A 244,224-nucleotide genomic window follows, 5' to 3' on the forward strand; every position below is an offset into this window, starting at 1 on the left:
GAAGATAGCTTTAAATTAACATTCACTTAAAATAATAATAATCTGATGTCTATTCAATTGGTGTCCTACCAGTTTTAGTTGAACCATTTTTAATTTGAACAGATATGAAAGTTTGAGATACTGTACATAATCCAAAAAAAAAAAGTAAGTTACAACCATCCCCGATTTTCCCTACTTGACTAAAATAGTTGATAATTCTACTAAGAGAAATAGTAGTGAGTGATGCATGTACTAATGAAATCATAAGCGTCACAATCCTATCACAAGTAGTCACTGGAGGCTGGAGACACCGGTCAAGTGGTACAGCGGTCACATGGTACATCTGGGAGCTTTCAAAAGCTCCCAGCTTACAAGCTGTAATTACAAGCTCTACGAGGACTTGAACACTTTTTACAAGCTAGAATTTTGTAACTAGCCTACAGGAATTACGAGGCCGCGTGAACGCACCTATAAATCACCAAGTGAGGTCATATTTACAAGTGGAAAACCAAGTTGTGTAATTTTAATGGGCGTGTCAATTTGAAACATGGTGGAAACACTGATCTATATAATCTAAGATCGATTTTCTTCATGATAAAACACGGCTAAGACCGCTTCACCCAATGGTTCTGTGTATCACTATACAACACCCTTAGCAAAGAGCTTAGAACCCAAGAGGCGACACTTTGATATTTTTTGGGTAACAGCCACTAGATGGCGCTCCGGTAGCGCGGCCGCCATTATGGGCTGAAAATACTAACTGGACCAGAATCCTTCACATCTTACGCACCCAAAATCGGCGAATTTCACAGCCAAATCAGCGCAATAGAACAGTTTTTTAAAATTAAGTCACCAGTAAATTGTATGGCTCCTACAGTAAATGTTGTATTGCCATATGTTTTATTACCAGTTGTGGAATCCAACTAATCCTCCATCTGAGGTAACGTAGTTAGCCTACTTTATTGAGCATTTCCATTTTATGCAACTTTACACATTTATTAATAGTAAATAAATAATTAATATATTTCAAATCATCATGTTTGCAGCGAACAATATATTTCAGACATAGTAATAATATCTAGGTCTGAATTGAAATCTGAAATGAAAAGGCAAAATCAAGCTGTTATATTCATATATTTATTGTCCAACATTCCCAATTTTCTGATGCATGTCCTTAATTTAATTTCATTGGTATTAATTCAGTGTTTATAAGTCTTTTAAAGAATTTTAACCCAAACTGACTGGGTTTCTAGAGAGCAAAGGTTTTGTGAAAAAAGTGGAAGACTTAAACACAAAGTGTGTAAAATAAACTGTAAAAAGGATTTGATTATCACTAGTGATAGTATTTTATTCTGTGTTGTCATCATTCAGGTTGGATTTCAGCTTTAATGTACATTTTGTTTTAACAAAGCAGCTGATATTGCCATAGAAACTAGTGGACTGCCGACTTGCTTTCACCCCAAAATGGCGGAAACGCAGGGCTGCTGCTGGGCGCCGTTATTTCAATGGAACGTTCTGTTGTCTGTCGCTTCTGGTTGGTGTATATTCTTTGCCCTTAGCAACCCCTCTTAGGAATGTAAACTGTTTGTTCATTTGATATTGTTCATTTAAGCTTACTGTATTATGTAGAAGAATTTTGTGAGAAAGAGATCGATTGAACAAGTTTATTACCTGCATTCAGATTTAGCATTTTCCTTCAGGTCAGTCCTATGTTCATAATAAAAAAATCTGTTTAAATGTCCGCTGCATTGTCCTATCTTGCAATGTTTTCCTGTGATTGACAGCGCTACTCAAAGCATTTGTCACTTGCGTCTTGTTCCATGTTTACAACAATTCAGTCTTTCAATGTAAAAGTCTTCGATACTGACTGACACACTCATAAAAACAGTCTTTGCCGCCATCTAATGGCGTAATAATGTAACTTCTGTTGCTGTTCACAGTCAGGGACTATTTTTTATCCAGCGGAAGGAAAGCTTTTAGTGATTTTACTTCATGAAAGTTGCATTGATACATATTTTTTGGCTTTAATATTTTGTATTGTGTAGTAACCAGTTTATAAAAGCAATAAGGTACTCGAGGCTAGTGCTGTATCGTGAACAAGTCACGGCTGAAGGGGTCGAAGGGACTCACGGGATTCACGATACTGTCAGGGTTCTGTCACTTCTGTCTAGTTTATTTTTTGGTTTTGTGACAGAGCTCTGACACTCCCGTTTTTGTCCTGTCTTTGTGTGAGCGTACGGTCTCGAGTGTTTTCGGGCCGTGCGCTCTCTTGTCCGCGTGCCATGTTTCATGTTGGGAGTGTGGCGTTCGGATCCCGGCACTCATGTCTAGTGTGGTTTCGGTTTCGCGTCGGGATTCGGACACTCGCGCTCCCTGTCCTGTCTTTATTGTGAGTGCACGGCTGAGTTTTCTTTCACTTGCCTGCATTCTTGTCTCATGTTTTGTGAAGCGCCTGGTCGGTTCTTATTGGCCAGGCGCTCTTGTATTGTCATGTTTTGTGTATGTTGTCTTGTTTTGTGTGAACACGTGGTTTATAGGTTCTCTCATAGTTGCGTGTTCATGTCTCGTTTTGTGTAAGCACATGGCTTGTGATTTGTCTTCATTGGCCATGTGCTTGTGTTTTTGTTATGTTTGGTGTGAGCACATGGCTTGTCATGTGTTTCTTTGTGCCATGTGCTCTCATGTATATAGAGGGTATGCACATGAAGTCACCGTCGACTGTTATGACTGCAGTCACGCCCACTGAGTGGCACAAAGACAAGGCGGCAGCGTTGGATTTTAGCATAAATGCCGCAAAAAACACACAAAACACTTCCAAAACGGGAAAGAGCTTTGTGATTGACTGTACAAATGGCTTTGACACAAAACCTGAGGTATATATTTAAAGACTGCCGAAAGCTACAGAAAAAAAGAAGCAAATGGATCACTGCAATTCACAGAAACAACTCGCTCCAGCAGAGAAACATGTATTTGCTGTTATCATTTTGTGTCAAATTGTTGGATTTTGAGGTAAAATTATACCGTATATATTGAATTGTTATATATTGTGTTTACATCTCATCAATTAAATATTTACCATCTTATATTCTGCATAATTGGGTGTTTTTAAATAAACACTGACAAAAACTATACAATTTTTAGGGCTGGACAATATGACGATACATATAACATTGATATAAGTGGTTACTCGGATTTAAACCTACCTATATTGTAGTTACATAAAATATTCACAGGCAGATTTACTTTATGTATTTTCCTGGCGTCGAAAACAGGCACATATAAATGTCAGGAAACACGACTCCTGGATATCCATGGATTAGGTTTATTTGACAAGTTGTAAGAAACTCTTTCGAGCCCAACCTTTCGTGTAATTTGTTTGTTTTACTCGCGTTTTCGCAGTTTCCCCTATTAAATCCAGTCATGCAGCAGGCTCTTTTGCCACACAGTCCAGCTGAGGGAGCGTGTTCCGGCGGGAAAGTGACATTGATGCATACCCTCTATTGTCTTGACCCCGCCCATCTTGTTACTTGATTATTGGTTTATTTGCCCCACCTGTCCACCCTTGTTACCTACCTTGTTTGCTCTCCTATTTATTCTCCTTGTGTTTGCAGTCCTGTGCTGGATCGTTGTCGTATATTCCCTTGTGTTTTCTCATGTCAAGTCAAGTCAAGTCAAGTCAAGCCAAGCCAAGCCAAGCCAAGTCAAGCCTAGTCTGTTTTCCCTCTTGGGGTAGTTTTTGTTGTATTTTTATTATTGAATAAAGCCCTTCCATCATGCATTATTGAGTCCTCGCTCCTTCCACCACCCATTACTTGACAGATACAGCACAGCCTCGAGTACCTTATTGCTTACATAATATAATATAATATAATATAATATAATATAATATAATATAATATAATATAATATAATATAATATAATATAATATAATATAATATAGAGAGCGGAAAGCAAGTCTGTAGTGAATGGTATGAAGTTAATCATTAGTTATACCATGTATAAGTGATAGACATTTTGTATTCAGATGTAATTATTTGGGTTTTTGTTCACAATAACATTCTGTAACACTTTATTTTAAGGTATTTTAACTGGTTGCTTATTAGCATTTGTATTACTAGAATATTGGCTATTTATTAGTACTTATTAAGCACATATTAATGCCTTATTCTGCAGGTTAAATGAGTGACATGTTGTAATAACGAATGCCTGACTCTAAGGTATGAGCTTCCCAAGTGCACTTGAAGGCATCACGATAGGGAAGACAAGACAGTCACGAGTCCAAACTTCATATGTGCAAAAATACTGGACATTTAATATTATATGGTTTCCCATTCCTGTACAGAAAAAAAAAGGGTAACACTTTATTTTAGGGTCTTTTTAACTAGTTGCTTATTGGCATCCATATTACTAGAATAGTGGCTGTTTATTAGTACTTATTAAGCACATTTAATTCTGCATGACCTTGTTCTCCATTTTTAATCCTACCCAATACCTAAACTTAACAACTACCTTACTAACTATTAAATTAGGAGTTTATTCAGGGAAAAGTCGTAGTTAATAGTGAATATGTGTTCCCTATACTAAAGTGTTACCAAGATTAGCTAGATAATAAGCTACGTAGCAATTAACATTTTTCAACGAAACACTGATTGAGTACAGTATAATGCACCTTATTATACTGATGTACCATATTAATGAATGTGTCCATTTCTCCCAAAGATATAAAACTTCTTTCTTTGCTGACAGATCTCATGGATTTGCTCTAAAATCTCAGATGTTTTAAACTAGTACATGTCTTTTGCAAGAGAGAGAGAGAGCCAGTTAGACACGTACAGAACAAGAGGAAGGCAGATGTTTAACGTCAGGTATCAAAGGTGTCTGTCAGTTTTTCCACCATTTGAAGTGAAATTACAAAAGGATTGAGTAATTAAGTGAACTCCCGGTTTGATATGCACATTTTTACATATCCGTTTCAGTCTTGACCTCTCTTATTCAGGCTCTCACCTATATTTTCTCTCCCGCTCTTCATCTCTACGGATGCGATCCATCTTCACATCTGAGAGCGATGAAGCCAAGCCGAGTTCAGATAGCCATTCACTTGGTTGATGGTGTGTGGGTGAATTGCTGGAAGAATGCAGGACAAAAAGATGAGAAATAACAAGACATAAAAAAAGAAAAATCATAAAAAAACTGCACATAACATATTGGCAATCACCAGCATCGCCTGGCTCAATCTGTCACTATATTTTTTATAGGCTTAAGGCAAAATGTGGGTGCAATATGTCATGCATGCACACAACACATGCAGACAGGCTTCACAAGATATTGCAGTATGTTCACTGTACAATTTACACCATAGCTGTATTGAAATGCAAATTAATTGATTATGCCAATAAAACACTTACTGTGCTTTACTGTATAGAATAAAAAAACTTTAACTTCCAATTCATAGACTGCATAGAAAACAATCCATTGAGCTTGTTTCACACAGCTTGCAAAATTAACATAAGCAGTCTGTATTAATTTACTTAATTATTAATAGCATACAGCATTCACACCTCACACTTTAGGCACGTGGTGCCTGAGGAGTTCCACCACTGAGCCTTTTTTACTGCAGAAAGCATTTAATTAATCAGAAAACACATTTACAATGCACTGTAAACCTATTTACCAGAACAGTCTTTTTCATTATGCTTTTATGAATTAGTATGAAATAATGGAATGAAGTATGCACCCATTTAAAAAAAAAGACATCTGTACAGTAAACATGAATAAATCACTAGATTTAAGCCATTTATAGCTACACTTTGGGGTTTTACTTGTAGATTCATTTAGATGTAAATGTGATCTACCTCTTCATGTCAATTTGATTTCAGAACATCCATTTTTATAATAATTCTCAAAAGCCCACTCCCTATAACCATTTAATATTTATGGATGTTATTAAAAGATATATTAGCTGTACTAACCCAGAAATCACTACTTTATAGATCTGCAGAGAAATGCTGTCATTGTGAAATTACAACACTTGCTGTTAAGCACTCTTCATTTAAGTGGTGTGAAACAGGCCTTAGAATTACAGCTTAAAAACAGAATATACACATATCTGGACACATATATTCAACAATATTTTTGATTTGACTGCACTGATACTATTGGATGAGAACTGAACTTAGCTGGACGATGACATAACTGAATCAACTTCAGCTGAACAATCTTATAAAATATCTTATAAAAGATACTGAAACTGATATTTGTTCTTCTTTCGCCTGTGCGCCGAAATGTGTTGGCAAAATAAAACAGCATTACTTTTCCAGCTCCATCTTTTGTTTGTTCTGACCCCTTGACTTCACAAGTGTTGCTGGTATTGTCCAAAAATAACTTTGTTTTTTCCTTCCATGCACCTTGATCGTGTGAAGTTGCACCAGAACAATTACACAACTTTTAGAGCTGCTGTACAGCCGAAATGAACTCTGCTTGCATCATTGAATCATTTTCCTGTTATCACTGTAAAGCTGCTTTGAAATAATCTGTATTATATATAGCGCTAGAAATAAAGTTTACTTGACTGAAGGCCACTCTCTTGGTGAACTGAAATTATGACTAAATAAATGTGCATCTTAATTAATCTGCCAGTATATTACTCACTTGTCAAGATCTCAGGTCATTTGTGTCTGTGTGACAGTTTGATCACAACTCAACATGGCTGCCAGTAAGCAACAGCAACCAATCTGGATGATTCATGCCCTGTAATGTGACTCGTTTCACATCTCATTCAATTTATACGGTCTTCAAGTGCTATTGGAAATTTCCTACTTCCCGCTTCTGAAATCGTGATCACGGGCTCATCGCATTCAAGTGCTTTGTTGTCAAAAGAAAAGGAATCATGGAGGACACCAGTTTTATTCTTGCCTATATATTTAGAAAATCTTATTAAAGTAAAAAAATGATATTTAGAGTCCCATTTTATATAAACATTCACCATGCTATCTAGATAGCTTGTTGACGAATCTGGAATTTTGCTCAAATACAGGCTATTTTCGCTTTGTATAAAACATACAATACACTCACAAATGTGAAAATGCATTACAAGACAAGGTGATGTAACTGTTGTGGAAAACCTAATAAAGAATACCAGTCACAGCAGCAATCGTTCTCCCCTCCACCATGTTTAAAGTTTATGGCACACCCAACTCAGGAACTTGGGTATCAAATTTATCCTCGAGCATCACAGTGGTAAATATGACTTGAGAGGGCGTTCAATATGGGTACAGAGCCTCATACATGACATGCAAGAAGAAAAAAATAGGAGGTTAAATAGTGCACACAATTTACTTTTAACCAGGAAATTCGTATTTACAATAATTCCGGTAGCACATGAAGGCAGCATCATTCTTTGGACACACAGAGGTTAAAATATAACAAATATTCCACAACCACTGATAAAAATGTCATCTGTTTGCTAATAGTCATCTGCATGTTGCATTTCTTAAGCTTAATTATTGTGGTTCTTATTATTATCAGTGCTAAAAAGCAAAACAAAAGAACAGCATTTATTTAAAATGGAAATCTTTTGTAGGCCCTAACATAAATGTCTTCTTTATTGTCACTTTTGATCAATTTAATGCATCCTTGCTGAAAATAAAAACAGAACTGGCGTCACGTTAGTTAAGGTTTTTCTGTAAGTTGAATAGGGAAGGCGTAGGACGTAGTGTGACCGTTTTGAACTGTGAGAGTTTTAGACTTTCTTCGTTGAACGGAAGGTGGTCTGGCGGAAGCTAGATATGTTACTTCATAACATGTTAAATATGGATTTTATTTTTTTATTTTTTTTAAACACAAACGCATTGCTTCGCTTCAGAAGGCCTTTATTATGAAAATTCAGGATGAGAGAATTCTTTCAAAAACATCAAGAAATTGTAATTACCCCAAACCATTAACCAGTAGTATATATATATATATATATATATATATATATATATATATATATATATATATATATTTAAGTATATATATATATTAAGCATCCCATAATTTAAACTTCACAATGAAGTGCAGCACATCAATTGTACCTGAGTAAGTCGATACACCCAGTGCTTTATTCATAAACATGAAATCCCAGAACAAGGAGTAGTGACAGATCTGGGGCGGGAGGTTATAGAACATATTAAAAAGTATGTGTTTAACTAATTAGTTGACATATGGTTGTCACTTAATAAACAGGTTTTATTAAAGTCCTGAATCAATGTAAGTTGTTTGCTCAGTGTTTTACTTGAGGTTTGTCTTTGATCCATCACTACCCAAGGGGTTTTGGCTGGTTAGTAGGGACCTCTACCCATGCTGGTAGATTTTATAACACCATTTGGATCCTAAAAAAGCATACTTCAGACATTCAAGCATATAGATGTGTATTCTGACTAAAATCTTTCAGTATGGTATATTAGTTATTTTACTAATGCTGATTTTTTTGGAGGGCTCTTTCATAAAAGCATAAATTGACATTTATTTTTCCCTGTCTGCTGCCGTTCACATCACAGCTCAGCATAGTCACTTAACATCTTGGGTTTGTTTGGGATTTGGATCATTTGTTGTAATTTTCCTGCGGGTTCAGATTAGATGTATGCGGCGCTGCACAGACCAATCAGCTTGTGACTTGAAAGCAGTGCATGCCAATTAGAAATTTTGACTCGAGACGTCACCAATGCCATGTCACCTTGACATGACATCAAAGTACCGCGATTCGAGAGCAGTCAGCTGGCTCATTCTACAGAGTTTCTTCAGCGTGCTGCACAATCTCTGATGATGACAGTTGTTTCTCGATTGACCAGACTCACTGATGGCAACGCTATTGTGATTTAAATAGTATAGATCAATTTGGTGTTTGCAAACAGCGATGACGTTTTTTTGTGGGTGGAGCCTACCTGGTTGCAGAAAATGACAGTTGAGCAGTAGCAGTCTATGGAAGCCATGGAATAAAAGAATAAAAAAGTTAAAGGTTCTCTAAGTGATGTCACGCGTTTTTAGGCCAAAACATTTTTTGTCACATACAGCAAACATCTCCTCACTATCCGCTAGCTGCCTGTCCCCTGAACACACTGTAAAAAAATGCGGTCTCTGTAGTCGCCACAAGCTCCGAAAACGGCAATAAAAACAAACTGGTCCAGCCTGGACCACGAATCATAATAAACACGCTCCAGCCAATAACCGACAAGAATGATTTTAAATGCGTGTTCATGACTGTTTCAGGAAGCACGGAGGGGAGGGGGAGGAGGAGGAAGAGGGAGGGTCTAGCTAGCCTCTGTTTTGTTTGACAACACTTCGAACGTCAACAGGAAGTTACTCCGCCCAGGATCGCTTAGAGAACCTTTAATTTCCAGTTTATATCTCAAAATTCTGACTTTTATTTCTCGCAAATCTGAGTTTATGTCTCATATTTCTTTCAAGGAAAAACAGAATTTTGAGATCTACTCATTATTCTATCTTTTTTCCTCAGAATTGCAAGTTTATCCCGCAATTCTGACATTTTTTCCACCAGGATTGTAAAATAAGCTCACACTTGCGAGTTACAAAATCCGAACTGGGAGTTACAGTATAAACATGCAAATGCAAGAAAAAAAGTCAGAATTGTGAAATAAAAATGTTATAGGCTATGTTTAAAAGTTATCTATGTTGAATGTTATAGGTTTAAATATTATTTCATGCTGTAACTGCTATGTATGTATTTCCTCTATGAACTGCATATGTCAATATTATGTAGACTTACTGTTCAAATCAAATTCATGCTTTAATAGTAGACTACTCCTTGCAAGTTTCATGATTCAGATGATTCTCACTTGTAGGTTGAGAATAATTTAATATTCATGCTTTCTTTACTGGCAAAATTCACTCAGACGACTGTTGGCTGCTAGACACGGAATAACAGAACTGGGTCAAATAACTCTTGCACAGGTGATTCTCCATTGGAAATGCTTTGCAGTCTAGAAATAGTCTTAATCTGTGTCTGGGAAGCCAGGGCTGCTCATCTGCAAATCACCTCAAATTAAATGGACTATTTCTGAATCAGCTCTGATATCATCATATTACAACAGACTAAATCCTGATCAGTCTGCGTCCAGCTCTAAAATAGCCCCTATCTCATATACAAGAAACAGCAAATCAACACAGATTCATTACACTTAAAATTGCCATTCATACAAAAAATTCCAAAGACTGTAAATTATAGTGTCCACATGTTCCAACTATAACCACACCTGGACGGGGTCAGAGTAAATCACCCCACTTTCCACATTGTTCAGTTATTTTATACATAGATATGAATCTCTTGGTCTCCGAGGGCGATAGAGGCAGGAGAGGCACAGATTAGTGCATAATTCTGTTAGAGGGTAGTGTAAATCCTGGCATTTTTATGTTGCTCATTCATTCTGTCGCACACTTGTCCAGTCAGTTGGGTCGGATTAAACAGAGTGATGTCACCACAGAATGTCATGTTTCTCTCTCTCTCTTTATCGAGCAGCAGTGGTGGGCGTTCAGCTAGAACGATTGCATAAGCTTCAATCTAATACTGTAATTTAATACTTATATTGGTGTGTTGATACCGCCTGCTTTTTGCCCCAGAAAAATAGCTATCCTAAAAATAAGATAAATGTGCTTATCTTACATTTAATTTCTTTATGTAGTTGGCAATTTTATGGTTAGAACAATAAAAAAGTAAAGTTTAAGATTTATTCTCTTGGATAAAAAACTTATTTTTTTACAAAGTTTATATATTGTTTTAGCTGTTTAATTTTTTTAAAATCTTGTTTTAAAAACGAGTCAATATTTTTACTAGATAACAAGACATAAAAATAGTAAATTAATAAAAATAAAAACCATTTTTGCATATTCAAGATATATAAAATTCCAATTTTATTTTTTATTAATCATTTTGATTTTAATATGTTTACTCAGTTTGCATATGAACTTGTCATTAGATCCATGCATACAAAGAGTGGAGAGAGACAGATAAAAAGAAAAATAGAGGGAGAGAATGTAAGGAGACATTTAAAAAGACAAAGACAATTAAAAAAAAAAAAAGTAGCAGGAGGAGAGGACAGAGACCCTGTGGGACTGTGGGAAAGCAGCAATCCAGGTGTATTGCTTTCTCAAATGGAGAGTAACAGTGGCAAACCAGGTGAGGTCATTTCAAAGCAGTAAACTTTGTAACAAACTCTTTCCGTAGAGTGTTTGTAAAGATTTGGTCACATTTGTGGCCAGGCATTGCAGAGATATGCTGATGTTCATGGCATAATTTTGACAACATTGTTATTCATTCTCCACTGAATGATCAACATCAGTGAAACACACTCAATTTATATTTATATACAGTAATAGTGCATTAGTGCCCGTCCACTTTTTTAGCGGCGTTGGTCCTAGAAGTATTTTTTCCCATTCATTTTTCCCATACGGATTTAGAAAAAAAGAAAGAAAAAAAAAATCATTATAAAAGCATTATAAACCATAAACCAACCAGCTATGAGGTGAATCACAACAACTCATATTTACTTGAAAGTACTCAAGTACTTGAAAATCAGACAAAAAGACAAGATTGTGTACTTTGATTGCTTCATTGACGGAAAGAACTACAATCCCATGAAGCACTTTTGGTATGACTTGCTTGCTGCGACTCTCTGATTGGTGGAATTGTCTGTACAGCATCATGGGAAATATAGTTTTTTTTACCAGGAATTCAGCTGTTAAACATGATTATTTAAAAAATTTGTTGAAATAATGTGAACAGATGGCTTCTACAAAAGCATATGCCATCGCTTAACCTCAGAGCTCAACAAGTCTTTGTTTTTTGAAGGTTTACATCATTACAAATCTATTTTCCAATGGAGAAAATGAATAAAGTTTATACTTCCAGAACCTGACTGTTGCACTCTATATCATTCATACCTTCATATTTGTTTTTTGTTTTTTTCTTTCAGACAAAGATATTGATATAAAATTATTACACAGTATGTCTTACATAGATTTTGATATAATCACTGTAAACATTAAAACAAGAAATTCATACATACAAGTACATCTGACCAACGATGAAAAAAGTGCTTTATAAAAGACAATGATAATAATTTCCTGTTTGTTTTAATTGTGTTGAGGCAAAAAAATCACAGTTTCAGGGCTGCTTCCTGACAACATATTTGGTTATCAGTTTGTTTTTGTTTTTTTAAATCAAGTTTGCTGAGTTAGTTGAGTTCTCTTCACCTCACACACATATACAGTTCACACAGAGTCCACCTTGACCTGATTGTTGTTGGTCATGAGTGGTGAGGGTTTGCTTTTGAGTCTTTCTTGGGCTTCATTTGAACTTTCCCCAAAGAAGATCCTCGCAGTACATACCGACACCACAATGCGCTTATACTCGCGGCGGAAGTTCTGGTTCAACACTCCATAGACGATTGCATTGAGGCAACTGTTAAAGTATGCCATGAAATAACTTGCCACAAAGAGCCATTCAGGTATTAAAGGAACCACGTGCTCTGGAGAAATGGCTACCGCCAGCCCGATGAAGTTTAATGGTGCCCAGCACACGGCAAAGAGCACGAAAACAACAAACATTGTGACGAAGTTTCGTACGTCATGAGGCGTGAGCTTGGGACGATTGTCAGGCTTGACCCGTCGCCGCACCTGTATGACCAGGACCCAAATTCGTAGGTAACAGTAGGTGACTATCATGATTGGAAGGATGAAATGGAAGAAGACGACAGCGATCGTGTACGCCGAGCTCGCCGACTGCTCGAACGTACAGGAATAAACCCGCGGGTCATACTGCAAGGAGCCCACAAACAAGTTGGGCACGATAGCGAGCACCGTCAAGGCCCAGATTAACAGTACATAGCAGACTGAGTTTTTGTCACTGTAGAGCTTGTCATACTTCAGGCTGTGGCATATATAGCAGTAGCGATTAATTGCAATTCCGGTGATGTTGAAAATGGAGCCGATTACACTGACGCCCATCAGGAAGCCGCTAATTTGGCAGTGCATGTATCCCAGGTTCCAGCCCTGGTGAAATATGGAGGTCAGGACCAGCGGATATGGGTATATGGCCACCACAAGGTCCGCCACCGCCAAACTCACCACAAAGATGTTACCTGAGGGACAGACAGAAAGAGAGAGATAAAGGTTAAGAGTCTATGACTGCATCCAAAAGCTTAGGCAGTTTCCTTGTTGCCCTTATTTTTGAAAAAATTAACAAGTTGAGTTAACTTAAAGGTGCCGTAGAACGTCTTTTTAAAAGATGTAATATAAGTCTAAGGTGTCCCCTGAATGTGTCTGTGAAGTTTCAGCTCAAAATACCCCATAGATTTTTTTAAATTAATTTTTTAACTGCCTATTTTGGGGCATCATTAAATATGAGGCGATTTAGGCTGCGGCCCCTTTAAATGCTCATGCTCCCCGCCCACGGAGTTCGTTCACACAGCTAATATAACCCTCAAAATGGATCTTTACAAAGTGTTCGTCATGCAGCATGTCTAATCGCGTAAGTATGGTATTTATTTGGATGTTTACATTTGATTCTGAATGAGTTTGATAGTACTCTGTGGCTAAAGCTAACATTACACACTGTTGGAGAGATTTATAAAGAATGAAGTTGTGTTTATGAATTATACAGACTGCAAGTGTTTAATAATGAAAATAGCAACAGCTCTCTTGTCTCCGTGAATACAGTAAGAAACGATGGTAACTTTAACCACATTTAACAGTACATTAGCAACATGCTAACGAAACATTTCGAAAGACAATTTACAAATATCACTAAAAATATCATGTTATCATGGATCATGTCAGTTATTATTGCTCCATCTGCCACTTTTCGCTGTTGTCCTTGCTTGCTTACCTAGTCTGATGATTCAGCTGTGCAGCTCTAGACGTTAATACTGGCTGCCCTTGTGTAATGCCTCGATCATGGGCTGGCATATGCAAATATTGGGGGCGTACACCCCGACTGTTATGTCACAGTCGGTGTTATGTTGAGATTCGCCTGTTCGTCGGAGGTCTTTTAAACAAATGAGATTTATATAAGGAGGAGGAAACAATGGTGTTTGAGACTCAATGTATGTCATTTCCATGTACTGAACTCTTGTTATTTAACTATGCCAACATAAATTCAATTTTTAATTCTAGGGCACCTTTAAAAGTTAACTTAAATCAACCAGCTACAAAGCATTTTTAAGATTTTCAACTTCAGTAGTTGTAGCTGTGCCAACTAATTTTTGAAAGTTATACTGGTTGTTCACCCAAACTAAGTTAAATCAACCTTTCTCTGTAAGTACATTAAAATATCAAGCGCTGGAAGTTAAATGAATAGTTCACCCAAAAATGAAAATGTTGTCATCATTTACTCACCCTCAAATTGTTCCATATCTGTATGAGTTTCTTTCTTCTGTTGAACACAAAATAAGATATTTTGAAGAATGTTGGTAACCAGACACGGTAACAGTCCATAGTAGGGAAATAAATACTATGGAAGTCAATGGCTACCATCAACTGTCTGGTTACCGACATTCTTCAAAATATCTTCAATATTCAACAGAATAAAGAAACTCATACAGTTTTGGAACAACTTGAGGGTGAGTAAATGATGACAGAATTTTCATTTTTAGTTGAACTATCCCTTTAAATCCCGTTATTCTAACAAATTCCCAAAAGAGCATGTCTTTCTTATCAGTGAATAGTTGAACACAGATTTTTTATCCTTTAATTCTAAAGCACAATTAATGTACTCATCCTCATAATTCCCCATATTTTGACCAAACACAGAAAAATGTAATTATTCAAGAGCATATTAGAGTAAAATAGAAGTTGGATTTAATAGCTGCATTTCCATTACCCTTCAAATTGCAAGTTGAAAATAAGCCCAATGGAAACACGTCAATTTCGCAATAACTTACATACGTACAGTACAGTCCAAAAGTTTGGAACCACTAAGATTTTTAATGTTTTTAAAAGAAGTTTCGTCTGCTCACCAAGGCTACATTTATTTAATTAAAAATACAGTAAAAACAGTAATATTGTGAAATATTATTACAATTTAAAATAACTGTTTTCTATTTGAATATATTTGACAAAGTAATTTATTCCTGTGATGCAAAGCTGAATTTTCAGCATCATTACTCCAGTCTTCAGTGTCACATGATCCTTCAGAAATCATTCTAATATGCTGATCTGCTGCTCAAGAAACATTTAATGTGTACAATTGTACAAAATATTTGTGTACAATATTTTTTTTCAGGATTATTTGATGAATAGAAAGTTCAAAAGAACAGTGTTTATCTGAAATCTAATCTTTTGTAACATTATAAATGTCTTTACTGCCACTTTTGATTGATTTAATGCATCGTTGCTGAATAAAAGTATTCATTTCTTTAATTTCTTTAAAAAAAAATAAAAATAAAAATTCTTACTGACCCCAAACTTTTGAACGGTAGTGTATAATGCTACAGAAGCTTTGTATTTCAGATAAATGCTGTTCTTTTGACCTTTCTATTCATCAAGGAATCCTGAAAAAAAAAGTACACAACTGTTTTCAACATTGAAAATAATCATAAATGTTTATTGAGCAGCAAATCAGCATATTAGAATGATTTCTGAAGGATCATGTGACACTGAAGACTGGAGTAACGATGCTGAAAATTCAGCTTTGCCATCACAGGAATAAATTACTTTGTCAAATATATTTAAATAGTACACAGTTATTTTAAATTGTAATAATATTTCACAATATTACTGTTTTTTACTGTATTTTTAATTAAATAAATGTAGCCTTGGTGAGCAGACGAAACTTCTTTTAAAAACATTAAAAATCTTAGTGGTTCCAAACTTTTGGACTGTACTGTATATCGCAAATAAGTTTTTACGCTCACATGAGATAGTTTTTCAGGTAATTCAAAAAAGAAATATTTTGCAAAACTACAAAGGAAACAATTTTTTTTTTTTCACATTTACAAACATTCACAAACAAATGCCACAATTTATCAAGACCTTGAAGCAGATAGGAGGAAGAAACACCCAGAGACACCTCATATGTGGCCACTCCCAAGTGTAAGGGGCTTTCCTTGCCATTAATACTTGGATAACATGCTTACATCTCCTTCGATTAAAAATAATGTCTAGTGCAGTGGCTGCAATATACTTAAACCTACTAACATCTGTTGCCATGATTTTTTTTAAATGACTTATCGCGACAGTAAAAAAATACATTTTAGTCCCATAACCTCAATTAATGGCAACAGTCATTTCGCAATTGTTTTATCGACATTTAGAAAATATTGCAAATGTTTTGTGCAAATCTGTAATGGAAACCGACTTTGCAGGCAGCATTTGTACATTAAGTTACTTCTCACACAGAAATGCGGGATATCATAGGCAGTGAATAATACATCTATGCTACCTTCAAAAATCGATCAGGACATGCTTTGTTGCCTGGCAGCATTTTTCAGCTTTCAGAAGCAGCCTACATGGTAACTTTTCATTTTTATCAAGTAAACGAAATGTGTACTAAGTCTTTCATTAGTTCAATAAACCTTTATTGCCCCATAAACATATGCATGAGCTGCACTCCAAACATTTGCCTCTATCAATCAACAGAATGTGTGCTCTATAAAGGAGCGTGCACATGTGTGTTTATAAATGTGAGAGTGAGCAGTTATTAATTAGTTTCCCCCATTGTGTGGATGGTTAGGCATGGCCTATAGCTGATGGCTACATTAGTAAAAGAACATGGGAGGTTATAATGAATGCACATCTCTAATTGCCGCCAGGCACAAGGAATTGACATTGTGTATAAAGCTGAAATAATTAACTAACATTGTAATCAAGAGGGAAACACTAAAGGCAGTTGCAGCTGAGTTGCACTCTGTATAGCTCTCTGAAGATTGTGTAAGAAAAACGCATGTGAATGGCAACACAGAGGCTTTTTGTCTTATAAATAAACTACAATCTGCATTTAGAAGGATTTACTGTTACTCCATCCTCGACAGTTAAAGAACTGGGTGTTATATTAGACAGCAACTTGTCCTTTGAAAATCAAATTTTATATGTTACAAAAACAGCCTTCTTCCACCTCAGAAACATTGCTAAGATATGGAATATGTTATCTATTTCTGATGCAGAAAAGTTAGTTCATGCTTTCATGACGTCTCGACTAGATTACTGTAATGCATTACTAGCTGGTTGTCCTGCTTCCTCAATAAATAAGCTACAATTAGTACAAAATGCAGCTGCTAGAGTTCTTAGCAGGTCAAGAAAATATGATCATATAACAGCAATTTTATCATCTCTACACTGGTTACCCATTAAGTTCTGTATCGATTATAAAGTATTGCTAAAGACCTATAAGGCTCTAAATGGTTTAGCTCCTGTGTACTTAACCGATCTTCTATCGCCCTACAATCCTTCACGCTCTTTAAGATCATAAAACTCTGGACTTCTGGTTGTACCTAGGATATCTAAGTCCACTAAAGGAGGGAGAGCGTTTTCACATTTGGCTCCGAAACTCTGGAATAGCCTTTCTGATAATGTTTGGGGCTCAGACTCGCTCTCCCAGTTTAAATCTAGATTAAAGACGCATCTCTTTAGCCAAGCATTCACATAATGCATCTCATCTTTGCTTAATGTTATGAACAGCAGCTACACTAATTATTCTCCATTTGCTTTTCTGTTTTACCTTGGGACACCCGTCCCGAGGTGACTAGAGTGGACATCAGCTTCAGTTTGGATCCAGCCTCTTAAGAAGACCTCAGATGACCAACACCTATGAAGAGACAGCGCCAACTCCTGCGAGGACCAGGATCAACATGCACATTGCCAAATTTCTATATATCTTAATTATTGTTAATATGTCATTCATTTTCCAGGAGCTCACTGCTTCTACCTTCAGTTAAACTGCTAACAGTGATTGTAAATTAATTGCCTAAATTATTACATTATTTGCTAACTGCATTCTTTAAATTGTAATGTTGACATGCATTCTCTGTAAAGCTGCTTTGAAATGATATGTATCGTGAAAAGCGCTATACAAATAAATGTGAATTGAATACCATATATCTAGACTTATTAAATTAAAGTAGCACTGAATTTAATTCACAAAAAGGAAAGAAAAGGCACAAAAAGAGAACTCTTTAATATCCTTTATTCCCCTAGACAACAATGAAACTATTTGGAAAGCAGATTTTTCTGCTGAGCTAAAGACACGGATAGTCTCACATAAGGGATCAGTTTAACAAGATGCCAAAGTCTGCAATGAACAATCTGGACAATCTAATATTCTTTTCTTTTTGTTTGACAACAGTTGTCTCCTTTGTGTCTATATCCTAAATCAGGGGTTATGAAACTGGGGTTGCCACAAGAGGGTGCAATGCAGTTCACAGAAGAACAGAAAAGTTTCTACTTAAAAACATCTGAGAATATCTATCATGTCTCTTAGACTTCTTAAACTCTCATTAGGGTAACGTCACTAGAGAGCATATCATCTTTAAGGTAGATTTGCAGTGAAAAGGTCTTATTTGCCTTTAAGACAAACTCTTGTAAATCAGGATGTTGATAAGTCATTGAGAAATGGGCACATGAACCCGTCCTTGTGTGTCAGCTGTCTCGCAGCCCCCTCGCAATGTCAGCACGTGTCAGTAGTGTTGTCAAAGTGTAGAACAGAAGCACTAATTTACGAGTAGTGGCAGTCCGTCTTGACGATTATCTCACAGTGGCCGAAAGCAAAGCTGTCACTCAAACATCCCCTTGAGCACACCGTTGACATGCCATCCACATAGGGGCACATACACACAAACTTTCTCACCATTTGCACAAATATCATCTGTGCTTTTCAGGCAAATAACCTTGGCTGTTCTTAAATACCAGAAGTCATTTCTCAGAGCATCCTCCTTGGACGCAGACCATGTCGGAGACACCATGTGACATATAGAGGCTCCGCCTCCATTTATTCTACTTACATTTTAATGTAAAGCTTAAAGGGATAGTTCACTCATCAAAGTTGTCATTTACTCTCCCTCGTGTCATTCTAAGCTTCAAGATCATAAAGGAAGATATTTTAACTTTTTTCTGTTATTAATACACTGAAGTTCAATGGGGTCCAGTGCTGTTTTGTACCCCAATGACTAATTATATGGACAAAAATCCACATAGAATTATTGGAAAAAACGCGCCTGTGGTAACGTTTCTATAAAATGTTGCTAGCAAATTGAATGTCCTGTGAGTGGTGTTTTAAAGTGTGTAAAATTTTTCCCAAAACAAATCTGAATCTGGCAACGTTTTATTAGTGGTTATCGAGGAAGTTCGTAAATTAAATGTCTGATGAGTTGTGCTAAAACTAAAGGATAATGCTCAATCACATTTGCAAACAACGTACCACATAAACCAATCCCTACCCTAACCTATAGTGTAAACCAGGGATGGGCAACTTCAGTCCTGGAGGGCCACTGCCCAGCAGAGATTAGCTCCAACCCTAATCAATCACACCTGAACCAGCTAATCAAGGTCTTCAGGATTAGTAGAAAGCTATAGGCAAGTGAGTTTTTATCGGGGATAAGCAGCTAAACTCTGCAGGACAGTGGCCCTTCAGGACAGATGTTGCCCATCCCTGGTGTAAACAAAAGCATGCATTAGATTAAAACACATTTGCTGAAACAACCATGTCATTTTAGCCTTTGAGCTCTGTTATTATGACTTGTGTTTCATGGGACTCGTACCTGAGCGCTCAGCATCACAAGTGAGTGCTGTACCAGGTAAGCTACCGAGCAAGTTTACTACCTCAGAAAAGCCATACAGCTGGTTATGTAATGCAAACATCCAAATGTATTAATTTAAAAATCATGCACTATGGTAAAAGGTCATAACATAGTATTGTGTTAGGAATCATAATTCATGCAAAAAAGAATAAAGGTTGGTGGTGTTTTAGTGCCACTAGTGGTCATTTAAGTTCGAAACTGCGTTGTTTGTAGGTACACTCTAAAAAAAAAATGGTGCTATAGTACTAAAAGTGGTTCTTTGGCTCATAATCATAAGGGAACCACTTTAAGTGCTGTATTGCACTAAATCTTCAGTGGTTCTTAAGCAGTTCTTCGAGATGACTGAGGTGCTACAGTATATAGCACCACTACTGTATGAACCTGTTAAGCCCCTGTATGGTTCTTCAGTGGTTCTTTGGGGTGGTTAAGGTGCTAAATAGCACTACTGTCCCATATAAAGAACCTGTTAAGCCCCTTTAAAGGTTCTTTACGATCCAAAGAACAACTGTTGGTGCTGTTTAGCACCATTTTTGTTGAAGAAATAAAATGCGATATGACACCTCTTATGGGTTCAACATAGCACCATTTGACAAAGGTGCTGTAGAGCACCTTTAAACATAGACTATTTTTAGCCTTTTTTTTTAGAGTCTATGTTTTGGCAATAATGTAGGTAGAGGGACTTTTTCTCAAAAGGCCTATGTTGACAAAAACTGTTGAAACACTTAAACAAATCTTCTTTTGTGTTCCACAGAAGAAAGAACATTCTACAGGTTTGGAACAACATGAGAGAGAGTAAATTATGAATTTTCATTTTGAGGTGAACTATCCCATTAGTGATCTCCTATCTGAATCTAAACATATAGTAGCCTACACTTACCCATGAAGACATTCAAATGTTCACAAAACAAGTTTGTTTTGAATCTCCCAGCAGTCACGGGTTGTCCAGACTCAATACCTTGTATGGAGCCATTATAGGTTAAGTCTTGATGCACACTGACAGCAGAGGTTACTTGGGTTGTCTCCATGACAACTTCAGTGGTGCACTCAGCTTATTTGTGACTAAGAGGGGTAGATGAAGGAGGCTATGCAGCCTTCATTCTTACAGACGGAAGGAGGAATGGAAGAAATCAAAGAACTGTCCTTGACAAAGTCAAACTGTCAAGTCCCAAGGGAATGTAATGCCATCAGCCTGGCTTTGCTTCCATTCTGCAAGTTTGGGTTATCAGAGCTTAAGGTGTCACTCAAACCACTTTATTTAGCTTACAAGGAGATAGGACTCTGGCTCATGGAAGACATTCCTCATTTTCCCCATTACTTGTTCCATTTGGGTCCCAAATTCTGAAATGTTTTCCCTTGTGGGATTTCAGGATGTGAGAATTACCCAGACTGACAAGTGACAGAAGCATATTAGCAGAAAGATATGATACTCAGTACTTTTAATGAGTCTGTGACTGCCCTTAAACAAACTGCCCCTGGCATTCCCTCTAACCCCTAAACACTTTGTAATCTTCCAGCATTGGTGAATCACATTAGCATGCGCATATCATCTTCTCTTTACTTCTTTACTACTGTCTTCCATCTAATGTATGTAAAGGTCATTCACATGTTAAAAGTCAAGTGTGCTTCAGGCATGGCCCAAGACGTCAGGTGCGGCCAATATCCTTGCAAAGGCATCATCTTAATTAGAGCAGAATGCCTAGGGTCAGCCCTCAAATAGGAGATAGGTCAACAGGTCACCATATCGACAAGGTCAAAACATGTGGCAGCTTCCTTCCAGCAGGTCATTATGCATAACCTTCAGGATAATGCATGTTAATGTATGTTAAATGTCTCACGGATATGACTACATTTCAATATGTCAAGGCAATGCCATTTTTTACGGATGCATTAACTGAGGATGACAGCACTGTAATTGCCTGCATACATTACATTTACATTGGACTACTTCACAATTAAGATTCTGAATACTGTTTACTGTAGAAATACATTATTATGAATGTCACTCTACTTTACATATAAACAATGTTCTTGATCGCTTCTTGAGCTGCTGAAATGGGAAAAAATTTTAAACTGATTGGGTGAACATTTTTTTAATGGATTCAGCGATATATGTACATTTTAGGGATACCAGCATGACTGAATCTAATTCAACAAACCAATGGTTCTTAAATGTCTGCATTCTTCCACTGATGCGGACACCATAATAAAATACTATACGTGACACACATTTTAGAACAGGGGTATCCAATCCTTCTCCTGGAAGTTCCTAGTAATTCTAAGCTTTGTCCGAAATTGCCTCCTATACCCTTAAATAGGGCACTATTTGAGGGGACAGCCATTTGTAGTGGTGTCCGAAACCATATTGGACATTATCAAGTGCACTCGTTCAATCCCACAATGCACCACAATAATGAGTGTACAACCGATGTACGCTCAACAGCTAGAGAACGGCTGGATTTTTTTTAATCAAAAATAATAAAAGCTGTAATATTGCAAAATTTTATTACAATTATAATGATCCTTCAGAAATCAGTCCAATAAGCTATGTTGCTCTAGAAACAATTCTTAGTACTATAAATATAGAAAATGGTTGTGCTGTTAAATATTTTTGTGGAAAACGTGATACTTTTTATTTCAGGATTCACTTCTGCTGTCTAAAATCTGAAATCACCTCGTACTGTAATGAACAGAAAAGGTGCAAAAAAAATAAAAACAACCATTAATGGAATCAGTAACTGGAATTATTAAAGTGGAATCAGAATCTAGTAGTTAGTTCGCGGACAAGCTACGCAATATCGCGTTCATAATCGAAGCCGATTCATCTGCAATTATGAACGCGATATTGCGTAGCTTGTCCGCGAACTACGGCTCTGTATATTAAGTGCCGCTCCATTTGAAAGCAGGTGATGGACATTTACCGCTAATCACAGAACCGGCTTTACTGATGAGACACGCATGACAATCTCATGCGATTAATCGTGCAGCCCTATCAGAATCATTATGAAATTCCTTATGATTCACTATTCAGTTAGATGTTAATTTTGCATGAATCACTATCTGTCTTTTGGATGGTCCTCATGCTACAAGCTTTAAGTAACTTTGCAGTTCTCTGCATGTCATGGCACCGAATGGCACCTTAAATGGGTCTGTGAATGAGAGAGATCTCTTAAAGGATTCATTAACGTTTTATTATTTTATAATGTTCTCTGAGGTCCAATTATCATGTTATCAAGATTTTTACATAAAAAAATCTATTTAGAAGTAATAAGTTCTTTTCTATCCTGTTTTTGACCCTCACTTTCAAACACTCCATTTTGTTGGGCATGTCACATGAAAGACTTGGAAGTAAATGGCCACTGCTATGATTGGGTATCAGTTTTGCATATTAAAATAATTTTCAACATCCCCACCACTAGGGCAGTGCAAAGAATGTTTTTCCACAACTTGGCACTTCAAAGCGTCTTGTAATTCTCAGAGGCATTGTTTTGTTGCTTGATTAATCCTGTTTATCTCACAGTTACTATTACATGACATGTGTGAATTGGTGGGCGGGGCTAAAGAGGCAATGATGTTGAAATTAGGGATTGATCTTCTTCTGCAGAGATGCTCTTTCGTTGCACTATGATGTAATGTGACAAAAAACAAAACGAGTTGTTTTCTGAGCTTGTTTGCAATAAAAGCTATTTTTGGACTAACAATTTCTTGAGTTCTTAAACTTATGTTAAAATATGTCAAAAGATCAAAGAAAATTTTATTTCTTAATTCATGACCCCTTTAACATAAGATTAATGCTACAGTAAAAAAATGAATGGCAGTGACTCTGTGAGTGGAAAACAGCAAGTGGGTGGCTTTGAAATCTAACATTCATAATGACTCCAGTACAGTCAATAAAATGAAAACCTTTAGGTATTCAGCTAATTATCAACCAATTACCCTCTCTTTTCAGCACCCAGTTGGCTATTGTCCCTTAATGTGTCTTTCTGAGACAAAAATAGGACAGGGAACCTGTGACAGAAATAGCCTCTAGTTTTTTTCCAAGCTGATTACGGTGTCAGCAGAAGCCCTTTCACCTATGCAGTCTACCATAGCAGGAAGCCAGCATGAAATTATTTGATTTGGGCTGATATTGATATCATGTTTATAAACGAGAAAGGCAGTCAGACAGTAATGATGAGCCTCAATTTCTCCCCAGTGCTCTGTATACATTGATGATGGGCAATTTGAGTATGTCTGAAAACAAAAGAAGCACTTTGAGGGCTCTATGGATATCAGTAACAGTGCTGCACCTTAGAAGTACATATACACAGGCTGAAGAGAGGAAAAGTAGAAGTATGAAGGGACACTGAATTGTATTTATGCATCTGAATGGAAATAGCTCTCTTTTACTGTCATGATTCCCCCAAGGGCACACAGACAAAGCAAGGTCAAATAGTTTTCAGTCATTGGGTTTAGTGCAGCAGTCAGAGGCAACAAGGTGTTACACTGAGGACTGTGAGCACAGTAATCTGTCTGATTAACTCCCTTCAGTAAACAGCATTGAAATTCAAAACCACCAACCCCTCCAACCATGATGCCATGCTGCTAGCGTGGAGTTAAACTGAGGGACAAGGGCACACAGAGACACATTAACACATTAGCGTCTACACACATGCGGCATGAAACTGAAGATGCCAGAAGCTTTGTGGCCATATTTAGAATCAGAATTACCTAAACACTGTTAAAGATTATATGACATTATGTGTGAAGGATGACTTTACAACATGCTGCATATGACACACGCAATTTATTAGCCCACAACAGTAGTGAGGTGAAGGTGAAGTGAATGGTGTCTTCTAAACGATGTCTTCATAGACGTCTTCGCTCCTTAGTTGAATTAAGATATTATAATGTATTATATATTATAATGTATATATATATATATATATATATATATATATATATATATATATATATATATATATATATATATATGCTCCTTTATTTTTCAAAGTGCTTCTCTCTCTCTCTCTATTATATATATATATATATATATATATATATATATATATATATATATATATAGATAGATATAGATAGATATAGATAGATAGATAGATAGATAGATAGATAGATAGATAGATAGATATTTGTAACAATGTAAGAGTCTTTACTGTAATTTGTTTTTATCAACTAAATGCATCCATGCTCAATAAAAGTATTAATTTATTTAAAAAATAATAATAATAATAATATTACGGACTCCAAACTTTTAAATGGTAGTGTACATATGTACAAATCTTACATTATCATTTGAAATAAAAAATAATTTTAATGGTTTTAAAAGCATTTTAAATATGCTATTCTACATTAAATAGGGTCCTGAGGTTGTATTACAGAAAATTTCTATTGTAATTCTTGATTTCTTGAAATGAAAAAGTTTTTAAGAGTAACATGTCGCATGCTCTGCTGTATGCTATGCCCAAGCTAATAGATGTGTTCGGATCAGGTCAAGATAAACCTTTTTAGAGCATATTGTACCTCTTTTTATACTGCTCCTTTCTGGGTTAAGTTAAAAAAAGTGCAGCTTATATAAGCTTCAGACAATGATTGTATGAGAATTATTTTGAAAAAAAAAAAAAAACAAAAAAAAAACAGTGCAAGTAATCTATGTTGTATGTCAAGAGTAACAACTTTTATGGCTTTAATGAGAAACTTGATGTATAAATTTATTTGTCAGCCGGATAATTATTATTATTATGCTGTTGTCAAACCCTAGGGAAAGTGTGGTCCGATACCAGTCACCTATTGGTATAACCATCTTTTTTGTGTATTCTATTTTTTTCTTTTGTGTTGTTTGTTGTATGTTTCTTTTCTAATGGACCTTCAGCCTAGAAATAAAGATGAAAAAAAAAAAAAAAAAACATGTAAGTGAAATTACCATGGTTACTAAACAGAGAGGATAGGTTTCTGAGTTGGAATGTTTCTGTAAACCAGCCCCTGTGGTAACATAACATGCTGCAAAACATTAAAAGCTTCAAATTCTAGCACTTCCATGACTAATTGTATAAATCACAGTAAAAGACATCCTCAGAGTGGCCCATTAAAGGTGCATTGGAGGACCAGCATAGGTGACATAGCTAACTGCCTAGAGCAGCGTAGGGCTCTTTCAGATACTTTTTCTCATCTTTCGCACATTCAAGGCAGTTTCACTAGATTGCAGCCACTACTCTCATTTTTTGAGTAGCTTATGATGCTTTTTTCAGATGCAGCTCCCTGTGCGTTACCTCCCTCCCTGCTGCCAGAGCCCCCTTCCACCTCTGTCCACAAGTGTCCTCATCTGCTAGAAGCCAAACATGGACACTGATTCATAGAAATGCAGCAATTCACTCAACTCACGATTCAATACTATTCTTGATACTGGTTTCACGATTCGATTTTCTCACGATTTTTTTTTTTAACAAAATGAGATTTAAATGAGAAATTGTCTTTTTATTATTTCTCAGACAAAATGCTGCATATTTCTTTATGAATTTGAAATATAACAAAACTAAATTGAAATTTTAAAACCGACCCTAAATCAAATAAATAAATAAATAAATAATACAAATAAAAGAAATCTCTTCATATGCCAGACGAACAAGATGTTTATTTGCTCTAGCCACTAAAAATCTGTAGCCATTTAAAATTAGAGGCAACCACTGCATTTTAATCACAATCCCAACAAAGATGCATGTGCAGTTTTTAATTTAAATTAGATTGTATACTTTTTAACATTTGAAGAAAAAAAAAACGTTCAGAATTTAGCTTTGTGAAATTATGCTAAATAAAACTTCATAACAGCAGACGGGCTGCATGAGAATGCAAATTCACTGTCTTGACAGCAGGTGGCGCTTATGGGACAGCGGCAATACAGTGCTTCCATGGTTACTGCTGTAAACAAACCAGCGCTGTGCACTAAAACAAAGAATATACACTAACAAGAAACGACAGTCAACAGAACGTTCCATTGAAACACCGGCGCCCAGCAGCAGCCCTGCGTTTCCGCCATTTTGTGGTGAAAGTGAGTCGGCAGTCCACTAGTTTCTATGGCAATATCAGCTGCTTTGTTAAAAAAAAAAAACGTACATTGTCGCTGAAATCCAACCTGAATGATGACAACACAGAATAAAATATTATCACTAGTGATCATCAAATACTTTTAACGGTTTATTTTACACACTTTGGGCCCTATAATACACCCGGCGCAATGCGATGCAAGGCGCAGCGCAAGTGTGTTTGCTAGTTTGCGTCCGGCGCCGTTCGCGTTTTCCCGTTCAGCGCCACGTCCTTAAATTAGTAAATGCATTTGCGCCAGTTAGTGCGCCCACGGGTGTGCTGGTCTAAAAAAGAGGTGTGTTCAGGCGCATTGCCGGCGCATTGCTATTTTAAGGAGCTGAAAATAGACTGCGCCATAGACTAACTCAAACCTGGTCTAAAGTCTAAAGTCAATGGCGCAATATTTTTTTGTTAGAGCGCGTTGGTAGAAACTGCACCTCTGGGCGCGTCCACAGTGCACGTTGACTTTGTTTATTACGCACAGGGATGCGCATCACACAAACATGCCAAATATTAAAAACAAAAGGATTACAGTGTAAAAGAATATTATTGTGTAGGCTACATAAATATAAAAATGTAACTTCGTTTAACTTCTAACCAAACGTTTAACTTCACGCACGAGCAGATCGGTTTCTTCGCTTGAAAAGCGTTCAGCTTTTACACCAACAAATTCCGCCATGTAAATAGCAATCCGCCATGGCGCGAGCGCATCTCGCTCTTAAAGGGAATGGGAGATGACACTCTGATTGGTTTATTGAACGTTACGCCCATTACTCATTAAGAGAATAGGGACAACCCATTTCAAAAATGCGCCCCGGCGCACGGACCGTTTTTCCGTCGTTAAAATAGCAAAAGTGGATTTGGACACGCCCTGAGTGCACCTGCGCCGTGCGGTTTACACTTTGCGTTTAGATCGTTAAAATAGGGCCCTTTGTGTTTAAGTCTTCCACTTTTTTCACAACACCTTTGCTCTCTAGAAACCCAGTCAGTTTGGGTTAAAATTCTTTAAAAGGCTTATAAACACTGAATTAATACCAACATATGAAATTAAATTAAGGACATGCATCAGAAAATTTGAGAATGTTGGACAATAAATGAATATAACAGATTGATTTTGCAGTGTTGTCTAATGTCTGTTAAAACAAAAGTGTCCAAAAGTGAGAATTAAGCGATAACGGACACAGCAACGCATCATGTATTTTATGATCGTTATGTTTGTAGCATGATCCATTAAAACGTACAATATAATTTAAATTCAGACCTAGATATTATTACTATTACTCCACTAGGTCTGAAATATATTGTTCGCTGCAAACATGATGATCTTAAATGTATTAATTAACTACTAATAAATGTGTAAAGTTGCATAAAATGGAAATACTCAATAACTACGTTACCTCAGATGGAGGATTAGTTGGATTCCACAACTGGTAAAATAAAACATATATAAGACAATACAACATTTACTGTAGGAGCCATACAATTTACTGGTGACTTAATTTAAAAAACTGTTCTATTGCGCTTCTGATTTGGCTGTGAAATTCGCAAATTTTGGGTGCGTAAGATGTGAAGGATTCTACGGTCCATTTAGTATGGTCCGGCTGCGCTACTGGAGCGCCATCCCGTGGCTGTTAGCAAAAAAGTATCAAATTGTCACCTCTTGGGTTCTAAGCTCTTTGACTAAAACCAAAGTCCCTTAAGACAAATCATTTCACTCAGCATCCATCTTTGAAACGCCCCTCGGGCATGCAAGTGCATTTGAATAGGGAAACATCAAATTCTCCAAAGCTGTACAGATATACATTAATATAAACCCCCACCTCAAAATGTATCATGATTCATTTAGCATCTCAAGTAACTTGAATTGTCACGTTTTAATCTACTTTTTAACCAGTTCCATATATCGTTACATCCCTACTGATTCATGTTTTTAGCACAGGTAATCAAGTCAGTGAAATGCAATCACTTTGTTAGGGTTAGAGTTTAAAAAATCTATTTAATTTATTTTCAGTATTTCAATATTTAAAGACCCCCTGTTGTGAAAATCAAGTTTTTAATGTTGTTTTATGTCTATGTAGTGTTTTTAATATGCTTTAAGACAAACCATGTGCAAATTCATATGTCAGCACCATTGCTGAGTATTTTATGTTTGATACTGCAGTAAACCAAAGACAGTCTAAAACCCGCGGTTTGAAATCGTGGGTGTTTGTGACGTCACAGAGTACCTTGTAACCAACCACAACAACGTGCCAGCAGGCTTTAGCATATCATTAACTATGACTGCTCTGAAGCAGGAAAGTCTCGAGAGAAGCCAGGTTATCCCGGTATATTCTGTTGATATGAATAATTGTGCAGATTTAGCAATATAGCGAGTCTATAAAGATGTTATGATTAACTATATGCCTTTCTCCACTGACGTTCTGAGTTGTTCAAAGCGTTTGTAAGGATACTGATTGTTAGAAGGCAGCTGTCTGACTCTGAGATGAAGAACGGGAATGATCTGTGTAACATTAGCAACACATTATTAGCTGTTTGATAACGTAGTCAAGCAAAAGGTTAATCATATTAATTCATATTAATTAATGACAGAACCGTCGCAAGGGCTGTGCCAAGTGTGCGAGTGCATAGGAGCTGGCGCCAAAGTAAAGTGACAGCTGACTTGAAGTAAAGCCAATAAAGTTAATGTTTTTGTCCTTCTAAGTATTTTAATACTATAAAACATAGCCAAAACAATATTGCGCTGAGCGTGTGACCGCAATTCATGTGCATATTCAGTCACTATGGCATCGCAAGTCAAGTTCTGCTATTCAGTACATTCTAAATTCTGATTTTGGCCGCCTCTGGAATGGATCAAACCATAGATATTAGCCTACCTGATAAGTAAATACGCTGGAAATCCGCGTTCATTCAAGGATGTGCATTTATTTCATGTACGGAGAAGGCACTGGCGCCTGCAGAATTTCATCTGAATGTTTTTTAAAACTCCAAAAAGCAATGAAATTGTCAAACATCCATTTAATGCATGTTCACAGAGGAAAACGGCTGCTTGTTCTTTCGATGCTGTCTGTTTTACTGAGAAATCGCTTCAGGTGATTCAGTGAGAGAGCAGTCCAAAGAAATGCAAGTGGATTCAAACCGTTTTGCAAAGGCGTTTTACCAATTCGTAATTTAAAACACAATTTAAGAGTCAGAAAATATGAGAAGTTCAGTTGCACAGCTGTTAAACTGAATATACAAAGCGAAGGCAAGCTTTTTTCTTAAATATCCACAACACAAACAACAAATTGCTTGTCACTATAGCAACAGTATACTCTCTCCGAGCCTGCGCGAGCGAGTGGATGCGGGGCTAATTTGCATATTCATTCATTACCCGTGTATATTAAATGAGGCAAGGGTGTAGAGTTAATAAATAAAAGTTTAATTAAATTAATATTTATTATTATTATTATTATTATAGAATTAAATTAATTTAAGTTAATAAAAAAAGTTTAAAACAAGCAGTTTTGGAATAATTACAGCAACATTTTCCAAATATCTATCATACTGTGTTCAGCAGCATGGGCTCTTTGATTTAAAAAGTATGGGAACCACTGCTACACTGTAAAACCCCATCAGTACTACTAACTTATAAAGATTGAGTACCCTGCAATTAAAGTCTGTTAAATCATTGATGACTTAAAACAATTACATTTTCTGAACGTTTAGTTTTTTTGTGTAGCTCAACATTTTTTAGTAAACCCTAATACTTAAATTATTATTTTCAAGTTTACTGAGCGATAAAAAGTCACGTCATCCATGTCACATCGTTGCCGATGTTACCAATGTAACTGACGTTATCAGAAGAGTCCATTCAACATTAAACTGAGTTGCAGCAGATTTCAAGTTCCCAGTATGCTTTGCATCACACTCTGTAAGGGAGAAAAAAAATTGAAATTGAATGCTATTTTGTGTGTTTTTTCACTAAATTAATACAGGGAAAGATGTGTTATTGTTTAATGTTCTGTTATTTTGGTATTTAAAGATATTTCTGTGATGCTGAAGTTTTGTAGGGTTACCATCGTGGTGAAGAGAAGTGCCTGAGAACATCAAGGCTATATTTACTGCATGTTGATTAACTGTTCATGCAAGTAAATAGTGATTGTCTCTTTGATGGTTACATTAGCGCATGCTGGTGCGCTGTTGCTAACTAACACTCAACCGTAAAGATTAGGTGTTAGTTTATTCAATATTTCAGTTAAATTGTAATTACCGAATTTGTGTAGTATAAAATAATATTTTTTAGGTTCTACTAAAATAATCTTTGAGTTGTTTACTTAAATGTTTTGAGTATTCTGAACTGTTTTACAACCACTGCATCAAAACAACTGAAAAATATGAAACACTACATCAAAAGATTTGAGTTACTTAAATTGTTTGAGGTATTCGGTGTCTACAATAATTTTGAGTACTCTGAACTTATCGGGCTTTACAGTGTATATAAAAAGACAGTTCAAGGATGCTATCAAGCATTTAAAATTTTAAAAAGACCAGAACAATTCATATCATCTCTGCTCAGTCATGTCCTTATCTTCTCTCTTTTTGTCTCCTGGCATTGCTTGCCTGCTTGAATTAAGGACAGCAAAGATTGCTGGGGTGAACATATTTCTTCATGACGCATGCTCAGACATCTCTCTCTCTTTTCGTTGCATAATTCTCCTTTTCCTGTCTCCATGCATATGATGAAACTCGTTTCTCATTCAAATGATACTGAAGTAGTCAATTAGCTGTTATACCTGGCTTGTTCACAACTCAAATGTGCTGTTCACAGCTCAAAAGTGTCCACCATTTGGACTATCCAATAAAACACTTATTCTTAATTTATGATCACAACCTCACGCCCACACGCTCTCATGGATCGTTTGCGGTCAGCGCGATACGACATCGTGTCACGGGTGTTATCCCGCAGATTGTGGACGGTGTGACGGTACCTGTCGTACAAGCTCAGCGTCTCCCTAGAGCAAACAGAGATGACAAAACACCACAGGTGGTGTCACACTCCGCGTCAGGCAAGTTCTGAGCAAAGTTGGCAAGACGCGAGCTGACAGATCCGTGCCACAGACTCTGAAACATACACATACACACATTCACACAAACACAGAAAGAGAGGTGGAGACAATGAAATACACATGGCACTACTGAGGCTTTAACCCTGTCAGATGTCAGGTTTGAGCCCAAGTCACCGAACACACACACACACACACACACACACACTCATATACTCCGGCAGTCCTCACACTGACAGTACTGTCAGTTCTACTTCTCGTCCACCCGAGTGTCAAGCATTAGGCTGTCCTATTCAAACAAGCATGTCCTCCAAGCGCAGTGACGTGTGGTGGTCTTCTGAAATGAGAAGACAAGGTTTGGTGTAAATTTGTGACATTTTAAGGGTTTTATGTGACACTGAAGATTGGAGTAATGACCACTGAAAATTCAACTTTGCCGTCACAGGAATAAATTGCATTTTTAAATATTTTACTTTTTTAAATTTTAATCAAGCATAGCAATAGTTCAGGCAGGTTACGTCAATCAAGCATGTATCAGCTGACTCTCTACCTATAGGAATACGACATCTATCACAGCATCCATATATAAGGTCCATCAATATTAGCAGCAGCTTTATCACGTTGCTCAGGAGCCAATTACCCTCCTCCATCCCCATTCCTCCTCTCAGCCAGCCAGGACTTGGCCTTCTGATTCCTCTTCGAATCAGACTAATTTCTTGAATTATGTTGTAATTATGCTTCATTAAATTATTAAACATTAATGATATCTTTAATACATTTATGTTGGCTCTGTTCTGTTTACCAAAGAGGGGTTATTGCTGCTCTCATCCATGCTAGGCTGCATGGATGTGCAAGGAGTTCTTGCCTACAACAGAACCATACCACCAGTCCAAACTGTATTCTAATTGTCAATCACCTTTGATGATAGTGGTCATGACAGAAATAACATTTTGATCAAATAAATGTAGCCTTGGTATAAGAGGCATAAAAAACATTTTGTAAAAAAAATAACACTTTACAATGAGGCCGCATTTGTTAATATTAGTTAATGCATTAGTTAACTTGAAATAACAATGAGCAATATATTTTTCATAGCACTTATTAATCTTTAACGTCAGTTAATAAAAATCTAATGTTAGTTCACAGTACATTAACAAATACAACTTTGGTTTTTAAAAATGTATTGGTAAGAAGTATTGTTACAACGAACTCAATGGATATATTCACCTCAGAGAAGAAGGTTTGTGGATTGTATTTTGAGTCACGTTTTTTTAAAATTCTTCTTTATGATGTTTTATTAACAAAATTCAGGAGGAGCAGGTGCAGATAATTAGACTAATTATCACAGGTGGAAAGCATTCAGCTAATCAACCAACGGAGGTATATATACTGCAGACTTACCTCCGTTCGATTGACAGTTTATCAGCATCCCTCCACCACCCCATCTCCTCACTTCTAAATCCTATCTCTCATAACCACATCCGGGGGGAGTACTCTGGGTTCGGGCCAAAATTCCGAGTTCAGCGCCCTCCCCCTGGACAGCAAGCCAAATACGCATTACTTTCTCTGTCTAATTATATGTATATGTGAACTTGTGAATGGCCTGGTTTGAAATCAGCTGTTTCTACATTTGTCCGCTTATGTCATACATGCCAGTTCGTAGGAAAACCAAAGCAGACCATACTGTTGCCTCCTCTTAACCTGATCCCTGTCCTTCATGAACTGACTGATTGTAGACTGCGTAGGTCCCTTACCTAAATCCAAATCCGGTCATCAATATATCTTAACCATCATGTGCACTGCGACTCGCTATCTACAAGCAATTCCTCTTTGCACGATAAGGGATAAAACAGTGGTGCAAGAGATAATTTGTTTCTGCTCTCTCTCTTTGGTTTACCTAGGGTTATTCAATCAGACCAGGGTTTCAATTTTACCTCAAAAAGTGTTTACACAGATGCTGAACGAATTGGGAGTTAAACATCAATTGGCGAGTGTGTATCACCTCGGTGCATTACAAAGATTTCATCAGACTCTTTAGTCTATGCTCAGAAAATTTTACACAGAAACTGGGTGGAAGATGTTCCATTGATTATGTCCACAATAAGAGAGAGTGTTCAGGAGACACTTCGATTCAGCCCTACAGAGTTTGTGTTTGGCCATACTGCGAGAGGCCTGCTTAGGTTACTGAGTGAACGGTTGCTTTCACAGACTTCATCACCTGTACATATACTTTAATGTCTTTATCAAGTCTGTCAGTTATCATTTACATTACATTTATGTAATGGCTGCACAGGATCAGGAGCAGCAATACAACTGTAAAGTAAAGAATGCTTTTAACATCTGACCCCTCCATATAACTCACGGACCACGGCTCCGGCCGGTCTAGGAGAAACTGTGACTTTGGCATCTTTGTTGCCCATCTGAAGCTAAACAGAAGACCCCATCACCAGGTCTGGGGACTTTAAAAGAGTCACCCCATGTGGGTTAATGGCCAGGTGGCCACAGGCACCAGCCAAACAGACTGCCACCAAAGACACACACAAACACGCAGGGAGATTGTATGTACATTTATCCTCAAAATATGACTGTGCCAAAGTGTACCCGTCATTGTATTTCAAGTTGCATGTATGTATCCCTAATATATAACTTTAGCTATTACTGTAGTTGTATTAGTTTTATTCTAAACGCTATAATTCAAGTATAAACTGTATCTCCCCTTTTATGTCTTTGCCATCTGACAAGTTTGGTCTCATTGTAAAGCTCTCTGAATGTCCTAATTGACAATGTATGTTACATTACTGTAAAATGCATTTTTCTATTTTTAATGGTACTTCGAAGAAAATGTACTTAGATCTGACACTTCATAAACCATGCAAATTAGGTCATAAATGGAGACAAAGAAAAAGTTTGCCCGCCAAAATTGCACCCTCACCATTGGCTGGCGTACCCAAGGAGGCGTTCTGGTTTGTTGTCCTTAAAGCACAATGACACGCGTCTCTTGGTCGCACAAGTTTTTCTTTTGTCAAGCCTTCTTCATCCTCCATCACCTAGGAGACGGACTCTCTCTCTCTCTTCTTTATTTTCCGGTTATCTTACTCTTAAGTTAAAACCTTGTTTGAAAATCCCGCCAAAGAGCACTTCCGCGGAAACGGACCAATCGCCAAACCACACGCACTGAAACTCTGACAGAAAGGCGAGTAACCACAGCATCTGAAGTTATGCAAGTAGCAGAACAATTTCTTTCCACGCGCTTTAGGCTCTGTGTAAACTGAGTTTCCTTGCTGGCACTCAAAGGTTTTAACTGATTGTAATTTGCCATTTCGTTGATCACCTCTGTTTTCTTGACTTTACTTTTGTTTTCTATATACGTGTATTATTTGTGTGTATTTAGCAGTATAGCCTCTGTATTCGTAGTTTCATATATTAAATACATTATATTCATGCTTGATTGTTTCTGCTGCTCATTCAGAAAACCAAGTAAAATATAATATTAAATATATATATTAATAATGTTATATTTAATATAATATTAAATATAAATGTAGCAAATTACAGGTATTTAATTAATTAGTTCAAATTATGGGTGAAATATATGTATATTTCACCCATAATTTGAACTAATTAATTAAATACCTGTAATTTGCTACATTTATATTTAATCATTCAGCATTTTATCTAAAGTGACTTTAAAGTGAGGAGAGCAATAGAAGCAATCAAGCCAACAATAGGGCAACAATACACAAGTGCTGTGACTAGTCCCTGTTAGTCTAGCACAGTACAGTTTTTTTTTTTTTCTTTTTTTTAATATATAGAATAGTAAGTGTTAGTATTAATGGGTCAAGTGTTTATGAAAAATATGCATCTTCAGCCATTTCTTGAAAATGGCTAAAGACTCAGCAGCTTGCGTTGAGTTAGGCATGTCATTGATGCAAGCAGCAATTGGCAACCAGTGAAATTTAATGAGGAGAGGTGTGACATGAGCTCTCTTCAACTCATTAAAGACCACTCTTGCCGCTGCAATCTGAATCAGTTGCAAGGTTTGATAGTGTATGCTGGAAGCCCTGCCAAGAAAGCATTACAACAGTCCAGTCTGGATAGAACAAGAGCTTGGACAAGGAGTTGTGTAGCATGCTCCGATAGGAAGGGCCTGACCCTACTAATGTTGTATAAAAAAAAAAAAAAGGTATGGAGGCGTGATTTTCAGCCTGGTGAGTCTGTACTGACCCTACTTCTGGCCCTACTTCTTGTGCCTGGAACAGCCTTACAAGCTAAATTTTCTTGTTGAGAGAATACGCAGTGATACTAATTACGTTGTTGGCACTCCTGATCGGCGACATACAGTAAGGGTAGAGTTTGTCATGTTGAAGGCATTCATCACTCGAAATGCAACTTCACATCCTCCTGTTATACCTGTGTCTGCAGCAGTTGAATGTCCTGAGGAGGACGGACTGTAGAGCATGGTTTTACAACCACAAAAGACTGCCTACTCTCCACCCACTGACCTAATGCATAATCATTATGGGAAGAGTGCTAGCCTGATGGGGTTTAAAATTTGTCTGCTGGAGACCCAAGTTTGGTTTGAGATCTAAAAATTCCCATACATGAACTAACCCATAGACCCTCCCCTCGAAGAAATCAGGAGAGAAGTGGTTGAAAGTGGACAAAAGAGACGGCTTAAAATACCAGGTGTAAAAGAGTATGCATTTCTACTTGTGATATGATCGACCAAAACACTTCTTAATACCAGGTGTACACAGGGCCTCAGACTACACCCTATTGTTGAAACCTAAAAGGAGAAAGTGTGAACTTCTATGATTACTTATTGTAAGCTGATTCATTTGTTTTGTCTTTTGATTATTTGAAGTTTACTAGTTTAATAACCTATTTGCCTATTTCTTTATTGAGGGGTTAGTAGGGAGGTAGGTGTCATTTTATTTTTGAATTGGACTTTTTCTCATGTTTATGTTAACTTGGAAATGTATTCTGCTGTACTTTTCCTTTTGTATAGTTATTTTGGTCAATTAGGAGTTAGAGTGATTATGTTTGTTTTGGCATTGCCCCCTTCTGAAATCTGAAACCCTCCTTTTCTTTTGTTTGTTTTTGTAAATAAACACCTTTCGTCTGTGAAGTTAAATGTGGTTGTTTGGGCTATTGTTGTAAAGCAATTTTGGGTATTTTCTCTGCTGTTGCACATTTCACCACCATCCATTTAGCTGTTGCGCTTCTACCCTAGCCTAATTTGGAATTCGTAACAGGAAGAAATAACATACCTGTACAGCCGCCACTATAAATGGTGTAATTGCATTCAACATTACTTTCTGGAATAGAAGCAGCCCACAGCTTCACTGAGTAACAATTACGAGAGCAGCAGGAAAATGTGTGCTATGATGAATAACAGACAAGCATATACAAAGTAATTGCTGACAGTAGAAGTAGAAGTCAGAAGCCTTGTACATATTTCTCATATTCATTGTTTGTTTGTGTGTGTGTGTGTGTGTGTGTGTGTGTGTGTGTGTGTGTGTGTGTGTGTGTGTGTGTGTGTGTGTGTGTGTGTGTGTGTGTGTGTGTGAACTGTTAGGCCGCGGGCTGAAGAGCTGAGCGTATTATGAGGGTCAGGAATAAAGCGCTTCTTCATTTCACCTCATCAGCTCTACAGAGAATACCGCACATGGGTCTATTCAGCACACACACACACACACACACACACACACACACACACACACACACACACACACACACACACACTACACACACACACACACACACATCTGATACTAATGAATCTAATGCACATGAGCCCATAGACATACACTTGCTTAGACAATTAGCATAAACTGACAATTTTATTGTTTTAAATAAAGGTGTATTACAAAAAAAAAATCTTAATCCGAAGATAAATGTATGCAATGTAATTGTATACATACTTTGTATATAGATGTTCACGTTCAGTGTCACAAATATGCTTGTATCTGACAATCTTTTATATTTCTTTACCAGATATTCAATTAGTCTCAGGTCCCACTTCATTATGTTATATAAATTCTCATATACTGTAGTATATATTATAAAAAAAATTATCTGTGTGTGTATAATATATATTATATGATATGTTTTGATATTATATATCCATTTTTTTTTATACAACATTTTTTTTTTTAAGCACATATAAATACATAGACAAATCATTTTATAATTTATAACACAAAGTGGTTAGAATCCACCAGGGTCATGGTTACTGGAATGCAACAAGGGTCACCATGAACAATATAGTGTCTGTTGCCCTTTTGTGCTCCTGAATTATAGTTATGATTTGGGTTGGAGAGGGTCCTATAAAAGCATTAAACACATTTATTAAGCATGAACAATAAGGAAGAAGCTTGTTTCCAGGGCATTCCATGTTATGAGTCTATGATTTCAGGACAATCAACCTTTAAGAGGTGCTCAGTGTCAGCAATTTCCACTCGGTGAGAGATTTTACGCAGCTCGCTTCAGGAAAAGTCACAGTAAATCATAACATGGGCAGTAAAACCCAGATGTGGATGGGGCTTAGAGGCTTTTCCAGCCTTTACATCACAAGTAAATGGCTTTTATTATGTTTAAAGTGTGTGTGAGCACATGTAATAAGATTTAAGGGATCACAGGACCTGTAAAAGACAGAAATACTTTCTCTTTCTCTTTTTCTTTCTCTCTTACACATACTATATTTTTGTGTATGTAAAGTATAACACAATAGTATGCATGTACTCTGAAACCAGAAAGAGAGCTGTCAGTCCCTTTATTCATAGTGGCAGTTACTTTAAAGGTGCCATCGAACGTTTTTTATAAGATGTAATATAAGTCTAAGGTGTACAGAAGAGGATTAGGGCCAAGCAATAATAAAAAAATAAAATAAAATAACAAGTTTTTTCTCGTAATTTAATGACTTTATTCTCAACATTTTATCTCGACTTTTTTCTCAAAGTTTAATGAGTTTTTTCTCATAATTAAACGAGTTTATTCTCAACATTTTATCTCGACTTTTTTCTCGAAATTTAACGAGTTTTTTCTCGAAATTTAACAACTTTAATCTCGAGATGGTTTTATTTTTTTATTATTGCTTGGCCCTAATCCTCTTCCGTAAAGGTGTCCCCTGAATGTGTCTGTGAATTTTCAGCTCAAATTACCCATTTTTTAAAATTATTTTTTGAGATATAATTAGAAATGCGCCGATTCATGCTGCGGCCCCTTTAAATCGCGCGCTCTCCACCTCTGGAGCTCGCGCTTGCCTTAAACAGAATAAACAAAGTTCACACAGCTAATATAACCCTCAAAATGGATCTTTACAAAGTGTTCGTCATGCAGCATGTCTAATCGCGTAAGTACAGTGTTTATTTGGATGTTTACATTTGATTCTGAATGAATTTGAGGCTGTGATCCGTGGCTAACGGCTAATGCTACACTGTTGGAGAGATTTATAAAGAATGAAGTTCTGTTTATGAATTATACAGATTGCAAGTGTTTAAAAATGAAAATAGCGACGGCTCTTGTCTCCGTGAATACAGTAAGAAACAATGGTAACTTTAACCACATTTAACAGTACATTAGCAACATGCTAACGAAACATTTAGAAAGACAATTTACAAATATTACTAAAAATATCATGATATCATGGATCATGTCAATTATTATTGCTCCATCTGCCATTTTTCGCTGTTGTCCTTGCTTGCTTACCTAGTCTGTTGATTCAGCTGTGCACAGATCCAGACGTTAATACTGGCTGCCCTTGTGTAATGCCTCGATCATGGGCTGGCATATGCAAATATTGGGGCATACACCCTGACTGTTACGTAACAGTTGGTGTTATGTTGAGATTCGCCTGTTCTTCAGAGGTCTTTTAAACAAATGAGATTTATATAAGAAGGAGGAAACAACGGAGTTTGAGACTCACTGTATGTCATTTCCATGTACTGAACTCTTGTTATTCAACTATGCCGAGGTAAATTCAATTTTCAATTCGATGGCATCGTTAACACCATACATTTGCCATTAGCTTCTATGAAATCACCATTAAAAGGCATATATCAGAAGAGACACGGTTCAGCTCTGGCATGATGCCCTATATAAGGCCTGGTCACCGTTTGTATGTGTCTGTGTGAGTGGTATGGGACCTGCAGATCACAGTTTCAGAAATGTTGCCTCCAGGCAAAGAAACTCAAGCTATTGCAGTCTTCACAACTGCTAGATCAGGCAGAGTGTTATAGGGAAAAAGGTTTGTAACTTTAGCTCTGTAATGTACTTATAACTTAAAGTAACAGTACTCTTAATTGTTGTTAAAATATATTAAAAAGTAAATATTTTCCAGACAATATTTTACACATTTTATACACTGAATTGGATTAGAGTATAAATGGGCATATTACAGGAAGGTCCCTCAGAAGGGGGATCACTGGAGGACCATGGTATCAACATTTATCTGAAAATCTTATCTTAATATCTTTAGACTTATACTGCAAGCTACTAAATAAATAAATAAATAAATAAATAAATTATTATATATATATATATATATATATATATATATATATATATATATATATATATATATATATATATATATATATATTCCAACACTGATCAGGTAAAGGTAGGGGAGAGCAGGGATAAAAGTACCATTTTTCACAAAAATTTAAAGATAATGTTACATTTTAAAAGATCATGTTTTAGACAGAGATATATTTTTGCTGTGGTCAATAACTCACAAGTGTGGTCTATCAATACCAGGTGGTATTTTGTACAAATGTAGAGCGGCTTCAGTATAATTTCACTTTGAACATAAATTGCACATTGTTACTTTCGACCCCGTCAGGTGGAAGGAAAGTAACACACAGGTGGGCCAAAAGTAACAGAACAATACAAGCTAGATTTTTTTGTGTTAGTCTTGTTTTTATTAAATATACCTGACTATGACCTTGTTAATATGTAACTGCAAACATGTTTTGTCCTTTATCTTTGCAAAAAAAATATTAAATTACATTTTCATTTTAAATTGAGAATTTCAGGTTCATTAAATGTTTTAAAAGTAACCTGACAGTACAAACTTGAAATGTTTAGACTATTTTTTTGGGCAATGTCAATTTATTTTATAAAACATTTTTGTAGTATGAACAACATGAAAATTAAATTAAAGTAGCATAATATAAATTGTCAACATAATGTAACAGTAGTCAAGTTTCCAATCCAGCTGTTTTTATGCATAAATTCAAAATATGCACAAAACATCTGAATGTAAACACTGCAAATTCATAGGTGGATGTAGAAAAGCTAAGGTATGGCTAAAAACTAAATGTGACTATGGTAAATGTAAACATATTGAGGGAATAAATGGTAACATACAGAAATCAGATGATGGAAGTGATCAGCAACAGATATGTCCAGAAAACATCATAAACATCTGGCTGAATCAGACCTCTGTCTGTATTTCTGTCCCTCGCTTTTGGCATATTCTGCTAGTATAATACAACATAAACATCTTTTAATAAATGCTGCAACACAGAGAAAGCCACCACATTAGCAGTGGGACAAAAGTTCAGGATGTGTTACAGTACTAGATAACCTGTAGACTGATCATTATTGTGATGTCATTATTTTATCATTATCATTATTGGCTGCTGGCCCTTTAATTGCTCGTGCTCTCCGCCCACGGAGCTCGCGCTTGCCTTTAACAGTGCATAAACAAAGTTTACACAGCTAATATAACCCTCAAAATGGATCTTTACAAAGTGTTCGTCATGCATACTGCATGCATGCGTCGGATTATGTGAGTATAGTATTTATTTGGCTGTTTACATTTGATTCTGAATGAATTTGAGGCTATGCTCCGTGGCTAACGGCTAATGCTACACTGTTGGAGAGATTTATAAAGAATGAAGTTGTGTTTATGAATTATACAGACTGCAAGTGTTTAATAATGAAAATAACGACAGTCTTGTCTCCGTAAATACAGTAAGAAACAATGGTAACTTTAACCACATTTAACAGTACATTAGCAACATGCTAACGAAACATTTAGAAAGACAGTTAACAAATATCACTAAAAATATCATGTAATCATGGATCATGTCAGTTATTATCGCTCCAGCTGCCATTTTTCGCTATTGTCCTTGCTTGCTTACCTAGTCTGATGATTCAGCTATGTATATCCAGACGTTACTGGCTGCCCTTGTCTAATGCCTTTCATAATGTTGGGAACATGGGCTGGCATATGCAAATATTGGGGGTGTACACCCCGACTGTTACGTAACAGTCGGTGTTATGTTGAGATTCGCCTGTTCTTCAGAGGTCTTTTAAACAAATGAGATTTATATAAGAAGGAGGAAACAATGGAGTTTGAGACTCACTGTATGTCATTTCCATGTACTGAACTCTTGTTATTCAACTATGCCGACGTAAATTCAATTTTTGAATCTAGGGCACCTTTAATGGGGTGATGTACTGAGACCTGGACCCCTGGACACCCCTGCCATATTTCAACAGAATCAGCACCAAAATATCAGAGATGTGAGGGTGGCCCGTAAAGTACATAGACAAACAAAACACACAATGACCTGGCAGTGAAATTTACACCTATGCAAGCACCAGTGAAACATTTATAAGGTTGTCTTTAATAAATACAGTATACCCCTTTTAAAATGGCTAATTAAAATAGACTTTTCATAGAAAAAAAATGCCAATTTTCCAATTTTTCCAGTCATCGTAAACAGGACTGACAAATTTCTTTGCTACTTTTCTACCACTACTGTAGTAGTGGACTGTATTGTAAAGGAAGCCAGGTTTAAGGTGCAGATACAATGAGATCTGTTGCAATGAACATGTTCTACTATGGTTCTATAACCTCCTCTACATTTCATGACTCAAGCAAACCCTTCAGGCTCATTTTGAAAAAGTCACCATTCAGGCAAATCTCAAGATTCAGTGACCCACTAGGAGTAGAACAGCAGCCATGCAGCAAAATGTCCTATAGCATGAAAATAGTTCCATTATGTGCACAATTTTATTCAGAGTAACCTTCACCTTTTCAGATGATATACAATGTATGCAGTGACTCAAAGGCCTTCTTGAACCTCCACACATGATTTCCGCTTAATACACAATGCCGTGTTTTGGACAATAGGTGAGATTTCAAGGCCCACTCAATGTTACTCTGTACAAAATACATTTGAGCTTAGACTCAAATGTATATTGACAGCGCTAACTAGGTGTTTTAAGTCACAAGTCCATGTTTGTTCTGAAATCCTTGTTTACACATGAAATTGAAATCATACCGAAACAAACCAAGCAAGACTTTTGTACTAAAGTTGGAAGGACCTTTGTGCTAAACGGTCTTCCTCTATATCATTATAAATAGCAAAAATGGTACAAAAAATTAAATTTTATGTACTGTCATATGGGAATCTCTACTCCTGGTACATTAGTTTGGGTTTTTTGAATGTTGAATTGTTAACCATGTTTTTAGAAATAACTTTCAAAACAATCCAAAGTCTCTCTCATATAGAAGTTTAAAGTATGAAATAAAGTCACACTGTGAGGTATAAATGTGCAATAACCAGAAACATAGTTGCAATTGCAAAATATATAGAAGCAATTTAAAGTTATATTTATTTTATTTTTTTATTGCTTTAAGAAGAATCAATGTTTCCAAAGCATAAGGATGTAAAACCATTACATTCTGATTATAGGTGAAAGACAAGTGTGCTAAAGAACATTTTCAAAATGATCTCGCATAAACTCTACACCTGCCATTTCATTTATTTCCCAATATCAGATTTCACAGAAATGTATATTTGCACTCTTCTTAATAGGATCATATCATTATTCATGCACAATGAAATGTTCCTTAATGTTTTGAGATAAAAGCTTGGGATTGTAAAACGTCCTCCTTAGTCCAAAAAAGACTATTTACTGAAACTGAGCTTCAAAAATGCAATAACTCATTCTGAACTTATTTGGCACAGATTGTTTTGTGAGATTTTCACAATGTAATGGAAGCTTTTCAAAGAGACTGTTACTGAAAAATGGGGGGATTAAAAACTCCTCAGCAAACTCACAGCAGGTTGTTCCCTCTCATATCAATGGCATTTGCTCAAATGGCACAGGACCTTGACATCCATAATTTGAAAACTGCCACCTTTCCTCACAGCCACTCAGATTTGGAAATGTTTTTGACCCATTCACTAGAGCCGTAAATGCTCTCAATCACTCTGAAGTTGAGGAAAAATTACAGTATACGTTATAACAACACTGTATGACTGATGACACCATCCAAACCATTCAACAGCTATATCCTAAGCCAAAAGACAGGGTAAAAGTCCCTATTTTATAAAAACAACTTCTGTACTATAATGAAATCTTGGCAATATATACTGTAAGTTGCTTGGGGAAAAAATGGTAATACTTTAGTTTAGGGTACAATTCTGGCACATATTAATGCCTTATTCCACATGACCTTATTCTACATTCCTAATCCCAATTCCTACCCAATATCTAAATGTAACAACTATAACTATTAATAAGCAGTAATTAGGAATTTATCGAGGCAAAAGTCGCAGTTAATAGTTAATTAATAGTGAGAATTGGACCCTAAAGTGTGACCGAAAAATGCTCATCAATGTAGAAAGATGCTTTTTAGTCAGGAGTATCTGCAGTTTTTTATAGCATCTACCAGAATCAATAGCATCTATCAGCATTCAAACTAGCTAAACCTTGACTCCACTAAAGCTACGGATTAACTTGTAATACACAGATGCATGAACCCAGGTGTCCCTCATGTCTTATATGAAAAATAAAGGGTCCATCGTATCATTATATGCAGAGAAAGGATGATTTCTCGCTTTCACTGTTTCACTCCTCCTCTTCATAAAACCAATTACCAAGCTTGTGCTTCAATTTGCAATTACTGGGCCACACAGATTTTTGACAAAGATTGGATTAATCCTATTTCTACCTGCTAGCTTGTCAAACGCACTCCATATAAGAAGCACTTTATAACAAACCACTTATATACTGTATCCTAAAAAGCCATTAGTATAGAGATCCAGAATTCAGGACAATTTCCTGTCATTAGAAAAACGTACCTGTGGGAACGTTTTCACGAGTCGTAAAATACGTACCAATACATACATATCACTGCAGTTTTGATGTGAAATGCCCACCGAGTGGTGCTAAAAGCGTGTTCATTTCTTTTGCCGGAACACCGCACTTTTATACCAATCACCGCAGTTCTGATTTGAAATTTGCACTCCATTGCATTTTAAAATAACGTACCACCAACACTAACCTACCCGATAGTGCTAACAAAAGCAAATGTGACATAAAAAGTATCCGTAATCGTGCTGTTTAAGCTCGTTTAGATCTTTCTTTGAGCTCTTTTACCATGACTCACCTTTCACAGGATTCATACCCAGGGGTTCCTCATCTTAAAGGGATAGTTCACCCAAAAATGAAAATTTGATGTTTATCTGCTTACCCCCAGGGCATCCAAGATGTAGATGACTTTGTTTCTTCAGTAGAACACAAATGATGATTTTTAATACATGTCAATGGCAACACAATCTATAAGAGTAAAAAAAAACATGCGCAGACAAATCCAAATTAAACCCTGCGGCTCGTGATGACACATTGATGTCCTAAGACACGAAAAGATCGGTTTGTGCGAGAAACCGAACAGTATTTATATCATTTTTTACCTCTAAAACGCCACTATGTCCAACTGCCCTGCGCATCCAGTTAGTGAGGTCTGAACGCGCTCTGACAACGGAAGTGATGTCTTGCACTCATTGAAGCAAAGCGCGAGAGATCACTTCCATCATCAGAATGCGTTTTCAGACCTCACCAACCGGATGCGCATGGCAGTTGGACATAGTAGTGTTTTAGAGGTAAAAAATTATATAAATACTGTTCGGTTTCTTGCACAAATTGATCGTTTCATGTCTTAGGACATCAATGTGTCATCACGAGCCGCAGGGTTTAATTTGGATTTGTCTGTGCATAGATTTTGTTACCATTAACATGCATTATACAGACTGCAAAGGTTGGAGTTAAAAATCATCATTTGTGTTCTACTGAAGAAACATCTTGGATGCCCTGGTGGTAAGCAGATAAACATCAAATTTTCATTTTTGGGTGAACTATCCCTTTAAGTACAATTCCGTATCATGTGAGCTACCGAGCAAGATTATTATGTCAGAAAAGCGAAATTGGAGCTGGTGCGATACAAAGTTCAAAATATGCTCATTTACAAGTCGTGCACTCTGGTAAAAAAGCGTTTTGAAGTCATAATATAATATTTTGCAAGGAGACGTGAAAACAAGTCTTCATTAATCCATAATCTGACCCCGTAATCTTAACTGTGTATCAAAACGATTATAAGTGCTTGCTGTTTTACTGCCTCTACCCTTCATTTCTGTTGGAAACTGCAGTGATATGTACGCAATGGTACGTATTTTGGCAACTTACATGAAAAGGTATATATGGTGTAATTGGAATTGGAAAAATAACATTGATTACACCTTGGTTAACTGCAAGTTGGTCAAACTAGTTCTTAAGGCACAGTCTCAATACAGTGACTAAGTTTATGGAACTTGAACTGGCATTCATATACTCACCTTATGTCTTCCTCTTACAAATCATCTTTTCTTTTCTTTTTTTCTGTAGTATGGCATATACTTTATCAAAAAGTCTTGCATAATATAATTTATTACTGCTATAGGTTTTATTTGGGAGGATGGAAAAACACCTCATCATCTACCAGGAAGAGAAATTACCAGATAGCCACTCTATTCCCCACACAGTAAGATGCATTGAACACTGAGACCGGAATCCCAGCGGGCTGGAAAAATTATAGTAACTTCCTTTAAGTTTCTGGAGTCATTACAGGGGGGCAGAAACCATTCAGCCACTGTACAAATCTTATTCCCAGGGCAAAATAATTTCAAAGATTCAATGCTCCTGCAGATGGGATATCTCATGGACAGGCAGAAATGTGGAATAAACTAATGCACCCAATAGAAGGTTGAAGACAAAAAAAGATGTAGAAAACAGAAGGAACAAACAAACTCACGCATGTGTGAAATTGTGCATACAATACATCCTTTTTTGTGACATTCTCAAATATTCTATGCCATCTCATATTTCTTTCTCATTTCCACTTCCCAATAAAGACAAGCTTTTTAGTGTATAATTAGGACTTTGTGATGATAATGATGTGCACTTAACTTGTAAATTCCTACATGACATGAATGTATCTCTATAGCTAATATTTCATTAGGTGTATATAACAAAATTCTAGGCCTACATTTCATTGGCCTTCCAATCAGCAGAGCATGGTGATCACAACGCCATCATACCCATAAATACTCCTGTTTTTCCCAAGAGTCTCCCATATTCAATACCCATCTCCCGCCCCCTCCCATTTTTGTTTTTTCTCCCGGGATACTCCCATAATTTGTATGGCCTAAAACTGAATAATCACATCAATATATCATTCCAAGGTTTTCCAGTTGCCAGATCCTGTACTCTTCTACTCACACAATTTAAAAACTTTTGAAACCTCAAGCTGGCAAACTACAACCCAGTTGCGTTGTTCATGTCTGCGCAGGTAGTAGACGTGGGAAGTTGAATAATGCTCACTGGTAGAAATGGGAGAAGACTCATGGTGCTCCGGCAACAAAAACAAAATATACATGTCCATTTAAAGGTGCCCTAGAACACTTTTTCACAAGATGTAATATAAGTTTAAAGTGTCCCCTGAATGTGTCTGTGAAGTTTCAGCTTAAAATACCCCATCGATTTTTTTTTTAATCAGTTTTTTAACTGCCTATTTTGGGGCATAATTATAAATGCACCGATTCAGCGTGCGTCCCCTTTAAATTCTCACGCTCCCCGCCCCCAAGCTCGCAACTCTATAATACATTGCATAAACAAAGTTCACACAGCTAATATAACCCTCAAAATGGATCTTTACAAAGTGTTCGTCATGCAGCCTTTCAGATCATGTAAGTATGGTATTTATTTGGATGTTTACATTTGACTCTGAATGAGTTTGATAGTATGATGTGGCTAACAGGGCTAAAGCTAACATTACACACTGTTGGAAAGATTTATAAAGAATGAAGTTGTTTATAAATTATACAGACTGCAAGTGTTTAATAATGAAAATAACAATGGCTCTTGTCTCCGTGAATACAGTAAGAAACAATGGTAAGTAACTTTAACCACATTTAACAGTACATTAGCAACATGCTAACGAAACATTTAGAAAGACAGTTTACAAATATCATTAAAAATATGATATAATGAATCATTTCAGTTATTATTGCTCCATCTGCCATTTTTCGCTATTGCCCTTGCTTGCTTACCTCCATAAAGTCTGTTGATTGAGTTGTGCTGCTCCAGACGTTAATACTGCCTTGTCTAATGCCTTGAACATGGGCTGGTATATGCAAAAGTTGGGGGCGTACATATTAATGATCACAGTCGGTGTTATGTTGAGATTCGCCTGTTCTTCAGAGGTCTTTTGCACAAAAATTTACATAAGAAGGAGGAAACAATGATGTTTGAGACTCACTGTCATTTTCATTTACAGAACTCTAATTGTTTAACTATGCCGAGGTAAATTTAATTTTCAATTCTATGGCGCCTATAACAACAGCTTGATGGATTAATTTCATATCCCAAAGCCATATTGACAATGCACACGCCTTTTGCAAAGTGTGTCACACTGATTTTATTATCTGACATGGTGGGAAAAAATACGTTACAGCACAGAAGGGCACACCAGCCATTTTGACCTTCAATGTAATTTTAATGTACATGAGATACTTGTTACATATTCCACAGTTACATGAACCACAGTTTTTAACTTCTGTGCAGTGTTTCTGTTTATGTAATAAAATACTCTGAGACAGTCAGTCAGTCTTCCCTGCTGAACCATGTTTGAGCTGATTCTAAAATGATATGTGATGTTCCTATGCATTTTAACAGTATGTTTACCCATATAGATCCACAATGGCAAACCCTGAATGCATTTTTATATTTTACTCTGTGTGTGTGTGTGTGTGTGTGTGTGTGTGTGTGTGTGTGTGTGTGTGTGTGTGTGTGTGTGTGTGTGTGTGTGTGTGTGTGTGTGTGTGTGTGTGTGTGTGTGTGTCAGTACACATCTGACTACGCTTGGGCTGTCCTGCTAATACAATATTGAGCAAAACACCCCCCAAAAAATAGACTTTTCTAGATGCATTTCAACCAAATATGATGTATAATACATTACACACATGCCTAAGTAAAAGCAAGCTGTATTAAGCATGCAGGTGATTTAAAGTGTCACCATGAGTCACGTTTATTCATATGCTTTACTCAGATGGAGATGAAAGAAAGCAGTTGCTTCTTTAAACACTTGTGACTCATGCACACCAGCGCACTTCACCTGATCTCCTGTTATTTTCAATCTCGGTGTGGTCCAAACCATGAATATGATGAAGTAAAACATCACTGTGGCTCATCCTATTGAACAATGAGTATGTGATCAAGGTGTTTATCAAGTGTTTATATGTCAGTAATGCCAAAATTACTGAATTGGAATAGATGGATTAGTGTGACTTTAAAAGGACTTAAACTGTGATAGACAGACAGACAGCTACATAATTAGACATAAGGACAGACAGATAGACTGACAGTGATAGAAAGACAGACAGGGAACAGTTTTTTCTGAGATGGTAATGGAAGCCTGCCAGTGATTTGCTATATTATAGAGCCCATCTATTCCTGCAGCTTTGTCCCCAAAGCACATTACAAGGCTCAAAGCACATGATTCCATTTAGGAAATATCACAGTTTCTGTCACTCTCTCTCACATTTTATCTCTCACTCTCATTCATTTATTTCCCTGGAGTCTCCTTATCCCTCTTGCAGGTACCTATATGGACAATCACTGACACAAACGCACATAAATATACAAACACATGCAATTATGCAGTTTTGTGTTGGAAAAGAGATAAAAACCATTTGCTTCTGTCAAATGCAATACCTTCAAATGGAGAAGAGAACTGGGCTTTAGATAAGATAAGCTTGTATTAACGTAATAACACGTTTTCAGATCATTTTATATTTTCTTTTTCTTGTTTTAAGCATAAACCTCAATACATTCTGTTTTATTAAAGCAAGAAAAACATGTGAAAAGTAAATTCTGTTTCTGGCTTGTAGATGTCCGTATTGAACAACACTCAATCTTACAATGAAGATGAAGGGAAATATCAGAAGTAGGCTCCCATTAGGATTTTTGCACCCAACACCGACTACTGATTACTTGTCATCATGATCGGCAGATACTAGGGGTGTAACGGTACCAGTCTTTCGATTCGGTACACGTGTACCGACGAATACAGAGTTGTATAACCCATTAACCAGTTTTAACCACCAATAATCACAATAAGCTCTGTGTTTTGTTACTTTCGATAAGAAACAAAGTCTCATCCCTCAAATTCTACGAAATTCAAACAATAAATGCTGTTTTGATGCTCTTTGATGTGGCGTGACAGATCACTGTACAGGTGATTTTAGTTCAAGGGACAGCGGAGCGCGAGTGAGTACGATCATCACTTCCTCTTTTAATTTTAGTTACAATATAAAAATATGTATGAACATCTGAGATGAAAGATTCAGTACAACTTACTAAAACATGAGGATTTCCGGTCTCCGCATCATGTTATGTTATGTGTGGGCTTGTTTGAATCTAAATATAAACTTTTTTTATATAACTTTTTATAATATTTTTTCGTCATTAAAATGCGTGACTACTGATCGAGTCATAGAATGACATAGTAATTATTAGCCAATACCAATCTGCGGCCATTCGATCGGAGCATCCCTAATCAGAAGACAGGTCAGTGATGAGAGGCTTGTAGATAAAGAGAACAGGAATTGTGTTCTTTCTGGGATTTCTCGGTATTGGGCAGTCTTTGTTAATGCTCCAGTAATGTGTCTCTGACCTATGACAGAAGCCATTAAAAAACCATAGTATCTCATGGTCATGTGTCTCTATTATAGCTACTAGTGGAGGAAAGGAGAGGAAAAAGAGCAGGAGAAGAACTATGCAGAGAATAACAATCTCCATAGCCTGTGAGATTCACAGGTAATGCATCAGCTACAGGATTATATGACCTATTTCTGACTTTAATTTTGGGCCACTTCCATTACACAGCCTGTGAAAAAAAAGCTTCCTCTTTCACTCTCACTCAATCTCTTTTTTACATACACAACCTCTTCGGAAATGACAGAGAAACAAAATAACAAGAGCACGACTTCAGAATTAGACTTTTATGGGAAAATGAAACTTGGGAAATTATGAGAAAAATCTTTATTTATCATCCCTTTCTCTGCCTTTCATTCTCTCTCTCACTGTTAGTACAGTGTCAGCAGCAAACCTAACTGTGCAAGAACATTGGTGCTTTACAGCATTCCAGTCCTGAGACAGGAAGAGAAGGATAAATGATTGGATAAAGGAATAATGAGCGTTCCTTTAGCACAGTCTGTTCGCAGAGTGGGTGGGATGGATGAGGGAGCCAAAGATACTGACATGTGCAGACATGGGGGTGTTTACTGTGTTTGGATGCACTTATCCAATATGCTGTAAATAGAAATAAACAACTATGACAATTAATACCTCACTGATATGGGATTTTGACCATGACGTTTATCTGACATTCACACACAGTCAAATTACATGAGGCTTGAGTGCTCTTCACAGATCAAGTGCACAAATACGCATGTGAGCGTTCAGTCAGAAAGTGTCTGGGTACCGTATTGAGATGGTAGTTGGTACTGCATGCAGATTCTGTAGAAAGACTGGCACCTATAAATTTTTTGACAAAATGAAATAAATAGTAAAAAGATCCTTAAATATCATGTAATATACAAAACTATAATTGAGGGCTTCTCAACTCTGGCCCTCGAGATCCACTTTCCTGCAGAGTTTAGTTCCAACCCTGATCAAACTGCCTAATTTTTTAGGATTGCATCCAAAAACTTAAAAATGCTGCCTTCGGAGGATGCATTCCAAGGTAGGAAGGCATCAAGGAATGTCAATGTTAGCTTCACTTTCTGTCTCCTGAACTACCTTTATCTGATTGAATTTTGAAGGCAGCATAAATATATTCTTCACTGCCTTTGATGTCCCACAATCATGTGCTTTCGCTTCTGTGACAGTTGAGCTAAAAAATAAAGATGGCATCCGAAAGTTGTGGTTGGTGGTAAGTTTGTGTGTAAATGTACGTTTTTGACCAACGTTTTCGACTTCTGATGTCATTTCTAGTGACAAATGACTATTTTAGTAATAAAATATTTGCTTAGTTATCACCAAAGCTCTCTCCATTTTGATGTAGATCAATAAACCTTTATGCTGCTTTAGAAGTCTGTGCGAAATCAGTTTCGTGAGATGCCTTTTGTGCGCAAACGCAGCCTACTGCAAAGTCATTGCCTGATAAGACAGTGAGACAACAAGTCAGCTGCCTACATTTTAGAACACAGCCTAGTAATCCTGAAGACCTTGATTAGCTTGTTCAGGTGTGTATGATTAGGGTTGGAACTAAACTCTGGAGGAAAACCCTCCACGTTCCCCAGCTCCACTCGTATAGATCTGTAACAGGTAATTCATGTATGCTATATTGTACAGCAGCAGCATGTCGTGTATATATTGGCAGTAGCAAGCCCCATACTTGCTCAGCAGCAGCAATAACCAAAATCAGCAGCAGCAGCATAGCAGATCTATTCCACCAAGACCAAATATATCAACATTGTCATACCCATTACCATGCCAAACACTCAGAGTTGTCATGACAGAAATCACTTTAATTAAATTTCGCAGGCAAAAAGTTCATTGTCTATTGTTAATAGTGCAGCGAATTATGAAGCACAGCTCACATACAGTAGAAGTCACTTTCAAACCAAAAGGCTTTCTGTTGGTCAATGCAGAGAAATCTACATGACCATCTTGAACCCGGTGCGAAAAACTGCATGGGGAAATCTTTTCCCCTCACATGAAATTCAATCGCATGGATTCCAGTTGAGCTGACTGAATTTTGCTTGTGAAAATTCACTAAACAATGGTAAATGTGAAAAAAAGTAAATGTATCACGCAGATCATTTTCCAAGTGTTCTGATTGGATGTGCTGAAAAACCAACATGTTCTCCAACCAATACGACCATATAGGTCATTTGTCATTTCCCTGAAATACGACCCATAGGAGCGTTTACTGAAGTGGCGCCCCTATCGACAACAGGACACTTTCATTTTAATTCATGAAATACGACCCAGAGTAGCGTTTGCTAAAGTTGCGCCCCTAACGACAACAGGACACTTTAATTTTAATGCATTGTTCCCTTTAATCTGCGTCATATTTCAGGTTTCGCGTAGCTCAATTGGCAGAGCATTGCAACAACAATATGCAATCATGTGATCATGCGATTGTGGGTTCGATCCCAGGGAACACATGTGCTCATAAAGTGTATATGCACTATAAATCACTAAGGTTAGGTTTAGGGATGGGGTGGGTGTAGTCTTTAATAAAAAATGAGTTTTGCTAAATGGAAATAGGAGAAATGGTGTAAAAAGTCCAGACATTGCATTTAAATGAACACGCATTTTGATTGGTAACGACGCTCATGCGTAACACGTCACTGTCATTATTTTTATGCCAGCAAGAGGGTGCATGACTTTAAAACGTAAATATAGGTCATAATAAGGTGCTTTTTTTTGGAGGACAGTCTCTGAAAAACAAATAATATTTAAGCAATTTTAACAGTAAAATTCTGGTGAACATCATTGAATTCCTGAATCTATTTTCTCGAGCATGTTATTGATCTTACTGTGAACGACTTATCCATGCATACTGAAACGACAGACTGGTGACATTTGCTGGACTTCTCCAATCATTAATCTACTTAAACCCTGCCCCTGCTTTACAACCAGCCCTGTCTTTCACATCTGCCTCCATCCAATCAACAACTGATGGATAGAATAAACTGTCCTACCATTGTTTTTTTGTTTGTTTGTTTTTTCAATAATCCATTTCACTTGGATATACATCACAATACAGAAGAAAAGATCTGTTGCTACTTCTGTTTTATCATGACTACTTTATAAAGTTAGTCTGCAGAAGAAAAAAAAAAGTCATATGGGCATAGAACTGCATGAGGTTGAATAAATGATGACAAATTTAATTTTAGATGAACTATGCCTTTAAGATTTTTTTCTAAAGGTGAATTAAATTCAGAACATTTTTATGAAAATGAACATACTTTTATATTCAGAGCAACATGTACTATTGAATCATGCAAAATAAGCCCTGAATATTAGCTGAATTAAACTACCTGTTTGTGTGATTGTGCTGATGGAAAACACTATTAGCAGAACTCCTCTACAGGTACAAGTGTGTATGTGTATGTGTGTAAACATTAGCTTCCTCCAGCAGCAGGGGGGCACAGACTGAGAGTGATGCACACAGACAAAGATGTCACAAAGAATGAGTACACCCCAACCAAAATATGTCTGTGCGAAAGAACGAATGGGAGGGAGAAGGGGGTCACAAAGAGGTAAAATCAGAAAAAGAGGCGGAGAGAAACAGATGGAAGGGGTGGGGGGAATGCAACCCAAAAGACTGAGAGAGGGGTCCTGAGGACAAGCAAACAAGTGTGCATCCGAAAAGCATCTTCGCACAAACACATCGGGTTATGTGTTACGTGTGTTGTGCCTTTTAAAGAACATGTTTTGCGATGCTCACAGCAGGCATGAGTGATTTCAGTGCCTTTCATGTTCACTGCTTTTCGGGTCACTGACTCTCACCTCTAGCAGCTACATGCACACACGCAACTCCTTTCAGTCATCACACTACTTCTGCTCTATACACATGTATTCACATGTGCATACACACAGTTCTCAACACACTACCGCCTATCCATTAGCACAAACACACACGCTTGCTCACAAACTCACACATAATGCTCCATTAGCTCCACTCACACCACACCAGAGACACACACTTCATTCCTTGATATCGTAAGGAAGTTACCGCTTAATCGTAGCAAGCAGGAAGCCCAATCGCAGCAAGCTGCAAATTGCTCAAAAACAACATTAACAACATAACAGAAAAAAATGATCTTATCGATGTGGAGTAGACCGTTAAAAAAAACTATGGGTCAGAGAACTTGACTCTAGAGTTATTTAATTAACTTTCACAAGTTGGCATGCTCATTTAATCCTAAACTTAATACAGCTGTCACTATTAACTAACTATTAACTATGACTTTTGCCTCAAACTTCTAATTAGTGCTTATTAAAGGGTTAGTTCACCAAAAAAAAAAAAAAAATTTCTGGCATTAAGTACTCACCCTCATGTCGTTCCAAACCCGCAAGACCTTGGTTCATCTTCAGAACACAAGTTAAGATATTTTTGATGAAATCCAAGAGGTTTTTTTCTTGTTTGAGAAGCTGTTTTCCTTTGATATTTGTATCATGGGGAAGAAAAGACTATCACAACTTCCATTTCATGCGAACTTTAAACTCCAACTAAGCCTATGCTTTACAAGCCAGCAAAACACAACAACTGGATTGTTGCCATTATATATAAACAAAGCTGTAGACTTATACACTGCAAGCAATGTGGCATGTATAAAAGAGGATAGTTATTGCAGATGTACTATGTTAAAGAGACAGTAGTCCACAACATAGACAGACTAATAATCAGTTTGAAAGATATACTATATTGCCAAAAGTTTTAGGGACGCCTGCCTTTACATGCACATGAACTTTAATGACATCCATTCTTAATCCGTAGGGTTTAATATGGAGTTGGCCCACCCTTTGCAGCTATAACAGCTTCAACTCTTCTGGGAAGGCTGTCCACAAGGTTTAGGAGTGTGTTTATTCCTCTAGAGGTGCATTTGTGAGGTCAGGCAGTGATGTTGGCGATAAGGCCTGGCTCACAGTCTCCACTCTGATTTATCCCAAAGGAGTTCTATCGGGTTGAGGTCAGGACTCTGTGCAGGCCAGTCAAGTTCCTCCACACCAAACTCGCTCATCCATGTCTTTATGGACCTTGCTTTGTGCACTAGTGCACAGCCATGTTGGAACAGGAAGAGGCCATCCCTAAACTGTTCCCACAAAGTTGGAAGCATAAAATTGTCCAAAACGTCTTGGTATGTTGAAGCATTAAGAGTTCTTTTCACTGGAACTAAGGGGCCAAGCCCAACCCCTGAAAAACAACCCCACACCATAATCCCCCCTCCACCAAACTTTACACTTGGCACAGTGCAGTCAGGCAAGTACTGTTCTCCTGGCAACCACCAAACCCAGACTCATCCATTAGATTGCCAGACAGAGAAGTGTGATTTGTCACTCCAGAGAAAACGTCTCCTCTGTTCTAGAGTCCAGTGGCGGTGTTCTTTACACCACTGCATCAAACGCTTTGCATTGCACTTGGTAATGTAATGCTTGGATGCAGCTGCTCGGCCATGGAAACCCATTCCATGAAACTCTTTATGCACTTGTTCTTGAGCTAATCTGAAGGCCACACGAAGTTTGAAGTAGCTATTGACTCTGCAGAAAGTTGGTGACTTCTGCGCACTGTGTGCCTCAGAATGCGTTGACCCCGCTCTGTGATTTTACGTGGTCTACCACTTTGTGGCTGAGTTGCTGTTGTTCCCAATTGCTTCCACTTTGTTATAATACCACTAACAGTTGACTGTGGAATATTAAGTAGTGAGGAAATTTCATGAATGGACCTATTGCACAGGTGGCAACCTATCACGGTACCACGCTTGAATTCTCTGAGGTCCTGAGAGCGACCCATTCTTTCACAAATGTTTGTAGAAGCAGTCTGCATGCCTAGGTGCTTGATTTTATACACCTGTGGCCATGGAAGTGATTGGAACACCTGAATTCAATGATATGGAGTGGTGTCCCAATACTTTTGTCAATATAGTTTATATATTCACATATTTCAAAATAATTCCGTAATATCAGATCTACCAATAAATGGCAGTACTTGTTGAGCCTCTAAGAATAGCACAAATAAAGTCACATATTTAATGTTTTGTTGGTTAATCATTCAGCTTTTTGAATAACAGCAATTCAGAAGTGAGAAATGTGTAGCTTAAGACAGACCAAAACAATGGCATAGCCTACATGAAAAAGCATACATGAATTACCTGTAACACACCTATACAGGTGGAGCTTTTCTGAAAACATGCTGCAACTGCTATAGCAAATACTAACCAAGTATTTGAAGGTTGAGCAGCAAGCTCATTGGCTACTGATTGAGATTGAGTTAAGGACCTATTAGCCTGCGCCATCTAGAGTTTCATGACAGAACTTTGCATTTATTATTAGTGAACTATTTATAATGGATATTGTGTTTTTATTGCTAATAATCTATAATGTCTAATGACTACTTAGTTATTATTGTGTCAAAAAGTAATCCGTTTCTACTGTTTAATCTGTATCTACTGTTCTAGAAGAAAGAATCTAGTCAGCTGTTGGTGAGAAAAGTAATGCAAAAGTAATGCACTACTTTCCATAAAAAGCAACAATGTAACATAAATAATTACACATTTAGGAGTAACATAATAAATGTAACATGACTTTTAAAACTAATCTTCTCTAACACATGTGCTTTGGGATTCAGTCCCTGAGTGAAAAACTTGTGATCTTTATTGGAAGCATTGCTCTTGTGTGTTTGTGTGTGTACACATACTCATCTGCATGTGCGAGACAGAGCACCTGATCTCTACAGGGGGTTACAGATGCAGCCGTGTATACAAACATCCACACTTGAGCACAGCAGGATGTGACAGAACCGAAGCACACATCACCAACTTCCTGAAATTTACCAGCCTCTCAGCTTGTTATCGCTAACAATGGTCAGAACAGAAACACAGAGGACAGTGACAGATTGAATGCCCTATATAACCCTATCCAAGCTGGAAAAGGGCCTGTAAGCACAGAAAAAAAAGAAAGAAAAAAAAAAGCATGTTACGAAAAAAAGAAAAAGCAGCAGTGATATGGTGACATTTCAGTACATGGATGAGATTATGATTCCTACTATGATATTCCTTATGCTGCTAATTAGTAAATGTGAACATGCTAAGGATAACTGCATGTAAAAGACAACAACATTACAGCAAGTGATAAAGCAAGATCTGCATTTTTCACTCCACTACAAAAATAAAACTTGCTTAATATTGTTAACTTGATATTGGCAAAAGACTAAATGCTGAAAATCTATCTAGGAAAGCAATAAATGTTTCACACAGAACATTCAGTCTTTCTACTCCATCTATCTTTTCTAGAAGTGGATAAAAAATTCAGCTGAACTCAGATCACATTTGAGTTTTCTCTTAAACGCTTAAGGTTTGAATATGGTTAGTGGGGCACACATGAGGAAAGAACAGAAAAGTTTTACCTAAAATGTGCAGAGGGGTCAGACTCATGGGGACACAAAACGACAGGATGTTTCTTACAGTAGAGTGCACTCTTACTTTAACTCTCTCTTGAAGCACGCTATACGCCTGTAAAAGCTTAAAGAGTCAAGATGGGACAGTTACCTTGTTCAGCTTTATGGCCTAATGGATACACGTTAGTTCTTATTCCTAGATAACTCAACCATGATATTGAATGGGGATTTTAATAACAATTAGCAAATTATAGATACAGTGGCCCTAAAAAATATTTTATTTTAGAAAATACTATGCAAGAGTCGAGCACTCTACTTCAGCACATCGCAAAGACTTTCAATAAAATTAAAGTCTGGACTCTTTGGTGCCAATTCATGAGTGAAAATTATTATTCATGCACTCTGAACCATTCTTTCACACTTTTAACCAGTGAATCTTGACATTGTCATCCTGGAATATCGCATGATGTGTCTTCCTACATGGTTGAAATGAAAAGCTACACATTCCATCTTTAAGGGTTAAAAGAACCGTTGCCAAACATATAACATGCTAGAAACATAATAATAACTGTAATAATGATCCATTCATAGATTCTTAAGTATTTGCCTATTATTAATATTTTTTTTGGCTGGCAGTGTATGTTTAAATAATGAAAAACTGTATAGTTTACACTTTAACTTTGACATCCCTGTAAAAATATTTTGCAATTTTGTGGACTCCCTAGCACATCCTAGTTGACCCTGGACCCCATTTTTAAAATCCCTACTTAAGACAACAAAATATCAAACCAAGTGATATTTGTTATTAATACACACAGTATAAAAACTTCCAAAGTGAAACATTTCCTTCCTCATTAAGTGTGGTCCAAAAACTTTTGAGGACCAGTACAAACACATAGGCTAGAAACCAAGCAAGAATACCAATTGTCCTTGTGTCCATGTTGAGTGTAAAAACTTCTCTCATATCTCAAATCTCAGATTGTCTTTTTGAAGCCAGTCCCACACATTTCTCCACTGGACAGAGCTTAAAATCGTAATGAAACGGAAGTAGGCTGCTGTTAGGGTCTTTGACTCTTTCCCTTAAACTCAGTAGCACACGACCAGTTGTGACCTACCACTGTAAATCCTTTTCAATCCACTGAGAACTATAAACACAACATCTGTGAATGAATTCCTTTTAGACTTTGGAAAGACTTCGGAAAGGATATCATTGGGATCATCTGCAGTAATTCCTTGGCTACACTTATTAGAGACAACAAAGCCTTCCCACAATTCACTTACAGTATAGTAAAGGCCTCATCACTACCCACCCACATAAACACGATTATACAATAATAAACAACACAGCATGATGTACAGCAACAGTGATGTGAATGAATCAATGTGGTGTCTGCATAAACCCAAGCCACAAACCAGCAAAGAGCATAAAACGGATGGGAAACAAGAGTCAGTCAATACAAACAGAGAATAATCTGTGACAAACAAATTATATCAGGATTAATGGTGAGAACACCAGAATGGTTCACATCTAGTGAAAATTATATATATATATATATATATATATATATATATATATATATATATAAGTTTTCTCATTTTATTTCAAGTAACACTTTTTTTATGGTTTCAGTTTTAGTTATGGGATTACCACTTACGTGTTAGTCGGTCCCGCTCACTGCCAAAGCAACCAGCCTACTCGGATATACATTTTATGTGAACAAATACAATTATTTTTCTTGGACTGTCTGCAATTAAGCAAAATTAAGTTAAACTTAATGCCATTCCTTTTTCTCATAAAGTGGGGGACACATTAGGTGATTTCAAAAAGTGAAAGAAATTTTATTAAAGAAATGAAAACTTTTATTCAATAAGGAATTGATCAAGTGGATATAAGGGCATATACTGTTGCAAAATATTTCCATTTAAAATAAATACTGTTCTTTTGAACTTTCTAATTATAAAAGAATCCTGAAAAAAAATGTGTTATGGTTTCCACAAAAATATTACCAGAACAACCAGTTTTCAAAATTGAAAATAATAAGAAATGTTCCTTGAGCACCAAATCATATTATTCGATTTCTGAAGGATCATGTGAAACTGAAGACTGCAGTCTTTGCCATAACAAGAACAAATTACATTTTAATACACTAACATAAAAAAAAAACACAGTTATTTTAAATTGTAATAATATTTCACAATATTACAGTTTTTACTATATTTTTAATCAAATAAATCCAGCTTTGGTGAGCGTAAGAGACTTCTTTGAAAAACAATTTAAAAAATCTTACTGACCCCAAACCCCATGTATGACAAATGACCAACAAAAAATATAATTTCTTTGCTTTCATTTGATTAAGAGCACTGACACTGTGGTTGTAAAAAAAAGTTTCAAAATCATCCTAGTACTGCACTCCACGTCTCCGCTGCACACAACTCTCTTCACTCAACAGAAGTAAAAGTGTGTTTGCGAATTGCAGCACCAATTGTACAAATACCACAAAAAAACACTCTAGTGTAAACCTGAGCTGTGTGCTAAAGCCTGTGGGTTGCATACAGTAAGAGCTCTCTGTGACCACACACATCCTCCTCTGACCTAAAAACAAGGCTCCGATTGCCCGCTGCACGTACAATGACTCGAGAGAGAGAGACGTCCCAGATTATGGGTGAGCACTGCAATCACACAGGCAGCGGCACAGCACTCCTCCCCCAGCACACTGTCACTCGTTCATCTGGCACTAGAGGACAGCCATATGTCCAGCAGTTGTGGTGGCTGCTTCGATCATTCTGAATTTCAACAGGGACTTTGTGGTAATTGTTTGTGGTGTGTGTGTGTGTGTGTGTGTGTGTCTGTGCATTTCTGTGCATTTCTTCGGATGTGAAGCAAGCCAAGCAGGTGCAGAGTGGCCGGGGGGAGGTGGGGGTCCACAGTAAAATTTCGACCATGTTTTGTCCTGCTCTGCTTGGTTTTCCTCTGGGCTGCTGGACAAAATCCAGGTGTGACTCCAACATACAAGTAGCACCTTTAAATGAGCCAATCTTCACTAAATGAAAACAGCCAAGGGAAGAGCCAGTTTTAAATGTGCTGTCTGTTTAATCAGCAAAAAAAAAAAAGAAAGTAAAAAAGTAAAGTTAGGAGCTGATGTGACATGTCCTTAAAGGGGAAAAACTGACATGTTTTTCACAAATTACATTATTTTTCAAGGATGCCAAATATTCAAGACAAGCACTCATCAACTTAAAGGTGCCATCGAACGTTTTTTTACAAGATGTAATATAAGTCTACGGTGTCCCCTGAATGTGTCTGTGAAGTTTCAGCTCAAAATACCCCATAGATTTTTTTTTTTTTTTTTTTTTTTAACTGCCTATTTTGGGGCATCATTAAATATGAGCCGATTTATGCTGCAGCCCCTTTAATTCTCGTGCTCTCTGCCCACGGAGCTCGCGCTTGCCTTAAACAGTGCCTAAACAAAGTTTACACAGCTAATATAACCCTCAAATGGATCTTTACAAAGTTTTCGTCATGCTTGCGGCATGCATGCGTCGGATTATGTGAGTATTGTATACTGTTATATTGTTTACATTTGATTCTGAATGAATTTGAGGCTGTGCTCTGTGTCTAACGGCTAATGCTACACTGTTGGAGAGATTTATAAAGAATGAATTTGTGTTTATGAATTATACAGACTGCAAGTGTTTAAAAATGAAAATAGCGACGGCTATTGTCTCCATGAATACAGTAAGAAACGATGGTAACTTTAACCACATTTAACAGTACATTAGCAACATGCTAACGAAACATTTAGAAAGACAGTTTACAAATATCACTAAAAATATCATATCATGGATCATGTCAGTTATTATCGCTCCATCTGTCATTTTTTGCTATTGTCCTTGCTTGTTTACCTAGTCTGATGATTCGGCTGTGCTGCTCCAGATGTTAATGCCTGCCCTTGTCTAATGCCTTTCATAATGTTGGGAACATGGGCTGGCATATGCAAATATTGGGGGCGTACACCCCGACTGTTACGTAACACGTCGGTGTTATGTTGAGATTCGCCTGTTCTTCAGAGGTCTTTTAAACAAATGAGATTTATGTAAGAAGGAGGAAACAATGGAGTTTGAGACTCACTGTATGTCATTTCCATGTACTGAACTCTTGTTATTTAACTATGCCAAGATAATTCAATTTTTCTCAAGGGCACCTTAAGATTTGCACCCAAACATAAGCTTTTCATGCTTTTTGTGTTTACGTGCATATAAATGTGCGTGTGTGTGTGTGTGTGTGTGTGGTCCTAAGGATGAATATACATATATAAATCATACTGAATTATGTTTTTTGACAAAGTAAAAATGCACAAAGTTTTCTGTGAGGGTTGTGTTTAGGGTTAGGGTTAGAGGATAGAATATACAGTTTGTACAGTATAAAAATCGTTATGTCTATGGGAATTCCCCATAAAACTTGGAAACCCAACCATTTATTTAATTGCAAATTGAAAAGTCAGAGTGGGCACATAAGGTACTTCCAAATAAGCATTTTACGCATTTTCAAAAACAACAAAATATAACTGGTCATTAAAGTTTGTGTCAGGATTTTCTTTAATCTTGTCATGGCCTCTCTAACCTTTCTTATATTTTTCCTTAAGGAAGTCCGCAATCTCTCGAATGCTCTTTTCTCTGGTCTTTCTATGACAACTACCTGGTCTTCCACTCTCTGTCTCTCCAATCATTTCCAACAATATCAGTCAATAACACTCTTCCTTAAAGAATATAAAAGAAAAAAAAATGGGTTTAAATACCAAGAAATTCTATCATATCAATCTGCAGTTGGTTTATTGGTCTCTTAAACTATACTATCCAGGCTACCAGTTAAATAATGACTGGATATTATATTAGTAATAGCGTCTTTGAATGTGGTAGTAGTATTTGATGTGACTTTTACAATGACTTGGCACCGCATTATCCCAATAGGCCTAACTCAAGGACTAAATACAATAACAAATATGAGCATTTGTGTGAGCATAATTTCTCTTATATATTTAAATTTAAGTGAACATATCATAGGCTTCTAGTTATTTGTCTGTAGCTATATGGACTATAAGCACGTGTATATTTGATTCGTTTGATTCTTGTGGATTAGAAATGAAATAGGGGATTAAAACTGTTACCAAATGAATGAAAGCATGAATCACATGGCGAAGTACAGACGCGCATGCTGCAATCTCTGTGATTAGCGTCGGTCAGCGCAAAGGCGCACGAGAACTGACAGTGGGGAGCGCGTGAACTTAACACTGAAACAGCCTCCTCTGGCACGCGAGCACAACAAACATGTTCGCGCTGATATCCGTCGCGCCCTTTTCATACACTTCTCTAACGTCCCAAATATCCGCGCTCCCAACACGCATTTAAAGAGCTCCTTGGAAAAATGTCAGTTTCGACAATGTGGGTCAAAGCTTAATTAAATTGAGTCCGATGTTTTTCTAACGAGTCTATATGAGTCACGTTTTCCAGCACTCATCTGCTCATCTGATTTGGACAAGTTTCCTGGCCGTATTTTATTTTCCAACTCTATGATTGACAGGACAAGAAACACAATCCCATGGCACTTCATACTGATGTGGACAGATGAATGCCAAAATAAACTGCCATATATCCGGCTCAGCATGTCAATCAAATCCACTGAACGAGTTCATTTTCCCTAGTAGAGACAAACAGCCTTCAGTTCAGCGTTTAATACTCAGATACGTGCAATCTCAAAAGATGAAAGAGCAAAAGAACGAAGACCCAAAACACAACTGCTGACAGGTACACAGATATGAAGTGCCGAAATAATTCATTTAACCCCTTCAGATCTGAATTTCATATATATATATAAATTCAAACTTAGCTAATAGGAATAGTCTAGTGGAATTGATTTCTTTCTTTTTCAATTGTTCTGAATGGTAAAAGGTCATCAAAAACAAAATGAAAAAAATAAAAATCTAAATGCAGCATTTATGTAGACAAGTATACACTAGGGAGAATCACTAGACTGGAGCAAACAGTATGGGGTTATGTCCCTTGCTCCATGGTTCAGTGATGATGTCCCTTGGATCACCTTCTGTGGGGTTCAAACCTGCAACCTTTTACTGACCAGCTCCAGTTTTTTTTATTATTTTTTTTTTTATTTACCACAGTGCCATGCCACCCCCAGCTTTGGCATCTTACCAAAGAAAAATACTTTAGAAGTTTTCACAAATCATGAAGCACTGCTAAAATCACCTACTGTTGCTGTTAGGCAAATGGTTTTGTATAGCTATAATAACTTTGTCAGACATGGTCTGAAAGGCACTCAAATTTGATAAAGACTAGACAAAACCTGTAGTAGGATTATCGCTGAAATCACATCTAGCTGTTTTGCAATAGTACACAGTAGCCTACATACACATCTTTAGTTGAGACCACGGTCTATAATCGACATCATAGTCTACCATATGAATATGTTATGATTATCTTACTAATGCCACCTCCCAGCTTCATTTTAATATAGTATTATTGAGGTAAGTTTAATGGCAGAATTCATTAACATAACGGAATGGGCACTGAATGGGTTGAAGCATCTCTAGAGTACCTTGTATTTGATGGACTCGACCAAATATGCAGCAGTGTCCATATTACATTTAAAGTCATAATATTATGTTTACAAGTTGCTCAATAATTAGATATTAAGCACATGTCGTTAATTTGTATTACTCCATATTTATAATTATACTGTAACATAAGCACTGGAATATAGCCTAGTGTGGAATCAACCAAAACATAGGCTAACGTTTATTTGTGAGCGCTGGTATTCATGTTCGACATGATGCCACTTTTGCAAACAGCCGTGCGTAAAAACACCCACACGTTTGTAGCTTAAAGTTCAATTTGGCTGCATTTGAAACAAAATCTTATGTATATCAGCGAGCGTTAAGGGAAAACACTGAATTGTAGGCTACATATCACTGGAAACATGCGCGTATATCAGATACAGGTGCGCGCTCATCTTTTTGAATCCTGCCTGTCAGTGCTGTATCATCTTCTGTCTCCATGCTTCGAAACAGCACATTTAAGCTGTTAATGTGGAATAAATGTGACAAGCGTGTCAAACGAGAATGTACCTGTGCTAGCTCACGCGCGTAACTCACCTGCGTTCCTAAGTTTCTTGTTTCTGTAGACGGAGAAAATCACCAGCAGGTTTCCTAAAATATCCACCACTATAGTGAATATGAGGAAACACCCGAGAGTAGTAGTGACCCAGGGCGGCCGGTGAAATGCTTGCTCGCTAGGGTCCAGTGCAGAGCTGTTCAGAGAACTCCCATTCATAAACATTGTATATCTTCATGAAACTTTTCTCAGTCAACAAAATAAACCGTGCAGTTCAGGTGGCGCGCCTCTCCGGTGGCATCTCATCTCTTCTTGAGGTCTGGATAAGTTGTGCGCCCCGGACAACTTTCCTCTGTTCTCTCGTCGGGGCTTTCGTGTGTCGGGGTCTGCACTTTTATGGCTATGTGTGCACCCATCACAATGTTGGTACATGACATCCACAGGCAACTTCAAAGCTCCTGTGAACATGTGATTAACTGCAGAGTTGTGTGTGTTGCCACCCTGTGGTCGTCATCGGTAATGTTGCTTTATTCACCCGTTCCATCTTGCGCTGTATGAACCCTCTTTCATCCGCTCATTCATTATTATTTATCCGCACTAAAAGAAGCTTTATCCTGTTTTTCATTCAGGAAAATGTAGGGTATTCGTGATGGAAACTCTCAGGCAGCTCTCTTAATACTATAATAATACAAATAATAATAATAATAATAATAATAATAATTACATACACAGTAAAATCCCCAGTTAAATCAACTCTGCTCAGAGTACATATGGTCCCTCTCTAAATAATGTTAAAGTAACACTGAAGCAGAGTTTAAGTTAATTAAGCAATTAATAAGGCTGTGACTAAAGTCAGTTGTTGTTCTTGTGTTTCTCTTTTCTTCAGTGATTCTGCTTGTTAACAGCAGGTGTTCATCACTAATGCGGAATCATCACTTAATTAATTGCTTAATTATCTCATTGACTTTAACTCTGCTTTAGTGTTATTTTAACACTATTTAGACAGGGACCATATGTACTCTGAGCAGAGCTGATTTAACTCTGGAGATTTTGCTGTGTAGGCTATAATATTATGTAAAAAAAAATGAAATAATAATTATACATCATGAAATAATAATTATATACAACAGTAAGTTTCTTCCTCTAATAATTTGATTGCCGCAGGCAGCGTAATACAAAAATTACTTCTAGTCCTCTAATTTGATTATCTGAGCTGCATTCCAAATGATGATGCAGTGAGGAATTTTATAGTCAGTGCAGTGCATTGCTTGGCCAAATAAAGCAGTGGCTTGTTTTCATTGCTGGAATTTTTATTGATGGGGGAAAAACTATGTTCAAAATATTTTTAACCTTAAATTTAAATAAGTAAAACTTAAGCTATCATAAGTAAAACATTATTAGTAGGTCTACTAATAGCCTAAATACACGCCAATTTCTAAGGTTTTGCCAGTGTTTCATGCAACTTGAAGTATGCTATGAGTCTCAAAAACTCCCAAAAGAATATTAAAGTTTGACTCGTTGCCATGACATCAGTATTCAAGATATCAAGAATCCTTTTACAGGTGTACATCTGCAGTGTCTTGAAATTATTGTTATGAAGCAAATTGGGTAAAAAATAAGAGGCCAATTTCAAAGCACACACTATATCAAATTCCAGAGCATGTATTTTTCACACAACCATAATAGCCAACTTCCTGTTAGGCTGGCGTATAACTGAGAGTTTGAAAGTTGTTTGGCTCAATGAGATTTAAAATGTATGAAGTTTGGTTACTGTAGGTGAAAAGGGTTGTGTTACAGAGCCCCACAAATACAACCATATAAAAGGGTGCATTGTGTGTTCAATGTTTTAAGAGTTTGTGCGTATGCTAAGGGCCCCAAAGGTTGAAAAAAAAAAAATACCTAAGGAAAACAACGGGTCAAATAAAATGTTTCTTTGGTCAAATAAAAGGAACTAACATCAGACCAAAATGTTGTAGATTGATCATTTATATAACAGTCAAGTCTTCCTCATCTACAGTACAAAAATGTAGTCAATGTCTGAATTTTGATAGAGTTACAGTACGGGGTAAATTTTGTGAAGTATTTTAAATTGTGCATCTTTTACTTTGTACTTTTGAACATTTAAACCTGTATAATCCCCTTTTTAAGTCATGTATTGAATTCTGTTTCCGGGTCCAAGCCTCTACTTCAATGATAATATTAATCATAATCACAACAGCCGTTTATGAGCACTATTCATTTAAGCTAAGCTGGGCTCGCGCCCCAGTAAAAAGGGTCTAGCAATGCCCCCGATAGGGAGTGAGCAAGAGGAAGAGGATTCTATAATGACACTCATACGGTCTCATCCCCTTTTGCGACTGACTGAAACTAAAAAACTTAACACATCTCAAAGAGTGCTGGCTGTCTCCTCGCCTTTAGTTCAAAAACGTGAGTTTGTGATGTCCCATCAGCACTCTACCCCCAGCAGAACTCAGATGTATCCACTGTTCAAGCAGCCTGTCTGCCTCCAGCCATTACGATGCAATTTTAATGCAGCGCTGTGCTCCTAATGGCTCCAGTCGTGAAAGCAGTTAATTACTGTCTCTCCCAACTGTCAGGTGGTCTAAAGGGAGACTTAAAAGATTTTTACATTTACAATGAATAGACTATGCATTAAATTCATGCAAAACTATGTGCTCCTGTAATGCAGAGCATGAGACGATCCTGGTGAGGGAAAGTGAAGGCGAGGGGAAAGAGAGATGAAATGTTGTTGGGCAATGTAACTATATAGAGATACATACATGGAAATGGCATTACTGTTTCAAACATCTGTCTCATTGAACTTTAAGAATGTATGTTTGAAAGCCTCCAAAGTTAATGGGAAGAAAGGAAGTCATACAAGTTTGGAATGACATGAGGGTGAGTAAATGATGACAAAATTTTCATTTTTGGGGTGAAATATCCCCAAATGTACACTTTTAAACTGCAACCATTTTTATGAACTTAAAAATTTTAGTTAGTGTGTAATGTTGCTGCATAAAAAGATCTGCAAGGTTACAAAGCTCAAAGTCCACTCCAAAGGGAGATACTGTATTCATTTTAACAGAAAACATTCCATTTAAATTTAAAAAAGGGGGACGAGACACTGTTTTTTCCACCCTGGTTCCAAAACCCTTTAGTTTGGCCTTCTTAAGGCGGACGAACTAGAAAAGAGTGTTTAAAAATGTATTTTTTAACACTGTTTCTGAACATTATAACAATTTTTATCTGTGGGCTGCACATTTTACTGAAGACAGCATCCAGAACCTTAGAGAGTACAATGCCGGCAATGCACAAAAGCTTCTCATGAAAGATGGAGCAGCATTTTTGTCAGGATCATAACCTGTAACTATGCTAGTGTAACTGTCGTAAGCCAGTAAGAGTTGTGCGAGTAAACCTCACTCCCCTGATCTCAAGAGGCGCTCTAGCAACTGATGTTGCGGTATCTTCCTCGTTAGAGCGTCCACCTCCCACGCGGGAGACCACGGTTTGAATCCCGCTCGGGGGTGCGTTTCCCGTATAACGACATAACTCGCTGCTTCACTACCATAGTACGATGCATCATTGAGCAAATCAAAGCTAGTCACGACTGTTTCCCGAAACTGTATTGTCGCGAACTTGTCGTTCAGCCACGTTGGTTAATGATGGCAGGTGGTGGAGTAATAACTTATTTAAATGAATCAGTTTGAGATCGAATTAATGCTAGATTTTTTGCTATAAATTACAGACATGGCATCTGATGACTACTTTTCATTTTTCTTAGTTATTTTGCTTTATTTCCAGATTCAATCATAGGCTCGTTCTTACGTACTAGAGCACATGTGCACTCTTCAAAAAACGTTGCTTAAAATCTCTTGACAAATTAAAGTGCCCCTATTATGGCATTTGAAAGGTTCCTATTTTTTTTTTTGTTAGTCCCCAACAACAGATTTAAAAGCATACAAGGTCAAAAAACTTTAATTGTCTTATAATATGCATTTATTTTTACCGTAATTGCTCAACGACTCCCAATTAAACGATTCGTTCAACGATTCATTTAGCCGAACCCCTCATCTGCGGTAATTGGTCAAATGACTTCTGCAGGTTAACACGGAGTACAGTATACAGTGTTTGCATCACTTACATTGTATTATAATAATTATGGTGCTCCGCTCTATTCTAAAAATAAAGATTCAGAAAGGAATTAAGTTGTTTTGTGTTTATGTTAGCGAACCTAGCCCACAGCTCGGTGGTAAACACACAAACAGTCATGGTATATGCGTTAGCCCAACACAGGAACGTATTGATAAAGCACTGCAGTTGTACACCAACGTGTTGCTCTATTCTTTATCATAACTCCAAGTAATAACAACAACAAACATTTGACACATTTCTAGACAATTGCGAGCGAACACATATTGCTGTTAGCTGGTTAGCCAGAGACCTGCAAGCGTATTATACCTTTTTTAACCTTTCTATATCTTGGCTCCTTAAAAACTTAACTAATTTAAATTACTTTCTCTGTGAGAATTATAATTCATTCTTTCCTACAAAACAGTCAGTCTGTCAAATGTGGCAACAATTATTAATCGTACTTACAGGTTGTGATTCGGAGGAGGAAAAGAGCCGGTCCAAATAAACTGGGTATTGTCCCATCCTTCAATAAAAACCAGCCTGCGAATCCCTCTTTGAACGCATTTATGTTGAAGCAGCAGTCGTCCGTAAAATGACGGGAACACACAGGACACGGTTCGGGGGTGCGTTTCCCAAAGCGAACTATGGTCGCAAGTTCCGTCGTTACCAATAGAGTTCAATGGGACTTACGACCATGGTTCACCAACGATGCTTTCGGGAAACGCACCCCAGGTTTCAAGTTTTCCCTGGCGTCTTCGCGTGCAATAAGTGGGAGGGCAATATGGTAATGTTTCGATGTGACGTCGTTTACAAACGACTCGTTTAATTGATTCAGAGTCTACTCTTATTTTTGAGAGATAATAACTTAATATACGGTGCACTTTCAGATTTAAAACTTTGCAGGATGTTTTAATTCATTTAGAGCTATGTTACACACTGAAAGGTAATTCTCAAAAATCCATAATTTTCCAATCCATAAAAAAACTTTAAAATATGTAAATGACATTTGTATGTATTCTAAATAAAAGATATACATTGTACTTAATGCCAGTTTGCTTATTTTACTCAAGATAACAATTTATTAAGTCCACGTCATAAAATCAAGAAACCATGCTTCTAACCACAGCTCGAGAGCTGTCATTCCAACCACACAAGTTTGAGATGTTCGTTTGAATTATGGTTTCGGGAATCACAAAATCATTGAACTATGTTAGTAACGACAGAACTTGCGATGTTAGTTGGCTAATGATGCTTTTGGGAAACGCACCCCAGAGCGGGTCCTCTTGTTCATAATCAGTCTCAGGGTCTGAATCAGGCTCGAACTGGTATTGCAAAATTGACGCCATTGTTAATATTTACACCTGAGCAGGTGAAACGGTTATGGTTTTGGGGTTGACATTTCCAGAACACATTCTAAGTGGTTCGCCATTCGCAACTCACTGGGCCAACTAACCAATCAGAGCACATTTCTTATTTTAGAATGAGGGGCTTCATCGAAACAGGAACTAAACAGAGCGTTTGATACAGACTGGGAAGAGGGGTGCTGCAATAATGTAAAATAGGGCTGCACAATTAATCGAAATTAAACCGAATGCGATTTGGCAAAGGCTGTGATTGTCAGTGCGCAGCTTGTCAGTGAAGCACGGCTCTGTGATCAGTAGTAAATGCTCCTCCATCTGAAAGCCAGTGGGCACCACTATGTCCAACTGCGTTCAGCATATGCGTGAGAGATCACTGCCATTGTCAGAGTGCGATCAGACCTCACTAAGCGAGTGCTGAACGCAGTTGGACATAGTGGTGTTTTAGAGGTAAAAAAAAATTATATAAATACGGTTCGGTTTCTCGCATAAACCGATCGTTTCGTGTCTTAGGACATCAATGTGCCGTCACGAGCTGCAGGGTTTAATTTGGATTTGTCTATGCAAGTTTTTTCGACTCTTATTGATAGAGTTTCCATTCACTCGCATTATAAGACTGAAAGACTGCAACGGTTGCAGTTAAAAATCATCATTTGTGTTCTACTGAAGAAACAAAGTCACCTACATCTTAGATGCCCTGGGGGTAAGCAGATAAACATCAAATTTTTATTTTTGGGTGAACTATCCCTTTAAATAAGGTGGACTTCAATAAGTGGAAACTGTACATTTTAAGTAAATTAGCTTTTAAATGCAACAGAAACAGGCAAAGAAATTAACCTTTTTTTTTCTTAGCATAGGTGAAGGTTGCATTTAAACTGTATTGGAAACCTTTTACCATGCCTTCATCAACAAATTTTCAAAAGCATTGTATGTATAGATTTTATTGTTTTACAGATTTTCTTAAAATATGAAAATCAAAACAAATTTTAAAAGCACGACAATATAAAGACAATCTAAACAAATAAATGGCAAGCTAAAAAGTGAAACATAAAATTTCTATACTTATTGTGCAAAAATGACTTTAAAAATGACTAATATTTACAAAAATAAAGACTGTCCCTCAGTTGTGGCGACCACTACAGGCAAAATGTTCTCACTAAAAAGGTTTAACAAGACTCAATTGTGTACTTGTTTAACAAGGAGCCAAAAGTGTCAGCGAAGAGACTGAGGCGAATGTGATGCATACATGTGATGTTGGAAGAAAATTTTAATATTTAATAATAATTTCCAATCATGCACAATTAAATTTTCTCCTGTAATGCCTGTATGTTCAATTTTGCACAATGCTAGCAGTTAGTAGAAATCCCAAGAAACTAATGCTAATGATTCTCTTAGAAATTTAGCTTGTGTTATTATTTCTCTGAAAAGTTATGTGAATGTGTTTAGTGTTGTTTGTAAGAGAGCAATATTTTGATGACTAATGTTGTTTCTATGAATGTCTATTTTATTTTAATCCCTAAAACAGACCATGTGGAAGACAGCAAGACAGCACTGTGAACTCAAAAGACTTCACCCACCTGTCACAGCCACAGGACATCATCACCCATTTGTGTGTGTGACTGTGACTCCAGGAGGAACACATGAGAGTCATATACCAGATCCACATTAATAAATAATGACATACCTTATGCTCAAAACCACGAGACAATGAAATAATCTGATCTTGGCCTCACTCCACTAAATATGAGCTTCAAATCCACATGTGCAAACATCTGAGCCAGTGTCCTTATTAACAATTATAGCTGCTGTTGTTGACCTTTTTTTGACCTCAATTTAGTTTTGAGAATTGTAGCAAACTAAATTTTGCCATCTGCTGGTGAATGACTGGCATAAAGAATGCTAATGCATTTAGAATTAGAATCAGAATGAGCTTTATTCGCCAGGTGTGCACAAACACACAAGGAATTTGTTGTGGTTTTCTTCAGGAAATAACATTTAAATAAGTAAAACTAAGGGCAGCACCAATGTACTATCAAGACAAAAAATAGTGAATATACTGTATGTTGTATACAATGCAACAAAATATTTGATTAAAGAATATTTGTACAAATACATTTTGATAAGAAAATAAATTAGAAAGTGGAAAGTGGAATCTGTTTTCCACTACACTTCAAATTTGGTCTGGTCTCCAAAATTATGATGCAATGGTGCCCTCTGCTGTATGTCACATGACAGTACACCTCCTTCACCTAAAATAGGAAACATTTGATTTTTAAAGGAGTGCCAGTGCCCATTTTTTAAAAAAAAAAAAAAAAGTGTTTTTGAAGCAGAAGACTTGTTCAAGAAAGAAATGTGTCCAGTGGATGTGAGGCAGAGGGTGAGGACGAATCAAAAAGAGATGTGTTGTAGAGCTGCAAGAATTGTGTCACTCCTTAGCAGATTTGAAAATGACAAAACACATGGTTAAAGGCACAATATGTAAGAATTTTGGATTAAAACATCCAAAAACCATTAGAACAGTGTCACGCTCGCCTCTCATTAACAATCGCTCCAGCTGCCTCGTTGTGCTGCCACAGCACTCAGCACTGCTCTTCTTCATACTATAGTAAAGTCATGATCTCATCCATGAACATGATTTCTGTCCGAGTCATGTCCCGATTCTTTTCCAACAGTTGTGACGTGAAGATGACCACTACCATGATTCCACTCTCAATCTTGGCATCATCAATCTATGCCTTTGTTTTGAATAGGCGACCTCTATTGGCGAAAACGTACATAGTGTGCCTGCAAATATTTTTTTTTAATAAACCTGAAAAGTCAAAATGATTGATACAGAAGCTCCAGTGCTCTATGGACATAGCCTCTTCCGAATACATTTGGGTGCTCTCTCAGGGGACCTGGCTGGCACTGGTGATTCCCCAGGGGACACTGCGGGCACTGGTGCTTCTGCTGGGGAGGCAGTGGGCATGGGTGCATCCTCTTGGGACGAGTTGGACACAGGTGCTTCCTTAGGGGATGTGGTGGGTTCTGGTGCCCCATCTGGTGTACTGGCAAGTGTAGGTGGTCCCTTAGGGGACCTTAAGGACAAGGGTGTCAAATGCTGTCTCATTTTTTTCTCAGTTTTCCCATGAATGGGGGCCAAGCAGGTAGATGTACTTCCTGTGGGGACCCATCTGGCATGGGTGTTCCGCAGGGTAGACCTGAAAACCAACTGGCATAACAAGAAGCAGGTGATACGAATCAATCAAACAATGAGTCCCCATAGAAACAAATGGGAACATGCTTTGAAACCATAAAGTGCTTCTCAAATGGAAGACTGCATCCTAGTGAGGATATGTCCTTCCTAGGCTGCTTTCCACTTCGCTTTTAGACACACACTCAAACTTCCCTAAGCACTTCCCCTCGGGAAAAACCCGCCGCCATTTTGAAGTGCGTTTCACTTGTGAAGTGGACGAGTGAAGTTTATATGGACAGACCTCGACCCCTTGATTTTGTCAGAGGGAGTGAGTCTACTTCAAGGCTGCATTCCACCCCAAATGTTTATGCCCTTCTCTTGCCAACATCCTTCTTAAAATTATACTACATAAACGAAAAAAAAATAAAAATAAAAAAATCAATAGTATAAACTTTAACTGTGAACATAAGGTTGCTATTATGCGATTAAATCTCAACATAATTAATAAATTATACACTATTATGCAATTAATTCTCAAAATAAATATATCATACACTACAGTTAAGCGTGCATCTGCTGTGACATCACAATCAAGTTGAATTGTGGGATATAGAGTTGCTTGAAGCGTAAATCTTACACAAGAGTAGACTCGCTCCCTCAGTCAAAATCGAGGGGACGAGGTACTATCCACATAAACACTTGACAAAGTGGAACTAACTTCAAAATGGTGGCAGTGATTCCCGAAGGGAAGTGCTTAGAGAAGTGGAAGTGGAACGCACCCCATATGTACACTTCAGACGGTTCAGATTATGCAGATCATTTTTAATTTACCCCCTCCACAAACAACTCTATTCTAATTAGTTCTCGCATCTGATTGGCTGATAGCCGTGTGATATTTCAGTGATAACAGCAGTCCTACCTTTTCACCATTTGTATCACTCCGCTTGAAGTGACCGTCATGGCGGCCGATCAGATCAACCGTAATATTTGAGAATACTACTTCTTGTACCACGAACTGTAATTTTAATAGTTTTTTAGGTGAGAATGGAGCTGTTTAGACCTGAATTATGTGACTTATATTTAATAATAGCACCTATTTTACAATCTGTTTAGATGTTTTCGGAGATGCGAGCTCCAGGCCGTTCAACCTGAGACATAATTCAATTTGAGTACATTAAACGGCAATCTTTGGTCTTATCAATCTATTATTTGTTCCACAGCAAGTCGAATTGTGCCATGTTTAATTTGATAATAATTACCTTATCCTTTATATAGCATATATATATATATATATATATATATATATATATACCAGTAGTGGCCACTTGTGCAATGTAAGCAGTGACAAACATCTGAGTCAACGAGACTGAGGAAAGTTTGCTAGGGAAGGGCATAAGACTGGAACTGTAACGCAGCCCTAGTACAGGGCTAGAGCCCTCCTCAGCATTAAACACTAGAATGAGACAGTCTAATATATGAGCATGGCCACATCACACATGTTCCAACCACCACGCTCACAGAAAGAAAATACAATTAAAACTTCATTTTGGAAAAATATTTTGTATTGAAAATGAATCAGAAATCAGAAAGAGCTTTATTGCCAGGTATGTTGTTTACACATACTAGGAATTTGTTTTAGTGACAGAAGCTCCACAGCACAACAGAGTAACAGCGACAAGACAAGACACATAATAAAGAGAATAAAAATAATAATATACAAATTTACAAGATAGACAAAGTGCAAAAAAAGCAAAAAACAATATATAATATAGACAATTTGTATGCACAGTTATGTGTGCAAATTTGAAATATAAATAAGCGTTTTTAAGTACATAAAAAAGTGTAATAGTGTTGTGTGTTCTGTGTTTGTCAAGTGTTCATGAGATTAATTGCTTGAGGGAAGAAACTGTTCCTGTGTCTGGTCGTTCTGGTGCTCAGGGCTCTGTAGCGTTGACCAGATGGCAACAGTTCAAAGAGGGAGTGTGCTGGATGTGAGGGGTCCAGAGTGATCTTCTTTGCCCTTTTTCTCACTCTGGATAAGTACAGTTCTTGGAGAGTGGGGAGGGTTGTGCCAATGATTCGCTCAGCAGACCGGACTACCCTCTGTAGTCTGCTGAGATCAGATTTGGTAGCTGAGCTGAACCAGACGGTAATTGAAGTGCAGAGGATGGATTCAACGATGGCAGAGTAAAACTGTTTCAGCAGCTCCTGTGGCAGGTTGAACTTCCTCAGCTGGCGAAGGAAGTACAACCTCTGCTGGGCCTTTTTCACAATGGACTCAATGTGGTTGTCCCACTTCAGGTCCTGGGAGATGGTGGTGCCCAGGAACCTGAATGACTCCACTGCAGTCACAGTGCTGTTCATGATGGTGAGTGGGAGAAGAGCAGGGGGGTTTCTCCTGAAGTCCACGGTCATCTCCACTGTCTTGAGCGTGTTGAGCTCCAGGTTGTTAAGACTGCACCAGACAGCCATGTTCAACCTCCAGTCTGTAAGCAGACTCGTCACTGTCCTGGATGAGGCCGATCAGTGTGGTGTCATCCGCAAACTTCAGGAGCTTGACAGAGGGGTCTTTAGAGGTGCAGTCGTTGGTGTACAGGGAGAAGAGCAGTGGGGAGAGGACACAGCCCTGAGGGGCGCCGGTGCTGACGGTGAGGGTGCTGGATGAGAATTTTCCCAGTCTCACTAGCTGCTGCCTGTCTGTCAGGAAGCTGGTGATCCACTGACAGACAGAGGTGGGCACGGAGAGCTGAGTTAGTTTGGGCTGGAGGAGTGATGGGATGATGGTGTTAAAAGCAGAGCTGAAGTCCACAAACAGGATCCTCACATAAGTCCCTGGTCTGTCCAGATGCTGGAGAACATAATGCAGTCCCATATTGACTGAATCATCCACAGACCTGTTTGCTTGGTAAGCAAACTGCAGGGGGTCCAGTAAGGGTCCAGTGATGTCCTTCAGATAAGCCAGAACCAGTCTTTCAAATGATTTCATGACCACAGACGTTAGAGCCACAGGTCTGTAGTCATTTAGTCCAGTAATTTTGGGTTTCTTTGGGACGGGGATGATGGTGGAGCGTTTGAAGCATGAGGAGACTTCACACAGCTCCAGTGATCTGTTGAAGATCTGTGTGAAGATGGGGGCCAGCTGGTCAGCGCAGGTTTTCAGACAGGCTGGTGAAACACTGTCTGGGCCTGGTGCCTTTCTTCTCTTGTTCTTTCTGAAGACTTGGCGCACATCATCTTCACTGAACTGAATTGCAGGTGTGGGGGAGAGGGGGGTTGTTGGAGGTGTGAATGGTGATTTTTCAAACCTGCAATAAAACTCGTTCAGATCGTCTGCCAGTTGTTGATTCTCCAGAGCTGGGGGATGGTGTCTTGTAGTTGGTGATAACTTTCAGACCTTTCCACACTGAAGCTGTGTCATTAGAAGAGAACTGATTTTGAAGCTTATCAGAATAATTCCTCTTTGCCACTCTGATCTCCTTTTCCAGTGTGTATTTGGCCTGTTTGTACAAGACTCTGTCCCCTTTTCTGCAAGCATCTTCTTTGGCCTGACGGAGCTGGCTGAGTTTTGCAGTGAACCAGGGTTTGTCATTGTTGTAAGTTAAATGAGTCTTTGTAGGAATGCACAAATCCTCACAGAAACTGATATATGCAGTTACAGTCTCTGTGAGCTCATCCAGATTGGTGGCAGCAGCTTCAAAAACACTCCAATCAGTCCATTCGAAACAGGCTTGTAAAACCCGCTCTGTTTCGGTGGTCCATCTCTTTACAGACCTTGCTACTGGTTTAGCTGATTTCAGTTTCTGCCTGTAGGTCGGTATGAGATGAACTAAACAGTGATCAGAGAGCCCCAAAGCTGCCCGTGGGACAGAGTGATATGCATCCTTTATTGCTGTGTAACAATGATCCAGTGTATTACTGTCTCTGGTGGGGAAAGTAACATGCTGTCTGTATTTTGGAAGTTCACGTGAGAGAACCGCTTTATTAAAGTCCCCGAGAATGATTAGAACAGAGTCCGGGTGTTGTTGCTCGCTCTCTGTGATCATATCAGCGAGTATCTGCAGAACCGAGCTCACGTGCGCTTGCGGAGGAATGTAGACGCTCACCAGAATGAACGAGCAAAACTCCCGCGGCGAATAGAACGGCTTGCAGTTAATGAAGAGTGTTTCAAGATCGGGACAGCACATCTTCTTTAACACCGTTACATCTGAACACCACCTTTCATTGATGTAAAAGCACGTCCCGCGTGATTTCCCAGTTGATTCTGCGTCGCGATCTGACCTAAACAGCTGAAAGCCCGGCAGACTTAACACGCTGTCCGGAATGGCGTCGTTCAGCCAGGTTTCCATGAAGCACAGAGCAGCCGAGTTCGAGAAATCCTTATTTGTCCGGGAGAGCAGAAGGAGTTCATCCGTTTTGTTGGGCAGAGAGCGGAGATTCGCCAGATGGATGCTAGGCAGCGGCGTTCTTAATTCGCGCTGTCTGAGCTTCACGAGGGCGCCGGCGCGCTTTCCCCGTCTGCGCGTCCTGAAGCGTCTAAGCGTCTAGGCGCTTTCACACAGGATGCGGCATGCGCTGCGCTCGCCGCTGGGTTCAGCGCAGCCCTTCAGATACAAAGCGATTTGCGCTGCGCTGGCCAGAGCACAGTAGGCGGAATTTTCCAAACATGTAGCGGGAGTTTTATACATAGTCACTTGATTGTTGTTCCACCTTTCGGTCAGCAGTAAAGTATATGTCCCGGGCCGTGCTAAGAAGTGAGCAATAGCAATAGCCCTGCTTGTAAGAAGAAAGAAAGCAGCTCTTGACAATGTCTGTCATGTCTCCATGAAACTGCTTTTCTCCCGATGTCAATATACGACCAGCAAACTTGTATTGTATAGCTCTGGAAATTCCAACACAGTAAATACTTAGCTGTTCATCCATTTTGCTTTCCGATTGTTTGGATGCCCCGTTGCTATTGGTCGCGCGGGTAATCATCACAGAGCGCAGCGGCAAAAGTTGAACTATTTTGAACTTTGACCGCGGCGTGCGCGCAAGCTGCGCTCCGCTGCGTCTGCGCTTTGGTCGACGCAGTTCTCGCGCGGCGCAAGCCATTGAAACAAATGGGTTTCATAGCGCAGCGCAGCGCATACCGCGTCCTGTGTGAAAGGGCCTTAAACAGCGCTGCCGCTCCGCCGACTACAACATTCAACAAAACGTCTGAATAATCGAAATCCGGTAAAAGATTTTGTGGTGTGTACTGCCGAATGTTCAGCAGTTCATCCCTGGTAAAACTGATGGTGTTGAAAAACAAAAAACAGGAAAAACTAACAAAAACAGTACAAACACTGAAGAGCTAAGCACTGTGGCTGCCATGCGCGGCGCCATCTTGCTGGAAAAAATGTTTATATTAACTGGCTTTCTATTAATGCAACACATGAATGACAACCATCTGTGGTCTCCCTGTGGCTTACATTATTGTCAGTTTAGTGTTAAGTGATTGATTTACACCAAAACAAAAGATAACATGTATGCCTTTATTTCCAAAGACATTATATTTGTGTTACATTTCAAAATGAACTCAGACAAGCTCACTGCAGACTCGTTTTGCGTCAGTTCTTTTTTGTGAATAGGAATGTGTGCAAAGGTTTGTGGGCGATTTAAAGATGTGAAAATGAGCTGAATAAAGGATGTGAAATGAAGACTGCCTTCCAAGGATCCTTCAAATTGAGGCATCCTTTGACAGAGCTTGATGACGTGGCAGTCAAGATGTCAGAACGTGGGCTCAATATTGGCCAACGCTATTCATGTGAGCAGCACAATGTATGCGTGTGATGCTAATGCAGGAGCCGGCCAATAATGAGTTGGCAATCTGATGTAGAACATGGAAGCCCTGAACGTAAACAGCCTACGAGAATGACACAAAAGAGAAGATATTGTTGAATAAAGTCATTATTTTTGTTTTGTTTTTTTGCACAAAAAGTATTCTTCTAGTCGCTAAGGTTGAACCACTGTAGTTACGTTGACTACTTTAACTATTTAGTACCTTTATGGACTTTAAAAAGTGGTGGTTAAATTGCTGTCTATGGAGTCAGACAGCTCTAGGATTTCATCAAAAATATCTTAATTTGTGTTCTGAAGATGAACAAAGGTCTTACGGGTTTGGAACGACATGAGGGTGTGTAATTAACGATTTAAGAATTTAAATTTCTGGGCGAACTAACCATCAACTTATATAAATGAGTTTAACAATTTACCCTGAAAAGTATTTTAATTGGTGGCACAATAATATATTTTGTAACACCAAAATTTTCATGTGACTGAACACCAGGGGCGGTTTCTTCATTAGAGCAATAGGGCGACGCACCACCAAAGTGAGAAAGGGACGGATTTTTCAATCACATTCAACCACAGAGTTACGCTAGCTGTCACTTCTAGGCTGTTTGTTCTGCCTCTATATATAGTCCAATCAGCGTCGAGTCACGCTCTGTGGAGTACCGCCTCTTTTTGGGCATTTCAGTCTGGTGGAGATTTGCCCCGACTGCTCTCATAGACTTCCATTCAAAGAACTTTTTTTTCAAACTGCAGGCGCTGCAATGCAATCTCTTTTTTTTTTCTTTTTTTTTTTTTTATTAACCAGAAATATACAATAATAAACAGAAATGTACATATTAATGCACAGAAAAAACATGCCAGAGTGTACAAACCATTGATGTATTCATCAAAAAACTGAATATACTTTAAAAATATGACAAGTCTTCCTTGCTTTTTTATTTATAATGTTCTCCAAACTGGTGCAGTAGTCTTTTGTCTCCTGAAGAAAATTTATAAAATTTGGCTTGGATCCTGACCATTTCTTCTTGTGTATATGAAATTTTCCCAAAATAATAAACAGTTGTACAATAAAATTAAAAAATTTTCCAGTTTATATTCCTAAATACATTGGTCCACAACAAGCTTTTATGAGTAGCTGTTTCACCAGTTACAATATTCCTAATATTTATTTGTACACCTATGTTTCAAAATATCAATATCTCCTATAAACATGCTGCCTTTAACAAATATTGCCTCAGAAGAATCAGTTCCACAAGCTCTTACAAAATGTATAACTTGTTGAGGTTGGCATCAAATACAACAGCATACTCTTTTGGCGTTACAGTGGAAACCCAAATTTTTCCAAGAATTCACTAAAAGATAATAAATTACCATTTGAATTTAAGAGTTGTCTAACTAATACAATATTATTTTCATACCAACTATTATAGAAGAGAGATTTATTTTTATATTGAATGCACCTATTATTCCAAATAATGTATTTATTTGGGGAAAAATTGTGCTTAAACACCAGCATCCAGGCCAATAAAGCTTGTTTGTGAAATTTAATTTGACTGGCAGTTTTTCAATTTTAAAATCACATCTTAAAAGAAGATCTATGCCGCCCACCATATCAAACACATGTTTTGGAAATGTATACCACATACTATCCTTTTCTTTCATGAATTTAATAAACCAATTAATCTTGAATGTATTGTTTAAAGTTTCAAAACTAAGCACAGATAATCCACCTTTGCTCTTTGGTTTACATAGAATTTCTTTTCTCAAATAATGGTGTCTATTTTTCCATAAAAAATTAAATAACATTTTGTCTAATTCTTTACATACATTAGATGGCATATCTAAAGCTAAAGACACATAAACAGATCTTGATATCCCTTCTGCTTTGGATAGTAAGACCCTACCATTCAGGGATAAATCTCTTTGAAGCCAAATATTCAGTCTTGCCTTTGTTTTGTCAATTATTGGCTTGAAATTGAGCACACTGCGTTCACGCTCATCTTTATGTATAATAACTCCTAAATATGTGATTGTATGTTTAATAGGAATACCATGTAATTCTTTTAAGTTACATTCTTTAAGTGGAAACAGCACTAATTTATTTATATTAATTTTAAGACCTGATACTGAGGAAAACTCTTTAATGCAATTAATTGCTTTTATTATTTCTGAATCATTTTTAAGAAAAATAGTAGTATCATCAGCCAATTGACACAATTTAAATACTCTTTCAAATACTCTTATACCTCCGAACTCTGCTTTTTTGATATGTATAGTCATAATTTGTGTAACTAATAAAAACAAAAATGGAGACAAAGGGCTACCTCGATCAATCTTAAATCTACCACTTGTACCCATTAATAATTTGACTGAACTATTACATCCATTGTAAATAGTTCAAACAGCTTTTTGGAAGTAATCTCCAAAACCAAAATGTTGAATACATTTGAACATAAACTCATGACTCACGGTATCAAATGCTTTGTAAAAGTCTATGAATAACATAAAAGAATCAGTTGGTATGTAGCAATTATATTCAATCATATCTAAAATTAATCTGATATTATTACTGATATGTCTCCCAGTCATAAACCCTGACTGTTCTTCATCAATGATCTCTTCTAGACCTTTTTTTAATCTTTTTGCAAAAACTAGAGCAAAAAGTTTAGCATCATTATTCAGAAGGGTAATTGGTCTCCAGTAGTCAATGTAAACTTTATCCTTATTCGGCTTAGGAATAACTGTAATAAGTCCTTGTTTGAGAGTCGCAGGTAATTCCCCGAATTCAATGGATTCTTTTAACATGACTGCTAAAAAAGGAGATAACTGACCACTGAATATCTTATAGAATTCACTGGTAAGCCCATCGCTCCCTGGAGACTTATTATTTTTCAAGCCTACAATACAATTTTTCAATTCCTCTTTTAGACTAATATCTTTGTCACAAAATAATTTAAATTCTTCATCTATTTTCTTTGTTATGTCAGAAATATTATTCAAAAATAAATCTGTTTCTCTATCATCATGAGAATCTGAAGTGTACAGAGTTTTACATTTTATTAATCATGAGTTTACGTATAGAAGATAATTCCCTATTACGATTTTGAAAAAATATTTTGTATTTTTCTCACCTTGTTCCATCCACTTCTGTCTACTCCTTATAAAGGCACCTCTAGCTTTGTCTATATAAATTGTGTCTAATTGTAATTGCAAGGAGGCCAATTGTTTAATTTCTTCATTTGTTAAAATTTGCTTACCAGATCATTCCATTATTTCTTCAATTAATTTATTTTCTTTTTCTTTTTTTACTTTAGCTATTTTTTTCCCTATACCTATAGCTACGCTTCGTATTTCAAATTTCATTAATTCCCAATTGTGACCAAATTTATTGAAGATACATGCCCGTTTCCAATATTTTCCGATAATTTCAGTGGCTTTAATTTTAAACCATTCATTCTCTAACAAGTTTTTAATTAATTTCCAATAATTTGTTTTAGGACAAGCTAGACTTACAGCATCTTTGTTCATTTTAATCATTATAGCCTTATGATATGTTAATACTGATGATTCAATTTTCACTAATTCAACATCATCTACACTATTTGCAGAAATTATCCGAAAATCAATACGAGATTGTTTAGTCAAATCATCAAATGCTCCAAGTGTACATTCTTTGGTGTGGGTAAGTATATCTCCAGATATCCAAAAGATCCAATCTTGCACATATATTTTTTAATTCACATGTTTTTTCATTGCTTTTAGGAGGCCATCGGTCTATTTCTTCGTCCATAACAGTATTAAAGTCCCCAAACCAAATAATCATTGCATAAGGAAATTTAGAACACAATTGGTTGATTCTACTCTCAATTGTTAAAAACAAAAGATTATTCTTCTGCTTATTATTTGTGGCATAAACATTTACTATAATAAATTGTGAAAGATCAATACTAACATGTAGAATTATCCATCTTCCTTCAGTATCTGTTGCGTCCTTTGAATTTACCTTTTAATATAACTACCCCTGCAGATTTGTTAGTACCAAATGAGAATCAAACATCATTCCCCCACTGACTTCTCCAAAAAGTTACATCTGCTTCACAAGCATGAGACTCCTGAATGAAATAAAAGTCTGCACCTTTGTTTTGACAATACAAAAATAAAGATTGCTGCAATGCAATCTCATGGGTTCCGGGAGGGCTCGCACTAACGTGCTTTCGTCATCATACATAACCTTAACTTGTGCAGCGATTGGTGGAAACAAACATACCTTTATTATTTTTTTTTTTTAAGCTGAAGTGACATTTAATAATTTCCTCAGTGCATAATTTACATTTCACAGACATATTCTCCATCTGTAAAAGTTAGAAAGTCGAGAAAATATTTCCATTTTGCAGTCAGGCGTAGACGAGCCTTCAGCAAGCACAAACTTCCGTGAACGAGCGCCGCCGCGTGCCGAACAGACGGAGTTCAATCTGAGTAAAATACATTTTGCTCAAAATATTTGTTGAAAATTTGTTTTTTGTTTTTTTGGCTAACATAATTATGTCATATGTAGAATTTCGAACCTACAACTAAGTATATTTGTACGATAGCAGTAACTGTGTAAAGTGACTATTGTAGGGTAATCAAAATAATAATAATTATTAGTCTGTTCTTTTGTTTTTATTTATTTTCATTTTTAGTTTAGTGTATTTAACTTCTGCTTCAAAAAACATTTTGTTTTTAGATTGTAAATGTACAATTTTAGAATGTAGCCTAGGCCTAATGTGATTTGACCCCTTCTTTGCACATAATTTATAGCATATACTACACAGTAGGGTTGCACGGTGTACCGGTACTACGGTAGTATCGCGATACTAAAGCTTCAAAATACTGGCGATGCCATTGTATTTTTTAAACGGTAGTATCGTCAGTACTGTAAGGAATGTTGTATGTGCGGCAGGTACACTTCAATTGAACATGCGTGCCTGCAAAAACATTACAAGAGACTGCCGTTGACTGTCTGCTGTGCCCTGTGTAGTAAATGCTCTGTAGGATTAACGCCTTATTGTTTCCTGATGCTTCAGTTAATTTTGCAATGAGATAAAGTTGCACTTGCACGTTGTTATTCGCAGTGCATTTTATCTGGGGGGTCTGAAATTCACTTAATTAACGTCATAAAATCTTTATATAAGAATGAATTCTCACAGTTTTTCCGTTGCTCATTTGACCACTTCTGGAAAAGATTAAATCGTTTGTTTCTAGAAACATCTTTGCGAACACGATTCAGACAAATGCAATTCCATTCATCAATAAACTATAGCGGGTTTGCACTCGGTTCTTATCAATCATATCAATCGTGATTTTATAATTATAAATGTATTATATGTTTTAATATACATACTGCTCTCCAGTCAGGGTTAGATATTTCAAGATAGGCTGGCAAAAATGCTCCTGATAGTTCGTGACACGAGCAAGAGCGCTGTTTTTGTTTCGTTTCTAAATGAATCTGTTTTTGAACAAATTGGGTGAGTCACTGACTCACTAATCCATTCATTAAGACAGTAATTTGCTTCGTTCCTGAATGAATCAGCCGTTTTGAAAGAATCGGTTGAATGATTCATTGACTTAATCATTAACACTTGCTGCCACCTACTGGCGACTTTAGTCTCCCATCTAAAAGTAGGCCTATTCTATAATTTTTTACCATCTAAAAGTAGGTCTATTCTATCATTTTTTTTCCCACCAACATTTTTATTTCTATATTCAGATTTTTATATTTGAAACATTAATATCATAACATTATTCATGCAATTGTAATTGAATTGTAAATGCATAAATGCTACATCGTAATGTCAGTTCATACAGCTTCTGTGCAGTGCTAAGATGAATTTTGTTTACAATGATTCATTTGATTGGTAATAAAAGCCTGTTATTCATTCTCATTAATGAAGTATTCAGAGAAAAATCTGGTCTGTTTTCATGTATTTATGAAAGTTTGGTTCATTTTGTATACTGCATGGTATCGCGATACTACTTGGTATCGTGATACTTCAGCTGGTATAGTATCGTAAGACATTTTTATGGTATCGTGACAACCCTACTACACAGTTACATTCATGTTTGTTTTTATAGCCTTCAATATGAATATTGTTTCTAGGACAATATTGAGCAGGATCTTAAATAAAAAATTTTTTAATTAAATACAGATATTTTTTTTTTTTTAGATCTCAGCCCTATGGCATGCTTTAAATACTGAATTTTCCATGTTTTAGATAGATACATTATTATATCACTTGTTAAATGGTTATTTAACAATTAGCCTATTCATTCCTGTATTTCTAAAAAAAAATTTGCACCCCCCCCCAAATATTTTTTGCACCAGCCGCCACTGCTGAACACACACTTGGCTAAGTTAAAGGGGGGGTTTCACACGCAGTTTCTGCCAATCTCATGCTATCATTGGTCAGCTAAACATATGTATTTAAACACACAATACACCCTCGCATTATCCATGGATAACTTTTTAATCACTATAATGAATATAGCATATGAATGATGAATAATGAATTTATGAATTCACTACGTTCATGTTGTTTACATTATATGCTCTTAGGCACCTATTGCCAACAAAACAGACATTTGATGCAGTTTTACTCACCACCTGCGGTTCTGACTCATGATCGGGATCGTTACCGCTGTGACCGTTCCATCTTTTAGTTTCAAACGATCTGTAAATCCAGTGTAGAACTGGGCCTTGTTTAAGAAAACATAAGCGCCGATCCTGAGGGCTCGAGCAGCCACGGAAAAACACGAGATATTCTCCATTCATTTTAACCAATAAAAAAGTGATTGTAATTATCAGTCTCTATGGTTATTTTAATGACAAATATCGAGAGCGCATCAATGTAATACGAGAGCCCAAATCTCTCAACTCCACTTAACGCTGGGTTCTTTAGGAAGCAAGTTATCTTTCCCTCACAACCAAAAACACACTTCTTTGGTGACATTGTTGATTTCCTGAAGTCCTGTGACCTGTGCAGCGCTGCCGACAACTTCCGTAAAGCCTAACGTACATTGATGGGCGTGCTTTTGCTCTCTCGCTCTGGGGTGCGTTTCCCGAAAGCATCATTGGTGAACCGTGGTCGTAAGTCCCATTGAACTCTATTGGTAATGACGGAACTTACGTCCATAGTTCGCTTTGGGTAACGCACCCCAGGTCGACATGTGTGTGCGCGCACGTGCCCTTCTGGGAGAAGCGCCCTTACAATGAATTCCGCCCCCGTTTACGTCACTTAGGCCCATACTCAAAAAAAGACCCCGAATCCTGTAAGGATTTGGAAGAGAATTTTTGACCCCCTTTAAAACTACTGTCACTCAGCCCTCTGTGCTCCTCTTGTGACAAGATTTGTTGTGCATTTATGCATCTCACAACATAAATAAAGCCCTTTGTGATCCCATAAAAATTAAGTTCTAGTTTTTTAGGATTTCCTTCCACTTAAAGGGTTAGTTCACTCAAAAATGAAAATTATGTCATTAATGACTCACCCTCATGTCGTTCCAAACCCGTAAGACCTCCGTTCATCTTCAGAACACAGTTTAAGATATTTTAGATTTAGTCCGAGAGCTTTCTGTCCCTCCATTGAAAGTGCAGGTACGGTAGACTGTCCATGTCCAGAAAGGTAATAAAAACATCATCAAAGTAGTCCATGTGACATCAGTGGGTTAGTTAGAAGTTTTTGAAGCATCGAAAATACATTTTGGTCCAAAAATAACAAAAAATACGACTTTATTCAGCATTGCCTTCTCTTCCACAGTGACGCTGCTTCTTCTTCTTCTTCTTCTATGGCGGTTGGCATCCAGCTTATTGGTGCATTACCGCCCCCTTCTGCTCCGGATAGTGACGCTGATGACGTGTTATGTAGTGCGCCCGAGCTTCGTTTACAGTCTGAGGGAGACGCATGCTGTATTCAAGCTATTCTACATTGTTTGTATTTTGGTATTGCTATATTTTTTAAAATGGTGCGTAGGTGTGCGCGTCGCGGATGTCCTAATCGCGTCACAGTCCGGAGCAGAAGGGGGCGGTAATGCACCAATAAGCTGGATGCCAACCGCCGTAGAAGAAGAAGCAGCAGCATCAATGTGGCTATACACAGACCCGGAAGAGAAGACAATGCTGAATAAAGTCGTATTTTTTGTTATTTTTGGACCAAAATGTATTTTAGATGCTTCAAAAACTTCTAACTAACCCACTGATGTCACATGGACTACTTTGATGATGTTTTTATTACCTTTCTGGACATGGACAGTGCAACGTAACGTTACCTACACTTTCAATGGAGGGACAGAAAGCTGTCGGACTAAATCTAAAATATCTTAAACTGTGTTCCGAAGATGAATGGAGGTCTTACGGGTGTGGAACGACATGAGGGTGAGTCATTAATGACATAATTTTAATTTTTGGGCGAACAGTTCACCCAAAAATGAAAATTCTGTCATTTATTACTCACCCGTAAGACCTTCGTTAATCTTCAGAACTCAAATGAAGATATTTTAGTTGAAATCCGATGGCTCCGTGAGGCCTCCATAGGGAGCAATGACACGTCCTCTCTCAAGATTCATAAAGGTACTAAAAACATATTTAAATCGGTTCATGTGAGTACAGTGGTTCAATATTAATATTATAAAGCGACGAGAATATTTTTGGAGCGCCAAAAAAAATAAATAAATAACGACTTATTTAGTGATATCCGATTTCAAAACACTGCTTCAGGAAGATTCGGAGCACAAATTAATCAGTGAATCGAATCTGCTGTTCGGAGCGCCAAAGTCACGTGATTTCAGCCATTGGCAGTTTGACACGCGATCTGAATCATTATTCGATACACTGATTCATTTGTGCTCCGAATCTTCCTGAAGCAGTGTTTTGAAATCGGATATCACTAAATAAGTCGTTATTTTGTTTGTTTTTTGGCGCTCCAAAAATATTCTTGTTGCTTTATAATATTAATATTGAACCACTGTACTCACATGAACCGATTTAAATATGTTTTTTGCTTGCACACAATTCTCTAAACTCTAAACACACAAAATGTCACACATCTCAAGCAAAAAAAAATTATCCAAAACTATTTGAACTCTTCCAAATATGGTGTTTTTGCATAGTAACTCTACACACAAACACAAAAATCAAATGATTAGCCATATACATGCCAAACAATCTGCACTGTGTAAAGCACTATAGAAATAAAGGTGACTTAACTTGTTTGCATATTCAGTATACATTTACAAAATAAACAGAATTGCAAGGGTGAAATTTTCTCAAAACCTTCATTTTTGATTTCTAAGTGAACAAATTAGGTATGCTGTAAGTGTTTTCACACATGATCATTGGGTGTAGGTAATCACTAAATAAGTGAGAAATTTAAATGGCAGCATTTTCCAAATGAAACACGAGCTGTTAGTTTTGAATGATCTGTAGAGAACTGCGTTTAGCGTTTTGCAAAAGTTTGCTTTACAATAATTGTAAACTGAGTATAAACCTAATCATGTACTTGGTGTTTTGCAGACTTGGTCTGAAGATTAGGTATGTGAGTGAATGGTTTAACTGAGTGGGCCTCATGTACCACTTTTGGTCTGCAAACAATTTTTTAAAAACTGTTATGTCCTGTTCACAGACCACTAGGGGGCAGCATAAGACCCTGTAAAATTTCAAATGTATACATTTGACAGTGAACTGGGTGTGTATTCTAAATAAATTTTAATAAGACACATACCCCAATTAAATCTTGATATTACACTGTTTCAGACGATGTCCCTTAACTCATAACATGAGTCTATCTGATTTACAAGCAAATTATCAAAAATAACATTACAGCCCAATTATCGTTTCCTGAAACATAAATATGATAATAGGTAACAGGCCCTATTATAGGCTTTCTCCTCCACTCTTTTCTGTTAGTTTGATCTGCCCAATAATGAGATAATGAGAAAGAATAAATAATATGCGTGGATAATAATAGTAGACAGAATTTTAGGGTGAACTATCCCTTTAAGTCCACCTTAAAAACAATGACTGGACTGAAGACAATGAGGGATGAATTAAATGAACTTTAGCTGCGGCATTGACCCAGCTTTAAAGGGATAGTTCACATAAAAATGAAAATTATTCCATGATTTATTCATCCTCAAGCTGTCCCATCTTCTTTCAGACGAATCGGAGATATTTAAAAATATCCTTAGTCCTCCAAGGTTTATAATGGTTGTGAATGGCTGCCCAAATTCTGAAGACGAAAAAAAGGCATCCATCCATAAAAAAATGAATCCATACGACTCCATTAATAATAAAGGCCTTCTGAAGCAAATCGATGCATTTGTATAAGACAAGTATCCTTATTTAAAGTAAAATAACAAGCTTCCGGTGTGACAGCCATACGCATTCAACGTACGTCCAAAAAGCGTTAACTCCCGCGACGTTGTACACAATGCCATGAGGTTCTACACAATGACATGACTTGCTACTATATCTCTGATTGTGTTCGTCCGAAAGAATAAAGTCATATATGCCTAGGAAAGCTTGAGGGTGAGTAAATCAGGGAATAATTTACATTTTGGGGTGAACTATCCCTTTAACTCCTTTCTTTTTTTTGGTCATGGAGTGATGCATGAGGGCATGACCTCTGGAGCAGCATGGTCAGATGTTTGTCAGACCCAATGGTGAAGCTGCCGACCTCTCCATGTCAGGCCTAATTTAGGTCTTCTGCACCTGAATAACAGTTAAAATTAATGAGCCGTTGAGCCATTGTCCCAGCAGACCTGCTGCACACTAAAGCACAAACGCAAGCCATAAAGACATTCTTTTACAGTTTAATAACCAAAAATATTCATAAATCAAACAATACACTTAAGTGTGAAATGTATAAGAAAAACAATTGCGTAGACAGCATATTTCATATTACAATAAAAAATTGTGTGCCTCCCATCATTATACAGGTAGCAAGCTCTGCACAAGTGAGAGATGCATCCATGATCAAGACTACAACATATACATAACAATATGCAACAATATGCATAACATTAAGTGAGATTTCCTCGTGAGGTCAGTCACTCTTTTCACTGATACAGCTCCCAGTATTTAAGATGCATAAGATGACAAATACAAAAAACAGTAGTGTATTCAGTGAGAATGTTGCACAATCACATGTAATGCAGCCTCATGAATATATAAATATTCTAATCATATATGTGTGTGTGTGTGGGGGGGAGGGGTGTTTAGCCAGAGGTAATTACAATGAAATCAAAGGAATTCTCTCACAACGGAATGAAACGGCACCATTTGTTTTTTTATAAACTGTTTACATTTTCCATAAGATTTAATTTAACATTATATAGAATAAGTTTGTGCGCTATTGTACACTGTACATGTGATTGTTTTTATGGTATCTTCTTATGATATACGTTCCCAATATATATAGTATCCAATGCAAATGAAGTACATCTGTGATCAACCAATCAAACACCTGCTCTGGTGACTTGATTCTTTTAAAATCTTCAAAAAACAAAAAAACAAAAAAAAAACTACTAAACCTCACAAAGGCTCTGCTTTGGCTGAATATGATTATGCTACAAGATAATATTTTAATATATGATGACCTGTCAATAACAGAATACATATAAAGGGACCATGACACTTTTGAAATGTGCAATGAAATATAAATAACTCTGACCGACTCTTCGCCCCCTACAAATGAAACCAATATAACCCTTCCTTTGGAAGTCTTGCATGTACTCATCTCATATCGCATAAAATCTCATAGCTGCACAAGAATGACAAAAAATGTATATATATTACAGCTTAATGAAAAAATATAAAAACAACAGTATGATGTAGAAATAAGACATTACAGCACCAACATTGTTATAGTTTAATATCGACCGAATAAAGAGAATCTAACGTGAAAATCCTATCGCAAATGATATGTGGTGATCTCTGATCTCAACTGTTCCCTCATTTTATTCTGTTTCTCTGAACACTGAAATGGATCCTGGGATTTAGAAAACTAGAGCAAAATACCAAAACTTCTCAAGCTGCACTTTGTACTCAGTATGGGGTTTAAAAGTGTGCCACACACACACACACACACACACACACACACACACCTGACTGAAAAGGAGAGGAAAAAAGAGGAAAAAATGACCAGACAGGAACAGATACCCTGAAAATGCTGGAGCCGTGCAAAACAAACGGGTGCACTGAAGCGATCAAAAGAGTTAGTTTAAAACTCTGCTTTTAAATTTGCTTCTGATTCTGTATCTAACAGCACACACACACACACACACACACACACACATACACACACACACACACAAAAACAAACATTTTATCTCAGCATCAAAGAAAATGCTCTGGGTGTACTGCAAAAAATAATTTTCTTAAATCAATATTTTTGTTTTACACCATCCTTTGAACAAGATAAATTTACTTGGGAAGCACAACAGAGAACAAATCCAAGTTTATTTTCCTAAACCCACTGGCAAATTGTTTTTCATTGTTTAATGCATAAACAACGCTATATTTTGCTTCATTTAAGCTTTAAAAAGCTGCCATTGGCGTAAGAGCCATGATATTTATTCCAGATACATTCTGGAAAAACAAGCCCTAATTTTTGATACAATTTTGCTTTTCAAATAAAGTTAGTTTGTAAGAATGTTCAGATATTTTTACTAAAAACAGTGACAAAAATACTGTTTGCATGTATTATTCCAGGTATTTGTGGGACTTTGGGACGTAAATCTAAATCATGCTTAATCTGGTCTTTTTGCCTTTGTTCTGCTCCCCCAGCAGAATTTATTTGCATTAATGGACAGTGACCCAGAATCCAGCTGTTATTGTGGAGATGAATCACTGTGCAAAAATAGAAATATTATAAATAAAACACTGTGTAAGCCATAAGGAAAACCCCCACAATAACCATTATTTACAATGATCTTTTTTAATCTTTTTCTAAAGCTTTCCTTTACTCAGCAGGGGAACTGCTACAGAAATCTCAGTTTGTGTGGTTAACTTCCTCCGCTGAGTACTGGGATGTGTTTCTATATTCAAAAAATAGAAAGAATGATTCAGAGTTCTGAATATGCATTAGACCTTGTTATGATGTTCTTTCTCTGAGCTTGAAGCGAGTTGGGGAATAAGGGCACAGTATAATGAAGGATTGTGTTCCTCCCTTGTAGGTATAATTACCATATTCACATGCAATATTGCTGATATGCTCTAACTGTGTTTGGGCAGGTAAATTAAATATAAATCGAAAAAGTACGCACTTACAATAGGCTGATAATGTCAAAATGATTTCCACTCTCAGCATGCAGCCCGATTTCCATCTCTTCCTTCCCAATTGTGGTCCTTCTATCCATAGCTTCCTCTCTCTTATCTTTTCTCCTCACTCTCGCCATTGTATTTGCCTGTCTAATATAGACACATTTGCGAGATTTAACATGAGTTTGGCCGCAGAAGCTGCTCAATGATCAGTACCGTTGGATCAAAATCTCTTTTCTGCCACAGGACTGTTGTTCTGACCTTGCTATTCTGTAAAACAAAATCAGCATGCTTAGTGAATACAACTAAATCTAATCGATGTCACCCTTGATTTCACTGCTAAAACATTAATAATAATGCTTGATTTTAGAATAGACGGAAGGAAATACACACACATACATACACAGTACAATCCTTGCCTGGTTCTCTCTCCAGCACTCTTTTTTCCCTAGAGACACTTTAATGCACTCCGGCTATTCTTAGATGACAGACCATTTCTTCAGAGAAAATTTGGCTGTGCACATTACAGCTATGTTTTAATTGACTCTTAATAATTCTTTATCCTTTCCACTCTGTTTCTTCTCTGTGATGTATTAAATATTGGTAGTTTTAAATATGGCTGATGTAAACAAGCCACCAAAGTAACCTTATTTAGATGTAATAATTTAGCTGAAAATTTTCCATTCAAATGTTTGGGTCAGTACAATTTCTTTAGATATTTATTAAGGAAGTCTTTTATTCTCACCAAGACTGCATTGATTTGATCAAGAATACAGTAAAAACAGTAAAATTGTAAGTATAATTACAATTTAAACTGCAAAAAATGCTCAAAATTAAGTGAGTTTTTGCTTAAAACAGGCAAAATTATCTGCCATTGGGGTAAGAAAAATAATCTTGTTTCTGTTTGAATTAAGATTCTATTTCTTTATCCATTGGCAGATAATTTTGCAAGACATAATATCTTATGCCACTTTACTCATCTAGTAAATGCATCTTGATTTAAGAATTTTTAGATATTTGGACTGGAAACAATTTTGCAGTGTAAAATAACTGTTTTCTTTTGTAATATATTTTAAATTTTCAGCATCATTACTCCAGTCTTCAGTGTCACATCCTTCAGAAATCATTCCAATATGCTGATTTACAGCTCAATAAACATTTCTTATTATTATCAATGTTGGAAGCAGTTGTGCTGCTTAATATTTTTGTGGAAACCAACATCTTTTTTTTTCAGGACTTTTAGATGAATATAAAGTTCAAATGAACAGTGTTAATTTGAAATAGAAATATATAACATTATAAATGTTTTTACTGTCTATTTTGGTCAATATAAAGGTATATAAAGTGCACCCAAAAATGAAAATTGGTAACCAGAAAGTTGACTTCCACAGTTTCTATAGTAAATAGTGACCATCAACTGTTTGGTTACCCACATTCTTCAAAATATCTTCTTTTCTGTTCATCAGAAGAAAGAAATTCATACAGGTTTGGAACAACTTGAATGTGCGTAAATGATGACAGAATTTTCATTTTTGGGTGAACTATCCCTTTAATGCATCTTTGCTGAATAAAAGAGAACAAATAATTATTATTTTTTTGAATGATAGTGTATATATTATATATAGCTACATTATGAATATATGCAGTATATAATTCTTTTTTGTGGTGGGGACAATGGAGGGGCAAGTAAAAAAGGGGAAAAAAATCTTCTTGTTGGGCCCTACATTCTGATGGTGTGGAAACACCCTATATATGGAGGGATACATAGATAGACAGACGAATGGATGGACATTAAATCGAATAAACCCTGTTAACCAGAGACAGCTAATGACGAAGTCTACCTCTGAATGTGCACAGCTATGAAATAAACTGCTTTTAATAGATAAAAACATACTAGAAGGCATAAAGGAAGATCACAGTTGAGTATTCAACTGTATGTCAGTAAGTGTGATTTTCTCTGCTGTGGTCAGCAGAAGCTCAGATCTGTCTGGATACACTACTAGAGCACCGGAGGCTTGTACTGTAGGAGGGTCACCATGGAGATGATTGACAGCAGGAGGCATTTCAAAGCTTTACGGCAACGACACAAGCTCCGGCTCGACCTAAGCACAACGGCGCCACCTAGAACAAAAACACAAATCCCAATTAGAGAGAATAGATTCGACTTCACAAACGTTCTCTTCGGGGTGCATTTATGGGATTGATGTTCTCAATGATGAGTCAATTTCTCTCTGTCAACACACATACTGCTCCCTCTCCTCCTCACACACACTTGTACGCAAACATACACTGTTACCCACACACATCCCGAGGCTTGTTTTTCTACAAACGAAACAATATGAACTCTCGGCATGTGGGCGAAGGAAATGTCGCCTAAAACATAACGAGAAATGAAGCCCAGGAGAAATCAGGCGGTTGCTATAGCGCGAGGTAATAACAGACGTTGTGATGCAGAGAAGAGCTGTGCTCCTGTCAAAATGATGGAGGCCCTGCATTTACATAATGAACAAACAGCACCGTAAACAAACATTGCCAGGAGGAATGAGGCAGAATCAAACCGTAACAGAAAACAGAGCTGTTACTTGTACGTGCGACACGAAGGGAGGAGAAGATTGATGTAAATGTACAGATATTACAAGAAAGTCAGGCAGATGGACAGTATGTGTTTACCTGTGTCCACTCATTGGTTTGGGGATCGTAGGCTTCCACTGTGTTTAGGTACACCTGCCCATCATAACCACCGACAGCATATAGACGGTCCCCAAGAAGACACACGCCCACGGCGTCTCTGCTGAGGCTCATGGGAGCTACTGCTGTCCACATGTCCGTCTTCGGGTCGTACCTGAAAGAAATGGTAAAATAGTAATTATATAGACAGGGAAAATCAGCCATGTTGATTTACAAATACTAACTAGATTTATATTTCACAAGACCTTGCCATACCTCCTTTTGTCTCTTTTCTGTCAACAGTATAGTCAAGTCAATAAAGTACCCATATCTGACTTGCAATTTCAAATCATATATTTAAATATAACAAATCAATTGTAGCTGTGCAGATATCTTCAAATTGAATTGTACAACTAAACCCTGTTGGTGTCCCAGTTGTGGCGTCATTTTCATCACACCGAATAATTTTGACCCAATAAATGCGGACTTGGCGAGCATAAGAGACTACTTTCAAAAACATTAAAAATCTCTAATGAGAAAAACTGTGCAGCTAAACAAACGTGTAAGATATGCAGGTAGGAAACAAGCATCTGTTCTGTCTCCTTTCTGTCAGAAGTCCCGTCAAGTAAACTTTGACTGACAGAAACTGAGAGCAGTCAGGGTGCAGGAAGTGTTCGGCAGACAGACAGCTCTTTTAAACAAAGATGCAACGGGGCAAAGAGACAGACAGATGAGAGAAGATGATGAGCACAAGTCAGTCACACTAAAGACCAAATGCATTCTTAGTGTTTCCAAGACATGACCAAGAGGAAATCACACTCAGAGGCCACTAACCACCCAGAAAAATCATTCTGGTAGGCTGACGTTAACTAAATGGGCTTAAAACACAAAGCGGCTCATAAAATCTAAATGTTGTGGAGCATGCTGTTCCTTCTCTCGGAAAAAAGCTTTTATCTGTTCATTTATTTGGAAACTCACAAGGATAAAAAAGTCTTTCTTCACAATGTCATGCATAAATCACAAGTGGGATTTTACCTGCTCCTGTTCAAATGGAATCTCTAAATTTTTCATTAAAACCCAAGCTCCGGTGTCATGTGGTGCTCAGACAGTGTGATGAAGGAATAATTGGCACGTCCTACACGGGCTTCACTCATCATGAAGTTGCTGCTGTCCAAATCAATAGACTCTAACACATAACAAGCTGGCACATGCAACTTAAGCAACATGATCAATCACTAGAGCGTGTCAAATAACTACACTACAATAATAATAATAATAATACATAGTGCAAGATGTTCCATTGCTTACGTAGGATCGTAGTTAATACATTCTGTAATAAAGGGTTAGTTCACCCAAAAAATGAAAATTCTGTCATCATTTACTCTCACTTCATGTTATTTTATCTTTGGCTTCATCTTAAGACTTTCATCTCTGGCACACAAATGAAGGTATTTCTGTCCCTCCATTGAAAGTCTATTCACCCAAAACTTTCATAAAGAGATTGTAAAAAGGAATCCATTTGAATCGAGCGGTTTAATCTAAGAGACTGGATCTCTTTATATGATGAAGCCACATCCACATGAACCCAGAGCTTTCCCTATGCATTTTTTTTTTCTCATTCTAAAAAAGTATCAAGAAATATCTGTGTACACACGAAACCACTGAAACCAAATCAAAACGATGTAGTATACATGCCAGACCAGTATGTGGCACTGTTATTCTGCCACAGAGATACACTAAAAATGGAGAAGAAGACTTGGAGCATGCAAGTCAAGGGCTGCGTCCGAAAACTGGAAAATGCTGCCTTCCGAGGACACATTTCAAGGTAGTAAGGCATCAAGGCACGTCCGAATCCAATGTTAGCTTCACTTCCTCTCTCATGAGATACCTTCCTCAGATCGATTTTTGAAGGAAGCATGGATGTATCCTTAGCTGCCTTTGATATCCCACAATCCTGTGCTTTCCATTCTGTGACGGTTGAGCTAGAAAAATAAAGATGGCGTCCGAAAGTTGCGTTTGCTGCTCAGTTGTGTACGAAAAAATTACGATTTTGATCAACATATTTCAATTTTGATATAATTTCTATCGAGAAATTAATACTGTAGTAATTAAATATTTGTTTAGTTCTCACCAAAGCTCGCGCTATATTGCTGTAGATCATTAAACTGTTACGCTGCCTCAGAAGTCTGTCCGAAATCAATTTCGTGAGGTACCTTCATGCACAAATGCTGCCGTACAAGTCATTCTCTTATAAGATAGCGAGGCAGCAAGACAGCTACCTAGGTTTTCGGACTCAGCCAAGGAGTCGAGACGTGGGGTGATGACATCATCGTTTCATAAAATATACGGATCGGCTGCAAGGGTGTCGTTTTTTACAGATTTATCCACTCTGGGACCCGCTTTCAAAAAAATAGTGGTTTCAGGCTCCCAAAATGCTAGATCCATCTGGACGATACACCGAGACGATACAAATTGATCAGCAAATGTACATAGAGCACTCAAATTTGGTAAACGGAAACTCAAGCATGATTGCTTTACCTGTGATAACCAATGAGGTTCATTCTAATGTGTCATGGCAGCACATCTGAGCTTCCGTTTACCAAATTTACACAAGAACCAATGATGTTTGTTCTCACGCATCAAGTAAGTACGGCTGAGCTTCGGTTTACCATATTTGAGTACTCTATGCATTGATTTTGACAGCGTAATTATGACATCCATACTCGAAGTAGGACCCAGGCAGCATAAGATTTGTTCTATGCCAGTGGTGCAGTACATGTCCACATTATTCATTAGAAGGTTTGACCTAATGCTTAGACAGATGCTTTTTCTGTCTTTCTATATGCTCAAAACAGTGGTGAGAATGAAGCTGTGCTAAACTGGTTGTTTTTATGACACTTAAAGGACACTTTAATGGTATCTAAATGATACACAAAAAAATAAGAACTCTACATAGAACATGTGGCAGTGAATTGCAGAATACTTTTTCATAGTTTGCACATCCTCTGACTTTCAACTATACAATAAGTAAAATCGCATACACTACACTCACCTGCACTACCTAAGTTTGTACAGCGCTCATTGAGTCAATTTCTCTTTAGGGACTCATCTGTAGCACTTTGATGTAAACACATTTGTTCTGGGACTGCTGTATTGTCTTCTTGATGTTCACCTTGGGCTTTGAGACCTAACCATAGCATATTACTGTTTGTAGCGATATATATACTGGTATTTGCCACCTACACAAGAATGAGAAACTTCTTGTCTTTGGACCAAAACTGTCAAAAATATTGAGTTAAGTTTACAGCAGAGTTTCTCAACTGGTGGGTTGTGAGACAAAAATAGGTCTCAAGTCTGTGACTAACCATAATTGTGCAAAGAATATGGTTTTTTTTAATAGGGAGAAGAACACGCCATTTTTTTTAACTCTATATTATAGGGCTGCACAATTTGCAATTTTTCTAATAAAAATTGTGATTTCAAAATGTGGTTTACATTTTTTGAGGGATTTTTTAATGACTATTATTATTATTGTTATTATTGTTATAACTAAAAACTAATAAACAAAACAATAAATAATACTATTGTAATATTTCACTGTAAGATATGGATATGGACTTGTGAGTTATCCATATGACTATATTATTATTATTATTATAACAAAAATAATAAATTACTATTGATATATTTCACTGTAAAATAAATGTAAGAAAAATATAAACATTATAATATATTAAATCAATATTATTAAGATAATAATAATTATTTTTATTTTACAGTACACCTGTAAAATTACAATATTAATATTTCTGGTTTATAATATATTTTATTTATATCTATAACATTATACCATAAAGCTTTTATTTTGCCGGAAAACCATAATGAGCCCTTAAAGCTTCTCTTTTGTTGACAATAGCCAGTTTATAAGAACATTGACCCCATTTCTGTCCTATTGATTTCAGCCCTTTTACCTTTCGACACAGTCTGACAGTCGAGATGCTAAGCTTGAGGCTGGGGCATCATGTCCACCGATAGCGTACAGAAAGCCATTCCATGTCGCTACGCCAACACCACCTCTGCGTTTAGACATGGGAGCACAGCTGCTCCATTTGTTGGTGTGAGGATCGAAACTCTCCACTGATTTCAGACATGAACTTCCATCCCGGCCACCCACAGCATACAGCCTTAAAAAGAGAGACAGAGAATGAGAATTTTGATAGTCAAAATTTTAATGGCATACATGGAGTCTGTTCAATTAGAAGCACGGTTTTATGCCGTCTATGCTTACTTGCTGTTTAACACTGCAACTCCCACAGTGCTTCGAGGTGTTGCCATGGATGCAACAAAGCTCCACTGGCGAGCTTGAGGGTCCCAACGTTCCACCGTGCTGAGATAACTCCAACCATCATGACCTCCTACTGCATACATGGGGCCCTCTAACACTGCAACACCTACAAACACAAATGATCAGAGATCGTACATAAGCTTTCATATGTCTTTTAGGCAACATTCAAGTGCTATGCTTGAAAATATTGTGTAGGGTCCACTATGCGGTAAACATGGACAGAATCGCAGAATCCAGTCAAAAATAGAATACATGGTATAACACAGAATGTCATGAAATTTGTTCAAATTTGTATGAATATATCAAAAGTAGGGCTACAGACTTCAATCCAATAGTGATATGGACTAGTGTCTGTGAATATTAAACCACAAAAGACTGCTATTTAAAATGAACTCTCCATGTTCTACGCGTCTTCTTGTTCTACTTTGCACATATTTAAGAGTGATGTCTGTGGTGTTTTCAGTGTCTGCCATCTCACATTTCACCTCCAGAGATGCTCAGGAAGTCACTTCACCAGCAAACTTTCATCTGATAAAACTATTGTCAAATACACAGTGAAACTCAAAGATCTTCAATACAAACTGCCTAACTAAAAGTTCAGTTTAACTGAAAGAAATTTGTGCTGCATCTGTTGTGCAGCACTTTGCTTGCCCAAAAATGAAAGGAACTGTACAAATTTCAGTAGATAACATTTTAAAAGATTAATTCAATTGCTAAAGTTTTAGGCATTCATTTCATTACCACAATTTTTGATAACAAATTTGTATTATATCACAAAACACAGAATCCAGACAAAAGAAAAATTAAAACGGACAGAATTTCTGAAAAAAATAAAACATTTTATAGAAGAATTGTATTTTTAAAATTGTAATAAATAAAATTGTCAAAAGTTCTATAAATTTAATTAAACAGAAATCCTTTTTGATTATTAAAATCTAATTAAACGAAATGAAATAAAAATAATAAAAATAAATGGGAAAACACAAAATTTGGGCCCTAAATATTGTGTCAAGCTATCAAAAAACATATAATTCAAGCGAATGACCATGAATAGACCAATGAGGACACTAAATGCAAATGTTATTCCTCACCCAGGCCGTGTCTGTGCGTGGACATGGGGGGCATGACGCTCCAGCTCTTGCTGCGGGGGTTGTAACATTCCACTGTGTTGAGAGTCTTGAGGCCATCTCGTCCTCCAACCACATACAGGCGGTCGTCAAGAACCGCCACGCCAAATTGCAGCCTTCTTCCACTCATAACGGCCACCTGCCGCCATGTGTCCCTCCGTAAACAGTACTGCTCAATACTAGTGGCCCCTTTAAATACAATTACAATCAGTTATATCTGTACATCAGCAGAGCCCATCTGTAAGCCACACTATTAGAGCTATACACACATGCAAGGATTCAGATACATTCCCTATTGATATAAAGAACAAATGAAGATCTTTAAAGTCTTGATAGTTACAGACAGTGGCGTAACTTTGTTTTAAAAAGTGGGTGGGACAGGAATGTGGGGGGGGGGGGTGTATTGTAATTGTACTATTACAATAATAAATGCACAAAATTTATTGACATAAACCTCATGTTTAATATGATAGTTCCGTCCTTACGTGGATAAATATGTGGATCTGGGTTGGGTATTAGATTGTCCTGATGGACTAGTGGTATAATTCTTGTTTAGCATGCCAGAGGTTCTGGGTTCTAATCCACCCTTGTATCATTTATTTTATTTTTTTTATTTTTTCTCATTAAAACCAAAGATGTTCATCAGTGATTGTATATCAAGAGCAGGGACACGTTTATGTGCATTTTGATTTGTGATTTCAACGGAACGAATAGAGTCTCCAAAATAGTTAAGCGTTAGATTGAAGCGCTCGTCTGTGTGAAGACTGCGCAGTGTGCACGAGCATTGAGAGATCACCAGATCGCCTATTATTTAACACAAATTGATAATTAACTAGAGATGTTTATTTTGTATTAGATACATCCATGCCGTGAGACGTTTCAAAAAGTGGTGGGGACAATATCGACCCTGGCAAAAAGTGGTGGGTCGCAAATGACGCCTATGGTTACAGATGATAAGCAGAAATCTGAAAAAAAAATGTCTGTTAGAAATTCTAGGTTCATCAACCATAACTCCATCCAGGACAGCCAGGAACCTTGGAGTTGTGACTGAGTATCAGTTAAACTCCTTGTCCAAGCTCTTGTTCTTTACAGACTGGACTATTGTAATGCTCTCTTGGCAGGCATTCCAGCATGTACTGTCAAACCTCTGCACCTGATCCAGAATGCAGCAGCGAGAGTGTTCTTTAACAAGCCAAAGAGAGTGCACGTCACACCTCTCTTCATCAATTTGCACTGGTTGCCAATTGCTGCTCGCATCAAATTCAAGGCACTGATGTTTGCCTACAGAAAAACCACTGGCTCTGCACCCCTATACCTAAACTCACTACTTCAGACCATATATGTGCCCTCCAGAAGCTTGCGTTATGCAAGTGAACGACGCCTTGTGGTGCCATCCCAAAGAGGCACAAAATCACTTTCACAGACCTTTACCTTGACTGTTCCATGCTGGTGGAATTAATTGCCTAATTCAACCCGAGTGGCTAAAGACCCATCTTTTTTAATCAACACTTGACCTATTAATACTAACACTTACTATTCTATTCTGTATATCTATTTATTTTTTATGTATTTAAAAAATGCCTTGTTACATGTACTGTGCTAGACTAACTGGGACTAGTCTCAGCACTTACATATTGTTGCCCTATTGTTGATTTGATTGCTTCTATTGTTCTCCTCATTTGTAAGTCTCTTTGGATAAAAGCATCTGCTAAATGATTACATATAAAGCGTAAATGTAAATTGAAGATAAAACTACATTTTTGCGAGGTTTATGCTCGCAAGTAAAAATTTGCTAATATAAAAATACATTAACAAGATAAATCTGCTGAAAATAAATCTTAAACTGTTAATAAGAGGTAAATTTATCTTGTTGTTTTAAGACTGTTGGGGCATTTTTACTGGGTACAGGGAACACACTGGGAACACAGATGACCCTGTTTTTTAATCATCTCTGAGTTAATAAACTAAAATAAGAAAAGAACAACAGGAAGTATAAAGCCCTGAGGACCAAACTATGGAAGCAGAAGTCTCCATGATTCTTTTTTTAACAATTAGCTAGTTTGTCTTCTAAAAATGTACAGTAAATGCATGAGTAAGATTGGGGAAGCTAGAGTAGAGATCAGTAGGAGAGCTACAGTACTTCTTCAAAACACTTTATAAACCTGGTTTTACAGGTCATTGGCTTTATAGGCCAATAGAGTGCAAACCCCCCCCAAAAACATATAATTTTTTTTTTTTTTACCATAAGCTGTGAGGTTAATATATTATAATATATATCTTAGACATACTTTTCCATATAAGCAATAAGTCAAATTTCTGGCAAAGAGTTTTATATTGTATGATTATGTAATTTGCAGTGCTTCATGGACTCCAAAGTTGCAGTGGACTTCATAGTCTTCCTCAGATTTTTAACTACTTTTTGCTTCAAGTTTGTAATGTTGTGATTCATCTAGGAGCTGGGTGGTTTGGTTCATGCCTTTGAACCCTTTATTGAAAAAATATTATGAAATGAAAAACATGAATCGAATCAAGTGGGTGATCACTGTGGCACTCTATACACCACTCACTACAAACTATGAATCATGTGAATCACATATAGTACATGATTCACTGTCTTTCTGAATTCAGCCACCTTCAGCCTCATTAAACATAATACATACTTCAGGTCTTGCTCCTGAAAAAGCACATTTGCAAGTACGTAACAGATCAGACCTTTCACCATAAAGAGGACAAAGCCCTAATTTAAATATAAACTTCTGTCTCATTTTTGGTCTTTTTAAATGTAAAGCACTTACTGTTTAAAGCTCCATTAATTTAAAAGACTCAAGACTATACTGTGAAAATGGAAATGTCTCAGCAGTCCACTGCACTAATGGAGAAAATCTGACAAGTGAACAAGAGAGAAATTAAGAGGAGGGGTTACCTCGTTATCTGCCAAGATAACGATTAAAACACAAAAGCGAAGGCAGGTAGACTATAGAAACTACATAAAAATTATATGAAAATAATACCTTTTGTGGCATCCATGCCACCCACGGCGAAAAGTGCCCCTACAGTGGCCTTGCGTGGACGTGTTCTCGGGCTCTGGAGGAGCGGCCGTCTCTCTGGCAACAAATGATACTTCATGGCCTCCATTACCAGCCGCTGACACTCCACACTGTCCCTTAGCAATGGATTCGCCTCCATATCGGCTAAAAACTGCATGAAGAAAATACAATAACTGCATGACTCAAAAACTACAGATTACAAACAAACAGATTATAAAATCTGTTTGTTGTGGAGAGAGTTAATACCTTCTCAAAGCTATATTTCCCCATTAGCCTTGTTGCTCAAATGTTTTTTCCCCATGTAGAGAAGAAATTAGCTTTTAGATATTTGAATTAGAATAGATTTATTTGTTGCAATGTGCAAACTGAACGTTATGACAACAAATGTTTCTATACATTGTGAGCAAAAAATGTCTCAATATAATCTTGACATTATAAAAACAATGGCTTGTCTGCAGTTTTGAATCAGAAAGGTGGTTTAATTCACTATATTAAAAACAATAACAAAGAAAACCAGGAGCACCAACTAAGTGTTAACTGGTAAGGAACACACATTCACGAATTGAGCTCTTTTTTTGCATTATCTTGAGCTTGAACAAATACACACAACATTGTCAAAATGCCCGCAGTCGTTTATGTCTTAAGTGAACGTAAACAGTTGAGAAAGAACTCGGATGTGTATCATTATATTGGATCTGTGCATTAGGTCTTAAAGTGACAGCAGCCTAATAAACCTGTGTCAATGTTCATCAAATATCTATAATAAAATATGTTCATCTATATTTAATTTATACAGTGAAGACTATGCAGTGTTATTTTGCATTTGATTATTTAATTTATGTACCTGAATACTACTGTCACACCTAGTTGAAAACCTTAAAGCACTGTATTTAATGTGTATATTTGTTCTATTGTATTTATTTGTGCTATTACTTGTAATTTGTTTATTTGTTCTTATTTTATTACTGACTGTTCACTTTTCTTCAATAATGTTTGAACTTTATATTAGGCTAGTAGTTTTTGCTGTGGTATCAAAATCGGACTCAAGCATTGTGAAATTTCACTGGTATCTAAAATGTAGGAGCTTATTAATTAGAATACAAGGTTATGTCATGAGTAAAAAAAATAACTTTATTTATATATTTCAAGTAGATAAAGTGCCTTTATATCAAATTACATATTAATACCTTTACAGTCATTGCTCTCATAAAAATACCATTACTTGTGTTACATGAGGAATTTTAAACGCAAAGACCCAGTTATTCACTAATGCATTTTGTTGTTGATTATTTTCAATACCAGTCATTAACAATTTTATCAATTAGTTGTTGCAAGCAACACTAATATTATTCACACTAATCACATTAATAATAAAGTGCGAAAAAATACTAAAGATGACACTAGCACCAAGAAAATAATGACTTCCCAAAATTAAAGGCCAAACAAGTCTGCCACTGATTGGGCAAAACAGACTCATGCCTCAAAATCCCTCACATGATTGGTTATGCTAAAGTCGCAAAATATATTATACTTATTTTTTCGTATTTTTTACTTGGTTTCCTTATTTTTATCTTCTATCTTATTTTTAATAAACTAGGCTAAAAAAGACACTTCAGCTCACTTCTGGGCACCTTAGTGTTTACTGTAAACCCACTGCTGCTCAATTGCTTCTCTAAAAGCTGAAATCACATCAGTCATGCTGTCATATAGACCAACGAGCTGCTTGCCAACTTCAAGATGTTGATTTATGCTGGAGAAGATTAGCTTTAAGATTAGCTAAAAGCTTTAAACCTTCCAGACAGGAAGGGCATTTGTAAGAGAAGTGACCAAGACACCAGTCACAACACTGACAGGTTGGAAAGTTATTTGTCTGAAATGAACAAAACAGTCCAGATATTAACAATCTCATCATAGATTTGACATCTGCAAGGGAGTGATAAGAAGAAAATGTCAGTGTAACCATAATAGAAATGATCATCAGAAATTTCTACCGCTCGACAACTTCCTACCGATTTATTGTCTATGGCAGTGGTTCCCAAACTGGGGTACATGAGGTGACAGAGGGGGTACGCGAACAAAATGCTGAATTTTGCCATTCATTTAATTCTACCCCACCTTAAAATAACATTAAAACCGAGCATGTGTTCTAAAAGGCAAAATGCTGTACAAGGTCAGTACATGGCATCCAATCAAATTACCTCATCTTTTGCGGTCAAAATTGACTGCATCCACACAAGCAGCATGCAAATGCAAATCACACTACATTACTGCCTTTCCTGACAATGTACCTTTGTAAAAGTGGGGTTTTAGTACTCACTAGCATGGAGAACAAGTATAGACACAGAGGTGCATAGAGATCGATTTTAAGACTCAAACTCTATACAAAAACATACCCTGTGTGAGTTCTTGTTTTTAATGCTGATATATTTATACAAACAGAATGCAATTTTTTCTCAAATATCCACACGATTGCAAATGTGACATTGATTTTATACAATAGTTCAACAAATAAAGGTTAATATCAAAATTATGATGAAACAGGCTTGAATCCATTTGAGCATCAGTGGTATGACCTTAAAAACTAACGTCTAGGAAGTCTTTAATCAATTAGGTAGAGTTGGGCCAAATTTGCATTAAAAAATGGCCAAAACTTTCACAAACTAAAGTGCAAAGTTCCTACACACATAGAATGAAAAAAGAATGAAAATGTAAGGGCTTCATCCTTGATAAATGAATAAAACATTTTTGATATATGAATGCATTTTATTTATTGATTTACAAAGAAATTATGACAACTGAGTCATTTTCAGTTGCTAAATCCATTGCACTTTTAAACACTACCATTCAAAAGTTTGGGGTCGGTTGGATTGTTTTAATGTTTTTGAAAGAAGCCTCTTATGCTCACCAAGGCTGCGTTTATTTGACCAAAAATAAAGTAAAAACAGTCTGTGAAATATTATTACAATTTAAAATAATTTAGTTTTAATTTATTTTAAAATGTATTCTATTCCGATGATGGCAAAGATGAATTTTCAGCAGCCATTACTCCAGATTCACTCCAGCTTTTTAATGCACCCTTACTGAATTAAACCAATGTATTAAAAATTATTAAATCTTACTGACCCCAAACATTGTAATGTATATACATAGTACTGAATTATTATCAATGACACCAAAGTATTTACAGTTTGTTTAAAATTTTCGAACAAAAAAGTGAAAGAAAAGAAAAAAACACTGTAGTCACTATAAATGAGCAACTGTCTCCCAATCTCCCATTGTTCACTGACCTTCTGATTTCTCAATATTTGTGTAATTTGACGGAGGGAAAAATCTAAAGAAAATTTAAATACTTTTTTAAAGCTTAGTTTATTCCTACAAAATAAACTAGGTTCCAAACCGAACCCTTACCCTCAACCACATAAAGACACACTTTGATAACCTGACAGCAGTGAATCCTTCCCAGCTTCACAGACCTTGAGGGGAGGACTCTGGGGACACAATGAAGAGAGGAAACAAGCATCTGATGAAACTTCTGACAAAAGGTCCTACCTACATTCCATTTTTAAAAAAAGAGAGAATCCCAGTGAGAGACAGAGCTAGTGTCCCTCTGGGTCTCTGACAGAATGCAGAGACTCTTATATAGGTTACAACTCCTGAGCAAACAAGCTTTTAAAAAAACTAAAACACACACACAAAACCCGTTTCCAGCTACAAGCTCTAAGAAACTCGAAATCATTACCAGCTCATACATAAACATCACACAAGACATGCTTTATTCTTTTTCCTCTCGTGTCTCTCTTTTTCTCAAAATCCTTTTCAAATGACACCTCTTGTGGCCGTTAACGAGTATTCGTTCGTCACATTTATCCTCTCATCTGCCCTGCTTATCTCCTCTCTCAGCTGGCTAGTAAACGGAGAAGGTTTTGATTAGAGGGGTGTCTTGGATAGTCACAGTAATAATAACGGCATAATGAATTCTGCTGCAGTGATATAGCCCTATAGAGACACTCTTTAAGTACATACACATACCCAGTGTCCAAAATTAGCTTCTTGCTACACCTCCTAAGGGAGAGAATTGAGAAAATTTAGCATCCATAATTTTTAAACATGAGTTGTTTTGAATAGAAGTGTCGGCCAAATGTAAATATAAAAATGTATGGAACATAATAAATTTGTTTGTATATATTTATGTGTGACACAATGTGATAAATTCCTCATACTGTATGCACCATCACACAGAGACAATTTCTTAAATAGACATTTGTATGTTTTTGATTAGAATCGTGCAGGTCAGACTATCATTCTTAGTGATGCACCAAAATTTCAGCAAACAAAAACATAGAATTTTTGGTTTAGGCTGAAATAATTTTGGAAGGCCAAAATCATTGACTTTTAAATGGCGCTTGGCTTGTTTGATGGTGTGTTTTCACTGTGTGTCTGTTTTGTGCACAAAATGTGGATAAGCTACAACAAGGAAACGTGTCACAGTCTGTGTGTTTAGTTTTATTCTCATGGACTTTTAGTTGGTTTGTCTTCAGTCAAGTTTCCTTTGTTCTAGTTTCCCGCCATTAATCTGTTACCATGAAAAAAAATCTGACACTTATTTAATGATCACACCTGCTTGACATTTAGTTTATCTTGTGTATAAATGCTCTCTGTTTTCAGTTCCTTATTGTCCGGGATTGTTTGTGTCTTGTTACACACTGAACATTACCTGCTTCTCGTATTGGAGTTTGTTTAGTAAATAAAGAATGTGTTTCGGAATCTTTGTCATCCTTTTCTTCATCATCTGAACCTACACGTGATAGAATACCGGACCGGAAAATAAAAAATGAGATTGCATCTATTAACATTTTGCCCAAGCCTAAAAGGGTTGGGATTCTTATATTTCAAGGAGGAAGGACCTTAGAGGAGAATGTGAAGAAGTTCATCAGCGCCAGCCACCTCGCCACCTGTGATGACATCAAGCTCATGGAGGGGTTTGTGATCGGTTTCGGCAACTAGATCCAGCTGCTAATGCCCTGGGGAAACTCCTGCTGGACGCTTGCTGAGTACATCAGCTTCGCCCTGTGGGTCGACGGATCTTCTTTTGCTGTGGGAGAAGCAGAAGAGGATCCAACAGACAGTGTCCGGTCCTACTTATCCGTCACCGCCCCAGAGCCAGACCCAGTGCCCATGTCCACTATGGTTACGGAGCCAGAGCCCACAGCAGACAGAGAAACCCGCCATGGACATCAAGCCTGAGCCAAAGTCCACAACGGAGCCAGAGCCAAATCCATCTGGAAGCTAAGCCTGTGGTCCCGGCTGACCAGGTGTGTGAGCCTGCAGCAAAATCCGTGCCTGTGGAATTATTGGTGATGATTGATGAGGAGGAAAGCCTAATGGACTGGGAATCGAATGTAGTCACTCTGCCCGCCTATGAAACTTCTTTGCCACCGGTCCCTTACTGGACAAATGTATGTTTGTCACTGCTAGTCCCACCCAGCTCAAAATCTTCTATGCCTTCATCGCTGCTGGTCCTGTCCAGCCCTAGTTCGTCATCTCCACCAGTCCTGTCCATCATAGAGAGTTTGTTGTCACCACAATCCCTGTCTAATCAAAGAGCCTTCATCCACTTCCTCTTCTGCACGCTCCACTGAAGCCAGCCATTCCATCAGCTCTGCCTCCGCTGGCTTCCTTCAGCCCCTCACCATTAGCCCTGCCATGCAGCCCTGATCTGCCTTGAAGCTTCCGGTCCCCATCTCTGCCCTGGTGTGAGGAGTCCCGGGCTCCGCCTCATCCCTCGGAGCCAATCGGCTCCGCCACGGCTCCTCGCCCCCTCGTCTTCACTGGGGCCATCATCTCTTCAGCTACACCGGGCTCCCTCGTCCCACCGGCTCCACCTGGTCAGTTGTCACCCCACCATCTCCACTGACTTCCAGGCTGTCTTCTGCACTCCATCCCTCTACCCCTATGGCTCCATCAAGCTCCTCCATCCCTCAGGCTCCAACGGGGTCCTCACTCACTCCGGCATCACCTTGGTCCTTCTGCCCCTTGGTTTTACCTCAGCCACTCATCGCCTGGACTCCGCGTTCCCTGTCCGTTAGTGACATCGGGTCTCTTGGTCCACCGGACGTCGCCTGGGCCTCACCATCGCCCTGTGTCACCTCAGTCAGTCGGGCTCAAAGGACTACTTTTGCTCCTCCCTCCATCAGTGCTGCCATGAGTCGCCTCCATCATGGCCATCTCCTGGGTTGCTCTGGGATCTCGTCATCCATCCATTCCCTGGATCCTCCCACCGTCATCTCCTCCATGGTCTCTCCCATCAGCTCCTCCATGGCTTTTGCCGGCATCTGCTCTGCCCTGGTTCCAACCCTATCTACAACCCTATGGGTTTCCAGAGCCTCGCAAGTCCTTCATCCACCTCCTGCACCTCCACCCATCTTCCATCAATTTATCCATCATCTTCATTTCCTTTGGCAATTAACTGAAATAAATATGTTGAAGCTGAAGTAATACAATTACTAAAACTTAAACTAAAACTGAAATAAAAACAAAGCTATATAGAAATAATAAAAATGACAAAAGCACATAAAATGACAAACTAAAATTACAACGAAAACTGAAAATATAAAAAAAACGCATACTACATAAATGACATGCATTCACACACACATTTACAAAACCGTACACATGCATATGTGCATACACAATCATTCAGTACCATCTAACTGAATCCATAATCATATCCATCACTGCACTAAGAGTTAGAGCTCCAATATACCACCCATTCAACACCACCTCCACCTCCTCAGTCTCTGTTTTCACCTCCCTCCCACTCCCCATCCCCATCCATCACCCCATACTTCTTTATCTCCACTCCTCCCTTTCTCCTCCTCCTCTTTGTGCTAAAAACAAAAGCTAATCATTTCCACCACTTTCATAAAAGTGTCCATGTCACATACAGTGAACAAGCGCATCTGTCATGGACCAAAATCGATCATCTCCACTGAATGTGAATACTGAGGATATGTGTTGAAGAGAAATGAATGTTCTGTAGTAAGGATGGCTGGACGGTGGCTTAGAAAGGCTTTTTTTCCTTCACTGGAAAGAACAGAACAACCTGCAATTTACATTTAGATGGAACTGAACAAACTCTACTCAGCCAGCCACGAGTGGGATCATCTGGAATTATTTAAATATTTCTCTTTTTTCACCTAATAAAAAAGGGGGGAAGAGAGAAATAAAAAGGAAGAAGGAGAGAAAAAGCGAGAAAAGGGAGTTCAGTGGAATTCATCATGCATTAAAATGAAAAAAGTGCAAAGCTTTGAGTTCTGAGGAGAAAGAAGCTCAATTAAACTGTATATCCATTTGAATATCATGCCCTGTGCCCACCGACTGACTGCATGACAATAATATTGAAACACTGCAGTAGGGCTGCACAATCACATAATCAAGATTACAAATCTTGAAAGTTGACAAAAAATATCTATTTATAATGCGTTTTTAATAAAAACCAGTGCTAATGCACAAGTTATACGTGGTCTAATTCGTAGATATGTGTTTTATTTTTCATTTATGCATTTGGTTAGATGCTTTTATCCAAAGCAACTTATAATAACAGTGTATATAAGACAAAATATGAATAACGTTGTAAATTCTGTTAAAGCTGACCGGTTAACAATTGTCTTGATTTACAGCAATATATAAAAAGCAATAAAGTAATTCAGGAACAGAGTTCTCATCTTGATTTTGGATATATAGCCTACATAAAGAATGCATGCTAAATAAAACAACTGCTCTGTACAAAATAACACAAATGCAAAAAGTATTTCAATTCTATAAATCTCAATGAATAATCGTGATTATAATATTAAGGTAAATAATTAACTACTATAATTTTTGTCACACAGCCCTGCACGGCAACATTTAAAAAGGACCTCTTTAAAACAAATAAATATGGTGTTTTATGCATTTAAAGGGGTCTTGAATTTGGAAATCAACTTTTTCTTGTACTAAAACAATATCCTTTAAGTGTCAGAACTGAAAATAAAAGCTTTTATTGACACCAGGCCCATGGAATGACTGATCCTGAAATGTGCCATAGAAGAAATCAACAACTACTTCATCATTGCAACGTTAGCCCCACCCACTGTCGTGTTAGTGAGATGAGGAGGAGAGAATAGCAATATAGGATAAAATAACATTACCTTTCAAAGGATCCTAATGCTAGGAATATGGTTATTATAAATGTGAATGTCTCAGATGAGCTTTATTTATTTGCATTCGCGATTTCACTGTGGATTCTTTGGTAAATCAATAACATTAGGGCGCAGGCTTTGCAAACAGAATTTTACGATATGGACTCGACAGTAACGCAACAACATGAAGGTACCTGTGTTAATTCTAATGCCTGATCTGATATGTAATGATTCATGTACAGTCAGATGTTCTTTGTCTACGTGTCAGTAAATCAAACCAGTGACTAAACAGTCAACTTCACATTTTTTCTCTTAGTAGAATGAAAATAAACAGTGATGAAATTATACAAAGAAACCGATCAAAGAACGCTCCCTTTGTAATCGCTGGAGCTATCAATCAAACAGCGTGAGTTTATCAGTGAATGAGTTCTGGACATGTGCCAAAACTCCTGTTTTATTCAACAAATCTCTTAGTTACAATGCATTTACACTGTTAGTTACGATGAAAGCATTCGTTAGTGTGCAGAAATTGAGATGCAATGACGAGTTCACTGCTTTCATGCACTCTATATGTCTGTGATCGGCTGCAACCTTTCATGCCACAATCTAAATGCAATGCAACACTTTTCACGATTTGTTAACCTTGAGAGCTGTAATAGTAAAAATGTGCTAAAAGTTTTTGAGGGAGTAATAATTATCTATTTCAAATGGAAAGGTGTTAGCCAATCACAGCAGTGGGCATTTACACTGAAGTCTCATGGGAGACATGCCCCTTAAAACAGAGCGTTCAAATAAGAGGGCTAAAATCAGGGTAAAATGCCATTTATTTCTAAATTATGACTATTTTTGAAGTAAAAGCACACTAAAGTTATAAGTGCACCCCAGGAAACATTATAAAACAATGCATTTCATGACCCCTTTAAGATGTAGAAGGCAACAACAACAACAACAACAACAAAAACTTTTCAGTGGAGTGTGTGTATGTGTGTAAGTGAAGAATGTGATAAGAGAAAAAGAGACACAACAATATCCTCCTTATCACACTCTCCATGCTCCAAAAGCATCTCACCACAGACTCATAGCCCAGCAGAACAGCACTGACCTTCACATACACATAAAGACGAGTACTATAAGGGCCAAATAGCAATGCTCTAGGCGAACGCATAAATGCAAAGGCTCCTAGCTCGATTTTACGCATGAACACATTTCAAAATGCATCAGAATGCAACTCGTAATGGAATACAAGTATGTGCTGGGTTCCATAATGGGAATCGGAGTGATCTGAATTATTAGTAACACTTTACAATAAGGTTTATTAGTTATCATTAGTTAATGCATTGGTTAACATGAACTAAACATGAACAACACCTCTGTTCAGCATTATTTTTTTTTTTTGCTAATGTCGACTTGTACATCTACTATTGCATCTCTTAACATTAATAGCTTAATTTGTTAACATTAGTTAATGTATTAGTTAAAGGTGCCCTAGAATTAAAAATTGAATTTACCTTGACATAGTTAAATAACAAGAGTTCAGTACATGGAAATGACATACAGTGAGTCTCAAACACCATTGTTTCCTCCTCCTTGTGTAAATCTCATTTGTTTAAAAGACCTCTGAAGAACAGGCGAATCTCAACATAACACCGACTGTTACGTAACAGTCGGGATCATTAATATGTATGACCCCAATATTTGCATATGCCAGCCCATGTTCAAGGCATTAGACAAGGGAAGGACATCTGGATCTGTGCACAGCTGAATCATCAGACTAGGTAAGCAAGCAAGGACAATAGCGAAAAATGGCAGATGGAGCAATAATGACTGACATGATCCATGATATCATGATATTTTTAGTAATATTTGTAAATTGTCTTTCTAAATGTTTCGTTAGCATGTTGCTAATGTACTGTTAAATGTGGTTAAAGTTACCATCGTTTATTACTGTATTCAAGACTGTCATTTTTTTCATTTTTTAAACACTTGCAGTCTGTATAATTCATAAACACAACTTCATTCTTTATAAATTTAAAAACAGTGTGTAATGTTAGCTTTAGCCACGGAGCACTATCAAACTCATTCAGAATCAAATGTAAACATCCAAATAAATACCATACTTACGCGATTAGACATGCTGCATGACGAACACTTTGTAAAGATCCATTTTGAGGGTTATATTAGCTGTGTGAACTTTGTTTATGCTGTTTAAGGCAAGCGCGAGCTCCGGGGGTGGGGAGCACAGAATTTAAAGGGGCCGCGCAGCCTGAATCGGCGCATATTTAATGATGCCCCAAAATAGGCAGTTAAAAAAATGAATAAAAAAAAATCTATGAGGTATTTTGAGCTGAAACTTCACAGACACATTCAGGGGACACCTTAGACTTATATTACATCTTTTAAAAAGACGTTCTACTGCACCTTTAACATGTCATGAACTAACAATCAACAACACCTCTGTCTTTACAACAGTAATCTTGGTTTTCATTTCATTTATACATTTAGATATTCTGAAAAATGTTGGTAACCAGACATTCGTGATGACCAGATGGTAGCCATTGACTTCCATATTATTTATTTTCCTACTATGGAAGTCAATGGCTACCATCAACTGTTTGATTACCAACATTCTTCAAAATATCTTCTTTTGTTTTCAGCATAAGAAAAAAAAACTCATACAGGTTTGGAACAACTTGAGGGTGAGTAAGTGATGACAGTGGAATACTAAGGAATGCTAAAGTATTTATTATGCATTTTTGTGAACCTTATTGTAATGTGTGACCATTTTAACATTACTTGTGTTTATAGTGTTTGCAGGCTCTTTACTAACATTGTTTAACAATAAAAGAGCATTTAGTGCTGCTGGACTTTATTGTAAAGTAAAATTTGTGTGGCATGCTTGTGTAAAGTATTTGTAACACTCAAAATGAGTCATAAGTACAGTTTTTCAATTATTAGGGCCATTTGGGAGGGTTGTTATCAAGATGATGGCCACAAAGTGGGCCGACTTGCTTAACAAAGCTTCAAAGGCTGTTTAGCATTCTACTGCAAAACGTCAAGAAGCATTAATCACTGTGACTGACCGACTTACTGACTGATCCCCCAATTAACTGATTAGCTGATACATGAATTAATGCAGATTAATGATTTTCTGATGTGGTTTTATGGGTATACTGATCAAGCTGCCTGAACAAGTAACAGCACAGCAGAATAAAAGACTGGCTGACTGATGGATGCATGGTTGACTGACCTGTGGCTTAAGCAGGGGTAGGCGGATGTGAGCGAGAAGAGCAGGAAGCTGTGATTGACGGGTGGGCACATCATGGCGGACCCAGCTGAGTAGGGCCGTTACCACGGTTTCCTCTTCTGGAACGTTCATGTCATCAGAAGCTAAAAGCTTCTCTACCTCACATGCAGGCAGGAGCAGAAACTCCTGATGCCTTATGACCTCCATGAAGTGCTCCTAGGGAGAGAGAGATTATCTGGATTGGTTGATGGAACCAAGGATGTGGTTGTCACAAAGTAGAGCATCAGAGAATGTGTGTGTGACTAATGGCCTCTCAGCATAGTAACGTACAAAATACAAAGTGAATGAGCACTCTCCTGTAAGTTGATTTGACAGATGGATGTGCCAAGAAAATAAATGGAAATAAAAATTTAAACGTGGATCAGTGGCACGTGATGTTTAGATCAGGCTTAGGATTGTAGATGTGTAGTCATAGCAAAACAATTTTTGCAGTGCAGCCCTGTACAATAACACAAAAATCAAATCAAAATTATATATATAATTTATACAAATTACTGTAAATGTTTCAGACTATAAAAGGAGACTTTTGAAACATACACACTGGGGAAAATGGACAAAGCATATACCAAAGCAGAGAGAATGTGTAATAGGAATATGTATGCATATAAGCAACCACCATATGAAAATATTACTCTAAGCTGCATGAAAGTATGGCTATGGATAGGAGTATTTTTGTGTCTATAAGCATGTATATGTGTGTTTAAATGGTAACCTGTTGACTTCCTTTTACTCAAGGATCTCTTTAATATAGTGCCAGTACTAACCAATTATCGAAACTTAAATGTAACATTTTGAAAGAATTTTCATGTAAACACCCATGAAGTTGTATTAACTGTTTGTTACTGTTTGTCTATGTTCTGTAAAATTATATAAAAATAAGGTATTTCAAAAAACAAATAGCTATAATTGCCGTTTTCTGTTCTTTTTATCCAAAAAAAAGAAAAATACATGTGTCTTGAGTATCAAATCAGCATATAAGAAACCCCTTTCAAAGGCATTCAAAATCCATACACACAATTAAAAGTTTTATTTATTGTTAATAATCTTCACATTTAATCCAAGTTATTATTGATGTTTTTAGTTTTAAGCAACTTAAAATGACACAGGTATTGTATATTTGTATATGTGTATATGTGACATGTATTTATTCTAGCAATTACACACCATAGACTAGTAGTTATTGAAATGGTTTTGCTTCAGGACCCAGATTTTTCAAGTGTATTCTCTTCCCTTTTACAAGCTGATAATAACATTTATTTTGCTATATTAACAATGCATTTTAGCATTTTAGAATTTGCATTTGGCATTGATTTCCCTGCTTTTCCTGTAGAACAGATCTGCTAACCAACACGGAAACATATCCCTGGTATTACAAAGTGGACAAGAGAACTGGACATCATCGCATTGTTGGGGGATGGGGGAATAAAATAAAAACAAGGGAAGGAAAGCCAGATAGGAAACAGAGGCACTGATGGAAAATGGAAAGCAAGTTTTCAGTGCAGTCTCCATGACAACCCCCCTGTTGTGAACTGTGGGCGGGCTATTATGGGTTATATTTTCTTGAATGAGTTTCCCTCAGGAGCAGTGGAACATCAAACGCTGAGCGGAAAATTTGCGAAGAGGAACAGTAGCATGTCCAATTAAACACACTTGCCTCGTTCAGGGAACTTTTTCGGCACCAGTGCTTCCACGCCTGTTAAAATGGGCTCAATTGCTCACTCATAAACCCACAAAAACAGGCACAGACAGCCAGATGGACACAGACGCCTATAGATGAATACAAATACGCACGCTCACTGAGGCAGCCGCCCACATAGATGCAATACAAAACGCTGAAGGACGAACAAAAAATACACAGCGTGTCTGTAACTTTAAGCATATCATATGCTTTTGAGTGCACACGCTCGATAGTGTCCTCTAATTCACTTCCAAGTTTTGACTCGGTGAACTGCGGATGATAAATCCTTCAGTATGCGCTTGGTTGGGAGGAGGACAAACAAAAAAGAAAGGAAGAAAAGTGATAAAAGAAGAAAAATTAAGCTGAGAGAGAGGGGTGCTCATTGAAGATAAAAAACAAAGGGGTTTAGTATTCACTTTCCAGGAGTAGAAACTCCTTCTGACTTTGCCAGCATATCTTTTGCACTAATTAAGAGAGTGTGTAACTATTCTTAGTGTGTGTGCTCACCATGGTGTAGTTGTGTGCCACCTTATGGAGGTCCAGGCAGCCCTGAGCATCTGCAAAGGACCGAATGCCCAGACAGTTGGAGGGATGGAGTTGTTTCATTAGATAACTGCAGCAGGCCTGAACCACAGCAGACAGCTGCAGAAGACAGGAAGCTGACAACAAACTCTCTATCGTGTCCTCTCTCAACTCCAAACGCCCTGTAGAAAGAAAGACTGAGATTAGGTGTGTAATTTCTGTTAACGAGTGCTTATTGATTGATTTGTTTAGTAAGCATGCTGCTATTCAAAGGTCTGGAGTCAGCAAGAGTTTCTTTTTGAAAGAATTTAATACTTTTATTTAGCAAGGACACATTCATTTGATCAAAAGTGACAGTAAAGATATTTATTATGTTACAAAAAAGACTGCCATTTCAAATAAATGCTGTTGTTTTGAATATTGGTGATGAGAAATGTTTCTTGAGCACCAAATCAGTATATGAATGATCATGTGACACTGAAGGCTGGAGTAATGATGATGCAAATTCCGCTTTGCCATCACATGAATAAATTACATTTTAAAACTTATTAAAATAGAAAATCTTATTTTAAATTGTGATAATGTCACAATATTAATATTTTTACTGTAATTTTCCTCAAATAAATGCAGTCTTGGTGAGCATAAGAGACTTTTTTCTTTCAAAAACATCAAAAAATCTTACAGACTCTTGTTGAATCTTTTAACTTACCATTTTTATTTTTTTATAATAATAAGTCATTAATATTTTAATTACTGCTAAATGTAATTTTAAAAAAAATTCAAAGTGAATCTCAGTTTTTTTAGACTTTTGAATGCTAAACATTACAACATTATAATTGAAAGTATCTTATTTTAAGTCCATTTTTTGTTTTGTTTTGTTGTTTTTTTTTGTGCAAAATAGTATAAAATTTGAATATCAGCCATAATATCAAAATATTGCCTGATATTTGGCTGATATCTCTATCATTTTAATTTTAATGTGCATCCTTAGTAAGTGTGCATGTATATCTAACCAAAGATCTGTTCCAGATAAACACATACCTGTGTAAGCATACTGTACCAAGACCCATAATGCATCTGGGTCCACGCCCTCCATTTTGACCTCCTCTTGCTTTGCTTCTCGAACATCACTGGTAAACATGGCCGCAAAGTAATCGGACACTGATGAGAGAACCAGTCTAAGAGAGAAAGACAGAGAGAGAAACTGAGATAATACGATATCTCACTGAATGCTCACATGATTTTACATGCTCTCATTTTTATCATATTTTGGAAATATCAGTTTTTTAAACTGTTGCCTTAAACTATCATTTATGAACTTGCTGAAATGTGTAGAGAGTCAAGGGTTAGTTTTACAGAAAATGGTATGCTCCATTTGCTCCAAGGTGGGAACATTTTGTATTTAAGTGTGTTCAGATATGAGACAGGGGAACAGAGAATGGTTTTGGAGCTTTAATGCAAAAGTTGTGAATGCTGCTTGAGCATGAGATGAGAAACTCTGGTCTCCAACAGTTAGTGAGAGAAGCTGGTGCTAGTTTTTAGACTGTTTTTGTAACCTTAGTTTTTTTAATTTTGCTCTTATCCACTGTTTTATGGACCTTTTTGCACTTCCTTGCCTTTAAAGTATTACATTTCTTTTGGAACAACCTTTAAATGGATGCCTGGTGTGATTCTCCTTGTGACTGCTCGGGTCCCTATCACAAACATCCAAATGTAATTTCAATACAACAAAGTAACAACCAACAATAGAAAAAAACTATCATGACGTTGAAGTTTCAGTCAAGAGTGTCATCACGCTTATACAGCTACAAGGTAGTATTAGCTACAAAACCTTATTTGCATCAGGATGAGTAAAGATAGCGTTCAAGCAAAGAAAAGTGTTTTTCTTTACAGATGTGTGTGCCTAATTTGCGGCGCTTGTTAAAACTGAAGCCTCTTAGAACAAGTATTACGGTTTCATATTTTAGTTATTATTAAAACTGTATTTGATTAACACGATATGAAAAACTTGCAGTCCAGCATTAAGCAAAGTAAGCAACAGTCTCACGCTTGCAGGCGCAGCATGAAGTGTAGATTTCGTTTTGTGTGAAAACATGACGGAAGGCAGAGTGCTGAGAGAAATCATGAAAGAATGTATGAATGAATATAATTTAGCATTTTGACATCCTTTTCATAAAATGATTTAAAGGCTGGAAAAGTATAAACTTTTTTTGTCAAAACTTTATTTGAGCATGCAGTACATGTTAGAAGATAACATGTTATGTTGTAATGCACCCATATGTTATTATTTAATGTTTAAAATAATTGTTCAAACAAAAAGTGCAGAGCGCTGATCATTTTATTCGTTTTTTCTTGATTTCAACATAAAACTCTTTTTTTTACTTTTTGAACATTTCCAGCACATTTTAACATCACTGTGATAACTGTGAACATGTGTCACTATAATCGTGATATGAAATCTCTAGTTATGATGCTTTATAAAAATAACAATAGTTATGTATAGAGAACTACAGTATAATATCAGAATCAGAATGATCTTTATTCACCAAGTGTGCGCTTTTCAGGATCATTGGGTACATATATACATACATACATACAGTGCTCAGCGTAAATGAGTACTCCCCCTTTGAAAAGTAACATTTTAAACAATATCTCAATGAACACAAAAACCATTTCCAAAATGTTGAAAATACTAAGTTTAATATAACATCTGTTTAACTTATAACATGAAAGTAAGGTTAATAATAGAATTTGGATTACACATTTTTCAGTTTTACTCAAATTAGGGTGATGCAAAAATAAATACACCCCACAACAAAAACTATTACATCTAGTAGTTTTTATGGCCTCCATGATTTTTAATGACTCTCTCTGGATGGAGAGTGATGCTCAACTTGTCTCTACAGAATTCCCCATAGGTGTTCGATTGGGTTCAGATCAGGAGACAATGAATCACTTTCACCCTGTTCTTCTTCAGAAATCCAACAGTGGCCTTAGATGTGTGTTTAGGATCATTGTCATGTTGGAAAAGTGCACGACGACCAAGGGCACGGAGTGATGGTTGCATCTTCTCTTTCAGTATAGAGCAGTACATCTGTGAATTCATGATGCCATCAATGAAATGCAGCTCCCCGACACCAGCAGCACTCATGCAGCCCCACATAAGGACACTACCACCACCATGTTTCACTGTAGGCACCATGCATTTTTATTTGTATTACTCATCTTTGCAACACAACACAGTTTTGAAGCCATCTGTTCCAAAAACATTTATCTTGGTCACTCCAGAGTATAGAGTCCCAGTAGTCTTCATCTTTGTCAGCATGAGCCCTGGCAAACTCTAAGCGGGCTTTTTTGTGCCTGGGCTTTAGGAAAGGCTTCTTTTGTGGACGGCACCCATGCATGCCATTCCTCTGCTGTGTATGCCGTATTGTGTCACGGGAAATAGTCACCCCAGTTTGGCTTTCTACTTCTTTAGATAACTGCAGTGAACTTGCATGCCGATTTTTTTTCAACCCTTCTCATCAGAAGATGCTCCTGTCGAGGTGTTAACTTCCGTGGACGACCTGGACATCTCTGTGAGATGGTTGCAGTTCCATCTTCTTTTTTTACATTTTTGTACCACTTTTGCTACAAGTATTCTGACTGATAAGTAAAGCTTTGCTGATCTTCTTGTAGCCTTCACCTTTCTGGAGTAAAGAAATTATTTTCTTTCTCAGGTCTTGTGACATTTCTCTTCCATGTGGTGCCATTGCTGACAGCATGAAATGGGAAGGGGTTTTAACACCCTGTTATAGTCAACTGTCTGCTGGACACCTGTGTAATGAATAATTAGACTCACCTGTGGTTGAATTCTTGTTAAATTAGACATTTGTAGTCTAAAATTTAGCTTTGCTCCAGAGACTTTCATTGGGGTGTACTCATTTTTGCATCACCCTAATTTGAGTAAAACTGAAAATTTTGTTCTCTAAGTTATATTATTAACCATACTTTCATGTTATAAGTTAAACAGATATATTAGACTTAGTGTTGTCAACATTTTGGAAATTGTTTTTGTGTTCATTGAGATATTGTTTAAAATGTTACTTTTCAAAGGGGGTGTACTCATTTACAATGAGCACTATACATATATACATACATACATACATACATACACAAGAGAATAGAAAGAATATTTAAATAAGTAAAATTAAGAAAAATAAATTATTTATTATTTATTTATTAAAAACACATTTAAAAAATATAAAGTAATATACATATGTATGTACAGATGTGTGTATTATGTACTATATATACAACTGTATAAATAAAAATATGTATTTACATGTAGTATGTATTTATTGCCTATCTCTCAGGTGGCAAAAACGCCATAAGAGTACTGAATTTTGACTTATAAAACCAGGTAACTGTGAGCTAGATTTTTAAGATGGAGATAGCCTTGGGGAAAAACTGTTTTTATACTTAAATGTTCTACTGCACAGAGATCTGTAACGTCTGCCTTTCGGCAAATTGCAAACAGGTTGCGGCCTGGGTGAGAGTGGGTAATATGCAAAGTGTTTTTCATAAAGAAATGTATTCTCTGATTCTGTTATTTTAAAGGGTGACATGTACACAAAAACTCTTTCAGGTGTATATCAGTTTATATTGTTGTTAATTTGAGAGTTATGATAACATTATTTAAGAGATTTCAATATTGTATAACATGAGTAGCTCTCAGCCACTTTCATTTTTTTTTTAAAGTAGCTCTGAAATGAAATAAGGTTGGAGACCCCTGGAATAGACACTTGTGTGCTGCACGTAAAGCATGATAAAAAAGCTGAAAAAGAAAATAGACAGAAGTGAGAAACAGAGAGAGAGCGAGAGAGAGAAAGATTAGAGTAAGAGACAGGATTTGAGGATCTGTTAACTGAAGCATGGTAAAATGAGGATTTCCTATTCAAATCCAGCTCTGCAGACAAAGATATTCACATGCACACACACTCAGTCGAAGCTTGCGGCTTTAAATCTATTAGACTCATAGCCAAAATGCTAATTACTATATCAAAGAACTGAGAATGTGTGAGTGCTTGTATTACAGCTTGAAAGGAAGGCAAACTCTGTGAGGTTTGTTTTTGTTTGCTTTACATATTAAGTTACTAAGCAATTTTATTGTTCTGCTTGCATGAATGCTAGCTGTGTTTAATAAGATTAATAAAAATTTGATGAGTCATTTACGTTATATACATCAAATCGGATTACCAACTGACAACCACTAAACTTTATGAATGCAATATTAACACTCAACTAGAAATGAATAAAAGATGATTATCACAGAACACCACTAAAATAATCCCAGAGAGAATTGCTCTCTGTTTTGACTGACTCGCTGGTGACTGACAGGAATAAGATCTACCTGAATTCTACCCACGTCACAACAATGTCAAGCCGAAACAGAATTTGTTCATTTATGTGGAATGGATTTACTGTAGATATCATAAAGTGTGTTAAAAGGGGGAAAAAATTGGGAGGAAAAAAAAAAGTTGACATTGTTTATGACAATGGAGGTGTAAGAGAAATTTTACATTAACATTTTACATTAAACACATTAAGCACTTTAAAATGTTCCTGAAAGCATGCGGGGAACAGGAAGTGGTGTAACTCTGAAAGATTATTTGGTTTCATCAAACATTTTTGAAAAATGATCGGACCAAACTTCATACAGTTATAGAATCACCACCATACGCGGTCAGCATGAAGACAAGACCTAGAGGATGCTAAATTGCGAGCAGATTTTTGATTTCTCTAACGGTTTGGCCATGGCGTTGAAACTAATTTATGGCGAGAAAAGGGAAACAGGCAGTGTGTTATAACTTCTGCATACATTAACCTTTTAAGTGGTATGTCATTGTCATTGAGATATTGTTCAAAATGTTACTTTTCAAAGGGGGTGTACTCATTTACAATGAGCACTATACATATATACATACATACATACATACACAAGAGAATAGAAAGAATATTTAAATAAGTAAAATTAAGAAAAATAAATTATTTATTATTTATTTATTAAAAACACATTTAAAAAATATAAAGTAATATACATATGTATGTACAGATGTGTGTATTATGTACTATATATACAACTGTATAAATAAAAATATGTATTTACATGTAGTATGTATTTATTGCCTAACTCTCAGGTGGCAAAAACGCCATAAGAGTACTGAATTTTGACTTATAAAACCAGGTAACTGTGAGCTAGATTTTTAAGATGGAGATAGCCTTGGGGAAAAACTGTTTTTATACTTAAATGTTCTACTGCACAGAGATCTGTAACGTCTGCCTTTCGGCAAATTGCAAACAGGTTGCGGCCTGGGTGAGAGTGGGTAATATGCAAAGTGATTTTCATATAGAAATGTATTCTCTGATTCTGTTATTTTAAAGGGTGACATGTACACAAAAACTCTTTCAGGTGTATATCAGTTTATATTGTTGTTAATTTGAGAGTTATGATAACATGATGCTAAATTGCGAGCAGATTTTTGATTTCTCGAACAGTTTGGCCATGGCGTTGAAACTAATTTATGGCGAGAAAAGGGAAACAGGCAGTGTGTTATAACTTCTGCATACATTAACCTTTTGAGTGGTATATGGGATTTTTATTTCTGTGCCCCTGAGAGTACGGACACACATGGGATTTAGAACGTTCAGTGACATCACACAACTGCCAGATTCAAACTTTGGCTGCGAGATGGACGCCATGCTCAGCGCTTGTCATATATCACAACTTTACAATGTTTTCAGTCACATAATATTTTTTTAAAGGTTTCAGATATTTAAATACACATAAGCACCAATAAAATAATACATTTAGATAGGGCTGTCAAACGATTAATCGCGATTAATCGCATACAAACTAAAAGTTTAAGTTTGCCTATTATATGTGGGTGTACTGTGTGTAATTATTACGTACATATAAATACAAACACATTCATGTATACATTTGAGAAATATTTACAAGTATAGGTATTTATTTATATTTTTATATAATTTATATTATATATAAATACAAATATTTTGTACATAACATATTTCTCTTAAATATATACATTAACTTGTGTGTATTTATATATGCATATTAATTACACACAGTACTCACACATATATTATGCAAACTCAAACTTTTATTCTGTATGCGATTAATCGTGATTAATCATTTGACAGCCCTACATTTAGAGTTAATGTAAAATACACACTGATGTGGAAGCAGCAATAACAATCCATTCCAATATAATTTGTTGATGTTTATTCATATCAGACGCACAGTGGACCTAAGTAATTAAAGTTTCCTCTAATATTCTTCCAGTTCACCAACCACTTATTTGCATGTGTTTCAGGAGAAACTGATGAATTCACCTGCTGTAAATCCGACTGACAGGACTCCGGTGCAAACTAAGATGGCGGCGCACATCTCACGTTATCGATCAAGATTTAAAGGATTTAAAAACAACACAACACACATTCACTTACACATATTTGAGAATAGGAATATCAGATAGTTGATGACATGATAAGCAAGTTTGTGAATATTTTAAATAAAAAAGGAAAACAAAATAAGAGTGATCCATCTGTCATACAGTGTTAGGCCGTGTGTCCACCAGAGCGTTTTTAGCCAGCTGGAAAACGCTAGGCGCTCTGCTTAAAACGCCCGTCTGTGAGCGCTTGAGAGCACTTCTGCAGCGCAGCGTTTTTTTCCGTTGAGACGCTTTGTTGCTATGATACGGAATATCTGCAGCACTGTTACTTATAACTGATTTTGCAGGTAATTTGTTTCAGACTTAAAATGTTGACACAATGTGAAATTACTGTGCTATGTATTTTCGGAGAGCAGCAAAATTAATTTCTCATCCATTTTGTTCCGTTCTCTGTTTGTTGATGATGTTGTACAGCAAGAATGTTGTGACGGTTGGCCGGTGTAGTATTTGTCCCGCCCCTCCTCCACTCTGATTGGACGGCTGGCTAAAAAGTGACAGTGATGAGCGCAGCGTTTTACTCAAAGTTGAACGTTCTTCAACTCGAGGCGACCAGTAAAAAACGCCGAGCTCTCAGCGCTTGAGTGTGAAAAAGACGCTCAGCGGCTCGTTACGCTCCTGGCGTTTAAAAAACGCGGCGCTCCCGTTGAAAACAATTGAACAAGTACACTAGCAGCTGGAAAAAACGCTTAGGTGGACACACGGCCTTATTGTGGCTGCGGTGTGTTATGTGACAAGCGTGACGTGTTGCCATGGAAACAATAAGGGCAAATGTTCTAAAATTACGGTTGCCTTAAAAAAACTCACTCAGCTAGAATATTTTAAACTCACGCATGAAAGGGTTAACTGATTTTGATGAAACTTCAGATGCGTTCGTTGTAGGAGGCCGATGGGCAAAACCTTAGAAATGGGCAAGGAGGAGAGGCTCTATAGCGCCACCTTTTGACAAAAGTTGGGGGGTTAGTCTTACCTACAGTCACCAAATTCGGTACATATATTACAGTTATTAGCTCCGACCAACAAGAAGTCAGATATTTTGGTTTGAACATAGATTTTCTGAATAATCAGGCTCTGCGTTTTTAAGTACTTCTTGTAGGAGATTCAGGCAATCGCCACCAAACTTGGTCAACATGAAACAAAGACACTGAAGATGCTAAATTGTGAATGATTATAGCATATCTTGAACAGTGTTGCCATGACAAGGGATTAAATTAAAGACAAAAAAGGGAAACAGGAAGTGTTTCATATCTTGTGAAATCATTATTTGATTTAAATTCAATTAAGATTGTATGTTGCCCGCCAGGCACAGGTTTCTTTAAGCCACCGGGGTGGCGGCGGTGCTGGGGCTTGGGCCCGTCATCGCTGCTTGCAGCTATATTTTCCTTTCTAAATAATATTAAATAAATAGTCTATTGCCATGTAGTAATGTCACAAAAAGGCCCTGCCCCCAAACGGATCTGATGGGAAAATTTAACTACTTTACAAGTAGACAATTTTGTATACATTTGTACATTTTAGTTTGTATGGAAACGTACAATGTTTGCAAAAAGTAAGCACGAAAGTCCAGCCAATGTTGCCAAGTCTGCGGTTTTCCCACTGAATTAGGCTACTTTTACGCGGTTGTTTTTTTTAGACCACGGGTCGAAGGTTTTTACCATTGGGAACATGATTTTTACTGTGAAAAACCAATTGAAAAGCAATTGGGCTGGTTTAATTATGCAAACTTGGCCCACCCCTAAACATAACATTCAGTGAGCTATAAGGAGATTGTTTGAAAACGTATGAATGAGATCGTACAAATTCCAATGAATTCACCAAAAAATAGTTACAAATTGCCTTGAGAAGCTGTTGCCACCCCACACTTCAAAACTTGCTCCTGCACCGCTTTAAGTGAGTATATGCAAAAGCAGAGATATGGAAAGGATGATGCTGTTAATGGTGAAAACTCATGCAAGAATTATGATGAAAGAGGAGCAATGAAGGGAGAGAAAAAAAGACAAAGAATGGGAGCACAAATGAGGCTTTAGGAGTGAAGCGGGGAGTGAAAATGCATTAGAGCCTGTGAGACTCATTTAGCAGCAAGAGTAACACTCAGCATTTGCACTCTGCCACTCTTCTTCACTATCTCTTCCTGTTCTTTCATCACTGAGCAGATTTTAAACCTTTCACTTTACACACAATAATCTAGCAGTTCTCTGCTGTTTTTACTCATATTAGAGTATCACTGAATAACTGATTCAGCTTTTTTTGTATGCTCTTTCTCATAGCAGCCTGAAAGTCTGTGTGCTAAAGCAAGATTTTAGGTAAGCATTTTAGGTTGCAGATGGCGTTCTAGTTAGAAAATGTACAAAGGCTATTCACTATACAGGGTATGTGTGTGCATCATTATAAATAAAACACCAGCAAAATCTTCCAGCTGCCTGAGGCAGCCTTGCAATCAGCAAATCTATGTCATCAACAAACATGTGGAAACAACACAAAGAAGAAGATAAAATAATGAAGGAGAGAAGAGGATGAACAGATCAGAGAAGAACTGAGTTATGGAATGCCAAGGTGCTGCTATTTAAGAGTGATTCTTCAATTAGAGGAATTTTTCTGTCCCCTACTATGATTTTGAAGTAAAGAAGGGCTATCAAAGTTAACTTAACATGTGATTAATACATTTGTAAGCTATTAATGAATTTATTCAATTTGACAATATAATGGCTACGCTTTGTTTCATGTATTAGAGACAGACCATCTTTATAGGTATTATATATATATATATATATATATATATATATATATAGCAAATGGAACGTTTAACAAAGATAAAGTCATATGCAGTGTTTGTATGGTGGAATTTAATTATCAGCAAACTTTCCACGAGTGCAATAGAGTCATGCACACAAATGTTGGTGTGAAAATTAATTTCCTGTGTGTTCTGATACAGATTGATAAGTTCCCACGAGTGAAATACAGTCATGCATATAAATGTTAATATGAAAATTCATTTCCTGTTTGTTCTGATGCAGACTGAGAAATACAGCTGTTTTCTTTACAAGTAAAAATGTTATTGGAGAACATAATTATTACACATATAGGCCTATTTTTACTTTGAACCTAATGCATTAATGTGTTCATAAAAACATTAAGATTAAAAAAATAAATAAATATTTGAATTGATTTACAGCCCTATTTTAAATAGGAATGTTTTTCTACAAAACAAAAATTCTAGATGGACAGATTGCAATGCATCTTTAAACTTTTTGTCTCTATAATTACTTTTTCATAAATTTTCTGCCAATCTGCAAATATGCCAGAGATTGTTTGAAGATCTTGTAATTTACTGTAAGAATTTACAAGTAAACTTGCTCTCATGACTTGAGAGTAATTTATTGGGTGTCATTATAAACCAGTGAATTTTAATAACTTTTTAAAAGTTCAGAATTACATGACAGCTTGCTAACTTGTTGTGTTAGTAAATACAATGCAAAAACTGAAGCATTTCCATTACCATAACAATATGAAAATACATATCATATATAAAAAAAATAAATAAAAAATGTTGTGGTGTGCATAATTTGTGTATGGAGGACTGACTTTTCATGCACTTGATGCAATAAAATAACAGACTAAAAAAAAAAAAATGGAAAAAAGAACAAACTCTCTTAGCTGGATTTAGACCCAAAAAACTAAGCTGGAAAAAAGCAAAAACCACATGAGTGGAAAGCTGTGGAACGGTGGGGGGGGAGAATACAACAACTGTGTCTGAACCAGTCCATTTTATTTCACTTTAATAAAGATCACAACATAAAATATTCTTTTCACATGCAACAAAAGGCAAGAATATATCAGATCACAAAACTCTGGACTTCTGGTTGTACCTAGGATATCTAAGTCCACTAAAGGAGGGAGAGCATTTTCAAATTTGCCTCCTAAACTCTGGAATAGCCTTCCTGATAATGTTTGGGGCTCAGACTCACTCACCCAGTATAAACCTAGATTAAATACACATCTCTTTTGCCAAGCATTCAAATAATACATCTCATAACCTTGTGCTGTTCATAACATTAAAGGATTAGTCCACTTTTAAATACACTTTTCCTGATAAATTTACTCACCCCCATGTCATCCAAGATGTTCATGTCTTTCTTTCGTCAATCGAAAAGAAATGAAGGTTTTTGAGGAAAACATTACAGGATTATTCTCCTTACAGTGGATTTCAATGGCTACCAACAGATTGAAGGTCAAAATTACAGTTTCAGTGCAGCTTCAAGGGCTTTAAACGATACCAGATGAGTAATAAGGTTCTAGCGAATCGATCGGTCATTTTCGAAAAAAATACAACCGTTTACGCATTCTTCATAACGCTGAATGTTCTACGCCTTCCCTATTCTACTTACGGAACGAACGCGGCGCCAGTTTCGTTTTTTTTTCGTAACTTGAATAGGGAAGGCGTAGGACATTCAGCGTAAGCATTATGAAGAATGTGGAAGTGGAAAGTACGTTCAAGGCGATATTTTGTTTATAAAGCATATACAGTTGTATTTTTTTAGAAAATGACCGATCGTTTTGCTAGATAAGACCCTTATTACTCATCTGGTATCGTTTAAAGCCCTTGAAGCTGCACTGAAACTGTAATTTTGACCTTCAACCTGTTGGTAGCCATTGAAATCCACTGTAAGGAGAATAATCCTGGAATGTTTCCCTCAAAAACCTTCATTTCTTTTCGACTGACGAAAGAAAGACATGAACATCTTGGATGACATGGGGGTGAGTAAATTTAACAGGAAAAGTGTCTTTAAAAGTGGAGTAAACCTTTAAGCAAAGATAATCATGTGCATTTGATCTGATATAACTGGAGTACATTGTACATTGTATATCAGATGGCGTAGACTCTGGATCAACATGCACCATTAACAAATATCAGTTTAACATTAACAAATATCAGTTTAATTGGTCAACAGACACACAGTAAAAATAGATGCTGTTTGTGCCCGAGAAATGAGCTCCAGTCCATCTCACCATAAATCTAGAAACTCTCATATGATAAATAATGGTTGAATGCCTGTCACTCTATCGGCATCACAGGAGAATCTTGTTTGCCAAAGGCCATGCCTCCACATGAATAATATCAAAATCTGATGTATATGTTCAGTGCAGTCTATCTCTAAAACAAGAATGTCACAACCACATGACATCCACTCAATACTGGTTTCAAACCAAGGAGATGAAAATAGTCTAAAAGACACACTAAGTCACTAAGTACACTAAGCATTTTCCACTTTAAAATTGATTAAAAGAGATTATGTAAATTATGTATGAGATTATGTATGTTTTTGGTCCAATAAACCTTGACTAACATTATAGAGAGACCCTTTAAGATTTGGTCAAATATACTGAACAGACAAGTCCATGCAGTTTACAACAGACAAGACATACATCCACTCAACTCTTCAATCGCCTGATCTTGCTTTGAGTTTTGAAAATGTCACTTATTTTATTTGCTTTTTTACTAATTTCAAGTATAATTTTAGTTTTCATACTTTGTAGTTTTAACTTGTTCCATCTGTTCCGTCTCTATAACAAAACTTTATCAAAAGCCATACTCAAAATAATACCATGAGAGTTTCAAAAGTCCAAAGTTTTACTTGTCAAATTCAGAAACTGCAATACTTGCTGACAATGAGATGTGCTATAAATGTGCCACTGCTGCTACATTCAGCAGTAAATTGTAACTACCATCACTCATCTCCAGCATCTCTGGGGCATTTATGATTCGGCAGCATGAACTGGATCCACTCAGATATTGTGTCAGAGGCCCAGCACTGGAGAAAAACTTGTCATTGGACTTACTAAAGTTTGTGCGGTTCAGTTTGAGGCAATTTGGTTCAAACTAAACGAGAATGTAATTTCATTTATATTGTCTTTACAGTGTTTCACAGAGAAAGCATGCACCACCATAATTTGCTGCACACTGGTTTATTGTTTTTGCTTGTATTGTCAGTGCTTCCCACACATAGACTTTACTTGGGCGGGCCGCCCACGTATAATAACGGCCGCCCAAGTATATTTGGAGACACATTTTTGCTTTTATTATTTTTATCCTCTTATACTTTTATATCCATGCAAGATAATGAAACCATCCGCGATCAATAAACTAGTCGTTTCATACCTGCTCGTTATGTGTGCGTCAGAACTGTTTACTCCCACATTCCCACGCGCTGCATTTTGCAAAGTCACAAGACGGCGCTGTTGCGAGTTCTACAAGCTCGCGCAACAGCGCTTCAGTCTGCTTCAAAGTGATTCTCAATCAATGAAAAGCGCAGATTTATGCGAAGCGATTGCTAATGAACTCAAGTTGATGAATTATAACAAAGTCTACTTTATGGCCTTTATATAAAATGTTTTAGACGATTGTAAGAATCTGAAGGATCAGCCTGCAATAGTACAGACATTTCAATATAAGAGTACCTGTGTATTTCGGACTTGTTTATAATTAAAAGTCACACGCTAAGTTTTTTCTTTTTTCTTTTGGGCATTATTGGTATTTTGGTTACACAATAAATTGTATTTAATTTGATTTCCATTTAATTCATAGTCAATTATTGTAGTCTCCCCCACAGGAAGAAAAGACTAAGAACATTATTTGACACATATATTATTCATTTTATAAATTTTACTAGTAAAATCTGTGTCCCATTCACTGAGAGAGACACTATATGACAACAAGGAGAACATAGGAAAAGGTGAGCCATTTAAATGCTGTAATTTTGCATAATTTACAATGCATAATAATGCATAATATTAGTATGTAATTAAGTGTAATATGCCATGTAATTAAAATTAATTTCAATAAATAAAAATACTGTTAAAAGTCACACATTATTTGTTTGTCACATGTAGTAGACCATTTTTGTGCCGTGGGTAATAGGAGGATTTTTCGCCCGGCTACCACCGCAAGTATATTTCAAACCTGTGGGAAGCACTGATTGCAGTGTAAATTTATAGGGTTTGGTTGTATGAACCATTTGAAATGTGTACTGTTTTTTTGTTTGTTTGTTTTTTGTTTACCTGTGTGCTGGTATTCTGCGGTCTCCGGCGAGAAGGACAACATCACAGAGTTTCCTGGTCCTCAGGTAGGCCTCCATGCGTCTGAAGGTATGTTCAGCATGACTGTGAGCCTGGAAATGTTCATCTGACACACACGGCTCCATCGACGCACATGAGGACAAGGTCGCACTGCTGTTAGATGTCCTGAAAACACACATGCACTGTGTTAGACGATTCACATTGCAAATCTGAGTCAATCAGAATGTGACTTGATGAAATTAAGAGTTTTTGTCCAATGTAGTCTTTGTTTACACTCTTTTTGTTAAGTATTATTAATAAAATATTATTCATATATTGTAAACAAGGAATTCACCAAATTCACCATCCTGCTGTGCTGACTGATTAAAGCATAAAAGAACATAAAAGTATTTAAATAAATAACATATTAATATATTAAAATGAAACTTTACAGGCAGCGTGCCAGTACAGATTTGAGTTCTTATTTTTTGTGTGTCTCTTATCTTATCGTGCTTGAATGGTTTAATAGCACTTGAATGAATGATAACATGATCATATACTGTAATGGATGCTGTGTTTATTGCATTACATATTTTTGATATGCTAAACTGAATTTTTTTTTTAAATTTTGACAGCCCTAATTAAAATATTCTAATTCTAAACAGGGCTATTATTGTTAACTAAAACTATTAAAACATGTCAGTTAATTGAAATAAAGCTGAAATATAAATATTAGTTGAAAAACTTAATAAAACTAAATGAAAATTAGAAATTCTGCCATGGCAATAAACTGAAATAAATTTCAAGTTAAAGGACTAAATTCTTAATTGGAAATCAATTAAAACTAACAAAAACTAAAAATGAAATAAAAATAATTTAAACCTAAATAGCAATATTATTTAAAAAAATAATAATAATAATAATAATAATAAATGTAGCATTGCCAATTCCACTTTTGTTCATCTTCAGAACACAAAATGAAGATCTTTTTTTGCTGTCTGTCCCTCCATTGACAGCTACGCAGCTACCACTTAGATGCTTCAAAATGTTCATAAAGAGATCGTAAAATTAATCCATATGAATTGAGTGGTTTTCTGAAGAGACAGTCGCTTTATATGATGAACAGATTGAATTTAGGTTTTTATTTGCATATAAACATTCATCAACTCACACATCATTTGTGGTAAACAGATGCTCAAACATGTTTGACACACGCGAGAACCAATGAGGTTCATTCTCGTGTGTTACGCAGCACATCTGAGCTTCCGCAAGAGGTTTGTTCTCGTGGGTCAAGCAAGATTGTTTGAGCTTCTGTTTAGGTTCGCTGAATGAATGTTTATATGTGCCTAAATTAAATCTGTTCATCATATAATAAGTCAGTAATTAAATGACAGAATTTTCATTTTTGAGTGAACTAACCCTTTAATTGGCCTACAAAGAATAGAACAACAGTGACAAATTTCATTTTACAAAAAAAAAATCTAAATCATTTTAAATGGAGGCATAAGCTTTCCTTGCAAAATTAGAACTACACACACTTAAAATTACACACACATGCACACGATCAATGGATGGATAAATATAGAGGGCTTTAGAGAGCTGTTAGTAATTAGCTTTGATGATGAAGCTGGCCATGAAATACACAAAGCAATTTAGCCGGTTCCCAAACGGCTGTCGTCTCTACTGCCTCTCACTCCCTCTCTTTATCACTCGCTTCCTGTCATTCTTGTCTCTCTCTCCCTCCATCTCTGCAGATTGCCTTGCAATCCCCATTTCCCAAGTTCACACTTATTTTCTCTCCTAATGGCGATCTTGTGAACACATCTCTATAGTAAAAATTCTGTCCACATTTAAGGCCGCTGAGCTTCTGACTCATCCATTATCCTTGATAATTAATAGTTCTTGCTGTAATTAATCACAATAGCCAGCAAGTGAGCCTGCGGAGATGTCGATAGTAGACTTTAACTGCTCGTTCTTTTCAATGAATCACAAGTTAACAGGTTAACACGCTCAAGCACTGAAATGCAAGTCATTTCCGGTCATATCCGTTACTGAGAACCAGAACTTCAGGTTTATAAGACTGTTATATCAGCTAAATCCACTGCATGTTTATATTACAAGACAGGTTCCAGATACACATCCAAAACAGATCTTTGTTGTAATACGTTAAAGGGTTATTTCACCCAAAAATGAAAATCCTGTCATTAATTACTCACCCTTATGTCGCTCTAAACCCATAAGACCTTCATTCATCTTCGAAACACAAATTAAGATATTTTTGATGAAATCCATGAGCTATCTGGCCACCGATAGACTGTTACACAACCCCCACTTTCAAGGCCCAGAAAGGTAGTAAAGATATCGTTAAAATAGTCCATTTGACTACAGTGGTTCAACCTTAATGTTATGAAGCGATGAGAATACTTTTTGTGCATAAAAAAACAAACAAAAATAACTTTATTCAACAATTTCTTTTCTTCCATGTCAATCAACTACATAGTTGACGTAGTAAACACAGTGCAGCACTTCCGGGTTCTTTGTCAGAACGCCGGCTCTTTATTAGCCAGCTCCTGCGTCAGCATCTCACGCATCCATCTGCCAATACCGAGTCTGTGTTCTGACATAGAACCAGGAAGCGCTGTACTGTGTTTACATCAACTCCGTAGCAGTTGGAGACTGACATGGAGTCGGAGGCTGACTTCTGGGGTGTAACGCTGCTCGTGCAACTCGTGACGCAGGCTCCGTGTTGGCCCCATGGACTATTTTACTACCGTTCTGGGCCTTGAAAGTGGTATTTGTGTTGCAGTCTATCGGAGGCCAGATAGCTCACGGATTTCATCAAAATATCTTAATTTGTGTTCAAAAGATGAACGAAGTTCTTACGTTTGGAGCGACATGAGGGTGAGAAATTAATGACAGAAATTTCATTTTTGGGTGAACTAACCCTTAAAATGGTATTAGAATAAATAAATGAAAAACATACACTACAGAAATAGTAGTTATTGTTTGTAAGGTTGAAGGATTTCTCAGTTTGGGAGAAAAACTGTATGTGTGTGACATGCTAGAACCATAATTAAGCATTTTTTTCTCCATACATTTAAAGAGGGTGATTATTTTTATTTATAAAGTTAAAAAGGCATGACACAGGTTCAATCCATTTCTAGGGTCTTGAGAGGTCATGCTATTGGCAAATATCAGTAAAGGGAAGAGCAGCATGTCACAGTGATGATCTCTGGGGTTTCAATGTGCTCAGCAGCAGGAGATAACAGCAGTCAGACTACAACCTTTTATAAGCCAAGATCTCTCGGCCTCACAGATCATGATCAAATGGAAAATCCATTTCATTCAAGCAGAAAGTTCAAAACATAGCCCATTCACACACCCACCCACACACACCCACACACACACACACACACACACAGCTTTCAATCACACTATTTGAAAAGAAGACAGATGGTGAGAGAGAGTGTGAGTATATTTGAGCTCACAGCTCCAAATCTCTTAAACGCAATTAAAGACTTGCAGTCAGACGAGCATAGAAACTTAGTCTATCAAGTACCTTAGGGAAAGAATGAGAGAGATGAGGAAGAAAAATTCATGGAGAAGAGTTTTCATAGAGATTTGAAAGCTATATGGCAGAGGGCAAGATATTTAGATAATTCTTAGATTTTGTCTATTAAAATTATTGTATGGTTTCAGAAAACCTGGAACATAGTGATCAAGCTGTATGAACTAATTTTTGGTGCTTTTAGTCCTTTTTTGTCCCTGATCACTTCCATTGTATGGACAGAGAGCAGCGTTGTAGTCAAAACCAGCTCATTCAAGTCAAAGTCCAGGCCGAGACCTGAATAGATTGAGTCAGGAGTCAGGACTAAAATCAAAGGAGGGTCAAGTCAAGACAAGTCACAATTCAGACAGTCTACAATATGTTTTCCTTTGCAGCAAACGAAGCCAGGTTTTGTGTCAGTGTCACGCACAGTGTGCTCTGGTCCAGAGACACAATACTACAGAACGGATCATATGTGCAAGACAGTTTATTGTGTTTAGGATCTCGATTCTCGAAATTAGTGTGGATGATTCATATGATTCCCGATAGTTCCTGAACTTTGAAAAAGTACAACTTCGTGAGCAGGGACTTTCTGAGGGTAACGTTTTTACCCAGAACTCTGAACATTTAGACCGGTCTTAAGTACTACAACACTGGACAAGAGCATTGACATCATGCTTTAAAATCCCTCATTTTAAGTTTCACACAAGAAAGTAAGCCATGTGGGTCTGAATTTTTAACTGTTCCTTTAAGACAGAGATTTTGAAAGTAAGAGAAGCAGACAGGAAGAAGAGTGCAGATGCCGAGACGAACTGCAGAGATTCTCTCTCTTAAGTGCTTTATTAAGTTATGGGTAGCAGGTTTTCACCCTCTGGCTCTTCTCAATGCCAAAATTATTTAGTCTCAAATGAAAACAGAGACTAGAGGCAACATAAAACACATACACACTGCTATCTCAAACACAGCAAACACACAGGCAAACTTACAATCCTCCAAACACGACCTACCTAAATAAACATCACACACACCCCTGCATGAGTGCAAACACACAGGAGAGAGGCAGCAAGTTATCTCAAAAAGCCAGATAAACGCCTGCCAGTTCCTGAACATCCCCAGTGGGCACTCGTCCATTCATATTTGCTCTTTTTTTCTTACTCCCTAAGTTTCCTCTTCACAGAATATCCTCCTTATTTCCTGTCTTCCTCCTCTGTTCTTTCTGTCAAACATTGGGGTGTAACAGTAACTGAAAGTAGTGACACTACTAACATACTATACAGGAGCTACATTCTACAGCATGACAGTATCCACAGCAATTTTTCAGTAATAATCTTTTTCCAGTGTAACGTGTGAAAATGCTTCACTGCTGTTTTTATATCACATTGTTTGCACACGCAGCACTGCCAAGCAAACTAAAGCAATAATTAAACAAGCATTTCAAAACCTTCCACCCTCTTATATAGCAATGGACAGTTTCATTTTAGTGAACCGATTGGTGCGGAAGATTCATGTCAACCAAGCAGTGCGAAAAAAGTTAAAACCATGAACCATTTGAATGAACCCATTCTCTAAAACAATGTTCATCTCTCATTTGATTTCAACTCAGTTCTAGAATTTACCATGTCTTAGTTTCTTTGCAGTTAAATCAAAGGCCTCACAAATTTAAAATTTATGTGAATCGTCCCAACAAACTGATTCACTAAAACATGTAGTTTTCAACTCAGATGTAGGATTTAGTATGTTTTATTAGTAAGAAAACATTAAATAAAACTGGAAACTACAATTGACTGAAAAACAGACAAGCAACTCATTTTATTATATACAAAGTTATATTTTGTTTAGGTTAGGTTCCAGCATCCCTGCAACCGGACAAGTGGATTTATATAGTATAAAAAATATAGCCTCCTAAATGGAATCTAATATAACATTGCAATTTAACTTCAAGTTTTGAGTAGCGTTTAGCTTGGGAATCTACGATTTCAAAACAGCTTCTCCAACACTGTTGGAGACACTATTTTTCATTCTTTCCTTTCTGTGAACGTCATTTTCTACTTTTCAGAATTCCCTCTCTCTCGCCCTCTAGCCCTTTTCCCTAATCACTCCATTATTTCAGTCTATGCTATTGTTAGTTTCCATTCGCCTACAAGCACAAGGCTCTCTCTCTCAACATCTCCGTCTCCTACTCATTTTATGAGTATTCTGCTCTTTTTTCTAAACCTCTTGCTGTCAAAAGATCTGACATTCAGTCCTTCAAAATGAAAAGTTAAAATATGCATATTCATGTCTGATCACTTCAGTTAAGGTTAAAGAGAAGTGAGGTGGTTTCCAGGCTATAATGAGCTCCACTGATATCTGCTGTCACTTCAGAATGGATTTGAGCTGGGATTACGACACCATTTGGAGATCTGGATCAGATTTAAGCCTCTGTAGGCCAATTCAGAAGGGAATGAGGGAATATATCAGATGGAGAGGGGAAAAAGAGGGATTTTACTTTTTAGAAAAGTCTGGTGAACATTAATTATGTAAACACATATCAAACAGCATCTTACAAGACTCTGAATCTTATTCTACAAATGGATACACATAACCACACATTTATATATTGACAACTTCATGGAGATGAGGAGCCATGCACATAAAAAGCCATAAAAAGGAGAAGGAAAGGGGTGAAAAAAGAGGGAGAGGAAAGAGGAGGAGGAAATGGAACTGAAAAGGGAAAATGGTGTCATGTGGGAAATTAAATATCCAAGTGTCCAAAATATCAATTCACATCCAAATCAGCAAACTCAATTATGACACATACAAGAAACAAGTTTTAACCTGCCTGATAGAGCAGATATAAAAATAACCTTTATAAATCCTTCTGGGGACATCCTGCTCTTGTTCAGTTGACTTTATCCAGAAGCTCTTTTCTAACTCTCTAGACAAGAAACTTTCAAAGACAACACTGTTTTCAGGGTTCGAATTGAGGGAGGAATAGGGGTCTGTTAAAGGAATCTGTTAAAAGATTGCCCTGACATAACATTTGATTGTTTTTCATGTAGCCTATTAAATTTTTCATCAGCAAACTGCAAGTTCTAGACACGCCCAAGTGTGAAGCGCTTTGTGTTCGGAAGATGACCGAAAGTCTTAAAGGTAAAGGGTTAGGAACGACATAAGGCTGAGTAAATGATGACAGAATATAGCCTAATATACTAGGTAATAAAGTTTTACATTTTTTACTTGATAATACACAAAAATTAATTTTAAACATGATTTGATTACTGAAAGTGTTCTCCTGCACAGGCTTTACTCATCCCTCGGGACATAAAAAAGATAAAATACGTAGCCTACACTATAAATTGAAGACCAAAATAAAACCCATCTTTCTCTAATCCCAGACATCAAATGGAGAATTTAACCACAAAATAAAGGATTCCTCCCACAATCTCCATTGCTCTATAGTTGCCTGTAGAATAAAATGTGTATGAGTGTCCACATAAATGGAAGCGTGAGCCAGAGGAAGAGAGGAGAGAGCCTTGGTTTGAATGCTCAATGGATATCAGATGCTTTGCCCCATTATCTCAAGATCGTAATTGCAGTTTTCAGTTGGCTAGACAGTTTTCTTCATCTTCCCCTCTCTCTCTCTCTCTCTCTCTCTCTCTCTCTCTCTCCCCCTATATCGCGCTCTTGCTTTCTTGTATGTCATAAACAGCCCGAGGGCCTGGAGTCATACTTGAATTCCCAAATAGTCACTACCTATTTGTGCTTCTACTATAACAAAACTTGTGTTTGAAATAACAAAGATGTGGCAGTCAAAGGCACATATGTGGTTTGTGAATGTTATGATGAGGGCAATTTTCACTAAAGTACAAAAAAAAAAAACAACAACACTGACTACGTTTACATGTGCACCAAAAATTTGATTATTTCCAATAATCAGAGTAAGGACTTAATCGCAGTAAGATGTTTATATGATACAAGCAAACCTCTTCACTCCCGTTTACAATCCATTTTCTATATTCTGATTATTCACTAAGAATTGTGTTTATTTTTATCACTATTATTCACATACCCCAATGCACAACTCACATACAGTAGGTGTGTTACTGGCCATTGTTTCAATCTACTTGCATCAAATTCAAAATACATAAGGGCTGGGACAATACATTGAATCTCGATTCATGATACAAAAAATCTGGAGCAATTCTGATATTTTCTTGTCTGGCTATCACCAGACCAAGCTCAATTTAAAATTGAACATTGGTCTGGGGAGTCTGTATGTATTTTCTACTGCACAAGAGGCGTGATCAACGAGCATTATTCACGCAATTGGATAGTCCTTCAACCAATCAGATCAACGATCCGGGTGACGTACTTTTGCAGAGCGATGCGAAAACTCCAGACAGGCTTAGTTTGTAATGGTTTGTAGCATTGATCAGCGGTTTGCAGAAGCACCAACAGGTTAAAAGTGGACTTTCTTCAGTCGAAAAGAAATTAAGGTTTTTGATGAAAACATTCCAGGATATTCTCCTTATGGTGGACTTCAATGGCCTCCAAACAGTTGAAGGTCAAAATTGCAGTTTCAGTGCAGCTTCAAAGGGCTTTAAACGATACCAGACGAGGAATAAGGGTCTTATCTAGCGAAACGATCGGTCATTTTCTTACGGAACAAACGCGGCGCCAGTTCCGTTTTTTTCTGTAAGAAGAATATTGAAGGAGTAGGACATACAGTGTAAGTTTATTGAAGAATACGGCAAGCGGAAGCACATGCAAGGTGATCATTTGTGTTTATAAAGCATATACAGTTGTATTTTTTCGAAAATTACATATTGTTTCGCTAGATAAGATGAAAAACATACAGTAACAAGCACAGTTCTCTCACCATTCCTGATTTCTTTACAGCATTCGGCATGGTATTGAAGCTATCGGAGCAGAAATGAAAGCTCTCTGTATGTTTTTACATCATCTCCAGGTGTGTTCATATGTAAATTGCGCAAGCTTATTTTGTCCATTAGATCGAAAGATCTAAAAAAATCCATACATTTACCCACCCATAGACCCTGCCCTCGAAGAAATCAGGACAGAAGTTGTTGAAAGTGAACAAAATAGACGAATTAGAATACCTTGTGGAAACAGGTATGTGTTTCCCTCGTCCACTTGTGATTAGATCGACCAAAAAAAAGCATCTTAATACCAGGTGGAAACAGGGCCAGGGAGGCTAAAGACTGCAGTCTATACCATCAGTCGCTAGTACACCTCGAGGCCAGGGGAGTGAGGTTTACTCGCACAGCTCCTACTAGCTAGCCCCCGTTACACTCACCCCCCCTAAATCTTACTCCCATTTGGGTCATGGCACCAATGTAACCCCTCTGGTCCTACTCGCCCCGCTCTGTGCAGGCCTCGAACCTCAATTTTGATTGAGAACAGCATGGGACAGCAACAGGGAATTCATGCTGGTTTATGCTTGATTTTGTGCAAGGATGATTATGAGCTTAAATCACATCAATTTGCTCAAAGCACTGTTTTTACATTCAAGTTCAATCGAAATATTGCCTAAATCTTATTAGAATTGCATTAAGAGGGTGCATGTAATTGTGTACTGTATGCATCTGTTATTTGATTTAAATATCAAGGTAGTGAGAGACACAGTTCTCACAGTTTTCAGATTCAGTCTCTTACATGTGTGTTTTTGTGGTTATCTCTTCCTGGTATGAACTGTAAGGAGCAGCAGCAATAGGTTCAATCTACCGTCTCCAAGGTGATGAGTGACTAAGTGCCTTTCAGAGCTATACCACAATGACAGACCCACATCCTTCGCTCTCTCTCATATATAAAAAAAAAAAAAAAAAAAAACCTAGTAAACATATCCACTCACACAGGCTAGTATCAGAGCATTAAGTCCACAGTACAGTCAAACAAGCAACACAGATGCTGGCACATATTTATAGGTCATTACTAAGAGAAGAACACAGAATGAATCGTCAAACCCAAGAATGGGTATCAGAACAGACACCCTTGTACAGTCTTTTTCCAGTCCCACACTACACAGATAAAGCACGTACAGTAACATTCTGCAATCCCATAAAGCATAGAACGTCTGTTTTCATCTTTTGAACTCTTGCATAAAAGTTTCACAGCTGTTCATCACGCTAAAGATCTGTGAAGGAACATTATGCACAATTTATGTATACATCACTTCCTTACTGAAGCCAAAGTGTTTAGAGGACGTTACATCATAATCGCTCTACACGCAAGTGAGCTAATTCATCAGTAAGATGGGTGGGATAACAGCTTCATGTCACAAAAGGAGTACAAATTTAAAATATCTTTCTCACATATTGATAGTTCACCAAACAATGAAAATTCTGTCATGTTTCAAGGCTTACTTTTCTTTGTGGAACACAAATGGAGAAATGTTGTCTTTATCATGAAATAAAACGAAATATGATGACTGATTCTTGTAGATGTCAAGCTTCACAATCGATGCAAAACCATTATCAAATATCATGGTGGTCCAACAAGTAATGTATTATATTCCAAGTCTTCTGGAGCCATACAATAGTGATTGTGTGAGAAACAGACAGCGACAAACTTGACATCCGCCCTAGACTTGTATGAAGCAATCATGAGAGATGACTGGATGTATGATTTGTGAACAAATTATGTGTTTCAGTCTAATCTTTTCAATGAATCAGCTGATAATTCACAAAACCTATCTGAGCTGCATTCCTCAAAAGCATTGTGAGCTAAGTTAACCGTAGAGACCAGTGTTGCCAAGTCTGCAGTTTTCCCGAGGAATTGGGCTACTTTTAAGTTGTTGCCGCAGGTTCATTTTTCTTTCCGCGGGTTGATTTCCACCCCCGTATGAATGATTTCGGCACTCCAACACCCTCAACCCCCTGACTACTTTTGTTGCACAGACCTGGCAACCCATGGAAAAGACCATTAGTTCTACAATAGCAATGGTTCTACAATCTAATTTAGCTTGCGATGCTTTTCGCTAACGCAGCCCAGGGCAGCGCTTGCCAAAAGCACTGTAAGCATATTGGTGCCAATGATTTCTATGATCAAGTCTTACGATATTTTGGGAAACAGCCTTCATTCATGAATCAAACTGAGTGAGTGTAGCTTACTGACTCAGTCTGCTCGTAGATGTTACTAATTCACAGGTCAGACATTAAGCAGTGAATTACAACTTAAATTTGAGTCATTACTCACACAAAACTACTGTATGGCTTCTGAAGGTCTGGAATATAGCACATAACAGTTACACTTTTAAGGTACTTTTATATCCTTTCGAGATTTGACATCAGTCACCATTCATTGTTACTGCATGAAAAAGATACATCAGGACATTCTTCAAAAAAAATCTTTTTTGTTCTGCGGAGGAAACAAAGTCATATAGGTTTGGAACACCAAAATGGTTAGTAAATGATGACAGAATTGCCATTCTTAGGTGAAGTAACACCACACCCAACACATATATAACAGCCATAGAGACTTTCGATAAGACGTATGTCAAAATCTATGAAATATTTGACTGCTGTTGTCATTCAACCTCCTAAACAAGAGGTGTGGTCAAGATTTATTTTTTCACCATTTCTAATCATCCTTTTTGCCTTCACTTGCTCGTTTTTGATTTTACTGTGGTGTGACAAATTAATTTTTATAAGTACATATTCAATGCAATTTAATATGAGGTCATAAAAGCTTCATGCTTAAAAATTTCTTAATGATTGCCCCCGAAAAACATGTCAGCTTCCCCCCAAAAATGTCACATCAACTGCCCAGTTATATTGCGTTAAATACAATAGCCTATACTTATAGTGCATTGTACTTAACATTAAGGTGTGAATGCATTTCCTTTTCACCAACACCATCTATAGCAGCACAATTGATACAAGAAACAAGCTGATTTAGCCTAAAATAAATAAATTCCACAAAGATACATGACGCAAAAAAAGGACACACTAAAAGAAAATTGCAAAGCCCTCACATTTATGGAAAAATAAATGCAAGCACATTTTACTGTCTATTATAAACAGTGTTTTGACATCCTGTTAATTATTTGAATACACCATATGCACTATTTATCATACAGAGAGAGTGTAAGGAAACAAAAAGGAGGGCTCGTGGTAACATAGTTTAATCTTAATAGAGAACAGCTGGCGATGCATCTGTTGTGAAGTGGTACCAGTTTCAGTACAAGCGCCCTGCTGTGCTCGACTGGAACCACACCAGTAATACTTCCCATACCTGCACGAGCTGGAGTCAGACTCCACGTTATTATTGTTCTCCTCGTCTCCAGGGCCAGGGGCGTCTGATACACGCGTGGACTGCTGCTTCTGCGGCGGCTGCTGTTGCTGCTGCTGCTGCTGCTGTTGGTGCTGTTGGAGCGGCTCCAGGCTCTCGCTAGAGCGCGAGTGAGCCGGGAAGACCCAAGGCACCGGCGGGGAGCTCCGGCACTCTTGTTGGCTCATGGACCGAGGACACGCGGAGGCATTAACCACCACTGCCGCCGCTGAGTGCCCGCTGTTTGGACCCGAATCCGCAAACTTTCGATTGTTGTTAATGTTGGAGGAAGAGTTGCCGTTACTCGAGCTGGCACCGGCAGCGGCGCTGGAGCTATTACAGCCGCCAAGAGATGGCTGATCACCGCCGGACGAGGAGCCTCCGGTCCCCCGGCTGCTACCACCGCTGCTGCTGAAGAGATCTCCCGAAGGCTGGTTACCGGGAGAAGGAGGAGATGTGGGGTGGCCGAACCATCGCCAGCGGATGCGCAAGATCTGTTTCACGTCAAAGTCCTTCCTGGGATTCGACATGCCCGAGACTCCGGTAACGGGAGACGCGGGGAAGGAACGACGAGCCTCGTGATCCGTGATTGTCTTGGTAACAGAGCACGCGAGCACTGCTGGCGAAGATCACTGAGGCGACGTGTAGAGTGAGACTGAGTACGGAGGAGGAAAGGAAAATACACACCTCTCTCTCTCTCTCGCTCGCTCGCTCCCTCACTCACTCTCACGCAAGAGTCAAACACGTAATCTGTGCGGTAAAACCTCAAATGGTACTTTTCAATCACCTACGTACATCAATAGAAAGAAAAATATTCAAGCTAACATCTGTCAGCCAAATGTAAATTCATTGAACCTTATTACATCATTGGCATGATAAGATCATTATGCATGATGATAAATTCAAAAATTGACATTTGGAGTAGATCAATTATGGAGAATCAATAGCCTACCTAAAGATGCACTCAATATTATTTTGCTAATTAAAATGTTTTACAAAAAAGAGAAATTAAAACCACTTTTGAAAAATATAATTAAAATGCTGTGCACATGAAATTATTAATATTCATTTTGGAGAGGAATTACTAAACTATTTTGTCACCCAAACCCCTTTGACCTTTTTATTTGAAGTAGGCTATATTTTGAGATTTTAAATTAATATTTCCATCATTTAAAAACATTCTCATGTTCACGATTCTCATATGTTGGTTCATAGTCAAATTACACGCAGGTAAACAAATAAAATATTTCTGATATAATTTAAAATAGCCTATATATGTTTTAGTAAGTGTTTTATTTTCATCGTTTTTCATTTTTTAGCATTTCATCAACTCACAAACCCCAATTTGGGAAACCCTCTTCTAGAAAAAGAAGTTTTAAATGGAGCAGGTCACATCATGGGCGGAGCCATGTTGACATCAATTGACCAGCCATGGGCATTTGCTGTAGAAGCTGCTCACTGCAGAGCCAGTTAACATCCAGCTCCAACTGGTCCAACCCCACCCTTAACCTTATTGCTAAACATTACTCCACCCATTAGGTCCACATAAGTTGAGCTGGACTAGGTCAAGCTTCACCCATTGTGTCCAGAGAAGCTGCGTCATATGGCTCTACAGTGAGCACCACCTGATTTGACGCGTTCTCGCCATGTCCTTATAATTACCATAATTTCGTGATGACAACACATGACGTTCTACTCAAAGCTGTACAGGTCCTCAGACTGGGAATTATGTTTTTCTATGCCAACATCATCATCAATGCCTAAATGAATCTGCAGCGGTCAGGTTGTACAGTGGTCATGTGGTACAAGTAGGAGCTCTCTGAAAATTCTTCAAAAGTTGCTACAGATCAAGAATGAACAGCAGAAGAGCTTGAAATATATATTATTAGTCATTTAAAAAAATCTATAATGAGGTCCTCATCTATTAAGGAAATTAATATTTAAGCCTACATTAACCACTACTCAGTCACATCACACATGCACCCACACAATCTTTTTCAAGGTAAGCCACAAAACACTGCAGCCTTGCACATCAGCAAAGATTCCAGCAAAATTGCTCCACCAGCATCACCCCCAGAGTCTCAAGGTAACCTTTAATTTCACCGCACTTTAAAAATTAGTACCATGACAAATACACCACTTTGCTGTTTTTAGCACACACATGGTTCTCACATTCTTTGACCTTTTCTACTTAAAACTCAGTCAATGGAAATACAAACCAGACAACCGCTCTACACAATCAATACGACACATTAAAGCTCAATATCCCTTACACACACATTTGTCAATACCGCAACAGTACACACATCCACATAGACAAGAAATGCAAAAAGATGAGGGGGAGAAATTAATGGCAGGAAGATGTGAGAGAAATTAATGCAGACGAGAGAAACTGAGCTATGAAGTGTGAAAGAGATTTAACAAGTCAATAGATGTTTATTGTATTTCATTTTAACAGACAACAAAAGGAGATGTCCATCTGCTGCACATAAACGACTGTATTACTTGTTTTCTATGCGCTGTCCCACACATACTGAAAAGACAGAAAGAAAGGAAGAAAGAAAGTAAACGGGGGAAGGGAGGAGTTTTGGTTCTATAGCTTTAGTATTTTCCTTGCCACAAACCTGTCTGTAATTTATGTTCTGTGCAAGAGTGAATGTGATGCCACCCATCCATGGCAAACTGCAGTCTGTGAGAGAGAGAGCGAGACAAAGGGTAAATCGTTCACAGCAGGATCAGCAGTGAGTTTGGTCTCAATTCTGGCCATGCAAACCACAACAGAGAGCTGGAATTTATTCCTGCTTTTGTAACATTATTCACAGATGTTGGCTCTAAGGGCACATAAAATAAACACAGCCAGACCCACGTGCCCCGAGTGCCGCTGACAAGCAACACAACATTAGTATACTAGTGGAATGGAGACCAGGATTCTTTCATTTTATCATCATGTCCCGGAAAATTACTGGTTCAGAGCTGAATCATTCTCAACGGGCAACCAAATACAAACCACATAATGCAAAAGAGGCAGATTTTAGAGCATCTTACCCATAATGCTTCCCAAATATAGCTTTTGCCTGAAATAAGTGCTTTCCCTGAAAGATCTGCAGGGTATAGGAATAGATCCCCTAAAAATACAAATAATGAAGAAAAAAAAATCTGTCATTATTTACTTATCCTCATGTTGTTTTATGGAATTCTTCCATGGATGTTTTGAAGAATATTTACACTGCTCTTTTCTATACAAATAAATCATGACCTGACAAGCTCCAAAAACGACAATAAAGCACCATAAACGTGATCTATTCTAAATGCATGTTATTGATCTCACTGTGAACAATCGTGTATGTTTTTTTGTTTTTTTTTGGACCTCGTAATTTTTTATCAAAATGTCAACTTTATCTTATGCTGATGTATGCCAGGCTCCTTCATCATTTAGTCCACTTATACCCCACACCATTTCTTAAAGGTAGGGTAGCTGATTTGTACCAGAAACATTTTTGTTATGCTTACTGAAAGTCTCTTCACATCCTGATAGCAATCACTAAGTTAAGTGGTCTAAATGTATTTATATGTATATATATCATCTGTGGAAGGTGTACGACCATAAAATGTTAATCCCAATGCAATGATACGATGTCCTACCTGCCTGTCAGCGTATGTATTTTCATACCTCCGCACACCCTGCTCGTGCAGGCATCACACGTCATCAGCGTGTTTCATGCTATGCAGATGTCAGTCACAGAGCACCACAACCAAAACAGCAGCCACATTTACAGTTCCTCCTGAAGCAAAACAATGAGCTTATGCTGCGTTCAAGTCATAACTACCGTAATTTGGAACAGATGGAAACCTGCAACGTTATACTCGGAGCGGTTTGTGACTCGAATTTATGCATTTTAATAGCAACACTATCAACGTCGAAATTAATCTGCAGCAGCCTGTAGGGTGGGATCTTATTAAAGCTAGCTCGCTATTGCTAGCCTCTCTGAAAATTGCCTACCCTACCTTTAAGGATGGTCACATTTACTGTTGTTTGGTGAATTTTCGCAGATAAATAATAATTCAATTTCAATAAGAATCTACATGATCAGGAATTTTGTGTGAAGGCAAGGGATCCGTTTCAATTCAGAAGAAAAGATCCGTCACGGCAGTTTCATCGCAATCTCAAATCTCATTCACACACAATCAATCTTGCAAAATCCAGTCAATTATAATCCAATTTCAATAGGAATCTACGCAATCAAGAATTTTGCGTGAGGGTGAAAGATCTGATTCAATTCGGAAGAAAATATCTGTCACTATGGTTTAATCGCCATCTCAAATCTCATTCACGCACAATCAATCTTGCTGTGTCACCATCAGTTATGAGAGACATGATTGCCAATGACATTTGACATCAGTAGTGACTGCATGCTCTAAAAACTTTATTTTCTTTGCAAATATACTTGGAATGTTGCTGTCATGTGTAGGTTCAGATGATGAAGAGAAGGATGAAAAAGGTTCCAAAACAAAGTTTTTATTTACAAAACAAACTCAAATAATCCAATGCGAGAATCAGGAAATGTGCAGCATGTAACAAGACACAAACAATACCGGACCACTGAAGTGAGCACACAGAGGAACTTAAATACACAGTGATAATGAGACAATGACAAACAGTTGTGATAATTAATAAGTGTCCATGGAAACTGATGAGTGGCGGGAAACTGAACAGAGGAAACAGGCAACGGATGAATGCAAGCCCATGAAAATGAAATGAACTAAACTTGATTGTGACAAATGCACACTAGTCATATTTAGGGCCTGAGCACCGATGGTGTGAGGACCCTATTGGAATTGCTCTGTTTATTATTAGGGCCAAATCCAAAGGCTGAAGGCCCTATTGTTTTCCTCAGGAAAATTATTTTTTTTCGACTATTCGGGCATTTTTGGGGCCCTTAACATGCTCGAAAACTCTTGAAACTTTGCACACACATCGGAATCGTCGGCCATCAGGGCCGGGCAGAAGCTGGTACCCGGGTGTTGCAGGGGGGCTCAACAGCGCCCCCTTGAATTGTGTCTAAAAACTTGGTCCATATATCAAACACGCTTGCACGTATTAGTATGAAACTCGGTACACCTCATCAGGCCTAACAACTTTCATGCTCTAAGTTATAGGTCACCTCAACAGGAAGTCAGCTATTATGAGTTGTTTGGAAAACGCATGCTCTGGAATTTGATACACTCCTCCTAGATGATTAATCCGATCACCACCAAACTCGGTCAGCATGAAGTCAAGACATTGAGGATGCTAAATTGTGAGCGGAATTTTGATATCTCGAACGGTTTGGCCGTGGCGAGGCAACAACAGTCACCAAACTCATTAAGCCGGCCAACTTTCTAATTTACAGTCATTAGCTCCGACCAACAGGAAGTCAGATATTTTGGTTTGAATGTGGATTTTTCACACACACACATAGACGTAGACTCTCTCTGTCCACCCCCTCCCTCCTCCTCTCCCCCTCCCTGCTTCAGTCTCTCTCTCTCTGTGTGTGTGTGTGTGAGAGTGAGTGAGTGAGTGAATTCAAATTTATTAAAAATAAAAATCTTTAAGTAAATTTCACATGATTATAAAAGTGCCTATTTAAAATAAACTTGCATAAGTGAGCAGAACAATCTACCTTACTATTACCTGAGACTGACATTAAAATTGTCTTTGCAGGTTCTGTGATTTGGCTTTAATTATTAATTTTATTTTTCATTTTATACCAGACATATTGAAATTAAATAGGGGGTTGTCTGAGAAAAAACACAGACATGTCAGATTAACATGACATTCTGCACTCATTTGAAATGGATTTATGATATTCTATGACATGAAAGTCATCTCAATTTAAACAATGTCATGGGGCCAGTTTTTCAAAAAGTTTAATCTGGATCAGAATGATCTGGATTTGGAAATACCATGTTTTGCTATCCAGGATCAGGTAATCCATTTTACTTTTGTGCTGGTTTTTCAAAGAAAAATTGGATTGGATCACCATGATCCAGATACACACTTTTCCAGATTACCAAATCTGGATTACCAGTGCTCTACGGAGCCCCTAAAGGGACATGATGATAGAGAGAATATGGGTTTTGAATTAAATATAATATTTTTGTTGGATATTTACAGCTGTTTGGGGATTGTTTTATGGCACCAAAATCTTTTTTACTTTACAGTAGGTACCGAAAGGCTAAATATGTAGGTTAATGTCTACTTCTAATTTATTTAACAGTTAAACTAATCAAGAGCAAAATAAAAAATGTGTATGTATATTACATTATATAAATGTTGTATTTTTTGACCAGTTTTAAAGTTTTACTACATTTTCCTCCTGGAATCCACCTTGAAATCCTACCCCCTGTTGGAATCAGGATAATCCTGTTTTTTTGGATCAAAGTTATCCAAATCCTACTGACAGGTTTTGAACAACACAAACTGAAGGTTTGATCCAGATTAAAACTAGGATTGGATTCCGTGATCTAATCTGATTTCAGAATCCCTTTTTCCTTTTGAACAACCCATTTTCAAGATTTGATCCAATCCAATGGCCGAAATCCGATCGGATTACTTTTGAACAACTGGCCCATGGATGTGGCTGTTGTGGTCTGTGATCATAGGAGCATCAGCTGCTGCAGTAAATGTGGTGTGAATTTGACATAGTCCTTTTATGTTTAACCATTTTAAATGGCCATTGCCTGCCGTGCCGTTGCCCTGAATCCACTAGGGTGGCGGTGCCTCCGGGCTTTGGCCCGTCATCGCTGCTTGCAGCTATATTTATTATTATTATTAGGGCCTGAGCACCGATGGTGTGAAGACCCTATTGTAATTTCTCAGTCAATTCTTCTTCTTCTCTGAAATTAATCGTATTTTTGAGGGCCTAAACATGCTCGAAAACTCATGAAACTTTGCACACCCGTCAGAAGTGGTGAAAATTTACATCTGATATGGGTTTCAGAATTAGGTGTGGCAAAATGGCTCGATAGCACCACCTACAAAATTTCAATTAAGCGCCTTTCACACTACATTTCACGTACAGGTATGAAATTCGGTACACATATGTAACAGCACAATACCTACAAAAAAGTCCCTGGGTGCAAAATCTGAAAACCCAACAGGAAGTGAGATATTTTGAATTTTCTCTGCCAAATTTTTGCAGTTTTTGCCAATTCCAGATGTTGTATTTAACGAACTCCTCCTACAGCTTTAATCAGATCAACATCATATTTGGTCAGTCTAATCTAGGCCTCTGCGACGTTACATTGCGAAGATCTTGAGTTTTCACTGAAGGGTGTGTCCATGGTGGCCTGACAAAGTTCGGGCACTTCGGAGTGAAAATAATCATGGCCGCCATATTGAAGGGTTGTTCCAAACCGAAGTGCTCAAAACTGGCCACTTCAAAGGGTCCTTCGGAATGAAGGATTTTGAAGGGTACAACTGATGGACACTTCGGGCCCCCATGATCCTTTGCACAGGGAAGTTCTTTGGCATCACAGAATAGGTACAGGAGGTTAGGAGTTCGATTTTACCTATAAATGTAAGTATAGTATTTTCTATACTACTGTAATATTTATACAAGTTAGATTTGGTACATTATTATGGTCAAAATGACATTGTACTTCAACAAAAATACTTCACAGCTCCTTTTATGAGTCCATTCAAATGTTTAAAATACATAGACACAATACACAACATGGTGCGATAAACCTAAATAAATAAATAAACTAACATTGAACAAAGGGCGCAGCTTGCACCTACTTGCATCTACTCCTCCTTGATTGTCTCGTTAAGATGACACTGAAGTGCATTCCAAAAAAAGAGTTTTTTTGACCCCTACACCCTTCATCCCTTCGAAGCTCTTACTCCGGAGGGTAAACCCTTTGAAGGGATTAGGGCACAGGGATGAGCCCTTCCAAATGGAACGCAGGGAATGTCCTATCTGCTCCAAACTTCACATGTTTGATAATAGTCCTGGCCTGAAGACATCTTCATGGCAATATTCAGTTACAGTCAAAGCACCACCTGTTGGCAGCAGGAAGTGTGGCACTTTGAAATGACTTTAGGAATAAATTCCAAAATTCTCCTGTATTTACTCGCTTACATGCATGTCACCCACTGTTCACTGTTTTCTTAAGGCCGACGGGTGGCGGTTAGCGCGGGTGCGAGGGCCCTTTCATCGCTGCTTGCAGCTTTAATTTATTAAGCTTTTTTTTTTAAATGGACACCTGGTCACTATATGCTTCTGTTTGAAAAAGGTACTATGAATATTCTTCAAAACATCTCCTTTTGTGTTCCAGAAAAGAAAGTCAAAAGGGTTTACATCAACATGAGACTGAGAAAATTACAGAATTTTAATTTTTATGTGAACTGTCACTTTAAAGGAATGAATGTGGCAGTTGTGTTTGTGGGAGGAGATTAATTACAAGGAGGAATTTAATGCTGTCCCAGAGTGCTTTGTTCCCTGACAGCAATGCTGCACTCCTGTCAGCTGGAACGGAGACTGCAGTGAGTGAAAACACAGGTCTCAGGTCAGTAGCCATACTAGTTTCAAGGAGAGAGTCAATGGTGACTCTGTGATGGTCAAAGCTTTATTTCACACTGATTCAGATCTGGAGAAAGCAAGCCTGACAGGAGTGTTAACCTATGTATGTGTGATCATAAATACACACCCACGCACACCCACATACATACAGACACACTGTTGTCACAAAGCTTTATGGCGAGCGCGACAGCACGAAACATCATTGAGTGATGGGAAGGATGATTAAGCAATTTATTCTTTATGGCCCCTACTTATTTTCTCAAGGTTAATCCAATCCGTCTCTCCTTCTCTCCCTCTCCTTCTTTCCACCCCTTCATTTCATCTTTCCTGCATGTAAATCAAAACTGTCTAGCAAATATATCACACAAATGGGCATATGGAGGAGACGCTGGGCAGACTAATTAAACTATCGCATGATTCAGCATTTCTTGTGGTGTGAAAAGAAGGACTACAGTAGTACTACAAACCTGCACACATGCAACATACACAGGTTACAAACTTTTTAACAGGTGACTGCATTAGGTGCCTTTCTCAAGGGCATCTCAGTCATTTCCTGCTGGTATTGAGATTTGAACCCACAACCTTCAGGTTACCAGTCTGACTCTCTAACCATCAGGCCACAACTGCCCCACATTAATATTTTATTGATAACAAATAAAAAGAATTATGATTTTAGTTTACATCTTGATTGTGTTATTTTTTAGCATTTTAGTTTATTTTGATATATTAATACTAATTTATTAAATTTAAAGGTAACACTTTGGTATGGGGAACACATATTCACACATATTGACTTTTGCCTCAATAAAATCTTAATTTACTGTTTATTAATAGTAAGGTAGTTGTTGTAGCATTTAAAGGGATAGTTCACCCAAAAATGAAAATTTGATGTTTATCTACTTACCACCAGTGCATCCAATATGTAGGTGTCTTTGTTTCTTCAGTAGAACACAAATGATGATTTTTAACTGCAACCGTTGCCGTCTGTCAGTGGTATAATGCGTGTCAATGGGAACTTTATAAATAAGAGTCAAAAAAACTTGCATAGACAAATCCAAATTAAACCCTGCGGCTCGTGACGACACATTGATGTCCTAAGACACTAAACGATCGGTTTGTGTGAGAAACTGAATAGTATTTATATCATTTTTTACCTCTAAAACACCACTATGTCCAACTGCGTTCAGCATTCACTTAGTGAGGTCTGATCGCGCTCTGACAACTGAAGTGATGTCTCGTGCTTATACTTCAATGAGTGCTAGACATCACTGCCGTTGTCAGAGCGCGATCAGACCTCACTAACCGAGTGCTGAACGCAGTTGGACATAGTGGTGTATTAGAGGTAAAAAATGATATAAATACTGTTTGGTTTCTCGCACAAACCGATTGTTTCGTGTCTTAGGACATCAATGTGTAGTCACGAGCCGCAGGGTTTAATTTGGATTTGTCTGTCGTGTTTTTTGACTCTTATTGATAGAGTTCCCATTCATTCGCATTATTTGACGGACAGACGGCAACGGTTGGAGTTAAAAATCATCATTTGTGTTCTACTGAAGAAACAAAATCACCTACATCTTGGATGCGCTGGGGGTAAGCAGATAAACATCAGATTTTAATTTTTGGGTGAACTATCCCTTTAAGATGGGGTAGGATTTAGGGATGTCGAATGCAATCATGCAGAATAAGAAATTAATATGTGCATTTATATTGTTTGATTACACTTTATTTTAAGGTGTCATTGTTACAGTGTAATTATATATTTAAGTATTGAGTAATATTAACATGTACTTACTATAGGGTTAGGGTAGTATAAGGGTTTGGTTGAGGGTTAGTTGCATGCAACTATGCATAATTTACTGTTATTACTATGGTAAATATGTGACACTGAAATAAAGTGTTAACTATTGTTTGTATGTCATGAGGAACTGCACTTTTTTCAATTGTTTGTTGCATTCAAGTAACATATGTGCAGTAGTGAATGGATATGTGGTGGATATGGATGGATGCAATTATTGCAGCCACTACAGAGAATATTACAGTTATGATATCACATGTTTTATATATATTTTAGATATATTCATACAATTTAGAAAGTGAATAGATTTAACCTAGAAGCCAATTCTATTAGTGTATGTAATGTAGCAGGTAGTTTTGCAGCATCACCAAAGAATAGTTGTTTTTCAAAAAAAAAATAAAACATGTAATCAAACGTCCATCCTATTAAAAAAAAAAATGCTTTCATAACATGTCCAATAGAGGGTTAAACAGTGAGACTACAAACTTGTATGTGTGGAGAAAAGATAGCAGGGCTGGGTTTTACAGCAGAGTCCTCATTTTCCGTCTTTCATCACAAATACACACACACACACACACACACACAAACCATTGTCATGTCAGCTCTCTCATCAGGTTATGCTATGATACAGATTTCCACACTTCAGTTCAGCTTCATCCATCATTAAAAACACACACACATGCACATCATCTACTTATACTCACATACCATGTAATCTCATCCCTGAAACCCAAAGCTAAACAGGGCTGAGAGGTTAGATGTCTCATTGCTTTGATTCATGTCTACAACGGTCGTGGGAGGAAATACATTTCAAGAGAAGGAACACATCTGACACACATTTCCCTGAAACTATGGATATATATGGTCATACAACAGTATACACACAGCATGACGATAATGTGTGCACATCTGTTTTTCAAAAAGCCACATATACGCACAAACATCTTACTATGCAGAGAGTGTTTGTTTCCAAATAGCATTCTTCCTGCTCTGGTGCATTCATATTTCCTCTACTGCCATTGGATGAAATTATAGGACAGATCCAGATGCACAGATACACACACACACACACACACACACACACTCCATTCACTCCAAACTCTTCAGCCAAAATATCACCAGGCCCATTTTGCACATAGCAATGACATTTTTATCCTTCCTTTTACTGATTCTCATATCGGTCTCCCTTAAGCTGAACAGAAAGCAGTGCGGGAATTGAATGCAGATGATATAGGGGAAAGCCAGCAGGGTTTAGATGCCAGAGGAGATGGACGGAGGAATGGATTTAAAAAAAGAAAAAGAATTTCCTTCTGAAATAAACCATTGCAGGCCCGTGGTTAAGAGTATGAACACATCTGGCTGGCAGACCACCTCCAGAAACAATATCCTTATTTTTCTTTATATATTGAAGAGCCTGAAAATCCTCAGGATGTCTGTTCTAAGTCAAGCCCAGGATGTACATTTAAAGACACACTAAAACATTAAGCCCTACATGCCACTGACAAAAAGTACCCTTAAATAACCATGGTTTCTTGGATATGCATCATAAAAATACCATGTTTTTTGTTTGTTTGTTTTTTACAGAACTGTACCTCTGTAAAATTATAATATTTATGGTATTCTACTACCATGTACTAACATTTAAACTAATCACCATGGCACAGTGGCTCAGTGGGCAGCAATTTCGCCTCACAGCAAGAAGGTCCCCGTTTCGGGGACCTTGCATGTTCTCACTGTGTCTGCGTGGGTTTCCGCCACAATCCAAAAACATGCAGTATAGGTGAATTGGAGAAGCGAAATTGTGCGTAGGTGTGAATGCGTGTTTGTGAGAGTCCCAAGCCATGTAATGGGGAGGGTTGGGGAAAGACCTGGCAACCTACCGCGGAAAAATCATTGCCAATAAAATTCATGGGCAGTCTCTCGCGTATGGCAAGAGATGGCCATAGAATCAACAAGAATTATTAAAAAATATAATCATGAAAATAACTGACAGTGTAAAATATCTTTAACTTAAATCTAATATTTTAGAACAATAATTAAAAAGATAGAATAATAGTAGACTTAAATGTATTATTTATTTAGTTTAATAATGTTTTTTAATTTCATATAGGGATGTTTAGTTGCTGGTTGCACCACCTGACTTTTGCAACTAATTTTACATTGAACAGTCTTCTTCTCAGTCTTCTTCTCCCTGTATTAGCTTTTGCCTATGCTAGCAAGTTCATACGTAGAATTTTTAAATACAATAAAGATGATTTTGATAAAATAACATTTTCCTAGTTGTACCACATGACATGGAAAGTGTTCAAACCTACTCTTACTTGAGAGTAGCTATTTTTATCAGTATTCGAGAGAGATCTACCGACCTTTTCACGCTGCCACAAGGATCAATTGTGGTCCTATGGATGATGCATCATCATTCTTATTGTTATTACCTTGTCAATTCATAATAAAAGACCCATGTTTGCAGTTGTGCCACCCTGACATTTGAGAAATTGCCGGACAAAAGTTTTTCAATTATCTCAACAGCTTCAGAACTACTGATATTTATAAAATTTGCTTATAGGAAAGTTTTCAAACATAACATTATCTCATAGTATTTTATTTTGAATATCTTATTATTATAAAACCATTTGAAATAGTTTTATTAGTCTGTACTTTTGTGAGGACGGTTGTGCCACCTGACATTTTGGGGGGTTAGGATACCAAAAAAATAAAATATTTATTATTTGAATGCACTGAAAATGAATTTAAACTATATAGGTTTTATAGAATTAAGTGATACATGTCATGAATTTATCAAATTATTTTAAAAGGAAATAATGCACTTGGACACAAAAATATGCACATCAAGTCATTGACACTAATTCATATGTTACCATGACTAAAGATTTTTGAACATACCTATATAGACTACTGTTCAAAGGTTTGGGGTAGGTAAGTTCAAGTTCAAGTTCGGTTTATTTCTACAGCACATTTAAAAATGGCAACAGGCCGACCAAAGTGCTGGACAACAACATAGAATATGCAAAAAACAGTTAAAAAAAAAAAAAAAGCAGTTTTAAAAAAATTTAAATACTAAAAGCCGGTTTGGGGTCGGTAAGATTATTTAATGTTTTTGAAAGAATTAAAATTTTTAGTATATTTTTTTATTTATTCCTGTGATGGCAAAGCTGAATTTTCAGCAGCCATTAATACAAAGTTCAGTCATGAAACTCTAACCGAGCGCTGATTGGTTCTTTCTACGCTGTGGCATCAGCCAATCAGAAGTAATTCCATATCCGCGCAACCATATATATCGTACCCTAGCCTGCGATCGACAAGCTGCGCAATGTGAAGCACTGTTATCCCTCCTCCTCCCCAGCGCCACCTGTAGAGATCTGCTACGGGGGGTTCTACCATTCTTGCAGCAGCCTTTTCCTTGTTGTTTTATTTGACTAAGCTGAACAATTTGTATTTGCTCAGCAGCAACAGCAGTAACTGCAGCAGCAGTAGCAGCAGCAACAGCAGCAGCAGCGTAGCAGATCTCGTACGCCAAAATCAAGCCATGTATACTTCATACCCCATGCCAATAAATGCTGGTTGAATTTAATCCACTCTGAGAGTTGTCATGATTGAACTCCAGTCTTTAGTGTCACATGATCCTTCAGAAATCATTTTAATATGCTGAACTGCAGCTCAAGAAACATTTCTTATTATCAATATTGAAAACAGCTCTGCTGCTAAATATTTTTGTGGAAACCGTAATACTTTTTCAGAATTCTTTGATGAATAGACTGTTTAAAATATATATATATATATATATATATATATATATATATATATATATATATATATATATATATATGAGAGAGAGAGAGAGAGAGAGAGAGAGAGAAATCTTTTGTAACATTATAAATGTCTTTACTGCCATTTTTTAGCAATTTATTTAATATTATTCATTTATTTCCAAAAAAAAAAAAAAGTCATACTGACTTTTACATACAGTAGTGTACCATGGTAACACCTTGCTATTTTTTGTATTCATATCATTCTACCTTAAAATAAATACCATGGTGGAATATGGTATTGCAGACATGTTACCATAGTAACTTCATGATATGTGGAAATATGTCTACAAACCGATGATGTAAATACCATGATATTCTTGTTATTTAGGGTATCCTATCTTGGAATAAATACCATTGTATATATGTAATAAAGCATATATCAAAGTAATATGTTATGACCATCTGATGCGATTAGGTGTAAGGGTGTAAGGTGTGAACAGTGTGTTTGAGTGTACAAGTATGAGTTTGTGTTTGCTAGGTATGTTTCCTAAGAGACAGATTTGTCCTTGATGAGACTCACAATATTTCATAGCTTATTTTTATGGTATTGATAAACCGAACACACACACTGAGACCCTAGAGATAAGTGCTGGAGTTCAGGAAATCTCGAAACCGTTTGCTTTCCATCAAAGAGCGGATAAACAGTAAGGTCTTAAAATGAAATTAATACACAAGTTTGAACCATCTAGACCCTAAAGGACATCTTTAAGAGATCATAAAGCACATTCTGAATTACTGAACTACAATACCCCTCTTGCTCTTTCAAACATAAACAAAGAAATAAATATTCCTGTCCCCATTCTTGCCTTACTTGAGTCAAGTCCCACTCACACACAAGCACACACATCTCCTTTACGAGTCTCCCGAAGGCTTATCGTTTAAGGATCATAAATACTGCTGCAGCCTCACGCTGTAAATATACAGATAATTCAGGTTTCCCCTCTTCTACCAGCCACGAGGGAAACACACGTGCACATGCAGGAGAGTTAGAACGAGAACGTGTACACCTGGGGTCTGACCTGCATAAACACACTGATGCGGCACTATAACGCCAAGCACAAATGATGTGTGTGAGAGAGAGAAAAGAGAGAAAGAACGAGAGACAGTCAGGTAAGTGCTGATTTTGCAGTTCAATTTCTCTGCCTCTTTCATTTCCATTGCTCACTGTCTTCAGCTTACTTGTTCTATTCATCTCTATCAGTTGTATTAGTTCATCCATTTATTGCTCTTTCTCTTGTCTGTATTGCTGCAGATTATTTAAATCCATTGCATTTGTATACATTTTTTATGACCAATATATGTTTGTACCTATGATACTGGGACTATTTATATAAAAATCAAACTTGTGTTTGTCATCAATTATTCCTCCAAGGGAGAGTGACCAATAGAAACAGGTCTTTCATTCTGGTGCTTATATACCACCCACTGAAGTGCAGCTTCACTTGGGCCCTGTTTACACCTAGTATTAAGATGCGTTTTGGTCGACTGGATCACAAGTGGACTACACGCTAAATACAGGTGTAAACGCCCGGGGTCTAAAATGTTTTGAGCTTGTTCACTTTCGACCACTTCCAGAGGTAGTCGAAAACGTATTTGACCGGATTGCTTTTGTAGTGTAGACACTTTCACTTTCACTACTGACCTAATGTATAAACATTATGGGAAGCGCACTGGTCAGACGGAATTTAAACTTTGTTGGCTGTAATGTACCCAATTTTGGTTGGAAGGTGAAAAATGTACCAAGCACAATGTTCTCTCACCATTCCTGATTTCTAACACTCACTCACAGCATTCGGCATGGTCTTGTGGCTGTCAGAGCAGAAACGAAAGCTGATGTTCTCCGTATCTTTTCCCTTCATCTCTGGGTGTGTTCATATGTAAATTGCATGAGCTTATTTTGTCCATTAGATTGAAAAAAAAAAACATACATTTACCCGGCCATAGACCCTCCCTTCGATGAAATCAGGACATAAGTGGTTGAAAGTTTACAAAAGAGATGGATTAAAACACCAGTTGTAAACGTTTATGTGTCTCCCTCGTCTACATGTGATCCGATCAACCAAAACGGATCTTAAAGGGATAGTCCACCCAAAAATGAAAATTATCCCATGATTTACATTTACATTTACATTTACATTTATTCATTTGGCAGACGCTTTTATCCAAAGCGACTTACAAGTTACTCACTCTCAAGCCATCCTAGGTGTATATGACAAACACAATTGGAGATATATTTAAAAAATATCCTGGCTCTTCCAAGCTTTATAATGGTAGTGAATGGGGGTCTACATTTTGAAGCACAAAAGAATGCATCCATCTATCATAAAAATAATCCATGACGTAAGATGTAGGATTTAGGAATAGCATAAGGTTAGACGCCTCTTGCGGTTTAAACAAATAGGGCTGTGCAACAAACTCAAGTTTTAGACTTCTTATTCGTTTTGTTTTGCTCTATCCTCTGAGCTTCCACGTTCGGGGTCAGGGGTTACTCTTCCGCCACAAATCAATGCGTACGGCCATCTGCCGGAAGCTAGTTATTTTAGTTTTATTTTAGTTTAGTTTTAAATATGGATATTTTCGTACAAAAACCCATCGCTTCCCTTCAGAAGGCCTTTATAAAACTGTATGGATTATTTTAATGATGGATGGATGGATTTTTTTTTAGGCTTCAAAATCTAGACCCCTGTTCACTACCATTATACAGCTTGGAAGAGCCATATTTTTAAATATATCTCCGATTGTATTAGTCTGAATGAAGATAGTCATATACACCTAGGATGGCTTGAGGGTGAGTAAATCATGGGATAATTTTCATTTTTGGGTGAACTATCCCTTTAATTCCAGGTGTAAACAGGACCTTAGAGTCTCAAACAACAGCAGAACAGGGCAAATTTGTGTGTGCGTGATGAAAACTGCACAAAGAACGCTTTAAGAAGACTTTTTATTTGCAATCTTTTATTTTTTAATTACAATATAATTATTTCTGATCTCAAACACAGTATGTTTGATTGAATAAAAAAAAAAGACACAAAAGTAACCACAAATAGAGACTGATCAACCGTGTTCGCACTCAAGTCAAGTTTGTCTTTATCAAGATTAATGACCAAAGTTGCAGTCATTCATCCTGACTGGTCCAAATGACTTGCCACAATAAGGAATACAAAAATATTTTAATAAGGACAGATCACAAAGACCATAGAAATATATACTCTATATATACTTTAGCTCCCTGATAATAGTGTCAACTGGGACATCACATCTCTCTGCTGGAAAAAAATAAATTAATAAAGATAATAAGCGTGTAAAAAAGCCTGTCTGGCAACATAATGTCACGGTGTCATCTAAACTCTGAGACAAGGCCTTCATATGCTCACCCTGTGCGTGTGTGTGCATATTCATGCTCTGCTCCCTCTCCATATGTTCACATGCAGAATGCAGCATCGGTACTTTTCCCACACATACTCGGAGGTCAAAATTTTGTGGTGTGAGGTCGGCTTACATGACAGTACAAGCGTAAATTTGACAGACACTTGTGTAATTCCCACTCGATGACAAGATTAGTTGACAAACATTTACTGGCAAACAAGCGAGGAGAGAAAAAGAGGGGCGAACTTCTACGGTGTACCAAAAACTGAAAGTTTTATAGTGTGTGTGTGTGTCTGTATGTCTGTGTGTGTGTGTGCTTGGATGTGCAGACTGAGCCTTAGACCATCTGTGAGTCTGAGAAGCCAATTTTCCGCCCATGGACCTTCACAAGCAGCAAAGAGAGAGCTCTGCCAAGAAAAGAAAGATTTAAATGCCAAGAAAATCCCTTTCCTCTTTCAGTCTGCCATTCAGCCTCCATCTGCGCTGACAGGGACTGGTGTGTTTAGACAGCTCCCTGCCATCTTTTATCATCTGTCCCTTGCCTGCGTTTCAGTCCACAATCCACTGCGGCAATTAACAAATTAACACACAAACCACAATATAATGACTCCTAATACTGAAATTACTGAACTTGGTGAGCCTTTATTTAGGTAAAAGTAAAACAGGGTTCAATATGAGACATGGAGCTCTAAAAACACGCCATATACTGTATGTGGTGCTGGAAAATGGCTTTCATATATAAATATATCGACTTTAATGTAAAGTCATTTTGACTGAACATACGTTTTCATTTTATTTGTGGTCTTTTTGCAACAATTTATTCAGACAACAGTCACAGGATTTGAACACAAGCACCACAGTTCAATGTGTATCAACCATCAGGTTAGTGCTTTTTTAGCACCTTTATGATATGTGAAGAGAGGACAGGAAAAGAGAAGTGGGTGGTGGATGATAATGGGAAATGTAAGTAATGCTGTATGATTTTGCAATTTTTCTGATAAAAGTGACTTCATTTTTTTTTTTCTTTAAAAAAAGCTCCAAACTTCTCATTTTTAAAGATGAGTAACTGTAATCCTAAATGTGAATGCACAACATGTTCCAATGAATGATTTAGAAAACATCCATATGCACAAAAACAGTGCATGTCTCTTTGTAATTCGCAGCTCATCTTAAAGGTGCCCTAGATTCAAAAATTTAATTTACCTCAGCATAGTTAAATAACAAGAGTTTAGTACATGGAAAAGACATACATTGAGTCTCAAACTCCATTGTTTCCTACTTCTTATATAAATCTCAGTTGTTTAAACGACCTCCGAAGAACAGACAAATCTCAACATAACACCGACTGTTACGTAACAGTCAGGGTGAACGCCCCAATATTTGCATAATGCCAGCCCATGTTCCCAACATTATAAAAGGCATTAGACAAGGGCAGCCAGTTAACGTCTGGATCTGTGCACAGGTGAATCAACAGACTAGGTAAGCAAGCAAGAACAACAGCAAAAATGGCAGATGGAGCAATAATAACTGACATGATCCATGATAGCATGATATTTTTAGTGACATTTGTAAATTGTCTTTCTAAATGTTTTGTTAGCATGTTGTTAATGTACTGTTAAATGTTGTTAGTTACCATCGTTTCTTACTGTATTCACGGAGACAAGAGCCGTCGCTATTTTCATTTTTAAACACTTGCAGTCTGTATAATTCATAAACACAACTTCATTCTTTATAAATCTCTCCAACAGTGTAGCATTAGCCGTTAGCCACGGAGGACAGCCTCAAATTCACTCAGAATAAAACGTTAACATCCAAATAAATACTTTACTCACATAATTCGAAGCATGCATACAGCATGCATGACGAACATCTTGTAAAGATCCATTTGAGGGTTATATTAGCTGTGTGAACTTTGTAAATGCGCTGTAATATAATCGACAGCTCATGTGGCAGGGAGCACGCGAATTAAAGGGGCGGCGCTGCCTAAATCAGTGCATTGTTAATGATGCCCCAAAATAGGCAGTTAAAAAACTTAATTTAAAAAAAATCTATGGGGTATTTTGAGCTGAAACTTCACAGACACATTCAGGAGACACCTTAGACTTATATTACATCTTGTGAAAAAGCATTCTTGGGCACCTTTAAATACAAGCACAATGTTTACAAGCGCATTAACTACACCTTCAGAATGCCCAAATTATTATTATTTTCAGTAAGTCATTAATACAAATTAATTAATTTCAGTGATACATTATCACAAGGCAGTTAATATGTTGCTCATGTGTACATATAATTATATTAATACATAATGTGATGGCCTATTTATCTTTACATTGTCATAAACTATGCTGGATTAATTAAATAACTTGTATATGAGAGACAAAATATTTGTAGACATGCTCTTCAATTGGCTAAGCCAGCATAAGAACATTTTCATGTCAGTTACTGCCTTTATAAATCACAATTTGTTCTTCACTTTTGACAAAGGTTAAAATCCAAACAATTTAGGATTAAATCTGATCGTATGCATCGTACGTATAAATGGAGTCACTGAATTGTTTGTAGGGCTGCACAATTTGGCCAAAAATGTTGTTATTATTTACAATATGACTATAAAACAACTACTATTACTAATAAAAATATTAAATAAAATAATAAATATTACTAATATTTCTAACGTTATACCAATGAGCTTTTCATTATACGTTATACCACTGCTTCTCATTACAAGTTTGGGAAGACGGTTTGTGCATGTTGTGTTCCCAAATGCGCATTATAAGTGACACAAACTCACACCACTGCAAAGATGGAGTTCACATGAAGCAGCATTAATGCTGCATTCACGCCACCTCGTATTTACCGAAATCTTGAGATGACAACACGTGACGTTATATTCGGAGCTGTCCTTTGACTGGGAATTATGCGTTTCTATGGCACTACTATCAACGCCTAAATGAATCTACAGCGGTCAGGTGGTACAACAGCCACGTGGTACATCTGGGAGCTTTCAGAAAATTCCCAGCTTACAAGCTGTAACTACGAGCTCTACGAGAATGTGAACACTTTTTACAAGCAGGAATCTCGTAACTACAGGAATTACGAGGCCGCTTGAACGCACCTTAAAGGTGGGGTAAGCCATATTTCAAAAATGCTGTTGGACATTGTTGATATTTGAAATCAACCCAAACACACCCCCTCTCTTCAATGCTACGCCTCCAAAACTCACCCACGAATCCTAACCACCCTGCTCCAAGTCGGTCTCGAACCCTGATCGCTGCTGGCAGGGGAGGCGAGTGCACTAACAATGACGCTAAATAGCGCATTCTCTAGCGGCCATCAGTGTGCAGTCATTTACCTGCACAACGCTCACTAGCTGGCCACTGTTACACACGCAGTGTGAGAGTGGATGTCTGTTTATCATCACAGCTGACGCTCAACAAAATAATGCTTCACAAAAAATAAAGCGCAGATGATGAACGAACAACAAGGAAGCACAAAAAAATGAACGTACAGTACACAAGAGTAAATACAAACAAGAGTTTGTTGTTAGTCGCCAACAACACAGCACCTCCAGACAATCAATGACACTCAAACCCAGTGTTAGGCCGTGTGTCCACCAGAGCGTTTTTTCCAGCTGCTAGCGTACTTTTTCAATTGTTTTCAATGGGAGCGCCGCGTTTTTTAAACGTCAGGAGCGTAACGAGGCGCTGAGCGTCTTTTTCACGCTCAAGCGCTGAGAGCTGGGCGTTTTTTACTGGTCACCTCGAGTTGAAGAATGTTCAACTTTGAGTAAAACGCTGCGCTCATCACTGTCACTTTTTAGCCAGCCGTCCAATCAGAGTGGAGGAGGGCGGGACAAATACAACTGTCACACTCTTGCTGTACAGCGACAAAAACAAACAGAAACAAAATGGATGAGAAATTAATATTGCTGGTCTCCGAAAATACATAGCAAGTAATTTCACATTGTGTGAACATTTTTAGTCTGAAACAAATTACCTGCAAAATAAGTTATAAGTAACAGTGACGCGGATATTCCGTATCATAGCAACAAAGCGTCTCAACGGAAAAAAACGCTGCGCTGCAGAAGCACTCTCAAGCGCTCACAGATAGGCGTTTTAAACAGAGCGCCTAGCGTTTTCAGCTGGCTAAAAACGCTCTGGTGGACACAGGGCCTTACTCACGTGTGGAGCGGAATCAAAGCAGCCTCCGTGTCTGTTTTCAGGTTTTCCTCTCTTTCTGCAGTCTTTCTTCAAATCTCCCTCTTGCTCTTTCGCCCCCTAATGCTGATTGGCTACACATTTGTTGTTGGTGTTGATCCGACTAACTTCCATCCAAACAGCAGTGCTTCCCACACATAGACTTTACTTGGGCGGGCCGCCCACGTATAATAACGGCCGCCCAAGTATATTTGGAGACACATTTTTGCTTTTATTTATTTTTATCCTCTTATACTTTTAAATCCGCGCAAGATAATGAAACCATCCGCGATCGAATAACTAGTCGTTTCGTACCTGCTCGTTATGTGTGCGTCAGAACTGTTTACTCCCGCAAACATTCCCACGCGCTGCATGTTGCAAAGTCACAAGGGGGCGCTGTTGCGCGTTCTACAAGCTCGCGCAACATCGCTTCAGACTGCTTCGCTTCAAAGTGATTCTCAATCAATGAAAAGCGCAAATTTATGCCAAGTGATTGCTAATGAACTCAAGTTGATGAATTATTACAATGTCTACTTTATGGACTTTATATAAAATGTTTTATACGGTTGTAAGAATCTGAAGGATCAGCCTGCAATAGTACAAACATTTCAAAATAAGAGCCCCGGTGTATTTCGGGCTTGTTTATAATTAAAAGTGACACGCTAAGTTTTTTTCTTTTTCTTTTGGGCATTATTGGTATTTTGGTTACACAATAAATTGTATTTAATTTGATTTCCATTTAATTCATAGTAAATTCTTGTAGTCTCCCCCACAGGAAGAAAAGACTAAGAACATTATTTGACACACATATTATTCATTATAGAAATTTTACTAGTAAAATCTGCGTCCCATTCACTGAGAGAGACACTATATGACAGCAAGGAGAACATAGGAAAAGGAGAACCATTTAAATGCTGTAATTTTGCATAATTTACAATGCATAATAATGCATAATATTAGTATGTAATTAAATGTAATATGCTATGTAATTAAAATTAATTTCAATAAATAAAAATACTGTTAAAAATCACACATTATTTGTTTGTCACATGTAGTAGACCATTTTTGTGCCGTGGGTAATAGGAGGATTTTTCACCCGGCTACCACCGCAAGTATATTTCAAACCTGTGGGAAGCACTGCAAACAGTATTTTTGAAATATGGCTTATCCCACCTTTAACTGTAAAACTGAAAACAACAGAGCTGCTCAAGTGTAAATGAACACAGTGAGGTGTTTCACTCTGAAACAAGCAGCTCATTGCATCAAATTGCAGCCTTTAGCCATATGATATCACAATTTCAGTTTTATTTAGACTAATTATGCAGCACAGTGTACAAGCCAGATCTGAACCCACATTGCTCACATGAGAACCAAAGCTCAACATGTTTTGGAGTACATGCACTAACCGCCAAGTCAACACTTTTATGTACTAACCACAAGGCCACATTTCTAAAAAAATGATTTCTAAAAAAAATGATTTCTTAGTTTGCACAACAATAATCAGGCTGAGTTTTTAGACAAAAACCTGACAAGGAAAAAATCCATAAGGATATTTCATAAAGAAAGCCACACAGTCTCAGATTGCCCTGTGAAATACAATGCAAAGAGGGTCTATTGAGCGACTGTCTGCTTTATTGAACCACCTTTTTGATGACTGAACAAATGCAGAGGGCCAAACACACCAACATTCCTTCACAAAGGTCACCTTAAAGCCTGCTGAATTGATCAGAAAGAGAGAGACTGTGTGAGGGAGAGAGAGAATCTGACTCCAGAGGACAAAGTACATCCACTGCTGAATAAAACCACTCAGGCAAATGATGGGCACATGAGGTAAAAACTGCATACAAACCACTTTCGACTTATACAATGGGAGCGAAACTATAGGGAACAATGCCTTAACTTACTAAAATACAAGCATGAACACTATGTCTGAACAACAAGCACTGAAACAGGCATTTGTGCCAAACAATGACGCATACATTTTATCATTTTGTATATAACATGGTTTAGAGCAGAGCCTGCTGGGACAGATTAGTCATGAGCTATCTTAAAGGAAAACATGAACCATAATGTCCGCTGCACATCTGTCCAGTGTTACCGACAGCAGTATTGGGGACAGAATCAACAGTAAACTAATAGAGCAGTGGTTGCTAGTTTGAGTTATGAGATACTTTGCCCTAATCACAGCTGCTTTTCTCCTTTTTTTTCTCCTTTTTTCCTTTGCCAATATACAGTACATCTTTCTTTACAGCGCATGCATGCAGTGTGAATGCTGTAACCTATTAATATGGGCAACAAAATACATATTACTTCAAAAGTTCTCTATTCAAATGTACTCTATTTGATAGTAATTTCATCAATGCAATTTTTTTTAAATTCATGTCTCCAAATGCCATATAGACTTCAAATCTTTTCCATGCTCATGTTTTTTAATGTACATGTGTTCTACAAATACATTTCATAATGATGTAATAATCCAGCAGTCCATCCTTATATAAAACTTCCAAGGCTGAATTCGCTTCAATCCATAATTCATCTGCTATGACTTATTAATGTCTCTTTTCACAGAGAGACACAGCGAGAAATCAACAGATCCTGAGGAGAGCTCAGAGGATGGATAAAAGAACAGTTTTTTAAAACACATTGATTAGATTACCACCCTACATATGGTTAAAAGTATGTGAACACCCAAACACTGCGCCCACATGGTTGACATTTAATTCCAAAAACACTGGCATTAATAGGAAGTTCTTCCTTCCTTTGCTGCTAAAGCTTCCACTCTTCTGGGATGGCTTTCCACAATGTTGGAACATGGTGGCTGGGATTTGCTCCCATTCAGACACAGTGAAGCCAGGCACTGATGTTGGGTGATGGGCCTTGGCTTGCAGTCTGCATTCCAAATCATCCCAAAGGTGTTCAATGAGGTCCATGTCTGGGCTTTGTGTGGACTACAAGCTTGTACTCCAGATTCAGTAAACCATTTCTATATGGACCTCATTTTGTGCACAAAGGCATTGTCATGCTGGGACAGAAAAGGGCCTCTTCCCTAACTGCTGCCACAGATTTGGAATCAGAGAATTTTCTAGTGCACAGTATTCTACATACTTTGTATAGTCAAGAAAGAAAGAAAGATATAGAGTTCAGTCCCTGAAGTGTACTGTAAGCCTGTCATTGGCTGAATAAAACATCTTTCATGAACAAAATGAACAAATAAAACATCTTGTCTGTGAACGATGATCTGCTGACCAACTGAATGAGATCAACCGAATTTATGGGCATTCAAACTGTTTTTAAAAATTCTGTTGAATGAATAATTCACTCACTCGCCACCTACTGGCACACTGATGTAACCTGCAGAAAAACTCAATGAAAAAAATATTGGAAGATCATTTACAACCCAAAGTACACAAAATGAAAAGACAATATTGTATTATTATTATTATGGCACCTCCAAATATGACATTCAATTGCTTTTATGACAGCACAGAGCAGTAGCGAGTTTGTGAAGTTCACATGGAAACCAGACCCATTGTATGCTTCTTTCCGGCTGCACTGAAAAGGTAGCTAGAAGCAAGAAAGATAAAAATATAAGCTTAATTTGTACTAATATTAGGACATCATTGGACTTCAGCATCAGTTCTTATATCAGTCTATAATCCCAATGTGATAAGGTTTATAGATCAGGCCTGTCTGATCTTGACAGCCATCACACTAGTGCAAATGTCATCAGAGAAGTGACATCACTGTGAGGGGAGGAGAACTGTCAAAAATATAAATAAATAAATACAAGGACATGCTGCACATCTCCTTTCTTGTTGTTTCTCTCTGTTCTATATTTAGTGCTGGGTCATAGTCAGACACTAATTAAAAATACAAGAGCAAGGCTCTGAAACCCTGGGCTTCTGTAGGTGTATCTGATACGGAATGCATTTCTTCTTTTTCTCATCTCCTGCTCGAATCAATCCACCTTAAATGCAACATCTGCCCATGGTGACTTCTTATTGAGAAATACCCAAGACTTTTTGCCCCTTAAACATCTCTATTTATAACATCTAACTAGAAAAATCTTTCCAATAATCCAGAGCTTATCAAACAGCATAACAGAAGATTTGCCTTATGTCTTGATGAATCCATGGATTAAGATTATATAAAAACAGACTGAACCTTGTGCCCTTTTTAAGAAACATTTCTAAGAGTTTCTCAAATAAAAGCTCCATATATTTAAGCTGTTGACGTATGTGCATGTAGCTGAGCTCCACGCTCTGCAATTGTGATTCAGTTTGCCTGATATTGTGAGCATACCTGCGCGAGACACTTCATGATATATAACTAATATATTTCCCAATGGCATGATTCTTTATCAGAGCAAAACACTTTCATTTCCTGTTGGGTACATCAACAAAATCCACTTCTCCGCACTTCCTTTGTCAGAAGAGCTAGACCGAGCTGGAAATAAAGATCGTGCAGATGAAAGAACTTTTAGTTCATGAATAGGTCTTCTTCTTTCTATCAAAACTATCGGCACTCGCAGGCCAGTCTGAACCCCGTGCTTTCCTGCTGAATGAGTCCGCACATTAAAAGCTTTTATGGGCTGATTCATTTCCTTTTTACCGCATAACTATCTGCGAACTTGTAGCTGCGCGCATTTCTAATGGGCTTCAGCTGCTGTCAACCAAAATAACCCCACATCACAACGCGTGAAATGAGTTCTCTTACCTGGCGGGTTAATAGCTGATGTTATCGCTTGTTTCGGATGTAATTTGCACATTTAGTAGTTGAACAGAGACGGGCTCTTAAACTCTGATAATAATCGCGTGATTCACTTTCGGGTGGAAAGGCGTGGAGTAAGACTAGTAGAGCCCTAAAACTGTAACAGAGCGATTTAAAGTAGTTTTTTTATTGAAATATATATATATATATATATATATATATACACACACACACAAAAAAAGAAAGAGAGAATGAAAAAAACTCTCACTTGAAAACATGGACTTTCACTTCACATTGTAATTTTATTTAATGGGGAGTTATTTTATGGGTTTACTTGGTTGTCCTTTTAAATACAAAATCTGCACGTGTTATTGTGTGACAGAACAGTTCATAAATAATGCAGTGATGTTCTCAGGAGCTCATGACTGTTCATTATCATACACCAATAATCTATCTTCTAATCTAATATTTACTAAACGTTTTCGGGGGTGAAAGACAGTGTCTCCACCTAGTGGGTATTGCACAGATGAGCACGAAGATTGATGGTTGTCAAGGTCAATACTATTTAATATTCAACAGCTTTAAATATTTTATTATAACTGTTGTAAATATTTACAAAAAAATAAAAATAAAATAAAATCGTACTTACCTTGCTATGCTGATCTGATGTCGGCCTTTTGTTCCCAAATCCTCACAATAAATTATGTGGAAAGTGGGAAACTGATAACATTAAGTGACTTCTCTCTTCTCTAAATTTTTTTATTTTTAAAATACTCTTCACATGCATAATACATTCTTAGATCCTACAGCAGTCAAGATGAATTCAAAGACCTACATATGACAGTGAGCAAGACACGCCAACTCATATTTCATTAAGTTTGTTCAGTTATAGCTCCTGAGTGACAGATTTAAAACACCTTATTACCTTATTGAAAAAAAAAAGCAGCAAATTTTTGAATAATGTTAGTACTACTATAATAATTTGTGTTTTCAGACAATATTAAAGTTGCACATGCTATTGGTGGTCTTAATAAATTTTTTCATATATATATATATATATATATATATATATATATATATATATATATATATATTATTACTATTATTATTTATAAAGCAGTTGACAGCCTAGCGAATGGTGTGTCTCCAAGCTATGCGATCGGAGGCTAGTGTAGACCATGGTGGTCAATATGACATGCACCAAGGGATTTCTTCAAAGAGTCTTTACACCTCTACTTTGGTGCTCCTCTGTCACGATGACCAGTAGCAAGTTCACCGTAAAGCACAATCTTTGCTAGGCAATAGTCATGGGGGTATGACCTGCTTAGCGCAGCTGCATTTTCAGCAGCATGGCCTCGTTGCTGAAGACTTCCATCTGTTAGTGGATTTTTGTATTCGAAAAGAAAAAAAAACAAGAAAAACAAAAACAAAATTAGAACCAGTGAATGTTAAGGATGATTCGGAGACAGCGCTGGTGAAAACGTTCCAGGAGTCGCAGGTGGCGACCGTTAATGACACACGACTATAGGAGAGTTGTCAGTACAATGGTTTTGTATACATTAATCTTTGTACTCTTCCTCAGGTGCTTGTTTTTCCAGCCTATCAGCCTATTGTCAATCTCTTTGTTGACCTTGGCATCCATGGAAATGTAACTGAAGTGATAAACTGTTTTCAACATGATGGTAGACTTCCTGAGGTGCGGGCTGATAGAAAACTTCTGTTTTTTTCAAGCTGACATCTAATCCAAAGAGGTGAGCAGCCTCTGCAAAGCAAGACGTTATGCACTGCAGGGCTTCCTCTCTATGGGCAACAAGGGCAGCATCATTGGCAAAGAGCAACTCTCTGATGAGTTTCTCCACTGTCTTGGTGGTGTAGGCTTGGTGGTGTCGCCTCAGATCAAACAGGCTACCATCGGTGCAATATCGGTTGTAGAAGCCATACTTGTCATCAAAGTCAACTGTGGCCCATTAGAGCATTATGCTGAAATAGACTGTGAAAAGAGTTGGTGCAAGGATGGAGCTTTGCTTTATGCCTTTGTCTGTTGGGAAGGGCTCAGAGAGATCGTTGCTATGTCTGACTTGTCCACACTGGTCTTCATGTAGCTGGATGTTCATATTGAGAAAATTTGAGAGACATAGTCACTCCATGACTTGCCACAAGCCTTTTCTACTCACAGTATCGAAAGCTTTAGTAAGGTCAACAAATGTCACATTGTTCTGTTCTGGGCCTTGTTCTGTTCCCTTCATTTCTCTTGGAGCTGTCTGAGGACAAATACCATGTCTGTGGTACTTCTGTTAGCACTGGTTCTCTGGGAGAATTTCTTCTCCAATGGTGGTTACCAATCTGTTCAGGAGTACTCTTACAAGGATTTTTCCTGTGACAGAAAGCAGAGTTTCCCCCTAAAAGTTGTACAGAGTAATAATAATTGCATCACGGAGGTCATGTGGTAGTTTGACTTGTTCCCACCAGCAGACAAAAAGTTTGTCAAGTTTATGTGTAGCGCTGGACCCCCATGCTTCCAAATCTCTGATGGAATTCCATCATTCCTACCTTTCCACTTTTCAGCTGCTTAATGGCCTTGATTCTACTAGAATATGAAATCCATCCCGTTCTGTTCTCTCTGGAAGTCGTGGGATATGGCAGAGTACTGAGTCTTGGACTGTGTGGTTGGAACTAAAGAGAGTATGGAAGTGTTCCAACAACTGGTTCAAGACGGACACCTTTTTTGTAAGTAGCATTTGGCCATTTGATCTGCGCAAGGGACTCTGGACCTGGTGCAAAGGGCCATATTCTGCCTCTGTAGTCACCAATATCAGCACAGTGCTGAGATTTCTCGAAGAGATTTGTCCACCACTCATTCTGAATCTCTCTCAGCTTTCGGTAAATGGTTCTACCTACCTGGTTGAGGACTTCTTTCTTGTCTGGACAGGACAACTGAGCAAGATACACTTGGTGGGCGCCTCTTTTCTTTGCCAGTAAGTCCTGGATCTCCTGATTGTTCTCATCAAACCAGTCGTTGTTCTTCTTAACAGAGAGCCCTAAAACGCCTTCCGAGGTCTGCAGGATTGCTGAGCACTTCTGAAGAGGGGTCAACAGTTGTGGTGCAACTGAGATCCTCCAGCCATTGTTGGAGCTTCGCCTGGAAGTCAGCTTTCACATCACCTGACTGGAATTTGTTTACTTGAAATTTCTCCTTTGGGGTGCCTCCTCTGTTTGGCTTGGATTTAAAATGAAGATTAAAATTGCAGAGCACAAGGCAATGGTCTATAAAATGCTCTGCACTGGGCATTACACGAGTGAGCATCTCGAAGGTCTTTCTGGCGCACCAAGATGTAATCAATTAGATGCCAGTGTTTTAGACCAAGGATGCATCCAGGTAGTCTTCACTCTTCAGGCTGTCTTTCTGTTGGAAGATGGTATTTGTGATGGTGATAGGTTACTCTGCACAAAACAGAAGTACATATTTCCAGTCTTCTGAATCCTTGACTACTCTGGCATTGAAGGATAAAGACCTTGTCATCTGCAGCGTTGTTTTGTATGAGGTTGCACAGATCAGTATAAAACTCATCTTTGTTTGCAGGATCCGTTTGAAGGGTTGGTGCATACACACTGAAAAGTGTATAGCATGCCTCTTGTTTTGAAGTGGGAGGCACATGGAGATTATGCGGTCTGAGTGGCCTAATGGCAGGTTTTCTAGTTTGGAAGTAATGTTTTTTCTTACCATAATGCCAATGCCAGAAAGGAGTCTTTCATTCTCTGGCTTGCTTGACCAATAAAGAGCCCCCACCATACTCTTGAAGGCTGCCTTCTCTTGGGAGGCGGACTTCGCTAAGACCAGTAATGTCGATGTTCAGACCTAGGACTTCATGGGCAAGCTAACCTTTATTCTGGAAGACCACTGTCTGCTGTGTCAAGCATGGTTCTGATGTTCCAGCATGCAATTTTTAGTTTTAAATTACCTTGTAAGGCAGGTATATACCTATTCTTCTTTTTTGTTGGTTTTTGACCGCTTTTGAAGATGCCCATTTATGGCTAGCCAACTGGGAGGAAAGGAAAATAAGCTTTGTTTAGGCCACCTTTTCCAGGACCTTCTACTTGCAGAGCAAGCAGTGCTATCCCTAAAGAAGGCTACTTGGTCATTCAGTGTGCTGCAGAATGGTGTCGTCGTTTCCTGGATCAACATCACCCTGGATCAACGACCTGAACTTTTTTTTTTCTTTCCTTTTTTTTAATAGCAGCCTTGATGAGCATTAATATACTTTTTTTTTCCAAAAACATAAAAAAAATAATAATAATAATTTTTTTAATGGAGTGTTACGTCATATTTTGGTGTGAGTTTAAATCCCCCAGCAGACAGCTCAAAGGGTTTGAATGCAGCAGTAGTCCTCTTACTGGATGATGCTGATAAGGTGCTTGATGCTGAGAGCTCTCCTAATCCCAGTGTGGGTCCTGATGAGAACCTTCCTCCTGTCCTGCCACGATAACCGGATGCTCCTGTCCCTGATCAAACCTGTTTGCTTTGCAGCAGGAATGTCCTTCAGGCTCCATCACACATAACACTCATTCTGCCAAGAGTTTATGTATGTGTGAGCCAGAAGGTACCTGGAAACATTTTGATTTAGCTCTAAAAAAGAAACGGCAACAAAATTTCAGGGCTGTCAACAGATTAAAAAATAAATCAAATAATGTCTTTTTAAGGAAAAAAATAACAAATGATTTTATATATATATATATAGAGAGAGAGAGAGAGAGAAAGAGAGAGAAACGACTATAAGGTTACAAAAGTGAAAGGACTTGGTGAGTTTGATTTTCACCCCTTGTTTTGATTGTTTTTTAATTGCATAACTTTAATTAAATTAAATTAAACCTTTATTTATTTATTTATTTTTTAAACACCCCTTTGGACAAATTTGATGTCAATAATACAATAATTTAGCCCCACTGATGAAGAAGTAGGGGTGTATTACACAAAACATGTAGGGAAACACTATAGCTCTAAATTAATGTCTACAATGATTTAAATCCTTGTGAGACAAGCAAATACACGAACAACCTAAAAAGTCCTTCTTTGCTCTTTCTGTTTTCAAAATTACACAAAACAGGAAGACAAGCAGGAAGTGGTAAAACAGATCATCTATGTAATCAAGACAGTGCTAGTTCGTTCTGAAGACACACTGAAAATATCTGTAGGTTAAGTATTATTTTAGACTAAACGTGGGACTAGATAAGATAAAGGGTGAGATGTGAGATTGTGTAAGATTTCCAATGTATGGTCAACAAGTTGAGAGGTTGGCGACCTTACATTTGCGCAGTCATCACCGTCTTTTACCATGACGAGATCAGGTGCCATCAAACTCAGCATTGTCTTCTTTCTCACCTTCATCTTGTGCCTACCAGAGTTTTTTCCAAGTAAGTGAAAATAGCAAAGTAAGATGGTTTGGGGTCCTCGTGCAAGCGTGAGGGAGGGAAATGAGGCACTGGGGTGGGTTTGTGTGACCACGTGTGTTTAAGAGAAAAGCGTGTTCAGAAGGAAATGTTTGTATGAGTGACAGCATGAGTAAACTTCAGTATTGTCCATGTCTTTTAGAGATATATGATATGGTGCATTGTCAATGTACCTTCGGTATGTCTACATTTCAACAATATTAAACTTTAAACAGTCTAAAACAGTTGGCACTCTGTCGCAGGTGATTACACTATTGTGGTCTGGACATGGTATGAGGTATTAAAAACCACTGAGTAGGTTTGGGTGGGGAGAGGGATGTAAAACTTTGGATACTATTCACACATAGCATATACACTATCAATGCACATTTGTTTTTATGGTTTTAGACAGTCTGAGCAAATTACCCAGAGTCATCCTTACTCTGTCCTGCTTATACAAGCCATAAACCTTATGTACGTATGCCTACAGAACAAAACTGTTTGGTTGGTTTGTTAGGTTTTAAACTTTTAGACAGGAAATGTCTCTCTAACTTGCCAACATAACAGAAAACCACTCTTGTGTTTGAGTAAACAGGAAGAGAAACTTCTTAAAATTTTACAGCTGTACAGTATACTTATGTGACAAAGGTGTCAGATAAAGAGGTACACAAATGAGCAAATGAGAATAGATTTAGTTTTAGCTGTAATCTACTGTACCTGTTCTGTGTTTGTGGAGTTTAAGTAATGTTTAATTGTGAATACTGAAATAGGTGAGATATTGGATGATAATCATTAAAAATACATTAAATAATTCAATTCATACATACAATGACTTGAATACACCTTTTTTGACAAGCATTTTTAATTTCTGAAATTAAAATTCATTTTGATATTTCTTGGAGACATGAAGTTTCAGGGTGATATACTATCCTGAAACCTTAACAAAATCTAACTAGTTTGCCATAATGTTTTAATATTATTAAAAAATTATATCAAATTTAAACAAAACTGCTTTACTGCTTATTAAAAGTTGATGTATTTAAAGGCTTTAGGGGAAAATTCTTAAAAGTTGGCATGAAACGGAAGGTGCTATAGTCTTTTGTTCCCTATTGTGGCATTCTATCTCTGAGTGTAACAGCTTTTCGAACAAGAAAACATGTAGAGCGGGACTTGATTTTGTCCATCAGAAATTGAATAGATCGTTGGATTGTTGTCACTTGAAACCGTCAGCCCGCATTATTTAAGCTTATTTTTAAAATAATTGTTTAACTGTGGAATTCCTTGTGAAAAACTACATTACCCATGATGCTGTAAGGAAAATTACACCAATCAGAGAGTCGAAAAAAGCAACATGTGGCAAAATAGCTCTTTAGCTCAGCCCACTCTCATGAAGCACTGCTTTATGATTCACCTCCTAGATAACTGGCTTGGTTCATGGCTTTTTTGGTAACACTTTACAATAAGGTTCATTAGTTAATGTATTAACTAAAATGAACTAACCATGAGCAATGGTTAAAAAATTATATGCACAGATAAATTATTTATAATAAATATTGCAATATTCCATAAAAAATAATGCTATAAAACCAACAATTGGCATGGGTTTAAACTTGAAGGATTTTCCTTTTAAAGGTGCCCAGGAATGCTTTTTCACAAGATGTAATATAAGTCTAAGGTGTCCCCTGAATGTGTCTGTGAAGTTTCAGCTCAAAATACCCCATAGATTTTTTTTAAATAAATTTTTTTAACTGCCTATTTTGGGGCATCATTAACTATGCACTGATTTTTTCAGCGCGCCGCCCCTTTAATTCACGTGCTCCCTGCCACACGAGCTCTCGATTATATTACAGCACATTTACAAAGTTCACACAGCTAATATAACCCTCAAATGGATCTTTACAAGATGTTCGTCATGCATGCTGTATGCATGCTTCGAATTATGTGAGTAAAGTATTTATTTTGATGTTTATATTTGATTCTCTATGAGTTTGAGGCTGTGCTCCATGGCTAACGGCTAATGCTACATTGTTGGAGAGATTTATAAAGAATGAAGTTGTGTTTATGAATTATACAGACTGCAAGTGTTTAAAAATGAAAATAGCGACGGCTCTTGTCTCCGTGAATTCAGTAAGAAATGATGGTAACTTTAGCCTCATTTAACAGTACATTAGCAACATGCTAACAAAACATTTAGATAGAATTTACAAATATCACTAAAAATATCATGCTATCATGGATCGTGTCAGTTATTATTGCTCCATCTGCCATTTTCGCTGTTGTTCTTGCTTACCTAGTCTGTTGATTCACCTGTGCAGATCCAGACGTTACTGGCTGCCCTTGTCTAATTCCTTTCATAATGTTGGGAACATGGGCTGGCATATGCAAATATTGGGGCGTACACCCCGACTGTTACGTAACAGTCGGTGTTATGTTGAGATCTGCGTGTTTTCCAAGAAGTCTTTTAAACAAATGAGATTTACATAAGAAAGAGAATGCAATGAGTTTGAAACTCAATGTATGTCTTTTCCATGTACTGAACTCTTGTTATTCAACTATGCCGAGGTAAATTCAAATTTTGAATCTAGGGCACCTTTAACTGAATTGCACAGTATTGCACATGAATTTTAGAGCATTTTCTTCTTCTTTTTTCTGTTCTCAGACATATCACAAATTCAGTTTCTCTGTGAGCCTTTTGACCCTTGCACACTTGAAAATGATGCACAAGTATGTGGTCAGGCTGACCCTCCATGTGCAACAGAACTTACAAATTCCAGCAGTCAACACAGACGTGATGAAGGATGGTATCTGTGTAAAGCTGAAATGGATTTGCGGCTTCTCCACAACAATACCTCACCGTCAGGTAGGCAGTTGTTTTATTAATATTTTATTTGTGAAATTTGCTGCTGCTTGTTGTTTATTGTCTAAAATAATATACCAATAATAATAACAACAACTGTGTGCATTTCATAGGAGAGGATGTGATGGTGGTTCTGACAATGAAGGCAGGCAATCTCTCTGAATGGATCATTAGTGTATTTGCGTTTCTCAACAACACAGATCTATATACTGAACCCCAAAATGATCAGGGACTATTCTACTGCTACCTCCCACCAGACAATAACACATGTCCAGATCTGAACATGTCCACAGAAGAACGCACACAAGAAAACCCCAGTCCTCCAAGACAAAACACCTCCATTTTAAAAAACACTTCTTCAATTACCCCTTCGCTCAAAACAACTACAATATCTTTCCAAGTAACAGCTTCTACACTTGAGCTTAAGTGCCAAACAACTAGCAGCAGTTTCCTCTTTTACTACCAGGAGCACAATGAAACAGCAAGATCTGCAGCGTTACCAGTTACAAGAACAAAAAAAGGTGAGAAACTGTCAGAAAACTCTGTCTCCCACAATGCCAATACTACACACAAACGATAATAAACCAGATTTTAACATCAAGTCTAAGGGGCCAAAATAATTAAAAATAACATCATCCCATCTAACAGGGAACATTCTCAGAACGTTGGCTAACATTCTGTCAAATTCTCTCAAAGTTATTGTATTGTATTGTATTGCATATCTTTATTGTCCACCAAGGTGGAAAATTGTCTTTGGCTCACCAGCACATAAATAGTGTTAAAAACAACAAAAACATAAAAAAATAAAAAAAAAAAAAAACAGACAGACAGATTCACAATTCATAACAATTACAATTCATGCTGCTGTCATCTGGTTCATCAAACACTTGCGGAATTGAGAATTTTGATAGCGTTTGGAATGAATGATCACTTAAACACATTTTTATTCGCAAGAGGTATTCTGTAGCGCCTACCTGATTTCAAGGGCTCAAATTGGCTAAAAAGAGGGTGAGAACTATCTGCAAGGATACTCCTCGCCTTCTTCCTTGCCCTTTTTAGCATGAAGTTGTCCTAAGGGCTTCTGTAGTCTCCCAACAATTTTGCTTGCCATTGACACAATTCTGGTGAATTTATTCTTCGATCTACAGTTTAAATGTTCATACCAGGCAGGGAAATGAAAAGACAATACACTCTCCACAATAGATTTGTACACAAGTACTAAAATATGCTGGCCACTGAGTTGTCTTTTAAAGATGTACTCAGAATTATCGACAAAGCTCACCTGTGAATCCAGGATTGAGCCAAGATATTTAAAATTCTCCACAATTTCTTCTTGTTGACCTACAAGTGAAATTGTCTGGATTGTCATGTCTCTTTTTGTGCACATAATTAATTATTTTGTCTTCATGACACTAATTTCCAGTTGGCTAAACTTACACCAAGTTTCTAGGGCCTTAGTGTGAGCCAAATAGGCAACATCATGTAAAGAGTTAGTTTTTTCCAATAGGCCAACTAAGGCCATATCATCGGCATATTTTAATAATCCTCAATCGAAAACTCATTAGTAAATAAAGAAAAAAGCACAGAGGAAAGAACACAGCCTTGTTTTATGTCCTTACAAATCTGGAAAATATATTATTAATTCATATTGTAAATCATATTTATATAAATAATATATAATATAACATTTATAAATAAATATATAAATCAATTTTTTCTGATTTTTATTGACTGCTTTGTACCAAACATTTGACTTTTTTTTTTTTTTTTTTTTTGGTCATGTAGCACATTTTATAATACGATATAAATAATTTAGTGTATATATATTTCTTTCAGCCATGCTGATTACAACATATCAAATATAATTCTCCAAATACGCAGTGAATTGTTCTCACCCAAGCATCTCTACCTCCCTCATAAATTCGCTCTGAAGGAGAGCTGAGACTGTCTTTTATCCTGTCTATTGATTCGGGCATGGAAGGAGACAGCAGGACTTCATAATTCAACCTAACTTTTGATAAATATATTATAGCAATACATCAAGCCAGTCTATTCAATGTTTGACGTATCCAAAACCACAAATCCTTTCAGACAGCACACTGCCAGACTCGTACAAGGTCATTTGAGTTCATGTAAGTGTAAAATGAACTTACCAAGACTTTTAAGACAAGGGAATGTTCTTTCTGATGTTTAAGCATTGTAATATTGAATGCTATATTGTTTTTCATGTTTCATTCATGTATTATGTTTCGCTGTGCTCTTGTTAAATTCTCTGTTGCTATTGTACATTTCCTTGTTTTTAGAGGGCTGGTGTTTGATCACTTCAGTGTGGTTGGCCATGGTACTGACTGTGGTTGTGGTAACGCTATTGAGTGCGGGCTGCATGATCTTCAAGAGCAAAAATAGTGAGCATCACTATCACTTACACAAAATAAATCTAGCCAGGCCCAACAGTCCTTTGACAATGGGGTGTTTTCAGATTGGAATCCATTATAATACAATTGACAATGCAAATAGATATCACATTTGATTAATTTATTTGGATCTTTTCCCTTTAGGAAAGTCCCAGTTGTTCACACTGGTGCCGGTTTCAGCCAGTGCACATCAGCTCAGCAACCAAACGGAAAATTGTGAGTGACACTATGATTGTGCTAACGTCACGCTGGGGTTGAAACAGAGCTGGATCTAATTGCAAGCAGTTCTTTTTAATAAGACCAAACTCCTTTTAATAAGACCAAATAGCACTTCTCAGGGGAAAATGAAACACAAACACAACAACTACACAGCAAATTCCTCAGAGCAGAGGAATTTAAATTAACTCTGCTTATAGTACATATGGTCCCTCTCTAAATAGTGTTAAGGTAACACTGAAGCAGAGTTAAAGTTAATGAGATAATTAAGCAATTAATTATGTGATGATTGAGCATTAGTGATGAACACCTGCTGTTAACAAGCAAAATCACTGAAGAAAAGAGAAAAAAACTACAACTGACTTTAACTCTGCTTCAGTGTTTCTTTAACACTATTTAGAGAGGGGCCATATGTACTTTAAGCAGAGTTGATTTAACTCTGGGGATTTTGCTGTGTACAGTGTAGCAATGCAATCAGACAAACACTGAACCAAAACAGGGCTATAAATACACTGGGACTAAACAAGATAATTAACAAGACACAGGTAAAACACATAAGGGAAAATCAAAAACCATGGCAACAGTAGAGCATGAACAAAGGAAACTGAACTGAGAACAGTGTGAAACTAACTCAAAGTCTAACTCAAACAAAACACAAACACAGATCAGACATGACAGCTAATTAATTTTCTAATTTTTGCTTTCAGTGATGAACAATGTCCCTAATGTGTCCATAGCAATGTGCAACATGAGTGGTAAGCAAGTGTTTGTCTTGTGATTCTTAGGCAAATGTATCCTCGTTAAAGCAAAAGTTACTCATTTATGTAAATAAACTGTGGCAGTACTGATGTGATTGCCATATTCATAATAACATATGATATTTACATTGTCCTCCAAGAGAGAATACAATTATATTACCATTAATAGGCCAAAAAACAACAACAAAACAAAACATGGTAATACCATAGTACCAAAAAAAAAAAAAAAAAAATGCTAATGCATACTTTTTCTTGTACAATAATTTTGTTACTATCATTTTAAATTTTCAATAGGCTAAGTAAATAAATAAATGTTAAAGGTCTGAGTATATTTACAAGGCATTATATATTATATATACATATATATATATATAAATTGCTAATAGACTTGACTTGTGTCCTATCATTTATACCTGTTTCACAGTTATTGAAGATTGATATATTTCTGTCTCTCTCATATAGATGATGATGATGTATTCTCTGAGATCTCGTCAATTGAGAACAGAAAAGAAGGTAAACAAACATCCTGTTCTATCACACTGCACAAGCGATTTGTGCTATATCATAATGCTGTAAAGTAACCTTGCATGTTTTAACCAGCACTGACTAACTCCAAACCACTAACTCTCAATCTATACTTTCACAGAAAACGAAAACCATCTCAAGGTAGCTGACCTTATGTGCAAGAGAAGTAAGTGTTTGGAAGTTTCTTTTTATGCAGAGCGACATAAGTTGTGTCCCAAATGATGCACTATACAGTACACACTTGTACACACTATGAATTCTGCTATGTAGTGTATGAATTTTATACGGTTATTTGTCATTCAGCATTGGAGTCTGATAGCCTCTCCCCCTCCACTACATAATTAAAGCTGTGACAGTGTGAACACACTAATCACACTGTTTATACTACAAAACGGCACAGAGTAGAACATAAGTATGCAAATTGCGACGCACCTATAAAGTACAATAATTACAAGAGAAGTGTCCATGGAGAAATTTAAGAGACACTCATGATAAAAATTCTGTCATCATTTACACCCCTGTATGACTTTCTTTTTTTTCTGTAGAAAATCATAGTTTTCTGAATTTTCATGCTGCTCATTACCATGTAGTGGATTGGGGCCAGAAAACACCAAACTCCAAAAATGACATAAAAAAGCACCATATGTGATTCTTCCAAATCTTTTGAAACCATATGATAGTTTTGTGTGCCATTTCGAGAGCCATGGCCATGGTTATTCCTTTAAACCTACAGCAGTATGCTACTGTAAAGCCTACATCAGTCAAAATGTTTGTACTGTATGTGTGTGTAGACAATATATAGGGGAGACCTGGTCTCCTATACAGTATATTCATGTATACCTATTAGTGGTAGTCTATGTGTGTTTAATTTTTTATAATGGTCTCTTATGTTCTAGGATTGTCACCAATCTTTGAGATTACAGGTATGAATGAGACACATTACATATTCTTTCAAGAAACACATAATTTTTTTTTTTTTTTAAATCACAGTAGCATTTAAAGGGTTAGTTCACCCAAAAATGAAAATTCTGTCCTTTATTACTTAGCCTCATGTCGTTCCACACCCGTAAGACCTTCATTAATCTTCGGAACACAAATTAAGATATTTTAGTTGAAATCCGATGGCTCCGTGAGGCCTCCATAGGTAGCAATGACATTTCCTCTCTCAAGATCCATAAAGGTACTAAAAACATATTTAAATCGGTTCATGTGAGTACAGTGGTTCAAAATTAATATTATAAGGTAATGAGAATATTTTGGTGCGCCAAAAAAAAACAAATTAACGACTTATTTAGTGATGGCCGATTTCAAAACACTGCTTCATGAAGCATCGGAGCACAAATGAATCAGTGTGTCGAATCATGATTCAGATCGCGTGTCGAACTGCCAACGGCTGAAATCACGTGACTTTGGCGCTCCGAACAGCAGATTCGATTCACTGATTCATTTGTGCTCCGAATCTTCCTGTAGCAGTGTTTTGAAATTGGCCATCACTAAATAAGTCGTTATTTTGTTTTTTTTGGCGCTCCAAAAATATTCTCGTTGCTTTATAATATTAATATTGAACCACTGTACTCACATGAACCGATTTAAATATGTTTTAGTACCTTTATGGATCTTGAGAGAGGACGTGTCATTGCTCCCTATGCAGGCCTCACGGAGCAATCGGATTTCAACTAAAATATCTTAATTTGTGTTCTGAAGATTAACGAAGGTCTTATGGGTGTGGAACGGCATGAGGGTGAGTAATAAATGACAGAATTTCCATTTTTGGGTGAACTAACCCTTTAATACTAGCACTGAATACACATATCCCATATATAGAATACACATCACATATATAGCAAATCTCAACTGCTTGATTGTTTATATTGACACAAAATGTAAACTATATTATCACCCATTAAAAATTAGATAGAGTATAAATTAAAAGTAAAATTAGATTAGTATATCCAACCTTATCCGCATCCATTTAGTCACATAAAGCAATATGTACTGCAAATAGCAAATCTCAACTGCTTGATTGTTTACAGCTCTGCTAAATGCAACTATAAGGCATGAAGACATTAAACTGGGGGTCGTATTATGCTTTTTTTACATTTTCAACTTTCTTTAGTGTGTAATGTTGATGTTTGAGCATGAAAAAGGACTGCAAAGTTACAAAGCACAAAATTACACTCGAAAGGTAGTTCATGAACTCCCTGAAACGCCTCGATTGTAGTTTTGTTTTCTACAGGGAACACTACTCCTCATAATTCATGCGCAAAAAGTGACGAGGTCTTGTTGAGTTGCGTTAGTAGTGGCTGAGTCCGAAATCTAAAAAAATGCTGCCTTTGGAGGATGCATTCCAAGGTAGGAAGGCATCAGGGGACATCCAAATCCAATGTTAGGCTTACTTCCTATCTCCTGAGATACCTTTATCTGATCTATTTTTGAAGGCAGCATAGATGTATTCTTCGCTGCCTTTGAGGTCCCACAATCCTGTGCTTTCCATTCTGTGACAGTGAAGCTAAAAAATAAATGTCATCTGAAAGTTGCAGTTGATGGTCAGTTTGTGTGTAAATGTGTTTTTGACCAATGTTTTCCACTTCTGATGTTATTTAGTGAGAAATTGCTATTGTAATAACTAAATATTCGGTTATAGTTAACAACAAAGCTTGCTCTATTGTGTTGTAGATCATTAAAGTGTTATGCTGCCTTGGAAGCCTGTCCGAAACTAGTTTTGTGAGTTAACTTTGTGCACAAATGCTGCCTGCCAGATAGGGCAATGAGGCAACAAATCAGCTGCCTAAAGCTTTCAGACACAGCCAGTGTGTTGAAACTTGTGGTTATGGTAAGGGCTGTGACATCAAAGCACACTGCGCTTTTCGAAAGGAGGGCCTTTATATATAAACTGGAACTAGACAAGAATGTTACAGACAGACTAAGAGAGGTGCTGCAATAATGTAAAATATGTGAAAAAAAAGTGTTTTGAAAAACCAAGCATGAAAACCTACTTTAGTAGACCCCACAAACAAAATCCAGACTTCGAAAAAGGGCATAATAGGTCCCCTTTAAGATATTATAAACATTAACATCATGATTTTCTGCTTTGAAAGCTGCATTGAAACAATGTGTATTGTGAAAAGACCTTTTCAAATAAAACTGACTTAAAAATTGACTTGATTCCAGAGACCGAAAATGAAAATGAAAATGAGGAAGAGGAGCAATGTAATGCCTTGGAGACAAAAGAAGGTAAATATAAATTAAAGATGAGTTTTTCTCTGCATAATAGCCATCATTTATTAGTTTGGATACAAAAAAGCCTCAAAACCCTCAACCATTTCATGTGTTTGGAATATTAAACAGTATGTGTATGCTTTAAATTCAATCTACGGTAAGTGGAGACTTTACAAAGCAGATTAATACTTCAAAAAGATGTTCACATTAATTTCGTCATCCATCAGCTGATGTAACACAGTCTGACGTCTGATGATGGTATAGGCTACTCTTAGTATTTGGTTGTCACTACTAGTTCTATCCAGTATAGCCTGAAACAGTCTTTGAATCGTGCATAATGTCTCATCCAATCACAGTGATGATGACACAAGCTGATGATTGGAAGATCTTTGAAGCCAGTATGTTGCTTGAGGCAGAATAAATTACACTACAGATGCCTCCTGGCAAGACTGATGATGCAATGGTTACATAATTCTATGAAGACACATTTTTAATAAAAATTGTTATTTTTACAGATATTAAAAAAACACATCAGATCCAACATCTGGCAGCACAGGGCAGCTGTGAAACATTAAGTAAGTGACGTTTCCAATCTCTCATTAATGGACTATCATGTAGATGCAGATCAGAAGCAGAATTATTCATTTGATATATTTTTTGTCATTTTACACCTTCTCCATTCTCTCTTTTTCCATCTCCAGCTTACCTGCATCATCGAAGCTTTTCTTGGTCCGGTCATGAAGGAGATGGGGAGATTTAACCCTTTAAATCTACGAGAAACAGCAGAGGCACTTTATAAAATTGAAAGTTTTTTTTATTTAAAAACATGACAGAGGCAGGTTAACTTTAACACGACTTTTCCTGAGAATAACATCACGTTAAAGGGGCTGCACATGAAGTTAGCATTACTATATCTTCCACCAGCCACTGAAAGGGTTAGTTCACCCAAAAATGAAAATTCTGTCATTAATTACACACCCTCATGCTGTTCCACACCCATAAGACCTTCGTTCAATTTCGAAACACAAATTAAGATATTTTTGATAAAATCTGATGGCTCAGTGAGGCCTGCATTGCCAGCAAGATAATAACAAAGACTGTAAAATAACACAAGACATGTCACTCGTACGCGCAATATGGCGGAATAAGTCCCGCCTTCTAAATAAGAGCCAATCGCCGACTGGTAAAGTCATCGCGTCATTTCAGCGGCCGTTAGAATCACCGGTTTCTATAGAAACAGTCAGACGCGAGCCTACGAAGAGACACGCATTTAGGTCTGCGCATGCGCATTAGCTTGATCCAGCCTGAAAAAATGATATTTAATCGTAAGGTTGGCGAACAGTTTTGGAGAATTTGATGTTTCCCCATTCAAAGAGATTGCATGATGCCCAGGATGCCCGAGAGGCGTTTCAAAGATGGCCGCCGAGTGAAATGACTTGTCTTAAAGGGACTTTGATAATAAACACTTTTAAGTGTTCGGAGCATATCAAACTGCAAAAGTCACATGATTTCAGTAAATGAGGCTTCATTACATCATAAGTGTTTTGAAATTTCAATGGTTCACCACTGGGGGGCGGGACTTTGGCAGTTTGATACATGCTCTGAACTACTGATTTAAAAGCTTCATGAAGCAGTGTTTGGAAAACGTCCATCACTAGATATTGTTGAATAAAGTCGTTATTTTGTTTTTTGGCGCACAAAAAGTATTCTCGTCACTTCATAACATTAAGGTTGAACCACTGTACTCACATGAACAAGAAGCCGTCGGATTTTATGAAAAATATCTTAATTTGTGTTCTAAAGATGAACGAAGGTCTTATGGGTATGAAACGACATGAGGGTGAGTAATTAATGACAGAATTTTCATTTTTGGGTGAACTAACCCTTGAATTAGACTGCGATCAGGCCAGCTTGATATTTACCTGTCAAGAATAAGCAAAGCAAGCTTTTGGTGTTTTCAGGCTATGTTCATATTTAAGAACCACACACGAAAAAAAAAAAAAAAAAACTATTCATTTTCAATAGTGTAGGTGTGTTCACACCATGTCATAATTACCTTAATTACGAAATTGTCACTTATAAAAAAAAAGCATTAACTGGGACAGCCGATTTGTACCACGTGATCCTGTCAGTTGCTCCAGTTCGCGAGACCAACTTGAACAAGATACGAGGGGGAAGCTAAATTTCTGATCACGCAGATTCCTTCTGAAATTACTCGATTCCAATCATAAAAATTCGCTGAACAATGATAAACATGACCACACTTTAAGCCATTGTCGGCAGATGAGAAATGGTGATTCACACCTTTTATTCTGAAGGACATGTCCTCACTTACATACATCGTGAAATAATATAACAACTGAATAGTAGACATTCCTCACTATCGTTAAAAAATTCACTTACAGTATATATTGGCTTATAAATTGGCCAAATATGATTTTATTTAAATCTATGGTTTTGCTCATGTTTCTGTGAGGGTTATGGTTGGGTTAGGAGATAAAAAATATTAACATGATATAAAATCAATGGAAGTCTATGCAATGTCCTCAGTAATATAGTGAAACAAATGTGAGAGTTTGTTTAGAAGCTGCTCTTGTAGGATCCTTCCACAGATCTGCAAATGACTAAACAGGGTCTTACAGTTCCATTATTTATCTAAACCACAGGAATATTGATAATAATCACAATGTGGCAGTGGCATTATGTCGCTTACACAGGCTCAAGAGTGTCTATTTGCCCAATGCTGAAAAAACTGAGGGAACATTGCTATGACTAGGCTGAATACATAAACCATGTTGCTTGGTTCTCTAATACCCATTTAGCTAGCAGTATGGCTACTACACTAATGTGATTTCTTAATTACTGTATATAACACCATTCTAAAGCTCTTGTGGCTATTAAAACTAGTATTTATGTTTCCATAAAGCACTTTTCATCTTCAATTCCTTTCAAACTATAATCTTCACTTCATCTTAAAACAAAGTACGCTCTTTTTCAAGGAGTACCTAATGTCTAATGAACAAAGTGTGATGTACTGAGAACAGTGAGAACTGAACATTTTCAAAAAAATAAAACAGTACTGTACTGATCATTTCAGTCTTTAGTGTCATATCATTTATATTACAGATTATGTTCTTGTTCCATTTTATTCAAAATAAAAACAATAATTGTGTATGAGAGATTGATTAATTTAGGTGAATGACAGTTGGACCTCCAGATCTGTTCAGACAATGCAACACATGATTAATAATCTTCAATTTTTAGTAAAGTAACTTAAAAAAAAGAATGGACACAGTATCAAGAGGATAATACATAATTAAGCAGCTTCCTAAATAAGTTAGGAGTTTCAATCTTATTTTCTTAATTATCTCTTTGTAAGAGTCTATATATAGACTAGAATTGCACTTTTTTGGTTTAAGCTCTCATATTGAAGCAACATACCTAAACACAATACACAGATACAGACAAACACAGACAGTAACACACACAAACAGAACGAAGGCACTATTCTGTGGATGCTGGTTCTGGGGCTGGCTTGACCGTGGTTCTGCTGGTCTGGATGTGTGAGACCTGAAGAACAGGCAACAGCAGCTGGAATGCATTATGGATGTAGGTAGTGCTATTACAACCCTGGGGAAACAAGACACAGTGCAGTGATGAATGGTCGTCATTATCATTATCATCATCAAATCCCATATAGCTGTCTAATCATTTGTTAGCTGTGCATTAAAGAATCATATTCAGTTTTACCTCCAGCATCACACTGTCCACTAGAGGATTTACTTCTTCTGCCTTTCTCTGATTCTATAGGGACAAAAATAAAGAGAGAAAAAACAGAAGGATGTTCATTTTAAACTTCAGGAGAAAAAAAATGTATAGTACAGTACAGACATTTTTGGCACATTTTTGGCACTGGAGCAAAATACCTGGAGCTAAGTGTTGAATTGTCATTTTAATATTTATATTTAGTCATATTTTTAATAAGATTTTCTTTGTTTTCTTTTAAATTTTAAGTTTTAGTAACATTTTGTGCTATTGTCAGTTTTTTTATTTCTTTTTAGCTTAGTTTTTTAGTTTTTAAGTTTATTTTTTCTGTATCATTATTTTATTTCAGCTTTAGTTCAGTTAATGAAAACATTTTTAATAGACAGCATATGCAACCTGATTTACTTCCATAATGTGATGCATTTCAAATATCAAATTCAAATTTACAAAATAACAGGGCTACACTAGAAAATTAAGACTTTAAAAATTCTTACTGGCATTAAATAACAAAACATTCACAATGTGTATTGCGTAAAATGAATGTGTTATAAATGTATGTGCTGGAAACAAATGCAAAATGAATCTACTATCCAATTTTCCAGAGCAACTACTCCTACTGTGTTGTGATTTAATTTCATTGCCACAAACTTTTGTTTGCTCTGTAAATTTTGCTGTGCAGTGCCAGAGTAGAAACAGCATTTTCAACATGTTTTATCTGACAGGAATTAATTGGATCTTGAAATATCTCTGTATGAGAAGTGATTGGAAGCAAGGGGCTGAAAAGTAAGGGCATGAATTAAAGGCAACCAAAGTCTGAAAGGGTTCCCTAGTGAAAAAAATAGTATACTTAAGCACAATTTATTTGTATGTACTTTAGTATAATTAAATGTATTTGTGGCATGCTATAAATTGGTATACTTAAAGTCTGCTAAATTGGAACAACTAATTTTGTACTAAATGCATTTTAGTTGTCCAAAAGCAGTGCTGAAGTTCAACTAAAGTTGTATTAAATATACTTGTTTGTGCTAAAGTGGAACTATTCCAAGTATACTTAAGTACACTTTAAAGTTTTCACAAGTTTTGAAATGCAGAATTCACTCAGCATAAACTTTAAATGTATTTTGGTGACATTAGAATTGCAATTCAATTACATTGTAAGAGTGTTGAACATACATTAATATTATACTGATAACAAACTTTTAGTGATTTTAAAACACATTGCAATGGCATTCCAAGTGAACTTGCAGTGTGCTAATGGCATCATTATAGTGTGCTTCAAAAAGTAATTTTTATAAATCAAGTTACAGCTTTAGAATATGCCTTTTACAGACAGCTCCAGTATACCAGTAACTTACTTATCCAGTGAACATCAGTGACACAATGGGAACAGATTTATATGTATATTGAATGCAGGATCCAGTACGGGCTGGAATCGAACCCGGGTCACGCGCGCCGCTGTCGCACAAGAGCACTCGGCTTACCTGTTGGCCCACCACACAGATATAGATTCTATGCTAAACTGGTGTTACTTTGTGTTCTCTCTACACTGTTACAAGTACAGCTATAAGCGCGCTGACATTATTAATGTCAACTATTAATGACAGCACAAATTATATGGATTAAAAGACTGTGAATCGCCGAATGGTCTTACGAGTAATTAATGACAGAAATTTCATTTTTGGTGAACTCTTTAACCGAAAAGGAAAGTTATTACAGAAGTGGAGCTATTAGTTATAATATATTGAAGTTTCTTTGCGATGACAACCGCTGATGAATAATTTAAAATAAGACCAGCAACATGCATTAGGGTCAGTCAGACTCACCCCTACAGCCAGTAATGTGTCCGAAAACTTTCGGGCCAGGCATCCGACCTCCTTACACATGGCACTGGTTAACCTGGGTATACACAACAGTCACTAAACAGCAAAAAGGACATTTCTAATAACGTCTTATGGAAATGGCTGAGGAACTCACCTGACCAGTATACTGGCCTGTTGGCAGGCTGGCTTCTCCAGCTCTTGTCCATGTAAAATCAGCTCAGCCACTTTGTGTAGCTGTTCTATACTACGAGCGGTAACCTCAGCAAGACTGCCCACTGATGACAGATACACCTTCTACATACACAAACATACACATTTAAATAAAGGTTTATATGTGTCTTTTTGAAAGAAAGTAATACTTTTATTCAGCAAGGATGCATTAAATTGATAAAGTGACAGTAAAGACATTTATAATGTTACAAAATACTTATATTTCAAATAAATGCTATTCAAAATTCTATTCATCAAGGAATCCTGAAAATAAAAATATTTCCACAAAAAATATTAAAAAGATAGTTCACCCAAAAATGTACATTTTGTTTTCAAACCTGTACGAGTTTCTTTCTTCTGGTGAACACAAAAGACATTTTAAAGATGTTGGTAGTCAAACGACTTGATGGTAGCCATTGACTTCCATAGTAGGAAAAAAAATACTATGGAAGTCAATGGTAACTGTCAACTGTCTGGTTACCAACATCCTTCAGAATATCTTCTCTTCTATTCAACAGAAAAATGAAACTCATACAGGTTTGGAACAACAAGAGGGTGAGTTAACGATAACAAAATTAAGGGCTGGTTCACACAGAATGCGTTTTCAAGTTAAAAATGTGAGACGCAGGTGAGAACAAAAAAAAAAAAAAAGCATCAACTACATGAGAGCTGGCAGCCCTGTTGGCAATCATGTCATGATTGACAGCTGTGATTGCGATTGAGTTAGCGGGTTTGGGAGTATGGAAGGGACCTTAAAGGGTTAGTTCACCCAAAAATGAAAATAATGTAATTTATTACTCACCCTCATGCCGTTCCACACCCGTAAGACCTTTGTTAATCTTCGGAACACAAATTAAGATATTTTTGATGAAATCCGATGACTCAGTGAGGCCTCCATAGCCAGCAATGACATTTCCTCTCTCAAGATCCATTAATTTACTAAAAACATTTATATTTAAATCGGTTCATGTGAGTACAGTGGTTCAATATTAATATTATAAAGCGAGGAGAATATTTTTGGTGCACCAAAAAAACAAAATAACGACTTACTTAGTGATGGCCGATTTCAAAACACTGCTTCAGGAAGCTTCGGAGCATAATGAATCAGCGTATCGAATCATGGTTCAAATCGTGTCAAACCGCCAAACTGCTGAAATCACGTGACTTTGGCGCTCCGAACAGCTGATTCGACACGCTGATTCATAACGTCCAAAGCTTCATGAAGCAGTGTTTTGAAATCGGCCATCACTAAATAAGTCGTTATTTTGTTTGGTTTTTTGGCGCACCAAAAATATTCTCCTCGCTTTATAATATTAATATTGAACCACTGTACTTACATGAACCGATTTAAATATGTTTTTAGTACCTTTATGGATCTTGAGAGAGGAAGTGTCATTGCTGGCTATGCAGGTCTCACTGAGCCATCGGATTTCAACAAAAATATCTTAATTTGTGTTCCGAAGATTAACGAAGGTCTTATGGGTGTGGAACAGCATGAGGGTGAGTAATTAATCACAGAATTTTCATTTTTGGGTGAACTAACCCTTTAATACCGCGGCTCCACCTTAGTATCACTTCTGCACAGACTCAGGCCCTGAATTACGTAACCGGATACAACCGTTTCTGGGATATTCTGGCTTAAAGGTGCCCTAGAACTTTTTTTTTAAAGATGTAATATAAGTCTAAGGTGTCCCCTGAATGTGTCTGTGAAGTTTCAGCTCAAAATACCCCATAGATTTTTTTTTATTCATTTTTTTAACTGCCTATTTTGGGGCATCATTAGAAATAAGCCGATTCAGGGTGTGTGGCCCTTTAAATCTGGTGCTCCACGCCCCAAGAGCTCGCACTTGCCTTAAACAACATAAAAAAAGTTCAAACAGCTAATATAACCCTCAAAATGGATCTTTACAAAGTGTTCGTCATGCAGCATGTATAATCGCGTAAGTACAGTGTTTATTTTGATTGAGTTTGAGGCTATGCTCCGTGGCTAACGGCTAATGCTACACTGTTGGAGAGATTTATAATGAATGAAGTTGTGTTTATGAATTATACAGACTGCAAGTGTTTAAAAAATGAAAATAGCGATGGCTCTTGTCTCCGTGAATACAGTAAGAAATTATGGTAACTTTAACCACATTTAACAGTACATTAGCAACATGCTAACGAAACATTTAGAAAGACAATTTACAAATATCACTAAAAATATCATGTTATCATGAATCATGTCAGTTATTATTGCTCCATCTGCTATTTTTTGCTATTGTCCTTGCTTGCTTACCTAGTCTGTTGATTCAGCTCTGCACAGATCCAGACGTTACTGGCTGCCCTTGTCTAATGCCTTTCATAATGTTGGGATCATGGGCTGGCATATGCAAATATTGGGGCGTACACCCCGACTGTTACGTAACAGTCGGTGTTATGTTGAGATTCCCCTGTTCTTCGGAGGTCTTTTAAACAAATGAGATTTATATAAGAAGGAGGAATCAATGGAGTTTGAGACTCACTGTATGTCATTTCCATGTACTGAACTCTTGTTATTTAACTATGCCGAGGTAAATTCAATTTTTGAATCTAGGGCACCTTTAATTTTTCTATAGTGGAAGGAAGTGGAGACACCTTGTCCATCTTTTTTTTTACAGTCTATGAGAAAAACAATGGGAAAAAAATTCTCTGTGGACAGCCCCCTTATGTATATGCACAGTATATATAGTTCAGACTCAACGACACATTCAAAACATTTCTCACCTCAACAGTATCCGAGTGTACGTCTTTTGTATTATTTTTCTCGTTCTCTCCCTCTTCTCCCTTCTCTTTCTTTTCTTCTTCTTTTTGTTCTCCCTTTTCTGGAGCGGTGCAAGGGGTGGAGCACTCTTCTTTTAATTCCTCTGTTACATTCTTGACAACTTCCTGTGATTGTTCCACTTCTCGCACCCAATCATGAGCTTTTATACGGGCCTGCAAAGCACACAGTTTGATTATTGTTTGTGCTTGTGTTTGTGTGTTGGAGAGAGAGTAATTATGTTGCATGTGGCAAATTCAAGAGTGTGTGTGAGTAAGTGTGGCTGTACTTTGTTCAGTTTGTCTGGAGTTGCAGCGACGTGGAGCTCAAAGAGTAGCTCAGTAAGAACACTGACAAACTCCTCTCCATCGCAGCTGAAACACACAGATCGCATACATTTAATACCCAAGGGCAAAAATGAGGAGGACTGAAATATTTATAGTGCTCTGACTAAGTTGTGTCATTTCAAATCAATGTTTGTTCACTTGTGGGATGGTGATTTCAACCAGAATTAGAGATTCTAATCATTTCACAGCCTTAAGGGCCGTTCACACCAAGAACGATAATTAAATTTGCGTCCACACCAATGAACGATAACAGTCTGTTTATTCTAAGATCACGATCATTGATTCTAATCTAACAGTGAATTTAGCTGACAAAGTCAATATAGTGGAATAAAAAAAAAAAAACAACACCTAGACTTTTTCACTGCAACTTCACAGAAACAAGACAATGTTGTCAAAACCAGCGCTGGATACCTGAGGTAACTGTGTGTTACACTGTTTGCAAGCCTGATATAATGAATTAAATTGAAATTTTAAATGCACCAGCTCTTAAAATTAGAATGGATTCTGATTGGCTGTCATTGTTTTATCATTCAACAGCTGGAAAAAAAATCGTTCTGAAAGTCATCCCAACAATATAGTTTCTCGTTATAGCTGTGGTGTGGACAGTGCTATTCTTTTATATTTAGAACGATTTTTAGAATTATATCTTTATCGTTATCTTTATAGTTATCTTTCTTGGTGTGAACAGGCCTTTAATAATTATGTAGATTATACAATTTATCATTTTAACTCAAAATCTGTGACTGGATTTAACATTTAAAAGTGTGAACTTGACCATTTAACCTGATTAATATCCATTAATGCAGAAATTGTAATATAGATTTTTCCCGCACAGGATCTTGATTGTGGTCTGGATTTGTTCACACCAGATTGTGATCTGGATTTGTCTCATTATGTTTTGGCATTTGAAGACTCACAGAGACGAGTGGAACAATGAATTTGTGAATTAAGAGCACCGTTTTCCTCTGAGGCAGCATCAGCTTCCTCCTCCTCACGAGTGATGAAGATCTCTTTAATCGCAATCAGCTCCTTCTTCAGAACTTCCAAATCTTCCTCTTCCAAAGAGGACAAGAATCCTGCACCTGAAATAGAGAGAAACACAGCTCATTTCAGTTTGTTTTTGGATATTAACAGGTGTGGGTGAATGTACAGTATGTGGTGTGTGTTTAATACTTACCCTTCCTTCACTCTCATTGGAAAGTATCTCCAGTGCCTCGAGATGAGACAAGCCTTGGTAATCATCAAACAAGATACCGTAGTGGGCGGTTGGTTCTGTGACCATCTGACTGCTCAGTCTCTCTCTCTCCTTTTCCTTTGCTTCTTTTAACATCTGCAGACAGACACAACATAAGCACATACATTCGGCAAGTGTCAAACATATACTGAAAATATGGCAGGATTTTCCCACAAACCCACTGTTTAAGTCAACAACAAGTCTACAACTAACAGGGTGGTTTTGCTCAATATGGTATGGTCTCCATGCTACACTAATAACAGTAGTAAGGCTTTCCTCTGTGTACACATATCCTTACAAGTACAATTTTGCCCCCCAGGTTGTAGCACCCATTGACGTGACAATATTCAAATATAGCATAGCCTCTGTCCTGTACCTTTTGAAAGTAACATTAGGCTGGGGTTTTACATCATGTGTAATCATGGTGAGAAAAATTTGAGCATTTGTTGGCTATCTTACCTGAGACAGAGAGACAGTTCTCTGCATCAGTATTTTAGTCTTTTTAAAGCCTGGATCACTCTCTGCCAAGACATTCATGGTCTTCTTTCCAATGAACTCCAAAGCATCAAGACCTCCCGTTATTACTGACTTTCCCTGAAAAAGCAAGAGGGAGAAAAAATTGTCTAAGTGCATGAAAATGTGTCTAAGATGGAGGGACAAGAAAGATTAATTCATCTTCTTGGGTGATCACAAGTTGTCAGCCGTGACTCATGGTATCTCAAATGCATCTCCATATTTCATCAAGCGTAGGGTCTGATTTTGTTACATGTCAGTGATCACGGAAAAGTCATGTTAAGACTAATGAAGTGTGCTATACTTGTGCAGACTCACAGTGTTCTGAACAGCGCTGCTGATGGTTGACAGTACTCCTCTGTGCACCTCCTCTGAATGAACATGTTCTGCAGTCTCTGTCCCAGAATGCTCATGGGCCTCTTCTGCCTCCTCACATGATGAGCTCTGACGAATTCGGAACGCCACACCTGCTTTTTCTTTTACAGAGCTTAACCCTTGACCTAAGGACAATCAAAAGATGGAAGAACATTATTAAACTCTGGGTGCATTAACTCTGCAAGGTCTGATGCACAGAACAGATATTGACAAATAATCTGATTTATTGTCCCGATAGCTTATATTCACTATAATACCTACTAAAACGCATTAGGCTAGGCTTTTTTAGTATTATGCCTCACATGTGTTTTAATATGAATGCTATTTACTGTAAAATGACATAATTTTGCATGTTCTTGTTTTGTATGCAGTTAGTAAATTAAAATAATACAAAGTAGGATTTGCTGCCAGTTATGAAATAAAAGGAAAAATGTGTATATAGTAATGCACTTTAAATCACTTCATTTTGGCTTCACCGACTGCCCTCCACAAATACCAAAATTAATAATCTGAGAGTAGATCGCAAAAAAAAAAAAAAAAAGATGATGTATTAGATACACAACCGTTCAAAAGTTTGGGGTCAGTAAGATTTTTTAAAAAGAAATTAATACTTTTATTCAGCAAGGATGCATTAACTTGATCAAAAGTGACAGTAAAGACAAGTGACAGTAAAGACAAAACATTTCAATTTCAAATAAACGCTGAACCTGTGATTCAAAAATGTTTCTAGAAAAATATTAAGCAGCACAACTGTTTTTAACATTGATAATAATATTAATACATGTTTCTTGAGCACTAAATCAGCATAAAATTAGCATATTAGAATGATTTCTGAAGGATCATGTGACATGATGTTACTGATGACAATTCAGCTTTGCCATCACAAGAATAAATTACATTTTAAAATATATTAAAATAGAAAACCATTATTTTAAATTGTAATAATATTTCAAAATTTTTCACTGTATTTTTTATAAAATTAAATGCAGCCTTAGTGAGCATATGAGACTTTTTAAATCATTAAACATTCTTACCAACACAGAACTTTTGAACAATAGTGTTTTCTTATTGAATATAAAACTATTTTTAATGGCTTGGTTAATTGTCTTTCTAAATGTTTCGTTAGCATGTTGCTAATGTACTGTTAAATGTGGTTAAAGTTACCATCGTTTCTTACTGTATTCACGGAGACAAGAGAGCTGTCGCTATTTTCATTATTAAACACTTGCAGTCTGTATAATTCATAAACACAACATCATTCTTTATAAATCTCTCCAACAGTGTGTAATGTTAGCTTTAGCCACGGAGCACTATCAAACTCATTCAGAATCAAATGTAAACATCCAAATAAATACCATACTTACGCGATTAGACATGCTGCATGACGAACACTTTGTAAAGATCCATTTTGAGGGTTATATTAGCTGTGTGAACTTTGTTTATGCTGTTTAAGGCAAGCGCGAGCTCCGGGGGCGGGGAGCACAAGAATTTAAAGGGGCCGCAGCCTGAATCGGTGCATATTTAATGATGCCCCAAAATAGGCAGTTAAAAAAAATGAATAAAAAATATCTAAGGGGTATTTTGAGCTGAAACTTCACAGACACATTCAGGGGACACCTTAGACTTATATTACATCTTTTGAAAACACGTTCTACGGCACCTTTACGTTTTTACGCCACTGTTTTATGTTAGCAGCATGGCTATTTACATGGCCAAAAAGGTCAGTATCATCCATAAAATTTACATTATATAAAGCATTTCAATTTAACATAAGATAGAAAATCTAAAATACATTCAGGTGGTACATTTTCAAATATTCCATGCAAGCATGTTTCTGAATAAAAGCATTTTCTAGCAGCATCATAAAAATTACAATTCAACAGAATATGCTTAATAGTCAAAGGAACTTTACATGAAAGGATCTACTGTAAAGCCGGGGACACACTTAACGATTGTAAGGCCGATTATGAATGTAAATCGATACTTATGAATGATCGCGCTTAAACGCGTCCAGTCAGAGGCAGTTGCGTTCAGTCTGCGATTACAGTCGGTGTTCAAATTCCATGTGTAAGTATTTAAATCTGCTTCAATCGCAGGAAACTATCGCTGTGTGTTGAGCTCAGTCTTAGAATGTTTGAACTAGTCATTAAATGTGTGCCCGGCTTAAGATTAACTATGGCAACCTCGCTGTAGTGACAGGTTGCTATGGCGACTTACCCACAGTGGATGTAGCAGTGGTCAGAAGTGACTTCCCCCAGGAGCCCCAACTACTCCAGCCTTTAGGTTTAGACTCATCCAGGAGCTAACATGCATCCACACAGCCGATGGATACATTCACAAAATACACAAAAAATCATGTTATGGATTTGGTATCATGGCGCAAAATATTATTTTGACCAAACACAGCTCAGCACTATTAAATGTACCTCTGTTTCCTGTGTTTCTTCCTGTGTAACATCTGGGTCCAAGCTCACTGATTCCACACATTCAGTCACCTGACCCTCAGGGTTTTCTTCTGATTGGTGTACCTGCTTCTCTTCAGTACCTTTGGCTGTGCCGTGCTCTTCCGCAGCCGCATTTGTTGGGTCAGGGGTCGATGTGTTTAGTGAAAGCTGTGATAAAGACGGGACCTCATCTGTACTGACTGCAGCTATGGGGGCAGTTTCATCAGAGGCAGTTGCGTGGAGGGAAGGGGGAGATTTTGCAGTGAGGTCTTCCACAGTCTCATCTTGCGACATGGTGCTCTGATAAAACCAAACAAACAAACAAAGTGTAATGAGAGGTCATGTAAGCAGCTGGAAGATGATTGGCTGTACATGACAACAAAATAACTTCTGACTCAACGCTGAGACAGCTGAGCTCTGATTAAGTGTGCAAAATAACTGGAAATTTATCATTAACAGAAGATTAGCAGAAACACACCACAAGAACAGTGAAAAGAAAAATGATGTTTCTCTTGTGAAATGTCAAGTCACATTATAAAATATGATGTTCAGAGACTCATTTCTCAAACATGCGGATTGTCGTGGTGCATAGAAAATATACTGGGTATTATTTAGGAGACTAATGCTAATGGGTTGCTAATATAATTTGTATAATAATTTGGAATCAATCCTAAAATGTTTGAGTATAATTTGATAACTGATATTTTTTTATTTATCTAGTAGGGTCTTATTTGGTTCTTAGTGGATTGTTTTTTAGTTCTTTGCTTCCAAATTATGCCAGGAATTCCATTAGCATTCCTTTTGGATATTTTAACTAGGGATTGCGTTTTCATTGAGAAAGATTTCCAGTCAGGTTGGTCAAGTAGAGTACACAATGATACTATAGTTTCAAACATCATGTGAATACACACACACACACACACACACACATACACACACACACGTACATGAAAGGCTTATAATTCGGTTAAATCATATTTTGTTTTTTATGAAATTCTGTCGACAGGTTTGTGTTACGGTTAGGTTCATGATTTAGGATTTGGGTTTAGCAACTACCATCATCTCTGTATAAAAAGCACATTATTATTATAGTGAAAACAATATGTATGTGTACGTGTGTGTGTGTGAAAAGAAAAGCGTTCACACACACAGACACACAGTACCAGCGCTGTCCCTGAATGGTGCCGCACTGTCAAGCGCCTTTGTTTGATGCGGATTGCGGCGCCATCTAGCGGTTGTTTTCTACACGTACAAGCAACATTCAAACTTTAGTTTGTAAATAGACGTACAGTAGGCTAAATGAATAAGCAGATTGTGTATAAGGCAGATTATAAACCACAGGTTACACATTACAGTTTTTATACTAAACAAATATGCATGCAGTTTTATGATACCTCCAAGGCTGTATTTCTGCTAGCTAAAATCAAACGCCCATGTTTGATTATAAATCGTTTATTCGTCTCCCTATTATTTGTCTTTTTTATTGTACCTTATTTATTTAAAGGATATTAAAGTATTTCAAATGTACTCTGCGAGCGCTTCAAAAGCGACAGCAGAAGCTAATTTAACTTAAATAACAACCAAAAGAATAACAACAAACGCGAAATATGGAAGTACTCTATAAAGATTAGCATAACGCTAAAATGCAAGATACGCATATGCAAAATTAACATATGTATTATTTCTTCTGAAATAAAGTTAATTCATGGAGTCATCCCTTCTTACCAGTTCTGCTGACAGTCGCGCTCGCGCAACCCTTCCGCTCGAGCTCGCGCCACGTCGGCAGCAGGGTCGCGTGCGGCTGTGGTCGGTGACGTCACCTGAACGTTTGGCACTCTGTAGACAGGGAAACAGATACGTGACAATATTTCAGTAACATGTCGCGTAAACATTGCAAGAAAATGGTGTGTAGTACTAACTCCTGTTTGGGACAGACAGAGTGAGTTATCTGTGTGATCTCGGCTTTTTAAGGTGGTGATGCGTTTCAGAGTTGGTTTTGCGGATGGGAAAACTGGGAATGTGAAGAAATGAGATAACTGAATCGTTAGAAAACGTTTTCCTGTCACTGAGAAAATACACAAGTCACTGTAAATCTGTTTATAATGATAAACCATTGGTAATGATTACGTTTACGTTCTACCTTAAAATTTTGTGACTTGTTATATGTATTTTTCTTTTCCCATCTGGCTCGTTGGTCTAGGGGTATGATTCTCGCTTAGGGTGCGAGAGGTCCCGGGTTCAAATCCCGGACGAGCCCTTCCTTTTGATGTAGGAAACATATTATATTAGATATATTTATATTACGAATGACAGAACTATTATGTCCTGAACATCTAAATTAGTCAAATAATTAAGTAATACTAGAAAAAAAATCAAACACAATGACAACACATTTATACAAAATATTGACCATAAAAAGTTTATTGAATGATACATATTTAAATCTATATAATACAAAAAAGTGTTTGAACAATTTGTATTTAAATTCACAGTTTGATATAATGACACAGCATAATATTCCCCTTGAACTGTGAAAAATATAAGTAAATTAAAAAAGACAGAAGATTCACATCTTTATAAAACTGTATATTTGTTTTGGATTAAAAATATATCATAATCATGCTTTCTATAAATTGCCTATTCAGTCATATTATTCCTTTAAAAATATAGGCTATATATATATTAATATTTCCATTATCCTATCCTATTAGATCATTTCTGTGAAGTGTAGTACAGCTTTGCTGTGGTTTATACATTAGACCAAGAAACAAATGTTTCATCCTTTTCTCTTTAATTCTCAATCGTTTCATAAAGGACTTTTTCCTTTCTTATGTAAGCACCCCCTTGTTCTTTTCCTCCTTCGAAATGTTCTTCAAAATTGTCCTTCAGTTGAGAAGAGAAAAACAGAAAACTGGCCTATTACAAACTGTTAAACTACTATAAGAAAGAGAAACATACTGAGATGTAGCCCAAAGCTTCAAGCTATTCATGGCCCCCATTTATAGATATTTGCCATTTCAAATCTATTTTTAAAGTGCACTGTTTCCGTTTACACATTGCCCTTTACAAACATTTGTTCACATAAAAATGATATGCAAAACCTACAAACAGAAAAACAAGAGTAGGCTACACTCATCCCTGCATATATCCACGATAGCCTCACATGTTAAACATATCTCTCACAAACAAAGTGTTAGCAGTGAGATTGTTGTTACCCATAACCTAGATGAACTCACTCTAACTGCGAAAAAAATAATGCCCCTTATTAAATGGTTCACATTTATCACATTTCTCCACCTCAACACCCCTCAGTGAAATAAAGATTTTACCCTTTTGAGCCTCAGACATTGGATTTGATAAAACACAACAAGACACAACAAAATATTTAGGATTATATGAATATTCATGATTACGAAAATTATTCAAATATGAATAATGGTGAGATTAAACAAACTGAAGCATTCTATAAGTCCTTGCAACTGACATGTATGTGTTGGATGATCAAGCGTTCACTTTGAAGACCAGCCTATTAGCATTTATATATTTATATAGCATATGACCTCTCAAACATAATTACCTGGATTTTTTAAATGTTTGTGGGGTAAAATCAATACTTAAATTTCATTTCTAAATCATAAATTGTGCATGTGCATAGTTGCAAGAACTTACACAGTACATAGTACTTACGGTAATATTAATTCATGATTACAATTAATAAAACATGTCAATGTTTTACTAGGTTAGTAATAGGTCAGGTGCTCAGAAGCTACTTTTGGAACCAAAAACAATTTTTTTGTCAAAACTTGACCCTTAAGAGTCAAAGTATATGACTGACAGACCAAATCAAATGGTCAGTCAGCTTTGGTCCTTGCACTTAAACATGAAACACACATGCTGAATACATATACAGAATCTGCGTATACATATTCATTTATCCTAATAATATAAAAAAAAAAAAAAGAAAAATTCACATTGTGCAGGTTTGACCCGAGTTGCAACCTAAATCAACATTAAAAGAGAGATGGTGTGAAACTGTCTGAGTTGTGTGTGTGACCGGCTACTGACATACTGCATGTGCATTTGCTTGTTTGTGTAGTGCTATAATTGGCACAATGGGCCCTCTGACCTGCAGAGGGCAAAACATAACGATAGAGAGACGTTTATAGAGAGATAAGGGAGAGAGAGAGAGCTTGGTATCAAGAAAAAGACTTAAAGGTGCCTATCGCTTTGAATTTGAATGGCATTCAATTTTGTCTATATAATGGTCATATCAGAATTGGTCCAGATCCATAGTAACGGTGACAAAATCCACTTGGACAACAATTCTTTTCATGAAGTAAGAGCTAGCCATCGTATAATCCATCAGTTCCACTCTTTCTGCCTATACGCATCGTATCCTGGACAGGAAGGGGACAGGATACACAAAACGGCCCTTAACATCACTGAAGATGAAGCTCCTGTTGAGCAACGGCTTATAATAGAAGGTGCGATTTCTGCTCTGTTCACGTATTGCGGTATTGAGCTCACACCAGCAGATGGCGCTTCTTGTGCAGGGCGAGGTGATCGGAGCGAGAGAAGGTGCGATCACAGTCAGGGCACTGGAACGGCTTTACTCCCGTGTGTTTCCGAAAGTGACGGGTCAGCTCATCAGAGCGGGCAAACTTCCACGTACAGCCTTCCCACATGCACTTGTAGGGCTTCTCTCCTAAACGGTCACACACAGAGATGGGAAAGAATATTTAGAAGAGCATTTTATCTGTATATGGGTCAATAATAATCTCTAAGATGATAAAAAATGTAAAAAATAAATTATTTTGATTTCATGTATTTATGAAAAGCATCTCAATCACCGTCATTGTCATTTTGAACTTGAAACCCAACAAAAATATCAAGTCTTATATCACACAAAAGAATGGATAGTTCACCCAAAAATGAAAATTCTGTCATTAATTATTCACCCTCATGTCATTACAAACCCGTAAGACTTTCGTTCATCTTTGGAACACAAATGAAGATCTTTTTGATGAAATTTGAGAGCTTTTTGTCCTTCCATAGACAGCTACGCAACTACCACTTTGACGCTGCAAAAAGTTAATAAAGAGTTCGTGGACCTAATCCATATGAATTGAGTGTTTTAGTCCAGATTTTCTGAAGAGACACAATTGCTTCATATGATGAACAGATTTAATTTAGGCTTTTATTCACATATTGTAAAAAAGACTACACACAAGTTATATTCTCGTGCCTTAGTTTCCCTTGCAATACACTAGAGTTGACTCACACGCAGCATCCATTCAGCGCGCCAATCAGCGCTCCGTACAGGACGTGCAGATCAGCGGTCCCGCCCACTGAGCTTAGTCATACCGATCGGGAAAGCGGACGGATGCTAGCTGTACTGTAGCAATTTATATCTTTGTTAAAGTTGTGTGCGTGCCTATAAAGTGAGTAACAGTCTGTTCATGTATTGTTTTCTACATTGTTTGTGAATGTGTGAATGTGTTTATAAGTTAATGTATGTGAGTGTCAAAGATGAACTAGCTTCCACAAGAGGGTTCAAGCACGTTCGGTTGAGCTTCTGTTTATGTTTACTGATCAATGTTAATGTGAATAATGTGAATAAATTAAATCTGTTCATCATATAAAGCGATCAAGTCTCTTTAGAAAATTTGGACTAAACCACTCAATTCATATGGATTAGTTTTCCGATCTCTTTATGAACTTTTTGAAGCATTAAAGTGATAGTTGTGTAGCTGTCTACGGAGGGACAGAAATCTCTCAGATTTCATCAAAAATATCTTCATTTGTGTTCCGAAGATGAACGAAAGTCTTGTGGGTTTGGAATGGTAAATGTGATTTCACCAAGTACAACATGTTCCTGGATCAACATCTTTGTTGATCCTGGAACAACATTTCAATCAACCAATCATATTTGAGAGACAAGTTTACAGTTTATGTCAATATAGGCTTACAAGCAGAGTTAGTTGCTTCTACATCAGTGTTATTCAGTTCCCTCTGATTTTAGGGAAAACTTATGGGTAGGGTTAGGTTTAGAGGTAGGGTCCAGGACTAAAGTTTCAGACAGGAATGTTGTTCCAGGATCAACAAAATATGTTGATCCAGGAACATGTCTCACTTGGCAAAATCACAATGACTGAAGTAATGTGTGTGTGTATGCACAAAAGTCTACATATATTTACCTGTATGTGTGCGTCTATGAGCTTTCAGGTGGGAGCTTTTGGTATAGACTTTATTGCAGCCATTGAAGTCACAGCGATGAATTCGACGCTTCTTCAATGGATCTGGAGATTCTACCTTTCGACGTACAATCACAGAGTGTGTTTTTGTCCTGTTAAAGACAAAAAAGAAGAAGAACGTCTTTATTAATGGTATTTGTTTGGAGTGCAGCTCTTGCTTTAACCACAAGGGGTCAGAGCCATACCATACAGTCAACCTCAAAGCATTGAGTATGGTATGTATTGATGACCTTAGTTAGCTACACATTAGATTTAGTTTAATTACAGTATATGATTTTTGGTGCTGTTATGTGCTTCCTCTGTGAATTTTATTAGAAGTGCTATCCTTATTACTACTACTCACACGTAGGCCTTAACCACAAGGCATTTAAGAACGTAACTCGTTCTGCACCATATGTGCTGTAGACATAAACAATATATCCAATTGTGCAACTTGTTGAGGAAAGGCTGTTACTTTTCTAGGTGACTGGGCTTATGATTTTCAGTAAATTTACTTAACAGAAATACCACTTACTGTAAGTTCTGCCCAAAAACACCCTGTAATTAAATACATCCTGCTTCTCTCTCTCTTTCTCTCCCGTCTCTCGATACACCTTAGCTTCCCTGCTATGCTACATCATCTACATTACAATATTTCACTTATTCTCCCACTTTCTGACATTTGTTCCTAAAGAGTAGCTATTTTTTGGCTCTGTACCCAATATAAAATTATCACTCCACCTTCCTCCTCCCTTCCTCTCTCCACCCTTCCTCATAAACATCGCCCCATTTTCTTTATTTCACCACTTATTTTTCTTTCTGTCATACAGTATGTCCATAACTGAAGTTAACACCACACCCACTGTAAAAGTGCACTAATACACACAAAATAATAATGCAAAAAAAAAAAAAAAACTCTACACACAAGTACAGATACATTCCCACACCATGAGGGTTTGAAAAATACTTGGAGACACACTGTCTCTGAAGTGCATGCTGGGGAATTTTATCAGACCCACAGCAAGAAACATCAGATATAGAAATATATGAGTTACACCACACAAACACACACACATACTTTCACGATTGAAAGAGAATTTTAGGCCAAACCCACTATAAATGCGATCCCATTTCAAGAGGTTATGCAGTTTCTTCCTGTATTTAAATGCAGAGATATATATTTCTACTTTTAAAGATTAGATAGATAGATAGATAGATAGATAGATAGATAGATAGATAGATAGATAGATAGATAGATAGATAGATAGATAGATAGATAGATAGAATATGTGCAGCATTTTGCATCTGTGTGTAATAATTACAGACTTCTAAATGGAATCCAGTAGGTTGTTTTTCCGAGCAGATGTACAGTGTTGACTGTACATTGACACTACTGTAAGTGCGTGAAAACATGCTACAAAACCCCCTAAAGTGACAAGCTGTGACCTGTCTTACAAAGAACCACAATCGCATGCACAAACACAAAGTCCCCAACTTACAATTTTTCATAAACATTCTCATAGCATACATGCTCAAGTGTTACCCGTTATTGTACAAATGAATGGTGATTTAACAAAGAACAAAGTGAGCATATAGTGTTTGAGGGCTCAGCACTCACTCATAACTCTGTGGGACAGTAATGACGGATGAGGTTATTTCCTGGCTGCGGGGATCCTGAGCGTGTTCAGGGTGGGGTTCAGATTTGATTGGCTTGAGGAGCTCGTGTTTGTCTGGGGGATTCTCTGACTTCATTGTGGGAACTGTAAACAAGACACAAGAGAGAAATCAATCAAACACACACAAAAAAAAATATGTAAGGCTATATTACTACAACTGTCACCCATTAAAACTCATGATTTCTTGCTTAAAGGGATAGTTCACCCAAAAATGAAAATTCTGTCATCATTTACTCACCCTCAAGCAGTTCCAAACCTGTATGAATTTCTTTGTTCTGCTGAACACAAAGGAAGATATTTGGAAGAATTTCAGTAACGAAACAGATCTCGCCCCCCATTGACTACCATAGTATTTATTTTTCCTACTATGGTAGTACATGGGGGGTGAGATCTGTTTGGTTACTGACATTCTTTGAAATATCTTCCTTTGTGTTCAGCAGAACAAAGAAATTCATACAGGTTTGGAACTGCTTGAGGGTGAGTAAATGATGACAGAATTTTCATTTTTGGGTGAACTATCCCTTTAAGGATCAAATATGAATATGTCTATGTGTGATGCAATATGTCATCCCCTTACATTGTTTGTGGTGAGCAGGATCTTCAGGTGTGACGGGTGAAATCATGATGGAGGAAGGCAGGTGTAAGGAGGGGGGGTAGAGTACAGGTAACTGCTGCAGCATAGAAATTACTGGAATGATGCCAGGGCTCGATACAAATGGTGTTAAAACCTGCGTCACCTGTATACCAGAAAACCCAGGATAAGACATGACACAAGAAATGTCTGTTGGCCTCTAAATTTTAGACAAGAAGACACAAAGACAATTTCATAGTTGATGATATGCCTTCATTAATCATTAATACAGTACAGTGGTCAGTGCATTACAGAGGTCCTCTCTATGACATACAATATTGTTTCAATTCGTTTTGTTAAAATAGTAAATAATAATAATAACATCTATTTTAAATCAGAACTTAAAAAAAAAAACATGCTTAGAAGATATGTATTCAAATAAATGTATTTATGAATTGCATTTTTATTTTTAATGAATGACATATCATACAAACTAGGTAATAAAAGAAGACATTTGTAGATTATTTTCATGTATGGTAATGGATTACCATGTAAATACCATGGCATGGTAATATGGTCATCATTCAATACCATGGCACCAACAGTAAAGCATCGCCCCTATTCTTACCGCAGGAATGGAAAGGGCCAATGGTGGGGTCAGCTGCCTTGACTGAGATGACCGGGAAGGGCTTCCTGTTACAGAGCCGGAGCCAAGGTGAGGACGTGAGACTGGACTGGCGCGCTCATATTGGGATGGAGGGGTGTCTCTTGGTGATGATGATGCCAGAGATGATGAAGGCGACGAAACGGAGGATCTTTTGCTGACGGTTAAGTCGACAGGTTCGTTCTGGGAGTGATGGACGTCCTGGGACTGCGGGTGCGTGTGAGGCGGGCTCCCGTAGGGATAGTGTGCTGGATAGCTGGAGTAATGGAAGTGAGGATGGTACAGCTGGGCTGCGGAAGTAGTGACCACGGGAGATATGACTCCAAAGGCTTCAGATGGTGGTTTAATCGCGATGGGGTAAGACTGGTATAATGACTACAAGAGAAAGAGAAAGAGACTTTAAACACACAGAACTTGCTAGCTTATTTACACATTCACATGTACATAATTACACAAGCACTCATATAAAGCAGCTGTGCTGAGCAGGAGTTGAGTCTGGGGACTATAAACCCACAAAAAAAGACTAACTTTGAATGACTGAGTATGAGCCAAATTCAACTTCCCACCCCATATAAACTTCTAACCTAATAAGAAAGGAATGCATGTCCATCTGCAGTTAGAGAGAAAATGAGAAAGCAAGCAAGTACGAGATGGGCTTTTGAGTTACATTTTGTAATATCCTAATAATATACTCATGCAATTCAAAAATACCCTTATTAGTCTCTATCAATGAGTCTCCTGCTATTACCCAGAATTCAAGATCGCACATGGATACAGCACTTGAACAAACACTCCGATGACCCAAGACCAGGGTGTTCAGATGGCCATGTGCCAGGCAGCCCATTGTGAGTTAGTTGGTAAGGCAGGTTTGTTATTGGAAACGGAAAGTGAAGCATTGTTTTCTTTAAAATCACGTAAACCGGATGCAAAGAACCAGACCAAGCATCAGGAAGTGAAGAAACATTTCAGATTAGTTCAAAACAACTTCTTTTGGCTAATACACTGGGGGGGGGGGGAATGGTGTACAAACAATTCTCACTCAGAAATTGCTTGTTTCAACAATATGATTACAAAGAATCTGCAATTAACACTTTGAATTAAAAACGAAATTTTGAAGTAGTTTTCTTGCTTGTCAAACTCCAGTAATCTTTTATGTTTTATTTACAGCCTTTTACAGTGTAGAAGAGATCTCTACAAAACTTTTCAGAAATTATTTGTACCATCATACCAACTATTTCTTTACAACCAATTTATTTGAGAATATTAACAGCTGTACTCACCATGTCTGTATTTATCGAGTCACACATGAGCATGGCTGCTGCCACTGGAATTCTGTGAAATACAGAAACCAAACAGTAGTATATCAGTTAGTGGCAAAAAGTCCCGCATCAAAGGTGTGTCATGAGGAAGTCATTCTTCATTCCAAGCACACAAAAGCAGAGAAGCATGAGCAAGGTGCTGAAACACTAATCACTTAAAGTACAGGGGAAGTTAAGATGCCCAGGGCAATGAACACTGTTTGTGTGTGGTTGTACATAAGATTGCAACACTATTAGAGCTTTTTCCACCTGACTCATTTCCCAGTATGGTCTTGGGGAACAGAGAGGCCACATCATTGAACTGCTACTAAATTTCATCCTTAGATAATGATTCACTCCCTGATCTTACCACATCTTAGGGTGTTTCTTCAACTTCAGGGTCTTTGTTTCAAATGAAAATGTTTGCATTAAAACAGTCTTTTTACTATGCTTTTTGTTGCTGTTGTTGTTGATGCCTTATAGGTATTTTTTGAGATACTCTTGTCTCAGACCCAGATTTTCAGTCTTGAAATATGAAAATTCATCATAAAAATATTAATAATAAACTGTAAACATACACTAGTGTTCAAAAGTTTGGGGTCAGTAAGATTTTTTTAATGTTTTTGGAAGAAATCTCTTATGCTCAAGTCAACAAAGCTTGGTTTGGTTACACTTTATTTTAAGGTGACGTAGTTACATTGTACTTCCTCAAATAAGTAGTGAGTAATATTAATTAACTGCACGTACTTACTATAGAGTTATGGTTAGGGTTTGGTTCAGAGTTAGTTATTATGCATAATTTACTGTTAGTACTAGTAATTACATGCAGTTATTACATCATCTTAAAATAAAGTGTTACCCATTTTATTTGATCAAAAATACAGTAAAAACATTAATATTGTGAAATATTATTACAGTTTAAAATCACAGTTTTTAAATTTTAATTTATTCCTGTGATAGGAAAACTAAATTTTCAGCAGACATTACACAGTGTCACATGATTCATTATTTTGAAATAGAAATCTTTAGGACATTACAAATGTCTTTACTGTCACTTTTAATGCACCTTTCACCTCTCTCTCTCTCCCTCAAAAAAAGAAAAATCTTACTGACCCCAAACTTATTTCACACAAATCAAATATTAATTAATTAATTGTAAACTATGAAAACCTGATCAAAGAGTAAAATATTAATAATACTGTCTCTCAGTTCATCATTTTCACAACAATCCGAAGTTAGTGTATTAAAACCATGTCTGAAAAGAAATATGAGGCATGAAAAAATAAAGCAATCTCTTAAATTAATCTTAGCAAGACAAAAGAGTCTATTTTTACTGTTTTATTCCAAATATGTTAAAATGTCATTTCCACCAATGCTACTAAACAAGATCATCATTTGAGATGTGATGGAAAAGTTTAAAATTGATGTTGTAAGCTGAAATTAAATGAACTAGTGAGAGTGTGAAAAGTTTATTTTAAGAAAGTTTATTTTGTAAAAGTCTACAGGGTCAAAAGTGCCCAAAAAGAAGAATAATAGCTAGTAAAGTCTACAATGCACAATGGAAGCTAAAGGCAAGGGATGAACACAGCAGCACAAGCACATCAGATATCTTACATATGAGCATGTGGTCTTGCGAACACAAAAGAGACAAATATATTTTGCTGAACCATCTGCATGTTTTTGCACAAAGACCAACACAAAGATGCTCAAGTCTACAGGTGATATTGGTACTGGCTACCATTTATATTTCCAAAAGTTAACGTAAAAAGACCCACAGGACTTGTTTTCATTGGAATTCACTGGAGTGCGTGAACTCAGAAGGCAGAAACGGGATGTGGGACACTTCATCAGTGAGCCATGAGACTGGCTTAATTATATGTGAGTGCTTTTACAGTCCAAAGTCTGAGAGAGAAGGGAAGAAACAGAGAGAGGGGTGAATGTAAAGTCTCTTTTTACAATCATTAACCCAGGGTGGTGCTGTTAACACACATGCACACGCACACACACAGAACGATCCATACTAGGTCCACTGAGTCCAGATACACTCCCAGCATTTTCAGTCTTTCTGAGACTTCAGACACACATACTGTATATACTTGTAAACAGGTCTACTATTGCAAGAGACAATGGCGCTCACACACACACAGGCTTTGCAAGCACGCCAATTGGCCCCAGGGTCAGGTGTGGCGCATATACAGACATACCAATCCAAACCTCAAATTAACATTATAGAGTTCTATACGATCACTGTGATTTTGCCAAGTAAGACATGTTCCTGCATCAACATAGTTTGTTGATCCTGGAACAACATTCTTGTATGAAAATTTAGTGCTAACCCTATCCCTACCCCTAAACCTAACCCATAAGTTATCCCTAAAATCAGAGGAAACTGATAGGTGATTAAGAATGGTGCAGAAGCCCCTAACCCTTGTTGTAAGCCTAAACTTGACATAAACTGTAAACCCGTCCTTCAAATCTGATTGGTTGATTGGAACGTTGTTCCAGGATTAACAAAGATGTTGATCCATGTTTGACTGACCCGTTCCATACAGCTAAAGATATACCAAAACAAAAGACAAATTTCAACAGATGAGTTAAACGCTATTCATGACATCAGTTTGAATACTTTACTAAGAGTAACTAGACACTGACTTAATGTCTGTAGTGTATTAAATGAATAGATCAACCAATAATCAAAGTTCTGCCACAATTTATTCATTCTCATGTTAAGCCTGTATGGCTTTCTTTCTTCCATTAGACACAAAATGAGAAGTTCAGCAGAATGTACAGGCTGTTCTTTTCCATACGATGAAAGTGAATGGGGATACTGCCAGTGCCAAGCTACAAAAATTACAAACAAAATGCATTACAGTCTGGTCATATTTCATTTGGAATTCTACATAGTGTATGTGACACTACATATATCCCTGTGACCCTATAGGACAAACTGTTTGGAAAATGGATGGAAGGGGGAAAAAACAAAACTTACATAGGTGTGGAATAACATGAGGGTGAGTAAATGATGACAGGATTTTTCATTATCAGCTGAACTAACCTCACGTTTATAAAACGGCATGAGCTTAACCATCTTTATTTTGATGAAAATAAGGGTTGTGTCTGTTAGTCATGCTCCTGTAAGAAAGGCCTCGATAAACTGTTCAAAAGTTTGGTGTGTATAGTTGTATAGTTGTAGTTCAAATGAAAAATGTAGTTGAACTAGTTGTGTACTCAAAGTTTACTACTGTTACATATTTTTATACACTAAAAAGTGGGCCAATTTAATCCCAAGTAGTTTTGAAATACACTTACATGTATACTAGTAGTACATTGATATTAGTATAAGATTTTGAAAGAAGTCTCTTTTGCACAAAGGTGTTTTTTATTATTAAAACCATAAAAACAGTAATATTCTGAAAATATTATTACAATTAAAAATTTCAAAATGTAATTTATTCCTGTGATCAAAGGTGAATTTTCAGCAGCCATTACTCCATTCTTGTGTCACATGATCCTTCAGAAATCATTCTAATATGCTGATTTGCTGCTCAAGAAACATTTCTTATTATTATCAATTTGAAAAGCAGTTGTGCTGCTTAATTTCCATTTTTACAGGATTCTTTGATGAATAGAACGTTCAAAAGAACAGCATTTATTTGAAATACAGTAGTGTATATTTACCAAAGCACTGCTTTCTTTTCACCTTGTATGCAGAAGCATCAAAGCCTGCTAAGCCCCTTCTTAGGAAATCTTAGTGAAACAAACAGTCCTTTTCCAAATAAAAGAGACAGTTTGTATATCGCCATCATAGTTAAACACGGACGGTTTTTAAGAGTGAGTTTTTCTATATTGATTTTGTTGTGTTTATCTCAAAGGGGTGAATAAGTTCTTTATATGACAATATGATAAAGTGAGCTGTTCGCAATCTCAACTATCCTCCAGGCTTGGCAAAGTTGAAGTCAATCTGTTACATTAATCATAAAGCCTTTCACTGCTAACAACAACAAAACGCAATCGTCCATTAAACTTAATAGTCTTATAAAATTCAGAGGTTGGTACACGCTCCAGATGAGGTTATTACAGAGTGCCAAGACTTCGTAACACATCAAATACCAATAATTATCATTCTTTACAACCAATTACATTGAGTTGTTTAAATACTTAATTTTACTATAATTTCAGTTTTTGTACGTTGATAACTTAATACCTTTGTCATATCACATTATCACTTTAACTTCACATTGCTTTAGGGTTTAGTGTCACTATTAATTATTTTCTTGACCTCAGGTGGTGTGAATGAGTAGTTCAGACTGTTCGAAGAACATTTTAAAACTCTTTCTGTCAAATCTACCTTTATAAATCACACACGCTCTTCACTCAACATTGCAGACCAGTGAAGTAGGCAAATCCATTAAGGCACACACACACACTCAAAACCACAGAACGGCAGTGTTACGCTCTAATGCACTTTCCTAGTAGAGAGAAACGGTCCAGCTTGCTGACATGGAGAAAATACAGAAACCAAAATTACAAAGTGCAGAATCTAATAGCAAGCCCATGCAAAACCAAAAACCAAACGAAACAGCATTGGTTCAATGCACACAACCCGTCAATAACCACCGCTCTCAGATAACAGATAGATTTTTCGGCCAGGTGCCTGAGAGATGCTTTCCCAGTTAACAGGAAACATTCTCAGAACTTTGGACGTTCTGGCATGGTTCTCTCAAAGTTATGAACAAACGTTCCTCCAGTAACATTAACAAAATGTTCTTTTAAAGTTATCTGGTCTTTAAAGGGGCCATATGTAAGAATTTTCATGTATTAATAGGTTTTTTATTGCCAATGTGTGAACAGTTTGTAATGAAGCTTAAAAAACGAGACCTTCCTCGACTTCCTAGGTTGTCTATGAAAGCCTGTGAACTGATTTTTATGTGAAGGACTTGGGGCGATGTTTACATCCAAGTCTGCTGTTTTCCCGCATAATTGGGATACTTTTAAATTGTTGCCAGGGGATTGATTTTTTTCTGCGGGTTAAAGGTTAGCACTTCAGTCTCTTGTACGTTTCATGTGCACGAGTAACAAGTTGCTGGCTGCACTTCACTTAACAGCCAAAGGTGTCACTAATAACAAGGGTGTCTGAATTCTACATATAGATCCTTTAATAATGTCCTCAAAGTACATTCATTTTTATAACTTACTGAGAACGTTAGCAAAACATTCTTAGAACATTTTTGTTGGCTGGGTGAGATCTGAGATTGAAAGAGATCCCAATGTGGAAAACTTTACAGGTAAGCCTCTATCCGACTAAAAGATTAGATCAGATTAGACTAAAATTTAGCGAGAAGGCCACAATGTGTCTGTTATTGTTTCCATAGTGAGACTAACACATGCAGTAGAGGAGCTCTGCTACATGGGGGCCATAGTTTCCTTTCTTGCCTTTTCTCAAACTAAAGAAAAAGAAAAAGAAATGGCGGGCCCAAGCCCGGTGGCAGAGACATGTGCAGGGAGACAGAAACATCAAAGACTATGAAATTCACTCCACATTTACTGACTACAAGACTATAGAGAGATTACATGAGTTTTAACATTATTCTGAGAATTTTGAAGCAAATCAGGTAAAAATAAGAGGGTGATCTCAATGTATGCTGAAAGTGACACATTTTCTGCTTCCAGTTGGTGGCGCTATTACTTTGAATCACAATAGTCACATCCATGTGATCAGCCTTGTACAACGAAGACTAAGCCGAAGTTTCATCAAAATCAATTAATGTATGCAGAAGTTATAACACTTTGTTTCCCTTTTCTTGCCATAAATTCGTTGCCTCGCCACGGCCAAACCGTTTGAGATATCCAAAATCCGTTTGCAATTAAACAACTTCAATGTGTTAGCAACAAGTTAAAAAAAGTTTGGTGTAAATTGGATAAACCCTGTAGGAGCAGTAGTATAAAATTCATAGCCTGTTTTTTCAAAAAATTAACATTCAAACCAAAATAGCTGACTTCCTGTTGGTCGGAGCTAATGAATGTAAATTAGAAAATTGTCCGGCTTGATGAGAACAATATGTGTACCGAGTTTGGTGATTGTAGGAAAAACTAACCCCCCACTTTTGTCAAAAGGTGGCGCTACTGAGCCCCTCCACCACGCCCATTTCTATGGCTTTGTCCATGTCTACTGGTTGACAATATTGATGTGTGTGTCGAGTTTCATGCAATTTGAAGCATGTTAAGAGCCTCAAAAACACTCAAGAATATTATTACAGTTTGACCTGTTGCCATGGCAACAATATTTCAAATATCAAAAATCCTGTCATAGGTCTACATCTGCTGTGTATTGACATTACACTGATGAAGTTTGAAGCAAATCAGGTAAAAATAAGAGGGTGATCTCAAAACATTTCAAAAAGTGATACACTTCCTGCTGCCAGTTGGTGGCGCTATAACTTTGACTCACAATAGTCACATCCATGTGATCAGACTCCTATAACGAACACACTCGTGAAGTTTCATAAAGATCAATATATGTATGCAGACGTTATAACACATTTCCTGTTTCCTTTTTCTCGCCATAAATTCGTTGCCTCGCCACGGCCAAACCGTTCGAGATATCAAAAATCCCCTGGCAATTTTTAATCATCAGTGTCTTGACTTCATGCTGACCGAGTTTGGTGGCGATCGGATTAATCGTCTAGGAGGAGTATATCAAATTCCAGAGCATGCGTTTTTCAAACAACCCTTAATAGCTGACTTCCTGTTGGCGTGGTGTTTAACTTAGAGCACGAAAGTTGTTCGGCCCGATGAGGTCTATATGTGTACTGAGTTTCATACTAATACGTGCAAGCGTGTTTAATATATGGACCAAATTTTCAGACTTTTTTCAAGGGGGCGCTGTCGAGCCCCCCTGCCACGCCCGGGTACCAGCCTCTCCGGCGTCCTAATGGCCGCGGATTCCAATGTGTGTGCCAATTTTCAAGAGTTTTTGAGCATGTTAAGGCCCCAAAAAAAAAAAAAAAAAAAAATAATAATAATCCTTAGAAGAACAAGAGGGCCCTGCGCGAATTTTCGCTTGGGCCCTAAAAAGAGAGACATAGGGAGACAGAGAGAGAGAGAGAGAGAGAGAGAGGCCGAGCATTTTAACAATGGAATGCGGCTCTGAAAATGATCCTCTTTTGTAGTGGATTGTTTGTGTGTGTATTGCGATAACATCAGAGTATTGATCCAAGGAAAGAGTCGTGTAAGTGGGTGGAGGGTCCAGGCGTGTGTGTGTGTTAGTGTGTGTGTGTTCACTCCCCCTAGGCAGCCTCCCCTCAAATGCTGAAAACAGGAAAAGAGGCTCCATATGCCAGATGGAATGTCTGACGCAAACCTCAGCCTTGAAACAAAGCTCAGAATACAGCTGACCCTGGGACTTGGACTATGAGTTTTATTGTATTTGATTTTTACACCTAAAATGCTATGTCAACTATGCAGTGCACCTAATCTTCATACAGTCCAAATTGCAACAGCAGGCTGTCCAATTATGAATAGCCGAACATACCCACTCTAAATATAGCCAAAGCTGATCAAAACCCAAACCAATTACTGCATGGAGCTTGAAGCTTGAAATAATATTTTTGCCTTGAATAAAAACAGTTATAATAGATGTATATTCAACTAAAACTATGTATGCCATGCACTATTTTGCCAAATTAATATAATGCATATTCAAAAATTATTATATAGGTCTGTAAAAATACATGAATCAAAGTGTTATGACATTCTGAACTGTTTGAATGTACATTAACTAAAGACCTGCTATTTGTTAATAATTAAACTTCTTATATAAGGAGTTGCAGAGAAATTCTCTTCATTTCCTAACACAGAAATGTGACAAAATAAATGATAAGTTAAGTTAAAAACTGCAACTGAGCCAAAGCAGGCACACATCAACATGATCCTGCACACATGTTGCTATGGCTGTACAGTTCGTTTAATTTGCCTGAAAATTACATTTGCATTTATGCTCTGGTACTGATCATAAACGGACTAAGAGACTGTAAATTGTGTCAATTACTTATGCTGATACAAGATTAAAGTTAAAGTCCAGCCAAGAACACGTATCAATACAACTACATCAGTGACAGTACCGGAACAGGTTGATCTCAGCAATAAAACAGTAAGTGACAAAAGAGCAATATTAATAAAACTCACAATAATCAAAGCAAACACATGATGTGCCTGTATGTGTCAGTGACATGGCCCTCATTCTTTTGAAGTTGTTCGAAAATGCACTTCATACAATAAAAAATGTAAATTACATGGTTTCTCATTCTCAGTTCAAGTGATACTTTGTGATACTGTTGAAGTAAAAATGTCTAGGTGGTGTAACTGTCCAAGGATTGGAAAAGGAAAAGTAGCCTACTGTATAAAATAGAAAGGACCCATTTAAATACTCTTAATTGTGCGTCAAAGTCATTAAATGTTTAAAAATATAACATATATTACTAAATATGTTGTTCAGGTCAAATGGAGTAACCCCAATAAAACGTCTTACTATTCAAAACATAATGTCAGAATTTTTATAAACCGTTTATTGAATATAATGATTAAGTTACACTCATGTTTTTTCAATAAAAATATTGATATTTGATATTTTTTGCACTATTCGACATTTTTAGAGTAATTCAGTTATTATATTATTATGACAATTTGTGTGTAGAAAATTGTTTACACCTTTTTCTCTCAATTTAATCATGAAAACAAATATCTCGGACCTCTCGGACATCCTTATTTGACACTGACCCATAAATGTTTGTCAGAACTATTGTAGGAAAGTCCACTTTCTAAAAAGGACAGAAAAAAAATAAATACATGTAGGTCTGTTTTACTTATAAACGCATAATTCATACGTTTGTTAGTATTTTTATGTTAATTTATTAAATATGTAATATTTTTGATTTATTTTTAAAAAAAGTAATATATAAAAGTGGACTAAAATGTTAGTTTACAACCTCAGGAGCAGCAGAAGGCTTTGTTTCTGCTTATTTGACTGTCGATGGTAGGCTATATAAGACAGTTGATAGTATTTAATAAAGATAGTAACTTACATGTCAGTAAATATTCCTCAAGTTAAAAGTGCGCCGTTATGAAGGACCACAGACGACAGCAAGAACCCGAATCACGCTAGCATGAAACACATCCAAATGACACACTTGCATTTAGGCAGACGCCGAAAAACTATCCGGAGAGTTACGAAACAACTTCTTGTCCAAGCGTTTAAAGTGTCCTGAGTGAATTTAGAGTCTATCACATGATTAAGGCCGGGTGGGAGGGCGCTCGCGGGAGGTGAGGGTGGGGCGCGCTCACGGGCGCGCTCTTGGCTCCAGATACGCTCAGCCGGAGACAGGAGGGGGCAGAAGAGAAGAGAAAGGGCTGGGTGTGTGTGCCTGCCTGCCTGCCTCTCCCTCTCCGCCCTTTCCTTCCTTCTCTGTTTGTCTCTCTCTATCTCTCCTCTTTCCCTTCCTGACAAGACACGCCTCACAGAGTTTCAAAGATCTAACGAGCATGGATAAAGGTCGCCTGGTTCTCCAACAATGGAAGAAGACAAATGACTTAATTAATTAACAAATTATATTATATAATTTACAAATGATAGAGTTTTTAGTGTTGTTTGATCATGTTAATAAAAGGTGCATATGGAATGCTGGGGGTTAGGTTCAAGTTAAAGCTCATTATCATTATCAAGTACTTTCACCATTGTATTAGGCCTATAGTCTCACAGTCTCTCTCTCTCTCTCTCTCTCTCTCTCTCTCTCTCTCTCTATATATATATATATATATATATATATATATATATATATATATATATATATATACATACATACATAACTCAATGATATAGTGAAAGTATATTAACACATTTTACTGAAACTGTCAGTCACGCAATGGTGTGTTATTAATGTAAAGTTATTAATACTGGAGTTTTGCCAAGTCATCAGCAACAATAACATATTGCATACCTGATGACGTCAATGCATATGAACCCAACCTAAATGTCTATTTACCCGTAATATAAAGCAAACCTTTCAAATTTACCCGACCTTTACCAGAATTACTCTCGCCCCAACACTCTCACCTTGCACCCACCCACATCTCTCTCTCTATCTCTATTTCGCAAACACCTGCAAAAGCAATACTGCACAACAGTGAATTTATTTTCTTTTTCTTTTTCTTTTGGCAGTTAGGGGTGTGGAAGTGGAACTGGCAAAACTCCAAACACCCAAGTTTGTTTGTATGTGGTGCATTCATTATTGTACACACATCTGTGCTTTCAAGTAATGCTGTGCACTTGAGCGTTGATTCAAGAGGGTGTGAAATGATTATGACTATCAAGTATTTTTTATGACTATAATATTGTGTGTGGTTGTGCGTTGGTGTACATACAGGTATAGGCAGGATTTTCTGACTTTTGTGACAGCCTGTTTGGCAATGATTAATTAGTGAAACAATAGCGTATGGTGTCATTTTGCTTTGTAAACACCTTGCCCAAAATATTTTCAGGTAAGTCCAGTTGGGCAAAAATCTGTAATAGAAAAAGATGCTGAAAATCTGGAAACTCTGTGCTTTCGTCTGGTTTACACCACCAAATAAATAAAAAAAGTTAAAGTTAAACACTCTTGAAATGAATTAGTTATAATCACTTTACACCTTATGTGAGCCGAAAATAGAATGCTAAAATATTTTTAGAATGCTATTTTAAGCATGATCTCATAAAGGACATGATGTCATCATAGACTCATTTCTTCCAGCCAATGAGAATTTATCTCATGATGTAATGGAGGATGGAACATTTGCACTTATCTTATCTCTTTCAGGGCTTTGTGAACAATAAAACTGAGTTTGTCAAGAGCCAATAACAATACAATAAAATGTCTCCAACACATACTAAGAAAGATTCCAATAATATTTAATAATCAGTATTTTTTTTTTTTTTAAGTATTTTTTTCAATCATCTATAGTGTCAATTCACATAGCTGTTTTCTGAGGAATCAGAGGACACTCAAATTATGAATGAAATCCATGAATAAATAAGTGAATATTTTGTTAAAAAATTAACCACCTATATTTAAACAGTTTGAATGTATAGACACACCTGAACAAATACACATGCATCCGCAAGCACATACACGTTTAGTACACATATATGAAACCAGACACCCACTTTTTCATTTCTGTAAAACGTGCACATGGTGGAATGTTCTGCTGAAACTTACAAAACCCCCTCGGCAGAGATGATGTTGGGAAAAAGAAGAGAATGAGAAAGCCAGAAAAAAAGATGGTGACAAAAATAAAATGCAAAGATTTGAAACACAACCAAATGTTAACAGTGTGGTATTTGCTTATTATGATTGATGCTTGTTTGTTTGTTAATAGTCTGCTCAAATTTATTTGTACAGTGATTTTCACAATAGTTTCAAAGAGCTTTACAGAAAGTCATTGACTGGAAGTTATGGCATTGTCATTATTTTTTAATTTAAAAAAGGAAACAAAAATTAATGAATTGTTACAATGAATAGATTCAAAACAACACACTAAAAATAAATACAACAATGGAAAATTCATAATGTACAGCCAATGAATGCTTTCATGAATTTATGAAGACCACAAGAGATTGGAGCACATGTGTATAACTCTTTAATCACAATGTGTCTTTCTGTCTTACAAAACAATGGGCAAAAAATATTTGGCACTGATGCTTGGTTAAAGGCTGTGTTTTTGCATAAAACAACAGCTCTAACTGTATTCATACATCATTTAAACTATTGTTTAAATATGCTGATTTTGAACACAATTTAAAACAGTCATTTCATTTCAGCTGATTTGGACAATAGTGATATGCTTAACGTTATATTCTTCACATTTAACTGTTGTGCTGGCAAAACTTACTTTCAAAGAGCAAGAAAGTTTGAAGAATTATATCTGTGAATATGAATGCATCATATTAAATATCATATAACTCAAATATATGTCAAATAGTGTTGGTCCCATGAGGAAAACAACTTGTTTTGAACAAATTATGATGTTTTTTGTTTAAATGTAAAAATGCAGAATCTTTTCTGTGATGGGTAGGTTTAGGGTTATGGGATAGAACATACAGTTTGTACAGTATAAAAATCATAATGTCTAAGGAAAGTCCCCAACATGGAACCCAAAATATATGTGACCCGTGCTGGCACAAATGAGTCGCCATGAGCAAATTTTCAAAAATGAGTTATTCTTATTCACACATTCTCTATTAAAACCTTCAAACATATGAGTTGCTGGAATCCAACAATGACTGAGCTACACCTGTTTGAAGTCGATAGAGTCAGCAAAGTCAGTTTTGAGAAAAATCGAAAAGTTTTCTGAAGGTTACAAAACAAAATCATATAGCATACCTTAAAATCCCTATAATACCACCACATTTGGCACAAACCAAGTCAAAAACCCATATCTAGGAAATATACAGGGTGAATTGCCCTAATGTGGGACATTTTTTGCATTTCAGACTTCTGTGACATATTGCGATTTGTAGCCAAAACATTAAATTCACACACAATACCATTTTAAAAAACCCAGGATGTCTCCTAATCAAATCAAAAGAGAAAATGGAGATAACACATTCATAAAAGAAATTATAGACATATTAGTGCTTTTAGTGCAAGTCGTCTAAAACAATCTGGTGCTTCCTAATGTGGGACAGTTGTGTCCCTAATGTGGGACACTGGAAATTCTATGATAAAAGGCCAAAATTTATGATGATGATAATAATAATGATGATAATAATAATAATAATAATAATAATAATAATAAAAGGTCTATGAAAAGGCCAAACGTCTATGATAAAAGGCCAAAATCATTTGATTCATGAATAGTAAAAATATTCTTAAGTTAGTAATTCTCTTGGTTATGGATGGATTGATTGATAATTGAACATCATCAGAAAAATAATACAATATGATAGTTTTGATGCATTTATTGTAAAGACAGGCAACTATTTTCATAGGCTATGTTATGTTATATAGAAAAGAGTTAAATGCACAGTCAGAATTCTTCACTGTTCTCTTCAACAGGCATATAGCCTGGCATAAGGCTTATTTGAAGGAAAAATATAAAATCTTGCAACCTGCAAAAAAATAAATTAAAAAAACCTTGAACAAACTTTAGGCCTGATTGAACCGTGTGTCAAAATTCATAAAAATGCTGTGAACTGCATAAATGTTTATTTGGCCCAATGTTTTCTATTTCACTAAACAACAAACACACACAATCATTCTATTATTGTATAGCAACACTAAAACACTGTAAATAACCATTTTTGTCCCACAAACCATACCCCACCATACATTTTTGACTGACTGAAGTACTGTCCCACATTAGGCAATCATACTGTCCCACTTTTTGAAACCACATTTCCTAAAGTGGGACACTAGGAAATTTAATAAAAATATAAAATATATAGTTTACACATACAATGTTATAGTATTTTTTGATGGACATACATTTCATAAGCACATTAGGCCAAAAGATATCATGATTTTTTTTTATTAATTTATACTCCTTAATATCAAGTTTGCCAAAACTCTATGTCATTGATCTTTGGGTGGCTTTCACACAAGGTCCTTCCTTTTTGATGATTGCTACAGTCTCATATATGACTGGACATTTGAGATGTTATGTGATTTTGATCACATGGCACCACAGCTTCAGATAACCTATAGTTTCACTGACATTCATGTATTTATACGGGACCTACAAACACTAAACCTTAGGTGTCCTACATTAGGCAGTGTCCCACTTTAGGGCAATTCACCCTATATATATATATATATATATATATATTTTTTTTTTTTTTTTTTTTTTTTTTCCAACTATTTTTCCACGATTCCACAACTGTTTGATTAACATTATTGAAACAGACAGTCTATAGCATAGGATAAAACTGTATCACAATGATATAAATTATGTTACATATCAAATGTTTTTCCCCAACAGTTAACCAAATGTTCAAGATATAACAGATAATGTTTGGATGAAATACTCACCAAGATAGATTTTTGAAATACTGTAATTCTGTGTATGTCAGAGGTGTAAAGAGTACCTGAAAACCATACTTGAGTAAAAGTACAGACACCAGATTCTAACAGTACTTAAATATTTTACTCATACTAAATATAGGCACAAAGTACTGCACTAATACTGAAGAGACATGACACTGAAAAACAAGAAACAGTTGATTTGTGAGAAAAGCAATCACGTTTGTTTTCTAAAATCAAAATAAATCTCAACACCTCAAAATTGCAAAAAAAAAAAAACAAAACAAAAAAAAGCCTTTAAACGTAAATACTAAAAACTTAAACATTTACAAAAACTCAAGTCTCAGTTAAGCTCAAAAGCATAAGTAAACCAATATCCTTCAAAAAGATCTCTTCAGTATAACGGATGAAGAAAATAATATTAATTAAAATTAAAAAGTCAAAGCCTTCTTGCACTGGACGTGCAGGATTCGCGGTCATGTCCTCATCTCGTATATTAAACACCAGCGATTTACAACTAGCCTACTTGCTAATGAACTCGCATTTGGGTAAGGGCAAAACACGCAAGATATAGTGCTTTCAGTGCCCTGTAGATGGCAATATCACTTCTTTTGTAGCAGAAATAAACTGCTGCAGAAAATGTTAGGTGCCATGCAAAATGTAATATGTAACTGCAACACTCATTACAAATGTAGTAAAGTGTAGGCCTACATATATTTATCCAATAATGTAGTGAAGTATAGTGAATAAAAGTTGCTAATATCTTTGATACTCAGTAAAACTACAAAGTAGCCAAAAAGATACTCAAGTACAGTAACTAATACATACTCAAATACTTTACAACTCTGGTATATCTGTATGTATCGGGATCACGCGCTCTCTGAGGCGTCTTTGTGCGCATGCTTCGGATCTGTCAGTCAGCGTGAATAAGATCGTTTTGTTTACATCAGCATGAGTTTGAAAATCACATTTCAATGCTTCAGACTCATGCCATCGAGAATTCGCTATGAATATTCACAAAGTTGTAATGCTGCGCTTTACAACGATACCAAACTTCGAGGGAAGCTCCAGTAGTGGCATTTCTCATGGTCAAAGGAAAGGTAATCCTCTCAGAAAACATACAAATAAAGATACTTTTAGATATTGAATTGCTATTTCGAGCATTGGAATCGCTAGATGAGGGCTTAATGAACTCATTTTTGTGGAAACCTCAATGTTGACCAAAACTGATATTTTACACTTGTTTTGGCTGTAGCTCGAAATTAGCCCGTGCGCGTTCCGAATCATTTTGCTAGCACGAGTCACGTGTGTGTGTGTGTGTGTGTGTGTGTGTGTGTGTGTGTGGTCCAGGTATTCCCTACAGATAGTAAAACCTAAAAAAGTTTGTTTCAAAGTACATCCTACACATTTTTTTTTCAGTGTTCAAACACTTTAGTTTCTGAGTGGAAACGTTCAAATATCATATGTAACCATAGATATGTTTGACTTATAATATCTTAATATTTTTAGATAAAACTGAATACCTGTTCTAATTTAATGAAAGAAATTATTTAGTCTGCATCTCTAGCATCCACCCCTATACAGTGACTTGATAATTATTCCACAGCAACACATGGTTTATCAAAATGGTGAATTGGACACAACAGTATTGTCACCTAATAGGGTTGGGTAACAAAATGATGCCCCCAGGAGAGCTCAACATTGTTTATAAACCCTGGGATGAAACTTTATCTTAACCCTGCATTTTAAAACCACACATTACTTTGCCAGTAGTGAGAATTTTTGAGAATTTCTTCATTTGATTCAGAGATTGAGGTCAGAGTAAGGGAATTAACTCTGGGTGTGACAAATGCTGTTTTGTGTAAATATGTTAAGGTTTCTTTAATCATTTTCTGACAGTTTCCGTGTTCAAGCAAACATTATATATATATACAAACTCTCCTCCTGGTTTAACATGTTCTACAAGTATATTCTGCTGAACTTCTCAACTTTGTTCACATGTTCTCCTTAAGATAGATACAACTTCAGAGGGTCGCTCTTGGCAAAATACAGGTTAAAAAGTTATCTCTGTCACATGCTAGTATGTACACAAAAGGTTAAACAGGCCGTTATGACAGGGTGAGCACTGGGAATGACAGCTGATATTTATTATTCTGAAATATTTCACAAAGACAGCTCTGGTTTTATGTATATTGCTACGCGTGGCCAAGACTTGATCAAAATCCATCCCTTAAGCAATGCTTACCCTTTAAAAGGTTATTGAAGACAGCTATGATAAAGCCTGGACCACACCCAAAAACATTTCTGAAGAATAAGAACCTCCTGGGAAGAAAAGGGGAGGTCTCGGTCTATCTCAAGTCAATCGCCTCTGTAAACATGAGCTCCTGGTTAACATATTTTTAGGATTGCCTGACAAACACATTGAAATTGTCACTCACCATACAGAGATGAAAAGTCATGAGTCATTCCATGAAAGTACCGTTTGTGCCCACAATCAACAATGTGTTTTTAAGGATATTAAAAATATATAGAACTATTTATATTTTAAAATATTATTTCATGTAATGATGACATACATTACATAATATAACCTAAATTATAAAACTTATTTTTCTCTATGATAGAATTTATATTGTTTATATTAATCGTATTTATATAAAAACATTCATTTTAATCATAAGAGGATTTATCTCTCTATGACTTCTTTTTCACCTCAAAATAATAGTGAACTGTCACTTTAAATGGTATGATCAGTAAGTATCATTCAAAACTGATTAGTTCTACTTCCATTTATCACTTTTTGTGTTTTTTTAATCATTTTTCCTCAGTACGGAGCCCCTAAAGGGACACGGTGAAGAAAAATTGAGATGAAATGAAAAATTATTTGGCAATGCTTTCGCGTTCTCCCGCAAATCTTTTGCGTTCCCCCGAGAAACTTTGCTCTCACTTGCAAGGAATGCAAAAGTTTTGTCAGAGAACGCAACAGCACTGACTTCTTATTTTTCCCCTTAGGGGCTCCGTACTTCAGTGCTAATGATATGTCATTTTGGTTTTAAAATGTTACACCCTGTCACAATCTTCCCTGTTCATGATATCATAAAATTATATTTTATCAATTTAATTTAAGATGGCACAATAAAATTCATTAGCATGCAACTAAAGACATTCTTTAATTTAAAATCCCTTCAGCATTCAAAAATATATAATGACTCTCAGTAACAGGAGAGGTTGATAAAGTAAATTCCAAACCTGGGTTCAGCATAACATTCAAGGTATGGCATTGTAGTATATTTGCATAGTGGCATGCATATACACACACAGGTTTGTTTTTGTGAATTGTGGGTACATTCCATAGGCATAATGGTTTTTATACTGTACAAACCGTATTTTCTATCACCCTACACCAACCCTACACCTAAACCTACCCATCACAGGAAACTGTGCACATTTGTACTTTCTCACAAAAAACTCATTCTGTATGATTTATAAGCTTTTTGAAAGTGGGGACATGGGGTAATGTCATCATAAGTCACCCTCTCCTTGTAATACTTATGTCATACCCATGTCATTATGCAAATTTGTGTCCTGATATGTCACAAAAACGTGCACACACACACACACACACACACACAATCAAGTATAATGATGTACTTTATTTTACAGTATGCTTAAAACTACTGTGGTTATTTGTACAGTTAATTTTTATTATTTATTCATTTATTTTAATTTTCTGTTATATATTCAGTAACACAAGTAATTGCTTCACATCAGCTTTATTTAGGTTTCATCTATTACATTTCTGAACTTCAATACAGATTTACCAGCATATTAATTTCATCAATTAACAAAATAAAATTAAAGTCATACCAATAAAATCACATGAACACATTGTGCCAGTGGAAAATAAATGTTGGAAATATAAAAATATAAAAATAAAAGTTTGAAGAGTTAAAGTACTTAATTAGTAGCAATGTACAACAATAACCAGCAAATACATATCATCTTAAATCTTAAAACAACATGCTATAAAATAAAGGGTCTTCTTTATTGCGATGACTCTTCCTGCCTGTCTCACGATTGTTCAGTTTCTGAAGAATAAGAAAATCAACAGTAATATGCTGTACTCAGATTCTACTGTAGGGAACTGTTGAGAACACAGTATAATACTGTGAAAACAACAGAAATCTTTTACAGTGTAATTTTGCCCTTTTATATTTACAATTTCTACAATATCTATTCTTTACAGTTTTTACGAGGGACTTTCTTGACAGTAATGAGTAATAATCTCCATGGTGAATGATGTGAAAAACAGACACACGAAAAAAAGGTGTGACTTCCAGTGAAAGTATTAATAGTTTGTGTTTGTGTGTATGGCCTTCAGAACTCTCCAATATTTCACCCATTTTTAATATGTTTTAGAGACATTATCAAAGATTTTTGGCTGTATGGTTAAAACATTGTCTTTATTAGTATGTCACTATTACTAATTTTTACCTCATCATGCACATCTTCAGTTATACTTAGCCTACTATTTTTTGGATGTAACAGGCTGAAAAGTTGCATTTATAGGATTATTGACCTTTTATTAATTCTAATATGATTTAAAGGTCCCATCGAACGTTTTTTTTACAAGATGTAATATAAGTCTAAGGTGTCCCCTGAATGTGTCTGTGAAGTTTCAGCTCAAAATACCCCATATAATTTTTTTAGTTAATTTTTTTAAACTGCCTATTTTGGATCTTTACAAAGTGTTCGTCATGCATGCCTCGGATTATGTGAGTATTGTATACTGTTATATTGTTTACATTTGATTCTGAATGAATTTGAGGCTGTGCTCCGTGGCTAACGGCTAATGCTACACTGTTGGAGAGATTTATAAAGAATAAAGTTGTGTTTATGAATTATACAGACTGCAAGTGTTTAAAAATGAAAATAGCGACGGCTCTTGTCTCCATGAATACAGTAAGAAACGATGGTAACTTTAACCACATTTAACAGTACATTAGCAACATGCTAATGAAACATTTAGAAAGACAATTTACAAATATCACTAAAAATATCATGATATCATGGATCATGTCAGTTATTATTGCTCCATCTGCCATTTTTTGCTATTGTTCTTGCTTGCTTACCTAGTCTGATGATTCGGCTGTGCACATCCAGATGTTAATACTGCCTGCCCTTGTCTAATGCCTTTCATATTTTTGGGAACATGGGCTGGCATATGCAAATATTGGGGGCGTACACCCCAACTGTTACCTTACAGTCAGTGTTATGTTGAGATTCGCCTGTTCTTCGGAGGTCTTTTAAACAAATGAGATTTATATAAGAAGGAGGAAACAATGGAGTTTGAGACGCAATGTCATTTCCATGTACTGAACTCTTGTTATTTAACTATGCCAAGATAAATTCAGTTTTTCATTCAAGGGCATCTTTAAATCAAGGCATATTGAAACTGCATGATGCTGAAATAGTCTGCTACGTCATCGTATTTCTTCTAAAGCTAACTCAAAATTATATATATGAATTATAAATTCACAATAGCAAATTGCAATAATGCAAGAAAATAAAAATGTAATGTCCAGTGCTGAGTTCTGTATGTGCAAATCGTCTCGTTAAAAGTGCTTTTCTGTTCAAATTATTGTGGTTTTTGAATGTAGCCGCTTTAATAATAAATCATTTATCGGGAGCATTTATGCTGGGATGTTACTGCATGTTTCTGTCCCTGATAGGCAAAGTATGTTGTGGAAAGCAATCATTCCTGAGGTGTGATTGGAAACCAATCTCTTATTGCACAAACAGGCTCATTATTGTGAACTGTCTTCATTGTAAGAACTGTACACATTCCATTAAAATGAACACATCACAGTCTGCAGGCTACAGCAAAAACAGCTATACATGAAGCTATACATACTGTAGGCTATACACTCAGCAAGAGAAGAGAAAGACTCTTGTATCATCTGGTTGCCATGGCCAATCACAAAAACAAACCAAAAACAATAGGAACGGGAAACAGACAGAAATGGTGACTTGGTGGATAAAGATCTAGGCTGTTACCCAAAGATTCAAAATGTTCCTGTGGTGAAAATGTGGTCAATTTGGATTAGTCAGAATCTGCAAATTAAGATGATTCCAATTATGTACCATGTATACATGCATGCTGATTTCCAAAAGCAGATTATCACAGTTTTTCTACACTGTAAAAAATGGATGTGATTGTAATGGTAAAATATTGTAAAAACGCTACGGAAAAAGATTTGTAAATACAGTGGGTACGGAAATTATTCGGACCCCCTTAAATTTTTCACTCTTTGTTATATTGCAGCCATTTGCTAAAATCATTTAAGTTCATTTTTTTCCTAATTAATGTACACACAGAAAAATTGTTGACATTTTTGCAGATTTATTAAAAAAGAAAAACTGAAATATCACATAGTCCTAAGTATTCAGACCCTTTGCTCAGTATTTAGTAGAAGCACCCTTTTGATCCATGAGTCTTTTTGGGAAAGATGCAACAAGCTTTTCACACCTGGATTTGGGGATCCTCTGCCATTCCTCCTTGCAGATCCTCTCCAGTTCTGTCAGGTTGGATGGTAAACGTTGGTGGACAGCCATTTTTAGGTCTCTCCAGAGATGCTCAATTGGGTTTAAATCAGGGCTCTGGCTGGGCCATTCAAGAATAGTCACAGAGTTGTTGTGAAGCCACTCCTTCGTTATTTTAGCTGTGTGCTTAGGGTCATTGTCTTGTTGGAAGGTAAACCTTCGGCCCAGTCTGAGGTCCTGAGGCACTCTGGAGAAGGTTTTCGTCCAGGATATCCCTGTACTTGGCCGCATTTATCTTTCCCTCGATTGCAACCAGTTGTCCTGTCCCTGCAGCTGAAAAACACCCCCACAGCATGATGCTGCCACCACCATGCTTCACTGTTGGGAATGTATTGGACAGGTGATGAGCAGTGCCTGGTTTTCTCCACACATACCGCTTAGAATTAAGGCCAAAAAGTTCTATCTTGGTCTCATCAGACCAGAGAATCTTATTGCTCTTCTCCCCCGATAGCTCAGTTTGGCCAGACGGCCAGCTCTAGGAAGAGTTCTAGGAAGGTTCTGGTCGTCCCAAACATCTTCCGTTTAAGGATTATGGAGGCCACTGTGCTCTTTGCAGCAGAAATTTTTTTGTAACCTTGGCCAGATCTGTGCCTTGCCACAATTCTGTCTCTGAGCTCTTCAGGCAGTTCCTTTGACCTCATGATTCTCATTTGCTCTGACATGCACTGTGAGCTGTAAGGTCTTATATAGACAGGTGTGATCAAGTCCATCAAGTCCAATCAGTATAATCACACACAGCTGGACTCAAATGAAGGTGTAGAACCTTCAAAGCTCTTCATCAGACATTTTATGTAATTTTCACAGTAAAATGCTGTAAAATTTTACATTTTTAGAAGTAAAAAACAAAACAAATCAATGTATAATTTACAGTCAAAAACTGTAAACTGATATTCCCATAATTCCCACATTTGAAAGTATTTTGTTTAAATAATCATGTTTCTTAATAGTTTTTGTTTTCAGTTATGTACATTAGGGTTTTATGTTATATCTTCTGTTGTTTAATGAATGTTTATTGCATTACGTAAGTGTTGTGGGTTACCATGATGGTGTTTTGCATTTGAGTGAATGACTCTTTGCACCTTCTTTATATTAGTATATACTTCAGCTCATGGAAAAGCTACTTGTGATAAACTCTGATTTTGAGAGTTTTGAGTCATGTAAGCACCTCATTTGGAATATCCACTACTGATGGTTCTATTATTCAACTAATTTCTGGTTGAGTTAATCCTTCATTTCACTCAAGGCATGAAGGTTACTATGGGCACAAATGTGTACTAAACATTTTTTTTTACAGTGTAACCCTTTAAAAAGCCAGCAATGACAAATATGCATTGTATAGAGTGTTTTCAAAATGTTTGTGTGTGTGTGTGCTTCTACTTAAAGTTACAATTGTGGCTCATCCTAAATTAAATTAAATACAATTCATTAAATTCAAATTTATTTGTATAGCGGTTTTCAAAATATTTACATGTATATACATAAACATTAAAGCTGATGAAGAATATAGAAAATGTGGCAGTTCTGTATGTTGATTCAGAGTTGGCGTCATCTGAAGTCCTCACATGGGTTGGTGTCATTTCTTCATAGGTCTTAGGTCATACATGAAATCTTCATAAGAGGTTGGATCCAGACTGGAGCTGGCATAATCTTGGATACACATCCCAAAGGTAAAAGAAAGCAAATAGAAAATAACTAGCGTAGCTGCTGTTCATAAAATGTAAGCAATAGTCATGCACATTTGATCTAATGTAACTGGAGTACAAGGTTGTGAGATGGATTATGTGAATGCTTGGCTACAGAGATGTGTCTTTAATCTAGATTCAAACTGGAAGATTGTGTCTGAGACTCTGAAAAGTTTAAGGGGCAGTTTTTTTAAAAAGAAATGTATACTTTCATTCAGCAAGGACACATTTAATTAATTAATTAATCTATTTGATCTATTAATTGATATATTTCAAATAAATGCTGATCTTTCAAACTTTTTTTTCATCAAAGAATCCTGAAAAATCCATCATGGTTTCCACAAACATTAAGCATCACAACTGCTTTCAAACTTTGATGATAATAAGAAATGTTTCTTGAGCACCAAATCAGCATATTAGAATGATTTCTGAAGGATCGTGTGACACTGAAAATCCAGCTTTGTCATGACAGGAGTAAATTACTTTTGAAAATATATTAAAACAGAAAATAGTGTTAGTAAGTGTTTGGAGGAAGAACATGCCTCTTCACAGGTCCTATCATTTCAAGCAGCAACTCCACCCATGTGCCTGATTTGCATATTACAGAAGAAATGTATGGTGTCATCCAGAAACCTCAAAAATAGCAGTTACATAAACACATGGCATCTGTCCAAGACAGGTAATTTGTTCCGTTTGCATTTGCCTGTCATTTATCTTATCTGTGTTATTAAAGGCTTATTCAGTACTCTAGTTAGAGATTTCAATATGTGCCTAATATGACTGATATAAAGTCTTATCAAAAAACAATGTAAGGGTTTTTTTATATATATATATAACAAGCCAGATAAGAACATAAATCACAGCCAGTAGTGATCTGTTCTAGTTCCAGGATATTCATGGTTGTGACAAGAAATTCTACATTCCAGTAACACAAAGACTGAAAAAACGTGCCCATTTCCTTCGAAAGCTGCAGAATTATCCACACTTAATTTCAGTTTGACTTCTATAGAGTTCTTCTCAGAGATGGTTTCAGATTCTGTTTGGCTGTGAGTCACATCATAGTCACTCAGTTTAGCTGGCTCAACCGAAAGAGCAACGAGGCTGTAAATGTGTCAGTTGTAATTAAGGGATTTATTCGTTTTCTGTTAACCAAATCATCACACATAAAATCATAAATCACAAATGACACAAAGCACTCAAAAAAAAAACAAAAAAAAACAGCATAATGGAACAAAAAGTGCCTCAAAACCTTTTGTTATTTAAGGTATCAATCTGTAATCTGTAATCTGGAGAAAAAAGAAAGCACAAACTGTCTAAAGGAACCTTGAAATTCAAAAACATGTCTTTGAAATGTATTTGTACTGAGATCTTTCCCTCAGAACTGCTTTTGTGAGATGAGGTTTAGAAACGTTTATCTTGATCAAAACCAAAATGCAAAACAATTTTCTTTTGAATAGGAAGGAATCAAATAAAACTTGATTTACAGTCTTTGCTGTGAAACCACACCCTGAGATTTTTGCATAAACTAGGTGTGGTGATTGATAACAAGGAATATTACGACTCATTTAGGCCAACTGAAGTGATGTACTGTACAATAACTAGTCCTGAGCACATTCCATACAACTCCCACAAACAAAAAAAGAAATTTGCCTGTGCTCGTTTTACATCTTGTGCTTTCAGTTATTTTGACAATATAAGCTCTGAAAAAAAAATATGACTTAATGAAGCTTTTAAAAATTAACAACCTTTATATTGAGGGAAAAGATTTATGAGGCGTTTCAAGCAGTATGTATAGTAGTGGTGAAATATTTGCATTTGTATGACTTTCATCCGTCTTTTGCCAGGAACCTTTTGTGTCAGTGTTGCAGTAGAAACAACAGATGAACATGATCATTTGGGGTTGGAATCAATGAACTTTGCATTACATCAGACACAGGAGAATAGAAAAAAGAAGGAAAGGGAGAAAGAAAAGGGAGGGATGGGTCACCAAATGGGTCATCTGCCACATTTTCGGATGTGACCTCAATGTCCTGAACCACCATATAGTGTTTTTGACTACAGGGCCTTCTCAGGATAGGCTGAAATAAGACCAGGGAGGTTTGGGTGTGTCTCTATGAGCAAAGTTGGTGTGTGTGTGTATGTGTTTTCAGATGCTGTCCTGGGCTACATTTCCTCTGTGCACATGAAGCTTATGGGCAGGGCAGATTGTTTCCTGACCATCCCATATGAGTGTACATGTTTCTCTGCCCTCTGTGGTCCTAAAATTTAATGCATTTATTTTAAGCAGAAAACAAATAAAATATAAATACGTTTGATAAATAGTTAGTGGTGCTCGCTAAGGCGTATTTTTCTATTACAAACCCCAAATTGAAAAGATTAAATGTTGCTGTATAACACATCGTAACACCTATACAACGCCTGTTTATACTCCAAATCAACCCAAGTATGATAAAATATTAAATATATAACAGTAATGTATTATGTATAAACCTCATTTATACTGTGTGTGAAAAATGTAATGTGTGATATTATAATGATAAGTTAAAGCGCCCCTATTATGGATTTTTGAAAATTACCTTTCATGTAATGTGTAACATAGCTCTAAGTGAATGAAAACATCCTGCAAAGTTTTAAATCTGAAATTGCACTGTATATAAAGTTATTGTCTCTCAAAAGTAAGAGTCGACTCTGAGTCAATTAAAAGAGTCGTTTCTAAAACGAATCCCAAGCCGTTTCGTTGTGATGTCACAACGAAACATTAGCATATTGTCCGTCCACTTTTTGCACACGCAGACGCCAGGGAAAATTCATTTGTTGTTTCATTGTTCCCAACCTGTAAGTATGATTAATAATTGATGTTTATATTTTCTAGTGATTGTTCAAAATTCGTAGTTTTGTATGTTATGTTGTGTAACGTACACCCTAGTCTGTATGTTTCATGCTAACTGGCTAACTCACATTTCTGCAGTTCTGCTATTCAGATATGGGTCCAATATTGTCTAAAAATGTGTAGATTAATGCAGCTTGTCTGTCTTATTATTTGGAGAAATGATCAAGGATGGAACACAACTTTTTTTTACAGAGTGTAATGCATTATCAGCTATTCACATTTGTGCTCGGCTAACGTGGGAGTTTACAACATACAAAAAATTATTACAGTAGAGTGGAGCTATATCTGTGTTGTAATAGGATGTTAAGATGCTAGTCCACGCTAGTTGAAGTATTCTCTTGGTAAACAGTAAACACCTATTGTAATGTCAAACAATGATATAGAATTGTTTTTTACTTTGTTAAAGGATTAGCTCACTTTCAAATTCAAATTTCCTGATAATTTACTCACCCCCATGTCATCCAAGATGTTCATGTCTTTCTTTCTTAAGTCGAAAAGAAATTAAAGTTTTTGATGAAAACATTCCAGGATTATTCACCTTATAGTGGACTTCAATGGCCTCCAAACGGTTGAAGGTCAAAATTACAGTTTCAGTGCAGTTTCAAAGAGCTCTACACGATCCCAGACGAGGAATAAGGGTCTTATCTAGCGAAACGATCAGTCATTTTCTAAAAAAAATCTTAAAATAATATATACATTTTAACCATAAATCCTTGAACAAGCTCTCTTATTCTTTATTAGAATTGGCAGTGTAGACGCTGCTACGTGTATTACTGCCCTCCACAGGTACAGTTGCAAGAAAAAGTATGTAAACCACAAAAATGTGAATCATTTTAACAAAATAAAGGAGATAATACAAAATGCATGTTTTTTTTATTTAGTACTCTCCTGAGTAAGATATTTTACATAAAAGATGTTTACATACTGTATAATCCACAAGACAAAAAATAGCTGAATTTATTAAAATAACCCCATTCGTAAGTATGTGAACCATTAATTGCTAATACTGTGTGTGGTCACCTGATGATCTACAACTGTTTTTATGTTTTGTGATGGTGGTTCATGAGTCACTTGTTTGTTTTGAGCAGTTAAACTGAACTCTGTTTTTCAGAAAAATCCTCCAGGTCCTGCAGATTGAACAGTTTCATTCGGCATTTTTTGCATATTTGAAACCTTTCCAGCAGTGATTGAATGATTTTGAGATCCATTTTTATCACACTGAGGACAACTATTAAAAAAGGTTCAAACATTCACTGATGCTCCAGAAGGAAACACGATGCATTAATAAAGGGGGGGTGAAAACATTTGGAATTTGAAGATCAAGGTATTGTATTTAATTTGTCTTCCGGGAAACATGAAAGTATCTTCTGTTGCTTCCGAAGTGCAGTACTAAATGAAAAACAATGTATATTTAAACAAAATAAGAAAAATTTGGACATCTTCTTCCTGTTCAAAAGTTTTGTGCGCAGGAACACCCAAAGTGATGTGCAAAAATTGTAACGTACACCTCTATTTCACAGCAGAGAAGAATGGAGTGAAATCTTATTACACGTAGTACATTATATGGCATGACACACTACATATACAGACCTATGCATGTATCAAATTCAATATATCAATGTCTTTCAATGTTTTACCCTTAATGATTTCTTGACATTTTTAAAAAAAAAAAAATTGTGATTTTGATTTTGAAATTTCAAATGAACCAAAAAAATTATGTGGAATTTTTTGTTTTTGTTTTTCATGTGCCATCATGTGGGCAGTAGAGGGATAATTTAGATGTGGGGTCAGCACCGTTTTTTACCCGGGGTTATGAAACCCTGCTCACCCTTGTGGTGTTAACTCTGCATTGTGGTGCCAAACATGTACAGTGTGAAATGATGTGGTGTTAGAATGTTACAACTAGATGCTTAGCAACCGACAACCAATCGTGTGCCTTAGGGCAGTCATGGAAACACTGTGCAATGTGTATAAACTGTCCTTTCTGCATATGATAGGAAAAATGTCAAACAGCAATGGAAAACACGACAGTTGGAATGAAGAAAAGACCATCATTCTGACGTTTATAGTTCAAAAAATTTGATATTACAGTCAGCAATGTGTAATATAAGGATGCGCAATGCTAGAGTCTTTTTGTAAACAGGTCACGTGCTGCATTTGTCCAGTCAGTGAGTGACACTGACACCACAAATTCAATTTCAATTCAATTCAATTCACATTTATTTGTATGGCGCTTTTCACGATACATATCATTTCAAAGCAGCTTTACAGAGAATGCATGTCAACATTACAATTTAAAGAATGCAGTTAGCAAATAATGTAATAATTTAGGCAATTAATTTACAATCACTGTTAGCAGTTTAACTGAAGGTAGAAACAATGAGCTCCTGGAAAATTAATTACGTTAACAATAATTAGGATATAGAAATTGGGCAATGTGCATGTTGATCCAGATGATTGCGTCTTCTGAAGTCCTCGCAGGAGTTGGCGCTGTCTCTTCATAGGTGTTGGTCATCTGAGGTCTTCATAAGAGGCTGGATCCAAACTGAAGCTGATGTCCACTCTAGTCACCTCTGGACGAGTGTCCCGAGGTAAAACAAAAAAGCAAATGGAGAATAATTAGTGTAGCTGCTGTTCATAACATTAAGCAAAGATGAGATGCATTATGTGAATGCTTGGCTAAAGAGATGCGTCTTCAATCTAGATTTAAACTGGGTGAGCGAGTCTGAGCTCCAAACATTATCAGGAAGGCTATTCCAGAGTTTCGGAGCCAAATGTGAAAACGCTCTCCCTCCTTTAGTGGACTTAGATATCCAAGGTACAACCAGAAGTCCAGAGTTTTGTGATCTTAAGGAGCGTGAAGGATTGTAGGGCGATAGAAGATCGGTTAAGTACACAGGAGCTAAACCATTTAGAGCCTTATAGGTCTTTAGCAATACTTTATAATCGATACGGAACTTAATGGGTAACCAGTGTAGAGATGATAAAATTGCTGTTATATGATCATATTTTCTTGACCTGGTAAGAACTTTAGCAGCTGCATTTTGTACTAATTGTAGCTTGTTTATTGAGGAAGCAGGACAACCAGCTAATAATGCATTACAGTAATCTAGTCGAGACGTCATGAAAGCATGAACTAACTTTTCTGCATCAGAAATAGATAACATATTCCGTATCTTAGCAATGTTTCTGAGGTGGAAGAAGGCTGTTTTTGTAACATATGAAATATGATTTTCAAAGGAAAGGTTGCTGTCTAATATAACACCCAGTTCTTTAACTGTTGAGGATGGAGCAACAGTACATCCTTCTAAATGCAGACTGTAGTCTGAAAGATTCTGTGTACAGGTTTTTGGCCCAATAAGTAATACTTCAGTCTTATCTGAATTTAATAGAAGAAAATTACTAGTCATCCAATGTTTTACTTCTTTAACACACTCTGTCAGATTGGATAATTTAGAGATTTCATCTGCTTGTGTTGAAATATATAATATCATCGGCATAGCAGTGGAAACTAATTCCATGTTTTCTTATAATATTGCAGAGTGGCACCATGTATATTGAAAATAGCAGAGGGCCTAACACAGACCCTTGCGGCACTCCATAGTTTACTATCGTTATCTTAGATTATACTATGCAGTTAAGAACTTTATCCTGGGGTTTAGGTGTGAAACGGTACCTTATGAATACCCAGGATTAACTTTCAACTCCGGATATAGTATGAGCAGTGTGAAATGTGATTTAAGATAACCCAGGATTTGTTTACCAGGGGTTTAGAATGACTCAGGGTTAACTATAAGTGTGAAAAGCCCTAATGTGTATTAAAACTATTTTTTTTGCATAGCGATCATTGTATAGATAGTTATTTGACATACATAATCTAAGGTAGCTGTTTCTCTAATTGATGCTTTACATTCATGATAACTTAAAATCAACAACAGTTAGATACTGTAAGTTATGGATGTTTGGGGTGGGGATAGCTTTTCATTTAACAGTTCATTAAAATGTTACAACCAACCCCCTGGTGATTCCAATAAATCCAGCTATCAGTCACATCTGCTCTTAAGGCAAAGTCACATGAGGTTTTTGTTGAGCATCAAGGGATTTTTATGGGATAAATGTGCTTCCTTCATAGTTTATGCTCATGTCTTCTTATTGAATAAAAACATTATCCTCCTCAATTGAGCACATATGTCTTTTTGTGCACATTTTCAGAATTAATGCTCATCTTGGCATTTCGATCCAGAGTTTGTGATATCCCAAAATTCACTAAAAATAAGTGGATGGCAACATAGTTAGTGACTGAACCTTTATGTCACTGGAATGCACACACACACACACACACACACACACACACACACACACACACACACACACACACACACACACAGCAATTGGTTTGTGCTTAAAGTAATAAAAGTGATACAATATGTTTTCTCACTTCTCATTTTAAATTTTTCACTTTATTCAAAACTGATTATTCTTTGCTCTTCAATAACATTCTTGCATAAATTTAGATCGTGTGGATCTTATTTCAGCAAATTAGCTGTCATTGTTACATCTATCCCCAGCAACTCATCCCAGTATGGGGTAGGTTGTAACAACAGAACTCTTTGTGAACTCAATGTGAATCACATGTGTGATTGTGTTGTACGTCCAAGCAAGTTATATTTGTAGTAGACAAATGTGGCTACCATGTATTACATTTTTGAGACATCTAGCACAAACAACCACTGCGTTACCAATGTTCAAACAAAAGGTGTTACTTTCATCCCCGGTCTCAGCCTAATTATTGAAATATGATTTTAAAAATAATATCATAAACCAATAAAAGAAAATATAAAAAATGAAATAACACTTCACAGTAATGTCTCATTAGTTCATATAGTGAATGCATTAAAGGGTTAGTGAATCATTAGATTTGAAGCATCAAAGTAGTTAAAAAAGACCTTCGTTAATCTTCAGAACACAAATTAAGATATTTTAGTTGAAATCCGATGGCTCAGTGAGGCCTCCATAGGGAGCAATGACACTTCCTCTCTCAAGATCCATAAAGGTACTAAAAACATATTTAAATCGGTTCATGTGAGTACAGTGGTTCAATATTAATATTATAAAGCGACGAGAATATTTTTGGAGCACCAAAAAAAACTAAATAACGACTTATTTAGTGATGGCCGATTTCAAAACAATGCTTCAGGAAGCATCGGATCATAAATTAATCAGTGTATCGAATCTGCTGTTTGGAGCGCCAAAGTCACGTGATTTCAGCCGTTGGCAGTTTGACACGTGATCTGAATCATGATTCATTTGTGCTCCGAATCTTCCTGAAGCATTGTTTTGAAATCGGCCATCACTAAATAAGTCATTATTTTGTTTTTTTTGGCGCTCCAGAAATATTCTCGTTGCTTTATAATATTAATATTGAACCACTGTACTCACATGAACCGATTTAAATATGTTTTTAGTACCTTTATGGATCTTGAGAGAGGAAATGTCATTGCTCCCTATGGAGGCCTCACGGAGCCATCGGATTTCAACTAAAATATCTTAATTTGTGTTCTGAAGATTAACGAAGGTCTTACGGGTGTGGAACGGCATGAGGGTAAGTAATAAATGACAGAATTTTCATTTTTGGGTGAACTAACCCTTTAACGGATAACTTTTTATAGCATATTAACTAATTTTAGTAATTATTTAGTAACTAAGATTAATAAATGCTTAAGAATTATTTTTCATTGTTAGTTCATGTTAACTAATGTAGTTAACTAATGAACCTTATTGAACCTCACTGTAAAGTGTTGGGAAATAAAGAAAGCTGAATGAAAATAACATTTGTTAAATGTTTTAAAAATCATTACACAGAACATATTGTTACAAATGTGCTGGTGTATAGATGAGGCAGTACTCGGAGATCCATAAACAAGTGTCTTTACTGAATGAAAGCAAGAATCTATATCCAAACACATACAATGCAATGTCAAGGAACACATAGAAACATATAGTAACGTATTAAGTAACATCTAAGACCGGACAAGGAGTGAAGGGAGTGAGTGCAATATAAAGGGAGTGCTGATGAGAGAGTCCAGGTGCAGGTGATCCGTGAAGATGGGGAGATGACGAGGGAAGTGAGTGCAGGTGTGGAAACAAGAGGATTATGGGAAATGGAGTCCGGGGAACAAGGGATCTGTGACACATATTTCATTAATGTAAATTTATTTTAATTAATTTAAACTGGTAAAAGTGTTTTTTTTTTTTTTGGTCCCCCTGAACCCATATCTTGAGACCAGAATATCATATAGATTTAAGGTACAGCTCTTTTCACTCCTGGCAAATATTCACAACACCATAGCAACCACTCAGACTATCTTATTACCTGCATAGCAACACCCTAGCAACCACTCAGACCACATTATCAACAGCATAGCAATACCCTGGCAACCACCCATTGCTGCAATACAATGCCAAGTTTTTCACAAGCAAACCCCTCACATTTTCTTCAGTAAAAAAAGAAATCTAATGCACACAGAGTAATACTGGTGTGGCAGGAATACGATGGGTGTGGCAAAACCACAAGTTGGCAAAAACTACAAATTGAGAGGAAGAATATGTGTGAAAAGTATTAGTGAAGGAAAGGTGATGAGGAAGCAGTACAACAGTATGATGACTTTGCCAGCAACTAGTCTGGCGCCTCTTTTGTGAAAAGATGTGTAGATAAAAAAAAAGAACATTTCAGCTATTACACAAAACAACAGTGATTTAAGTGAAATTAAAGATGGGTGAGAAAGTGAGTGGGAGGGTGTGTGTGTGTGTGTTAGCACATTGTGTTCTGTATAGATAGTTAATCTGAGTTTAACTGGCACTTAATCTACCTGGAATATTTGGCAATTTTTGGCAAGCAAACTCACTCACACAGTTCATGCAGTTTGTGAACATGACAGCCGAGGAACAGGCACTACAGCAGTCAATCAGAGAAAGTCTTTGTTCTTAGTTAACATGATAAAACTACATTGCTACACTCAGTATTACACACAGTAGGGCAGTGTCATTATAAATCAACTTATAAAACAGTCCAGATAAGTCACTTCCTCGCTTTGGGCAGAATTATCGAAACACCCAGCCGTTATTAAGTAATGTGTATGTCAGCTGTCTTTTGACTTTGATCATAGATACAGGATTCGAATGTTGTGGGCTATTACACATCACACAGATTCCACTGATTCCAGGGCTTAAGTTAAAACACTGTATTTGCTCGTGGTTTAAGAAATGTTTGATGAGCACTGATGAATGTTGTGGAGTAGTTAGGCAATCAATAAGACCTGCACAATGACCACACCATTCAAATCCAAAACAAACACACGATGAAAGCACTTTCTTCAATAGGTGTTAAGTTATTTATAGCCTAGGACTCTAAAACTTCTTTTGACTCAGGACTCAAATAATCGCCACCTTGGAATTATAAGGTTGTATCTGCATTCTGAGCAGTTTTGAGATATTGAGCTTCAAGATTTTTGCATTCCATATAGCAAAAATTATATGGGGAACAAGTCCCTTTCAAACATGAAAATGACAGGGACACTAAATGTATTCACTCTAAAAAATGCTCGGTTAAATATGGACAAACCGAGGGAATGGGTTGTTTTCACCCAGCCATTTTTTTTCAACCAATTTTGGATTTATTTTTTTAGCCAGCAATATAGAAAAAGGCATGTTTTTGCTCAAATTTGTGGGGTATAAGCTGAAACTTGACCAGACCAGAGACTTATATTACATCTTGTGAAAGAGGGCATAATAGGTGCCCTTTAACCCAACCTGCTGGGTTTGTCCATATTTAACCCAGCTTGGGTTGTTTTTAACCCAGCATTTTTTAGAGTGTTTTGTTTAATTTTAGGTAGATATATGGTGGGCAATTAAACATATTATTGCAGGAACCATTAAATTTATTATGGTTTAGACAGAACAGCTACTGTAATACTGGGACTTTAGGGAAAGTAGGACAGGTAAAATCTCTCTAGAGATCAGTATGGATTGAAAAGTTTGTAGACAAACTTTGATGTTGGCTTGAGAAAGCCTAGCCAGAAAGTTTGAAGTAGTTTTAACAGCTTTAAATTTGAAGGTTTTAAGTTTGAAATAGTTTTAAGTTTTAGTTTAGTAGTTTTAAAAGCTAGAATTTAGATAGATAGATAGATAGATAGATAGATAGATAGATAGATAGATAGATAGATAGATAGATAGATAGATAGATAGAATGCAAGCTTAAATGAGTCTAGGGCTTGTGGGTGTTTAAATTTGAATTTTGACAGTTGGAGTTTGAACAGTCTTGGCTCATGGTACCAAAGTCCCTTTAAAGACAAGTCATTTCACTCGGCGGCCATCTTTGAAACGCCTCTCGGGCATCCTGGGCATCATGCAATCTCTTCGAATGGGAAACATCAAATTCTCCAAAACTGTTCGCCAACCTTACGATTAAATTTCATATTTGAAATCACCAATGAAATCTAACAACAACCGGCTCATAAATTTAGTTTCTAAACGCTCGAATCATGACAAAAAAACTGTATTTTTCAGGCTGGATCAAGCTAATGCGCATGCGCAGACCTAAATGCGCGTCTCTTCGGAGGCGCGCGTCTGACTGTTTCTATAGAAACCGGTGATTTTAACGGCCGCTGAAGTGACGCGATGACTTTACCAGTCGGCGATTGGCT

General features: G+C 36.9%; 5 protein-coding genes, 1 long non-coding RNA gene and 1 other non-coding gene across 10 annotated transcripts; 2 read left to right on the forward strand and 5 right to left on the reverse strand.

Annotated features, from left to right (window-relative positions):
• Positions 1 to 10,889: 10,889 nt before the first annotated feature.
• Positions 10,890 to 66,112, reverse strand: mtnr1aa (melatonin receptor 1A a). Its single transcript, XM_048197488.1, has 2 exons — positions 65,514 to 66,112; positions 10,890 to 13,113 (listed from the first exon to the last, which is right to left on the reverse strand). The coding sequence occupies exons 1-2, from the start codon at positions 65,695 to 65,697 to the stop codon at positions 12,245 to 12,247; spliced, it is 1,053 nt and encodes a 350-aa protein (XP_048053445.1). The 5' UTR covers positions 65,698 to 66,112; the 3' UTR covers positions 10,890 to 12,244.
• A 24,664-nt stretch (positions 66,113 to 90,776) lies between these two features.
• Positions 90,777 to 94,348, reverse strand: LOC125272566. Its single transcript, XR_007185886.1, has 2 exons — positions 93,251 to 94,348; positions 90,777 to 93,018 (listed from the first exon to the last, which is right to left on the reverse strand). It is a non-coding gene; the product is annotated as an uncharacterized LOC125272566 (long non-coding RNA).
• Positions 94,349 to 95,086: 738 nt separating this feature from the next.
• Positions 95,087 to 171,105, reverse strand: klhl5 (kelch-like family member 5). Of its 3 annotated transcripts, XM_048197492.1 has the most exons (12): positions 170,964 to 171,067; positions 147,118 to 147,182; positions 132,679 to 132,861; positions 119,153 to 119,289; positions 118,097 to 118,293; positions 115,855 to 116,067; positions 104,392 to 104,578; positions 101,345 to 101,569; positions 100,197 to 100,359; positions 99,880 to 100,092; positions 95,912 to 96,083; positions 95,087 to 95,362 (listed from the first exon to the last, which is right to left on the reverse strand). In XM_048197492.1, the coding sequence occupies exons 3-12, from the start codon at positions 132,819 to 132,821 to the stop codon at positions 95,306 to 95,308; spliced, it is 1,707 nt and encodes a 568-aa protein (XP_048053449.1). In that variant the 5' UTR covers positions 132,822 to 132,861; positions 147,118 to 147,182; positions 170,964 to 171,067; the 3' UTR covers positions 95,087 to 95,305. The 3 variants fall into 3 exon arrangements, with proteins under 3 accessions (XP_048053449.1, XP_048053448.1, XP_048053447.1); XM_048197491.1 differs by lacking the exon at positions 147,118 to 147,182 and having other exon boundaries at positions 170,964 to 171,105; XM_048197490.1 differs by lacking the exons at positions 147,118 to 147,182; positions 170,964 to 171,067 and adding an exon at positions 144,458 to 145,200.
• Positions 171,106 to 176,062: 4,957 nt separating this feature from the next.
• Positions 176,063 to 187,419, forward strand: si:dkey-192k22.2. Its single transcript, XM_048197493.1, has 12 exons — positions 176,063 to 176,366; positions 179,041 to 179,241; positions 179,352 to 179,759; positions 181,542 to 181,643; positions 181,797 to 181,868; positions 182,576 to 182,623; positions 183,089 to 183,139; positions 183,273 to 183,317; positions 184,048 to 184,074; positions 186,323 to 186,385; positions 186,886 to 186,945; positions 187,072 to 187,419. Exons 1-12 carry the CDS (start codon positions 176,288 to 176,290, stop codon positions 187,128 to 187,130), a joined length of 1,215 nt encoding a protein of 404 aa, XP_048053450.1. The 5' UTR covers positions 176,063 to 176,287; the 3' UTR covers positions 187,131 to 187,419.
• Positions 187,420 to 188,643: 1,224 nt separating this feature from the next.
• On the reverse strand, positions 188,644 to 201,986 carry fam114a1 (family with sequence similarity 114 member A1). Its single transcript, XM_048197496.1, has 14 exons — positions 201,777 to 201,986; positions 201,583 to 201,693; positions 199,840 to 200,157; positions 199,631 to 199,715; positions 197,357 to 197,538; positions 196,985 to 197,119; positions 196,465 to 196,621; positions 196,205 to 196,367; positions 195,234 to 195,318; positions 194,911 to 195,120; positions 192,110 to 192,249; positions 191,959 to 192,031; positions 190,121 to 190,174; positions 188,644 to 190,000 (listed from the first exon to the last, which is right to left on the reverse strand). The coding sequence occupies exons 1-14, from the start codon at positions 201,969 to 201,971 to the stop codon at positions 189,875 to 189,877; spliced, it is 2,034 nt and encodes a 677-aa protein (XP_048053453.1). The 5' UTR covers positions 201,972 to 201,986; the 3' UTR covers positions 188,644 to 189,874.
• A 56-nt stretch (positions 201,987 to 202,042) lies between these two features.
• Positions 202,043 to 202,114, forward strand: trnap-agg. The gene has a single exon. It is a non-coding gene; the product is annotated as a tRNA-Pro (tRNA).
• A 148-nt stretch (positions 202,115 to 202,262) lies between these two features.
• klf3 (Kruppel-like factor 3 (basic)) lies at positions 202,263 to 219,604 on the reverse strand. 2 transcript variants are annotated; one of them, XM_048197494.1, is made up of 7 exons: positions 219,380 to 219,604; positions 210,282 to 210,333; positions 208,966 to 209,376; positions 208,344 to 208,557; positions 207,709 to 207,850; positions 206,055 to 206,203; positions 202,263 to 204,562 (listed from the first exon to the last, which is right to left on the reverse strand). In XM_048197494.1, exons 2-7 carry the CDS (start codon positions 210,312 to 210,314, stop codon positions 204,381 to 204,383), a joined length of 1,131 nt encoding a protein of 376 aa, XP_048053451.1. In that variant the 5' UTR covers positions 210,315 to 210,333; positions 219,380 to 219,604; the 3' UTR covers positions 202,263 to 204,380. The 2 variants fall into 2 exon arrangements, with proteins under 2 accessions (XP_048053451.1, XP_048053452.1); XM_048197495.1 differs by having other exon boundaries at positions 208,344 to 208,503; positions 219,380 to 219,591.
• Positions 219,605 to 244,224: the final 24,620 nt, after the last annotated feature.

The sequence above is a fragment of the Megalobrama amblycephala genome, linkage group LG7 (genome assembly GCF_018812025.1).
Source record: "Megalobrama amblycephala isolate DHTTF-2021 linkage group LG7, ASM1881202v1, whole genome shotgun sequence".
NCBI classification, from domain to species: Eukaryota; Metazoa; Chordata; class Actinopteri; order Cypriniformes; family Xenocyprididae; genus Megalobrama; species Megalobrama amblycephala.

Excerpts from the sequence above, each read along its gene's own strand:
- mtnr1aa (XM_048197488.1), bottom strand. The coding sequence starts at position 65,697 with ATGTTTATGAATGGGAGTTCTCTGAACAGCTCTGCACTGGACCCTAGC. Across the intron at positions 13,114-65,513 it reads CAAGAAACTTAGGAACGCAG|GTAACATCTTTGTGGTGAGT; the intron begins GTGAGTTACGCG and ends TCTGTCCCTCAG.
- klhl5 (XM_048197490.1), bottom strand. The coding sequence starts at position 145,023 with ATGTCGAATCCCAGGAAGGACTTTGACGTGAAACAGATCTTGCGCATC. Across the intron at positions 119,290-132,678 it reads CGCAGAATACCAGCACACAG|ACTGGTTCTCTCATCAGTGT; the intron begins GTAAACAAAAAA and ends TTTCTCTCTTAG. Across the intron at positions 95,363-95,911 it reads AAACCAATGAGTGGACACAG|GTGGCGCCGTTGTGCTTAGG; the intron begins GTAAACACATAC and ends TTTTTGTTCTAG.
- si:dkey-192k22.2 (XM_048197493.1), top strand. The coding sequence starts at position 176,288 with ATGACGAGATCAGGTGCCATCAAACTCAGCATTGTCTTCTTTCTCACC. Across the intron at positions 179,760-181,541 it reads AGTTACAAGAACAAAAAAAG|AGGGCTGGTGTTTGATCACT; the intron begins GTGAGAAACTGT and ends CCTTGTTTTTAG. Across the intron at positions 181,644-181,796 it reads GATCTTCAAGAGCAAAAATA|GAAAGTCCCAGTTGTTCACA; the intron begins GTGAGCATCACT and ends TTTTCCCTTTAG.
- fam114a1 (XM_048197496.1), bottom strand. The coding sequence starts at position 201,971 with ATGGTTTATCATTATAAACAGATTTACAGTGACTTGTGTATTTTCTCA. Across the intron at positions 192,032-192,109 it reads CAGGCCAGTATACTGGTCAG|GTTAACCAGTGCCATGTGTA; the intron begins GTGAGTTCCTCA and ends GTGTATACCCAG. Across the intron at positions 190,001-190,120 it reads TGGACAGTGTGATGCTGGAG|GGTTGTAATAGCACTACCTA; the intron begins GTAAAACTGAAT and ends TTGTTTCCCCAG.
- klf3 (XM_048197494.1), bottom strand. The coding sequence starts at position 210,314 with ATGCTCATGTGTGACTCGATAAATACAGACATG. Across the intron at positions 209,377-210,281 it reads ACTCGATAAATACAGACATG|TCATTATACCAGTCTTACCC; the intron begins GTGAGTACAGCT and ends TTTCTCTTGTAG. Across the intron at positions 206,204-207,708 it reads ACTGTCCCACAGAGTTATGA|GACAAAAACACACTCTGTGA; the intron begins GTGAGTGCTGAG and ends TGTCTTTAACAG.